Below are 223763 nucleotides of genomic sequence, written 5' to 3' on the forward strand. Positions count from 1 at the left end.
CAACCAGTGTTATCTTTCCTAGAATGCTTGTAAATGGCATCAAAGGTATGAAGTTTTTTTACTCTGGCTTCCTTCACCCAGCCTTTTCTTTTTCTTTCAGCCTCATGTTTTTGGGGTTCATCCATGTTGCTGTGTATATGAGTATTTCATTCTTTTTTGTTGCTGAATAGTATTCCATTCTATGGCCACACCATCATTTGTTTATCCATTCACGGTTGATGTACATTTGGGTTGTTTTCTTTTTTCAGGGATCATGAATAAAGCTGCTATATACATACATATACAGGTTTTTGTGTGAACATATTGTTTATTTCTGGGTAAATATCTAGGTGTGTGACTAATGAGTTGTATATATACAGTTTATCTTTATAAGAAACTATTAAAGTATTTTCCAGAGTGGTGTTCCAATGTGTTTTTCCAAAAAAAAAACCTTTTTTTGTCTTTTGTCTTTTTAGGGCCACACCTGTGGCATATGGAGGTTCCCAGGCTAGGGGTCTAATCAGAGCTATTGCTGCCAGCCTATGCCACAGCCACAGCAAGGCAAGATCCGAGCTGCGTCTTCAACCTACACCACAGCTCACGGCAACGCCGGATCCTTAACTCACCATGCGAGGCCAGGGATTGAACCAGCAACCTCATGGTTCCTAGTTGGATTCACTTCCGCTGCTCCAAGATGGGAACTCCTTTTTTGTCTTTTTAGAGCTGCACTGTGGCATATGGCTGTTCCCAGGCTAGGGTTTGAAGTGGAGCTATGATTCCAGCCTACACCATGGCCACAGCAACGCCAGATCCTTAACTCACTGTGCAGGGACAGGAATTGAACTCGTGTTCTCATGGATGCTAGTTGGGTTCATTACTGCTGAGTCACGATGGGAACTCCTAAAAGCAATGTTTGAGAGTTCCAGTGGCTTCACATCCTCACCATCACTTTGTATATTGTCAGTCTTCTTCTTTTTTTTTAAGGGCCATGCTGCACCCGCAGCATATGGAAGTTCCCAGGCTAAGGCTCAACTCAGAGCTACAGCTGCCAGCCTATGTCACAGCCAGAGCAACTCAGGATCTGAGGTGTGTCTTCGACCTACACCACAACTCATGGCAACAACAGATCCTTAAGCCACTGAGTGAGGCCAGGGATCTTAGTCGGGTTTGTCAACTGCTGAGCCATGAAGGTGACTCCATATTGTCAGTCTTTTTAATTTTAGCAATTCTACTGAGTACGTAATGGTATATCACTATACTTCTAATTTGTTTTTCCCTGAAGACTAAAAGAGGTTGTATATCTCTTCATGTGCTTGTTTTCTACCAAAATATATTTTATATTGACATGTCTCTTCAAATCTTTTGCTCATCTAAAATATTGGGTTGTATTCTTATATTGAGCTGTAAGAATTCTTTACATACTTTGAATAAAAGTCCTTTATAGGGTATGTGTTTTGCAAATATTTTCTCCCCTCTATGGCTCATTTTCTTTTTTTCTCCCTTCCTACCTTCCTTCCTTCCATTCTTTCTTTCTTCTTTCTTCCTTTTTTTTTTTTTTTTTTGCTTTTTATTTTTTTATTTTTTTATTTTTATTTATTTATTTATTTTTTTTGGTCTTTTGTCTTTTTTGTTGTTGTTGTTGTTATTGTTGCTATTTCTTGGGCCGCTCCCGCGGCATATGGAGGTTCCCAGGCTAGGGGTCGAATCGGAGCTGTAGCCACCGGCCTACGCCAGAGCCACAGCAACGCGGGATCCGAGCCGCGTCTGCAACCTACACCACAGCTCACGGCAACGCCGGATCGTTAACCCACTGAGCAAGGGCAGGGACCGAACCCGCAACCTCATGGTTCCTAGTCGGATTCGTTAACCACTGCGCCACGACGGGAACTCCTTTTTTTTTGCTTTTTAGGGCCAAACCCGTGGTATATAGAAATTCCCAGGCTAGGGGTCTAATCGGAGCTACAGCTGCTGGCCTACACCAGAGGCACAGCAACGCTGGACACAAGTCACATCTGCGACCTACACCACAGCTCACGGCAACGCCGGATCCTTAACCCATTGAGCAAGGCCAGGGATCGAACCTGCAACCTCTTTGTTCCTAGTCGGATTCGTTAACCACTGCACCATGACGGGAACTCTCCTCTTCTTCTTTTTTTTTTTTTTTATGGTCACCCCTGCAGCATATGGAAATTCCCAGGCCAAGGGTGGAATTGGGGCTGCAGCTGAGGCCTACACCACAGCCTACGGCAATGCCAGTTCCCCAACCCACTGAGCTGAGGCCAAGCATTGAACCTGCATCATTCCAGAGACAACATTAGCTCCTTAACTCACTGACCCACAACAGGAACTCCTCATTTCATTTTCTTAACAATGTTTTTCAAAAAATGGGAATTCCCAATTTTTGTCAAAATTAAAAATGTTATCAAAATTGTAATACATTTAATTTAATAAAACTAAGGCTATTGTGGTTATCTATTTCTTCCTGATTGAGTTTTAGTGCTATTTTTAATGATTTTTTTCCATTATAGTTGATTTAGTGTTCTGTAATTTCTATTGTACAGCAAAGTCACCTGGTCATACATATATATATATTCTTTTTCTCACATTATCCTCCATCATGTTCCATCACAAGTGTCTAGATAGAGTTCCCTGTGCAATACAGCAGGATGTTATTGCTTATCCATTCCAAATGCAGTAGTTTGCATCTATTAGTCCTAAACTCCTAGTCCATCCCACTCCCTCCCCTGCCCCTTGTCAAACACAAGTCTGTTCTCCAAGTCCATGAGTTTATTTTCTGTAGAAAGTTTCATTTGTGCCATATATTAGGTTCCAGATATAAGTGATATCATATGGTATCTGTCTCTCTTTTTCTGACTTCCTTCACTTAGTATGAGAGTCTCTAGTTCCATCCATGTTGCTGCAAATGGCACTATTTTGTTCGTCTTTATGGCTGAGTAGTATTCCATTGTGTGTGTGGTACATACCGCATCTTCTTAATCCATTCATCTGTTAATGGCATTTAGGTTGTTTTCATGTCTTGGCTATTGTGAATAGTGCTGCAATGAACATAGGGGTCCATGTGTTTTTTTAAATGAAAGATTGTCTGGACATATGTCCAGGAGTGGGATTGCTGGATCATATGGTAGTTCTATATTTAGTTTTCTGAGGTACTTCCATGCTGTTTTCCATAGTGGTTGTACCAGTTTACATTTCTACCAACAATGTAGGAGGGTTCCCTTTTCTCCACACCCTCTCCAGCATTTGTTATTTGTGGACTTATGAACGATGGCCATTCTGACTGGTGTGAGGTGGTACCTCATAGTAGTTTTGATTTGCATTTCTCTAATAATCAGTGATGTTGAGCATTTTCTCATGTGCCTGTTGGGCTTCTGTATATTTTCTTTGGAGAAATGTCTGTTCAGGTCTTTTGCCCATTTTTCAACTGGATTGTTGGGTTTTTTTGCTGTTGGGTTGTAGAAATTGTTTGTATATTTTAGAGATTAAGCCCTTGGCAGCTGCATCGTTTGAAAGTATTTTCTCCCATTTTATAGATTGTCTTTTTGGTTTTTTTTTTTTATGGTTTCCTTTGCTGTGCAAAAGCATGTCAGTTTGATTAGGTCCCATTGGTTTATCATGACCTATTCTTTCATTCTTTATCACTACTTATTTAATGTCTTCTCTCTTTGCTTTTCTTGATCATTCTGACTAGAGGTTATAAATTTTATTAATCTTTTCAAAGAATCAGTTTTGGTTTCATTTATATTCTCTATTATTTTCTGGTTTTCTATATCATTGATGTCAATACTGATCTATTATTTCCTTCATTCTGTTTGCTTTGGGTATATTTTTTTCTGGTTTATAAATCTGGAAGCTTAAATCATTGATTTGAAATCTTCTCTCTCTCTCTCTCTCTCTCTTTTTTTTTTTTTTTTTTTTTTTTTTGTCTTTTCTAGGGCTGCACCCGCGGCATATGGATGTTCCCAGGCTAGGGCTCTAATCGGTGCTACAGCTGTCAGCCACAGCCACAACAATGCTGGATCCGAGCTGTGTCTGTGACCTACACCACAGCTCACGGCAATGCCGGATCCTTAACCTACTGAGAAAGGCCAGGGATCGAACCTGCAACCTCATGGTTCCTAGTCGGATTCATTAACCACTGAGCTACGACGGGAACTCTGAAATCTTCTTTTCTAATGAGAGCATTTAATGCTATAAATTTCCAACTAAGCACCACTTTAAATGAATTCCCCCATTTTTTTTTTGTTTGTTTTTTTTGCCTTTTCTAGGGCCACTCCCACAGCATATGGAGGTTCCCAGGCTAGGGGTCTAATCGGATCTGTAGCCGCCAGCCTACACCACAGCCACAGCAACCTGGGATCCGAGAGCCGCGTCTGCAACCTACACCACAGCTCATGGAAACGCTGGATCCTTAATCCACTGAGCAAGGCCAGGGACCGAACCCACAACCTCATGGTTCCTAGTTGGATTTGTTAACCACTGAGCCACAACGGGAACTCCCCATTTTTTTTTTTTTAATGGCCTCCACCATGGCATATGGAAGTTCCCAGGCCAGAGACTAAAGTTGAGCCACTACTGCAAGCTATGCCACAGCTGTGGCAACACCAGATCCTTTAACCCACTGCATCAGGCTGGGGAGCAAACCCATGCCTTCACAGAGACCCAAAGCACTGTGCTCGGATTCTTTTTTTTTTTTTTTTTTTTTTTTTTTGGTCTTTTTGCTATTTCTTGGGCAGCTCCCATGGCATATGGAGGTTCCCAGGCTGGGGGGGTCTAATCGGAGCTGTAGCCACCTGCCTATGCCAGAGTCACAGCAACGCGGGATCTGAGCTGCGTCTGCAACCTACACTGCAGCTCATGGCAACGCTGGATTGTTAACCCACTGAGCAAGGACAGGGACCGAACCCGCAACCTCATGGTTCCTAGTCTGATTCATTAACCACTGCGTCACGACGGGAACTCCTGTGCTCAGATTCTTAACCCACAGTTCAACAACAGGAACTTCTGTGTTCTCCAAATTTTGATGTTTTCATTTTTAATCAAATCAAAATATTTTCTTATTTCTCTTGTGATTTAGTCATTGAGCCATGGGTCAAAATGTGTTGTTTAATTGACAGATCCTTGGAGGCTGAGGTTTCTAGATATCTTTGTTTTTGATTTCTAATTTAGTTTTATTGTAATCAGAGCACATGCTTTGTATGACTTCAATACATTTATTTTTGAGATTTATTTTATGGCCAAGAATATCATCTATCTTGACAAGAGTTCTATGTGCACTTGAAAATAGTTTGTATTCTGCTGCTATAGGGAGGAATGTTCTAGAAAGGCAATTAGATCAAGTTGATTGTGTTTTTCATGTCTTCTCTATCTTTTCTTAAAAATTTATTTTATTGATATATAGTTGATTTATATTGTTATGCATGTCTTCTATATCTTTAGTGTGTTTTGGTTTCCATATACTGAGGGAGGAGTGCTGAAAATACCAATTCTAAGTGTAGTTTAGGAGTTCCTGTCATGGCGCAGAGGAAACGAATCTGACCAGGAACCATGAGGTTTCGGCTTCAGTCCCTAGTCTTGCTCAGTGGGTTAAGGATCCAGCGTTGCCTTGAGCTGTGGTGTAGGTTGCAGACGTGGCTCGGATATAGCATTGCTGTGGCTGTGGCATAGGCCAGCAGGTACAGCTCCAATTCAACCCCTAGCCTGGGAACCACCATATGCCATGGGTGAGGCCCTCAAAAGACAAAAAAAAAAAAAAGAAAAAAAAAATGTAGTTTAGCTACTTATCGTTTTATTTCAGTCAGTTTCTTCTTTATATATTTTGAAGCTATTATTAGGTATATGTACTTTTAGAATTATCATTATCTTTTTGAACTGAATATTAATTATTATGTAATATCCCTCTTTATCCCTGTAATATTCCTTGTTTTGAAGAATTTTTCTTTTTGTTTTTGCATTTTAAGGCTACACGTGCAGCATATGGAAGTTCCCAGGCTAGGAGTCAAATCGGGGCTGCAGCTGCTGGCCACAGCCACAGCCATAGTAATGCAGGATCTGAGCTGCATCTGTGACCTACACCACAGCTCAGGGCAACACTGAATCCTTAACCCACTGAGCGAGGCCAGGGATTGAACTGGCATCCTCATGAATACTAGTTGGGTTCATTACCACTGAGCCACAACAGGAACTCCCTTGAAGACTATATTAATTGAAGGAATATTTCATTTCTGATTTTGTGGTGATATTTTGTTATTTCTAGCATTTTCATTATTCTTTTTGTAATTTCCATGTTTCTACTCATATTTCCCATCTGTCTATGCATATGGTTTATCATTTCTATTAGATCTTTTAACATATTGATTAGTCTCTGAGAGTTTCATTATCTGGGTCATCTCCGGGTCTGGGTTCCTATAACACTTGACAGCGTTTTTTTTTTGTTTGTTTGTTTTTTTGTTTTTTTTGTTTTTTTTGCTTTATATGGCCACACCCACGGCATATGGAGGTTCCCAGGCTAGGGGTCTAATCAGGGTTACAGCTGCCAGCCTATGCCACAGCCATGGAAACACTGGATCCTTAATCCTCTGAGCTAGGCCAGGGATTGAACCCGCAACCTCATGGTTCCTACTCGGATTCGTTCCCACTGTGCCACAACAGGAAATCCAACAGTGGTTTGTTTTTTTATTTTCTTTTTTGTTTGTCTCTGAGTTTTTAATGAATGCTAGGTGTTGTGTTAAAAGAACAACAGAGGAGTTCCCGTCGTGGCGCAGTGGTTAACGAATCCGACTAGGAACCATGAGGTTGCGGGTTCGGTCCCTGCCCTTGCTCAGTGGGTTAACGATCCGGCGTTGCCGTGAGCTGTGGTGTAGGTTGCAGACGCGGCTCGGATCCCGCGTTGCTGTGGCTCTGGCGTAGGCCGGTGGCTACAGCTCCGATTTGACCCCTAGCCTAGGAACCTCCATATGCCGCGGGAGCGGCCCAAGAAATAGCAACAACAACAACAACAAAAAAAAAGACAAAAAAAAAAAAAAAAAAAAAAAAAGAACAACAGAGGCATGAATCTATAAAAATAATTCAAATGAACTTATTTATAAAACAGAAATAGACTCACAGACACAGAAAACAAACTTATGACTACAAAGGGAACAGCTAGGTGGGGGGAGATAAATAAGGATGTGGGAATTAACATATACATATTACTATAAACAACAGGACCTACTATGTAGCACAGAGAACTATTCTCCATATATTGTAATAACCTATAATGGAAAAGAATCTGAAAAAATGTGTATGTATAACCGAATCACTTGGCTGTACAGTTGAAACCAATACAACATTATAAGTCAACTAAACTTGAATTAAAGAAGAAAAAGAACATTGGAGTTCCCGTTGTGCCATCCAACTGGGAACCATGAGGTTGCGGATTTGATCCCTGGCTTCACTCAGTGGGTTAAGGACCCGGCATTGCTGTGAACTGCGGTCACAGATGAAGCTCGGATCTGGCATTGCTGTGGCTGTGGCATAGGCCGGCAGCAACAGCTCTGATTAGACCCCTAGCCTGGGAACCTCCATATGCCGCGGGTGCAGCCCTCAAAAGACCAAAAAAGAAAAAAAAGAACATTAGAGACTTAGGTGAATAGTATTTATGTCTGGAGTTGAGCATGCCCCTTTTCCTGTTAGGTTCTCGGTACAGGGATTGAATCAATCAAGTTGGCAGTAGAGCTGAGTGTGAGTTTTTTTGTTGCTCTAATTCCTCCAGGGGTAGGCTACTGCTCCCTTAGGATAAATGTGAGGCCTGGGTTACTGGAGTATTCTTCTCTGTTTCTGCATTCTGCTTTCAGCAGGCTCTGTATTCTTGACCTTTAGGGAAGGGGAATCTCTTCATGTTTTTCTACTCCTCCAGCAATAAATTGCTGTTGCTTGTTAATAGGGGTGAGACCCGCGCTAAAGGGCAGCTTTTCTCAGTTTTCCTGGTCCAGGTTTAGTCTGAGGCAGACCTTGTGCACCTGAGTCCCAAGGTGGGGGTTCTACCCTTCTTGCTCTTCCTTTCCTTGTCAGCCGAACTGATTTGTTTCTGAGGGGAGCCTCGGGTGGGAGCAAGATTTCAGACCCTCAGTGGTAGCAGACTTTTGCACCTGTGCAAGGTCTGGGCCCACCCCTCCCCCAGGGGTGTATGAGTTTGCTTTTACTCTTCCCCATAACTGCTTAGAACTGATGGCAGAAGGATTGCTGCTCTTCCCTCAAGAGTTTTTCAAAGTAAGGCTTGTAGTGGGGAGAGAGGCTTCCTGTCCCTTCTCAAAGGCTGTCGGCTTTGTTTTTCCTCCTTTCCCAGAGTCAGTTCATTTTTCCTAGTCATGGGAACAGAAGGGTTTCTGGCAGCTTAAGCCTTTTGCTTTGATTGGCACAAGAGTCTGGGAAGTAGGTGGTGCTTTGTTCCTGGGCACCAGTAACTGGGGTACTCTCAGGTCTTCTGCCACTTTCCCTCCTGTTTCTCTTGTGAGCCCCCACTGAGGCTTGCGGAAAAGAACTTGTGAATGGCTGTGGACTACACTTACGTCTGGAGGGATTCGTAACTGTCAGGCTAGCTCACACTCTGCCTTTATGAATTCATTAACATTTTAGCTGTCTTCTGTCCTGCTTTTGTGCTACTGCCTCTTGCTCCTGGACTCTGCCATAGATGAAGTTCATGTGTTCTCTGTCTTTCTGAAGGGGCTTGTCACTCTTTGCCATTCAATTTATTTGGCTGCCTTGTGACCTTAGCTCTCTGAGGGGCTCAAGAAGTTGTGCTTGTGTATCTTATCTGAATTTGTCCTGCTGTTTAGGGTGTGAGTGATGGTCTCGTGTGACTTTCAGTATCCTATGAGGAAGCAACCCCTCAGGAATGGTTTTGTAATCACAAAGGAAAATTGATAAATTTGACTACATAAAAATTAACTTTAGTAATAACTTAGCATAAAGAGTATGATTTCTCTTTATGCTAAGCCAGAAAGTCAAAAGAGATATTGGCAACACATATGACCAATTAAGAGCTCATAAATGGGATATACAAAGAATGCCCATGAATAAATACGGAAAGAGAATCTAAAAGAAAAATGGGCTAAAGAGTTAAGTAGGTGCTTCACAAAAGCAGAAACCTTGGTGATGACTAGACATATGAAAAGAGGTGCAATTTCATTCATAATTATGGAATGCAAATTGAAATCACAATTACACACCATGATGAAGTCTATAAGAATGGCTAAAACTGGGGAGTTCCCGTCGTGGCGCAGTGGTTAACAAATCCGACTAAGGAACCATGAGGTTGGGGGTTCGGTCCCTGCCCTTGCTCAGTGGGTTAAGGATCCGGCGTTGCCGTGAGCTGTGGTGTAGGTTGCAGACGCGGCTCGGATCCTGCGTTGCTGTGGCTCTGGTGTAGGCCGGCAGCTACAGCTCCGATTTGACCCCTAGCCTAGGAACCTCCATATGCCGCGGGAGCGGCCCAAGAAATAACTAAAAAGACAAAAAAAAAAAAAAAAAAAAAAAAAAGAATGGCTAAAATTGGAAACGTGTGAAAATATCAAGTGTTGGCAAGGATGTGGAGCAAAGTAACTCTCCTCCACTGCTGGTGGGAGTTATTAGTTGATACAACCACTTTCAACATTATCTTATACAGGAAAGATAGGCTAAATTCCACGCTAGCAATTCTGCTCCTAAGTGTACACCTCAGAATTGCAGGTCACACACACCAGGAGGCTAGCCCCTCTGATGGGTGCGTTCTTCTTTGGCTTTGATAAGCCTTTGGTCAGAGAACTGCTGAGTCTGGCTGGCCATCTGATCCCTTTGGGTAACTTTGCATATTTTTACTCTCATGAACTCTGTGTTATCTCATTGTACCACACCCAGGAGACAATTTTACTTCCAAGTTTGCTTTAGTGGAGTCCTTCACTCCTCCCCCAAGCCTCTCTGGTATCTGTGATGAGTTCCTAGGTTGAAGGAAGAGCCTCTGCTACATTTATCACCAGTGGCAATGCTTACGCACTTCAGGAAAGCCACCTTCATCCCCCTGCTTGGACTCACCTTTTCCTGTGGGCCTGGAGGTGTGTTTGTATAACCTCTTCTGAGTCTCAGAATCCCTTTACCTCGTATGACCTCCATGACGTGGGAAGTAAGTTCCACCAGTCAGAGATTTTGGTCCATTCTGGTCATTGCTCTGTCCCTGATGCCTAGGCAGTCCTGTGAAAAGGTAGGGTTTTGACAGGTAAAGAACCTGAGGCTCAAGGGAGTCACTTGTCCCCTAAAAAGAGAGGCTTTCTAGCCCTGCGTCTGGTGTTTAGTGCTGCTTTTCGAAGCACAGGAGAACATTTTTATTTCTATAAATTGTATGAGAAAGGACGAGGAACTATAAATATAGTGTCTATGGTGTGACGTTACACAGAGGAAAGCACACTGAAGCAGAAACCCAAGGTCTGGAGTTCCCATTATGGCTCAGCGGGTTAAGAACCTGACATACTGTCTGTGAGGAAGTGGGTTCGATTCCTAGCCTTGCTCAGTGGGTTAAGGATCCTGCATTGTCCCAAGTTGTGGCATAGGTCACAGATGCACCTTGGATCCTACATTGCTGTGGCTTTGGCGTAGGCTGGCAGCTGCAGCTCTGATTTGACCCCTAGCCCGGGAACTTCCATATGACTCAGTGGCTGTAAAAAGAAAAAAGAAAAGAAAAGAAAAAGAAATTCAAGATCTGGGTTCTAATATTGTCACCAATGCTTTCCAGTTTTAAGGCCAAGTCTCCAGGCTCTGGTGAGGATGTGAGGAGGCCATGAATATGAAAATGCACTGGAAATAGTAAGGTGTGGTGGTGGGTTGAACTGTGTCTCCCCCTCAAAAAAAGATATCTTGACGTCCTAACTCCCAGTACCTGTGAGCATGACCTTATTTGGAAATAGGGTCTTTGCAGTTGTAATCAGGTTAAGATGAGGTCATACTGGATTAGGGTGGCCTTAAATACAATGATTGCTGTCCCTAAGAGAGGGCCTTGTGAAGACACAGGGACACAGACACACAGAGGGAAGGTGGCCATGTGAAGGCAGAAGCACAAACTGGAGTGATGTAACTACAAGCCAGAGAATGCCAAGGGTTACTGGAAACCACCAGAAGCTAGGAAGACACAAGGAAGGATCCTTCCCTGAAGCTATCAGAGAGCCATGGTCCTGCTGACACCTTGATTTCAGACTTCTAGGGTTCAGAACTGGGAGAGAATAGGTTTCTGTTGTTTTAAGCCATTCACTTTGTGATAACTTGTTACGGCACCCGCAGGAAGATAACTCCGGTGTGCCATGGATGTAAAGGTGATGCCTTGTATCAATAGGTGCTTCAGCACTGCAGGACACTTCTCCACAGCGAAGCGACCTATCAGTGCTGAAAGGCTGCCCAGACAAATGACTTTCCTTCCACACTGCCTAAATTTCCCATATTTCCAGTTGGTCCTTTCTTTAGAGAGGAGGACACAGGTCAGGCTATGGAACGGGACAGAGAAAACACAAAGAAGGGATCTGGGGCCATCGTCAGAAAAAAAGCGCCAGGTGCTGAAGGGGGATGTCTCAGTGCTAGGCAGCCATGGTGGGGGCGAGTGGGGGAGGGATCAGCACCGCTGGAGGTCCCCAGAGAGGATGCTGGCAGGTCACATGGAGCGTGATCACTGTGAAGCACAAGGTAGGGAAGGGGCCAGCACAGATACACATCAGTATATCCTATTCCAACACATGAGCTCTTTCTGAGGGTCAAAGACTCTTGGCAACACCGGGTAACTCGATTCATTAGGCCTGCACTGTCTCCTGTTCCCCTTCCGATCTAGGTTTTCCTATCCCTCCTGCATGTACTGTGAAGGTGGGATAGAGCCAAAGGCTTTGATCTGCATTTTATAATATTCTTGTGAGAAAAACAAAATACAATACTAACCAACCCTTAGATCTCGATGGGATTTGGAATTTACAAAGAGCTTTCACATACAATCAATCCCTCTTGATTGGGCCTCCCTGTGAAAAGAGCCAGTCAGAGGTGCTTATTCATGAAAGACTGGTCTATTCCCTAAATCAGAGATTATAAGAAGTCCTAAGCAGAACCATGCCAAAGCCCCCAAAGTGGGTAAGAGCTGTGCTAGGAAACTACAATACACACAGGCCATAATCCCACATCCCAATATGCAGTCCTATCCAATAGCAAAGAGCAGCCTGAGCTCATGGCACCAGTGAAATGCCATCTGGGCAAAAGTCCCAAGGTGAAAACAGAGGACTTCTGTTGTCAGTAAATGGGAGACGAGATGAACTGGACCAACCTTTCCTCCAAGGACAACCAAAAGACTGCCCTGTATCTTAAAAGCATCAAAGAACTAATAGGAGTCTAAAGAATTGCTAGGCTGACATCCCAGAGGGGACAGGAATCTAGACAGGTGAGCCCAGCATTCAGGGCCACTTGCCCATTTGGAAGAGATGACTAAGAGAATGAGTTGTGTTTCTGAAAGAACCGCAGGGCTGGGAGTGGAGGATGTTGGAGTGCAGGGCCCACCAAAAGTGGGACACTGATTAACCACTGCCTGTTTTGGGCTGTGACCCCAGAGGATTGTACCCTTAGTGATAGGATGAACCAAAAGCAAACCAGCCCTTGTATAATCTGATAGGTGCGTGGCCTGGTTTCAATGGCCAGGAAATCTCCAAACTTGAATCTGGAATAATGGGATCCCAGAATTCTAGTGGTCCTGGGCATATGACAAAAGCAAACAAAAACCCTTTCGAAATGAAGAAATCACCCTAGTTCTGAAAATAGCTCAACAGATAGTTTTTCAAATACAATGTCCAGCAAAGAATAAAAAATAATGAGGTACACGAGGTGAAAAATCAGGGAGAACCAGCAGAAATTAGGCAACAGAAACACTCACAAGGATACCAGTTATTGGAATTATCACAGATTGAACACAGGCAAAGTTCTAGGAACTGCCATCCAACCCACACCCTGCAGTCAGTAATTTTTTTTTTTTTTTTTGTCTTTTTGCCATTTCTTGGGCTGCTCCCTCGGCACATGGAGGTTCCCAGGCTAGGGGTCGAATCAGAGCCATAGCCACTGGCCTACGCCAGAGCCACAGCAACACGGGATCCGAGCTGCGTCTGCAACCTACACCACAGCTCACAGCAACGCCGGATCCTTAACCCACTGAGCAAGGCCAGGGACCGAACGCACAACCTCATTGTTCCTAGTCGGATTCATTAACCACTGCGCCACAACGGGAACTCCTTTTTTTTGTCTTTTTAGGGTGGCACTCGCAGCATATGGAGGTTCCCAGGCTAGGGGTCGAATCGGGGCTATAGCCACTGGCCTACGCCACAGCCACAACAATGCAGGATCTGAGCCATGTCTGCAAACTACACCACAGCTCATGGCAATGATGGATCCTTAACCCACTGAGTGAGGCCAGGGATCAAACCCGCATCCTCATGGATGCTAGTCAGGTTCATTAACCACTGAGCCATGACAGGAACTCCTCCAGGGGTATCTTAAAAAACAAATCTGACCTAGCCTCAGCTCTGCATTTAATGGCATTCAAGGTCCTTCACAATCTGTCCTAAACTCTGACTTCCAGCATCATCACCTAAGACCCTTCCCTCTCACAATCTCTAGCCACGTATCATGATTTTCCTGAGTATTTCCACCTTGAATGTCTTCTCCTACATCATTCCGAAAAATGTCCCTTCATCCTTCCAAGTCCAGTTTAAACCTTTCTCCTTGAAGCCTTTCTGAACTCATACTTCCAGCTCTCACAACTTTGTATACACATCTACTGACACACTGTATTCTATACTCATAAGGCTATTCCTCAAGTACTCTGTTAGCTTCTCGAGGTTAGGGTTTACCTCATTCATCTAGAGTTCCTAGCATCTAGTATAGCACCTGGGTGAGTACATGCTGAATAACTATTTATGAATGAAGGAGAGTATTCTTAATAATAGGTACTACAGACTTAGGAACTGAATTGCCCTCCACCCCTCAATATTAGATGTTGAAGCTCTAATTCCCAGTGTGACAGTATTTGGAGAGAGGATAATTAAGGTAAAATGAGGTCATTAGGATGGGATGATGAGGACTATTGGATTAGTCCTTTAATCCAATAGGACTAGCGTCCTTATAAAAAGAGGAAGAGACACCAGAGAGCTCACTCTCTCTTTCCATTTGCATACAGAAAAGGCCACGTGAGGACCACAGCAAGAAGGTGGCTGTTTGCAAGCCAGAAAGAGAGGCCTCCCCAGAAATCAACTCTGATGGCACCTTGATCTTGGACTTTGAGCCCCTGGAACTCTTAGAAAATAAATGTCTGTTGTTTAAGCCTCCTAGTCTGTGGTATTTCATTATGGCAGCCACAAGTATGTGTAAGTATGTATCTTCAATGAAGGCAAGAATTCAACTCAAACTGACAAGAACAGGTAGGAAGTAAACACAATGACATCAGGAAAATGGCTTTTTAAAAAGTTTTATTTCAAGAACTTTTTTTTTTTTACTGGTATTTCAAAAAAAGGTGGGTCAAAGTACAAAAAAAAAAGTCAGTGGAATAACAGCATAGGTTTAGAAATCACAGCAGCAGAAGCAATATATAGACAGCACAGACAAAACAATCCAACGTATGCAATTCTGTTCAGGTTCTTGGCTTATTTTGTGTTTTTCCCTCCTGTACAAAATACACCAAAGCATGCCATGAGATCAGAAAAAGAAAGGAGTTTAACAAATGGTTACAAGAAATAGACTCTGTACAAGAGGAGATAATGCTTCTTCCCCCGCCCTCCCACCCCCCATTTCCTCTCTCCTTGCTCTGCTTTAGGTTAAGTTGTTCTGAAGACAGTTCACCTCCAAGTCGGCCTGGTCACCTTTGCCACCCTCTAGTTTGGGTGACATGGAGTTCTGGATGTTAAATGACTCCTCTTCTTTCAGGCAGGATTTGAGAGCTTCCTGGATTTTGTGGGGAGCACTAGAATCATCCTGGAAGAGAGAAAAAAAAAAGGTTGAGGGAGGGATGGGAAGGAGATAGTAGGTAGAGGGATCAAGTAATGATCTCAGGCTTTTCCATCTGCTTAAAGAAGCAAGACTGCAAAAAAGGAAGAGAGCTCTGAGACTTGAATGAGCCCAAATGATGTATTAGCAGCTACTTTTTAGGAATATCATCCTCAAAAACACTGGCCAGATACAGATGAAAACTTGACAGGTGATCAGATTACAAATACCTCTAATGTAGGCCAATCTGAGGTTTTCTCTTTGGCAGAGATTGAGGAGAAATTGTCCCTTTTGACACTTGGCCGGTCCCTCTAAAACCTCACCTGTGGTTGAGCTCTGCTCGGCCTGCCTGGCCCCTTTCCAAGGCCCTCCAACCTGTTGAGTTCTGCTCTCCCAAAAAAGTCTTGATCAGGAGCATGACTTGTCATTGCATTCAGTGCGACACAAACAGGACTGTGGTCAGATGCAGAGCTGTTCCTGGCAAAGCTGGGCCCCTCTCCCCACAGCAAATACACGTTCTCTGACTGAAGGCCAGAGATGCATGAGCTTCTTCCTATCTCCAACGGGTATTGCGTCCTCCTGCCTACCCATATTGCTGCCTGCCGCCCTATGACAAGGTCCTGAGCCTGAGTTGATTTGCCTGTTAAAGGAAACCCACACAGCACACAGTCCTCCAAATCCACATTCAGAGACTCTTAAGACAATTTCTGCTGTCCCACCACTCTTTTTTTTTTTTTTTTTTTTTTTTTTTGCTATTCCTATAGCATACCGAAGTTCCTAGGACAGGGATCAAACTCATACTATAGCAGTGACAATGCCGACTCCTTGACTGAAGGGCCACCAGGGAACTCCCCCCCTTTTCCTTTAGGACTACCTGAGGGGATTTTACCCAGGGCAAATCAGTGGGCCTCGATTCTTTCTCTGGTGACCTAAATAGCTAATATAGGTGCCTGGAACTTTGCTGATCAAAGAGGTCATGTAACCACCCAGGCAGTCTCATGGGTGGCAAGAAGGGTAATGTCCCTCTCTGACCAGATAGCTCAGACTTTTCTTGCTTGAACCACTTCCAAAACTCAAGGTACTCATCATGCTTAAGGACCAGGGCATTCTCCAAAAAACTGTGAGCTCTTGTCCATGCTGCGTGCTACTGAGTCTGATCCATAATGGCCCTAGGTCAGGAGTGTATCTGGTTGGAAATTAGAACAAAGCTCCAGGCCTACATTGGCTGTTATGGGTGTTCAAATGTTCTGTTCATATAGAAATCACTGCCAGGAGTTCCCTGGTGGTCTAGTGTTTAGACCGTGGGGCTTTCACCACGGTGGCCGGGGTTCAATTGCTGGTCCAAGAACTGAGATCCCCCATTAAGCTGCTGTAGCCCATGGCAAAAAAAAAAAAAAGATCAGTCATGTGTCCCCTGCTCCAGCCTTATTTAGCACTTCTCCAGAAAACCAGCTCAAACAGAGCAATTTAAAAGACGTGAGGAGGAGTTCCCGTCGTGGCTCAGTGGTTAATGAATCCAACTAGGAACCATGAGGTTGCGGGTTTGATCCCTGGCCTTGCTCAGTGGGTTAAGGATCCAGCATTGCCGTGAGTTGAGGGTGTAGGTCGCAGACGCAGCTCGGATCCCGTGTTGCTGTGGCTCTGGCGTAGGCCGGCGGCTGCAGCTCCGATTGGACCCCTAGCCTGGGAACCTCCATATGCCGCGGGAGCCGCCCAAGAAATGGCAAAAAGACAGAAAAAATAAAATAAAAAAAATAAAATAAAATACCTGAGGAATGATTTACAAACAACAGCAGAACACATGTTCCCCACTTCCCATGAGACAAGCACAAGAGGAAATGCACTTCTTCCAGTGCTGAGGCAGATTTCAGTTAAGGCAGCTGCACACTGCATCCTCAGGCACTCAATATTTTCTATCACTGCTGGAAGAGGTTTAGAAAAAACTCTTCAATGGCATAAATGCCTATTTGCTGGGATGGAACAATATGTCTGATAAAGTAAGTGTATTATCTCTACACGCCCACACAGGTTTATGGAAGGGGAAGTTAGATGAGGCAGAACTGTACTGTTTGGAGGAAGACACGGGGTATGGAACCCTGAGTAGAAGGGACTCTGGAGCACAGCAAAACTTGAAACAAGGCCTATGCTCACCTCTCCTCTTACAAGGATGGAACTCACTTTCATGTTTTTCAAGATAACAGACCCCCACCCCCACCCCGCCCAGTGTCACACACTCCTTAGCAGCATACAAGGGCACAGAGATATTCTCAAAATGTGAAGAAAAGGGGATTTAGTGATTCTTATAGATCTGGGTGTCAGAGCTGTGATGCCATGAAGGTGGAGACCCAAATTAAACCTGGCCTCTTGAGGGCTTGTGGGATTTGGATGGATGAGAAAACTGCTTTCTGGAGTTCCCATCGTGGTGCAGTGGTTAACGAATCCAACTAGGAACCATGACGTTGTGGGTTCAATCCCTGCCCTTGCTCAGTGGGTGGACGATCCTGCGTTGCCATGAGCTGTGGTGTAGGTTGCAGACGCGGCTTGGATCCTGCATTGCTGTGGCTCTGGCGTGGGCCGGTGGCTGCAGCTCCAATTCGACCCCTAGCCTGGGAACCTCCATATGCCGCGGGAGCGGCCCAATGAAATAGCAAAAAGACAAAAAAAAAAAAAAAAAAAAAAAAAAAAAAAAAAAAAGAAAGCTGCTTTCTGGACCAACAGGCCAGAGAGGTAGATCCTAAAAATAAGGAACACAGGTATCCCAGCAACACTATTAGACAAGTTAAGCACCTCCATCAGGTAGAACATGTGAGGGCCTGTCTGGACCAAGATGGAGCTATTCTAGCCCAAGTATTTCCTCTAGAACTCCATCCTGTGCAGCCTAGGGTTGCTGAATCCCTCAGCAGAAGGCCCATATACCTTTTATTTTATTTTCTGCTTTTCAGGGCCACACTCACAGCATATGGAGGTTCCCAGGCTAGGGGTCAAATCAGAGCTACAGCTGCCAGCCACAGCCACAGCCACAGCAACGTGGGATCCGAGCCGCATCTGCAACCTACACCACAGCTCATGAAATGCCGGATCCTTAATCCACCGAGGGAAGCCAGGGATCGAACCCATAACCTCATGGTTACTAGTTGGATTTGTTTCCGCTGCGCCACGACGGGAACTCCAGGCCCATCTACCTTTGAACTGGTGGAACTAGACCTCCCTCTGGCCTAAGTCCTAGGAACTTTTCCTGGCATTGTGCCCCAGTCATGTGGACATCATTCAGCTGGGGCTTCAGGCTTGGACTCCTACTTGTCCAGACACAAAAATCACTGTCAGAAGCAGGCAGGCAGTCAGTGCTTTACCACATCCACGCAAGAAAGTGAGACTGGGAAGTAAGAAAGATTTAAATGGGGTGGGATTGGGGTGGGAGTAGGAAGCACTAAGGGACATCCTGGAAGGTTCATCAAATCTCAGGGGGACCAAGTTACAGCCACAACACTGCCCTGACAGCACAGATGAGGGCAGCTCTCAGTGACTGGGCAGTCTGCCTGTGGAGTTCAGGTGGGTTCACACTGCATGGCTAGAGAGTGTGTGCCCAGCTTCTTACGCACTCACCCTTCCTCCCAGAAAATCTCACAGCAGGGGCTGAGGAGCTGTGGGCTTTTTTATTCCTTCCTGAAGTTCCTCTCTGAGGCTAGCTGCTGCTGCTGCTCAGCTACACGAGACCCATACACACTCAGTCACCTGCTCAGCAGTCACAGGCTTTGGAAAGTCCAGGGACGTGGGCAAAGAGCAGCCCAAGGCCATGCATGCAGGGAAAAGACAAGCTCCCTGACTCAGACACCAGCCATGGACCTTTTCCCAACCAGGTCCAAAGCAGCAGGATGCTTTTGGTTTGAAATCTTTTTGGAGTGTCACTTGTAGAGATGATTGGAACTGGGTAGGAAAATGACCCACCCAATCTCCTTTACTTCTGTAAAAGAAACAACCCCTCTACTAAGACAAATAAAACTCTCCAAAATTTTAGGAGACACTGAAACCAGTGAGGAAATCCGAGGGGTGAAAGGAGAGGGATGGGGAGACTCAATGAGTAGGCATGACTCAGAGTCCTCATTTCAGCTCCCAATTCGCTGAGAGGTTTTCTCACTTCAGCCTGCTGCTAGCATCACTCGTAAGCAATCACTGCAGTGGCCGAAGCGATGGATAGGGCTCCTCTTCATAATAGAGTGGCAACAGTCTTAACGTCCACACCCACAAGATCTTAACTGTTACCAACCCTGACTTTTGGGTTTGGTGGAAGGAATTATATAGGAACTTTGTAGAGAATCTACCTGCTGGACAAAAGAGTCACTCCCTCACATGCTCGGCATTTTGGCAGAGAAGACAGGAGGTCCCCTGGGGCACAAGGTGAGAGAATGATGCCAGGTGGAAACGGCCCTCAAGATCCAGGAGGAGCCAGAGAGTACCGCTTTGCTGCGGGATGCCCGGGGTCTGCCCAGACAACCCCGTGGCCCTTCTCAGGCAGAGTTCACCATGGCTCACCACCCTGCTCCACTCCATTTTTGTTTTGCCATATTCTGAATTCAAGGTCAGTGGCAACTCTCATGGACAAATGCCTTGCTTTCACAAAGTTGAGTCGGCCAAGAGCTGGGAATCTTTGTACTGGCTCATGCAACCAAGACCTCTAAGAGGAGCTATTTCCTTCTCTTCCATCTTTGTGAAGAAGAAAGGTGGGCACACCAGGGGTGCCAGAAAGGCATGAGTCAGAAATTTTGCTAAGGACCCTTGTACTCCGTGGAAAATAAACACCCTGATTGCAGGCCCCACATGTACAAAATGGCAGATCAGACAGTGGAACTGGAAGATCCTGTGCAGGCTACCATTCACTCACTAGTGGTTCATCAATGATGACTAAATGCATATCACTGCAAGGGGCTGGGTAAGGGAGAGATGAGGTGTCCCAAGAGAAGGCCCATCTTATATCCTTGTGGGTTGATTAATACGTTCATCAATCTCAAAAGTTACAGGACATCTGTTCCCTTGGTTATTACGCCCATCTTGAACTAATTAATATCTTGGTGCACACCACGTAAAATACTGTTTTTTTCTCTATTCTTTATATCAAAGACTTTAAAAAATTATCCTAAATTAGCCTCTTTCCTTTTTCATTTAAATTGACCCCTTTGCTCCTCCTCTACCAGGCCAAGTTTTCTTTTCTGCGGTTTGGTGAACAAGGTCTCATGTACTATTATTCTCTTTCTCCTTCCAGGGCTACAATTTCCTCACCTATAAAAAGAAGACTGTGGTCTAAATCTGTGCCGTCCAACATGAAAGCAACAGCCACATTCTGAGGCTCTGAAGCCAGAGGTAGCTGGAGGCTGCTTGAATGAACAGTGCAGATACTCAATATTTCTGTCTCACAGCAAGTTCCACTGGACAGCACTGGCCTAGACTGTTAAGGCCCCTGTGAGCTCTCATATTCTATGGTCCATTCTTTCAAAGAACTTCTTCAAAATTTCCTCTTAAAGTCCACTGTTTCCTTTGGAAAAGTCTTAGTTTCACTCCCTCCATTTACCTAGAGATATGGACCCTGTGTCATGTACATAATTCTTGGGTTTGGATATGATACAATTTGGGAGTTGGATGGTTTTTGCTTTATTTCTGAAATTCTCTCTGATAGCACCCAGTATTTGAGCTGGTTAGTCTGGTCCAGACAACATAGTAAGCCAGGGGCTTTAGAAAATGGTCTAAAGAATATAAAATGGGGAGTTCCCATCGTGGTGCAGTGGTTAACGAATCTGACTAGGAACCACGAGGTTGCAAGTTTGATCCCTGCCCTTGCTCAGTGGGTTAATGATCCGGCGTTGCCGTGAGCTGTGGTGTAGGTCGCAGATGCGGCTCGGATCCCGCGTTGCTGTGGCTGTGGTGTAGGCTGGCGGCTACAGCTCTGATTCGACCCCTAGCCTGGGAACCTCCATATGCCGGGGGAGTGGCCCAAGAAATGGCAAAAAGACAAGAAAAAAAAAAAAAAAAGAATATAAAATGGGCAAGTGGTGCTGGGAAAACTGGACAGCAGCATGTAAATCAATGAAACTGGAACACACTCTCATACCACGTAAAAAAATAAACTCAAAATGGCTTAAAGACTTAAACATAAGACAACCCATCATAAAACTCCTGGAAGAGAATACAGGCAAAACATTCTCTGATACCAACCATACAAATGTTTTCTTAGGTCAGTCTCCCAAGACAGTAAAAAACAAAAACAAAAACAAAAATAAACTAATGGGACTTAATCAAACTGACAAGCTTTTGTACAGCAAAAGGAAGCATTAAAAAAAAAAAAAAAAGACAACCTACGGAATGGGAGAAAATAGTCGCAAACAATGCAATGACAAGGGCTTAATCTCCAAAATATACAAACAACTCTGACAACTCAAAAGCAAAAAGCTAAACAACCCAAATGAAAAATTGGCAGAAGAACTGAATAGACATTTCTCCAACGAAGACATATGGATGGCCAACAGGCACATGAAAAAATGCTCAACGTCACTAATTATTAAAGAAATACAAATCAAAAGTACAGTGAAGTACCACTTCACACTGGTCAGAATGGCTATCATTAATAACAAATGCTGGAGAGGGTATAGAGAAAAGGGAACCTTCCTGCACACTGTTGGTGGGAATGTAAATTGGTACAACCACGATGGAAAACAGTATGGAGGCACCTCAGAAAACTAAATATAGAACTACCATATGATCCAGCAATCCCACTCCTGGACATATATCCAGACAAAACTTTCATTGAAAAAGATACATGGGAGTTCCCGTTGTGGCTCAGTGGTCAACGAATCCGACTAGGAACATGAGGTTGCGGGTTTGATCCCTGGCCTTGCTCAGTGGGTTAAGGATCTGGTGTTGCCCTGAGCTGTGGTGTAGGCCGGCGGCTACAGCTCCGATTGGACTCCTAGCCTGGGAACCTCCATATGCCGTGGGAGTGGCCCTAGAAAAGGCAAAAAGACAAAAAACAAAAGAAAAAGATACATGCACCCCTATGTTCACTGCAGCACTATTCACAATAGCCAAGACATGAAAACAAACTAAATATCCATTGAGAGATGAATGTATTAAGAAGATGTGGTATGTAATGGAATACTACTCAGCCATAAAGAAGAACAAAATAATGCCATTTGCAGCAACATGGATGGAACTAGAGACTCTCATACTAAGTGAAGGAAGTCAGAAAGAGAAAGACAAATACCATATGATATCACTTATATCTGGAACCTAATATATGGCACAAATGAACCTATCTACACAACAGAAACAAACTCATGGACATGGAGAACAGACTTGAGGTTCTCCCCAAGGGGAAGAGGGAGGGAGTGGGACAGAATGGCACTTTGGGGTTAGTAGATGCAAACTATTGCATTTGGAGTGGATAGGCAATGAGATCTTGCTGTGTAGTACAGGGAACTGTATCCAGTCACTTTTGATGGAACATGATAGAGGATAACATGAGAAAAAGAATGTATATATATGTGTAACTGGGTCATTTTTGTTGTAGGGCAGAAAGTGACAGAACACTGCAAATCAACTATAATTAAAAAAAAAAGTAGGGGAGTTCCCGTCATGGCTCAGTGGTTAACTAATCCGACTAGGAACCATGAGGTTTCGGGTTCGATCCCTGGCCTTGCTAGGTGGGTTAAGGATCCGGTGTTGCCATGAGCTGTGGTGTAGGTGGCAGACTTGGCTCGGATCCTGCATTGCTGTGGCTCTGGCGTAGGCCGGTGGCTACAGCTCCGACTCGACCCCTAGCCTGGGAACCTCCATATGCCACGGGAGCAGCCCAAGAAATGGCAAAAAGACCAAAAAATAAAATAAAATAAAATAAAATAAAATAAAAAAAGAAAATGGCTTAGTCTTTTACTGGATTTTAATTGATATTTATGAGCTCATCTTCCTAAGAATAGATTTACCCCTAAACTTAAGGTTCCACCAGTGTTTTGAGCCACCTTGGCCCTAACCAGTGTATATAAACCTGCTCATTTCAAGGGTCCTCAAACAGTGTCAAAGATACTGTTTTTCCAGCCATCCTAGGAGTTTTTCCTCTCAACCGAAAGAACTACCATTTGCTCCAATCACCAGCAGATTTGCTAGCAATGAAAGCAGAGCCTTTCTCCTTGATATAGAAAATAGACAAAAAATCAGACTTCTAAAGCCTACATGAAGCTAAAAATCATGCATCATTCTGGAAACAGATCTTCTGTACTTTGTATAACTTTGCCTGTCAAGAAGTGATACACCATCATGTTTTTATTCCCATTTTCACCACCCAAACCGGTCGCCCTATCCGGATCCTCAGAGCTCTGAGAAGTGGCTCCACACTCTGAAGCAGGACAAGAGACATGGGCAGGGGCTGAAGCATGCATAAGGGCAGATGTGAAGAACACAAGTTACCTGACAGAGAACATTATCATAGTGAGCCAAGGCACGGGCATGGGGAGAGGAGGTACAGGGAGTGTTGCAAAGTTTCCTTACGTTTGGGTGAGAGCCCTCGGCAATGGTGGAGAGGGAGAAGTTATCGTTGTGGAGCTCAGATGGGGTCCGGAATTTGCTGGTTAGGACAGAAGAGAGAAGGGAAAATATAAGTGAAACCATCATGGGGAAATCTGATAGAAGCTTCATAGGTCAAGTACTGTATTTCATCTAATGCCACAGACTGTAATAAGATGTGCCACTATTTGATGTACCACTGAGAAAAAAAATGAAAGTTTTTATTATATGCTTTAAGTAGCTCATTTAGACTTTAGATGAAGAACTGACAATGATACGAACAGCTATGACCATGCTGTTGCATGCCAGATAATTACAACTACATCATGACCGCCATCTGGCCAACAGGGATTACAAGATGCCAGTGACTGTAAGGCACAATTCAATTTCAGAAATGTTACTATACAAAAAATAATGTGAATCTTAGAATCAATAAACTTCATCAGTATCTGTAGTGCACTGGGTACACATAGCATTTTCAGAGCAGTAACCCGGCTTGGGAAAGAAAGAAGGTATGCAGAGGGAAACAGGGGAGGCAGCCTTTGAGCTAAAGTGTTGCAGGAGCCATGCTTTGTGCAAAACACATAACCAGTTACAGGAGGAAGGCCTAGGAGGAGGCCTTGTCCTGGCCTCAGCTCTAACTTCTCCACTCCCTGGGTAGCTGCTCCTGGCCTCCCCATTATCAACAGCAGTTGCCCTGATAGGTGGTCCCCTCCCCCCAACCCCATGGACACTGGGTTTGGCGTGAGGAGCCAGGGCCTTGGCTTGTAATCACATGCACAGAAACAGCCCTGCCTCAGCGCACAGGCACAATGGAGAGGCCCTGGCAGCCCCACGACGGTTAGCTGAAAGGCTGCAGAGAGCTGCCGCCATCTGCACATCACACAGTTTACCCAGCAAAGGAGCAACAGATGGTGTTTTGTCCTTTTCCCAGGACCCAAGGCAAGTCCTTCAGTCACATTCTCTGGAGGGAGTCTCGGGGGAGAGGGCGGGGATTAATGGGACAACAGGTTGAAGGAGGGGGAGGGTGCAGTTTTGCATAAATTGTCTCTTGGTCCCCAAGGAAGCTGAACTCTAGTCTCCTCCTTTTGTGAATTGCGTGACACTTCTGAAGGTTCTTTACTTTGCTTAGCAATAAGAGGGAGTCTTATAGTGTGCAGGATCACATCTGAGTGTTGTTCAAGGCCAAGACTTAAAGGGTAAATGCATACTGACTCTCACGTGTACACAGGAGTCACTCCTCTGCTGAGAAAAGGGCTAAAATGAGACTCTATCCTGATATGGCCCTTACAGTCAATAGCAGAGGAAATGAGGCCCAGGCCCCGCCACCCCCACATTCAACTCAGAAGAGGCAAAGAGCACATCCTTGAGTCCCTTGCATTTCTGTCTAGATCAAGTGTTGACAAGTTCTTCTGTTTGTTTGTTTGTTTTGCTTTTTAGGGCCACACTTGTGGCATATGGAAGTTCCTAAGCTAGGGGTCGAATTGAAGCTATAGCTGCCAGCCTACGCCATAGCCACAACAATGCCAAATCTGAGCCTCATTTTCGATCTACATCACAGTTCATGACAACACTAGATCCTTAACCCACTGAGCAAGGCCAGGGACTGAATCTGTGTCCTCATGGATACTAGTTGGGTTCGTTACCACTAAGCCACAATGGGAACTCCAAGGATTGACAAGTTTGAAAAGCAATGCACTGCAGGGCTAAACCCTTTCAATGAGGAAGAACTGGCACTGAGTGACAGCAGATCTAAGGGAGCTGGAGTCACTTCACGATGATCTGTGAGTGAAATCCTCACATTGGCCACTGGCGGTCAAAGACCTGGGAAGCAGGTACAGTTAGGTGGGGGTGGGGACTGAGTACAGTAACTTAGCAGAGTTTGGAGTTGCCCTACTCTAAGCACCCTCCATCCCTGGGCTGGGGATGGTGCTGGACAGCTCCCAGGGGCTTAGTCTCTGCTGCAATTCCAGCACATTCTGGGTAGGAATGGATCATTTTGGGTGATCTTTGGTATGAAAAACCCACCCTGGGATGGTGAGCAGGCCCCGGAATCCCTCACATCCCCCTCCCCAGATTAGATGGGGTGGGGCTGGCTGCCACAGACTCACTTGGTCCTCCGCAGCTTGGTGTTCTCCGTCTTGAGCAGATAGAGCTTCTTGGCGAAGAACACCGTCATCATGAAGAGCAGGAGCAGCACGAGGGCGGCCGAGCCGACAGCCACGCACATCACCTGGAAGTCAGTGATGATGGACTCGCAGCGCATCCCCTTGTGCCAGATGTAGTCCTGTGTGTTGCACCTACAGCAGCAACAGGGTGGGACTGAGGTGACGGGTAGGCAGCTGTGGCCACAGGGAGGTTCTGGCTCCTGACCCCAGGACTTCCCGCAACAGTCTGTTCCTATGAGGAACTGTGGTACCCCCATCTGTGCAGACCTTATGGTCGCTATTCTTGCCTCGTCTGTATAACCACCTCCTCTTTACTATGAAGTGGGCCGGCCAGCTCTGAGGTCCATGACACAAATAAGGTAACCAGGGTGCTGAGAAACTAAGCCAGCTGGTCATCCATACAACTGTGAAGTAACCAAGGAGGGAGGAGAATCCCGGACTTCCCCTTCAGCGAGCACAATCATAGTAATCTCTCAGACCCTTCCTCCCAACTCCCGACCCTGGGCTCTGGTGAAAAATAAAAGAAAAACAAGGCCAACAGGAGCTATCGCTACAAAGTAGGAGGATCTGCCCTACACGTGAAAAGCTATCTTACTGCTCTGCAGTCCCATCTAGTTCACGTGGTACACTGAAAAAGAAAGAAGCGACAGACAAGGACAAGCACAAAGACAGATGTATATTCTCCTCCTATCTCTGCAGCCCCCAAAGTGCTGCCCCTAAAGCTTCCTGTCCTATTACCATGAGAACTGTCATGAAAGCATAGTGAGAATCAACCCTCTGGGTGGGTTTCTGTCCTTTTGTTGAGTGACTTTCTCCTGCCCTTGGGGACATTCCCAGGCTCCAACTCTTCCAATGACATTGCTGTTTCCATGGGAACCGGGCTGCTTCAAAGAGGAAAGATGTGGAAGGATACAGAGGCAGGCAAAGGAGGGAGGACATGAACCTCAGGGTGAATGACAGACAAGAGAAAGAGGTCTAGAAACAGGGAAATGATGCATGGGAGAATTACTACACCACACCTAGAACAGGGCAGGGAGATGTGGCTAGCAGGGAATTTTCTCTTTTCCAACTGCCCCTCTGCAGTCATGGGAGGCAATCTTTTGGAGGATGGCAGGGAAAGAAGACCCCTCTAACCAACCACTCTAGAGAAGTTCCGTATAGCTCTGCTCATTTCCCTGCAGTGGTCGGGGTGACAGAGACAAAGGCATGCTGCAGTCTGCAACCAAGGGCTCGGCAGCTTCCTGTGAGTGGAATGCAAAACAGTTTCCAAGCCAGGGCCAGCCCTGGGTGTACCCGCCAAGGAGGAATCTCCGCTAGTGAAGCCCAGTGTGATCCTGGGATGGAAGCTGTACCAGGGGAGCTGGAATGGGCTTGTGGAGAAGCCTTCCTGAGGCAGGCCCCACTGGAGGATCTGTGGGCAGCATAGCAATGCTCTTAGTGAGGACACATTTACTCTTTCACTTGGGAATCCCCTGAGGGCTCCAGGACATTCTGGGAACTGGTTTAGCTCTCCAGAGGCAGCAAGGGCTCTAAATCTCACACTCCGATGGGCAGACTACTTTGAAGGTGAAAACTCAGGCCTCCAACAGGATGAAAGATAATGATTTTGCACAGAGATTCCATAGCTCTCAAGCTAAAATCTTAACTGTTGTTCCCCTTCAACTAGAATCTGAGGAGCAAAATCACAGGGTTTCCCCATATTTCTGGTATCTTTTAACCAAGCAGCAAGGTCTTATCATTGTAATTTCTTTCTTTCCTTTTTTTTTTTGGCTTTTTAGGGCCCACACCTGCGGCATATGGAGGTTCCCAGGCTAGGGGGTCAAATCAGAGCTATAGCTGCTGGCCTACTGGTGTACACAGCTCATGGCAACACCAGATTCTTAACCCACTGAGCAAGGCCAGGGATCGAACCTGTGTCCTCATGGATGCTAGTCAGATTTGTTTCTGCTGAGCCACAGCAGGAACTCTGTCTTTCTTTCTTTTTCTATTTTTCGCTTATTAGGGCTGCACCCAGGGCATATGGAAGTTCCCAGGCTAGAGGGCGAACTGGAGCCACAGCTGCCGGCCTTCGTCAACAGCCACAGCAAAGCAGGATCCAAGCCATGTCTGTGACCTACACCACAGTTCATGGCATCGCCAGATTCCCAACACACTGAGCGAGGCCAGGGATCAAATCCACATCCTCATGGATACTAGTCGGATTCATTTCTGCTATGCCACGACGGGAACTCCATCATAATTTCTTGATTACAGTTCTTCTTTTTGGCAATGGGTGGACAACTCCAATCAGAACTGTGTGGACACACAGACACATCCTGTAAAAGTGACTCTAGGAGTTCCTGCTGTGGTGCAACAGGATCAGCGGTGCCGCTGGAGCGCCAGAATGTGAATTTGACCCCTGGGCCAGGGCAGTGGATTAAGGGATCCAGAGTTGCTGCAGCTGTGGCATGGGTGGCAGCTGTGGCTGGTATCTGATCCCTGGCCTATGATACATGTGCCGCGGGGTAGCCAAAAAAAAAAAAGAAAAAGAAAAAGAGTCATGGTCTTTTACACGGTCTAATCTCATGGTCATTTACAGGAAATAACTTTACAGTAAGGAACTGAAACCCAAACTTTAATGCCAAAGGCACAGCATTCACACTCTGTGTGTTATTCTTCTATCAGATCATTAAGATTTACCAAATTTGAATACTTCACATACCTCCACCCCCCCCAAAAAAAAAACCCATGAAAAAGAAACTCAGGGAATGACACTTTAAAAAGACACCCAAATTACAGAAATGCTCCTTCTAGGACTAATGGAAACAAGTCCTGGAGGAATCTGAGAGCTCCACACCACTTCTAGGACCTGTAAAGGATGGGAGAAAAGCAAACCACCCATATCACCTTCACCCCTGACTTCTTGCTGAATAAGCCAGTGAGCTCTCCAGCAGGTTAAGTACCTCACCATGAGGGCAGGTAATTACTGATGAGGCATGAGATGGTGGCTGCAGATAATGTCCTTATTCTTACCGGAAACTCTCTGGGTTTTTGAAACATGCTGGGCTTGGTATCCCCAGGAAGACAACAATCAGTTTTAGGGGGAAAAGCTACTACCCAAAGTTGAGAAAACCTACCACATCTGCTTTGCCATGAAAACACTCTGCTTGACTTGACCTGTTTGAGTGGCTGCTCTCTGGGTCTGCTCCCAATGTGAAGGGCCTCACTCTGACTTCATGTGACAGTCTGCACATGTGCCCCACAGGGACACAGGACCCTCCTCCTGCCACACACATGGCACAGAGGGAGTGGTCAGTAGTTATCTTTCCTCGCAGTATGTTTAAGGGCCTACTCCTTCTGCTAGTATAGCCAGAATTTGCCAAGAACTCATTCCCAACCCAGCAAAGATCTCTTCCAAACTCCTTAGTGGGCTCCCTTCATCTTCCCTTTACAGTTCACTGGTTTGGTAAACTTAGTCCTTGCAACACTTAGAGGAAATACATAACCTTATTTCTGAGGTGACAGGAAGTATATTTAAGACGTAATTCTATAGATTTACTGTGACCACCTCTTGACCTGGGACTCCTGTGAACTAATAACCTCTGGGAAGCTGTGTCTGTCACATCCTCTTTTCTACCTCCCGTGCACTTTTCAGGAGTTCTCTGACAAGCCCTTGGACATCTGCCACTATGCCCTTACCTGCAGAAAGCCCCTATGTTCTCCACCAGGTAGCACTGGCCGCCATTGTGACAGTAACTTGGAAAGAGGTCACACACTGACCGGCAGGAACCGTTATGTCGCACAAAGCCATTGCGGCACTCAGTGCCATTCTCGCTTGGGGTCAGATCCCTGCCTGGCTCTCCTGGGCGGGGCCTGAGGGCAATACTGCTGCCAGGGACTATCCCCAGAGTATGCTGTGGAGGGACAGCATGCCACCGACTGGTGGGCTGGCCTGTCCCAGGCCCCAGACCAGGCTTCCCTGTGGGCATAAGAAGGTCATTTTCATCTTCCAGGTCTCCACCTCCTGCTGCATCCTTGTCATCCTCCTCTTCTTCCTCCTCTTCATCCAAGTCATCATAGAAGGATGTGGTAGGGTAGAAATCAGATTCATCAAAGGGAGTGAAGTCATCGTATAAGTCAAGAAGGCTCCAGGAAGGGGTCTCTCCTCCAGGATCAGGGTGGTGCTCTGAGGCACCTGGCGACCCAGGGAAGCTACCCAGGTCTGCACCACGGCCCTCACCATCCAATCCTTCAAAGTAGTCGATGTCAATTATGTCTGACGCTGGGTGGGGCTCCAGTGTGCCCTGAAAGGGGTACGTGGGCTCTGGCCCATGAGGGTCAGGGGTGCTGCCTCCCAGGTTCAGCCAAACCTCCAAGGGGCTCTCCTTGGGTACCTCAGGGCCTGGGTTCAGCTTGTCGCCAGGGGTGGAGGAGGGTGGTTCGCTGGCCTCTGTAGCCTCAGGGGTGGCGGTGGATGGCAACTGCCCAAGAGCCTCATCAGGAGTCGGGAGCGTGGCTGGAAGTGCCTGGGTGTCTCCACTGCCTGCCTCTGCAGTCACTCCACTCAAGCCTGGGGTGTCAGTCTCCAGCCAGGCTGTTCCTGTCACGGCAGCCGACGCCTCCAGCGCCTCCTCTGGCCCAATTCCAGGGCTCACCACGTCGTGCTCGCCATGGGGCACAGTCCGCGAGGTCTCATCTTCTCCAGCTGCTGGTGGGCCGTCTTTCTCCCCGGTGTAGTTACCACGAGGCTCCCACGTCAGAACGCTCTTCACCTGCTCCTCTGCCTCGACGACGCTGCGGGCCTCGCGCACTGTGGGAGGGAGGGACACGCGGGGCGTCAGGGCAGCACTCGTGGTAGGGCCCTGGGCCACGTCCCGCCCCTGCAGCCGCTGCTGCTTTCTCAGACCTCCATCAACCCTAAGCCTCAGAAGCAAGCTTTCCCAGGGCCACGCCCCATATTTAAGCCCCGCCCCCAGCCCGTTCCAGAGGCCAGGGAACTTACCCGGCCAACCGTTTCCCCGCTCAGGCCCCGCCCCCGACACCACCCACAATTTAACGAGGGGGTCCCCAACTCCAACCCCAGGCGTGAGTCTTACCTTCCAAGCTCCATTCCGCCTTCAGGCTCCGCCCACAAGTCTCACCCTTAGGGCCCCGCCCCATCCAATCCCCGCCCCGAACTCGCACCCTCCAGCTCCACATCACCTCCAGGTCCCGCCCCGAAGTCTCACCCTCGCGCCCCGCCTACCAGGCCCCCTTCCCAGCCAACAGCTCGGTCTGCACACCCAGGTCGAGGTCGGCCCCAGTACTCAGTCTCCCCAAATACCCCATCTCTTTGGGCCCTCCTTCCCCCGCTCGCGCTGCAGGCAAGGCGCTGCCCCGCCCCCTTGCCACAGCTCACGGACTCCGCCTGTACCCGAAGCTAGTGGGACCCTGGCCTAGGGTGGGGCGCGAGAGCCGCTGGGGTCCCAGTCGCTGTCGGTACCTACCTGGCACCGCCCCCGAGGCGAGAACCAGCGTCGCCCCCAAAAGCAGCAGCAGCGGCGGCGGCCCCCGCCCCGGGCCCCCGCCCTCGGCTTGGCCCATGGCGCGGCGCCCCGACCGCTGACAGCGGTCTGCCTGTCTGGCTGCGCCCTCGGCTTGCCGGCCGCCGCGCCTCCCACCCGTGCTGCGGCCGTCTCAGCCCCCGATGGACAGCGCAAGAAGCCGCATGCCGCCGCCGCCACCGCCGTCCGCCGCTGTCCCCGGCGCGCCGCGCCTCCCCGCCTCCCGCGCCGCCGCTGCCGCGCTCAGCGCCGCCCCCACCCCGCCCGCCGCGCCCGCCCCGCCGCACGTAGCTCTGACGCCGGCCCTGCTCAGTCCGCCTGCCCAGGGGGACAGACAGACCCCCGGCTCTGGACGCGGAGACAAATGGACGTGGAGTAGAGCGGGGGAAGGCGCACAGAGCTGCGCATGGCGTTAGCCGACAGGTGCACTAGCTGGAGACCTGCGGGGCGGGGCCGCGGTCCCGCCCCTCCCGGTAGAGGGCTGGCAAGGCCCCCCACCCGCGAGGAACCCACCCGCCTCGAGGCGAGCATAGAGGCGGGGGCCCAGACACCCGCAGGCTCTAGGCGGGGCTCAGAAGGGCCGCAGGGGGCGGAAGCCCGAGCCCGCACTGTGGCAGTGAGCCGAACCAGGGGCGCACGAAGGTCTCTAGGAGGTCTCCGAGTCCTCATGAAGGCGGGGCGGGCTCTGCCAGCGCCAGGCAAGGGAGCGAAGTGGACCTCCCAGACTCTAATCGGATCAAACCTAATCTGTCTGCAGCCAAAGCCCCAGACCTCGAACAGGCAGGCCAGCAGGAACGCATCCTGGGGGCAGGGGTCAAGACCTTGCTTGAACCGCGGCTACCCTGCCTTCCTTCTCTCCTTCTCGAGGTAGCCTGAGGAGCGGCGGCCTTTAATCCCGGTTCCTTTCTCTCTCCTCTGGATACATTGCCCCCCACCCCCCATGTATCCCGGGTCACCAAATCTCAAGTTGCTGGGTAATCCCAAGCGGCCTACTTTGCAGCGTAGGGACTTGGGGACATCAGACTAGGCGTTAAAGTCTGTGGGCCCTGCTCAAACCTCACTGTGTGGTCTGAAACTACTCATCCCTCGCTACCTACCCACCTAAGTGACCCTCTGCCTCTTGATCTATTAACCCAAATGATGATATTCAAGGTCACTGCCTGAGATGTGGCAACTGTGATATTTGAGAGACGCTGCCATTTCTGTCACTCGGGAGCCACATATGTGACCAAGAACGATATTCTATCTCCTAATCTCTCTAGTACATGTCTCTGGATTGGGTTGTTTAGGTTCTAAGTCAATTTCTCTCACTAGAACTAGACGTTTGCTCATCCTGGCCATTCTCTCTCCTCCGGGACTGCCTGAGAAACTCAACCCAGAGAGCTCAGTTCCCATCACCCTCCTTTCCCTGAAGCCGTCTGAGCATGACCCAAGTAGTTAGACACTTATGCCCTGATCTCATTGTCTGTCTATAGTAATTTCCCACTGGACTGCAAGACTCCCGAGTTTGCAGCACCAGGCACTGAGGGAGGCTCCCCAAAGTGGGAAGGAGGCAACCATCTCACTCCCACCTTGGAACCATGGGTCTGGAGCTTCCTGCAAAGGGGTTGACTTGCTGAAGCTCTTTCCATGGCTTGACATTGCCTCTAGGGATAGTAAATACCAGTTAGAAATACAACCTTCTGAGAGCAGAAGGTCAGGCAGGGCTTTGCACTTGCTTGTTGCAATAGAGGCTCTAATATACCCTCCAACACCATCTCTGGTTTCCTGTAGTTTTTTTCTGCATCTCATTTTTTTGCCTTTTATCAAAGTCTCTGCCCTGCTCTGCTTCTCTGTTTCCTTGACTCTTGGGTAGTGGTTGTCAAGAGTGGAGGCTCTTGGTGGACATGCATACCTCCTCCTTCCTGAGGCTGGTCTGTGTAGGAAGGTGGCCTCATAGATGGGTCCTGATACCTGAAGCATTACAACCACTCCTGTTTTTCACCAAAAAAAAAGGTCTGGATGGGGGTCCTCTTCCCATCCCTCTGCTAAACTTACACCTACTCCAGTTTGTTTCTCATTTTGATATATTTTATTAAATGTTTATATCTATTTTATCACTTTTTGCTTTTTAGGGCCGCACTGGCGGCATATGGAGGTTCCCAGACTAGGGGTCGAATTGGAGCTAAAGCTCCCGGCCTATGCCATAGCAATGTCAGATCCTTAACCCAGTGAGTGAGGCCGGGGATCAAACCCACAACCTCATGGTTCCTATCGGATTCATTTCTGTTGCGCCACAACGGGAACTCCTAAATTCATCACCTTAAATTCAATTTCTGAATTAAGTAAAACAAGCATAGGTATAAAATATGAAGTATCACCTTCCTCAATGAACTTTTCTCCTTCCCTGGGGACAGATTCTATTACCACTTTCTTCATTTGGGGATTTTAAATCAACTGTTGCCATTGAGTTTCATCTGTTACTTCCTGGCAGCTCTCACCAGAAGTTTCAGAACTGAGCATAGCACACCTGGTTAGGCAATACCTCCACAAGCAGAAGCTCATCGAGGCAATGGAGTGTGACTGCAGGAGTCAGATTCAGCATTAGATTTGTGTGACCTTGGGAGAGTCAGTATCCTGTGTCATATATGTGTAAATGGTAACCACAGAGTGTTAAATGAATGTGTTATTTTTTTCCTGGGTACTAGGGCTGGGTAGGCTCAAGAAGAGGAGACAGAGGATATAGGAACTGGAGAAAGAAAAGGACATTGACCTCTATCTGGAGCTTATGCTTACGTCCCTACATTCAAATCTCCTGCATGTGGGCATCAGTGATGCTTTGACGCAATGGCTTCTGCATGCCTCTGAAGTTCCCACTGGGTTTGGCAGTACCAAGGAAGGCATCAGGCCCACTACATGGCTGCAGCCTGCCACCGTTTGCAGAGAAAGCCCCTGGGAAAGCCAGGGGACTGCTGTAGCAGGGTATAGCTGCTCCTGTTGCCGTGGCTGGGGGGATACTTTACAGTCTCAACAGGAAAGTAGCACAGTTCTTGGGTTTAAGTCCTCAGTAGTAACCATTAACAGTTTTCTGAGTTTTTAGTTTTCCTAGTGCTCTAATCTGTCTTATTCTTCACAACCACACTATTAATATATTACTGGTCATTTTACACACTGCAAATGGAAACTGAGATTGTGCTAATGAAGTAGTAAGGGTAGGACTTGAACTAAGATCTTAATTTCAAATTCTTTCATTTTAATATGGAGCTTTTCACTTTTTTTTTTAGGGCTGCACCTGTGGCATATGGCATTTCCAAGGCTAGGGGTTGAATCAGAGATGCAGCTGCAGGCCAATACCACAGCCACAACAACACAGGATCCAAGCCGTCTCTGCAACCTACACCACAGCTCATGGCAATGCCAGATCCTTAACCCACTGAGCAAGGCCAGGGATTGAACCCACAACCTCACAGTTCCTAGTGGGATTTGTTTCCGCTGCGCCACAACAGGAACTCCAATACTACACATTCTCTTAACAGGGTACAAAATAGCATTAAGTCCAGACTCAAGTCCTGTATCAGTGACAAAGGGACATCTAGCATGGCCTTTTTTCTGCCAATGTGCTGGGCAGACACCTGGTTCTGAGCTGCAGGGTAATCAGCTCTGTGATGTTTCTGGTGATAGGCTGCTAGGAATGGTCCTTTCTGCACCATTGCTAGGAAGAAGGGAAGAGCCAAGGGGCAGGGGGCTGAGTTCTTTGTGGGGACCACTATCTCCTCACTATAGGAAACTGGATTCTCAACTTGCACAAGTGCTCTAATCTGAAAAAAAAGACATTACAATCTGGAGGTGGTCTCTCTTTGGGGAGTAGGTCTGCTGTATAATTGGAAAAGTCCTTGAATTTCCTTACCTCAAAGCCAAGTTAGCTGGGAGAAAGCCACACAGCATATCCGACAGCCTCAGATGTGGAGCAACCAGGCTTGTCTGCAGAAGTTCTGCTGCCTCAGGAGGTAACCTCGCTAAATGCTTCCTGGGAACCTTGAAGCTACTGCAGAGTATGCAGACTGGAATAAGGAATGCCACAGTGAATTTGGATGGCCATGAGAAATTCATCAGTGTCAGGGCCAAACCCACCAAAAGAAACCAGAGCCCTGTTTCCTAAGCCCTTTTGGGACAATCTGACAGTGAGGGAATCTTAGGTTGGAGGCTACAGAGGAATGAGAGTGGGAGGTGTCTTCCTTTGTGTCAACTGTTTGACAGTGATGGTCACTATACATATTAAGGTGTGGTGATTTTGCTCACATCTACAAAGGCTATACTTATGTGTGGGTGGTGGTCTAAGTGGTGGCCAGAAAGCAATTACCTGGCTGCTCCTCATGAGTTTGGAAGGGCCTGGAAAGGCCACTGTTGCAGAAAGGAATAAAGACAGCTCCAGTTTGCAGGGCAGGCCAGGAGCAAGAAGACAGGGGACCAGACAATGCTCTCTTCAGCTGGGGTACCATGAGAGTTTTCTTCATTAGCACTTGCCACAATATACATTATTTTAGCTCTGGTATCCCCCGTTCTACAAACATATAAGCAGTGAGGAGTGCAGGGACACTCAGTCATAATTATGATTTCACTGCATCCAAGTTCTTTCTAAGTGCCTGGAACACAGTAGGCTCTCAAAATATTGATTAGACTGATGGGCTCATAGAATGAACTGTTACAACCGCAGAGATCTTGCTCTACCATCAACCATCTTAACCATTAGTTCTCAAAGGGTGGTCCCATGACTAGCTGCATTGGGATTTCCTGGGAATCTGTTTGAAAGGAAAAATTTCAGAGCTCACCCCAGAGCAGCTGAATCAGAAGCTCTGAGGGTAGAGCTACAAACTTGCAAGTGATCCCAATCTGCAATGAAGTTGCTATTTTATTTTGTGTGTTTTTTTAGGGCCACACCTGTGTCCTTTGGAAACTCCCAGGCCAGGGGTCAAACTGGAGCTGCAGCTGAGGCCTACATCACAGCCACAGCAAAGCCAGACCTGAGCTGCATCTGCCACCCACAGCAGTTCATGGCAACACTGGATCCTTACCCACTGAGTGAAGCCAGGAATCAAACTCCCATCCTCATGGATACTAGCTGAGTTAGTTACCACTGAGCCACGACAGGACCCCATTTTGTTTGTTTGCTGGTCGTGCTTATGACATGTCAAAGTTATTGGGCCAGGGATTGAACCTGAGTTGCTACAGTGACAACGCTGGATTCTTAACCTGCTGCGCCACAAAGGAACTCTGGAAAACTTTTAAATCACATTTGTAGGACTTATTCCACAGGGAGGATCCGAGGAACCTGTGGAAAACTGGTTAATTGTATATGTCTTGGGATGCTCTAAAAATAATTCACACTTAAGTTTTTAACCAGTCTTTGGTTAGCGTGGATCAAGGATTAACTTTCTTCATCACCATGAAAGAAGTGTAGGAATCCTGTGAGGTCCATCTGACTCTAACACTCTTTATGACACGGTAGAGTTGAACAGGCCAGAAAGCAAAGCACAATCAGCTGACACTTCCATGAAGAGCAAAGTGTTCACCTCCTGGCAGACACAGAATCTGCTTCTTTGCTTCACTGCGTTCATAAGCATCTTGAAAGCACTGGGTTCTATTTTCTGCACAGGGCCTGCAGCTGTGGGTGCTCAAAGGCTGTCCATTAACAGAATCACCTGTCCTCATCGCCTGCATCTAGCTCGGGGCTGTCTAAACTGCAACCTTACAAATATTCTCTAGTGCACCAAACCAAACTATTCCTCTCTTGGAGATGCCAGGATGTTGGCCATCCTTCCTGGAGAAATGATTTCACTCTGACCATGGAAATCAACAGTGGGCAAGGCACATGCAACCATACCTAGGTGAGAAGGTGGTTAGTCAGGAAACCCAGAGCCACTGGGCTTTAACTGACCACTGGGCTTTTAATGGACATTAAAAGACCAGGTGCGGTTCCTCATAGACAGATGAAGAATCTGGTATATGAATGCAGAGAATAGGACTAGAATCCAGAAATGATGGTCCATTTATTCACTGAAAGGAGGGAGATTAGGTCTTCTTAATTTCCTCCAATCTTCCCAAACTCCCTCCCTTCACTTTTCCAAAATAACACAGTGAAACATATTTGTACAAAAACCACATATTATTCCCCCCTGCACAAAATCAGGTGGCTGTATTACAGGAATGAAACCAGATCAAATAACATGAAAAGAAAGTCACCACTTATACCGAAACATAACAGTATTAAGAATTCAGGTATTTTGTAGAATTATTACTAGCATAGTAAAAATACTTCCACCTGGATCTTTTAAATTTGAAAGTGATCACATTAAAGACCTGAGGTTACAACAGACCACAGTATGAACCAGAATTCCATTTTCCTTCAAAGACCTCAGTGGAAAAGGTAAGTATTTGGAATGAGTTTCCTTTGGGAAAGAATGGTGGGAAAATAGGGGAAACCCTGGCCATTGTCGAAAGGCACTGGGGTCTTTGTGGAGTCAAAAGCATTGGAATTAAACTCCAGTAGGAACAAGCTCATTTCCACTCCAATAGTCCAGAATAAACACACAAAAGGAACAAGGGCTCCTTGGTTCCAGTCCTCTGATGGTGACCAGGGCCACCTGGTTAGAGGTAACACCTGAGGGTTTGAAAGGCAAATCTTAATTGTGGTTTAATTTTATTTTTCTTTCTGATATCAAGGAAAAAAGTTATGTTTTAAAACACCTCCCCATACCTTCACATATGTAAAGCTATATAGAATACATAGAAAAGATATCCAAAAGATGTTTCACTTTGCATTGTAAATGAAACTGCCACTTGAGAATGTAAAGAGGCCAGGTGCTTCTGAAATCAAGCTCTACCAAAAACACCCCTTCCCCACCCATGGAAGGATAGAGGGGAGGGAAGGAGGACAAGAAAAGAAAACCAAGAACCCTCAAGTCACTCATCAGCAGGGGCAGAAATGGGCTCATATTAAGGCATTTTTGTGGCTCCTCCACTGGAATGGCATTCTACTCTCCCGGCCTGAGCACCCCACCCTGAAAGCATGATGCTCTGATTGCCAAGTGAGTTCCTTGGTACCCACAGCATCTCCTTGACAACCCTATGATAGAGGGAATGTGAGATCTCAGACAGGGAAGGGAGAGGGTATGAGGCTGCTGATCCTGTCCCACTTTTCCAATCCACCCCAAACCTAAAGTACCGCTTCACTAAATCCCACTCACCCTGGCTACTGCAAGAGGTAGTTTGGGGACTTGTACCCCCAGCCATCCTAACCAAGTTCCATGAGCTAAAATGTTTATCAGTACTACCTACTTACTTATTATTTTTTCTTTTTAAAGGTTTTGTTTTTAAAGAGGAAGAAAAAAAGAATGCATACAAAGCAGTGAATAGGGGGCTGAGATTCACTGGGTGGCCACTTCCCTAGACTCCAAAACTTTCCTGGGTAGTCTAGGGAACTAAGCAATGCCTCCCCAAATCACAGCCCTCAAAGCTCACACTGCCCTCAGAAAAACAAAATACCCACCCCTAATCCGACAAACCATCTGCATAGAAAACCAGAACCAGTGGGCCTGGGGAAGGAGTGAACCTGTTCTAATACTTGTGCTCTCCTAAAGGGGGATGTTCCACCAGGAAGGCAGGCTGGAGGCTCTCACAGTCCTCACGAGGGATAAAAATCAGTGGGGTCCCTTTCCCCATCTCTTAATTTTGGTGCTTCCATGTGTGGTAAAAGTCTTGTGAAACTTCACCATCAGCACCATTCTTAGCTCAGATAAGCAGAAATAAGGTCACTTATAATGCCTTAAGGTTTGTCCCCTCTGGCTATCCCCTCTGCCCATCACCAATTTTTGGTTCCTATTAACTTAGGATATTCTCCTTTAAAGCAAAAAAAAAAAAAAAAAAAAAAAAAAAGTAAAAAGTAATGATTATAAAGCATTATCCATAGAGGCATAAGACAAAACAAAACAAACTGCAGCAGAGCAAAAATGGTACAGACGTAAGACTACTAATGTTAACAGGACCCGCGGATAAACTGTCAGCATACCCCACACCAGGACAGGGAGACGCTGGTTATTATTAGGATGACCAGGGTACACTGTCACCACAGACTTCCCCATGAGAGCTGGTGGAGGACCTAACACAAGAGGTGTCAGAACATGGAGCGGGGTAGCAAGAGAAATGAGGAGATATGGGATGCGTGCTTGGGGGCTTTGAGAAGAAAAATCCTGAAAGAAACCCAAGGAAGCTGAGGAACACAAATCCTGTTATCCCCACTCCAGCTGGTGGTGCTGAGCGTGGATGTTCCCTACATCATTCAGGCTAGGGTGCAGCTGAGGCCGGTGGGCCTGAAGCAGGAGGTGGAGGGACTCCATCTGCAGGTGGTGGCGGTGGCTGCTGCTGCTGCTGCTGCTGCTGAGGCGGAGGGGGATCTGTAAACACATCCAAGAGTGACTTGTCATTGCCAGAAATACAAGGGGCCTGGAGAAGAGCCATTCAAAGAAAGATGACATGAGGAGGAAGTTTCTTTAAGGCCTGTGTGGCACTGCTGCCACTGTGGTCTATGTGGGGCAGGGCCATCTGAACCTTAAGGTCACCGCTTGTGTTACTGCCCCTGGTCCAAGTAGTTGGGAAATGGGAGGTGTCTGAATCTGCTCCACTCTCCTTCAAGGCCCACCTCTTCCAAGAAACACTCCAGACCTTCTCAGAACTTAATTATATTTGGACTTTATTGTATTTTAACGGTTCTCTCTGCTAATTTTATTTCTTCAGTTAAATGATAAGCTCCTTCCTAAGTTCTGTGTTTTTGCTTTCCTCTCATAGCACCTTGTCTATCTGGGCACAAACAGATTATCAGAAACTTCTTTCTGATTAACTATCTCCACCAGGGCCAGAGAGCTTCATTTGAGGCAGCTGCTGACAAGGTGGACAAGTCCTGGGAGGCCCTGCAACTCCTGAACTTCAGTCCTTGGATTTTTGGCCACAACTAGGTCAGGTCCTGAAGGGAACAATTAGTATGAGTGTCTGGGGCTCTTCCCTATTTCAACTTTAGCAGCTTTAGTGTACAAAGGAACCCTGAGAGATAATTCAATCCAGGGTTTTTTAAACTTCTAGATTTTGCCAGAAATGACAACATATGGAATAAATAATTCAAGTGCAGACTTGCTTACTAATTTACCCAAACTTCCCTACTCTAGAAGGTTTCCATCAAACTGCTAAGGCTCCTCAGAGAATCCTGAAGCCCACCAATCTAACCTTGTGTCATCTTTCAGTGGAGAAAACGAAAGCCTGAACAGGAGAAGCAACTGGGCTGATGAGGCCTGTCCAGTGCCCTGGATTCAAGACAGTATCTCAGAATCCCAAAAACATTGATTTGTGGCAGGAAGCGGTGGGAAGCACCCAAAACCTTATACATTCTCAAGGGTGCTCAACTGAGGGCCCTTTAGGGTAGAATCCCACACACAAATCATAGGTTATCAGTAGGACATGATAGTGGCAAAGATCAACGACATTATCTCTGCAACAGGGATGGCAAATTGGTCAACTTTCCTGGTTGCCAGCACATTTGTATAGTGCCTGTAAGGCGACAGGCAAAGCTTTTCCTGCCAAGGGTACCCATTAGATACCCTGTGACCACTGCCTCAACAGAGATCATTTTTTCTATTGTGATCCTATATTCACCCAGCTCAACTGTAGTCTTTCTTCTGTGCACCTACTTTGTCCTCTCCCCTAGGGGTCCAGTGAGAAGATGTACCTTTGTTGACAGAAAATGCCTCCAGGCCCTGGGACGTCTCCCAGAGAACTATACAGTGCACGCCTGTCACTTCATAGCCTCAGGTAACTTTTGGCAAATCCTACACACCATAGTTCCTGTACGTCCACTTGTTCATTTCCTATATTCCCAACTAAAGCTTCTGGAAGCCAGGAATTCCTATGTGTCCTAGCTCTTTGTACTGTGAACAGGAGCTAACTCCTTGTCACATACATAACTTCTAATGGGCCTGAGATCACAGATGTGGTTGGGGTTCCTAGCCAGTATCGGCTGTATTTTTGGATCATTACTACTGGTCTACAGGAATAAAGGGCAAGCCAGACTCTGAAGCAATTCTCTGGAGGCCACAGTTGGCATAGAGCATGGGCTGCACGGCAGCAATGACCTGGCTTCACATACACTGGCACACTGGCATTGTTCAGCAGCATTGGTTCTTATCCACTGAGCCTGCTATGACCTCAAATTCCCTCTCAAAACAGCCCCCTGAATACTCCCTCCTCAGTCTAAGTGGCCACTACCAGTATCTCAGAGTGGCCACAAAAACTTATTTGTCACTCTTGTTCCAGTTCTATTTTTTTCTTTGCACCACTTTTAAACTTTATATCCATAAAAAGCTCCTGTAGGGAAAAAAACTACCAGTAGCTCTGTATGTCCACCAAGATTTAAATTAGACAGGCTGAAACAGGCATGGCTGAGGTGTGTCTCTGGCCTCCCCACAGACCTTGGTGTCAAAAGTGCATGCCACAAAGGCTATGGTGCCCAACTGAGTGGGAGCACTTTGCAGTCATCTCCTGGGTACCTGCCAATCAGTGCGTGAAGAACACTGAACAAAAACCAGTCTTTTGGAATCCACTGTCACAGGTCACAGTGTCCATAAACCTGTCAAACTCGAGAGAACAGAAGCCCACCTTCATTTACCCTCCCTGACAGACCCAGAAAGTAATGCACCTCACGCCCACCCCCGCCAGACCCCACCTTGCTACTCACACATGCCGTTAGGTGCAGTGAGGGGCACTCTCGGTCCCAAGATGTTTCCCGGGATTGGAGGCATACCAGGAGGGGCAGGGCCACCCCCAGGGGGGTGGATACTGGCTGCAACGGTTGGAATCATGCGGCCTGGCATGGGCTGCCCAGGCATCATAGAACCTGGGCCTGGTATCTGACCTGTGGAGGGATATTTACAGTACTAAGGTAAGTGTACCAGGAAGAAAGGAATCAACTCACTGCCTGAGACTGCTAATAAAGACAAATATCTAACACTTCAAAGGATCTGAAGTGCCAACAGAGCAATAGTCTGTACTAATCTCTTTGTTCAGTTTTTTTTTTTTTTTTTGTCTTCTTGCCATTTCTTGGGCCGCTCCCGCGGCAATATGGAGGTTCCCAGGCTAGGGGTCAAATCGGAGCTGTAGCCGCCAGCCTACACCAGAGCCACAGCAACATGAGATCCGAGCCGCATCTGCAACCTACACCACAGCTCACGGCAACGCCAGATCGTTAACCCACTGAGCAAGGGCAGGGATCGAACCCGCAACCTCATGGTTCCTAGTCGGATTCGTTAACCACTGCGCCACGAAAGGAAACTCCTGTTCAGCTTATAATTTAGTGGGGAGGTGGTGGACAGAGCATAAATGAGGCAGGTCTGTGGAAGGAATGACCACCCTAGACCCTGGTATAGGCAGCTAGCTGGAAGAAGCAATTACCAAAAAAGCATCCTAAAAGAAAGCATTCATTCTGTTTAGTTTGGGAAAATAATGGGTTGTCAAAATATCTTCCTGAGGACAGAGAATACCAAGCAATGACCACAGGGAATGGAGAGGACTTTAACAGTAAGTCAGTGCACAGTCCAAGGACTGGAGCAGTCTAGACTGGGATTCACACACAAGCTATGTGGGAAGATGTGCTGAAAGGTTACTGGCCGCTACTGTGAAATCACCATTAAAAAGAGATTTAAGAGTTCCCATCATGGCTCAGTGGTTAACAAACCTGACTAGTATCCATGAGGACGCAGGTTCGATCCCTGGCCTCACTCAGTGGGTTAAGTATCCAGTGTTGCTGCGAGCTGTGGTGTACGTCAAAGACACAGCTCAGATCTGGCATTACCGAGGCTGTGGCATATAGGCCAGTGGCTACAGCTCCGATTCGCCCCCTAGTCTGGGAACCTCCATATGTTACTGTGCGGCACTAGAAAGATAGATAGATAAATTAAAATAAAATAAAAAGGGCAAAAAAACAAAAAAATAAAATAAAATAGGATTCTAGGAGTTCCTGTCGTAGCTCAGAAGGTTAAGAACCCAACTAATATGCATGAGGATGCGGGTTCAATTTCTGGCCTTACTCAGTGGGCTAAGGATCCAGTGTTGCTGTGGCTGTGGTGTAGGCTGGCAGCTGCAGCTCTGACTTGACCCCTAGCCTAGAAACTTCCATATGACAAAGGTGTGGCCCTAAAAAAAGGGGAGGGGGGAATTCTAACTGGAATTCTCAAATCCTGTTCACACAAAACTCTCACAATGAAACTGGCCCTGGAAAACCACGGGGAGAGGTGAAGGGGATAGGAGGGCTGACACATGGGAGACTGATAAATCCTTCATCTCTTCCCACTGCTTTGAAATGAGTGATGAGAGATGCTAGACACAAAAACAGTAGAATACCTCCTGAGTTCAGTTTCACACTGAGTACTTAGAATGTTCAGCAAACCTTTTCTGTAAAGAGCCAGATAGTAAATATTTGGACTTTGCAGACTATATGGTCTCTGGCACAACTATTCAACTTTGCCACTGTAACATGAAAGCAGTCAGAGGAAATATAATAGGTGTGGCTGTGTCCCAATAAATCTTTACTTAGGAGCTCTGAAATGTGAATTTCACATAATTTTCATGTGCTTCTGAATTTTCCCCAACCATTTAAACCATAAAAACTATTCTTGGAGTTCCCTCATGGTTCAGATGGTCACTGCTGTGGCTCTGGTTACAGCTATGGCACAGGTTCGATTCCTAGAACTTCTGCATGCTGCGGATGCAGTCAAAGCAAAAGAAAACAAAACAAAACAAACCAAAAAAAAAAAACCCAAAAACCCATTCTTAGCCTGTGGCCCCTACAAAAACAGGAGATAGGAGTTCCCATCGTGGCTCAGTGGTTAACGAATCCGACTAGGAACCATGAGGTTGCGGGTTCGATCCCTGGCCTTGCTCAGTGGGTTAAGGATCCAGCATTGCCACGAGTTGTGGTGTAGGCTGCAGAAGCGGCTCGGATCCTGCGTTGCTGTGGCTCTGGCGTAGGCTGGTGGCTACAGCTCGGATTAGACCCCTAGCCTGGGAACCTCCATATGCCACGGGAACGGCTCAAGAAATGGCAAAAAGACAAACAACAAAAAAAACAGGAGATAGGCCAGATATGGTTGCAGTTAGCCAATCCTGCCTTAGATATGATGGTGTTCTTGAACTTATTGGTTTGGCTGCTAGGCTTAGTTTTAAAGAGTTACAAATGAAGGAGAATAATTTAATGAGTTTAACGGGGAGTTCCTATTGTGACTCAGTGGGTTAAAGACCTGGTATTGTTGTAGCTACGTCGTAGGCATCAGCAGCAGCTCCAATTCAACCCCTAGCCCAGGAACTTCCATATGCCGCAGGTGTGGCCCTAAAAAAAAAAAAAAAGAAGGAATAGTTAAATGGGCACAAACCAAGGTGAAGCTATGTATAGTAGGGCAAACTATACTCTCTACAGAATAAGGCGGGAGAACTTATGCATTTTTTTCCTTTACTTTTTCACTAGGGACTTTAGCATTTATGTAAGGTCAATTGTATAAAACTGAATAGACTTTTGGGCATCATATCGAGGCAGCTGGAAACAAGAATGCTTGAGGTTCAAGCTTGGGAAATTTGGGATATGGGACTACCAGACAGCTAACGAGCAATTAAAATATACAGAACAGTACTGGAGATAAGAAAAACACCAAGTGTCAAGTCTCACATCATCTATTTTCAGTGTCTGTTCCCTGACCCAGGACTCAAAGAGAGGAGCCTTACATTACAAGGTATCAATGAAGAGAAACCCTCTGGGACACAAGAGTCAGGAAGAGAGGTGGCTCATTGTCTTTGGGGGACTCTTTGTGCTATAGAATGCAATCAGGCAAAAGTGCAGCAGAAGAGCCTCAGAGGCCCAAATGCTGCAGGACAACTTGGTCAAACCGCCTCAGAGAAAGCAAGAGCCAGTGCTGGAGTGACACTACCACTATTCTTACACCAAGTGAGCATGTGGGTGCCTGTGCCACAAGCTAAGGCAGATACAGGCAGTGCTGGAGACTCTATCCACAGAGGGGATGACACAGACATAAAAGAAACAAAGGTCAGGTACAGTATTAGCCATACAAAGGGTAAAAACACATAAAAGGGTGGCAGGCAAATCAAGGGAAATTATGGATGAAGCAAGTAAAAGAAACCAATACCTTCCAGTTAATCAAGACCAACTTGTGAATGACTTGGGTTTTTGGATAATGTGTGAATAAAGTGAAGGAGGACAATTAGAAATAGGGTAAGAGCAGACTTTCCCAAGCACATAGCTTAGCCTGAGTTACATAATCGAAACATAGTATGAACATTGCTCCCGTTACTCACTTACATGTAATATGTTCATACTTGCCATTCCCTCTGAGATAACTCTATCAACTTACTATTGATCACCAGCATTTCACTGAGGAGTAACAAGCTCAAAAGTTTATATATGTATTTAAAACCTGCCCAGGTTACAAAGCCAAGTTGTCTGCACTTGGTTTTGCTGACATGAATCAAAGCAAATGGGGCCAGATGAATCCTGCACACAGAACAGGGTTGGGGATTCGGCCAGAAAGGCTACAGAGAACTGGGTAAGAAGGCTTTCGAGAAGGAGGAACATGGGCTTTATTTTCTGTGTGATGGAAAGCTACAAGAGATACACAATCTCAGCACAGAGCAGAAGAAAAGAGCTTTTACAGAGAAGTAGAGGTTGCATGAGGACAGGATGAGTACGTGAGAGTTGAGAACACCTTACAGTAGTCTTATTATTCTAAGAATCACGGCCAGTCCTCTGTAAAGCTGTTAAAGAGCCTCTTTGCTTTTTAGGAGGTACTCTCTCACCTCCCTTCCCACCACATATCACCTGCTGGGCTGTTACTCAGCACAGTGCTTTGTTTTCCCACTCTCTACTAATGATTCTCTAATGGTAATCCAGGTGGAGTAATAAGGAAGAGGAGATACTTTTGTTGTTGGAGGCAGGAGGCTTACTTTCAAGTCCAGACCTACAGATTTCCATCCTTGAGATGAAAAAACACTTTTAATAGACTTGCTGTGATGAACAGAAGTACTTGAACATGTAATATGGTCTGTGTCTATCAATGGGTACAGACTGCCTCCTTCTACCCAATTCAACCTGGAGGCCTTAAGCAAGTTAGGAAGAACATTTTGTAGTCCTTCTCAGGTCTCTCTAGAAAACTGACAGTAGAGCACTGAAGAAGAATGCCTTTACAAAAAGGCCAGACGAGGACCGAATAGGGAGAAAGAAAGAAGAGCACAGACCAGGTGTGTGCTCAGGTAAGGACCATATACACAACTGTTCAGTCCCACCCACTTCTCACATACAGCAGGATGACAGAGTTTTACACACTTTGATATCTAGAGCAAAGTGTGGGTGCCCAAACTCCTGGCTGACCAGTGGGTATCCCAGTCAGCAAGCCACCCAATACCATTCTCAACAGGCAAAGTACAGATGAACCAGAAGGGAAACTACACAGCATGATCTCACCTCCACTTCACCAGATGAGTGGGCTTGGGCAAGTCATTTAGGATGCCCCGAGCCTCAGTTTCCGGACATTATTATAAAGAGTAATGCTAAATAGCTGCACTACTCTCATTATCTGGCTTTCTGTATGAATCAGGGAAACTGTTACAGTGCCTCACTATGTCACTGGCTCGTCCAACAGCCTAATGAGAGGCAGAGCAAATATTCTAATTCCACAGAGATTAAACAGAACTCAGAAAAGTTAAGACAATTCTTCATGGCCACAGGACTTATATAAGAGGAATCAGATCCAAGCCAATTATCTTTCTACCACACTATTCTGTGCTCAAACAAGACAGTTTATGTGAAAGGTCTAAATATAACAGCCAATATTAAAAAAATTTAAAAAAAAAAGGAAACTAAGGTGTATACTTTAATTCCAAGTACCAAGTTTTCTTCATCACTATATCATAGTAATGAGATTGCTTTGCTTCCTGCAACAAATAATTTTATCAAATATACTTTCTAGCACCTTGTAATAGGTTGAAAAGTAGCCCCCAAACAAACATGCACATATCCTAATACGTGGGACCTGTAAATGTAACCATATTGGAAAAAGTGTCTTTGCAGATTTGATTAAGTTATGAATTTTGAGTTGGGGAGATCATCCTAGATTATCTTGGTGGGCCCTAAATCCAACAAGTCTTCTTACATGAGACACATGGAGAAGACATAGAGAATAGAAGGCAAGATTAAAGACGGAGCAAAGTGAGATGGAGCCACAAGCCAAGGAATGCTACCAGCCATCAGAAGCTGTAAGAGGCAAGGAAGACCCCCTCAAGAACCCTTGGAGGGAACATGACCTTGTTCTAGCAGGTCTAAGAACTGTAAGAGAATACATTTCTCTTGTTTTAAGTCATTACGTTTGTGAAAAGGGAAGATAAAGACTGAGTAGCTCACCCCAAATCATTAAGTGGATAAAGAGGGGAGCCCACCTCTGACCTGGCTACTCTGGCTCCAGCAGCGATGGTGCTTATAACCATAGTGCATCTAAGGATGAAGATCTTGTAAAAGGGGGACCATCCCTCCTCCAGTAGACCATGTGGTGCAAATACTGCTGCCACTAAGCAAAATGGGTCAGTTGTTCGATGTACATCTAGCTCCAGAAAACAACTGGCAAAAAGGGGAATCAGTGGAACATGGACAGAGATCCATAAGGTGACATCTACCCCAAACTCAATGGGACAAGCTTGCCAGCTCTCCTGTCAGGCCAAAAGTGCTGTTTCCAAAACTACCTGTTCAACCTATATGCTGAGAACTATAAAACTTTAATCAAAGAAATCAAAGAAGATGTAAAGAAATGGAAAGATATTCCATGTTCCTGGATTGGAAAAATCAATATTGTCAAAATGGCCATACTACCCAAAGCAATCTACAGATTCAACGCAATCCCTATCAAATTACCCATGACATTTTTCACAGAACTAGAACAAACAATCCAAACATTTATATGGAACAACAAAAGACCCAGAATCGCCAAAGCAACCCTGAGAAACAAAAACCAAGCAGGAGGCATCACTCTCCCAGACTTCAAGAAATACTACAAAGCCACAGTCATCAAAACAGTGTGGTACTGGTATCAAAACAGACAGACAGACCAATGGAACAGAATAGAGAATCCGGAAATAAACCCTGACACCTATGGTCAATTAATCTTTGACAAGGGAGGCAAGAACATCAAATGGGAAAAGGAAAGTCTATTCAGCAAGCATTGCTGGGGAACCTGGACAGCTGCAGGCAAAGCAATGAAACTAGAACACACCCTCACACCATGCACAAAAATAAACTCCAAATGGCTGAAAGACTTAAATATATGACAGGACACCATCAAACTCCTAGAAGAAAACATAGGCAAAACAGTCTCTGACATCAACATCATGAATATTTTCTCAGGTCAGTCTCCCAAAGCAATAGAAACTAGAGCAAAAATAAACCCATGGGACCTAATCAAACCGAAAAGCTTTTGCACAGCAAAGGAAACCAAAAAGAAAACAAAAAGACAACTTACAGAAAGGGAGAAAATAGTTTCAAATGGTGCAACCGACAAGGGCTTAATCTCTAGAATATATAAACAACTTATACAACCCAACAGCAAAAAAGCCAATTCAATCAACGGAAAAATGGGCAAAAGACATGAATAGACATTTCTCCAAAGAAAATATACAGATGGCCAACAAACACATGAAAAAATGCTCAACATCACTGATTATAAGAGAAATGCAAATCAGAACTACCATGAGATACCACCTCACACCAGTCAGAATGGCCATCATTAATAAATCCACAAATAACAAATGCTGGAGGGGGTGTGGAGAAAAGGGAACCCTCCTGCACTGTTGGTGGGAATGTAAACTGGTACAGCCACTATGGAGAACAGTTTGGAGATACCTTAGAAATCTATACATAGAACTTCCATATGACCCAACAATCCCACTCTTGGGCATCTATCCGGACAAAGATCTACTTAAAAGAGACATATGCACCCGCATGTTCATTGCAGCACTATTCACAATAGCCAGGACATGGAAACAACCTAAATGTCCATGACAGATGATTGGATTAGGAAGGTGTGGTATATATACACAATGGAATACTACTCAGCCATAAAAAAGAATGACATAATGCCATTTGCAGCAACATGGATGGAACTAGAGAATCTCATAGTGAGTGAAATGAGCCAGAAAGACAAAGACAAATACCATACGATATCACTTATAACTGGAATCTAATATCCAGCACAAATGAACATCTCCTCAGAAAAGAAAATCATGGACTTGGAGAAGAGACTTGTGGCTGCCTGATGGGAGGGGGAGGGAGTGGGAGGGATCGGCAGCTTGGGCTTATCAGACACAACTTAGAATAGATTTACAAGGAGATCCTGCTGAATAGCATTGAGAACTTTGTCTAGATACTCATGTTGCAACAGAACAAAGGGTGGGGAAAAAAAATGTAATTGTAGGAGTTCCTGTCGTGGCGCAGTGGTTAACGAATCCGACTAGGAACCATGAGGTTGCGGGTTCGGTCCCTGCCCTTGCTCAGTGGGTTAACGATCCGGCGTTGCCATGAGCTGTGGTGTAAGTTGCAGACGTGGCTCGGATCCCGCGTTGCTGTGGCTCTGGTGTAGGCTGGTGGCTACAGCTCCGATTCAACCCCTAGCCTGGGAACCTCCATATGCCGCGGGAGCGGCCCAAGAAATAGCAACAACAACAACCAAAAGACAAAAGACAAAAGACAAAAAAAAAAAAAAAAAAAAAAAAAAGTAATTGTAATGTATACATGTAAGGGTAACTTGATCCCCTTGCTGTACAGTGGGAAAAAAAAACAAAACAAAACACTACCTGTTCAGTGGCAGTGGCCCATTTACCTATTTCCCCATATCTCCATGGCAACATACTGGGACAGAATAGCTTTTGCTATAACCCCAAGGCTATAAGCCCAAGCGCTAGAAAAACCTTCCCTTTCTCTTGCTACAAATCCTGAAGCCTTCTGTAAAACAAAGTTGTTCTATACTCCTGTCACAAACGGAGCCATAAAGTCACTGGGAAATTCGTGTTCAAGGTATGAGAGGGCAATGACACTTTGGGAGGGGGGCAGCAAAAAGGAAAAACGACAGGAAAAACAGTTTACTTCTACTTCTGGGACTTGCACAAACATTTCTCAGGAAAGCAAGAAGCACTAAGAGTGGGGCCAAGTCTCTGTGACACCCAGAGGTATGCCTAGGGATGTGACTGAATGTTGGAGTTTTTGGGGCCTGCCACTTGCCAGGCAATGACAGTTATCTCATAGAATCCTCCAGGTTATTAGGAAAACTGCACCATTTATAGGCCAGGCTTGAAGATAAGGAAACTAAGTCTCGGAGAGTCTATGTAATTTGGTCCAAAGTTACAAGTAATTTCAGATTGAGCTGAGACTCAAACCCAAGCCTGTCTGACCTTGATGGTCATTATTCCTTCCTTCGCATCAAGGACCTTGTTTTAAAGCTGATTAATTTTTTTCTTTTTTTTTTTTTGTCTTTTCGCCATTTCTTGGGCCGCTCCTGCGGCATATGGAGGTTCCCAGGTTAGGGGTCCAATCAGAGCTGTAGCCACTGGCTACGCCAGAGCCACAGCAACGCGGGATCCGAGTCCTGTCTGCAACCTACACCACAGCTCACGGCAACGCCAGATCCTTAACCCACTGAGCAAGGGCAGGGACCGAACCCGCAACCTCATGGTTCCCAGTCAGATTCGTTAACCACTGCACCACGACGGGAACTCCTGATTAAAAAAAATTTTTTTTTAGATTATATTTTTTTATTTTTTAGGTCCGTACCTGCGGCATATGGAGGTTCCCAGGCTAGGGGTCCAATAGGAGCTGCAGCTGCAATGCTGGATCCTTAACCCACTGAGAGAGGCCAGATGGTTAAGGATCCAGCATTGACGTGAGCTGTGGTATAGATCACAGCCTCAGCTTGGATCCCGAGTTGTTGTGGCTTTGGCTGTAGGCTGGTGGCTGCAGTTCCGATTTGACCCCTAGCCTGGGAACCTTTTTATGCTAGGGGTGCAGCCCTAAAACAAACAAACAAACAAACAAAAAAACCACTCTGCGTGGACCCTAGTCAGATTCCTTTCTGCTAAGCCACGAAAAGAACTCTGTGGGCACTCCCTTAAAGCTGATTTCTAAAGACCCAATTTGAAATTGGGTAGAATTTAAGAGGACTAAGAAGAAAACAAAATCCATGCCCTAGAAGTCAAACCCTGCTCTTTTGAAATCTAAATGTCTTGGGTTTTCTAGTTTCTGATAGAAATCTCTCACACCTTTTAAATGAATGACACTGAAAGCATTTTCATAATTCTTACTAAACATGAAGAAATCTGGCCCATACATACCTGAAATGCACAGAAGCAGACCCCACCAAACAAAATAAAGGATGTGTTATGTATTTTCCACTAAAAAAAAAAAAAAAAATTCGGGTGTTTCCTTCCCTAGTAGAGGGAGGTGAGAAAGAGCTGTGGCTTCAGAATAGCAGTATCAAAGCATAACTGGTGGGAGTCTGACCTATATACAAGCTTAGAAAAAAAAAATGGAAAAAAAAAAAAAAAAAAACCCACCAAAACTCAGCAGGCATCTGAAGCCTCAAATACGGAAAGCTCTGCTAAAATTAGGCTTTGCCTAGTGGAAAAATCCCCCACACTCAGGTTTATTGGATCTTCTAAAGCGTTACAGTCTTTACACCTAATGGAGTATTATTTAAAGTTTTATTTTTATTCTTTGGGGTGGGAGAGGCAGGTGGGTAAAGAATACGAAACTAGGAATAGAAACCTGAATTTCCAATCTCCAGCACGTTTCACTGCTGTTTCTAACCATCCACAGCGCATTTTCTGGCTGAGTCCCCTGGAGAACGGAAATAACACAATCAGGGCCAAGTGAGGGGAAGCCCAGGCTCCTGGGAGACTGCTTCTCCCGAAACAGCTTCCGGGGGGCGCCTGCGACAGACGCTCTTTGTTGCAGACTGGGGCCTCACTGTTCTCTTTGAAAGGGTAACCTGCTACTCCGGAAAGTGGCACGGCAGCCTTGTTATCACATGATGCAAGCAGGACCAAAGGCACCGCAGATAATACAAACTTGGCTGATGTGATGAGCTAGTTCTTTTCCCTTTTCAGTGTGGGGCTCTGAGCTGGGGAGTGGGAGGGAGAAGGAGAAGCTGGGAAGTGAGGATTGGTTGTAATTCTTTCCTAACTACTACTTCCCACAGAGAGGACCATGTAAGTGGGTCTAACTTGGGGGCTTAAAACCAAAATGTCTTCTTGAACAACCAGTATTTTACTAGTTGATGCAAAATGTTCTAGTTTTATCATTAAAACATCTCTACTATCCCTAAGTTCTCATCAAATCAGATCGATTCCCATTCTGATTTTTTAGGCACTTCTAAAAATTCTTACTTTTTTTTTTTTTTTTTTTTGTCTTTTTGCCATTTCTTGGGCTGCTCCCGCAGCATAAGGAGGTTCCCAGGCTAGGGGGTCTAATCCAAGCTGCAGCAGCCGGCCTATGCCAGAGCCACAGCAATGCAGGATCCGAGCCGTGTCTGCAACCTACACCACAGCTCACGGCAACGCCGGATCGTTAACCCACTGAGCAAGGGCAGGGACCGAACCCGCAACCTCATGGTTCCTAGTCAGATTCGTTAACCACTGAGCCATGATGGGAACTCCCTAAAAATTCTTAGACTATTAATGAAGAAACCATAAATATATTTAAATTAACATGTACTTTTCTCTCTGCTTTTCACACAGAGACACATAACAAAGCCTATGCCAATGCAAGCAGCTCACTCCGGATCCATGAGGCAAGAATACTCAAGAGTGCCTCATTGTCTATAAAACGCCAAGGGGAGGGCAAGGCTTACACTACACTTACTAGATTTTTGTCATTTCCTTTTGACTCAACTCACTGATAGGTAATCCTCCTTTAAATATATTTGGCCAACCGTTCTTCCACATCCATGGGATCTGCATCTGTGGATATGGAAAGTCAACTATATTCACTGTACCATGTCATTTTATACAAGGGACTTGAGCATCTGTTGATTTTGGTATCCATGAAGGCTCCTGGAACCAATCCCTGGTAGATACTGAGTGATGACTGACTGTGTGCCAAGGGCCCTGTAGGAGACGCCCTGCATTCAATGCTGTGCTCCTTGCTCAATATAAGCAGCACAATCAAGAACACCTAAGGAAACAGCAGCACCACCAACAGAGCACTCTCCTTGGTTCCCCATGTGTGGTCACAGATACAATGGTCCAGTGTGTGGGCAAGGGATATCATCCATGCATGTGCTCAAGAACCCGTGGCTGTCATGACTATTCACCTTGTGCCCTTTGGAATGGCAGTCTTACAGGCAGAACTAGTAAGGCTTTAAATCAGGATTCACCTCATGAAATCACACTGTTTTCCTAGTTAGGAGTAGGACCAAATGACAGCCCAGGAAGAGAGATAGCAGCATACAGATGCTACTCTTTCTATAAAATTCTAAGCATCTGAATGAATTAAAGGAGTGGGAAAGTGAGGACTGCAGAGGTACAAACTAAATGACAGAACTGAGGAAGGAACGATCCTGTGTTGTGAGCTTAGCAGATTTCTAAGATTATCCCCACAAATATCATTTAGATCATGGAACAAGTCTCATAATAGCAGTAAATCCCACAACTGCAGTTTAATAGATTGCATGTGGGGTGTTCCTTTTGTGGCTCAGCAGGTTAAGAACCAGACACATCTCTGTGAGGACACAGGTTCAATCACTGGCCTCGCTGAGTGGGTTAAGGACCCAGTGTTGCCACAAGCTGTGTTAGGTTACAGATGGACTCAGATTCAGTGTTGCAGTGGCTGTGGCATAGGCATGCAGCTGCAGCTCTGATTCGACCAATAGCTGGGAATGTCTATATGCTGCAGGTGTGGCGGGAAAAGAAAGGAAAGGAAAAAAAAAACAACCAAAAACAGTGTGTGGAGTTCCCGTCGTGGCACAGTGGTTAACGAATCCGACTAGGAACCATGAGGTTGCGGGTTCGGTCCCTGCCCTTGCTCAGTGGGTTAAGGATCTGGCGTTGCCGTGAGCTGTGGTGTAGGTTGCAGACGCGGCTCGGATCCCATGTTGCTACGGCTCTGGCGTAGGCCAGTGGCTACAGCTCTGATTGGACCCCTAGCCTGGGAACCTCCATATGCCTCGGGAGCGGCCCAAAGAAATAGCAAAAGGACAAAAAAAACAAAAAGCAAAAAACAAAAGAGTGTATGAGAGACAGAGAAAAAATGCTTTTTAATGAAAGTCAACCTAGCCCCATTTTTGAGTCAAGTCAATAAATACTAATACCTAAACATGATTTGGACTGTAAATTAAAACAATCATGTTGGTAGTTGGCAGATCATAGTTTTTTCAGTCACAGCTTCCCTGGGCAAATATGCCTGGTTATTTCTGTCATTTGAGGTTTAGTCATGTTGGGATCTTCTCAGCCTTCCGAGTGTCTCTCAATATTTCTCCCAGCTCATTTCTACATGCCGTGGCTAGAGAACTTGCATCCTACACCAGAGAGCACCAACTTTGGCTCTGGGAGGCATTTGGAATGTTACCATAAAGTACTCATAAAAATCATACAGGAAGACTGCTATAAGAGTAATATAATACACAGCACACAGCCATATATCCTGCCTTCTAGGAAGGGATGGAATACTGGGACAGGGAAAGGGATGATGAAATTAAAGGTAACATTTTAGGTTTTAATGATGTTAGTAGTTAAGTTTGAAAGTTTTCTGAGGTCAACTTCCAAGGTGGTTCAAATTTGGTAAATAGCTGACAACTTGAGAGGGCACCATGGATGATTTTGAGCATGAAAAATAATGTCCATAAGAGAGTGAAACACATAAAAATACAAAAAAAAAAAAAAGATATAAAGCACAATATTAAAAAAATACACACACAACAGAAAAAAAAACCCTTATTTGGTCACCTTTAGAGACTGTGGGGTTTGCTTCAAGGAGGAAAACCCATTATTCAGGTAACTGATAAAGGGAAAGAATGAAGCATTTATTCAGCTTTTCCTGTAAGGACTCATTTTCAGGATAAATAAATAATTAGTAAACAAAAGTTTTTTTTTTTTTAAATAAAACAGTCACTGCTAATAAGTGCAGAAAAAATATAAATAAATAAATCAATAAATAAATTTAGAAGTCTTACCATTTTGCAACACTTGATGAAAAAACCTGATATAGGAAGCCATTCGGAACAGTGGGTAAAACCTTTAGCAAGTCTAATTGGGAGCTATGTAACAGATAGTCAGCCTAACAACACCAGAACCACTGACCAATCTTGATATCACAAAGAGAGAACTGACATTACAGGAAAAATGCCCATGCCCCCAAATGTGAACCTGAACCTGCTAAAATATCCATTACCACCCTCTGGTTTATTTATGGGAGATGCTGGGAGGGAGGAGAGGCAGGGAGAGGGACATGTGAAATGACATATGCACCTTGAGTGCCCTTTTGGGCACAGCCATAGGCAGAAAACCCTGATTTCTTTAACACATGAATGGCATTTAAAAAAAGGCAAAAAAGGGAGGGTGAATTGTTAACATATTAAAATAAATTGAAGAGGAAGTTCCTGTGTGGCACACCAGAAAACTGCAGATCCCTGGCCTGGGAACTTCCACATGTCCCAAGTGTGGCTGAAAAATAAAAATAAAGTAGATGGAAGAAAACTATCAGCAAATTCAAACAAACGAAACTTTTTTTTTTTTTTTTTTGTCTTTTTAGAGTCAAGCCCCTGGCATATGGAGGTTCCCAAGCTAGGGGTCGAATTGGAGCTACAGCTGCCAGACTACAACAGAGCCACAGCAACGCAAGATCCAAGCTGCACCTGTGACCTACTCCATAGCTCGTGGCAACACTGGATCCTTAACTCACTGAGTGAGGCCAGAGATCGAACCCTCAACCTCATGGTTCCTTGTTGGATTTGCTTCTGCTGAGCCACAACAGGAACTCCCAAATGAAAACATTTAAAGACATTTAACGTCCAAATCAGAAGAAGGAAACAGATATCCAAAGACAGGAAGCATAGAGGGCCCCAAATAAGTTGAAACCAAACAGACCTATACCAAGATATATTACAACAAAAATGGCAAAAGTTTAAGATAAGGAGAGGATTCTAGAGGCAGCAAGAGAAAAACAAAGAGTTGATTGTAAGAACCCCCATAAGTACCTTAGAAAACTAAATATATAACTACCATATGACCTAGCAATCCCACTCCTGTGCATATACCCAAACAAAACTTTCACTGAAAAAGATACATGCAAAACATATGTTCACTGCAGCACTATACAAGTAGCCAAGACATGAAAACAACCTAAATGCCCACTGACAGATGAATGGATTAAGAATATGTGGTATATATACACAATGGACTACTACTCATCCATTAAAAAGAACAAAATAATGCCATTTTCAGCAACATGGATGGAACTCTCATACTAAGTGAAGTAAGTCAGAAAGAGAAAGACAAATACCACATGATATCACTTATATCTGAAATCCAACATACAGCACAAATGAACCTTTCCACAGAAAAGAAACAAACTCATGGACATGGAGAACAGACTTGTGGTTGCCAAGGGGGAGGTGGAGGGAGTGGGATGGACTGGGAGTCTGGGGTTAGTAGATGCGAACTACTGCATTTGGAGTGGATAAGCAATAAGATCCTGCTGTAGAGCACAGGGAACTATATCTAGTCATTTGTGATGGAACAGGATGGAGGCTAACATAAGAAAAAGAATGTATATGTGTATATATATATACATGTATATATGTATATATATATACATGTATATATATATACGTATATATATATGTATATATATGTGTATATATATATATATATATGTATATATATATATGTATGACTGGGTCACTTTGCTGTACAGCAGAAATTGACAGAACAATGTAAATCAACTATAATAGAAACAATAAAAACCTTAAAAAAAAAAAAACCTGTTAGGCTATCAGCTGATTTTTCTATAGAAACACTATAGGCCAAAAGAGAGTGGTAAGATATATACAAAGTTCTAAAGGGGAAAATCCTAAGAAAAGGGCATTACACTCGTCAATATATATACTCTCAATATAGGAGCACCCAAATACATAAAACAAATACTAACCGACAAAAAAGGAGACACTGATGGGAATACAGTAACAGTAGGAGACTTTAACATCCCACTCACATCAATGGGCAGATCTTCTAGACAGAAAATCAATAAGGTAACAGAGATCCTAAATGACACAATAGAATAGTGAGACTTCACTGATATTTTTAGGACATTACATCCAAAAAACCCAGAATATACAGTCTTTTCAAGTGCACATGGAACATTCTCAAGGACTGACCACATACTGGGGCACAAAACTAAGCTCAACGAATTTAAGAGTACAGAAATTATTTCAAGCACATTCTCTGCCCACAATGGCATGAAAACTAGAAATCAACTACAGGAAAAGGTAAAATATTGATAATTTTGAAGCTGTTCAGTAGGTATCTGGAGGGTTATTACACTATTTTCTCTACTTTTGTCTGTACCAGAAGATTTCCACAGCAAAAAGTGAAAAATGGCAGAAAGGGTGATTATTGCTGAAGCTGCAGCTTAAGAGTTCACTGTATTATTCTTTTTGCATATGTCTATCTTTGAAAATATCTATTTTTAAAAAAAGTGTAGAGTTGGGGTTCCCTCTGTAGTGCAATGGGATTGGTGGCATCTTGGAAGCACTGGTACGCAGCTTAGATCCCTGGCCCAGCGGTTAAGGATCTGGTATTGCTATAATTGGGGTTTAGATACGACCCCTGGCCTGGGAACTCCATATACTGCAGGGTGGGCAAAAAAGGGGGGGGGGGAAAGGAAAGAAAAAGTGTAGACAATCCAAGGATGAGTTTTTAAGGAACTTGGGGATACACTACTGACCTATACAAGAAAAGGCATCATGCTAAGAAGAACCTAGAAAGAGAAAATGGCAGGCATTATGTGGTCTTGGTTATAAAACCATTTCATTTGCCTACAATTTCCTGGATGACAATGGATATTCTGAACTATCTCAGTTAGAAGTCACCAACACTGTGGTTTGCCCCTTTGATGCTCTGTACCAAGGTACAACCCCACCTTATACTGTGAGCAAGGCCTTCTTCTCACCTGGCTGTGGTGGATGGGGTGGCGGCATCTGGTGGTGCATTAGAGGGTAGGGAGGGGGCTGCTGATGAGGCATCATGCCAGGGTGCCCTGCTGCTCCAAGTGGTGGCAAGCCAGGTCCTCCTGAGTGCTGGTGTGCCTGTTGAGGGTTCTGCCCATGCTGCTGCTGTTCCATTTGCTGTCGGGCTCGCAACTCAGCGTATTTCAGCTGTTCCATGTGGAAATTCTGGCGTTCAGTAAGCAACTGCTGCCTCTGTTGTTCTAACTATTAAGGAAAGAAAGGGGAAGATAAATGATATCACGGAGAGGCTCTCAGGATTGGATGCCAAGGCAGGACATTAACATGATGCCTAAATTCCCCACACCTCATCAGTTACACAGCCACCTCGCCTCCTGCAACAATCAGTGCGAGAAAAAGGCATTATTTCTTGACTAGCATGAAGTCAAGTTCTTCTCTATGTTAAATACAGTTCTGCCTTTCCTTGTAACTGTCACCCAGTGGGGGCTACTGGACCCAGAACAAATGTAATTCCCTTTGTTTGGCAGGCATGTAGATATTTAAAAAATAGTTTCTTCAACTGCCTTACTCTTCCCCAGGTACAACAAGTCTCTCTTTTCCTTTTAATAGTCCCTCAGATACTAATATTTTAGTCCAACCAACATTTCCAGGTGCTCTCTTCTGTATGTGATTCTTTTGGTTTCTATTTTAGAATGTGACACCTGAGTTAAGTCTTCTGGATGAGTGGGCGTGGCCTTAGATGCAAAAATACACATTTTCTATATAGAACTTTGGCAGTGCCACTGTAAATCTTAGCTTCTAAGTACCCAAAATTATACTGGGTGACATATTCACAGCATATATTAGATGCCTAAATAAAAATCTGCATGAATCGTTGTTTGAAGACTATAAGCAAGATAATTTTTCTGGGACCCAAATTAAAATACAGAGAAAAGGAGTTCCCGTCGTGGCGCAGTGGTTAACGAATCCGACTAGGAACCATGAGGTTGCGGGTTCGGTCCCTGCCCTTGCTCAGTGGGTTAACGATCCGGCGTTGCCGTGAGCTGTGGTGTAGGTTGCAGACGTGGCTCGGATCCCGCGTTGCTGTGGCTCTGGCGTAGGCCGGTGGCTACAGCTCCGATTCGACCCCTAGCCTGGGAACCTCCATATGCTGCGGGAGCGGCCCAAGAAATAGCAACAACAACAACAACAACAAAGACAAAAGACAAAAAAAAAAATACAGAGAAATAATTAATTTATGTGCCAGGGAATTCAGAAACCACCTGCCTGGCAGTAATCAGAAAAATGGAGCCCACCATAAATGCTATCAAAATTAACTGAAACCCAGGGTTGACAAAGAAAATTAACTTGAGTATAAAGGAAAATAAAAACAGAGTTCTAGAAGATAGTAGTATAAAGATCATAAGGAAGGTTAGCAGCACTATTTCTCTTCTATAATGTTCTATCCCACCATTTGAAAGCAAGATCTTACTCATGGGGAGGCATTCCTACAGCAGTCAGAAGGAACTGAGCAGTTAAAATGCAGCTAATCTAAAATGAGATGTGCTGTAAATGTAAAATACAGGCTGAATTTTGAAGACTTAGTATGAAAAAAATAATTTCCCATATTGATTACATGTTAAAATAATATTGTATGCTTATATTTGCTTAAATAAATTATTACAATTTTATTACTTTTTAAATGTGGGTACTAGAAAATTTTAAATTACATATACGGTTCACAGTGTATTTCTGTTGGAGAGCACTAGTCCAAGGCATTTGGTAAATTAAGGAAATGTAACATTTTAGCTCTTGGGAGTAGCCAGTTCTACAGATAAACACTGCATACTATCCTTAGCAAAATCTAGATGGAATATGCATGAGAATTAGCTCAGAATCTGGGCTCTTAGCAGACAGCTGCTTAGGGAAAGGTCCCTTGGAACCTAGTGAGAAGCATCACTAGCTATTAGGAAGTGGCAAGTGGGGAATGTCAAGTTGGACTGGGTCTGGGAAGATAAGCCATGGACATAGTAGAGAGACAAGACGGATAGCCAGGTGAGGAGGAGAGCAAACAGAGCAGATGGTAAAGCTTATGTCCTGGGTGTTGGTTAGATGGCTAACAGAGTGTCCCTTGGGAGAAGGAGACCTGAAAGGAACACTTTTGTGTGTAGTTGAGGGTTATCAGGACAGAGAAGGCACGGTGCTACCATAGTCCTACAGACTGGCATGGGCTCTTCACTTTCTATGGCTAACTTGAAGAGGCTAAAGACTGGCTCATCTTATCTTTTTTTTTTCAAAACGAGAGGAGAGCTACAAGATGTAAATAGCAAGAGAATCCTCTGGAAGTCCAGCTCTGCAAGATGACTAATCAGTGAGATAGCGTAAGTAAGAAGCAGACTAAAAGAAAAGGAATCTAAATAATCTAACCATTAGTCTTGGGTTTTGCTTTCTTCCAATTATTCTTTCCAGGAAATTTAGCACTTTGCTGAGGTTAGACTTAAACAGATTGCCAGAAAAGAACCTCAACCTATGTTCTTATTGAATCGCTAATGGTCTGGAGAGCTTGGCTGAAGTCCTGTAAGAACTATAGAATATAGATCAAAATCTGCTTATATTTTATTTCAACCTATGCCATAGTTGCAGCAATGCTGGATCCTTCAACCTACTGTGCCCGGCCAGACTGAACCTGCACCTCCTCAGCAACATGAGCCACTGCAGTTGAATTTTAACTCACTGTGCCACAGCAAGAACTTCTCAAAAGATCTGCTTTTTAAAAAGTTGAACTGGGAATTCCCATTGTGGCACAGTGGAAACAAATCTGACTAGTAATCATGAGGATGTGGGTTCAATTCCTGGCCTGGTCCAGTGGGTTATGGATCCTGTTTTGCTGTGGCTATGGTATACGCTAGCAGCCATAGCTCCATCTCGATCCCTAGCCTGGGGACTTCCATATGTCTCAGGTATGGCCCTAAAAAGCAAAATAAATAAATAAATAAATAAATAAATAAATAAATAAATAAATAAATAAAATAAAATAAAATGCTGAACCATTACTGGAGGAAGATTTTGTGTCTCTCAAGGGAATTTTTTTTTTTTTTTTAAACCAATCCATCCTTTCTTTGGTAACTGACTTTCTCATCAAGGTGTTAATCTTGGAAAAAAAAAAATCTGCCCTATTTTCCTTGTCTACAAATGAACTAACTTCAATAATAATTTCTTCTTGAGCTTCATTTGTTATTTCAAAACACAGAAGGTAATTAAAAGTAATCTGAAAAATTTTAAAGGATATAATTAAATATACACACACATACTCTAAAAAGAACCCAGTTTAGGAACTCCCATCAGGGCTCAGTGGAAATGCATCTGACTAGCATCCATGAGGACGAAGGTTTGATCCCTGGCCTCACTCAGTGGGTTAAGGATCAGGCATTGCCATGAGCTGTGATGCAGGTCACAGATGCAGCTTGGATCCCGAGTTGCAGTGGCTGTGGTATAAGCCAGTGGCTACAGCTCCGATTCAACCCCTAGCCCAGGAACCTCCATATGCTGTGGGTGTGGCCCTAAAACAAACAAACAAACCCATTTTAAGCTTGAGATCCACTGTGGAATAATAGGTCCTCTGGAGTGAAAGCAATGTCCAGACAGTAGGTCAATTACCTGACTCCAGGAGGACACTTCTGCTTTAGAGCACATGCAATAGAGCTTATAGTCACAATCTGCCCCCCCAAAATAAATACCTCTCTTTTATGGATTCCTATTGTTATTGAATCCAAATGAAGACTGCATTCACTTTTGTGGCAATCGAACGTTAATGTGAACTGCGAATTTTTGAGGAGAGTCTGATAATACTGAGCAAACGTGAAATTCATGAAGCCATTGACCCAGTGATTCTACATCTGGAAATCAAAACTGTATGTGTGTATCACTAAATTTTTTCCCCCTCATTTTTTAGCCGCCCTGTGGTATATGGAGCCAAAGATTAGACCTGAACTACAGCTGCAGCAACGCTGGATCCTTTAATCCACTGTGCTGGGCTGAGGACTGAACCTATGTCCTGGTGCTAAAGAAATGCTGCCTATACCGTTGCACCACAGCAGGAACTCCTAAAGTATTATTTTTGATGTAAGGTTATGTCTGAGATACACAAGTAAAAACATAACAAAAAAGTGGCAACAATATTTATAACTAGTCAATTATATTAAAAAAGTAAACCCTTTGTGTCCATGCATAAACATTGTGTGCACACTGAAAATGTTTTGGAAGACACAAAACTATTAACAGTGATTATTGCTAGGAATGAAATTGAGGATAGAAGACACTTTTTAATTTATTCACTTATCACTTGAAAAAAACTTTCATCACACAATGACCTTTGTAATCACAAAATAGCCAAATTGCCCAAGTTATTACATGCTTCAGATAACGTGGTATTCTTCTCTCTTCTATTTCTGAGGACTATATATAAAGTCCCAATAGCTAAACCCAACAGTGTAAACTGTTCAAGTAAATAGGGCATTGATGAATCTGTTCACTTTCTTTCAAGGATCCAATCTGGCTCTAGGGAACCCAGTTCCATACAAAGCTGCCTGTGGCCACGATCTGAAGACACCCCCATCCTCCACTGCATTCAAACCCTGCCTTCCTCTTCCCCTTCACTCCCATACTGTGTGTGTATAAAGTAGTCGAATCCAAGCGGAACTGGAACATAACAAGGGCACTTTTCTACACCAAGACCCCAAATGCACACACAGCTGCAAGTGCAGCTGAAATTCACACAGAGCTCTTCTCCCAATTTCATCTGCATAAAACAGGGAGGGGTGAGAAAGAGTAAAAGGAGGTGGGGGCTCAAAAATCCATTTACCCTGCCGAGGGCTTGAAATATCAGCTGAGTCTTGAAGCCTCTGACTACTTGGCCTCGGAACTGAAGTAAATAAACACACCTTTCTTTGAAAGGTTTTATGTCAGTTGCCAGACATCTACTTAAATTAAAAAACCAGACATATTCATTCCTTCTTAAACCTCTGGAAAAACAAATAACATAACTCTTATCTTTCTGCCTCTACCTGTGCTTTTGGAGGCGGAAACCTAAAGGAAAGTCTGCACAATAGTTGTGACTGGTCATTGTTTCTTTGTAATGTGCCTGCTGCCTGAGGCCACATCTATTTTGACTCAGAAGTAAACCTGCTAAATATAGCTTTCTTAATCTCAAATAAAACTACCCATAACAGAGTTCCCGCTGTCGAGCAGCAATTTAAGAATCAAACTGCAGAGGCAAGGGTTAGATCCTGGGCCCAGCATAGTCGGTTAAAGGATCCAGCACTTGGAGTTCCTGTTGTGGCGCAGTGGTTAACGAACCCGACTAGGAACCATGAGGTTGCGGGTTTGGTCCCTGGCCTTTCTCAGTGGGTCAACGATCCGGCACACGGCATTGCCGTGAGCTGTGGTGTAGGTCTCAGACGCAGCTCGGATTCCGCGTTGCTGTGGCTCTGGCGTAGGCTGGCAGCTACAGCTCCGACTGGACCCCTAGCCTGGGAACCTCCATATGCTGTGGGAGTGGCCCAAGAAATGGCAAAAAGACAAAAATAAATAAATAAATAAAAAATAAAGGATCCAGCACTGCCACAGCTGCAGCACAGATTCAGTCCCTGGCGTGGGAACTTCGATATACCCTGTGTTTGGCCATTATAACAAAACAACTTGTAACATCATGGTGCACATCTAACAAGAGAGTCAATAATTTGACAGGCAGTACTGAGGTGAATTACTATGAACAAGCAGAAAACAACATTAAAAAGAATTCTTCTGGGGAAGTATGAAGTTAACTTTCTATTCTTGTTCCTTAATTTGCTGTAACGTACAACAAACCTTTCTAAAATCACATCCTATTGGCAATACCTTTAAACTCTACCCAGAACTTGACCATTGATCTTCACTTCCATGCCTACCGCCACCATCTCATGTAGATTATCTTAACAGCCTCCTTCCCAGTCTCCCCTTTTCTAACTCTGCAACCTTTAAATTTATTCTCTATAAACAGCAGATAGACTGATCCCCACTTAAATGTAAGGAAGATCACACTAGCACTTTGCATGTATTCCACATTTTAATCAGAGTAAAAGGAAAGTACTGGGAATTCTGTGGCCAGGAGGACATTATCTCTGACTTTATCCTCTTAACTCCTCCTGCTCACCCAGGCCCCAACCCACTCACCTACTCCTCAGTTCCCAACATGACAGTCATGATTCTGCCTCAGAGGCTCTAGCTGGCTGTTTCCAGGGCTTAGACACATTCACCAAATTATCAGTTTCTCAATAGGGCCTAATCAGATGATAAAACTTAGAACTGAAATCCAGACCTTGCCCTTCCCAATTTTATCTCCCAGCCCATAACATATAGTATGTATACATACACATTAACTATGCATACATATGCACACGTAGCATATAACATCTAACATCTTACTTAAGCTCTACTAAGGCAAAGAGTTTTGCGGGGTTTTATTCACTAGTGTATCCTCAGCACCTAATATGCCTAGAACAATGTAGGTGCTTAATAAACATTTGCCAAATGAACCAAGGACCTTAATCCATTGCCTATGCTGTGAAAGCCATCAGCTCTGGGTAGGCTGCCTCTTCAGTCTCCTCCACAATCATGCCCTTTTCTTCACATTTGTGGATTTGGGCTTTTTTACAGCTCAGATCAGTCCTTTCTCTACTAGTAAGCTTTCCTTAATCATCTCAGCCAACCATGGCCTCCCCTTTACTAAATTTAAATATTCCCATTATCTTTGGGTCAATGTCACCGAGTCTGGGTTTCTCAGATTTCAGTTTCCTACTGTCTCTCTTTTCTGAAGGTAAACAATTTCTATGCCTAGCCAAATGAAGTCCAAAAACTATAGATGAGATCAGCTCACGGATCTATTCATGATGGCCTCAAAGTTTTGTTTCATTCAGGTAGGACCCAGACGCTCCAGTTCTCCCCAATCTCCAAGAGCCCGTATCTAACCTGCTCTCTTGACTGACATGTACTATCTGCTTGGTATGGAAGGATGTTGTTGGGCAGAGCCCTAAGTGCCAGTTCAGCATCCTTGCCTCAACTGGAGTCAATAGTTTTTTATTATGTCATTTCCTGGACATATTTTGTACATTCCTTAACTGCCTCCCTCTAATATTAGTACTTTATGAGAAGGCTGAAACAACCGCTACTGAGCTTTAATTACAGCTGTATTCATAGTGTCTATAAAAGATATTAAATTGTTATATATTCTTATTCTTAATTACTAAACATGTTAAGATTTAAGCTAATTTTAAGTTATTAGAAAAAGAAACTTCATATCTGACTCTGAAAGGCTAACAAAAGATTTTTGAAGTCTATTGCTACGTAAACAAAACCAAATGTTTAATTAAAAAAAGTATGTCCTACTCAGCCATCAAAAAGAGCGAAATAATGCCATTTGCAGCAACATGGATGCAAAATTAGGTTCTCATACTAAGTGAAGTAAGTCACAAAGAGAAAGACAAATACCATATGATATGTTATATGTAGAATCTAAAAAAATAGCACAAATGAACCTATCCACAGAACAGAAACAGACTCACAGACATAGAGAAGAGAGAACGTGTGATTGCCCAGGGGAAGGAGGGAGGGAATGGGGTGGACTGGGAGTTTGGGATTAGTGGATGCAAACTATTACATTTAGAATGTAAGCAATGAGGTCCTCTTGTATAGCACAGGGAACTATATATCCTGTTTCTTGTAATAAAACATGATGGAGGATAATGTGGGAAAGAGAATACATACACATGTGTGACTGAGACACTACAGCAGAAAATGACACAACATAAATCAACCATACTTTAGTTAAAAAAAATTAAAAGCATGTCCTGAAGGTACTGCTTACTGGGTAAAAATGATCAGGATCACACCCTGCAGTGAACTGGGGCAGTGTGGTAGGCAGCACATCAGACAATGGGTCAGAACACTCGATTCCTGGCTGACCTGATTACCTTCCGTAATTTCAACTTTCCTAAGTCATAACAGAGGGATAAAACCTTACTTATTTCAGAGTCTGTAAGTTAAAATGGTTCGTTTCTTTGTAAATTATAACGTCATAGATTAAAAACACACAACAAACAGGTTTTAGACTTGGCCCTGTCATTTATGAACTGTGTGATCTGAGTGAGGTACATGGAATGTACCCTATTCAAGCTCAGTCTCCTCGTCTATGAGGAGGGTTAACAAGAAAGGGCCTCATGTTCCCATCCAGCATTACTGCTGGATTCTTGTCTGAGGAAACTGAAAGCAATCAGCATATTCTTGCTAATGGCTTCCTCACAGTTTTTGAGAGATTAGCTCAGCACAGTGACTGGCCCAATAAATGTTCATAAAGCCAACAAAGGTAATTTAATATATAGTTGTTGATGACCAGTGTGCATAAAGGGAGCCATAAATATTTATTGCACACTTACTCTGTGTTCTAGGCAGTGGGCCAGGCACATGCCATAGTTCTCTCAATCCCCACAAATTTCCTGTGAGGAAAGGAAATCATCAGTAGGAAAATAGCCATAGCTCTGCTTGCTAACAGGGAAGGACCAGATAACTATTGCTGGGATGGAGAAAAATAGGTTATGCCTTGTACATGAAATGAACAGAAGCCAGGAGTTCCCATTGTAGCTCAGTGCTGAGAAACCTGCCTAGTATCCATGAGGACAGAGGTTCAATCCCTGGCCTCGCTCAGTGGGTTAGGGATATGAAGTTTCTGTGAGCTTTGTGTAGGTCACAGGCGCTGCTCAGATCCTGTGTTGCTGTGGCTGTGGTGTAGGTTGGCAGGTACAGTTCCAACTTGACCCCTAGCCTGGGAACTTCCGTATACCACAGGAACAGCCCTAAAAAGACCAAAAAATATAAAACATAAAATAAAAACAAAGAAAAGAAATGAATGGAAGCCGTTATAAAGATTGTAAGACTTTTTTTTGTTTTTTGTTTTTTTGGCTTTTTAGGGCTGCACCCCTGGCATATGGAGGTTCCCAGGCTAGGGGTTGTATTGGAGCTGCGGCCGCTTATACCACTGCCATAGCAACCCCAGATCCGAGCTGCGTCTGCGACCTACAACACAGCTCACGGCAACGCAGGATCCGTAACCCACTGAGCAAGACCAGGGATCGAACCTGCGTCCTCATGGATGCCAGTCAGATTTGTTTCCAATGAGCCACGACAGAAACTCCCTGTAGGACTTTTTGGATATTGTGAGAGTGAGCCTCCAAGTGGTCCCCAATGATTCCACTTGCTAATATTTATGCTTTTCCCCCTGAACCCTGTCCACCCACAGCCCCACCCAATTGTAGAACCAAGGCTGGGCCATGGGACTGAAAGAATACAGCAGAAGTGAAAGGATGTGACTGTCAGGTTTAGGTTATAAAAGACCCTGTGGCTTCTGTTTTGGGTGCTCTTTCGTGTTCTTGCTCTTTTTAGTCACTTGCTCTGAGAGAAGCCACTTTATGAGGAGCATTATGGAAAGGCCCACGTGGCAAGGAACTGAAGCCTCCTGATAAGAACAGAATGAACAAGTTTGGAGGTACACCCTCCAGCCCAGCTGAACCTTAAGAAGACTGCAACCTCATGAGAGACCCTGAGACCAAACCCCCCAGGAAAGCTGCTCTCAGATAACAGGTGAGATACTGTTTTCAGTCATTGCTTTGGGGTAATATTTTACACAGTAATAACTAATACAATCATGCAACTGACATACAATGTCTACAGCTAGGGACTATCTTGTACAATTAATTTCCCCGCATTAAATGCTAATTAAGAAAAAGCAGGCCAATTCAGAATGGAGAGACAATAAGCCCCTACTATATAGCACCGGGAGCTGTATTTAATCCCCAGAGATAAACCATGATGGAAAATGTTACACACATAGAAGAATTTATATATACATGATTGAGTCACTTTGCTATACAGCAGAAATTGGCACATTATAAATCAACTATATTTTAATTTAAAAATTAAAAAAAAAAAAAGGAAAAAGAAAAGGCAAGCCAACCACCAAGGAATTTTAGAAGAGCAAACTTCTGTGATGAAAAAAGATTCAGTAGAATGTTTTCCCACATTTCTGATTGCTCTTTTATTTACAAAATATCCTGGGAGTTCCTGTTATGGCTCTGTGGGAACGAACCTATTATCCATGAGGACGCAGGTTCTATCTCTGGCCTCTCTCAGTGGGTTAAGGATCCAGTGTTGCTGTGAGCTGTGGTGTAGGTTGCAGACAAAGCTCGTTTCTGACTTTGCTGTGGTAGTGGCACAGGCCAGCAGTGGTAGCTCCGATTCGACCCCTAGCCTGGGAACCTCCATATGCCACGAATGTGACCCTAAAAAGCAAAAAAAAAACAAAAAACAAAAAAGAAAGAAAGAAAAACTAACAGGAGTTCCTGTTGTGGCTCAGTGGTTAAAGAACTCAACTAGTATCCATGAGTATCTGTTGTCACTCAGTGGGTTAAGGATCTGGTGTTGCCATGAGCTGTGGTGTATGTATGTCACAGACACAGCTCGGATCCCTTGTTACCGTAGCTGTGGTGTAGGCCGGTGGCTACAGCTCCGATTAGACCCCTAGCCTGAGAACTTCCATATGACTCAGCTGTGGCCCTAAAGAGCAAAAACTAACAGAAAAAAATAGATTCAAGTTAAGAAAAACACAGTTGACTTAAATAATCTGAGATAAATAACTATTAAAAATTCACAGCATAAAAGTAACTTTAGAAAGGCCAAGAGCCATTACACACTGCCCCCGAATGTCTGAAAACCAATGGAGATAACTGCGAAGGGGGTAAGGGCTCTATTTCAGGGGCAGAAGGTTCCCCTAGGGTTTTTGTTTTGTTTTGTTTTGTTTGTTTTTTTTGTTTTTGGTCTTTTTGCTATTTCTTGGGCTGCTCCCACGGCATATGGAGGTTCCCAGGCTAGGGGTCGAATCGGAGCTGTAGCCACCGGCCTACGCCAGAGCCACAGCAACTCAGGATCAGAGCTGCGTCTGCAACCTACACCACAGCTCACAGCAACGCCGGATCGTTAACCTACTGAGAAAGGCCAGGGATCGAACCCGCAACCTCATGGTTCCTAATCAGGTTCGTTAACCACTGCGCCACGACGGGAACCCCCACCCAGGGGTTTTAAAAGAGTGAGGGATCGACAAGTCCACCCTCTGAGAAGAAAATGACTTAGAGCTGAGAAAAGAGCCCCATGACAACCTCGACATAGTTCTATTAAGTGCCCAGTCAAAAGTCATAATAATTTTCCAGGCTAAACATTAGTTCTGCTTTATGAATGACAGCAAGGCACCTAAGACTGCTAGTGGGAACTACACAATCATCATTTGAATTCTCATGTGCCAATATATTACATAGCCCCCTATTATCGCAAGTACCCTAAAAAAACACAAAACAATCAAACAAACAAAACTACCAAATGACAAAAGGGCAGCTTATTAGGATAAGATAAACACAAATAATCATTCATCCAAACTTCAGCTTACCTGGAGATGTTTTCTCTAGCACCCTCTCCCTCTCTGCATCTTCCAGGTGGACAGGTATGTTCCCACAGGACTACTGAACACACTATATTATCACTTGTTTTCTTGACTGTCTTCTCCACTAAACTAAAATAAGGCCCCCAAAGGTAAACTTTCCTTTCTACTTTCCCAGCTTCTGACATTGATATTGGCATATGTCCATTCAACAGACACTTAAACAAGAGTCTATGATGTGCCAGTTCTGTGTGAACAAAGATGCTTAACAAATTCTGTCCTCAAAGAGTATATGCACTCTGGTATGGGAGGCAGAAGCATGAACCAACAATTACAATATAGTAAGTAAGTGCTCTGTTAGGCTGCCACTGTAGCAAACAGGGCAGGCATGTCACCCACAGCAGGGCTGAGGGATGTAGAAGATCATCAAGAGTAGGAAAAAAGGGCCTTGCTGTTTGAGGAGTAAGATGCACACAGGTGGCAGACAACCTGGCTATGAAGGCAGCCTGCAAGGTGTGATGTACTGAGGCATAGATGGTGCAGAGAGGGTGATGGAGATGAGAATGGGGTGGCCAGTAGCTTTTAGGGCAGAAGAGGGACAGTGATGCGGGAAGTAAATTACAGGGCTAGGGAACTGGGGAAGGGACAGCATAGGGCGTGGGTAGAATAATTAGTGGAGCAGCCTCTCTTTCCTCGTGGAGCCAGAATGCCCTTGTTAAATAGCAGAATAGGTCTTAGGACAAAATGAAAATGAGCTGCTGTGACAGTTACTGAGCTACTCATCATGAAAAATTTGCCAGAGGACTTGCTTGGATTGACCCCTAAGAAACAGTTTAACAATGCAAACAGATCCCTAAAATTTAAACTCTTCTGGAATAGTTTAACCTTAAGGTTATATCATTTAGGGATATTAATATCTGGCATCCTGATAAAAAAACTGAAAATCAGAAAAAGTCCTAACTTAACCCTCAAATTTAGTCAAATTGTTTAGAAAGTCATCAATTCCTTTTCAAGTCAACTTATTAAAAAAAAAATTGTTTTTTGGCTGCACCTGCGGCACATGGAAGTTCCCAAGGCATGGACTGAAACTGAGCCACAGCAGTAACACACATCACAGCTGGGCCACCAGGGAACTCCATTTAAAAATAAGTTTCTTGGAGTTCACATTGTGGCTCAGCAGTTAACGAACAAGACTAGTATCCATGAAGATGCAGGTTTGATCCCTGGCCTTGCTCAGTGGGTTAAGGATCCGCCATTGCCGTGAGCTGTGGTGTAGGCCAGAAGCTGTAGCTTCGATTCCACCCCTAGCCTGGGAACCTAAGGAAAAGAAAAAAAAAAAACCTCCGAAGAACTTAATCTCTGTTCTCTCCCCAAATTCTCTTTATAACCAAATGTTCCCTGCATCTATGTTTGTTACTTTTTGTGGCTTCCTTCCTCATTTTTGGCCCCTTTTGTAATTCTTTTAGTCCTATTTAGGCCACATCCTTATATCAAATCTACAAGCTCCAGAAAATGCTGCTTAGGAGTGCTCTGCTAGGTCTGGTTCCACCTGTCCTTCCCCATACAGGAGAAGGAAGGTAACAAACAGGTTATAAAATAAGTTGTGAATCTAACAGAGAATAGAACTGTGGTTGCCAATGGGGTAGGGAAGGATGGATTGGAAGTCTGGGATTAGCAGATGCAAACCACTGTATATAGAATGGATAAACGACAAGTCCTACTGTATAGCACAGGGAACTATATTCAATATACCATGATAATCTATGAAAGAGAAAATGAATATGAAAAAGAGAGTGAACATGAGTATATATATATATATATATATATATGTGTGTGTGTGTGTGTGTATATATAACACACGTTTTTAAAAACTGAGTCACTCTGCTGTATACCAAAAACTAACACACACTGTAAATCAACTATACCTCAATAAAATAAATTTTATTTATTCATTTATTTATTTATTTTACGGGCACACCAGAGCATATGGAGGTTCTCCAATTGGAGCTGTAGCTACCGGCCTACAACACAGCCACAGCCACAGCCATGCAAGATCTAAGTCTCATTTGTGATCTACACCACAGCTCTCGACAACAATGGAACCTTAACCCACTGAGCAAGGCCAGGGATCGAACCTGCATCCTCATGGATACCAGTCAGATTCGCTTCCACTGAGCCATGATGGGAACTCCAATTAAAAAAAAAAAAAAAAAAAAAAAAAAGTCTAAGATCCCTGCTGTATAGCACTGGGAACTATGTCTGGTCACTTGTGATGGAGCATGATAATGTGAGAAAAAATGTATGCATGTATGTGTGACTGGGTCGCCTTGCTGTGCAATAGAATATTGACAGAACACTGTAAATCAGCTATAATGGAAAAAATAAAAATCATTATAAAAAAGAAAAAAGATTGATATATTATATGAGATTAAAAAAAAGTCTAGGATCCAACTTTTGTAGAAGAAAGAATTAGACTACCTTCACATAGATAAAAAACCAAGAGGTATAAGAGGCTGAGGTTTAGATAATTACTCTCAGAATGTGAAAAAAGGTTCCTTTTATTTATCACCAATGGCTGATAATCCTTTTGATACGATAGAGGATGGTTGAGAAAAGGTTAGATGGTGGCCATGGACACCAACAAGCTAAAGGACACCATTTATTTTATTCAGCTTGTATTTTATGAAAGGTGGTCAGAATTTAATTGTCAAAAAGTCACTATAAAATTCCAAGTACTTACAGCTTCTTTCTCTCTGTCCATGATGGTTTCCAGCTCCTCAAAATGTCGAAGTTTGATCTCCAGTTTCTTCATTTGTGTTTCCACCAGGAGAGCTACTAGAGACTTGATCTTTCTCTCTTCCACGGCAGCCAGGTGCTAAGGGCAAAAATATCATTCAAAATATTTAGGTAAACATTTGCCTAAAAAACAGTAAGAAAACGCTGAAGTTGCTCTTCAAATTATGTAATTAAGAATGGTGCCCTAGCCCTCAAAAAGACAAAAAAAAAAAAGAAAAAAGAAAAAAAAAGAATGGTGCCCTTGATGCCCCTTTTGTAAGTTTCTTCCATTTATTTAAATTTATTTATTTTTTGACCACACTTGCGGGACACAAAAATTCCCGGGCCAGGGATCAAACCCACGCCACAGTTGTGACCTGCACCATAACCATGACAATGCCAGATCCTTAACCTGCTGCACCACAAGAGAACTTCCTTATTTCAACTTAAAATAACTGTCTATGCCTAAATTTCTGGTACTTATAAATACAAATCAGTCCTGTTAGTAGACTGAAAGGAAACTAATCTACTCTCTTTAAAAAGCCCTCCAAGGAAGAATCAGGGCCCTGATGGGCAAGGAGGAGGACACAGATGGTATGGAGGGAACTTCCCTATCTACTACCCTCTTGCCTCCCACCCTCACCCTGTAACGTTGTCCTTCCCTTCCTACGAATTGTCCAGAGGCAGGCAAACAATGGTCTCCCTCAACACCCAACATCCAGAGAGGGTACAAGACGGTACAAGACAGGAATTACTCTGGAAGAATGGGCCACTCCCCTACACAGGGCTGATGATCAGTCACTCCTGTTTCCTACCAACTCAGCGGCACACAGAGGAAGATATCACATTACTCCAGGAGGATGAGGATCCCACATTTGACAAAGATCCTGACTACCTGCAAGGGATCAATTATACCTTCTCCAGACACTATCTAAGAGCTTACACCAATGAACTAGCAATACTATATTGCAATCACTTTTATTGTATCTATTGAATTTATGTGCTTATCTTGCTTCTACACAAAGTTTTGAGAAATAACATCAAATGGCTGTCTTATTGATTTCTGTGTTTCTAATATAATCACTATTTCTAATATAATCTCTGTGTTTCTAATATAGGCTTTTGGGAGCTCAACTGGTATAAAACACTTATTTTTCATTCTTTATAGTTGATAAAGACAAATATAGTTTTGGAGTTCCTCTTGCAGCCCAATGGATTGAGGATCTGGTGTTGTCACTGCAGCGACTTGGCTTGCTACTGTGGCGGGTTTGATTCCTGGTTTGGGAACCTCCACATGATGCAGGCATGGCCAAAAAAAGAAAAATATAGTTTTATACCTATGGAGACCAAATGCAGGAAGATTCAGAAGTGTAAGCAAAAGACTTTATGAAAAAATCTACAGCTATTAATGGTCATGCTCACCTCCCTAAACTACATTACACTGGATGAAATACATCAAAATTTAAATAAAGATTACGTGATTCTAAGCCTGCTATCATTGATAGCATTACGCAATTTTATATTTCTGAGTAAGAAATTTACGCACATGATAAAAAACTAAAGTTTACAAGGTGTCAAAAAGTAAGTCTCCCTCTCCTTTGGGTCTCCTCCTTTGTATGACACAAATATTATCAAGTTTAAAGGTTGTTTGTTTGTTTCTATTTAATGAGAATGTGACTCCTACATTCTGCTGGCTTTGGGAGAAAAAGTTCTACTTTCTTAATTTGGGGACAACCCCAAGTATTATCAAATAAATATGCCAAAATATTTCCCCTCAAAACTGAAGATCATGAGTTTTCAGATAGAAAGAGATCACCAAGTAAGAAAATAAACATTAAAAAAAGATCAAGTAAAGGAGTTCCTGTTGTGGCTCAGCAGGTTTAGAACCCCGCTAGTATCCATGAGGATGTGGGTTCCATCCCCGGTCTCGCTCAGTGGGTTAAGAATCTGAGCGAGGCATAGGTTGCAAATGTGGCTCAAATCCTGCATTGCTGTTGCTGTGGCTGTGGCATAGGCGGGGCAGCTGTGGCTCTGATTCAACCCCTAGCCTGGGAATTTCCATATGCCTTCCATATGGGCATAAAAAGAAAATAAATTACCAAATTAAATTTTTAAAAAAAGATCAAGTAAGAAAATAAACATGAAAAAAAGATCCACAGCAAGCAGAGTTCCTGTTGTGGTTCAGTGGTTAACGAACCTGACTAGCATCCATGACACGGGTTCAACCCCTGGTCTCGCTCAGTGGGTTAAGGATCTGACATTGCCATGAGCTGTGGTGTAGGTCACAGATGTGGCTCAGATCCCGCATTGCTGTGGCTCTGGTATAGGCTGGCGGCGGCAGCTCCAATTCAACCCCTAGCCTGGGAACCTTCACATGCTGAAGGTGCAGCCCTGAAAAGACCAAAAAAAAAAAAAAAATACCATCAAGGAGGTGAAAACATGGAGTTCTCACTGTAGTACAGTGGGTTGAGAATCCAACTGCAGTGGCCTGGTTTGTTGAGGAAGCACAGGTTCAATCCCCAGCCTGGCAGAGTGGGTTGAGGGATTCTACATTGGTGACTTTGGCACAGGTCATGGCCTGGGAACTTCCTATGTGCTGCAGGTGCAGCCATATAAAAAAAGAAAAGAGAAGAAGAAAAGAAGGTGAAAACATCACCTACAGACTATGAGAAAATATTTGCAAATCATGTGTGACAAGAGACTGGTATTTAGATACACGGATGGCAGATGCCTGAAACACTTCAAACATAAGCTAGTCACTTTCTCAAAATACTAAGCAAATGTTGAAGATGCAGAGGATGGGGGAGGCCAAGGAGTTAGATATAAGGAAAGGAATTCCTGAAAACTTCCTTTTGAGATGATGAAGACTCAAAAGTTCTGGAAAGTCACACCCAAGGAACAGGATGGTCCACAAATTGTCATCTAGCTTTACCCTCTCAATTCTACTAATACCACAAAGGAAGGCTGAATCATACATGTAGATTATATCATCATAGGGAGCATCTAAATCTTTATACAGCATTCAAACAAAAAAGAAGATCCAGCAGACACTGCTTCGTCCCTGGCCTTGCAGGTTAATCTTCTTTGCCATCTAGGCTCATGAGGCCTCTGTTGCTACCATGCTCCGACAGATTCTCAATCAGGCCAAGAAGCATCCTAGCTTAATCCCTCTCTTTGTATTTATTGGTGCAGGAGGTTCTGGAACAGTACTGTATGTCACGTGCCTGGCATTGTTCAATCCAGATGTCAGTTGGGACAGGAAGAATAATCCAGAACCGTGGAGTAAACTCGGTCCTAATGATCAATACAAGTTCTTTGCAGTGAATGTAGATTACAGCACAATGAAGAAAGAAGGTGCAGATTTCTAAATGAAATGTTTCACTATAAAGCTACTTAGAATGAAGGTCTTCTAGAAGCCAATTTTCCACTTAACCAGGAAATATTTCCCCTCTAAATGCATGAAATCACGTTGTATTGTGTTGGGGTTTACACTGATTAATAAATAATCTGAAACTTGAAAAAAAAAATCCACAAAAGACTCAGACACTAGACTGAGCAGGCAAGGACTTTAAAATATGCATCGTCACTATGCTCTAGAAAATCGTAAGGAAAATATGGATAAAAAAGAATTTCAAAAGCAATCTAGAATTGATAATACATAAGAACCAATGTACACACAACTGAAAATATGACTAAAAATATTACTTAAATAAATATCTAAATGACTAGGTTTAAAAGCAGAAGACTTGACTAGTGAACAGAAAAATAGGTCAACAAAGAGAAGGAGAGAAAAAGAATAAAAAAGAAAACCAGAATCAAACGCAACAGTCTTGGGACACAGGTAAAAAGTATAACATTTATGTAGATGGAATTACCAGAGAGGATAGAGAATGAAGTAGAAACAACACTGAAAAGAGATAAAGGGTAAGAATTTTCTAAAACAGATGAAACAAATCAACTGAAAGATTCAAGATGCTTAAGCAAACCCCAAGGAGAGAAAACACAACAATGAAAATCACGATAAGGTACACACTAAGTTCTAAAAACACAAATACAATCTTAATAGTATGGGGTGGGGGAAGGGCACATTACCTTTAATTACCTCCAATGGGTGCAACAAGAATGCTTATAACTGACTTATCGACAGTTACAACGGACAATGGAATGGCTTTTTTTGGCCACGCCCACAGCATGTGGAAGTTCCAAGGCCAGAGACTGAACCCACACCATAACAGTACCCTGAGCCATAGCAGTGACAATGTCAAGTCTTTAACCTGCTGAGCCATAGAGGAACTCTGGCATTTTTCAAAGTATTGAAGTAAAATACCTGCCCACCTTGAATTCTATACTCACTGAAAAAACAAAAACAAAACACACTTCAAAAGTGAAGATGAGGAGCTCCCATTGTGGCCCAGCAGGTTAAGGACCTGATGATGTCTCTGTGAGGATGTGGGTTTGAGTCCTGGCCTCACCCATGGAGTTAAGAATCCAGCATTGCTACAAGCTGTGGCATAGGGAGCAGCTATAGTTCCTATTCGAGCTCTGGCCTGGGGACTTCCATATGCTGCAGGTGTGGCCATTAAAAAAAAAAAAAAAAAAAAGATGAACTCAAGAGCTTATGTGAAAAACAAAGAGAAGTCATTACTAACAAACCCACAGAGTTAAGAAATTCTCAAGGGAGTTCTTTAAAAGAAGAAAAAAGTATTTCTATTAATAAAAAGTTGAAATGGGAATTCCCTAGTGGCCTAGTGGTTGCCTAACGGTTAAGGATTCGAGACTGTCACTGCTACTGCTTGGATCACAGTGGGTTCAATCCCTGGCCTAGGCACTTCCACATGCCATGGACATGGCCAAAACACACACACACAAAAAAACAAAAAAACCATACAGTAAGATTCCATTACATACCTAGTAGAATTGCTAAAATTAAAAAGACTGATAATACCAAGTGCTGATAAGGATGTGGAACCACTGGAACCCTCAAACATTGATTCTGGGATAGTTCACTGGAACAGCTACTCTGAAAAATACTCTGGTAGTCTGATATATCTTGGACCTCCACCCTTAGTCTGATATTATAGTAACATGAGATACTGGTATGTTGATTTTGCAAAAGGAGAAATATATGTAATTTATGACTAGAGAGCAGATTGTGTCAGGTTAGAGTATCATGCCTCCCTTTAGAGGTGTAGTCTATGTCTCCTCATCACCTTGAATTAAGACAGAATGTTTCACTGGTAGAGTTGGGAAGAAGTCATGCAGTGCCAGGAAAAGGCCCCAGCCATAAGACATTGGCAGTTTTTTCTTAATACTTGGGACAATTTAAGAGAAAATTTCAAGCCGCCACGTAAAAAGCCCAATACTTTGATACCATCCTAATATGAATCAGCCCAGGATAAGTTCTTAGAAAGGCTATGTGGAGATGGTGATGCCTGCCAGCCAGCCCCAGGTGGATAGCCATCACAGCATAGGCATCAGGCATGTGAGTGATGCCATTTCAGGACTTCCATAATAGTCCAGACATGAAGTGAACACCTAGTGAAGCTAGCCAATCCAGATGGAGCAGAATTTTTTCAGCAGTCTGCCCGAGTTTCTTACTCATAAAAATATGAGAAGTCATAAAATGATTATGATTTTAAGCCACTAAGTTTTGTGGTAGTTACACAGCAATGGGGCAGGAATACTGCTGATGCTCATGCTATGGACTCTTGATCTGTCAAGAATGATGATCAGAGCCTTCCGAAAGAGAAGAGCTACAGGTGAGTTCCTGCTCTGGCACAACAGGATTGGAGGTGTTTCTGCAGCACCAGGATACAGGTTTGATCCCTGGCCTGGCACAGTGGGTTAAAGGATCTGACGTTGCTGCAACTGCAGCTCAGATCTAATACCTGGCCCAGGAACTCCATAGGCGGCAGGGCAGCCAAAAAAGAAAAGGAAAAAAAAAAAAAAAAAAAAAAAAAGAGGCTATAGGGAGAGACCCAACCCTTCACATACTGGCTTTAGAGAACCTAAAATCATTAGAATAATGAAGTCTAAGAGTGTGCCACAGAAGATATATGGAATGTGGGAGAAACAACCAAAAAAAATGATGAATGATAAGAAAGAAGTAACTTGGAGTTCCCTGGTGGCCTAGTTGTTAAGTTCTCAGAGTTGTCCCTGCTGTGGCTTGGGTTGGATCCCTGGCCTTGGAATCTTTGCATGATGCAGGCATAGCAAAAAAAAAAAAAAAAAAAAAAAAAAAAAGAAAGAAAGAAAGAAAGAAAGAAAAAGAAGAAAAGAGTGAAGTAAAGCAAGGCTTCTAGCTGATAGATTAGAAAGTCTCTATTCAGTCATGTAAGAATGAAAATGAACAGGGCTCACTGTAGGCAAAAGGACCAAATATGTCAAATTTTCCTTTTGTCTTCTCTCCACAGCATCATCAAGTAAAGATACATGGCATTAGTGACCAAAGTGTATAGTGTAAATCAATTTCAATAAACATTTATCTGGTAAAGTCTTGTGACTAAAGTGTATAGTGAAAATTCTCCTATCTCAAGTAAGGGAACAAGTTGCGAGGTATTTCTGAAGGGTAAGAAAAAAATCTTCCTGTTGCCCCAAAACAGGCACCCCAATTACCATAAAGACAAAAGACAAAACTACTTTTTAAAGCATGAGGGTATGGGGTGATAATAGAAAACATCTGAAGGAATGCCTACGGCCTTAAAAAAAATGTGACTTATGTTATCTTAAAAGAACTGAATTCTACTCCTGCTGATAAAAGAGGACATGTTCTATTTTCTGGGGTTTCTAGCTTATTCCAGCAATAGTTCTGGATTCTTACTTCCAGTTAAACTCAGATGGAAGGGATGCAGAGCACCCATCCAAAAGTGCTCCTTCTTACAGCCACATACCACTCCTCAAGTGGGTTAGGCCACAGGGTGACAGCAGGTAGACTCAAAGAGTGGATGTGCTACCCAAGAGCACCTCATATGGCAAGGATGGGGAAAGCCAGACAGCATGCCCACTCTATCTGTTTTGAAGCTACATCTAGAACCTCTAATTACCTCTCCATGTCAGAGTGTGACAAACAATTAAAATGTATCAAGGAAAACTTCTAATAACAAAGCTGTTTATAGACACAATAGAACAAAAAGAGAATAAGAGAAAACTTGGATAGGCTAGATAAGTTGTACTAATTACAGTAATTTAAGTGAATTTCTTACCCCCCTTAATTACCATGTAGCACAAAAAATGATTATGTGTGCTGTAAAATGTATCAGAACCAGCTGTAGTGGCACTGAACAAGTCATGTGTGCCAAGTCATGCAGCATGAGCATCTGTAACACTCTCTCAAATCAGTGGCAAGACCTAAGTGATCTGAGAGTGAAGACCCAAGTTTCTAGTTATTAGAAATAAGAGTGAGTGATGATGAGGGAGTGGAAATTCAGTGACCTGGAAAGAAAATGTTCTTTGGACACTCTTCTAAACCTTGTATGGAATATCCAAGGGCCAGGGCAACTGATTTATAAAAGGAGTTTCTCTGCAGTGAAGGAGTCAAACAGCTATGGCAAAGTGGCCAGAGGTACAGAGTATACTAATTTTTGTGCCCAAAGCCATGAAAACATCGTAAAGCATTTGTAAAACATTTTATGGTAAACTACCATTTTAGTTCCTTCCCTGGCAACAAGAGTGAAGTGCACACTATGGTACATAGAGAAGAAATAATGGGAAGGAACAGTGAGAGAACTATGCTCTGTGAGAGGGAAAGGTGTCCCAAAAAGTCCAGCTGGAGATGAAAAAGAGTGTGGTTTCATCTGCACACAAAATAGGTCAGGACAGATAGGCAAGAAATGGTGCTTGAGAACTGAGAATGTTCTTGATCATGAAGATCTCCCAAATTCCCTAAGGAGTCTGAAATTTGAGCCTGAGAGAGAAAGGGGGATTATTCAGGAAAGTATCATTCTCATATTTGTATTTTTAAAGATTCTTCTACATAATGTATGACTCATTTATATGAAGTCATGGTGTTCGGAGACAGGCTAGTATTTACTTCTGAAGGGAATGAAAGTAACTGGAAGGGATGCGAGGAAGCGTCTAGTGAGCTGCTAAGGTTATATGGCTTGATGTGGGTGCTGATTGTGAGCCTGTAGGTAGGCTCAGCTGAAAAAAATTTACATTGTAGACATTTATATGTTTACTTATTTAGATATAAATTATACTTCAATAAAAAATGAAAAACCAGAAAGATTACTTTGGCTGAAGGATAGAGAATGGGATGCAGGAGACAGGCAATAGATGAGCACAGTATGAACAGTTAAGAACATGGATGGCTCAGAGTTCCCTGGTAGCTGAGCAGTTAAGGACTCAGTATTGTCACTGCTGTGGCTTGGGCTTGATCCCTGCCCAAAGAACTTCTGCATCCTGCAGGCATGGCCAAAGTGGGGGGCAGGGAGAGCTTCCAATAAAGGAGCAAAACCAAACAAATGTGAAACAAGAAGCAAACTGATGTCTACAACAGTATTCACTTATTCAACAGTACCCCTCAAATTTCTAGAGGAGAGAGAATACCTAAAACTGTTTAAGAACCATAAAGATCAGGAGACATCTTTGGAAGAGACTGACTAATCTGTCTGAACTGACTGAGCTTAACTGTGACCAGTAAACACCCCTTCCACACACTGTCCACACCTACGTCAGATGGGCAGGCACTCAAAACAGTAGCCTTATGGTTTGAACTGGGTCATCTATGGATCTGTTGTACATCATGGTACACAGATGAAACCCGTGGAGAAGTAGTTCACAGCAGCTAAAGAGTCTGGAGGAACTAAAGACCATGAAAAACATCTTTCCCAATGGATCAAGAATAGCTCAAGATAAAATGATTAGCTATGTTGTAGTAACCACTGCTTGAAATGTGGTGACTATAAAGAAAGGAAACTACTTTTGAGGGTTAAATGGAGAAGGGGGTGAATAGATTTTAAAACCCTGATATATTCATGCTTTAAAACGCTAAATTAACAAAAAGCAGGGAAAATAACATTCTCTTTTCTTCTTATGTATGTTGGAAAGCCAATACTGTGTTATAAATAGAGAAAACCACCCCCAGAAAGCTGGCAAATTCAAGAAGAAAGGAGCTATTTTAGGTTCCCTCTCTTTCCTTTCAGTCTGTAAGAGCAGGGTGAAGTATTTATACAAGGAAACAGATTTTTGTCTTAAAAATCACAAATATTTCAGAAATTATTGCAACTGTAGTCCAAGACAAGTTCTGCAGGCACATTAAGGAGACTTCAATCTCTGCAGTCTTCAAAAGACTGAATGACACAATGAATGAATCAAAGGCAGTCACTTTTTAGGAGCAGGTTAGCTATTTCTACCATCCTCTTGTCTGTGGATCTTAACCTAGAAATATCATTCAAGCAAACAGTCATCTCCTACAGGGTGCAAGCCTCTTTATACTAAATGTTCCCAATAACCTCAAAACAATACAGTCATTCATGACTTAGAGAGCACTAGGAAAAGATCTGTCAGGGCAAACCTTGGCTTTGGTTGCAGCTGAGGCAAGAGCAGCTGCTGCGGCTGTGGCTACATTTCCTTCAGAAATTTCATGTTCTACTTTCTTCTTCCCAATATCACTTTCTCTTTCTTTACAAGTATCAGTGAGTTCCTTGTTCTCTTCACTCTCCTTCTCTTCTGAAAAAAATCAGAAAGTTCTATTACCAGTGTGCCCAGTCTCAATAAGACATCTTACTTCTCACCTCTGCCACATGACGGACTAGGACTGATGTTACAAAGAGACCTCAGTGCTGCTGCCTTCTTTTTAAGATCTCTGCTGAGCCATTCCAGGCATGGAAGTCTGCTTCTATTTCAGATGGATTTTCTAAATAGTCCACTTTGTCTTCCTTTATTTCTCTAAGCGCTCTGTGTAGTTCCCTTGGATATAAAGGAAAATTCAGGGGAACTAAGCCCTAAGACCAACATGTTGGTTCATCAGTCAATGAAATACTCCAGGAAACCCTACAGTCTGGAGGAAATCAGAAGCTGAGAACAGAGCATTTCTGCAAGCCTTCCAAGTCGGGCATGATGGGATTCACCAGCAACTGACTGGAAATGACAGGTCTGTGTGGTGACTTCAGTCACAGCTAAAAAACCTGTTTGTCTAAATATCACTGAAAGCAACACAACCACTAGCATCAGCACTGAAGCTTAAGTGCAAAGTAAAACTCAAATGCTTATTTACTGTTATATTAAGAAACAAACCCATAATAAATGAAGGAATTTTTCTACATAATTAAACTGCCCACATTTCTCCAGTGCTTTTTGGTTTTACCTAGTAAAGTCCAAAGAGTTTTCTCAAATTACCTGATTTGGTATCTTCACTAACTTCACTATCCTGTTCCTTCTCACTGTTTTTTTCATTTTCTCCATCTTGTGCTTTATCACCTTCATCCGTTTCATTTTCCCCTTTATTTTCTGCCTGAAAAGGTACCAAAAAAAAAAAAAAAAAAAAAAAAGAGAGAGAGAGAGAGAGAATAGTGAGAAAAAAAAATGCTCCTTTTACAATGGACATTATTTTTGAATAACAAAAGGCTCCACTATTTTGGGCAAGGAGTGGACTAGGTTCAGAAAGGCCTTGGAGAGAAAAGCTAGAAAATAAATTAATAGTTTCAGAAATATACCTTTTACTACCTCAACTCCTGAGAGCTAACAAGACAAACTGGATACCTTCTAAGCAAAGTCCCCACTCTCTGTGCACCCTCTGCTTTAGGCTATGGTTACAGTATCCAAAGGAAAATCAGTGGGATTCATTTATATTATTTATTGGTCAAATAAATAAATAAATAATCAGTTAGTTGTCCAAAAAGACTAAGATCATTTAAAATGTACAGAATCAACCATGAAGATAAAATGCTGTCAAAATCAAAAGCTGACGGGAGTTCCTATTGTGGCTTAGCGGTAACAAACCCAGCTAGTATCCGAAACGATGCAGGTTCATGACCCAGATCTGGCGTTGCTATGAGCTGTGGTGTAGGTTGCAGACACAGCTCGGATGCTGCATTGCTGTGGATGTGGCAGAGACCAGCAGCTGCAGCTTTGACTGGACCTCTAACCTGGCAATTTCCATATGCCACACATGTGGCCCTAAGGAAGCAGGGAAAAAAAAAAGACAACATTTTTTTTCAGACTTTAAAAGCAAAAGTATACTTGATTTTGAATGTGCCAATTGCTGCTATACAGCAAAGTGACATAGTGATATACATACACACACTCTTTTTTTAATGGCTGCACATGGAAGTTCCCAGGCCAGGGATTGAATCCGGGCTGCAGCTGAGACCTATGCTGGATCCTTAACCCACTGTGTCACAGCCAGTATAGCCAGAACTCTTGCATTCTCTTAAAGAAAAATACTGTTTTCCATCATGGTCTGTCCCAGGAAATGGGATATAGTTCCCTGTGCTAAACAGTAGGACCTTGTCTTTTATCCATTTAAATGTAATCATTTGCATCTACTAATCTTAAACTTCCAGTCCATCCCACTCCTTCCCTGACAAAGCTCTTTAATACCACCATTTGTTAATGGTCTTTAGGAAGAGCCACAATAGATCATGCTCTGGGACAGGAAACGTCAATTCTTCTGTGGTCAGGTTTTAGTATCACTGGCTAATTTTGAAATCCCCATGACCTTATACAAATTATGTAACAAGGTTTATAAAATGAAGAGACTATCTTTTTCTTGATGAGGCTGTTTTAGGAATTAAATGAATTCATAAATGTAAATTACAAAGCACAGTATTTAGAACATTGTAGAACAATAATTAAACTATTATCCTTTTCCTTTCCTTACCTGTATACAATTTTAAAGCCCTTATGTAATCAAGACCTTGAATCTCTGCTTGTATATATTCACTCAATGTGACTGACTGCTCACCATGTGGCTCAAACTTGAAGAGGCTGTAAAGTCCTATCCTGCTGGCTCTCCTTGAGTTTACATCCTCTATGAGACAGGGATCAGGTCATAAACATAGTGGGCACCTGGGTGCCCTCTGCACACTGACTTCAGTGTCTCCCCCTCTGTTGCCAGGTGGAACACTCGATTCCCTAGTCTCCATTTCAATCTTGATAATTTCATCTGCTCTTTAAGACCTACTTGAAACGTTGCCTTCTCACTAAGTCTTTTCCAATTATTTTTCTGCTGGTGGCTAACTCTCCTAGAAAAATGCCTTAATATTCTATAATTCCCTTCTGGCACAAAGATAGGACCCAAACTCTACTATTCGAAATCCTTAAGAAACACAACATTTTGTTTTCCATATTGCCAACTGTGCCAGAAAGGGGTACAGAAGCATAAATTAGAGAGTGAATAAATCCTGAAAGAATAAATGAAAAATGTCCAATATTATGACTTATGAGAACTACACCTTAAACCAACAAAGTCCAAATGACGGATATAATTATTTATAGTCCCCTGAGAGGACTCAAAAGATCAAAATAAACCCAAACTGTTATGCTATGAAAGGCTCTCTGTGGCTTTTCTGTTACCAGAGAATTTAAACAGACTTTACCTTTTCAGGCTGCTGACTGTCAGCATCAGTTTCCATTTTTTCCTCTTCAGCTCCTTCTACAAACAAAAGAATAAGAACAAGTAGTACAATATTGGGAAAAAAGTAAAAGCTATCTTAATGCTGTTAGAGTGTTTGAAATACATCTACACTCAGTAATATGGACAAACTTCAAAATCATAAGGTTAACATAAAACAACACATACCTTATTATTCTATTAAAGTTAAAAGATAGGTGCAAGTAATCTGGTTATAGCATCAGGATAGTGGTAATATTAGCAAACCAAATCCAAGAACACATAAAAAAAGATCATACACCACGACCAAGATGGATTTATCCCAGGGTTACAAGGATGGTTCAACATACACAAGTCAATCCATGTGATACACCACATCAACAAAAGAAAAGACAAAAACCACATGATCATCCCAATAGACGCAGAAAGAGCATTTAATAAAATTTAACAATCATTCAGGATAAAAAATTTTATCATCTAAGTAGCTAAAGAGGGACCATATCTCAACAAAAAAGCTATTGACGACAAACCTACAGCCAACATAATTTTCAATGGAGAAAAGCTGAAAGCCACCTTACTAAAATCTGGAATAAGATAAGGATGCCCAATCTTACCACCTCTATTCAACACAGTATTGGAAGTCATAGCCACAAAAATCATACAAGAAAAAGAAATAAAAAGTATTCAAATCAGAAGGGAAGAAGTAAAATGGTCATCATATACATAACATGATACTCTATATAGAAAACCCTAAAGACTCCACACAGAAACTATTAGAACTGATAAATGAATTCAGCAAGGATACAAGACTAACATACAGAAGTCTGCTGCATTTCTTTATATTACAATGAAATATCAGAAAGGGAAGGTAAAAAAGACAATATTTTTAAAAATTATGTCCAAAAAAACCCACCACAAACCACAGAACAAATCTGAGCAAGAAGGTGAAACACATGATAAGAACTATAAAATATTGATACGGAGCTCCTGTTGTGGCTCAGCAGAAATGAACCCAACTAGTATCCATGAGGATGCAGATTCGATCCTAGGCCAGCAACTGTAGCTCTGATTGAACTCCTAGCCTGGGAACTTCCATATGCCACACCTGCAGCCCTAAAAAGAAACAAAAACAAAAACACTGATAAAGGAAACTGATGATGAATCAAAGAAATGAAAAGATATTCCATGTTCTTTGATTGGAAGAACTCATATTATTTAAATGGCCATACTTCCCAAAGAAAGCTACTGATTTAATGTGATCCCTATCAAATTTCCTGTGACATTTTCCACAGAACTAGAACAAATAATCCTAAAATTTATATGGAACCATAGAAGACCCAGTATTGTCAAAGCAGTCCTAAAAAAAAAGAACAAAGCTGGAGGTGTAACCCTCTTGGACTTTAGACAAGACTATAAAGCTACAGTAATCAAAGCAGCATGGTACAGGCTAGGATCTGGCATTGCTGTAGGTGTGGCGTAGGCTGGCAGCTACATCTCTGATTCAACCCCTAACCTGGGAACTTCCATATGGCGTGGATGCAGCCCTTAAAGTGCCCAAAATGGCACTGCCAATCAGTGATTATTTGGAGGGAACACTCTCCATTTCCTACACATCACTTGTAAACAGCCAGTAGTTACTTTCTAAAACAAATAGAACCATGCTACTATCTACTCTTTGGGGGCTTTACAAGGACCATAAGGGAAAAAGTCCTTCAGAATCAGCCTCACAACAGATGCAACTGGTCACAGTAACTGTTCCCTACAGATTTCTTGGTATTATTTTCAGAATACGCTACCTATGTTCATTCCTTCTTCCTTTTTCATTATTGTTTAAAATGCTATATCTTTTGTGAAGCCTTCCCCAACTAACTCAAGCATAAATCATTGTTTCTTCCACATGTACCTCTACCTACAACTGTGTTTCTTTTTAATAATAATATCCTCCCCACCAAATGAATATCCTTCAAGGTAAGGGTGTTTAATTCAGTGATTCACAAACTGTGGTCCAGATATCCTGAAGTTCCTAAGATCAAATCTATTTTCATGTCAACACCAAGATGTTATTTGCCTCTTTATTCTCATTTCATACAAGTGCAGTGTGTAGCTTTCCAGAGGCTGCATATTGAAATCAGCAACAGAAATGTACAACTACAGATTGTTTAAAATTTCACAGTTTTTCTTTCTTTCTTCCTCTTTCTTTCCTCCCTTCCTTCTTTGCCATGCCTGCAGCATGTGGGAAGTTCTCAGGCCAGGGATCAAACCCGTGCCAGAAATCAGACTCCTACTATACAATGAACCTCCTGGAGCCTTTGTCCTATACTTCTAGCTTCCAGAAATAAATATTGCTGTTGATAAGCTACCTAGCCTATGATATTCTGCCCAAGCTGACTGAGATTCTCCCTTCCCCAGTTTTCCCCCTGGACACTCCCCATCTCTTGGCATTTAGGACCTCTCCCTCCCTCTTTGGAGTCTCCTCTCATCCCTTGGAGCACCTTTTCCTTCTTAAAAGGGAGGGAAGGAGGGAGCAAGGAAGAGAGGGAGGGAAGAAGGAAAGAAAACAAAAACAAAAAACTTGTAGCCATTGCACTGACAATGTCAGATCTTTAATCCACTGTGCCACAAAGGAACTCCTCAATTTCTGTATTAGAAATTAGTCAATATCAACAGATATAATCCAAATAAATGGAAGCATTTTTGGGTTCACTTATATTTTTAAAGAGTCAAAGTTCAGGGAGTTCCCGTCGTGGCGCAGTGGTTAACGAATCCGACTAGGAACCATGAGGTTGCGGGTTCGGTCCCTGCCCTTGCTCAGTGGGTTAACGATCTGGCGTTGCCGTGAGCTGTGGTGTAGGTTGCAGACGCGGCTCGGATCCTGCGTTGCTGTGGCTCTGGCGTAGGCCGGTGGCTATAGCTCCGGTTGGACCCCTAGCCTGGGAACCTCCATATGCCGCGGGAGCGGCCCAAGAAATAGCAACAACAACAACAATAACAACAACAACAACAAAAAAAAAGACAAAAAAAAAAAAAAAAAAAAAGAGTCAAAGTTCAAAGACCAAAAAATTTTAGAACTTTGAGTCCAATAATTTTTGTCTTATCAGAGAACAAAATGAGGTCCATGGTAGGAATTCACTGAACACTTCTAGGAGACTAACCAAGTCATTCACTGTATTAAAGTTCAAATGTTCCATAAAGCTAGCAATATACAGTCCAACCCAGATCAAGAGTCTTGCATCACACTCTCTACAACCTAGCTCCAGCCTACCTTTGTAGGCTGCTCTCTTTCCACATCCTTGTTTGAATTTCATTTTCTGGCCAACGTGATTTACTTCTTACCCTCTGAACAACCTTCTATTTCCATCTCTGAGCCTTTGTTCACACTGTTCTACAGAATCAAATACTGTACTTGCTTCAGTCTGGCTCACTGATTTTCTGAACCTCTTTTTCAACACTCAGCTGAAATCCTACTTTGTCTACTTTCTTTGTCTGAAGTCAGCCTCAGTTTAAAATTATAGGTCACAGTGTGTTAATTCTTACAGCATTTCCTATGACTGTAAGACAATTAATACTTCATTATATTTCCAATATTCCAATAATAAATTACTTTTCCATGTATGTATAAACTCATCACAAAAAATAACCCCAATTACTAAAGGTTATTACCTATGTCTTACATAACTGCACACAGCAAGAGAGCTGTATCAAGCAACTATAGCACTCGATTTAATAAGAGTCACCACAAGACACACAATTGTATTACACAGGGAAGCCAAAATTTCTTCTTAAAATTTCACCTCCTACCATCTAATAAATATGAGTCATTAGGCAAGTCCTTTAAATCCCATCTAACCCTTAGAAGTTAAACATCTAATTATGAACTGCTAAGAGTCCCTCAGGGAGTTCCTATCATGGTTCAGTGGTTAACGAACCCGACTAGTATCCATCAGGACGCGGGTTCGATCCCTGGCTTTGCTCAGTGGGTTAAGGATGCAATGTTGCTGTGAGCTGTGCGGTAGGCCAACAGCTGTAGCTCCAATTCAGATTCAACCCCTAGCCTGGGAGCTTCCATATACCACAAGTGCAGCCCTAAAAAGACAAAAAAAAAAAAAAAAAAAAAAAGCCCCCTCAAATATAACAGTGACAAAGAGAAGAAAGAAGCCCATTCCACAAAATGTGGTCTAAAGATCAAATATTGAGCCAGCTTTTCCTCGGGTTCACTTGTCTAGCATGTCTTCACATACTGGTGTTTTATTTACTTTTTTGATATGCCCACAACATGTAGCAGTTCCCAGGTGCAGTGGGTTAAAGGATTCAGCATTGCAGCAGAAGTGGCAGAGATCACAGCTGAGGCTCAGATTCAATCCCTGGCCTGGGAACTTCCATGTGCCATGAGTGTCACCATTAAAAAAAAAAAAAAGTAGTGCTTGATTTTAAAAATGGTATGGAAATCCTCAGGGTGAAAAGAATGATGCTATTTATGTGCTATAAATAGTGTCTGAGGCAAGAAGTGTAACAGTTACTTCTGAGCTTTATGTTCCTAGAAAGTGACCTTTCTAATATTATTATTGTCAGGATGCTCTTCTCAATGTTCTTTATCTTAACCTTCCTGAAAACTAAGAGTGATGGTTTGAGTTCTTCTAAACAAAGCTGTGACAAACAGCTCAAGACTTCTTCTTGGAGTCCTGTACTTCACAAGGTATTAAAGCAGCTTGGTGGATAATCTGCTCATAACTATAAAATGATCTTCTTGAAACATTTCTATTTATGATTCAATTCCCCTAAAGCATAATCAATTATACAGGGGGGAAAAAAAAAATCAATGGATTTAATCTCTCAAATTTCTCTAAACCAGAATTAAGATACAGACGGTAAATCTATTGAGCCTGGGAATTCCCTGGTGGCCTAGCAGTTAAGGACTCAACATTGTCACTGCTGTGGCTCGGGTTCAATCCCTAATTGTATATTCCACAGTTGCAGACAAAAAAATAAAAGTCTATTCAGTAGCAAGAAAACCAAAACCAGAACACCAATATTTGAGGTCAGGAAATACAAATGGAGGGTAGAGCAATAAGTCTTTGACAGACTTTTTGAATATACATGCATGTTCCAACTCTGGGGGGAAGGGATGATGTCCTAAAAATAGGCTAAAAGTCATTGTATTATGGTGTTTATTTATTTTTATTTTTTTTTTTATTTGTCTTTTTGCTATTTCTTGGGCCGCCCCTGCGGCATGTGGAGGTTCCCAGGCTAGGGGTCGAATCGGAGCTGTAGCCACCAGCCTACGCCAGAGCCACAGCAACTCGGGATCCGAGCCACGTCTGCAACCTACACCACAGCTCACGGCAATGCCGGATCGTTAACCCACTGAGCAAGGGCAGGGACCGAACCCACAACCTCATGGTTCCTAGTCAGATTTGTTAACCACTGCGCCACTACGGGAACTCCGTATTATGGTGTTTATAAGTAGAAAAATGTCCTTATTCTTAGGAAACGGATGCTGAAATATTTAGGGGGTGCAAAGAATCACGATGTCTACAGCTTATTTTGAAATAATTCACCAAAAATAATGGAATAAAAATTGTTTATTTAGATTCCTAAATAGATAAAAACGGCAAAACTGAATCTGACTGGCAAATGAGATTTCAGTATGCTATCCTATCAACATTTCAGTATGTTTGGCTACAAGTAAAGAGGTTATCAGGAAGGTATTGTATGTAGTCTCTAGGTAAAGTCTAAAAATAATTTACTTCTTATTTTTTTAATTACTTAATGAATCTTATTACATTTATAGGTGTACAACAATCATCACAATCAAATTTTACAGCATTTCCATCCCAAACCCTCAGTGACAGCTCTTTAATAAAACCTTAGTGGTAAAGTTAAAGAAATTGTTAATATTCAAACAGATTATATAGTTGAAAAATAATTCAATTTAACAATTCCTAGATAGCATCTATTCTCAACCTAACAGAATAAAATTTTTAAAAATTTAAGTTAGACCCTGATACTCTTCTGCTCAAACCCCTCATTTGCCTCCACCTGAGTAAACACTAAAACTTTACAATGGCTTACAAGGTTCCTCCTAATCTCTCTTGCCCTCCTCTATCCTGCAATCCAGCTGTTTTCCATGATTCTCCTTGCTATTCCTCAACTACGTCTGGCAGCTCCTGCCCAGACACCTAACACTGGCTGCTCCCGGTGCCTGGAACCTCTGACCGGGCTCCTATCCTTGCCTTCCACTTAACATCTTTACTCAAATCTCACTTTCTTGGTGAGACAATCCCGGACCACTTAAAACTGCTACACTTCACTCTTATCCACAGATCCTTGTTCTATTTTGCACTGTACCACTTTCCAACCAATATACTCTTTCAACACTCCTATCCATCTTCCACCTTTAAAATGTAAAGTCCATGAGGGCAGGCATTTTGGTCAGCTTTCTTTTCCAGTATTCTAGCATCTAGAATACAATGAAATACCATAATAACACAACATATTAACAGTCTTATTTATTCCTATGAATTAACAAGGGAAAAAAAGAGTCTAGTTTAAAACTGATCTCCCATCCAAAAATGCTTATGTGATATAGGCTCATACACTATATCACAATGACTGAATTTTGCTCTGAGTTTCTCAGCACTTAATCTTGTATAAATGAATCATCCACTGCCAATCTTTTAGTACATTTGCCTGTCTCCTGTAGATCCTAGGTTTTCAAGAGGGCCTGGGTCTTTTCCTACTGTATTTGCCATAGTACATAAGACAATACAGTACAATGGAGCTGTTAGGCCTTCAGCAATCCTTGTTAAATGAGTGAAAAATGCACAGATGTACCTATTTGTTTTACTTCTGGCAGCACACTACAGTGAAAAGAGGTCAAGGCTTTGGGGTCAAAGAGGTTCAAATTTTAGCCTATTCTTAAAAATGTGCCAATGTAACCTACCAACATCTACTTTCCCTGCAAAAAACCATACAAATCTGGAGAAATCAGGAGATACTGAACAATGCCTAGAATTGAAAGAATCTCCTAAGCCAACATTTATTTCCTAAATAATTCCAATGAGAAGTTTCCTAATAAATGAAAATAAGAGGTGTTTTAGACATAGTGTTCACCTGTCTTAACTTTATTTCACCAAATACGAACCCCCAGCACCAAATCCACAATAAAAAGAGAGGTTTATGAGAGAAACCCAAAAAGTTCTGTTTTGTAAGAAAACTTTTTGTTAATACATAAAACTAGTGTAACATAATAAATTAAATATCACAATAAAAAAATATGATTGGAATTCCCACTGTGGCACATGTGATCCATAGCATCTTGGGAACACTGGGACACAGGTTTAAATCCAGACTCGGCACAGTGGGCTAAGGATCTGGTGTGGCAGCAGCTGCGGATTAGGTTGCAACTACAGTTTGGATATGATCCCTGGCCCAGGAACTCATATGACACGAGGCAACCAAAAAAGCTAAAAAAGCCTAAATAAATAAATAAATAAATAAAAGTATGATTAACCTACCACCCAACCTCAATATTATCTTTTTGTTTGTTTTTTGTCTTTTTTAGGGCTGCATCCGCAGCATATGGAGGTTCCCAGGCTAGAGACTACATCAGAGAAGTAGCTGCCAGCCTATGTCACAGTCAAAGCAATGCCAGATCCAAGCCGCATCTATGACCTACACCACAGCTCACAGAAAGGCTGGATCCTTAACCCAATAAACAAGGTCAGGGATTGAACCCATATCCTCATGGATACTAGTCAGGTTCATAACTTGATGAACCACAACGGGAACTCCAAGTATAATATTATCTTGATAGGAAAAGTTAGATCATTCTATTTCAAATCTGTGCACTATGTAATAAGGCAGTATTTTGCTACATAAAGTGCAAGTTTAAATGTAAATCTGATACTTCCTTTCTTTGAGCTCTGAACTTGGAATGTAGCTCAGCAAGAGAGGAGGTATACTATTGACTTCCCAATACAACTCTGCTGAGCCAGTTCCACAGGGAGTACCATTTGCAGTTTCCTAATTTATTCTATTAGTTACAGTCTAGTCAGTTATAGAATTCTGCCCACAACTCATTCATAAATATTCATATTATGTTGTTATTTCCTTAACCCTTATTAAGTGGTAAAAAGACCCAAATTCTGTTGATGCAACTAGTGAGTATACACTGCACTTTAGAGAGGTTACCTGATAGGCTATTTGCCACATACTATGAATGAAGTTTACTGTTCATTCCATTCAAAGAATCACCCTTTGTAATTTCCAAAGCTTCCTGCAGCAGTCTGATCCAAGCTTTGTAAACTGTGAAAACCATACACCCACTAATGAATCAGGAAAATCTAGCCTCATAAGACTAAGATTGGTAGATCTTTTATTTTTATTGGTTCCTCTTTTAAATCTCACTAAACCAGAAATGGGCAACTTTGCAAACTGTTTCTTAACCATTAACGCTCTATGATATCATCTACAAAGTTTTAAAAATAGATTTACATGTAAAAACATGTCCCTGATTCTACAAAGTACAGAAACTTCTTTGACTCAAATAAGAGGGCTTTGCCAACCCTTTTCAATTCTATGACCACAGGGAACCAAAAGACCCTACAAATGAACCAAAAACACACAAAAAAGTTGAGGAAAGTAAGACCTTTCCCAGGCATTCAACAGGCCCAGGTTTTCCTAGCCTGAGCTTGGCAATATCTCATGGTGTAGAATCAACAAAAAGCAACAGAGATGTGACCTGGCTTGCTAATTTTAGTCTCCATCTAAGAAAAAGGAAAACAAGTGACTTTTCAAACTAAGAAATACTGTGGATACTGTAAATTACTTTATTCAAAGCCCTGGTATTCTGGATTAGTAGCCAACATTAAGAACGGTTAGGTCAATAATCTGTTCTGAGGGCTAGAGTAAGAGGTTTGATTAATCTGAGAATCTGTTTCTATACTTAAAAAATGCAACAGCTAGATTGACACTTTAAAGAAAGCAGACAAAACAAGAGAAGTAGACCCTATGAAAACTCATGGAAACCATAAGATTTTAGGCTAGAAGAGACCTTACCGATACCTATTTAAAGAACAGAGGGGAGTTCCCGTCGTGGCGCAGTGGTTAACGAATCCGACTAGGAACCATGAGGTTGCGGGTTTGATCCCTGCCCTTGCTCAGTGGGTTAAGGATCCGGCGTTGCCGTGAGCTGTGGTGTAGGTCGCAGACGCGGCTCGGATCCCGAGTTGCTGTGGCTCTGGCGTAGGCCAGTGGCTACAGCTCCGATTCAACCCCTAGCCTGGGAACCTCCATATGCCGCGGGAGCAGCCCAAGAAATAGCAACAACAGACCAAAAGACAAAAAAAATAAATAAATAAATAAAAAATAAAGAACAAAGCACCAGGAGTTCAGGTGGTCTCATCTGTGGAGTATGGGCTAGTAATTTAAACTCTTACTTCATATCACCTCTGTACTATAACAATAAATGAAAAAGACATAACGATAAAAAGTTAACTTGGTTTTTCATTAGAAATTGTTTCACAAAGAATGAACAAAATTAATGAACAATGTAAGAAACATTAGGAATACATTATGAACAACTGTATACAAAATATTATTTTTACCTTGGTGTAAAAATTACCCTCTTATAACACACAGGAATACTTTATGAGAAACCAAGTATTGCTTATGAAGCTACTTTATTAAATAAAATTTTACCAGGATTAATGAAGCAAAAATAGATAAAAGTCCCTACTACCAAAAATATCATTTATCCTATTTCCAGATACTGGCATAACTAAACGATACAATCAATATAGAATATCTAACACCAGCTCTTTCTTGTTATAGATGAGAGAACTCAGGGCTAATCAAAGCAAAGAGATTTTTAAAATCCTGTAGCTATACAGGGCAGAAGAAAGGTAGAACTATGTCTGCAAAATTCTAAAATCTAACAAACAATGTGCTGTGTATAAGACAGACTCAGTTTAATCCAAAGACACAAATAAACTGCACGTAAACTAATGAAAAAAGATATTCCATGAAAACACAGTAACCAAGAGAGCTGGTATGTTAAGATCAGATAAAACAGACTTTTTTTTTCTTAAGGGCTACAGGTGCAGCATATGGAAGTTCCCTGGCTAGGGGTCGAATTAGAGCTACAGCTGCCGGCCTTGGCCACAGCCAAGGCAATGTGAGATCTGAGCCACGTCTGCAACCTATACCACTGCTCATGGCAACAAAACATCCTTAATCAGTGAGCAAGACCAGGGATCAAACTTGCATCCTCATGAACACTAGTCAGGTTTGTTACCTGCTAAGCCACAATGGGAACTCCTAAAACAGATTTTTATTTTGTATTTATTTATTTATTTTGTCTTTTGTCTTTTCAGGACTGTCCCCGAACCATATGGAAGTTCCCGGGCTAGGGGTTGAATCAAAGCTACAGCTGACAGCCTGTGCCACAGCCACGCAACTAGGGATCTGAGCCGAGTCTGCAAACTACACCACAGCTCACGGCAATGCCAGATCTTTAACACACTGAGCAAGGCCAAGGATCGAACCCACAACCTCATGGTTACTAGTCAGGTTCGTTAACAACTGAGCCACAAGAAATAAAAACTATTAACCAATATCCCCTGCAAACATAGATGCAAAATCTTTAAGAAGATACTAGCAAATATTAATGGATTATTCACACTGATCAAGTGGGATTTATCCCAGAAATGCAAAGGTGGTTCAACAGGCAAGAATCAATTAATATAACACAACGTATCGATGGAATACAGTAAAAAATGCCAAATGATCATCTCAATTGATACAATAAAAGCAGCTGATGAAATATGACACCCTTTCATGATAAAAACACTCAACATACTAGAAACAGAAACTTCTTAAAGTTGATAAAAGGAATCTAAGAAAATCCAGCATATAACATCACACTAATGATAAAATTCTAAAAACTTTCCGCCTAAGATCAGGAAAAATTTCATTTACAACAATATTCAAAAGGATAAAATATAAAGGAAAAGATTTAACAAAGGAATATAAGACTAAAAACTTCCAACCATTGTTTAAAGAAATAAAAGACCTAAATAAATGTAAAGACACCCTATGTTCATTGATTAAAGACATAATATTGTAGAGATGACAATACACCCCAAACTGAATGCGAATAAAAATCACAATGAGATACCACTTCACATTCACCTAGGCTGGGTGTTTTTTTTTTTTTTTTTTTGTCTTTTTGTCTTTTGTTGTTGTTGTTGCTATTTCTTGGGCCGCTCCCGCGGCATATGGAGGTTCCCAGGCTAGGGGTTGAATCGGAGCTGTAGCCACCGGCCTACGCCAGAGCCACAGCAACTCGGGATCCGAGCCGCCTCTGCAACCTACACCACAGCTCACGGCAACGCCGGATCGTTAACCCACTGAGCAAGGCCAGGGATCGAACCTGCAACCTCATGGTTCCTAGTCGGATTTGTTAACCGCTGCGCCACGACGGGAACTCCATAGGCTGGGTGTTTTTAACTTGTTACCTTTTTTTTTTTTTGGTCATTTAGGGTTGCACCGGTGGCATATGGAGGTTCCCAGGCTAGGGGTCCAATCGGAGCTACAGCTGCTGGCCTACACCACAGCCACGGCAACGTGGATCTGAGCCATGTCAGCGACCTACATCACAGCTCATAGCAATGCCGGATCCTTAACCCACTGAGGGAGGTCAGGGATCAAACCCGCAACCTCATGGTTACTAGTCAAGGCTGGACATTTTTAAAAAGAGAGGGGGAAAAAAACAGGATTGCAGCTGCAGCAGAGCCCCTGGCCAACCATTTCAGCTCCTGAGTCACTGGTGATCCCCCTCAAAAAAGAACAAGTAGGTCAGGAAGCCACACCACAGCCATGAGTTTTAAAGACACAGGAAAGATGTATGTGGAGCAGGAGGTGGTGATTCACCAAATCAGAATCACCTTAATTAGCTGCAACATGAAGTCTCTGGAGAAGGTGTGTGTTGATCTGATCAGACGCACAAAGGAAGAGAATCTCAAGGTGCAAGAACTGGTCTGGATGACTACCAAGACTCTAAGAATAACTACAAGGTAAACTGCTTACACTGAAGGTTCTAAGACTTGGGATCATTTTCAGACGAGGATCCACAGGAAACTCACTGACTTTTACAATCCTTCTGAGATTGTCAAACAGATCACATCCATAAGCTTCAAGCCAGAAATGTAGGCTGAAGTCACCACTGCAGATGCTTAAATCAACCTTTTTAATAAATACATAATCAGTTGTTTTTATTTAAAAAAAAGGGGGGGGATAAACATTGGAAAGGATGGGGAGAAATCAGAAACTTCAGGCATTGGTGGTGGAAACAAAATGGTAAAAGTACTGATAAAAATGTTAAAAAACAGAACTACCATATGATCTAGCAATTTCACTCCTAGGTACCCAAAAGTAAAAAAATCTGTTTACCAAGTAACTTGCACATGAATGTTCATTATATTTGAATATGAACATTATTCAAAATAGTGAAAAAGTGGAATCAATACAAATATCCATGAAATGACTAATGGTTTAGTAAAATATGGTATATTCACACAAGAATATCATTCAGCATAGAAAGAAATGAAGTACTGAATTACGAACTTTGAAAAATTAAGCTACATGAAAAAAGTCAGATAAAAAAGGCCACACACAAAGTATGACTCCATTTACAGGAAATGTCCAGGACAGGCAAGTTCAGAAAAAGAGAAAGCAGATCAATGGTTACCAGAGGAGAGGAAAAACAGGAAGTGACCTTAACTGGTGTGTCATTTTCTCTTGGGATGATGAAAATGTTCTGGAATTAGATATTGGTGATAAATGTTCAACATTATGAATTTACTAAAAGCCACTGGATTATATATAAATGTTCAACATTATGAATTTACTAAAAGCCACTGGATTATATACACTTAAGTGATTACTTCAACTTAAAAATAACCCAAAACAGGAGTTCCCGTCATGGCGCAGTGGTTAACGAATCCGACTAGGAACCATGAGGTTGAAGGTTCAATCCCTGCCCTTGCTCAGTGGGTTAACGATCCAGCGTTGCCTGAGCTGTGGTGTGGGTCACAAATGGGGCTCAGATCCCGCATTGCTGTGGCTCTGGCGTAGGCTGGCAGCTACAGCTCCGATTAGACCCATAGCCTGGGAACCTCCATATGCCGCAGGAGCGGCCCAAGAAATAGCAAAAAAAAAAAATAAAGATAAAAAATTTAAAAAATAAAAATAACCCAAAAGAATAAACTTAAACCTATAAATTAGCAACATATAAATTAAAATAACAGTACTTTCTTTATTCTTATGTCTACATGCTCAGAACCTAGTTCTAAAAACAGGCATCAGATACCTCACAACTATGATAATAACAGTTATGAGACAATTTTTTTTTCTTTCGTCTTTTTAGGGCCGCACCTGCAGCATATGGAGGTTTCCAGTCTAGGGGTCGAATGCAAGCTGTAGCTGCCGGCCTACACTACAGCCACAGCAATGCAGGATTCATGGCGCATCTGTGACCTACACCACAGCTCATGGCAACACCTGATCCTTAACCCACTGAGCAAGGCCAGGGATCAAACCCACAACTTCATGGTTACTAGTCGGGTCTGTTAAACACTGAGTCATGACTGGAATTCCATGAGACAATTCTTAAACTTCTATCATAAAAGAAAGAGATAAAAGAATCATACACTAATTTTTTTTTTTTTGGGGGGGTCTTTTTAGGGCCTCGCCTGTGGCACATGGAGGTTCCTAGGCTAGGGGTAGAATCGAAGGTGCAACTGCTGGCCTGTGCCAGACCCACAGCAATTCTGGGATCTGAGCCGCATCTGCGACCTACACCACAGCTCACGGCAACACCGGATCCTTAACCCACTGAGGGAGGTCAGGGATCAAACCCACATCTTCACGGATACTAGTTGGGTTTGTTAACCACGATGGAAACCCCCATACACTAATTTTTAAGACACAAGTTTGTACTGATCACTGTACTCACTTTTAAGTACAAGTAAACCCAATTATTTTAGCCCGTTGACAGGAAAATACATAGATAGCATCTATTAACCCTGTCCTTGGGCACAGCAGTGACTCACCAAGCTTTTCTGGTTCATCGGGCCCCGTGCCAGCAATACAGCTGCTCTCCAGGCCGTAGGTAGGATCTACTTTCCCAGAGGCTCGAGCTGCTTCTTGAACTTTCTTGACATGAGCCTCTACCAATTCCAGAGGTACCTCCTCCCGGACTCGAGAAAACTCCTCTGTTTAAGAATAAAAATATAACGGTGACCTGGTTTTTTACAAATTTTTGCTTCAATGTAAACAAGGAAATCTGACACAACATTAGTATATCATGAGTAACCGTGACTTTTCTGGGGACTTGATCTGATTTACCCCAGCAAAGGAAGAGGGCCAAAGGAGATTATTATGTACAGTAGTGAAATTCTATGACTCTCACTTTTACATGTCATAGTATCTTGGTACATAAACTAGATTTTTTTGGGGGGGGGGGGCTTTTTGCCTTTTTCTGGGGCCACTCCCTCGGCACATGGAGGGTCCCAGGCTAGGGGTCTAATCTGGCAACACCAGATCCTTAACCCACTGAGCAAGGCCAGGGATCGAACCTGCAACCACATGGTTCCTAGTCAGATTCGTTAACCACTGAGCCAAGACAGGAACTCCAAGATCTTTATATTTCTATCAATAATAATCAAAACTGCTGTCTAAATTTTATCTAACTCTGCTTGCTAGATTTTAATTACGAAAGTACCAAGGATTAAACAAGAAAGTCAAGAAAGGGTTTTATGTTGTGAGAAGCTTCTGTTCAGAATTAATATAATCCAAAAATGTAACATGACTCCTCTTTGCCAGGTATATTAAACTCCAAATGAATCATAAAATATACAATTTTAAGAACTCTATTTTGTTCAGTTCTTTTTTTTTTTTGTTTTTGTTGCTGGTTGTGCCCACAACATTTGTAAGTTTCCCGGGTCAGGGATCAAACCCACACCACAGCAGCAACCCAAGTCACAGCAGTGAAAAGCCAGATCTTTAACTCGCTGTGCTGGGGGGAACTCCTGTTCAGCCAATTCTTTTTTTTTTTAAATGGCCACACCCATGACATACGTAAGTTCCCATGCCAGGGATAGAGTCTGACCCACAGCTTCAGCAAAGGTGGATCTTTCAACCCATAGCATTGGGTCGGAGATCAAACTAGTATCACCTCTGCACTGATCTTAACCCACTGCAAAACAGCAGAAACTCCTGTTTTGCCCAATTCTTAATAAATGCTCTTAGTTTGAAAGCTACTGCATTTTAAGTGTTTTAGTTTATTTTACATTATTTTTTTTGGCCACATCCATGGCACGTGGAAGCTCCCAGCTGTGGCACCACGGGAGCCTTAATCCACTGCACCACAAGGGAACCTCTAAGTGCTTTGGTTTAAAATGCTATAATATTATAAAATACGAGGTATCTTTAAGGAGTAATAATGGATTTTTTATTATTTATATGACTGAAATGAATGTAATAGCTGATAACATTTAAATCTGAGATAGAACTTTCACGAAGGAAAAACATCAAACCATTATCTGAAATTGCCATACTGGCAAAATGGCTTAGGAAAGCCATACCCAAAGCTGCTTTGGCTGCAGCAGATGCCACACGAGGATCCACCACAGACGCCAAAAAAGCAACAGTGCTCATGACTGGGTTTCCCGACTGACTGAAGGGGACAGGCTGGTAGGCCAGGGGCCCTAGAGAAGCATCTGAATTCTCAAGGTATGGGTCCTCAATGGGAAGCCTCAAAAAGTGGAGGATGCATTCATCTTGCGTGCGACTTCCAACATGTTCTGACACTTTGTTCCAATCATCCTTATACATCTCTAGGGCCTATGACAGAAAAAAACAGGAGCTAAAGTTAAAACTTCAGGTAACAAGTAATATTTAATGACATCAGAAGCCTATTACTGTTCATTAGATAGGCTTTAAAAACAATAATGAAAACGCTATACTGTACATAAGAAAATAAGTAGATTTGATTGCTTTCCTTATTAAATTCTCAATTGGTCAAGAAAAACAAAAAGTGTGCATATTATAAAGGAAAAACAACTGGTTGTAAACATAGATTGTAAACACAGAAAATACTATGGAATCTACAAAAAAGGCATTAAACTATAAAGTTTAGCAAGTTCATTGGTTAGAAGGGTAATAGAAATATATTTCTACATACACTAGCAATGAAAAATGTTAAGTTGGAAAAGTATTTAAAATGACACAAAAATGAAATACTTAGGAATAAATATAATGAAGAATATATGCTACTCATATGCTGGAAAAAATTAAAAATGCTGAGAAATCAAAGACCTAAATAAATGAAGCCATACACTGTGTTCATTCACTAGAAGATTCAATGTTGTCTGTTTTTTATGGCTACACTGGCAGCAAGTGGAAGTTCCCTGGCTAGGGACTGAATCCAAGCCTCGGCTTCAACACCAGATCCTTTAATCTGCAGTGCTGGTCAGGGGACTGAACCCATGCCTCTGCAGCGACCAGAACCACTACAGTTGGATTCTTAACCCACTGTGCCACAGTGGGAACTGTAAGTCTCAATACTGTTAAAATGTCAATTCTCTCCAAATTAAACTACAGATTCAATACCATCTCAATCTCCAAACTTTTTTGTTAGAAATTAAGAAACTGATACTAAAATTTATAAAGTATATATATTTCTGGTTTAAAATTTGTTAAATTTTTAGAGAAAATACTGAAAAACTCCAACAAAACTAGAAAAAGCACCTCCAAAGGGAATAGGGATTGAATGGTATGAAGAAAAAGAGAAATATGTCATGTTAAGAAAGTCAAGGAATGAACTGGGTAAAAAGAATCTGATAGTTGACCAAAGTTGCTACTCTCATGTGGTTCTCTCTAGAACCATGACTATCAACTGGGGCAATTATGCCTCCTTGGGATCATGTGGCAATGTCTGGAGACATTTTTGGGTGACACAACTGGGGAGGTGCTAATGGCATCTAGCAGGCAGAAGCCATAGATGCTGCTGAACATTCTACATACACCTAAGAGCCCCCACATCAACAATAAAAAAATACCTGGATCAAATGTCAACAATTGAATGGCAATCTTACTGCGGAGCCTAATCTGCAGATACAGCTGTAAGAGGAGCTAGCCACGATGAGGGTTCTCTCCATGTTTATTGCCTCAGTGAACTTTTTTACTTTTTTTTTTTTCTTCTTTTTAGAGTTGCACCTCCAACATATAGAAGTTCCCAGCATGGAGTCAAACTGGAGCTGCAGCTACTGGCCTATTCCACAGCCACAGCAATCCCAGATCCAAGCCACATCTGCGACCTATGCGGCAGCATCTGGCAGCGCTAGATCTTTAACCCATTGAGCAAGGCCAGGAATCGAACTTGCATCCTCATGGACACTATGTCAAGTTCTTAACCTGCTGAGCCACAAGGGGAACTCCACCTCAGTGAATTATTAACTCTGGGCTCTAACGGCTGTACTGGGCTTTCTTTCTCACTGGAGTGGTAGAGGACTCTCTAAAAACCAAGACAGAAAATCACCTTAGTCATTAAATTCCTTGAAAACAGGCTAATTCTGGGTTTCCTCTGGACAGTCAGTGGTTTCAGGTAGTTCTAAAAGGAATTGCTTAGAAATAAGTTCCAGCCTATGAAAAAAAACCAAAATTCTATCAATCTAACTAGGGTCCTTGGGGCCAGAAACATAAATAACATCATCTTAAGTTTCAGATTATGAGGGGAACTTTTGTTTTGTTTTGTTTTGTTTTTGTCTTTTTAGGGCTGCACCTGCAGCATATGGAGGTTCCCAGGCTAGGGGTGGAAATGGAGCTGTAGCCACTGGCCTACACCACAGCCACAGCAACACCAGATCTGAGGTGCATCTGCGACCTTCACAACAGCTCAAGGCAACACTGGATCTTTAACCCACTGAGCGAGGCCAGGGATCGAATCTGGGTCCTCATAAACGCTAGTCAGATTCGTTTCCGCTGAGCCACAATGGGAACTCCTGAGTGGAGATTTTCTTGACATGTTCTAGCATAACCTTTTCAAATGAACTTGCTATTTAAAATTTTTTCTTTATTTATTTTCCTTCAGCCAGTAAAAAATAAGAAAATTCACAAAGTTTTTTTCGGAGCATACCAAAGAAAACTGCTTGCAAAATTCAAGCACAAGTGAGCATCCAGAAAAGCAGAAAGGTGAGAAACAGTGAAGTTCAGAGACTAGGCACTGACAGGAGCACTACCTAAGAGGGACAGACTGAAGAGATATTTTCAAAACAGAACATGGTGAAAGACTGGCCAGGAAGGAGGGGAAGGGTGATGTACAGAGAAAAGTCATTAGTAGACATTTTGGAGTTTCTGCTGTGGCGCAGTGGAAACAAATCGACTAGGAGACATGAGATTGCGGGTTCAATCCCTGGCCTTGCTCAGTGGGTTAAGGATCCGGCGTTGTTGTGAGCTGTGGTATAGATCGCAAACAAGGCTCGGATCTCTCATTGCTGTGGCTGTGGCGTAGGCTGGCAGCTACAGCTCTGATTTGACCCTTAGCCTGGGAACCTCCATGTGCTGCGGGTGCGGCCCTAAAAAGCAAAAAAAAAAAAGTCATTAGTAGACATTTTACACTACAAAAAAAAAACACCTTCATTCCTTCTGTCATCACTGGGGTTTGCACCACTGCTTACCTAGATTCTTAGAACTGCCTTTCTCTCTCTCTTTAAACTCACCCTTCTTCCTGTTGCTAGAGTAAAGTATGTTTCACACTGGACACTGTTCCTCTTCTGCTTAAAACTATTTCAGTGCTCATCATTGTCTTACAGAATTAAGACCGGAGTTCCCATCATGGCTCGGTGGTTAAAGAATCTGACTAGGAACCATGAGGTTGTGGTGAGCTGTGGTGTAGGTCAAAGACCCAGCTCAGATCCCACGTTGCTGTGGCTGTGGCGAAGGTTGGCAGCTGCAGCTCCCATTGGACCCCTAGCCTGGGAACCTTCATATGCTGCAGGTGCAACCCTAGAAAAAAAGGCAAAAAGACAAAAAAAAAAAAAAAAATTAACACTGAATAGGACCAAGACTCTGCTACCATCTTCCACCCAACCTCTCTACTCTTTAATGTTCTAGGAATACCCAGATCCTGCAACACTCTTCTTAAGTATTTTGCCTATGTATGGTTTGTTCTGCACTAGAACTATGATGTAACAGACCAACAGTGGCATCCCACTCCCAAGAGTTGTCCATTATATCTTATAGCCACTTCTCTATATACATGCCCGTTCTAGGTATACCTCAAATTGTGTTTTAATCTGTTTCTTATCACCCACTAGACTATGAATCCCTTAACTGTAGAGACTATGGCCTAGTCATCTCAACATGCAGCGTCTGCCACATTCCTGAAATATAGTACCCAATAAAATTTGCTCAGCTTAACCACAGGTAACTAGACCAAACCTGAAAATGAATTTGACTTTCCCATGGCTCTGAATATTTTTTAAAAATTATTTTTTTAAAAAAGGCTTTTCCTGAAGACATTTTTTTACTAGAAGATATACTCATCGAAAGTGTAATTCAAGGGAGTCCCCTCTGTGGCACAATGGGTTAAGGATCGACTGCAGCAGGTTGCTGCAGAGGCGAGGATTCAATCTCTGGCCTGGAAACTTCCATATGATGGGTGTGGCCATTAAAAAAATAATTAAAGTGTAATTCAAAATTACACAGGAAGATAAGCAACATGGATTTACTGTATAGCACAGGAAACTATATTCATTATAATAGCTTATAATTGAAAATAATCTGAAATATATATATATATATATATATAACTGAATTACCCTGCTGTACACCTGAAACTAATACAATATTGTAGATCAAGTATATTTCAATAAAAAAATTACACAGGAAAAAATATTTATTGCATTGCATATCAAATAAATGTATATCAAGTACAAGCACAGTGTAAGAAAATCTTTGATGACGCTTAATGACTATCTTCTAATGCTATTGTTTCTATTATTGAGCCAGTATAAAATATGTGACAAACTCATCTAGTGATCAGTGTCAGTAACTCCAAAGGATTTTATTTACAGATACAAGAGTTTATGTCCATTATCTAAGGGACCATGATAACAAAGCATGAGAAAGCAAAGCAAACAAGAGAAAGACTCATGTTAACGAGGGAGAACCAACAAGCTCACAGATTCAAGTTTTATCAATTTCAAGTCCTGGGACAATTATAAATGACTGGGAAGAATGCTGTAATCTGGAGAGATGGGATTAAGATGACAGAATAGAAGGACTGGAGCTCAACTTCTCTCCTAAAAACAATGAAATTACAACCAAATGCTGAGCAATCTTCAACCAAATGGACTGGAAACTTTCAAAAAGATATCCTACTCCAGACAACAAAGAGGAGGCCACATCAAGAGGGAGGAGCGGCAATCACATGATATAAGCAACCCCATACCTCCTAGGTGGGAAGCCCCACAGACTGGAAAGTAACTGTATCACTGAGACTAACCTACAGGAGTGAGAGTTCTGAGCCCCATGTCAAGTCCCCACACCTGGTGATTCGGTATTGGGAGAAAGAGCCCCTGGAGCATCTGGCATTGAAGGCCCAGTGGGGCTTGTAAGCAGGAGCTCCAAGGGACTGGGGGAAACGGAGACCCCATTCTTAAAAGGCACACACAGACTTTCATGTGCACTGGGTCCCAGGGCAAAGCAAAGTCTCTATAAGAATCTGGGTCAAACCTGACCGCAGTTCTTTGAGGATCTCCTGGAAAAACAGTGGGAGGGATCGGGAGCTTGGGCTTATCAGACACAACTTAGAATAGATTTACAAGGAGATCCTGCTGAATAGCATTGAGAACTTTGTCTAGATACTCATGTTGCAACAGAACAAAGGGTGGGGGAAAAACTGTAATTGTAATGTATACATGTAAGGATAACCTGACCCCCTTGCTGTACAGTGGGAAAATAAAAAAATTATAAAACAAAAAAACAAAAAAACAGGAGGTGAATGTGATTTGGTGTGGGGGAAGGGCACTGGAAGCAAAGCTCTTGGGAATAGACCATTTTGGGAAAATCTAGCCCCACCCATCAGTCAGCACTGAGAAGCCCCAGGCCAAACAACAATCCAGGTGGGATCACAGCCCCACCCAGCAGTAAACAGGCGGCCTAAAGACCCCCCAAGCAAACAGGCAGCCTCTAATCTCACCCAGAGATAAAGCCCCACCATCAGAGGATTTAGAAACAGCTCTACCTACCAGTGGGCAGGCACCAGTCCCTCCCATCAGGAAGCCTACAGCAAGGTCCCCATGCACCAACTTCAGCCACCGGGGTGGGGGAGGGGGAGTGGACACCAGAAGTAAGAAAGGCTACAACTCTATTATTTGTAAAAAAGTCACCATACCAAAAACCTATAAAAATGAAAAGACAGAGAACTACAACTCAGATAAGGGAGAAAGAAAAAACCCCAGAAAAATAGCTGGGTCATTAAGAGATTCTCAGCTTCCAGAAAAAAGAATTTAGATTGTTGATGCTGAAGATGATGCATGACATTGGAAATAAATTGGAGGCAAAGAAGGATAATTTACAGTAAACACTAAACAAAGAAATACAAGATATAAAACTTAAGCAAGAAGAGATGCAAAATACAATAACTGAAATAAAAAATTCATTAGAAGCAGTCAACAGCAGAATACAGGAAGCAGAAGAACGAATAAGCGAGGTAGAGGACATATTAGTGGAAATCACAGATTAGTGGAAATTACAGATGAGAAAAAAGATTGAAAACAAATTAAGAGTCTCAGAGAACTCTGGGACAACGTTAAAAAGACCAACATCTGTATTATAGGGGTGCCAGAAGGAGAAGAGAGAGAGAAGGGGACAGAAAAAATATTTGAAGAGATAATAGCCAAAAACTTCCCTAACATGGGAAAGGAACCCCTCACTCAAATCCAGGAAGCACAACATCCTGAAAAAGAAAAATGGAGCTGGAGGAATCAGGCTCCCGGACTTCAGGCTATACTACAAAGAACAGTCATCAAAACTGTATAGTACTGGCACAAAGACAGAAATACAGATCAGTGGAACAGGATAGAAAGCCCAGAATTAAACCCACACGCCCACAGCCAACTAATCTATGACAAAGGAGGCAAGAATATACAATGGAGAAAAGACAGCTTGTTCAATAAGTGGTGCTGGGAAAACTGGGCAGCCACATGGAAAAGAATGACATGAGAACACTCCCTAACACCATACACAAAAAGAAACTCAAAATGGATTAAAGACCTGGATATAAGACCAGATACTATAAAACTTAGAGGAAAACATAGGCCGAACTCTCTGACATAAATAACAGCAACATCTTCTAAGATCCACCTCTTAAGAGTAATGACAGTGAAAACAAAAATAAACAAATGGTACCTAATTAAACTTAAAAGTTTCTGCACAGCAAAGGAAACCCTTAGAAAAACGAAACGACAACCCACAGAGTGGGAGAAAATCTTTGCAAATGAACCGAGTGACAAGGGATTAATCTCCAACGTGTATAAACACCTCCTACTGCTCAACACCAAAAAAACAAACAACCCCATCAAAAAATGGGCAGAAGATCTAAACAGACAGTTCTCCAAAGAAAACATAAAGGTGGCCAAAAAACACATGAAAAGATGTTCAACATCACTTATCATTAGAGAAATGCAAATCAAAACCACTATGAAGTACCACCTTACACCAGCCAGAATGGCCATCATCATAAAGTCTACAAACAATAAGTGCTGGAGAGGGTGTGGAGAAAAAGGAATCCTGTTACACTGTTGGTGGGATTGTAAATTGCTGCAACCACTGTGGAAAACAGTATGGAGATTCTCAGAGATTCTCAGGGATTCCCAGCAATCCCACTCCTGGGCATCTATCCAGAGAAAACCATGACTTGAAAAGACACATGTACTCCAATGTTCACTGCAGCAATACCTGCAACATCCAAGACGTGGAAACAACCTAAACATCCATCGACAGAAGGGTGGATAAAGAAGATTTGGTACATATACACAGTGGAATATTACTCAGCCATTAAAAGAAATGAAATACAGGCATTTTTAGCAACATGGATGGACCTACAAATTATCACACTAAGTGAAGTCAGTCAGACAATGAGACACCAACATCAAATGCTTTCACTTACATGTGAATCTAAAAAAAAGGACAGAATGAACTTCTTTGCAGAACAGATACTGACTCTCAGACTTTGAAAAACTTACGGTTTCCAAATGAGACAGGTTGGGGGGTGGGAGGATGCACTGGGGGTTTGGGATGATAATGCTATAAAATTGAGTTGTGATGACTGTTGTACACCTATAAATGTAATAAAATTCATTAAGTAATAACAAAAAAGAACACTGTAGTCAGTTGTGGACTTAAAAGAAATCACGATTGCTTCTTTAAAAAAATCCCCTTAACCACTATGGAATAGAATGATGCCATAAAGGCGTCCTTCCGTCTGGAGCCCTGACTCTATCAATGCAATTTCTAACTGCTCAAAGAATTGCATTAGCCTTCTGTGGCTTCTTATACTGATGATACTTTCTTGGGTGAAACACCTTAAATTCCTCATACATTTTACAAATAAAATCTTAACCAAGTCTCCATCTTCTTGATGTGTGCCTATCTACTAATTAAAGATCTTTTTCAAACTACATTCATTTGTCCAATATATAGATTCTACTTTGGTTATCTGCAACTGAAATTATGCCTCTAATATTTGTAGTAAAACAATGAACTGAACACAACCAAACATCCCATACACAACCTGCAGCATCCCATACAAGAACTGTGCACTCTGGTAAGAAATCATATCAAATAAAGTCTTTTTTTAATAAAAGCAGTTGTCTCAAAATAATCCCAAATATCTGGGAAAGTGCATGTGTGATATACTTGACCAATAAAATGGTAGGGATGGGGGTAGGGACAATAAACCCTAGTGAGTCTTTGAGATTTATCTATTAATTAGGGAGAAACTGAACTTTTAGTTATAAATCCATTAAAATTTTTTCATCTAACTTCATGTTCTTAAGCTATTAATTACTGATAAATAAAGTATAAAAATAGAAGGTGTTAGCAGTAAACAATGCTGTTGAGAAGTCTTTTACTTCACATGTTGATTCAACTGCAGGTTTAAAAGAAAAATCAACCATTGCACAGGTTCCACCTGCAGGAGAGAATATGCACTATTGTGTAAGGATACTGTGGTTTTCTTGGGAATGTTCAGAGTAAACAGTAGCTCAGCCATTCTGACCTCACTCTGTATTTACCATCCACTAATCTAAATGTAGAAGAGAAAATACTGAGTATCACTGTGCCCCAAGGAAAAGTGACCAAAAGATTGTTGTTCCAGGTGGTACTGTGCAATTAAATTTCTCCTCAGAGCCCAATGATTCTAAAACAGCAATACAAAAGCATATTCCATGCTCCCCCTACAAGTACTGAGACTTTTAAATTAGTACCCATGGCACATATGACTAGACAAAATAGCCCTAAAATAAATAAAAAGGGGCTGAGAAAAGAGGCTCTCTACATTATCACTGAAACTGAATGGACAAGTGAGAATAAACGAAAATAGTGGTAAAAACTCAGAAAGAACAATCTCTTTGAATTTTGATCCAGAGATACACACATACAGACAGAGAGATTAAGAAGCGAGAACAAGGAAAAGTAGAAGAGTGTTAAAAAGAAAAAGAGCTAATATACCACTGAAACTTCTTAATGAACAAAGCAATATAGAAATGTGAGACGGAGTTCCCGTCATGGCGCAGTGGTTAACGAATCCGACTAGGAACCATGAGGTTGCGGGTTCGGTCCCTGCCCTTGCTCAGTGGGTTGACGATCCGGCGTTGCCGTGAGCTGTGGTGTAGGTTGCAGACGCGGCTCAGATCCTGCGTTGCTGTGGCTCTGGCGTAGGCCGGTGGCTACAGCTCCAATTGGACCCCTAGCCTGGGAACCTCCACATGCCGCGGAAGCGGCCCAAAGAAATAGCAAAAAAGACAAAAAAAAAAAAAAAAAAAGAAATGTGAGACGATCATCAGGCTTAGCATATTCCAAAGCGTGGTCTGGAGACCCACGGAGCACCAGACCCTGTCACAGGGACCAATATCATTTTCAGAATAATACTAGGTCATTATTGCCTTTTTCATTATGTTGACATTTGCACAATGGTGCAAAAGCATTGGTGCGTGAACCACTAGCTCCTCTGCATCAATTAAAGCAGTGGTACAAGACTTTCTTAACTGTCCCTTTATTCTTCATTGTCACATATTTGCAAAAGCAAAATAGGTCAACTTTACTTAAACATTTCTTTGATGAAACACTAAAAATTATTCATTTTATTGAATCTAAATACTTAAGTCCATGTATCTTTAACATAGGAGGTAAGAAACGGGAGGTAAAAGAGGACTAAATACCAACTCTCAAAGCATGATATTGTCTATAGGAAAAGCATTTGTGAGACTGAGTGTTAGCTCAAAGAGACACTCTTTTCATTGAATATCATTTTTACTAGAATGCATGGCTAACACACCATGGTTTTACAGACACAGATATCTGGCATACATTTTCTCAAAATACATGATTCTCAAAAGTGTCACTACAAGGAAAACAACTGATAATGTTCATTGTCAATGATTAAGTGAAAGTTAGAATTCTAAAAAACACATCTCTGCCATGAAAGCTTGTTCTGCTCTTTACAAGACTTTTTTTCTAAAGAGACTGGTAGTTAGTATTCTCAAATTAGATCTGATATTGCATAATGAACTGTATCAACATTTGGAAAATTTTCATAATTCAGTAAATCAGTATTTTCCAATTTATCAATGAAAGATGTTACACAATTATATATGGATTAAAAGATCCACTATTAATTAGTGCAAGAGAGACCAATGGATTCCATGCTACAAATAACCCTTAAAAAGCTACGAACAGTCAAGTTTTAACGTAGTACAAGCATACCTCAGAGATGTTGCAGATTCAGTTCTGGACCACTGCAGATGTCACAGAGAATGTTGCAAATGAACCAAGTCACACAGATATTTTGGTTTCCCAGTGCATATAAAATTTATGTTTACACTAACTGCAGTCTGTTAAGTGTACAATAGCATTATTTCTTTTAAAAAGTATGTATCTTAGTATAAAAATACTTTATTGCTAAAAAAAGCTAACCATCATCTGAGCCTTCACTGAGTTATAATACAATCTCTGCAGCAGTAACAGCAAAGACCACTATACAGATCACTATAACAAATATAATAAGTTCGACATATTGCTAGAATTACCAAAATATGACAGAGACACAAGGTGAGCAAATATTGTTGGAAAAATGGCACCAATAGACTTGCTTAACACAGGGTTTACACAAACCTTCAATTTGTTAAAAAAGGGGGGAGGGAAAAGCTTGTATCAAAGAATATCCATAATTATCTGAAAAGGCAATTAAGATTTTCCTCCTGCTTCCAACTACATGTCCAGGTGATACCAGATTTTCTTTTCTTTCTTTTTTTTTTTTTTTTTCTTGCTTTTTAGGGCTACATATGGAAGGTCCCAGGGTAGGGGTTTAATTGGAGCTGCGGCTGCCAGCCTATGCCACAGCCACAACAACGCCAGATCCAAGATGCACCTGTGACTTATGCAGCAGCTTGCAGTAACACCGAATCCTTAATCCAATGTGCAAGGCCAGGGAGCGAACCTACATCCTCCTGGATACTAGTCAGGTTCTTAATATGCTAAGCCACTATAACTCCCAGATTTTCTTAATATACTTAACATAACTGACAGTAAAGCAAATGTGAAATCGGCTGTATTCTAAAAGGATAAACATTAAAGATTTGCTAAAATGTAAAATGCTACACTTTTTACTAATACCTTTTGTTTTCCAAAAGCTGTTTTTCATGAAAATATTAAATGTGTTAACTTTATAGGGGTTTGTGGAGCTCCCGTTGTGGCGCAGTGGTTAACGAATATGACTAGGAACCATGAGGTTGCGGGTTCGATCCCTGCCCTTGCTCAGTGGGTTAACGATCCGGCGTTGCCATGAGCTGTGGTGTAGGTGCATACGCGGCTCAGATCTTGCGTTGCTGTGGCTCTGGCGTAGGCCGGTGGCTATAGCTCCAATTCGACCCCTAGCCTGGGAACCTCCATACACTGCTGGAGCGGCCCAAGAAATGGCAAAAAGACAAAAAAAAAAATAAATAAATAAAGGGGTTTGTTATTTTTAAGTGAATTAAAATTTTTTCTTAGTTTTCTTTTTTTGGTCTTTTTTTTGCCTTTACTGGGGCCACTCCCGTGGTATATGGAGGTTCCCAGGCTAGGGGTCTAATTGGAGCTGTAGCCGCCGGCATACACCAGAGCCACAGCAATGCGAGATCTGAGCCTCGTCTGTGACCTACACCGCAGCTCACGGCAACACCAGATCCTTAACCCACTGAGCAAGGCCAGGGATCAAACCCGAAACCTCATGGTTCCTAGTCAGATTCGTTAACCACTGCACCACGACAGGAACTCCTCCAGTTTTAATTTTTAATACAGGAAATACTGATAAAGTTAACATATGTTAAATTTTTTGGAGTCCTCAATAAAATTTTTAAAACTTCAAGTGCCTCCTGAGACCAAGAAGTTGGAGAACTGCTGATCTCATCTAATCTTTTATTTGACACTTAATTCCTAAATCATGTATTTTACACATGATATATAAGTTTGGATCACATGGAATGCCCCAGTGAAAGGGAGCTCTCTTCCTGCGCTGCTTTTTTTTTTTTTTTTTTAAGGGCCACACCTGAGGCATATGAAGGTTCCTAGGATAGGGATCTAATCAGAACTACAGCTTCCGCCCTAAGCCACAGCCACAGCAACACAGAATCTGAGCCACGTCTGCAACCTACACCACAGCTCTCGGCAACGCTGGATCCTTAACACACTGAGCAAGGCCAGGGATCAAACCTGAAACCTCATGGTTCCTAGTCTGATTCATTTCTGCTGAGCCACAATGGGAACTCCCCATTAATTCCCTGCTTTAATGTTATAGTTATAACTGGTGTAGATGCTGCTAGTAAATTACCTGTAGCAATCATCAACTTCCTCCAAGCTGATCCCACTATTGAAACTAGAATGTCAAGTATTTGTTTTCTCAAGATAACATGCAGTACTAGATGTTTATGAGACCCACTGTGATCACTGAGATAGAAAGGAAAGACCGATAAGGGGCTTCTGGGAAAGCTTTTCCTTCCAAGAAGAGAAGTCCCCAGAGGTACCTTTTCCATTTCTCTTGCTATTTTGAATGGGGATATGAAGCTTGCAACTAACCAGGCTTCCTGTGACCAGAAAGCAGAGAAAAAAATGTGGAAATCTAAGGAAGGTAGAACAAAACAACAGGAAAGCTAGGGACCTGGCAATATCACTAATCAGTGGAAAGAATCTTGGAACTCTCAATCTGAAAAAACCAACGTCCTTTTGGTTAATACTGCTAGTCAGATTTTCTGTTTCATGTAGGCAAGAACATTGCTAACAGATTTAATGATAAACTTTTTCATATAGTCCTAATTCAGCTCCCACACTTTATATTCACAATATAATGTATATAAAGTACATAAATATAATGTGTATAAAGTATTGTCACGAAGTCTCCATTTTAACCCAACAGTTGTTATTCTATAACTAAATACAAACGGTCCTTCTTGAGAAATGGCTGATAAATCTGAAACCAAATATTCTCTTTTTTCTACCCTCCAGAGTAGAAATAACTCTGAGATTTACTTAGGTAAGTATTTGCAAGAATCTCCAGGAGTTCCCGTCGTGGCGCAGTGGTTAACGAATCCGACTAGGAACCATGAGGTTGCGGGTTCGGTCCCTGCCCTTGCTCAGTGGGTTAACGATCCGGCGTTGCCGTGAGCTGTGGTGTAGGTTGCAGACGCGGCTCGGATCCCGCGTTGCTGTGGCTCTGGCGTAGGCCGGTGGCTACAGCTCCGATTCGCCCCCTAGCCTGGGAACCTCCATATGCCGCGGGAGCGGCCCAAGAAATAGCAAAAAAAAAAAAAAAAAAAAAAAAAGAATCTCCAAAGACATGAATAAATTTCAGAAAGTATTTACTATGCTAACTGACAAAAATACCATCCACTATTACTGGTTTACTACAGTCTTCTGCTTTCATGAACAGGATAATGGTTTCAATGGCAGATATGTTTGTCTATTTCTCTGAAATCCTTCTGGAAAATATGGAAGCTGTACACTCATATGCTCATAGCACTGGGGAACTAATATACAATGACTGAGGTGGGCAAAGTTAAGAAAAACTGGCATCTAAAGAAATGCCCCACTTCAAAGGAACATCTGCCATTCAAGGCCAGCCAATCATTGCTATGTGAGAATGAAGGCCCAGGTTGCCAGATCTTCTCATTTTGGAATAAGAGTTAGAAAGCCAGACTACTTTCGAAGAGTTACAATATTTGCTTAAATGCTCGCAACAGATTTAAAAGAAAAAAATCAACCTGAGCCAAAATAACACATATCCAGGCTTGATCTCTCCACTGACGGTCAGCACATCACCTCTACTGCAGATATTTAAACTCTAAAAGCCCAAAAAAAGTCTATTAAAATTCATTACATGGAATGAAAATTTTCAGTATAAATTCCAAAAGCATATTTAAAATGCTAGCCACAGAAACTTAAATGAGGTCCTGCTTATATAGCACAGGGAACTATATCTAGTCACTTGTGATAGAACTTAATGGAGGATAATGTGAGAAAAAGCATGCATATATATGTATGAATGGGTCACTGTGCTATACAGCAAAATTTGACAGAACGCTGTAAATCAACTGTAATAAAAAAAGAAACTTAGCACCCAATTCATACGAATAAAGGGGCTCCATCATTAATCTGCTTACCTCAAGAAGTAGAAGGGTCTCCTGTTCAGTCCATTCTCTTCCAGCACTAGCACCTTTGCTCTAAAGAAACAAATACAGAAATTATTTATTCATTCCTAAAGCTGAATACAGATTTCAGCAGGATTCCTTTCTAAATTCTGGGGACTATTTTATGCAAACAATCATTACTTTATAGGAAAAAACACACAAGGAACCTCAACTCCCAACAGAAAGGCTAGTTTATTTCAAATATTTCTTGCTCTCTACAAAGGACTCACAACTACTTCAACATATTATTTCCATTATTTGGATATTTAAAAATACCTTTTGAAACTACAATGACATAGTATTTTAATGCATACTATACGTGAGCTATATTACAAACATAATACAAAAATTTGGTATAGCTTAAAGGTGGCACTTTTCCCATATTTCAAGGACAAACTGTACCACATATAATGAGCCCTAAGAGACTGTTGACTCCGATTGCAGCCTATTATCTCATTTTAACATCTCTCAATTGATAGGATTTCCAAGTGATTCCCTAAATGACAAATCACCTCTTCCATGAAAATCCTTTATAACTCATAATTCACATGAGCATGGCGTTATAAGAAAGCTGAATTTGTGTTATATAAAAATCAGCTGATTCACACTTCTTGATTTGCAGATGACTAGTTATGTGGTATTCTTGACACTATTCTTTAGCCACATATTTTAGTAATTCAAAACACACCTTCTAACGTATTATCCCTTCTCTGAAAATTCCATTTTGGGAGATAACAATTTAAGAAATGAAGAGAAAATCTCTCTTGTCTGTGATTTCCTTGTTTTGTCAATAAAGTTTCTCAATTCATTTGACTCAACCTTTGTACGCAACTGTGCTACACACTGCAGGTAGTTCTCCAGAATATTCAATCCATATCATTATGAAATATTTGGTCATTTCCAAAAAATACACTAAAAATAACTACAGAATAAAAAGGGGACTCTAAGAATTTCAGGATTAAAGTCCTAAAGTATGCCCTGGCAAAAAAGAAAAGATACATTTAGCTGTAACTTGCAATACATTGCTCAGATTCCTTGAAGATTACATTAAGAGAATCAAAAGCGACTTTTTTTCCCCTTCACATCGGGAGCTCCAAAGGCTACATTTTTAATGAACAAACATTGATCAGATTTGGAGCTTCAGAAGTACAAAATTTATCAACAATTTATCTAAATTCTGAAAGATAAAACTTAAATATACGGAAAATCTGTATAACCTAGATATGAATGACATCTATAGGAAAGGTCCACAGCAACCTTTTCCAAATTTCTTAGCTACAAAATATAGAAAGGGTTTTCTCCATTCCTACTGACTTAAAACAGTAAATGTTTCCCTCTTGATTTCAACTGGCTCAGGGAAGAGCTGCATTAACATCATCAGGGCCAGGGTTTCCACATGACTTGAGAAATTTTTTCTTTTGTATTTACTGAGGTATAATACATGTACATCAAAACACAAATCTTAAGTCTATAGTTTGACAATTTCTGCAACACACCCATGTAACCACCACGCAAAATCAACACCCAAAAGGCTCCCCCACTTTAGACTTCCATTTGATACCAACACACTAAAAACACAAACTATTTTGAATTGTACAATCATGGTTAATTTTTCTTTGATCTGAATTGTATACTAAAAAAACCACACAGTATGTAGTTGATGGGTCTGGCTTTCAACCACATTTTTCTATAAAGAAGTAGACCATTTCATTTTTGTGTCATATTACATTGTTTGAATAAACCATAATTTATCAACTATCCTACTGATGAACATCTGGGTTATTTATAGTTTGTGGCTATCTTGGGTAAGGCTGCCATGGACATTCCTGCACATTCTTTTCTTTTCTTTTCTTTTTTGCTTTTTATGCCCACGCTTGAGGCACATGCAAATTCCCAGGCCAGGAGTCAAATCGGAGCTGCAGCCACCAACCTACACCACAGCCATAGCAACGCCAGATCTGAGGTGCATCTGCAACCTACATTGCAGCTCAAGGCAACACCAGATCCTTTAACCAGTGAGCAGAGCCAGGGATCGAACTCGAATCCTCATAGATTCTAGTTGGTTTTGTTATCACTGAGCCACAACAGGAACTCCTACATTATTTCTTTCTAAACCCAATTTATCTGGTCTCAATAGCCAGAAGCTGGGTAACTGAGCACACAACATGTTTAGCTTTGAGAGTGTTCCCTTCAACTTAACTTTCTGGAAACATTTGTTTAGGTTGACATTAACTCTTCCTTGTTTGGTACAAATTTATCAGCACAATCACCTGTGCATAGAGTTTTGTTTCAAGGAAAATGTTTAACTAAATATAGATAAAATAAGTATAAGGCTATTCCAGTGGCTGCTCTGAGAAATTATAACAAACTTGGTGGTTTAAAATAACAAAACATTTACTCACATCTCAGGAGGCTCTAAGTAGAAAATCACTATCACTATACCAAAATCAAGGTTTTGGTAGGGCAGTGCTCCCTCTGGAAGTTCTAGGGGAGAATAAACTCTCTGCCTCTTCCTTCTTCGGTGGCTGCACCAAAATACTCTGAGCAGCCACCTCATGCTAGTATCTGCATCCAAGGTAACACTGTCTTCTCCTGTCTATAAAATCTCTCCATACTTTTGTAAGGACACATGTGATGGCACTCAGGGCCCACCAGGATAATACAGATTTACCCTATCTTCTAAACCATTAACTTGAAATTCCCACTGTATCTCAGCTGTAATGAACCAAACTAGTACCCATGAGGACAAGGGTTCGATTCCTGGCCCTGCTCAGTGGGTTAAGGATCCAATGTTGCTGTGAGCTTTGGTGTAGGTGGTAGACACAGCTCCGATCATCAAGTTTTTTCTATCATGAGTAAACTTTAAAATTCTGTTGCTTTCAAGTGATTTCTCCATTTAATCAAAGTGCCAAAGATACTGCCATAAAGTTATTTTATTGCCTTTACATACAAGCAGAATCAGCACTGATATACTTTCATTCCTGAACAGTAATCCGTTTTTTCTTCTTGATCAATCTGTCTAGAGGTTTATCAAACTTATTGCTCTTTTCAAATAACCATCTCCTCATTAATCTTCTCTACACTTCCTCTATTTCTGGTTTCTAGCTTAATTTTGCTGTGTCAGCCAACTACATTTATTTGAAATGCATTAAATCATACAAACACACTATATAATCTCAATCCTCTAAAATCTGATATTCCTTTGATGGCTTGGAATTGTATATATTTAAAGTTCCCTGTGCACTTTAAAAGAGTGTGTTTTCTGCTATTTTGCAGTATCTTCTATACATACCAATTAAATCTTATTGGTTGATAGTATTGTTCTAAGTCTTTCATATTCTTACTGGCTTCCTGTTTGTTCGATTAATTACTGTTAAAGGATCATTAAAAACTCCAACTATACTTGTGTGTCTGCCTATTTCTTCTTTCTGTTCTATCAGTTTTTGCTTTATATGAAACAGTGAGCAAATTAAGTATTCATATTTAGAATAATTGTATCCTCTTGATTAAATAATCACTTTATCATCATGAAATGTCTTTTTTTTTTTTGGTCTTTGGTCCTTTTAGGGCCGCACCCACGGCATATGGAGGTTCCCAGGCTAGGGATCTAATCAGAGTTGCGGCTGCCGGCCACAGCCACAGCCACAGCCACACCAGATCCGAGCCACATCTGTGACCTACACCACAGCTCATGGTAATGCCAGATCCTTAACCCACTGAGCAAGGCCAGGGATCAAACCCGAAACCTCATGGTTCCTAGTCAGATTCATTTCCACTGTGCCACAATGGGAATTCCTGAAATGTCTCTTTAATTCTGGTAAAGTAACTTGTTCTGATGTCTGCTTTTACAAGTATTAATACAGTGATTCTGGCTTTTTTTTGTTTAGAAGGTATGTACTGTATAGCACAGGGAACTATATCCACTCTCTTGTGATAGGACGTGATGAAAGATAGCATGAGAAAAAGAATGCGTGTGTGTGTGTGTGTGTGTGTGTGTGTGTGTGTGTGTGTGTGTGTGTGTGTGTTTAACTTGGGTCACTCTGCTATACAGCAGAAACTGACACAACATTGTAAACCAATTATACTTTAAATCACTTTCTTTTAGTCTATGTCTTTACATTTAAAGTGCATTTCTTGGGAGTTCTATCATTGCTAAGAAGTTAACAAATCCGACTATATCAATGAGGATGCGGGTTTGATCTCTGGGCCCACTTAGTAGGTTAAGGGTCTGGAGTTGCCGTGAGCTGTGGTGTAGGTCGCAGACTCAGCTTGGATCCTGAGTTGCTGTGGCTGTGGCAAAGGCCAGCAGCTGCAACACCAATTCGACTCCTAGCCTGGGAACCTCCATATGCCACAAAGGAGGCCCTAAAATGACCAAAAAATTAATAAATAAATAAATAAAGTGCATTTCTTATAGACAACATATGTTTGTCCTTGATTTTTTTTATCCATTTCACCAATTTCTGTTGCTTAAATGGAATATTAAAATCATTAATATTAAATTCAATATTCTATCCCTATGGTCAGATGTACAGTTGCCACCTTGATATTTTCTTTTGCTCTTCCCATCTGTTCCTTGTTTTCTTCTCTCTTGTGGAATAACATTTTATGGACTATTATTGTTTTTATGTCCATTATTTGTTTATTACTTATGTGTCTTTAAAGAATTACCCTAAGATTTTCAATATCTCTCTCTAAATTACCACAGGGTACCTTTAAATAATATTTTAGCACATCACATACAGTGTAAGAACTTTAATACAGTATGTTTTTATTTCCTTTTCCTGCCTTTGAGCAATATTTGGACTTTAACATCAATATGCTGTGAATCCTAAATATATATTGTTAAGATTTTTGGTTTAAACAGTCTATTCCCGACTGACAAGGGATTAATCTCCAAAATTTATAAACACCTTCTGCAGCTCCATACCAAAAAAACAAACAACCCCATCCAAAAATGGGCAGAAGATCTAAACAGACAGTTCTCCAAAGAAGACATACGGATGGCCAAAAAACACATGAAAAGATGTTCAACATCACTCATTATTTGAGAGATGCAAATCAAAACCACTCTGAGGTACCACCTTGCACCAGCCAGAATGGCCATCATCAAAAAGTCTACAAACTGGAGTTCCTGTCGTGGCGCAGTGGTTAACGAATCCGACTAGGAACCATGAGGTTGCGGGTTCGGTCCCTGCCCTTGCTCAGTGGGTTAACGATCCGGCATTGCCGTGAGCTGTGGTGTAGGTTGCAGACGCGGCTCGGATCCAGCGTTGCTGTGGCTCTGGTGTAGGCCGGTGGCTGCAGCTCCGATTGGACCCCTAGCCTGGGAATCTCCATATGCCGCAGGAGCGGCCCAAGAAATAGCAAAAAGACAAAAAAAAAAAAAAAGTCTACAAACAGTAAGTGCTGGAGAGGATGCGGAGAAAAGGAACACTAGTACACTGTTGGTGGGATTGTAAATTGGTGCAACCACTGTGGAAAACAGTATGGAGATTCCTCAGAAAACTAAACATAGAAGTACAATTTGATCACCAGCAATCCCACTCCTGGACATCTACCCAGAGAAAACCACGACTCGCAAAGACACATGTACTCCGATGTTCATTGCAGCACTATTTACAATAGCCAAAACATGGAAACCACCTAAATGTCCATTGACAGAGGAATGGAGCAAGAAGATGTGGTACATATACACAATGGAATATTACTCAGCCATTAAAAAGAACGAAATACCGGCATTTTTTGCAACATGGATGGACCTAGAAACTATCATGCTAAGTGAAGTCAGACACACAATGAAACACCGACATCAAATGCTTTCACTGACATATGGAATCTGAAAAAAGGACAGACTGAACTTCTTTGCAGAACAGATGCCGACTCACAGACATTGAAAAACTTATGGTCTCCAGAGGAGACAGTTTGGGGGGTGGGGGGATGTGCCTGGGTTGTGGGAAGGAAATCCTGTGAAATCAGATTGTTATGATCGTTATACAACTACAAATGTGATAAATTCATTTGAGTAATAAAAAATAAATTAAAAAAAAAGTCTATTCCCATTTCAAAAAAAATTTTTTTTTTTTTTTTTGTCTTTTTGCTATTTCTTTGGGCCGCTCCCGCGGCATATGGAGTTTCCCAGGCTAGCGGTCTAATCGGAGCTGTAGCTGCCAGCCTGCGCCAGAGCCACAGCAGCACAGGATCCGAGCCGCGTCTGCAACCTACACCACAGCTCACGGCAACGCCGGATCGTTAACCCACTGAGCAAGGCCAGGGATCAAACCCGCAACCTCATGGTTCCTAGTCGGATTCGTTAACCACTGCGCCACGACGGGAACTCCTCAAAAAAATTTAAATAAGGGGGAAATGTCTTTTTAATTGACCCACATGCTGACCTCTTCCGGAACTCTTTATTCTTCCATTTAAATCCAATCCCTTCCCAAAATACGTCAAATTGTTATAGTTTACTCTATCTTTATTTTAGGGTAATTTTACCACATTTCTCAATAAGTCAGAACTTTACAATAGTTTAACTCAATTTAATTTTCTTCTGCCTTTCTTCTCTTTTTGTCATTTCTGTTATAACCCCCCCATAAATGGCCACTATTTAAACATTCCATATTCCTTTATGTATAACCATATATTTATATTTTCCATGCTTTTTACTTCTTCCCAAGCATCATGTGCTTCTCCATTTGGAATCATTACCCTTTACCTTGAAGAACTTCCTTTAGTTTTCCTATGCTATGAACTAGTGATAACTGGTCCACCCTTTGACTATCTGTGAAGGTCTTTATTCCACTTTAAATTCTGAAAGATGTTTCTCTGGGTTATAGAATTTCAGGGTAATTTTCAGATTTTCTTTTAGTATTTAAAATTGTTATTACCTTGTCCTCTGGCCTCTATCATTTCTACTGAAAAGTCAGGCATCAGTTTTATCACTGTGCCTTTGAACTGAGTATGTCCTTGTACACCCCAAGTCTCCTTGGCTCCTTTTATTTATTTATTTATTTACTTACTTATTTACCTACTTATTTTCTTTTTCTTAAGGGCCGCACTCACAGCACACGGAGGTTCCCAGGCTACGGGGTGAATCAGAGCTGTAGCTGCCGGCCTACACAACAGCCATAGCAACGCCAGATCCGAGCCACATCTGCAACCTACACCACAGTTCATGGTGATGCTGGATCCTTAACCCGCTGAGCAAGGCCTGGGACTGAACCTGCATTCTCATGGATATTAGTTAGGTTCATTAACCCCTAAGCCACGATGGGAACTCCTGTAACTGCAATTCTTTTCTTTTCTCTTTGTTTTCTTTTTGGCCGAACCCACGGCATATGGAGGTTCCCAGGCTAGGGATCGAATCAGAGCTACAGCTGCTGGCCTATAGCACAGCCACAGCAATGTCAGATCTGAGCCACATCTGTGACCTACACCACAGCTCCTGGCAATGCTAGATCCTTAACCCACTGAGTGAGGCCAGGGATCGAACCTGCATCCTCATGGATACTGGTCAGATTCGTTTCCTCTGAGCCACAATGGAAACTCATGCCCTTCAACTTCAACCAACTGTGTTTTCGTGTTGGTGTTTCAGTTTCATTTATTTACTAACCTAAGTTCACTAATCCTATCTTTTGCTATGTCCAGCCTGCTGTTCAATCCATCCAATGAGGTAATTTCAGGTATATTTTCAATTATTCACTAGGTATTTAATTCTATTTTTTCTTGTTGACCCTGCGGCATGTAGAAGCTCTCAGGCCAGGGATGGAATCTGAACCACGACAAGAAACAAAGTCGTGGCAGTAACAAGGCCGGTCCCTTAACCCACTACACCATAAGAGAACACTTTGATTCTTTTTACATGTTCTAATTCTCTGTTGAATTTCTCCAATTTCCCTCAATTTTCTTTAACACATAAGTCAAAGTTATTTTTAAATACCTATCTTCTAACCATATAGAAAAAAAGGTAAAAATAAGTGACTACTTTATAAAATGTCATCAGATTTAAGTAGCAAGCTCACCACTTATATTAAAAAAGTAAATCAAGTTTCTTATGGAAGATGATGCCTCTTAGAAGGAAGATAGACAAAATGGACAAGCTACATTGTACACCATGTGGCCCTAGGGAAAAAAAAAAAAAAACCTTACCTTTGCTAATGTTTTCTTGGAATAAATGTCAGTACGAAGACCAAAGTTCTGCAAATCAATTGGTTTTTCCTTGTTCTTCTCAGGAAAATTTAACATCTGCTGAGCAGCAGGAACCTGTGAGTCAAACAAATGATAGATGATTGTAATAATCTCTGCAAAGTCAAAGGGATAGAAGTTTTTAAGACTGTTGAATACCGGCACTTAAACTACCCCTGGTAGAGATTTTAGTAAAAATAAATACCTACACCTCATACTATACTTTTAACAAAATTTCAACATATAAGAAACATTTTCCAGGAGTTCCAGCCAAGGCACCGTGGGTTAAGAATCCAACTGTATGCCACAAGCTGCAGCACAGATCATAGCCATGGCTCAGATTCAATCCCTGGCCTGGAAACTACCATGTGCTATGGGTGCAGCCATAAAATAAAAAATATTTTTAAATAAGTTTTTAAAAAGAAACATTTTCTTGCCTCTTTTAAAACATACAGAACATTGACAATAATTTTAAAAAAATTTTTTTACAGTAGAAGGCAATTTAAACCTTAGATTAGTGTTATTCCAATTGAATGGTATATATAATCTGATTGACATAATCTTTTCAAGAATGTTCACCTTCCAGATTTTAGGAAGGGGAAGAAATTTCAAACAATTTAACAAATTGAAACAGTGTGCCTCTTTATTACTATCTTAGACGGTAGAAGTGATGAAGGAGTCCTGAGTATGAAAGTAATCTATAACTGACAGGAAAACCAGTCTTGGGATTAATGGGAGACAGTTATCTTATACACTAAACCTTCTTAAAGACGCGAACATTTACAAAAGATTAAAAACAAACATAACCTATAAGGTAATAGGACTAGTATGTGACTGTAATAAGAATTCCTGAATATAAATGCTGGAAGTGGTTATCTGTTACCATCCCTTCCTGAAGAAAAGGCAGTACTAATTTACCTGAGGTGATCGAAGATGTAGAGGCACCAGCCCAGAGGGAGTGTCAGCTAAGACATTGAAATGAGGGGTTGGAGGAGGTCCCATTGCCATCGGTCGACTTTCTGGATCCACTTGGTAATTAACAAGCCCCCACTGCTCTAAAAAGGCATGAACTCTGAAGGATAAAGCTCTGACAGTTAAAATCTAGAGAATGTAACTTAACATCTTCATAACCATCATCACATCTCATTAAAAAACAAAAACAAAAAACAAGTAAACACTTTCTCTGCAGGCTATGAACTATCACAAACTAACTGACAATTTTGGTTTGAGGGACAATTTTTACTAACTCAAAATAATGTTGATAATATAGCACCCCCAAACCTACTACATAAAGCCTAACCATTCCAATCATAGAGATGAGAGAACAAATGCTGACGCTGGTCCATGGTGAAAGAACTCATACATAAGGAGTTCCCATAGTGGCTCAGCAGGTTACAAACCCAACTAGTATCCATGAGGATGCAGGTTCAATCCCTGGCCTTCCTCAGTGGGGTAACAATCTGGCGTTGCCATGAACTACAGTGTACACCACAGACCTGGCTCAGATCCGGCATTGCTCTGACTGTGGTGTAGGCCAACAGCTGCAGGTCAAGGCGACCTCTAGCCTAGGAACTTAACATATGCCCTGGGTATGGCCCTAAAAACAAACAAACAAAAAAACAACTCACAGGAGATCCCATTGTGGCGCAGCGGAAACCAATACAACTAGGAGTCATTAGGTTGTGGGTTCGATCCCTGGCCTTGCTCAGTGGGTTAAGGATCTGCCATTGCCATGAGCTGTGGTGTAGGTCGAGGACACAGCTCAGATCCTGTGTTGCTGCGGCTGTGGTGTAGGCCGGCAGCTGTAGCTCTGATTCGACCCCTAGCCTGGGAACCTCCATATGCTGTGGGTGCAGCCCTAAAAAACAAAAACAAAAACAAAAAAGAACTCATACATAATCCAAATAACTTGAGGAGACCTGCATTTTGGTTTTACTCTTTAGCTGATTTAGGGCACAGATGTTACCCTAAATCCTCATGCCAACCCACCCTTCGTCTATGGTCAGTTTATGATTTGACCATATAATACAAGATGTACAATGCAAAATCTTTAAAAAGTAAGACATTTTAGGTATTTTATTAACCAAGAAAACATCCAGTTTAATCCACCTAACATTAGCAATGTCTCAGTAACTCCTTGCAGTGAAATATCTGAGAAAGTGAAGACATTTCTTACCTCATCACAGCACACACATCTCCAGTCAAGTTCCTCCGACAGGCAGTGCTAGTTAAATATTCTTGGGGATTTAGGCGATATGTGTCGATCATAAAATTTCTATATGCCAAGTATCTAAAAGGTAATGGTAAAATTCCTAAGGTGAACACCGCCCCTTTCAGAAACAACACAGAGGACAAAAATTTTTCACATTTCTCACAACAAAACATAACAAAAAGTTCAGACAACAGTCCAGCAAACAATAGTGATATTATGTAATGAGTATTTACAGTTATTAGTGTAACTCAGGGTAAGAATCCCTAATACGCAAAACAACTCTCTACTAATGCATAATGACAACAAATAAAATAATCTAATGAAGTTAATGTGAAGTAACAAACTTTTCAGAGGTGAACTAAAACATCCTTAGTTGCCACAGAATTTGCAAATAACACATGGTTACTCAGGCTAACTTCCTAATTATACTACTATGTATCTAGCATGCCAGACAGTGGTTGAAGCACTTTCCATGTAGTAACTCATTTAATCATCACAATCTCTCCATAAGGTCGAACCTATTATTCCATTTATAGATGAGGATTTAAGAATTTGTCCTAGAACCACAGGCTGGTGAGTGGTGGAGCCAGAATTCAGCACAGTGTGGTGGCTGTGGAACCCATGCTCTTAATATATGCTATGTCTAATTTCTATACTCTTCATAGAGCCCCACATGCATGTGGCTCTGACAATGGCTACATTCATTCTGGCTGGCAGTTTTTCAGAGATCTCAGCTAGGCAAGAAGCATAACCTATGAAGCCAAACTCCAAGGTAAAACAAGACACTAAAAAAGGAGAGGAGTTTTCACTGTGGCATAATGAAATGGGTGGTATCTCTGCAGCACCCAAGATGCAGGTTTGATTACTGGCCTGACAGAGCAAGTTAAAGATCCAGCGTTGCCACACCTCTGGCATAGGCCACAGCTGCAGGTTAGATTTAGTCCCTGGCCTAGGAACTTCCATATACCATGGCTCTGGCAAAAAAAAAAAAAAAAAGAGAGAGAGAAAAACTGAAATTCTGAGTCATAGCAGATTCCACCATGCACCCAAACATTTCTTCAACAAAATACTTAGAACAAGTATGTTAAGAAAACAGACTTTGCAAAATTTCTTGCCAAAAAAGTAAAACAAGAGACTGGCAGTTTGAAGCTGGCTACGTCAAAGTAGAAAAGCTATTGCTCAAAAGGGTTCTGTATAAGCAGGTGGATAAACAATGACTGAAAGGTGAATTTACAAGTTTAAATGGGTTAAAATGCTAAATTAGGCTTTTAAATAGAAGGCTGCTAAAAATCATAAGTATTTATAAATACTGGCAATATGCAAATTGTGGGCACTAGGCAAAACAGCTAAAAGAACATACCATGTTTAAATAGGTGAAAAAACTACAAAGGAAACTGAGTACACTGTGTCAATCTTTGATTCTGGTTTTAAAATACTCTTTACAGCTTTGATATAAAAAGACTGAAATTTGCTTTGATACCCAAACTTAGAAACTCTATCATGGATAATTTACAACCAGAAAATATTTATCATTTATATTCTGTATTATACCATATGCTTTATATAGAAAATTATCCTTCTCCAAACTACTTATTTATATATGTGATTTCTTATTTTTTGCTTTAGTTCCAGGCTAGGGGTCAAATCAGAGCTGCAGCTGCAGACCTATGCCACAGCCACAGCAATGCAGGATGTGAAACACATTTGTGACCCACACACAGGGTCACAGCAACGCCAGATCCTTAACCCACTAAGCAAGGCCAGGTATTGAACCCACATCCTCACAGATACTAATCAAGTTCATAAGCTGCTGATCCACAATGGGAACTCCATCTCCAAACAAGTTAAACAAGAAGATATATTTGTCCAATCACATATGTTAATACTAAGGATCACCAGGCAAAGGCAAAATACTTCCAGATAAACTTCTTCCTTCCAATAGGTTTTTCTATTTCCAATGCAGAAGCACAACAATGCTTATGTAATTAAGATCAATTCATAGGCAGCTATAATATTATATTTGGCATTCTTTTAATTACAAGTCATTCATCAGAAAAATAAGATATAGATTCCATTCTCTCCTAGATTATACATACATATATATAATCAATAATGTAATGTATCCACAAGCTGAGTTACAGAGAAACTCTTAGGGTGAAATCTGAACTCATTTTAGTTATGACCTATTACCGAATTCAACCTTTAGCTCCAAGAGCTGATGGGTATGTAGCTCAAGACTGAGGAAGAGAAATTTTGAAACAAAAATTTCCTCTGAAGCACAGAGTGGTTTGTGGCCGAGATGTAAACAGTGTTCAGAACAGAGTAAGATATTTGCAAATTTTTACACATCAACAAAGATTAACTCAGAAGTGTGCTTTAAGAACCCCCTGCCAAATATATCCAAATATTAAGTTTCTCTAAATACTGTTCTCACTAAAATATGTACAAGTATCAGGAATATATCTTTACATTTCACTCACATCTCTGGAGTCTTGGATTTGTTTTTTCCATTGAAAAACTCAGGAAGAGCACGCCTTTCAATCACATGAATACTAAAGAAAAAGAGAGAATTGGTAGTTGCATGGAAAAATAAAATTTGAGCAAAGATTGTTTAACTTACTTTACGATAAAACCAACTACCTGTAAAATTTAACTCCGTTGCACAAGTTCCTATGTATAACAGCTTGTAATAAAAAAGTTTAAAAATATTTGTAACATGGGTGGAGAGAGTGTGATGGACAGGGAGTTTGGAGTTAGTAGACACAAACTATTACATTTCAAATGGTTAAGCAATGAGGTCTCGGTGTATAGCATAGGTAACTATATCCAATCTCTTGGGATAGACCATGATAGAAGATAATATGAAAAAAATAATTTATATGTATGTATGAATGGGTCACATTGCTGTACAGCAAAAACTGGCACAACATTTTAAATCAGTTATACTATAATAAAAAAATGTGTAATGGTTTTATTTTTTATGTGTTTATTTTTGCTTTTCAGGGCTGCACCCACAACATACGGAGGTTCCCAGGCTAGGGGTCAAATCGGAGCTACAGCTGCCAGCCTACACCACAGCCACAGCCACGCCAGATCCATGCAGCGTCTATGACTTACACCACAGCTCATGGCAACGCGAGATCCTTAACTCACTGAGCGAGGCCAGGGATCAAACCCACAACCTCATGAATCCTAGTTGGATTGTTTCTGCTGCACTACGACAGAACTTGGTGTAATGGTTTCAAAAGATATAATTTCCATTTGAATTCATACTCATATATCTATATATTTCAATTCTAAATCCTTAATAAATGTAGGCAATTATAAAAAAAACTTAAATATAAAATTATATACAGTATATAAAGTTAAAGAAGCGTCCCCTTTCTTACCCCCAATACTTACTACAGCTTTTCTTTCATTTTTTTCTTTTGCCCATGCCTGCAGCATGTGGAAGTTTCTGGGTCAGAGATCAAACCCATGCCACAGCAACAACCCAAGCTGCTGCAGTGGCAACACCAGATCCTTAACCCACATGGGAACTCCATTACTTCAGTTTTTCTATTATCATAACCAAACTCAAAAAGTTCCCGTCGTGGAGCAGTGGTTAACAAATCCAACTAGGAACCATGAGGTTGCCGGTTCGATCCCTGGCCTTGCTCAGTGGGTTAAGGATCCAGTGTTGCTGTGAGCTGTGGTGTAGTCACAGATGCTGCCTGGGTCCCGAGTTCTTGTGGCTGCGGTGTAGGCCAGAAGCTGTAGCTCAGATTTGACCGTTAGCCTGGGAACTTCCATATGCCGCAGGTGCGCCCTAAAAACCACAAAATAAAAAATTAAAAAAAAAAAAAAAAAAAAGTTCCTCAACACACTGAAGGCTTTAGATAGTATTATGTTCTTGTCATAATTTATAACTAAGATGATGAAATCAGGAGACAGGAAGAGTTCTTTGGAAAACAGTGGACAAAAATCACAGTAGCTGGCATGGTAATAACATGGTAAAATGAATGACCAGCCAAAAACAATGGAATTAACCAAAATAAGTTTCTCTGGCTCTTGACATTAATGCACCTTTTTGTCTAGCACTCACCCAACCCTAGTTGGGCTCATTAACCGCTGAGCCATGAAGGGAACTCCCCCAGAGTTGGTTTTAAAAGGTATGCTGAAAAGTCTCAATGTTAGAGGCCATATATTGTGGTTTTTGAGGAAAACAAGGTACGACTCAGTGGACCATCCACTCTATTCTTTTAAACTGTTGTTTTTTTTCTTTTTCCTTTTTAGGGCCGCACCTGAAGCATACACAAGGTCTGAGGCTAGAGGTCAAATTGGAGCTTTAGTTGTTGGCCTATGCCACAGCCACAGCAATGCTGAATCAGAGCCATGTCTGTGACCTACACCGCAGCTCACAGCAACACTGGATCCTTAACACACTGAATGAGGCCAGGGATCGAACCCACATCCTCATGGATACTAGTCAGATTTGTTACCACTGAGCCACAATGGAAACTTCCTTAAACTGTTTTTTAAAGAGATATGTTTACATACATATACATATTTCAAATCACATCTACCCTTTAAAATGATAATGTAATAACCACTCAAAAGATCCAAACAGGACCACAAGATTTTGAGTAGGAGCAGCAGAGCTGAAATAAGCATATAAACTTCCAATGAAAGTACCTTAAAGAAACTAACATCAGAGTTCCCATTGTGGTGCAGCGGCAACTAGTATCCATGAGGATGTGGGTTCAATCCCTGGCCTCACTCAGCAGGTTAAGGATCCGGCATTGCTGTGAGCTGTGGTGTAGGTTGCAGACATAGCTTGGATCCCACTTTGCTATGGCTGTGGTGTAGGCCAGCAGCTACAGCTCCCATTCGACCCCTAGCCCGAGAACTTCCATATGCCACATGTGCAGCCATAAAAGAACAAACAAAAAAATCCCCACCATTTAATTTCTATCCCTAAATAAAACAACTAAAAGAACACAATCCAAAACTAAAATCACTTTCCATCCACCTTCATCTAGTGTAACAGTGATTACTTAAGTAAACTCAGGCAGAATAGTACAATATAATTTCAAAGAAAATTTTCCCACTCCTAAGTACCACGTTCACAGAAATAAATGACCCCACTACTCACCAGTTATAATCAAACCATGATGCATAGCTGGGAATAATAATGTGATTGGTCTGCTCTGTCACATTATCTTCACCAGCGTCAACTGATCGACCCTGATCACCTTTACCAGGATCTTCATCTTCCTACAGAAAAGAAGCCAAAGTTCAGAGAAAGAGAACTACTATCGAGATATGGAATAGCTTTCAAACTTCTAGTCACATAAAATGAAGCCAGCCGATCCAATTTCTAAGACCAGAAAAACAAATTTCAAGTAAAAACAGCCTTTCACAGTTTTTAAGGTACCTTTACAATATGTCCAGATGAGATAGCAGACTTTATTCCTCTTTTTTACAGATGAGGTAATCAACTCTTAGAAAGCCCCAAACTTTTTCCACAACAGCCAAGTATTTATTTGTCTATTTTTACCTACTTCTAGGATTACAAATCTAAATTACTAGTTCTCAATTTATTTTTAAGGTGGTAACTCAATGACACTAATAAGACATAATGGTAGGTTTTCCGCAATCCAAAAGCCTAAATATCTGCTAACAGCTAAATGTGCATTATCTGTCATTCCTTACACTTAACAGCATGTACTAGAACTAGTAAGATTTAAACAGGATAAAACTATAGAAAGTCCAGTTACAGAGCATATACTCTTAATAATTCTCACTACTCAAAATTAGGTCTGACTTTTATCAGACTTATGGAGGTTTTGTTAATGAGTCCATCTCAAAACCTGTTTTTTGAAAATATAATAATTTCAAAAATCACTGCTTTAAGTCAAAAGACAGGAACATTCTATATGCTACCGATAAACAGTAATAATTACTTTTACTTACTGATTTATTTTTAGGACTGCACCTGTGACATATTAAAGGTCCTAGGCTAGGGGTTAAATTGGAGGTAAAACTGCCAGGCTACACACAGCTGCTGCAACACCATATCCAAGTTGTGTTTTCAAACTACATAGCAGCTCACGGCAACGCCAGATCCTTAACCAATGGAGCACAGGAAGGGACTGAATCTGAATCCTCATGGATACTAGTCGAGTTCATTTTGGCTGAGCCACAGCGGGAATTCTCAGTAATAACTATTTTTATTTTATTTTATTTTTTATATATTTTTAGGACCACACCCACATAAATGGAAGCTCCCAGGCCAGGGGTGGAATCAAAGCTGCAGCTGCCAGCCTATGTATGCCACAGCAATGCCAGATTTGAGGTACATCTGCAACCTATGCTGCAGCTTGCAGCAATGCCAGATTGTTAACCCACTAAGGGAGGCCGGGGATTGAACCCACATCCTCGTGGGTAATAGGTTTTTAAATAAATTCGTACTTTTAATATGATCTAATATACAGTTTAGAGTCAAATGGATCCCAGTGTCCCAGAACTGTCCTTTAGATTTTTCTCAATCCAGAACCTGATCAAGGATTCAACATTTTATCCTTTAGTCTCTTCTAATTCCTGTCTCCTTTTTGTGGGGGGAGGGAGTTCATTTATGACATCAAAGTTATTGAAGAATCCAGACCAGTCATCTTGTAGAACATCTAACAATCTGTTTATCTCACTGATTTTTTGGAATTAACTCAAGATTAAACATTTTTATCAAGAATACTACAGGATGGAGTTCTGGCCAAGGAGCAGCAGGTTGAGAATCTGACTGCAGCAACTCAGGCCACTGCAGAGCTTGGGGTTCAATCCCCGGCCCAGTGCAATGGGTTAAAAGGATCCAGCACTGCTGCACCTGAGGCACAGGTCTCAACTGCGGCTCAGCTTCAATTCCTAGCCCAGGAACTTTCAAATGCCACAGGTACAAGGAAAAACCAAAAAAGGAAACTTTTCAAATTTTGAACCATATTCTTTTATAATGGTTCCATAGGTTAATTTCTATCTTTAATTCAATCTAAATTTTCCTATGATATATTACTTCAAGTTAGGATCTAGTTACTGCTGAAAACTTAAGACAATAGTCTCCTTAAGATCAATGAATATCAAAAAAAAAAATTTGTAATGTATGAAAGCACCAAGAAAACTCTGGCTGTTACTTAAATGACATTGAAACAAACGTGTTAATACTGGAGTTTCATAGTGGCCTCGCTGGTTAAGGATTTGGAGTTGTCACTGCTGGGTCAGAGGTTCGATCCCTGACCCAAGAACTTGCACATGCCACTTACGCAGCCAAAAAAAAAAAAAAAAAAAGAAGCAAAAAATGTGTTAATACTGATAACAACGATAAGAAATTTTATTTCCCAAACCCCAGAAGCTAGCAAAACTATGTTCATCTGCTTTTGTGGTATATAGGTTTTACAAATTCAATTCAATTCAGAAAATTTCATTTATTCAAGAAAACCAGAGGAGTTCTCTGATGGCCTAGCTGGGTGAGGATCCTGAATTCTCACCGCTGTGACTGTGGCTGGCTACTGTGTGGTATAGGTTCAAACTCTGGCCCAGGAATTCCCACATACTGCCTACGTGGCAAAAAAGAAAAAAAACAGGAGTTCCCGTCGTGGCGCAGTGGTTAACGAATCCGACTAGGAACCATGAGGTTGCGGGTTTGGTCCCTGCCCTTGCTCAGTGGGTTAACGATCCGGTGTTGCCGTGAGCTGTGGTGTAAGTCGCAGACGCGGCTCGGATCCCGAGTTGCTGTGGCTCTGGCGTAGGCCAGTGGCTACAGCTGCGATTCGACCCCTAGCCTGGGAACCTCCATATGCCGCGGGAGCAGCCCAAGAAATGGCAAAAAGACAAATAAATAAATAAATAAATAAATAAAATTTAAGGCTCATTTAAAAAAAGAAAAAAGAAAAAGAGAGAGAATCTGAAATAAACACTGCAACCCTCATTTAAAAAAAGAAAGAAAGCCAGGAAGAGGCGGACATTACAATCATTAAAGGATAAGGGTCTACAGTTTAACTGTCTCACACTGAGGAAACAAGCAGGGTAGAACCAGGTGTCAGAGTAATTAATTCTGTCTTATGTTTAAGTTATATGATGGACTGTCCATAGTTTCAACATCTTTGGCATTAAAAAAAAAAATCTTATAGGGAAATTCTGCTGTTTTGGTCTCCTTTACCACTCTACAATATTATTTATTCTAAACGATGATATCTTTTTAGAAATGTAATATTCATCAACATTTGTAGGTAGCTCTTTGAATACCGAAGTTTGATTCTTGTAAAAAAAATCCTAAGAACAATTCAGCTGAAGAACCATCTGTAGAAGAATTCTTGAAACGCTTTTCCTTGAAATCTTGTCATGAATATGTTCATTTCATGAATGTATAAAAAACAACAACTGTCACTCTGGGAAGATTCTCTGACTGAAAATGGGAACTACCCATTTTCAGCATTAAGGAAGTTATTTCAAGGAGATTAAGGATTAGTGACACAACTTAACAATCAAAGATGACAGTCTGAATAAACGATAGGATGTTCATTAAAAAGAGAAGTAAAACCCTGCCTTAAATCCAACACCTTCCAACAGCCTAATTATCAATATGTCTCCACAGCAGAACTGATGAATGAGGAAATAGTTGACAGCAAGGCTTGGAAAAGGTGAAGAGCATGATCAAAGGCTACAATATTTGTGGACTGGGGCTGCACTAAAAGAAATGGGAGTGAGAAAATCAAAGCAAGGCTCAGTCCCTGCTCACCTGCGCTGTCTGATTTCACCTGGGACGATGTACGCAGCTCTGATTATAAAATTGCAACCAGGAGAGTAAAAGAACCAGAGACTATAGCATATGAGGGATACTACCTGGGAAAGCAGCAATTTCTTCTTGATAAATTGGGAGGCTCAGAGTTCCTATATAGCTCAGCAGATTAAGAACTCTACTAGCATCCATGAGGATACAGGTTCGATCCCTGGCCTTGACTGGTGGGTTAAGGATCTAGCACTGTTGCAATATGCGGCATACATCAAGGATACAGCTCAGGTCTGATGTTGCCAGGGCACAGGCGGCTAAAGCTCGGATTTGGTCCCTAGCCTTAGAACTTCCATATGTCTAAAATGACCAAAAAAAAAAAAAAAACAACTTTGGGAGGCTCAAGAAAGAAACTAATTTGAGTAACTGTTTAGAAAGATTTAAAAAAATCAGAGGGCTTCCAAATAGAGTATTTCCAAGAACACTTCCAATTCAGTGTTTCTACTGCTCAATACAGAGGATCCTTACGAGTTACTCTTGCATCAGACCTAACTAAATCATTACCTTTCCTCCTGTTGTGACTGTTTCTTCATCCTGCTCATCTGCAAAATTAAAACACATAAGTTATTTAACAGGTAAATGCTGTTTGGACTACCTGGAAACTTTAAGGTTTAAAGAATTGATATTAAATAAAGAAAAGCAAAGAAACAGCAGAGCATTATTAAAGCAAATTTACCTTTAATAATAAATTAGAATTGTACATAAGCACAGAGGTGAGTAAAAATTCCAAGTACGAATCATTAATAATTTCCAACAATAGGGCATTTTTAATTAACTACTGCTTAGCTACTATCTTAATCATAATCTTGGTAAGGGACTTGGAAAGGGCTCTTGCCTCCTGAGGCACAGTGAAACAAAGTAATGACATTTTGGATCCCAGAGGAAATGACTAAAGAATGAGGAGTAATGAAGGAGGTGATAATATATCCCTACTAAGTCCTGCTAAGAATGCTGATACCTTCTGAGTATTGGGGACTACAGAACCTAAATGCTGGCTTTGCCAAAGAAGAGAGGGAAATCCATGTGCAATTTAAACTAGGCAGCTGATTTCCTTAGTGAAAACTAAAAGCGCCAGTGTGGAAAGGTTAAGAGGTTATGGCACAAATAATTACATTATTAAGTTCTTGTAACATTTCATTTTTTATATAATTATTATCACACTTGGCAACGACTAAGACATTATAAAGTTCAAAAAGAACACAAAGAAGCCCCTTTTTCATTATTCATTATACAAATATTTCTGCTGTTTTCAAATCTGCTATTTCAAAAGCACTAAATAAATTGTTTAGACCTTGGGACAGTATCTACAGCCCACAGGCAAAATCTGGCCCACTGCTTATTTTTGTACAGAATCTGGTAATGTGATTCTCAGCATGTTCCTAATCAACAGTAAAGTGATAAAAAGGAGGGATTCACTGTGCCTAGACTGTGCACAGAGTGACTTGTGATAATCTTCTGCAGCCTGAAATTTTGGTTTGTGCTAGGCAGAGTACCCTACCTGACCAATTAAAAAAAAAAACAAACCCCACAGATTGTAGACTTTCAAATGCACTTCCTTATGCAGAAGCACTGCAGGTATACTGCTGCATTTTTGTTGCTTTTGGAAGAATGTGACCCCCTCATGTGAGGAAGAGGGCATTAAGGAAGCCTAAACTTAGACTCTGCCTTTGCCATTTTCCCTTATGATCTGTGTATGCTTCATATGTCTCTAAAATACACATCAGCCCTGAGTACCATTAAATGCTGAGCTCCCTAAGTTCTCCTAGAGAATCTCCAATCCTGGGGATGGTCTTAGGGATTCCCATCACATCTACAAATGAAGAATGACTTTAGGAGTTCCCATTGTGACTCTGGTTAACAAACACGACTAGGAACCATGAGGACGCAGATTTGATCCCTGGCCTTGCTCAGTGGGTTAAGGATCCAGTGTTGCCACAACCTGTTGTGTAGGTCATAGTCACAGCTCGGAGCTGGCATTGTGGCTGTGGTGTAGGCTGGCGGCTACAGCTCCAATTCAACCCCTAGCTTGGGAATCTCCATATGCTGCAAGTGTGGCCCTAAAAAGACAGACACACACACACACCCCAAAAAAGAATGACTTTAGAATTTTTAAATGCTAAAAAAGACAATCAACAGAAATATATATATATATATATCCTGACACTAAAAACTTAACTGAAATTCAAATCTGAGTGTCCATAAATAAAATTTTTATTGGAATAAGCCATGATCATTTGTTTATATATTATGGATGGCTGCAACTGTGCTATAATGGCAAAGTTGATTAGCTGTAACAGCAACCTTATAGCCCAGAACACCTTAAAATATTTACCATCTGGCCCTTTTGAGAAAAAGTTTGCCAAGGTTATAAAGGTTATAAAGTGGTTATAAAGGTGATGAGTAATATTTTAGCAGGTAATAACGAACTGGCATTTAAATGTTTAAATTTTACAGAGTGCCTACTATGCACCAGTCACTGTTCCAAATGCTAAGGACACAATGATGAAAAAGTGCCTGTCTTTATGAAGTTTACATTTCACTTAGGCATGGCAGGATATAGAAAAGAAAATAAACAGGAGTTCCCGTTGTGGCGCAGTGGTTAATGAATCCGACTAAGAACCATGAGGGTGCGGGTTCGGTCCCTGCCCTTGCTCAGTGGGTTAAAGGATCCGGCATTGCCATGAGCTGTGGTGTAGGTTGCAGACGCGGCTCGGATCCCCTGTTGCTGTGGCTCTGGCATAGGCTGATGGCTACAGCTCCGATTGGACCCCTAGCCTGGGAACCTCCATATGCCGCAGGAGCGGCCCAAGAAATGACAAAAAAAATAAATAAATAAAAAGACCTAAAAAAAAAAAAAAAAAAGAAAAAAAAAAGAAAATAAACAAAAGGACATCAAATGCTGAAAACTGCTAAGGAGAGAATAAAAACAAAGTAATATATTTTAGAGAGGAACTGGGTAGGTGGGCTCTTCCACGGAAACACAGAGGGAAGCCTCTCTGAAAAGGTGACACTGAAGCTGAAACCTTAGGGAAGAAAATGGCAAACATTCCATTCTTCCATGGAGAGGGAGAAGCCAGATCAAAGGGCCCCAAGTGAGGATGTACCTGCCAATTTCATAAAACTGAAGAGCCACTGTAAGCATGAATTGAGGATGAGGGAAGTGAGCACATTACAAGAGCAGAGTGCACTAGCACTAATGAAAGGCAGACTTGGATCTGAATCTGTGCTCTCACTTAATAACTGTATGCTTGGGAAAGGTTCCAGTCTCCATTTCCTAATGAATAAAACAGGGCTAACATGGTTCTACAGTGAAATGCAAACATGTGTAGAATGATGCCTGACAGGTACTCATGTAATGTTGGATACTGTTCCTTGATTTTTAAGTCAGAGATAAATACATGCTACAAAGGAACAGAGGATTTAGTGTGTGGCAAATTATGGTACTACTAACATGAGTTATCCAATTCTGCACAGGGACTATTTTTCTCCTAGGAAGTAACTAAAAGAAATCTGGTAAGCCTGTCAAAAATCAGTGTTTTGGGAGTTTCTGCTTTGGGGCAGTGGGTTAAGAATTCAACAGCAGCTGGTCAGGTCACTGCAGAGGTACAGGTGCGACCCCAGCCCAGCAGTGGGTTAAATCAGCATTGCTGCAGTTGTGGTGTACATCACAACTGCAGACTGGATTCAATCTCTGGCCCAGCAGTGGGTTAAATCAGCATTGCTGCAGTTGTGGTGTACATCACAACTGCAGACTGGATTCAATCTCTGGCCCAGGAACTTCCACATGCCACAGGTGTGGCCATAAAAAAATTTATTCACTGATTGATTAAATAAATTTTTTTTGTTCTTTGGGTCCTGGGAAACCAAAGGATAACCAACTTCCCACTAGACGGTGGCATTAAAATTTACTTAGCTCAGTGGTACATAAGGCAGAACAAGGATCAGTTAAAATAACAAACATAACTCTCAGTTGATAGATCAGTCACACCTGGCATGGTTCAGGTTATACCCTAATGCAGAAAGGCACATGCTTAGATGATACACAAGAAGCCTGATGGTCCCTAGACAAAATGTCAGGACAACAATGTCTAATTCCATACAGCCTAACTCTCGAGCTGTGTTCAGCAGCATGTGCAGCCACAGCACTCCTGACTGAGGCCTCAAGGTGTTCAAACACAAAGAAAAGATCTCTCACACCCTGCCCTAAAATGTTAATCCAGCTGGGACCCCAGCTTTTCCTAAAATTGGCTTCAATTTGATTCCTCTGATAAAGTCTACTACAAAAATACTCTAATAGTCACCTAGCTTTTAAGACAACTGGCCATTCCGTTAACACAACAGAATTATTCTTTTTCTTTTTTGTCTTTTTTGCCATTTCTTGGGCCGCTCCTACGGCATATGGAGGTTCCCAGGCTAGGGGTCATATCAGAGCCATAGCCGCTGGCCTACGCCACAGCCACAGCAACAGCAACGTGGGGATCCAAGCCGCATCTGCGACCTACACCACAGCTCACGGCAACACCAGATCCTTAAACCCAACTATCATATGACACATAAGCAGATCTCAAAAATCACTATTAGGTCTAAAATTCCATCAATTCATAAATTTAATATATAATGAAAACACCAGGATCTTTGATTTTTATAAGTGAAGAAAGTAATTGAGATCACTGTTCCTTATATAACTTTCAGGAACAAAGATATTTAAAATGACCCCTACTTTTAAAAATTGGAACAAGTGACTACCCTCACAACATATGTAAGAATTTTACCTTACTTGTGAAAATGTACTCTAAAACTTGAAAATACAGTAAAAGGACGGTGTGATTCTCATTCTACTCAGTGTTAAGGAAACTTTCAGTTGGCTTACAAAGTATTAATAGTCAATAGATTTTTGTTCTGAAGATATACATGTTGTTAAACAAGTACTTCAGGAAGGTTATAAAATGTTTTAATTACAACTATTTCTTTGAAACTCAGATATTCTGATTTAGATATAATACTACCAGCTTTGCTAGTCTGCAAGAAAACATTATGCTCTAAGAGAGGCAGATCAGTAAGAATGGAAAGAATGAATCAAAAAAAATTAAATTTTCTAATATGCTAGCAAACTAAACAACAATGGTACTATGGTAGCCATAGTTAATATCTGTGCTGGAGGAGTTCCCTTGAAGAGCAGTGAATTAAGGATCCGACATTGTCAGTGTAGCAGCTTGGGTCACAGCTGTGGCATGAGTTCAATCCCTGGCCTAAGAACTTCCTATAAACTTTTGTGTGTGCAAGAAAAAAATCTGTGCTATAAAGCAGAGCAGCTGAAAGTGACATCTCTCAGTAAAAAAAGGATTATCAGAGAAGCTGACATATTCAAGAGACAAAACAACAGAGAACTGTATAGATTTTTCTGGTTTTTACCTAGATCTGCTACAGTTCCTCCTTTAACAGGTGTATTTTCACTATCTTTCTTTGGGTTTACTAGAAAGAAAAAAAAAATCATATTTTAGGGGAAAAGTGCTATTTGTTTATAAGAAAACAGAACAGATGATTAAAAACACATGAATCACGCTACAACTCCAACATCATTTAGTACTCACCTCTGTAAAATCGTACACTTTAACATAAAAATCACACGCCCAGCTATGAAACATTAACACTTAATGTAATGTAACAGACCATATTTTGTAATTAATTAAACAAGCATGATCTTTTTTCTTCAGAAAATAAACAATACGGAAATATAGAAAGCAAACCCTGAAAAGAACCTTTAAATCTCCTTTCCAAGAGTATTCCTAATTATGTTTTTTTGGTACCATTATGGACTCTCATTTTTGTGCCATTCATTAAGAAGACAAGTTGAAGCATGATTGAAACCTTTTACACATCCGTGTAGACTTCAAAACATTCTAAAAGTTTTTTAATCTTTTTTTTTTTTTTAAATGGCTGTACTGGGGACACATGGATGTTCCCAGGCCAGATAATGAATCCGAGCCAAAGATGCCACATACAGTGCAGCAACGCTGGATCCTTTAACCTACTGTGCCATGTCGGGGATCAAACCCAGCCGCTGCAGTCTGATTCTTAACCCACTGTGCCACAGCAGGAACTTCAGGTTTTTAAATCTTAAATGTATAAATTATTCATACTATACTTACTCCTTGGCACTCTACTTTTCTCATGTGTACCACTGTGATCTCTCCGTGTTTTAGTTACATCTCTTTGATATTTAACAGATTCCATGAGTCCAAGTGCGGATCATAAGGTAACTAGCCCATAAGGATGGAAATTTACTTATTTTTCAATTTCTCATTCTGTAATCATCATTCTTTTATATTTATCTTTACATGTGCATATAATTATCTAAGATAAACTATGAAATTAAAACTGTTACTGTATGTACGCTTCGAAAAATATAATAGATACAGCTAAATTGTATTAAATGGCTTCATCAATTTATACCTCCATTAACAGCATTTGAGAGTACTCACTTCCTCAAAACAGTTATACTCTGGGAATCATCTATTTTGTAAGTTTGAAAACCTGAGAAATAAAAATTACTTTAATAATTTACATATCCTTGATTATGCGATGTTAAGCATGTTTTCATACATTTACTGATACTACTTTTTAAATAAAATTTCCAATACATAATACTTTGCCCGTCGAAGTTCCCTTGTCATCAAGTTAAGGATCCAGTGTGTCCATAGTTGTGTGCAGGCTGCAACTGCAGCATGGGTTTGATCCCTGGCCCAGGTACTTCTACATACACAGATAAGGTTGGGGAAAAAAAAAAAAAAGAACTTTGCCCTTTTTCTATGTGGTTTAAGAATCTTTACATAGTTAGGGTTTTAATTCTTTGTTAAATGGGTTACGAATATTTTCTACAACACTAACACTTGCTTAAACTATAGTAGTATTTGGGATTTCACCACTTTGTTTTTAAACTTAGCACTTTAATCCACCTGAAGTTTAAATTCTTATATTTGATACAAGGAATACTAAATTTTACAGCACTTTTGGAATAGTCTGGTGTTTTCCCACTGAATTACACTGCAAAATTCATAATAAATTAAATTCATTAACAAATATGGGAGTTCCAGTCATGGCTCAGTGGTAATGAATCTCACTAGAAACCATGAGGATACAGGTTCAAACCCTGGCCTTGTTCAGTGGACTAAGGTTCTGGTGTTGCTCTTAGCTGTGATGTAGGTCACAGAAATGGGTCAGATCTGGCGCTGCTGTGGCTGTGGTGTAGGCTGACAACTTGGATTCCAATTCAACCCCTAGACTGAGAACTTCCATATGCTCCAGGTGCAGCCCTAAAAAAGACAAAAAAAAAAAAAAAGGATCTAAATCTTAATTAGCCATTCCATTCCTCTGATGGATTCAGCCTGCTATGTCCAAACCATATATATTAATCACTACAGCTTCCCAATTTATTATTTTTTTTTAAGACCATACCCATGGCATATGGAAGTTCCTGGAGCTAGGGGGTCAACTCAGAGCTGCAGATGCTCACCTATGCCACAGTCACAGCAATGTCAGATCAAAGCGGCATCCCATGACCTATGCCCAGCTTGCAGCAACAGTGGTTCCTTACCACACCAAGCGAGGCCAGACATCAAGCGTACATCCTCATGGATACAAGTCGGGTTCTTAACCCACTGAGCCACAACAGGAACTCTCTATAGCTTCCCAGTTTCGAAAGTTATCTGTTAGGACTATCACCACCATCACAGCTCTTTTATTTACAGTAAATCTTCTAGAGTTCCAGTCATGGTGCAGTGGAACCAAATCCGACTAGGCACCATGAGATTGTGATTTTGATCCCTGGCCTCGCTCAGTGGGTTAAGGATCCAGCGTTGCCATGAGCTGTGGTATAGGTTGCAGACATGGCTCGGATCTGATGTTGCTGTGGCTGTGGCGTAGACCAGCATCTGTAGCTCCAACTGGACCCCTAGCCTAGAAACCTCCATATACCTCGGGTGCAGCCATAAAAAGCAAAAAAGAAAAAAAAGAAAGAAAGAAAGAGAGAGAAAGAGAGAGGGAGGGAGGGAGAGAGGGAGAGAGGGAGGGAGAGAGAGAGAGAGAGAGAGAGAGAGAGAGAGAGAAAGAAAGAAAGAAAAGAAATCTTCTGATTACTTTTGTGAATTTTCCCACTATGACATACAAAATGTATTTGTGTAGTTTTTACTGCCCTATTTTGCATATAATACAATGATTTTTAGAAATGCATATATTATAAATGACTATATTTTTCATCCTTAAAAAAATTAATGTTTGAAACAAAAAAAGAAAAATGTTATAGGGATTATAACACATGTAGAAGTAAACAATATAAAAACATCACAAAAGATAGGAAAGGACATAAATTATAGTAAATTTCATACATTTTTATTTCAACTAGACAGCAGTGATTCTTAAACAATTTGGTAAGTTAAGGATATATACTGGAGTTCCCATCATGGCTCAGCAGAAACAAATCTGACTAGCATCCATGAGGATGCAGGATCAATCCCTGGCCTCCCTCAGTGGGTTAAACATCCAGCGTTGCCGTGAGCTGTGTGTGGCGTAGGTCGCAGAAGTGGCTCAGATCTGAAGTGGCTGTGGCTGTGGCATTGACCATCAACTACAGCTCCAATTCAACCCCCAGCCTGGGAACCTCCATACTGTGCCAGTGTGGCCCTAAAAAGGCAAAAAAAAAAAAAAAAAAATTAAGGATATATATTGTAATCCCTAAAGGACCAACTAAGAACAAAATATCTAAAAAGCAAACAGAATTAAAAAATCCACACAGACAGAAAGTAAAACAGTAGTTGTCAAGATATAGGGGAAGGGGATCACTTGGTGTGACTCTTAATAAGTATGCAGTGTCTATTCACGGGGATGGAAAGAGCTGGAATTAAAGATAGTGGTGATGATTATAACAATGCAACAAATTTACTAAAAACCACTGGAGTGGAGTTCCCATCATGGCACAACAGAAACGAATCCAACTGGGAACCATGAGGTTGCGGGTTCGATCTCTGGCCTCGCTCAGTGGGTTAAGGATCAGGCAATGCTGTGAGCTGTGGTGTAGGTCGCAAATGCAGCTTGGATATGGCGTTGCTGTACTCTGGCATAGGCTGGTGGCTGTAGCTCCGACTAGACCCAAGCCTGGGAACCTCCATACGCAGAGAGTGTGGCCCTAAAAAGACAAAAGACAAAAAAACAAAAAACCACTGGAGTGATTAAAATATACTTTAGAGTGGTGAATTTTATCCTATGTGAAGTACATTTCAAAACTATATTTTAAAAAACCATGTTAAGTTATATAAGAAAAGCAAAGCAAATAAACAGGCTAGAACAGAACATTAAAAGCAAAAGAACATTAAAGTCAAAGGAAAAAAAAGGGACAAATGAAAAATAAAATAGCATGAAGATATACTTAAACGTAACCATATCAGCAATAATGATTTAAACGGACATATATGATTTAAGTGGAGCTACAGGTGTCAGCCTACGCCACAGCCACAGCAACACAGGATCTGAGCTGTGTCTGTGACCTACACCACAGCTCACAGCAAAGCGGGATCCTTAATCCACTGAGCGAGGCCAGAGATAACCCGAAACCTCATGGACCTAGTCCGGTTCGTTAACCACTGAGCCGTGAAGGAAACACCAAAATCATTAATTTTAAAGCATTAGTAAATTTAGAGAAATCTGAGCGCACAATGTGTTTTCTCAGGAAATAGCAAAAGTACACCAAAAGATTAGGAAAGAGGGGATTTCACCAATGTTAATCTTAAAGAGAGGACATCTATTAATATTTGAAAGTTGAAAGCTGGGGACACAGAGCAAGAAGTGGATCATCTAATGGCAATGCTGAGAATAATCAAATCATACCTAAAATTCTCACAGTCTAGGCAGATGATACAAACCATTTTTCGGAAGAACCACTTCCTCTATGTTAGGTACAGGTGTTGGGTCTTCCATGTCCTTTGTAAGATCTTCTTGCTCATCTTCCTCTTTCTGACTCCTGCGCTTCCCATAAAGATTAGCTTGGCTAAAACATAGAAGGTACATAAATATAAACAAAACTGACTATAGCTACTTAGAGCAAACAATTTCAGAGACTTCATTTATATTCACTTTTTTTTTTTTTTTTTTTGGTCTTTTTGTCTTTTCTAGGGCCGCTCCGGGGGCATATGGAGGTTCCCAGGCTAGGGGTCCAATTGGAGCTGTAGCCACTGGCCTACACCACAGCTACAGCAAAGCCAGATCCAAGCTGCATCTGCGACTTACACCACAGCTCACGGCAATGCCGGATTGTTAACTCACTGAGCAAGGCCAGGGAGTGAACCCGCAACCTCATGGTTCCTAGTCAGATTAGTTAACCACTGAGCCACAACGGTAACTCCTATATTCACTCCTTAAACCATATTAAGAAAAAATACTTAGGATAAAACCTGACCACAAGGTGAAATACTTATACACTGAGAACTATAACACGCTGCTAAAAGAAACTGAAGATGATTCAAAAAAAATGGAAAAATAGCTCATACTCCTGGACTGGAAGAACGCATATTGTTAAAATGGTCATACTACTCAAAGCAATCTACAGATTTAATGCGATCCCTATCAAATTACTCATGACATTTTTCACAGAACTAAAACAAATAATCATAAAATTTTTGTGGAACCATGAAAGACCCAGAATTGCCAAAGCAATCCTGGAGAAAAAGAAAAAAGCTAGAGGCATAACCATTTTAGATTACATACAAACAGTGCTTACAAAACTACACTAATCAAGAGCATGATATTGGCACAAAGACATATGAATCAATGGAACAGAATGGAAAGTGCAGAAATAAACCCATACATGTACAATCAATTAATATTCGACAGAGGAGAAAAGAACTTGTAGAAAACAGACTATTCAGAAAGTGGTGATGGAAAAGCGGGACAGCCACAAGTTAATCAATGACTTTAGAATACTCCCCCACACCATAAACAAAAATAAAACTAAAAAAACGAAAATAAAAAATTTAAAAAACCCTCAAAATGGCTTAAAAACCTAAATATAAGATACGACACCATAAATCTCCTAGAAGAGAACATAGATAAAACCTTTTTTCTGACATTAATCACAGCAATGTTTTCTCAGGGTTAAGAATCCAGCATTGTCACTGCAGTGGCTTGGGTCACTGCTATGACATGGTTTTATCCCTGGCCCAAAAACTTCCACATGCCATGGGTGTGGCCAAAAAAAAAAAAAGTCTATAGAAAATAAACGCTGGAAAGGGTGTGGAGGAAAAAAAAAATGCTCCTACACAGTTGGTAGGAATATAAACTGGTACAGCCACTGTGGAAAACAGGATGGAAGTTTCTTAAGAAAATTAAAAATAGTTTTATGATCTAGCAATCCCACTCCTGGGCATATGTATTCAGAGAAAACTCTAATTTGAAAATATACATACATCTCAATGTTCATAGCAGCACTATTTACAACAGCCAAGACATGAACACGACCTATATATCGACAGATGAATGGTTAAAGAAGATGTGAGATACAGACACACACACACACGAGGGAATACTACTCAACCTTAAAAAAAGGATGAAATAATGCCATTTGCAATAACATAGATGCACCCAGAGATTATCATATTAAGTGAAGTCAGAAAGAGAAAGACAAATACCATACGATATCATTTATATATGGAATCTAAAAACATGATACAAATGAAATTGTTTACAAAACAAAAGAGAAACACAGACAAAACTTATGATTACCAAAGTGGGGAGGGAAGAGTGATAAATTAGGAATCTGAGATTAGCAGATATATACTACTATATATAAAATAGATAAACAATGAGGTTCTACTATATAGCACTGGCAACTATATTCAATATCACATAATAAATGATAATGAGAAAGAATATGAAAAACATATGTACATACACATATTTGAATCACTTTGCTCTACACATGAAACTAACACAACAATGTAAATTAACTATACTTCAGTTTAAAAAATAAATAAATAAAATGAATTAAAACTAACACAAACCAGAAAGCAAGTTAAAGTTCAAACAAGAATGGAATGATTCATAACATGTAGAAATTACAGGGGAGACAAGTTAGAAACCGTTAACTACCTCATATAATGTGATGTGTACCAATACGGAAAAAGGAATACAATAAACAAACAAAGAATAATACCAGCTACAAGAGTTAGTCAAGTGACAGTTAAGCTAAACCCTAAGAACTATGACAATTCACTAAAAAGTAGACAATGTTTTAAAATGATGAGTAAAGGCATAAAAGAGAGAAACAAAATTCTTGCTTTGGGGTAGTAATCTAGAAGACACTGACAAGTGAGTGAAAATGGAGCAAAAGCTGGCTGACTCCTCATACTGCTGAGAGAATGCTCACAGTTCTCTTTTTAGAGGGACAACGTATTGGCATAGGTTAAAACAAAGTATTTGGCATAAAAAACTGTTTAAAATGAAAATTCCATGACAATTTTCTAAAAGCCTATGAAACTACAGGTGTTAAGAAGATAAAATACTTAAAAGGAAGAAAAGATGCAGGGAATGAATAAACCAAGTATCAGAAAAGAGATTTCAAGATGTTTTGGCTGAGTATTTTAAGGGGAAACTTAAACAAATGAAAGTCCTGTTCATTGGAAGGCAGATACATTCAATTGAAGGACATGCATACATTTACTCTGGGATAACTGTTTGGGTTTTACATGCAGAGTAGAGCCTCAGTGCCACTACTGTGAGCCTCCTGGACAACACACCTTGGTTTTGTGATCCTGGCAGCCCATCTTAGTCTGTAAGGGGGAGAATAGCAGCACATTGATTTCAGGCCCAGGAATATTTGAAAAAATTGTTACGACTTTCCTGACAAAGAACTCAGGGAGCTCTGAACTCTCTGAACATCAACAGTCAAATTCAGAACACAAGTTTAAATAAGGTCACCCTCAACAGTACCCCGCTAAAAAAAATCTATTTTGTCATTTTAATTTTTATGTCACAATACTTGTGATGTGACAAAACAGCAAAAATCTTTTTATAACTGTGATTGACTCGTTAATATAATTTATAAAACTAAGCTAGGAGTTCTCTTGCAACTCAGTGAGTTAAGGATCCATCATCATCACTGCTATGGCTACAGCTGTAGTGCAGATTTCATGTCTGGCCCAAGAAACTCCACATGCCATGGGTGCAGACAAAACAAAACCAAACAAAAAGTTAAAAACAAAACAAAACGACCTAAATGGAATTCCCGTTGAAGCACAGCCAGTTAAGGACCCAACATAACGTCCATGAAGATGAAGGCTCCATCCCTGGCCTTGCTCAGTGGGTTAAGGAGCAGGCATTGCTGCAAGCTATGTGTAGGTCATAGATGCAGCTTGGATACAGCATTGCTATGGCTGTGGTGTAGGCCCCAGCTGTAACTCCAATTCAACTCCCAGCCTGGGAACTTCCACATGTCACAGTAGCCACAAAAAGAAAAACCAAAAAAACCCCACTAACCTATAGTTTCTTAATTTTCCTAAAACCTTCTACACGTGGTTAAGAATGCTTCAAGAAGCCCTACCCTTCAAGAAATGAGATTTAAAGCATGTTTTAGAGAGTGAAAGGAAAATCCAACTAGTGAATAAAGTCAGAGAATGAAGCTGATGGAGAGTAGATGACCAGACTATAAAGATCTTGACAATAGCCAGTGATTCAACAAATCTGCTATCACCTGAAAAAAATTAATTTTGCAAACTATCATTTTCTAAAACTAAACAATACATTCTGAGAAGTTATTTAAAATACATTTTGAACCAGGAAACCCTGAAATTATTAGGTATCTATTTAAAATATAATAATAGTAAATCATCATGTATTATATACCACTTATTAAGTATCCACTTCAGACCAGGCACCATGCAAGATCTTCAAAAGTCTCACTTAATCCCCACAACAACTAATTCAATAGAAATCAAAATCTACACTCAAGGAAGATTCACTAAGTACAAATGTTACTCAATGAACAAGGCACTACACTGTCACAAAACATGAAATAGAGATTCAAATTCTCTATTAGTCATTTTGATCATGTATGGAACAGATGGGAAAAACTGGAGAAAGACAGTAACTTCAGTGAATATAACTTCTTACCAGTCATACTTCTCAATACATACAATGACACAGAAAAAGGGTTCTATGCAGGGAGCCTTTGCATAAATAAGACATAACATATTCATCAGATAACATTTCATAAGAAGACAAGCTATCAACGCAGACTTCCAAGACAATGTAAGACTTCCTTTCAGCCAAAAGTCCACTGTAAATAAGGGAGCCCTCCTACACTGCTGGTGAGAATGTAAACTTAGTACAACCACTGAGGAAAACAGTGTGGACATTACTCAGAAAACTAAATATAGAACTAGCAGATGATCCAGGAATCCCATTCAGGGTATACATCTGGACAAAACTGTAATTCAAAACAATAAATGCACCCCTATGTTCACTGCAGCACTATTCACAATAGCTAAGATATGGAAATAACCTAAACATCCATTGCAGATGAATGGATTGAGACAATGTAGTATTTAAAAAAAAAAGATGGGTACATGGACAATTATTCAGCTATAAGAAAGAATGAAATAGTGCCACCTGCGGCATCATGGATGCAACCAGAGATGTTCATACTAAGTGAAGTAAGTCAGAAAGAGAAAGACAAATACTGTTATCTCTTATATATGGAATATAAAATATGGCATAAATGAACCTATCTATGAACAGAAGCAGACTCACAGACGTAGAAAGAAGAGGGAGTGGGATGGGCTGAGAGTTTGGAGTTGACAGATACAGACTATTACATTTAGAATTGATAAATAATAAGACTCTACTGCACAGTAAAGGGAACTATATCCAATCTCTTGGGATAGATCATTATAGAAAATAATATAAAAAACAATGTATAGGAGTTCCCATCGTGGCACAGTGGTTAAAGAACCGACTAGGAACCATGAGGTTGTGGGTTCAATCCCTGGCCTTGCTCAGTGGGTTAAGGATCCAGCGTTGCCGTGAGCTGTGGTGTAGATTGCAGAACGGCTCAGGTCCAGCGTTGCTGTGGCTCTGGCATAGGCCAGCGGCTACAGGTGCAATTAGACCCCTAGCCTGGGAACCTCCATATGCTGCAGGTGCAGCCCTAGAAAAGACACACACACAAAAAAAAACCTAGAAAGTCCTTCAGAGTTTGCTTCCATATCTTATAAATCATGCTGCAGTTCTTACCCTTTCTTCCCACTCTTCTTCCGGGATTCAGTGGGTGTGGGAGGTGGAGGGGAAGGTGAATGCTTCCTCTTTCGTGCATTAGCTGATGCTTTTCTATCTCTTCTTTCTGGACTTCTGACTGGCTAGGAAGGAAGAAGTAAATGGAAACATGTATCAGCCAATTTTTCTGAGTCCTCAGTTTCTAAAAACCCTTGTTCAAAGGTGAGTTTTCACAAAAATGATACCATACACACTAGCTCAGTTTAAATGAAAGGCACGTTATTAAGCATCCTGGTGTGACACCACCACCAGTCAGACTTCCCTTACCTTCCAGGTGGATGCACCACTATGGAGATATCAGAACCATCCCACAGGTACTCAAACTATGCTATGTTGTTTTATGCCATGCTACAAAACAGACATGCCCAAACTCTGCATAGCAAACAACCTAACGCTGAACAGTATTGGATACGAAAGTGCCAATGTAATAATGTAATGTGGAAATCATAATATTTCTACTGAGAGAAAAGACTGAGTTCACACTTTATTACTGGGAAACAAATACGTAAGCTTATCAGTGGGGGAAGATATTTTAAAATAGTTAAACAAAAAATTTCAAAGTCACATTCAAAAGCAAATAGGGGGCGCTCCCATTGTGGCTCAGTGGTAACGAACCCAACTAGTATCCATGAGGATGCAGGTACCATCTCTGGCCTCGCTCAGTGGGTTAAGGCTCTAGCATTGCCGTGAGCAGTGGTGTAGGTCACAGATGCAGCTTGGATCCCGCATTGCTTTGGCTGTGGCTTAGGCCAGCAGCTGCAGCTCCGATTTGACCCCTAGTCTGGGAATCTCCATAAGCCAAGGGAGCAGCCCTAAAAAACAAACAAAAAAGCAAACGGGGACAAAGATATGAAAAAGACTCAATTTTAAAATTCTTCTCAGGGAGTTCCCGTCGTGGCGCAGTGGTTAACGAATCCGACTAGGAACCATGAGGTTGCGGGTTCGGTCCTTGCCCTTGCTCAGTGGGTTAACGATCCGCCGGTGCCGTGAGCTGTGGTGTAGGTTGCAGACGTGGCTTGGATCCCGAGTTGCTGTGGCTCTGGCGTAGGCCGGTGGCTACAGCTCCGATTAGACCCCTAGCCTGGGAACCTCCATATGCCGCAGGAGCGGCCCAAGAAATAGCTAAAAAAGACAAAAAATAAATAAATAAATAAATGGGAGCAGAGGCCATCTCTGGGGGAAAAAAAAAAAAAAAAATTCTTCTTAAAAATACAAAATACACAGTGTGTGAAAAAGAGTTTCAGTAGGAAAGTCCCAGGGCTGGAAACAGGTATGAAAGACTGTACTTTTTTTTTTTTTTTTTTAGTCCTTTGTCTTTTGAGCCACAATGGAATGCCATAAGACTATACTTTCTAAGTTACTGGTTAAAAGGATATGTCTCCAAGATTTTTTTTCAAAAAACTACAATGCAAAACAAAAAGCAAAAGTTTGAAGTGTCCCCAGTGAGAACTTTCAGAATCAGGGGTGTCTATCTGAGGCTGTCATAACCCAATACTAATACGTCTAACAAGCCTTTTTCTCAATCTTAAGTCTTCCTCTAGTGACACACCCACCCACCCAGTTGTGACTTACAAGGAATTATGGATAAATATTTAAGTGTTTAGGCCTCTCAAAGGATTTAAGATTATTAAATGTCAAGTCCTACTATCTTGAAAAAGAAATGAACTATAACTGAGACCATTAAGGCCTACACTTTGTACTACCATACATGCTTTAAGAAAGCTATTTTAAAAAAAAAAGAAGAAAGCAAGCTATTTTAAAATATTAAAGCTGGAGTTGCCTGGTTACCTAGCTGTTAAGGATTTGAGGTTGTCGATCCCTGGCTGGGGAACTCCTATAAGCTGCAGCCAAAACCAAAAAAACCTTGAATACATCAAAATTAAATCAGTATTCCCTTGGTAAACCAGGAGTAAATTAAATTATCCAGTGATGATACCTGGTTCGCAAAATTAATACTCATATCCAAAGAACAAAATCAGCTATACCACCTTCCATACTGCATGGGCCATTTTATTTTATTTATTTTTTTTTTTTGTCTTTTGTTGTTGTTGTTGTTGTTGTTGCTATTTCTTGGGCCGTTCCTGCGGCATATGGAGGTTCCCAGGCTAGGGGTTGAATCGGAGCTGTAGCCACCGGCCTACGCCAGAGCCACAGCAACGCGGGATCCGAGCCGCGTCTGCAACCTACACCACAGCTCATGGCAACGCCGGATCGTTAACCCACTGAGCAAGGGCAGGGACCGAACCCGCAACCTCATGGTTCCTAGTCGGATTCGTTAACCACTGCGCCACGACGGGAACTCCTGCATGGGCCATTTTAAATCTTAACCTCTGAGACTCTCACCCTCCTTTTTGGGGGATGCCAGCTCCTGTGATGGTTTTGCAGCCATCAGCCACTGAGTAACTTGATGGCTGATGCAATTTTTTTGAGAGTTTACTAATGAGATCTGAGAACATTCAAGCCAAGAAAGAAGAAACACTAAGTGGAGAAAAATGATGCCAAACTAAATACCTCTTCATTCTTTGTTGAAATTCTTTGACGAAAACTCACAGACTTCCTGTTCTCATCCACCTCATAATCCTCCTCATTCATCCATTCATTGAAAACATCAGTGTCCAAAATCCACTTCGCATGAACCTAAAACCACATTAAAACACGAATATCTAGGTAAATAACAAATCACTATAGTTTTTAAACTATTGAAAATGGGAGAAGCTGATTTAAAATCTCAAAGCCTCAAATACATAACAGTTTAAAAACCTAAGACTATTAAAAATATGTGAGTGGCAACTTAACCATTTTTAATTTTTATTCCACGTCTTTTACTGAGTAAACATTAAAAAAGCACCACTAGTTTTGTGTAGAATGAGGTTTTGATAACAAAGACCCTTAGATTTGATAATTATGTCATCTTGTCTCTTTATTTCACCTTTATTTAGGTATAACTCTAAGATATTTAAGGTATACATTGTGCTGATTTGATATACATATGCATCATGAAAGGATTCCCTCAGAGTGAGTTAATACACCCATTTTCTCACTTACTCATCTTTTGTGTATATGCATGTGAGAACATTTAAGACCTCTTTTTAGCAAGTTTCAACTCTTCAATGATATAATGTTATCAAACTTTGGTCACATTTGAGATTAGTTTCTTAGATCTCATTCAGGCCAATGCACACCACGGGGAGGGGGGAAACACAAATATCACAAGGGTATATTTCTCACACTGGCCCTCTAAATGAGGAAACAGCACATATTTGTAACCAATACACAGAGAAACAAAAGGAATGGTTTAAAAAAATTTTCTGTAGTCTACTCAGTAAGATAAATAACAGGAATAGGCCAGGAGTTCCCACTATGGCAAAGTAAGTTAAGAATCTGGCATTGTCTCTGTGACAGCACATGTCTGATCCTGGGCTCTACGCAGTGGGTTAAGGATCCTGCATTGCCCCAGCTGTGCTGTAGGTCACATCTGAGGCTTAGATTTGATTCTTGGCCCAGGAACTTCAATATGCTGTGGGTACAGGTGAAAGAGACCAAAAAAAAAAGCCAGGTTTTATAAGTTATCAGTTCCCTAATGAGTAATTTAGAACATGGGTTTAAACAAAGTTCTCCTAATAGCAGAAAAAGGTACTTAAGATTTTATGTCAGGAATATTATGCAAATCAAGATAAAACAGATATCTTGAAATTATAAACTATAAAGGTGTGTGTGGGTATAAGTGGCAGAGCAATATTTCTAAGTGAAGTAAAAACTATTCCATTTGGAGTTCCCGTCGTGGCGCAGTGGTTAACGAATCCGACTAGGAACCATGAGGTTGCGGGTTCGGTCCCTGCCCCTTGCTCAGTGGGTTAACGATCCGGCGTTGCCGTGAGCTGTGGTGTAGGTCGCAGACGCGGGATCCGATTCAACCCCTAGCCTGGGAACCTCCATATGCCGCGGGAGCGGCCCAAGAAATAGCAACAACAACAACAAAAAGACAAAAGACAAAAAAAAAAAAACTATTCCATTTGGGATTTGTATGAGTAGTAGCAGCCTAGAAAGTATAACAGAGAAAAAAGAGAAGAAGAAATGAATTACTTAGGAGCTAAAAAGAAGAAATGAGATATACATTATTAAGAGAGTATGTTCAACTCGTCTAACATATAGAAACCTGGTATATAGTAAAGATGGTATCTCAAATCACTGAGGCAAAAGCAGTCTTTTTAATAAATAGATACGTAATGTATCCATAGATACATGGCTGGATGGCCATTTAGTTAAGATACAAAGAGATCCATTTCTTTAAACACAAGAATAAACTCAAAATACATTAGCGATCTAAATGTAAGAAGTGTAATAACCATACAAGTGCTAGAAGAAAACAGTAGTGAATTCCTTAACAATCTGAGACAAAGAAAGGTTTTACTACCTGACTAAAATCTTTTGTTTTTTTTTTGTCTTTTGTTGTTGTTGTTGTTGTTGCTATTTCTTGGGCCGCACCCGCGGCATATGGAGGTTCCCAGGCTAGGGGTTGAATCGGAGCTGTAGCCACCGGCCCACGCCAGAGCCACAGCAACGCGGGATCCAAGCCACGTCTGCAACCTACACCACAGCTCACGGCAACACCGGATCGTTAACCCACTGAGCAAGGGCAGGGACCAAACCCGCAACCTCATGGTTCCTAGTCGGATTTGTTAACCACTGCGCCACGACGGGAACTCCTAAAATCTTAATGCATTAAAAACAGAGACAAATACATAAAAATTTGGCATGGCAAGAAACACCATAACCAAAGTCAAAAATAGGAGAGAGGATTAAGATGGCAGAATAGAAGGACAGAATAGAAGGCAGAATAGAAAGAGCTCAACTTCTCTCCCAAATACAACAAAATTCACAACTAAAAGCTTGAGCAATCTCCACCCAAATGGACCAGAAACCTTAAAAAAGATACCCTACTCCAGAAGAAAAAAAGGACACATCAAGAGGTAGGAAGGGCAATTTCACAATATAAACAACCCCATACCTCCTGGGTGGGAAGCTCCACAGACTGAAAACTAACTGGTTCACAGAGACTCACCTAAAGGAGTGAGAGTTCTGAGCTCCACATCAAACCCTCATGTGCTGGGATCTGGCACTGGGAGAAAGAGCCCCTGGAGCATCTGGCATTGAAGGCCAGTAGGGCTTGTGTGCAGGAGCTCCAGAGGACTGGGGGAAACAGAGACCCCATTCTTAAAAGGCACACACGGACTTTCATGTGCACTGGGTCCCAGGGCAGAGCAAGGTCTCCATAGGAATCTGGGTCAAACCTGACTACAATTCTTGGAGGTCGTCTTCTTGGGAAAACAGAGGTGAATGTGGCTTGTTGTGAGGGAGGGACATTGAAGGCAAAGCTCTTGGGAATATTCAGCAGCTGCCTTTCTCCAAATGTCGCCATTTGGGGAAAATCTGGACCCACCCATCACTCAGCCTGAGAAGCCCCAGGGCAAACAACAATCCAGGTGGGATCACAGCCCCACCCAGCAGTAAACAGACTGCCTAAAGACCCCTCAGGCACACAGCTGCCTCTAATCCCATCCAGAGACTAAGCCCCACTCACTAGAGGGATAGGAATCAGCTCTGCCTACCAGTGTGCAGGCATCAGCCCCTCCCATCAGGAAGCCTACAGCAAGCCCCCATACAGACTTCAGCCACAAGGGGGGCAGACAGCAGAGGTAAGAGAGGCTACAAGGCTTATATCTGTAAAAAGGTCACCACACCAAAAACCTATAAAAATGAAAAGACAAGAGAACTATAACTCAGATGAGGGAGAAAGGAAAAACCCCAGAAAATCAGCTAAGTGATGAGGAGATTCTTAGCCTCCAGGAAAAAGACTTCAGACTGTTGATGCTGAAGATGATGCATGACATGGGAAATAAGCTGGAGGCAAAGATGGATAACTCACAGGAAACACTGAGCAAAGAGATACAAGATATAAAACTTAAACAAGAAGAGATGCAAAATACAATAATATGAAATAAAAAACTCACTAGAAGCAGCTATCAGCAGAATACAGGAGGCAGAAGAACAAGAAGCGAGGTGGAGGACAGATTAGTGGAAATTACAGATGCAGAACAGAAAAGAAAAAAGATTGAAAACAAATGAAGAGAGTCTCAGAGAACTCTGGGACAATGTTAAACGCACCAACATCCATATTATAGGGGTGCCAGAAGGAGAAGAGTGAGAGAAGGGGACAGAAAAAATACTCAAACAGATAATAGCTGAAAACTTCCCTAACATGGGAAAGGAACCACTCACTCAAATCCAGGAAGCACAAACAGTACCATATAAAATTAACCCAAGGAGGAATACACCGAGATACATATTAATCAAACTAACCAAAATTAAAGACAAAGAGAAAATCTTGAAAACAGCTAGGGAAAAGAAATAAGTAACATACAAGGGAACCCTGATAAGGTTATCCTGCAGATTTTTCAGCAGAAACTCTGCAGGCCAGAAGGGAGTGGCATGATATACTTAATGTGAGGAAAGGAAAAAACCGCCAACCAGATTACTATACCCAGCAAGGCTCTCATTCAGATTTGAAGGAGAAATCAAAACCTTCACAGATAAGTAAAAGTTGAGAGAATTCAGCAATACTAAACCAGCCTTACAACAAATACTAAAGGAACTTCTCTAGGCAGAAAAGAAAACACAGCAACAGGAAACAAAAATTCCACAAATGACAAGGCTCACCAGTAAAGGTATATATACAGTAAAGATACAAAATCATCTATGCACAATTATACCATCAAGATCAGAAATCAGGAGAAGAGGTGGGTACAAATGCAGGATACTGGAGATGAACTTACAATTAAGAGAACAACAACTTAAAACAATCTCATATACATATAGACTCTTATATCAAACCAAAAATCTACAATTGATACACAAACAAGGAATCTCTGGAGAAGAAATATCTCATAGTAAATAAGTGCATAATCCATCATGAAGGGGGTCATTTGACATCATTCTTGGAAAGCTGAAGTCTTCTTAGATCTGATTCTGATTTCATCTCCATCAAAGAATTTATGATAATTAAATAATGCAACTGTACAATTACATAATACAGTTCTACAACTGTATTATTAATAACCATTTCTTTCCATGGTACAATGTAAGGTCTGTAATGTCTTGTCTATCACATCACCTAGAATGGTGTAATGCCTTTATTGAAGAATCAATAAGATATAACAAATTGTGAGGGCATATTTATATAGTTACACTTGTTTTTTAACCAATTTATGCATTTTATATTTTACTTATTTTCAGAGGGTGTATTATTTTTGTTATTCTTACCAGTTTAGTTATCCTTTTTATTATGCTATATAAAATATTTAATGGGGAGTTCCTGTCGTGGCTCAGTGGTTAAAGAATCCAACTAGGAACCATGAGATTGCAGGTTCAACCCCTGGCTTTGCTCAGTGGGTTAAGGATCTGGCATTGTGTGAGCTGAGGTGTAGGTTGCAGACACAGCTCGGATCCCGCATTGCTATGGCTCTCATATAGGCCAGTGGCTACAGCTCTGATTCAACCCCTAGCCTGGGAACCTCCATGTGCTGCAGAAACGGCCCTGGTAAAGGCAAAAGACAAAAAAAATATAAAATAAAATAAAATAAAATATTTAATGGTATATAAGGCTTTCTTTATAAATTTTAGTTGCATAATACACAATTTTAACATAATGCTAATTTTTAAAGAAAAATTGAAATGTAATAGATAATACTAAATAGTAAAGATGAAAGCCATACAAAATGGGATATAGCACAGAATAAATTTCCTATTTGTCTCAGCATATTTTCCATTCCACTTCTCCAGAGGGAGACACTTAATCTGTTTCTTAAGATCCATGATATAATAATCTGTCTGAATGTAATTGTGTTTAAATATATGTATTTTATTCTGTAAAAAAAAAAATAGTCTGTGATAATCTATGTGGGAAAAGAATGTGAAAGGGAATGGATATATATACATGTATAACTGAATCTCTTTGTTGTACAGCAGAAATTATCACAACCTTGTAAATCAACTATACTTCAATAAATTTTTTTAAAAATAAAAAAAAATAATAAAAAAGTCAAAAATACAACTAATCCACAATATATGTCCCATATAAACAACTAACACTCTTAACATTTAAAGAACTTTTATTACTCTAGGAGACAAAGAAAAAATCTTAAAGAAAAATGAGAAAAAGACACATACAGATCACAAAACAGATATTAAAAGATCTTTGCAAATAAAATTAAGATCTTCAGGGAATTCCCGTTGTGGTTCAGCAGGTTATGAACCTGACAAGTATTCATGAGGATGCTGGTTTGATCCCTGGTCTTGCTCAGATCTGGCACTGCTGTGCCTGTGGGGTAAGCTAGCAACTACAACTCCAATTTAGACCCCTAGCCTGGGAACTTCCATATGCTGCAGGTGCGACCCTAAAAGGCAAAGAAATAAAAAGATCTTCAACTTCGCTCACAAAAAGAGACACTAAATTAAAATTAACAGAACTGTCTTTTCTCACATCAGAATTTGCAAAAATTCAAAACCCTGAAGATACACATTCTGATGGTGAGGTTATAAGGGAAGAGGCACACTTGCTTCATTACTTATAAGAATGCAAAATGGTGCAAACTCCCAGAGCAGAGACATGAATCTAACAAAACCACATATTTTCATTTATTCTTCAACCCAGCAACCCTAATTCTAGAAATGTACCTTGACCATACGCTTTAAACAATAAAAAACATTATGTTACAAGGTTATTTACAGCAGGTTTGTCTGTAACTCTAAAATAATGCAAACTACATACATCTCCAGGAGTAATGGAGCACTGTGCTGGCATACCCAGGATTTCCAGGAAAGATTATTATATGGAAAAAGCAAAGTATAAGAGAGAAATAAGAACACATGCAGGAGTTCCTGTCGTGGCTCAGTGGTTAACGAACCAGACTAGTCTCCATGAGGACACGGGTTTGATCCCTGGCCTTGCTCAGTGGGTTAAGGATCTGGCATTGCCATGGGCTGTGGTGTAGGTCACAGACAGGGTGTGGATCCCATGTGGCTGTAGCTGTGGTATAGGCCGGCAGCTACAGCTCTGATTTGATCCCTAGCCTCGGAACTCTACATATGCCTCAGGTGTGACCCTAAAAAAGACAAAAAAGAAAAGAAAACATGCAGACACTAGCATATCTTGACAAAAAGAAATACAGGAAAGTTAAGCTAGAAAAGACTGTTCTAAAAGGAATGGGGAGGAGTTCCCGTCGTGGCGCAGTGGTTAACGAATCCGACTAGGAACCATGAGGTTGCGGGTTCGGTCCCTGCCCTTGCTCAGTGGGTTAACGATCCGGCGTTGCCGTGAGCTGTGGTGTAGGTCGCAGACGCGGCTCGGATCCTGCGTTGCTGTGGCTCTGGCGTAGGCCGGTGGCTACAGCTCCGATTCAACCCCTAGCCTGGGAACCTCCATATGCCGCGGGAGCGGCCCAAGAAATAGCAACAACAACAACAACAGACAAAAAGACAAAAAAAAAATAAAAAAAAAATAAATAAATAAAAAATAAAAGGAATGGGGAGAGGGGTATAGAAGGAATTCATAAGTATGCATTTTTTGGAATCACATTAGAATTCTACGGATTCAAAATAAACCCCTAGCCTGGGAACCTCCATATGCTGTGAGTGTGGCCCTAAAAAGACAAAAAAAAAAAAAAAAGAAAGAAAGAACGAACGAACCTACCTAATTATATTTCAAGTAAGTAACAACCTCAATGAAGGGAATGGGATTTGGGATTCGTACATGCAAACTATTACTTTTAGAATGGATAAGCAATGAGGACCCTACCGTATAGCACAGGGAACTAAACTCAGTCTCTTGGAATGAACCATGGTGAAAGATAATATAAGAAAAGGACTGGGTCACTTTGCTGACAGCAGAAATTGGCACATTACTCAAATCAACTATAATTAAAAAGAAAAAGAACTGGAGGTACTGGAGTTCCTGCTATGGCAGGGCTTTAAGGATCTGGCCTTGCCACAAGCTGTGGCATAGAGGACAGCTGTGGCTCAAATTCAATTCCTGGCCCAGGAACTTCCATATGCCATGGGTGCAGCAGAGAAAAAAAACAAAAAACTAGGGGTAAATATAAATGGCCTTATTATTTCTAAAATACGTACGATATGCATATGGGTATGTGTATATGAGTATGTGTTTACATTTGCGTTTATACATACATAATAACTATATTTCATAGTTCTCTAAACAGAAAGGACCTAGAAGCAAAGACACTCCAAATAGCAGTGAGCATACCTATATCCAGGTCTCTAATACCTTTTCCTATTAAAAGAAATAAGCACTTCTCAGAGAAACAACTGAAGCTAGGTAAGAGGAATGAAAGGTACTAGTTGAACCTGGAACATCCTGCCATGCCCAAAAGATGTGCTTAAAAATGAAAAGTACATGTCACAAGGATAAGCCAGCTTGAAAGGGCTTCTAGTGGCCAAATACAAAACAACTTCAGAACAAAATATGAAGTAATGGGAGTTCCTGACATGGGTCAACAGAAAGGAACCCTATTAGGATCCATGAGGATGCAGGTTTGATCTCTGGCCTCGTTCAGTGGGTTAAGGATCCAGCATTGTCATGAGCTGTGGTGTATGTAGCAGACATGGCATTGGATCCAGTGTTGCTGTGGCGTAGGCCGGCAGCTGAAGCTCCAATTCCACCCCTAGCCTGGAACTGTCCATATGCCACGAGTACAGCCCTAAAAAGCAAAAGAATAAAATAAAATAAAATACAACAAAGAAGCACCCATGTGGCTCAGTAGGTTAAGGATCTGGCATAGTCACTGCAATGGCTCAGGTCATTGCTGTGGCACAGGTATGAGCCATGGCTCAGAACTTCCACATGCTGCAGACATGGCCAAAAATAAATTAATTTAATTAAACACAACAACAAATTGATATATCTACAAAACAAAAACAGACTCACAGACATAGAGAACAGACTTACGGTTGCCAAGAAAGGAGGGGAGTAGGGGGAGGGAAGAATTGGAAGTTTGGGATTAGCAGATACAAACTATTATATATAGGATGGGTAAACAATATGATCCTACTGTACAGCACAGGGAACTACATTCAATATCCTACGATAAACCATAATGGAAAAGAAAGTGAAAAAGAATATGTATGTAACATGAGTCACTTTGCTGTACAGCAGTAATTAACAAAACACTGTAAAGCAACTATACTTGAATAAAATTTTTTAAAATATTAAAACTTTTTATAAAAAAGGAAAGAAAGGAAGATCACCATTCTATATCTCCTTAAAAACACTGTTGTGGACAACAACTGAGAAAAGCTATAAAGTTATGTAAGAATAAATTTTGTTTTAAAAGGATCTTTCACCTTCCATGGCTTTTCTGGAATTGGTGGATCTTCAATTTCTGCATCAACATCATTACTATGGACCCAAGTATCATAGCTATAAAGAAAATGAAAAAAGGAAAAACAAATTAGAACCCAAATCCATATACTAAAAAGACTTTTATCAAGAGGTAAAAATACATTTTAGAAATATTATTAAGATCCAGTAATAGCAAATTATATACTTTTGTCTCTAACATTCTAAATAGAAAACTCTTCACAGAGGTCTCCAATAATCCTCACATTGTAAAACTCATCATAAGCCTCTGTCTACAGAATTTTAACAAGTTAATCAGTCTTCAAAGACATTTCCCTTACTTGTCCTCTGAGACAGTACTCCTTCTAGTCACTAGCCTCTCCTCAGCCTCCACTGCCAGTTTCTCCTCTTGTTCCAAACCTTTTTAACACCAGAAGGCCTCAAGTGTCAGTTTTTAGAACATTCCTCTTATGAATTCATTCTCTCGATGATCCCTCTTGGAGCCCTATGGCTTCATCCTGACTTGAAATCTTGTATCTGCCTTCTTCTCTGAACTCTGGACTCATGAATTCAACTGTGAATTTCACATCTCTTTTTACATACTTAAAAAGCTTTCAAACCTAATACGCTCAAAATTCAAAATTCAACCCCAACAATGTGCTGTATTCAATCATCCTCATCTCAGGAAATGCCAATGCCATCTTGCCAATTGCTCTGGCCAAAATCCTTAGGAGACATTCTTGACTTCACTTTCAATCACATCCTCTAATCAAATTATCAACAACGTCCACCAGTTCCACTTTCAAAATCTGTCCAGAATCTATCTACTTCTCACCCTTCTACTTTGGCCCAAAGCCACTGGGAGTCCATTTTTCACACAGCAACTAGAGCGAGCCTTTTGAAAACTAAGTCAGTCCACATCGCTCAACTGCTCAAAACCTTCTGACTCCTAGCTAACTCAGAGTTAAAGTGAAAATCCTTACAAAACTTTGCCAAGGCCTTACAATCTGGTCCTATGACCTCATCTACTAGTATTCTCTGCTCACTCATGTCATGTTTGAGCCACATGGGCTTAAACAGTGTTCTTTAAACATGCCACATGGGGGCCACCTCATTATGCACTTTATATATGGCCCCTCACTACCCAGATATCCATCTAGCTCACTCCCTCCGATCTTCACATCTCTTTGCCCAAAGATTCTCTTTTTTTTTTTGGGAGAGGCTGCACCTATGACATGTGGAAGTTTCCAGGCCAGGGATTGAATCTGCACAGCACCAGCAACTCAAGCCACAGTGATGACATTGCCTGATCCTTAACCCGCTGTGCCACAAGGGGACTCCTCAAAGATATTCTTATCAGTAAAATTCAATTCACTGATATAAATCAATCACCCTACACCATCATTTTGAAATAAGCATAAAATTACCTACCACATTAAAACTGTGTCAGGTTCATATAGTGGTCACTAAATTATTATAAAAGGAAGTAACATGTAAAAGAAATACAAATATGTTAACAAGAACTGGCTTCATTTAGCCACTTCCCATAAGGCAGTTCAAAAGCATTTGGAAAAAGTACAGCTCTACATACTCATTAATTAGCACTCCTTCGCCAACTGATAACTATACCAGGTAAAGAATACAATGGTGATTAAAAACACTGATTACCTTATTTTCTTTAAGTCTTGAGTGGAAAATGTTACACGAGTAGAAGAGAGGGCACAAACTATAGTTAGTAAAGAACATGAACTGGAGAGTTCCTGCTGTGGCACAGTGAGCCAAGGATCCAAAACACTGTCTCAGGTCCCTCTGAAGGCACGGGTTTAGCCCCTGGCCCAGGAACTTCCATATGCTGCAGGTGCAGCCATAAAATAAAATTTAAAAAAAAAGAAAAAGAAAAAGTGAACTAACAAATCACAACTAACAAGGAACCCTGAGAAAACAAGATATAAGCTAGCCATTATAGCTTATTTGATACATAAAGTGAAGGTCATAAAACAGACTAACATATTTATAATATGTTACTATAAAATGTATTTCAATTCTATACTTATGTAGCTTATCATCATAACTTTCTACATAAAGTATTTCAAAGAGCAAACTGGTTTCCTGTAGTAGTTCCTGTAATAAGGAAAAGTTTGTTTATAATAGCGTCACTAATACTTAAAACCTCAAAAGCGTTATTTAAATATCATTATTTTATTTCTTTATTTTTGTCTTTTTAGGGCCACACCTGCAGCATATGGAGGTTCCCAGGCTAGGGGTCTAATCAGAGCTACAGCTGCCAGTGGCTTACACCACAGCCACAGCAACCACAGCAACGAAGGATCCAAGCTGCGTCTGTGACCTACACCACAGCTCACAGCAACGCCAAATCCTTAACCCACTGAGCAAGGCCAGGGATCGAACCCGAAACCTCATGGTTCCTAGTTGGATTCTTTTCCACTAAGCCACAACAGGAACTCCTAAATGTCATTATTTAAAAAGAAAACTATTAGTTCATTTAAGGTGGTCAGTTATGGTTCAGAAAATGTTGATTAAGAAGCTGACTTCATTTGATTCTAAGTAAACTTGTATAAAGACTATGAAAATATTCTTAAAATTTCTAACACATATAAAGATGTATTTTCTTCCTCAAAAAATATATTTGTAAGTAAAATAAAGTTACTGAGATTTAACTTAAAAACAGCACACATCCAGACATTTCATATCTCCTGATTTAAATAGAACACACACATGCAAGTGCCATTCCTTCCAAAAACTGCAGTAGGTTCTGATCAACTCTAAACCTAGAGAACAGAAAAACGTTCAAATATACTACGGTGATGCCATAAAAAATCCCACACACTAGTAAACTCTACAGGACAAACAACCTGGTTTCTTAAGTAATATGTTACAAGGAGGAGTGGGAAAGACAGAGGGAGAACCTCTGTGGGTTAACACAGTGGGTTAACACAGTGGGTTAAGGACATGGTGGTGTCATCTCAGCTGTGGGGCAGGCTACAAGTGCAGCACTGGTTCAATCCCTGCCAGGAAACTTCTACATTCCTCAGGCACCGCCAAAAAAAAGGAAAGAAAAATAATAAAGAAATATACCAACTAATCACAAGATGTGGTTAAACGCTAATTCCAACAAATATCAATCTTAGCAATCAATCAAATGTACCATAAGATAACAACTAGATATTTGATACTAAGGAATTTTGTTAATTTTTTTAGGTTTAACAATGGTATTATGCTTCTTTTTTAAAAGATGAGTCCTTATCTTTCAGAAATACATATTGAAATGTTTATTACTGAAATACTAAAATGATATATTTGGGATATAATATGGTATGACTACAAGTCAATGTGGATACGGATGAAAGAACACTAATCTGACAAGAAAAACCCATAATGGAGCGATTATAAGACAATATTGAAATAACCACTTAAACAGCTCTACTGTAGGTTTAAGAAGATGAATAGAAGGACATCTTTATTTCTAAATGTCCAATGCAACATAATATTAAATAATATCAATCATTTTAACTGATATTTGTTGTCTAAAATATTCTTTATTCACATTTAGAAACCTAAAAACACTATGAGTTATGGCATATACTTTTTTTGGCCACCCGCCACCCACAGCACACAGAAGTTTCCAGCTCAGGGACTGAAACGGCACCTCAGCAATGACAAGGATCCTTAATCTTTTCAAACACCAGAGGAAATCCGTTGGGATCTCCGAGTTATGACATATAGATATACTTCATTTTAAACATGAAATAATTTCATCCTTAAACAGAGTGGTATGAGAATTTTTTGAAAAAACAAGTCATAAAATACTCAGGGAGTTCCCTAGTGGCCTAAAAACTTCATTTCCTAAAGGAAACTTCATACCTTTTTTTTTAATTTTTTAAAAATTCTTTTAGGAGTTCCTGTTGTGGCTCAGCAGAAACAAATCTGAGTGATATCTATGACGATACAGGTTCAATCCCTGGCCTCGCTCAGTGGGTTAAGGATCTGGTGTTGCCATGAGCTGTGGTGTAGGTTGCAGACGATGCAAGCTGCTGTGGCTATGGCAGGCCAGAGACTACAGCTACAATTCGACCCCTAGCCTGGGAACCTCCATATGCTGCAGCTGTGGCCCTAAAAAATAATACGTAAATAAATAAATATAAATTCTTTAAATTATCAAGCATTTGATGATTAAGCTATTTTTCTTTACTTTGACTTATTTTTTACATGACACCTGACTTTTTAATTAATTAATTAATTTATTTTTTGGCCACCCCCACAGCATATGGAAGTTCCCAGGCCAGGGATCAAACCTGAGCTGTAGCTACAACTCACACTGCACTAGGCCAGAAATCAAACTGGTGCCTACACAGAGACAAGCTGGATTATTAATCTGCTGCACCACAGCATGATCTATGAAACTTCATTTCTTAAAGGAAACAAAACTGAATTAGCGATCTAACACCATACTGAAGTAGTATTTTGACAAACACAGCAAACATTATCAGCTCATTAAATAACATAAATAAAGCCATATGATTTCACTGAATTCCATACCTTAATAAATAAAAAAGTCAGTAAGAGACCAGATCGCAGGACATATCAACATTACCTGTCTGGGAGTTCCCATTGTGGCTCAGTGGTTTATGAATCTGACTAGGAACCATGAGATTGCGGGTTTGAACCCTGGCCTCGCTCAGTGGGTTAAGGATCCAGCGTTGCCATGAGCTGTGGTGAAGGTCACAGACACAGCTTGGATCCTGAGTTGCTGTGGCTGTGGCACAGGCGTGCGGCTCCAGCTTCTATTTGACCCCTAGCCTGGGAAGCTCTATATGCTGCAGGTGCAGCCCTAGAAAAGGCAAAAAAGACCAAAAAAAAAAAAAAAAAAATTACCTGTCTGGGTAAAACCCCCAATGGACTAACACCTGCTTGTCTTTTCTCATCACAGGTCTCAACCACTCTTCTGAAAGGGAAAAAGAAAAAACTTTAGTCAACCAGGCAAAATAAATGAATAAATTATTAATCACTTACTCTTCACCTAGTTTTGGTTTTGCTAATAAGCCCCTCCCAAAATTTTTCCTCATATTTAAATGTTACCTACCATGCTGAGGGAAAGATTTTCAGACATGTATTCAGACTTCCTGGATTTTAGGTCTATTATACATTACTCTTGACAAAACCAACTGTCTACTTAGGTAAAATACTTTCCATCCCATCCACCTGCTGCCTGTTTGTCTCAACTTCAACCCAAATCAAGATCACTATTTTCTTTACTGCTTCATATCCCATATTGAACCTCTCCTCCCTTTTTCACTGAAGCATTACATTACTACACATCTTGCAAGGTGTAGGTCATGTTTCATGGCCCTGATGAAAGTTTTACCAACTACTTTTCTTCCTCCAAATCACTTTTTCTAGGGCTGCATCGAAAGTTTTTACCAATAATACTATTTTTATTATTCATTAATAGCTTCTTGTTAATTTAGGCCTACTACCAAGAAAGAGTGTAAGTAATGCAATCACATAGCATAGATATTTTTGTCAAGTTTCCATACTTAAGATAGGTACAAATTTATATAACCAGATGATTCTTATGGATCTTAATCATAGTTGAATCACATCTACACTTCAGCATTTTTTATGATTACTTCAGTAGTCTAAATATAACTTAGAACACTCATTTCTAGGACTAAGGAGAAAATCATGAAGTAAGCCCCTTGAAATCCAACAAATAGCAAAATAGAAAAACTAAGTGAAATAGAAAACTGACTTTTTTTTTTCTTTTGTCTTTTTGCCATTTCTTGGGCCACTCCCGCGGCATATGGAGGTTCCCAAGCTAGGGGTCGAATGGGAACCAGCCTACGCCAGAGCCACAGCAACGCAGGATCCAAGCCGCGTCTGTGACCTACATCACAGCTCACGGCAATGCCAGATCGTTAACCCACTGAGCAAGGCCAGGGATCGAACCCGCAACCTCATGGTTCCTAGTCGGATTCGTTAACCACTGCGCCACGACGGGAACTCCGAAAACTGACTTCTCATTGCAATTTCAACATGAAATAGACCCAGTTTCACTGACTTAAGCCAAGAAGTCCACTTGTCTATGCCCTTATTTTAAGCATCGAACCACTGACCATACTATCTTGAAAAAGAAATTAAGCCCTGTTCCTTTTTTTGCTTTTCAGGGTAGTACCCGGGGCATATGGAAGTTCCAGGCTAGGGGTTGAATAGGAGCTGTAGCTGCTGGCCTATGCCAGAGCCACAGTAATGCGGGATCCAAGCCGCATCTTCAACCTACACCACAGCTCACGACAACGCTGGATCCTTAAACCACTGAGCAAGACCAGGGATGGAAGCTGCATCTTCATGGATCCTAGTCTGGTTCGTTAACTGCTAAGCCATGAAGGGAATTCCCTAGACCCTGTTCCTTAATCTGATATCCCATGGAAAAAGGGGAGAGAGAGATCAGTGGGTCTATCAGAACTTGTTCTGTATAACTAAAATATACTGAATCTATAGATTAGATATGTGAATTAACAGTCTTTCCACAGATGATAAACTACACAGAACCATTTTTTTTTAAATCCACAATTTGGCAAGTAAAAATTACTCCAAAGTCAGAATATATAAACAGCTCTTATAACCCAACAATAAAAAGACAAATAATCCAGCCAAAAAATGGGCAAAGGATCTAAACAGGCACTTCTCCAAAGAAGACACACAACTGGCCAAAAAGCATATGAAAATGCTTAGAATCATTAACAATTAGGGAAATGCAAACCAAAATCGCAAAGATACTGTGTGACAATCACTGGGAAGGCTAATATGAAAAAACAGGAAATAAAAAAATGTTGAGAATGATCACATGTTGAAGTGACTGTAAAATGGCACAATCACATTGGAAAAAAGGATGGTAGTATCTCAAAAGGTTTAGAGAGTTGCCAGCATTACTCAGTAATTCAATATTTAGGTAAACATGAGAGAAGGGGAGGAGTTCCTGTTGTGGCGCAGTGGTTAACGAATCTGACTAAGAACCATGAGGTTGTGGGTTCGATCCCTGGTCTTGCTCAGTGAGCTGTGGTGTAGGTTGCAGACGCAGCTCGGATCCCGTGTTGCTGTGGCTCTGGCATAGGCCGATGACTACAGCTCTGATTTGACCCCTAGCCTGGGAACCTCCATATGCCACGGGAGCAGCCCAAGAAATGGCAAAAAGACAAAAAAAAAAAAAGAGAGAGAGAGAAGGGGAAGCGTATGTCCACACAATAACTTATACACAAATGATCACAACAGCATTATTTATAGAGAATGTCCATCAACTTTCAATTGTCTAAACAAAGGTAGTATATTCATACATTGGACTGTTATCTGGACATAACAGGGAATAACATACGGGAAGTGCTATCAGCACAGTGACAGAACGGGAAGGTTCAGACTGTGTTCCAAACACAATGACATAACAAGATATCATCCAAAAAGTCTAGAAACAAATTAAGAACCCACACTACCAGAAGTTCCCACTGTGGCTCAGCAGTTAAGAACCCAACACAGTATATGTGAGAATACGGGTTCAATCCCTGGCCTCACTGAGTTAAGGATCTGGCATTGCCACAAGCTGCAGGAGAGGTCACAGATGCAGCTTGGATTCAATTCCACCCCTAGCCTGGGAACTTTCATATGCCTCAAGTGTGGCCATAAAAAGACAAAAAAGAAAAAAGAAAAAGAAAAGCCATTTCATATCAACCACATTAGCAATTCTCCCAAGCCAGGAGAGCACAGCAGAATCAGGAGGAAAAGCTCAGCTCTCAGCTTCTCCCTGGGCTGAAGAAAAGAGTGTACATGTGTCCAATGTTTCAACTTTCGTGGGGGCTTGCCAAGGGACAGGTTTGTCTCACCTGACTTGGAGCACTATTGGAAAAGGCCTGTTTTGAATGTGTGGTAGCCACAGAGAACAAAAGGGGGTGAGCAGAAAAAAAAAAAAAATTAAATGCTATTTCCTAGATTACTCTGACTACTAATAGCAATACCAAGCAAGAATGAGTATCCAATAACAAGGTAGAACTAAACAAAAGAGAAAAACAAAACTAGCTTGAATAAGGAATCACTAAGTATCCAAATATAACAATTACAGTTCAAATATATTGTAATAGCAAACTTTTTCAAAAAGTTCACAATCTAAAAGTTTTACACTAGTCTTGGGAGTTTATCTTGTGGCTCAGTGGAAATGAACCTGACTAGCACCCATGAGGACACAGGCTCGATCCCTGGCATCACTCAGTGGGTTAAGGATCCCATGTTGCCGTGAGGAGTGGTGTAGGTCGAAGGCACGGCTCAGATCCCACGTTGCCATGGCTGTGGCGTAGGCTGGCAGCAGAAGCTCTGATTTGAGCCCTACACTAGGAACCTTCATATGCCACAGGTATGGCCCTAAAAATTCAAAATTAATTAAAAGTTTTATACTAGTCTTATTAAAGGAAAAAGAGTCAGCCAACAACAGAACACTATCGTACATAGCTACCCACTACCTCCACCTAGTGGAAACTGATATTACTTAACAGGATAAAAGCCAATCTAACACTGAGGGCAAAATGAGGCTTTTCATTTAATAAAAGCATAATTATCACAGAGTCGAAATTAGGACTGTTACAAATGAAATCAAACATCCAGCACCAAAACTGATGATGAAAAGATCTAAATGTCATAGCTAAAACTATAAAACTCTTCAAAGAAAAGACAGGTGTAAAACTACGGCTCTGGGGAGTTCCCGTTGTGGTGCAGTGGTTAATGAATCCGACTAGGAACCATGAGGTTGCGGGTTCGATCCCTGGCCTTGCTCAGTGGGTTAACGATCTGGCATTGCCGTAGATTGCAGACGCGGCTCGGATCCCGCGTTGCTGTGGCTCTGGCATAGGCTGGCAGCTACAGCTCCAATTAGACCCCTAGCCTGGGAACCTCCCATATGCTGCGGGAGCAGCCCAAGAAATGGCAAAAAGACAAAAAAAAAAAACAAAAAGAAACAACTTCATGGCTCTGGATTAGTCAATGGCAACTTCGACTTGATACCAAACAAGCAACAACCAAGTTAACCTCTTATAATTACTTGTCATAGCTGTAAGATCTGTAGTGATGTCCCCTACCCATTCTTTTTTTTTTTTTTTTTTTTTGGTCTTCTAGGGCCTCACCTGTGGCTTATGGGGGTTCCCAGGCTCGGGGGTGAATGGAAGCTGCCAGCCTACACCACTGCCACAGCAATGTGGGATCCGAGCAGCATCTTCGACCTACACCACAAATCACAGCAACATCGGATCATCCTTAACCCACTAAGCAAGGCCAGAGATGGAACCAGAGTCCTCATGGATACTAGCTGGGTTCATTACTGCTGTGCCATGACAGGAATTCCTCCGCTTTCCATTCTTGACATTAGTTATTCTCTTTTCCCCCGCTTATTTGCAGCACAATTTTAACAGCCTTAGAATTTTTTTCTAAGGACTATTTCTGACATTGTTAAACACGTTGTTATTGTTTATTCTCTACTTCACTCATTTTTGCCCTTTACCATTCCTTTGTTTAGGATTAATATGTTACCATTTTTCTAATTTCTTGAGAAAGATGTGTGGACCACTGGTTTTTCAGTCTTTCTTTTTTCCTCATATATACATTTAAAGACAAGGTTTAGCTTCAGGTACACCCTTCAAAATTTAATGTTCTTTTACCTTTTCAGTTCTTATTCAGTTTCAAAGATTGTCTATTTCCACTGTAATTTCTTCTTTGACCTACATAACACTCTTTGGCAATATATTTCTTAATTTTCACGCATACCGGGACTGTATGGTAATCTTCTCCTTATTGCTTTCTAGCATAACTGTACTGGTCAGAAAAAACACTCAGCATGGGGTAATTAGCCATTCAAATCTGATATAATTTGGCTTCCTGTATAGATGTCCTGCAGGGATGTGCTACGCCTACTAGCAGACTTGATTCAGTAGCTCCCGTCATGACTCAGCAACAACGAACCCAACTAGTATCCATGAGGATACGGGTTCGATCTCTGGCCTTGTTCAGTGGGTGAAGGATCCGGCATTGCTGTGAGCTGTGGTGTAGGTCGCAGACAAGGCTTGGATTCTGTGTTGCTGTGCCGTAGGGTGGCAGCTGTAGCTCCAATTCGACCCCTAGCCTGGGAACTTCCATATGCCACAGGTGTGGCCCTAAAAAAAAAAAGTCAATAAACACATAAACCTCACCTAGACTTAACACCCAGATAATGATTTCCAACAAAGAAATAAAACTAACAATTAGAAAGTTGGATATAACAGAATTAGTCTGCTAAGCCTGATACAGCAAAAAACCAGAAAACTATAAATTTATTTTATTTTTTTTGTCTTTTTGTCTTTTCTAGGGCCGCACCTATGGCATATGGAGGTTCCCAGGGTAGGGGTCTAGTCAGAGCTGTAGCCTCTGGCCTATGCCAGAGCCACAGCAACTAGGAAGCTGAGCCGTGTCTATGACCTACACCACAGCTCACAGCAATGCCAGATCCTTAACCCACTGATCAAGGCCAGGGATTGAACCCGCAACCTCACAGTTCCTACTCTGATTAGTTAACCACTGAGCCACGACGAGAACAACAGAAACTACAAATTTAAATCATCCAGGGATTTAATACTTGAAAATCTTTAAAAAAAAAAAAAAAAAAAGATGTTTTTTAAAGAACCTTTGCTTATATAAGGTAAAAATCTAATGAAGTATGAGTTTATCAGTTCATACTAAAAAACTAACTTACCATCCTCCTGTGAGGAAGGATATGGATAAACGTGGTGGGAAGCTTTTGACTTCTCATCAGTAAATGTCCCCTGGAAAACAAATAAGCAAATAATGTAAAAATAAAAACATGGCAAACAAATTATGAGATGCCAGATGTAAGAAAACAATTATAAAGGTATTACTTCATTTATTATATTTCAAGAGCATTACCTTAAGACAATAACATTTTTTTAGTCAAGGAAAGGGATAATGATAAATACAAAAATAATTTATAGAGTTTATATTATTGTATTGAAAAATAATACAAGTAGCTTTTAACTAATGCTCTTTCTCTCTCTCTCTGGGTAACTATATTGGTAATTTAAGTACCTCCTACTAATTCTAAAAATTACTTCAAAGTTATCACAAATTATCAGTATTACCTGAAGTGAATCAACACAAACTTAGGCCATGAGTCACTATGTAGGGCTATACACATATAGGTGAACATTTGACTTCACTCTAGCACATACGCCACTATTGTTTAAAGTCAATGTTACAACAGTGGATGATACAAATGCTAAAGTCAAGTTCTAGACAGTCACAGCTGGAATACTCATACAGTCTAGAACGCGACTTGGAAGTTACTGAGACACAAAAGTGTTCATTCTAGAGACCATAAGAATGATGAGAAGTCTTAAAATCCGGTGTAAGTAGCATCTTAACATATTACCTAACTTTTGTCTCTGACAATGATAATTTATAAATATTGTAATCAGAAAAACATAAAAAGGCTATTTTCAACTGGAGGAAAATTCTCAACTTAAATTTAGGGCTATCTAAAGATGAATTAGCTATCAAATAAGGCAAGGAATTCTCAATCACTAGAAGTGTTTGAGCACACTTTTAACAGCAAGACCAGATGCTGAAAAGGGGATGTCAACATCTAATGAGTGTGAGGCAAGAGAAGTGCACACTGTGGAAGACTCTGGCCTCTGGAGTCCATCAGACAGGCCTGGGTTTGAACATCAGCTCTACCATCTACTACTTACATGATAAGGTACGAATATTTAACGTTTTCTGTGCTTCGGTGTCTTCTGTGAAATAGAGTAGTAACAATAAAACCCATTTCACAAGAATTTTGTTAGGACTAAGTTGACAGATACAATGAGCTAAGAGCAGTTACAGTTGATTAATTTGTTAAGCGCTCAAAAATGGAGTTATTGATGCATTTTAAATCCTTGAGCAAAGACCTGATCATCAATATTAAATAACTAGCTTATTGAATTACTATCACTAGCTTTTAAGACCTCTTCTCTATGAATCTATGAAGCCAGGAAGATCTTTATATCCCAACTGAGGTTATCCCTAGGAATTAATTACTAAGTCAGATGTCTTAAGAAATATGACAGCTAAATGTTTAGTATAAACTGTAGGCAAAGATATAAACTTTTCCCAAAAGGACCCAGAGCAAAAAGAGTTTATTATTTCAGCTGGAAAGCAATAACCAGTTGATTAATCTGTTCCATTTCTGCCCTCTAACATTCCACCTGTAATTAAGCAACACCTGAGAATGTTTCCAATGAAGACAAAGTCTAAACGAGAAAGGGCTAAGTGATCTGTTCAAAGTCTTAATGGTAGGGGAAAAAAGGAAACAGATCAGATTGTCTGCTCTGAAGGCACAATTCTATTATCCTTCTCTTTGGTACAGATGATGAATATAAGAAAAAGACTACTAAATCTCCAGTTGTAGGAAGTATTAGAAATATTAGCTTTGAATGCAACACCAACATCAAATGCCATCACTTACATGTGGAATCTGAAAAAAGGACACAATGAACTTCTTTGCAGAACAGATACTGACTCATAGACTTTGAAAAACTTAATGGTTTCCAAAGGAGACAGGTTGGGGGGTAGGGGGAATACGCTGGGGGTTTGGGATGGAAATGCTATAAAATTGGGTTGTGACGATCACTGTACAACTATAAATGTAATAAACTCATTGAGTAAAATAAAAAATAAAAAACACAACAACAACGAAAAAAGAAATATTTGCTTTGAGAAATCTGAAGACATTTTACTAAATGCTAAAACAAAATCCAACTGGCAATCTCTCTTGCAGCATAAAAAAGACAGATACTTCATGAGGCTTCTCAACTAATCCTAAGAATTGGTACAATTTTGTCACTCAAATAATACTATTTCAGAAAATTACCTTCTTGGACTTTCCGTCGTGGGTCAGTGGTTAACGAATCTGACTAGGAACCATGAGGTTGCAAGTTCGATCCCTGGCCTTGCTCAGTGGGTTGAGGATCCGGCATTGCCGTGAGCTGTGGTGTAGGTCACAGATGCAGCTCGGATCCCGCATTACTGTGGCTGTGGTATAGGCCAGCAGCTACAGCTCCAATTCGATCCCTAGCCTGGGAACCTCCATATGCCATGGGAGAGGCCCAAGAAATGACAAAAAGACAAAAAAAAAGAAAGAAAATTACCTTCTAACTGGGTGTCCTCAACTAGTTTACTATGACATGGGTTTGCTTATAGTTTAGGCACACATGTAGTCACGAACTTACACATGCAAAAATACCCACTTAAAATGAAGTTACAAAAAGTTAATGTAGATATCAGAAGACAGCACTGGTGCATGTAAATCAAGACAGGATTTGAAGCTATGGTGAAAATGGAATTTTCCCGTCATTTCTTTAAATTGATAAATATAAATACATGTAATGAGAGGAAGCACATTTATTTGATGTAATATCTGATCTCTTCCTTTCAACAACTGTGTCACCAGCTCTCACTTTATTTGCAGAATACACTGGTCTATGTAACTCCATGTAAACATATTTCAAAGTAAGACTATGATGACTCTGTATCAATGATTTTATTAAATGCTACTCTAGGAAATACACTGTTATCAAATTATCACTCTGGATGCCTTAAACAATGGTATGTGTCAACTACATCTCAATAATTCTAGGGAGAGAAGAAAGTTTGGTACTCTAAGAACCCGAAGAGAGAGAACTTTCATTTAATGCAGACACATGCAGAAATCAAAAGATAATTTAGTTGAGATTTTTAAGAAGTTTACTACTACAAAATGTATATGAAGTGATCATATATACCTGATGTCGTTTGATTATATCTTTCAACTTATTAGCCAACTTCAGATCAATATCTGGAATGAGGTAGATGTTGGGTCTTGTCAGACAATTGCTCTGAGGAAAAAAGGATAAATTTTGAAATTCTTTTTTAAAGTAATGTCACATTATTTATGCATTGATCCTAAAGTCAAAAGTTGGCACTCAAAGCCATACTGCTTAAAATACGAGGATGGGGGTTCCCGTCGTGGCGCAGAGGTTAACGAATCTGACTAGGAACCATGAGATTGCGGGTTCGGTCCCTGCCCTTGCTCAGTGGGTTAAGGATCCGGCGTTGCCGTGAGCTGTGGTGTAGGTTGCAGACGCAGCCCGGATCCCACGTTGCTGTGGCTCTGGCGTAGGCCGGTGGCTACAGCTCCGATTTGACCCCTAGCCTGGGAACCTCCATATGCCACAGGAGCGGTCCAAGAAACAGCAAAAAAAAAAAAAAACATGAGGATGTACTTTGGAAGAGTATGTAAAATGTTCAGCAGGTCACTTAATACCATCACCAGATGCCTACTCTGCAGCTAGGTACACTAGAGCAAAAAAATGCTGAGACTCATGACCTAAAGAAATTCATTATCTGGAGTTGCCATGTGGCTCAGCAGAAATGAATCTGACTAGTATCTATGAGGATGCAGGATCAATCCCTGGCCTCGCTCAGTGAGTTAAGGATCTGGCATTGCCATGAGCTGTGGCATAGGTAACAGACAGAGACACAGTTCTGGCGTGGCTGTGGCTGTGGTGTAGGCCAATGGCTACAGCTCTGATTCAACCCCTAACTGGGGAACCCCCATGTGCTGTGAGTGCGGTCCTAAAAAGACAAAAAAAAAGAAAAAGAAATAGAAATTCATTATCTTTTTCATTAAAGTACCATATTGATATATTAATCCCCTGCAGTCTAAGTCCCAAATTGAAGGGAAGGAGGAGGGGAAATGCCCATTTTGGCTCATCAAGTACATTACTTAAAATATAAAGACTGTGGATTCTCACTCTTTTTTCCCATTTCTAATCTTATAAATAGTAATGATTAATACATGCACATTAACTCTCCAAACCATCATTAAAAATCAACCAACAAACAAAAAACACTCAGTTATTTCTCTAACAGTTCCATGAGACAAGTGTCAAGCATTAAGTTAATGATAATACCTAGCTGAATTTTTGTTAGCTGCCTTTTCCCAGGAAGGTTAATTCAGTGACCCATTGAGGAGTTTCCAATGTGTCTCAGTGGTTTACAAACCCAACTAGTATCCATGGGAATACAGGTTCAATCCCTGGCCTCAGTCAGCAGGTTATGGATCCAGTGTTGCCATGAGCTGTAGTGTACATCACAGACAAGGCTTGGATCTGGTGTTTCTGTGGCTCCAGTGTAGGCCAGCAGCTGCAGCTCTGATTCAACCCTTGCCTAGGAACTTCCATATGCCACAGGGGTGCCCCTAAAAAGCAAAAAAAAAAAAAAAAAAAATTTTTACCCATTGATAAAAATACCAAGAAAGAAAAGAAAACTAAGTGTTCTTTCTCCAAATCATAAGGTAGTTGTGGGTATAAGATCTATATTCACGGTACAACCATGAAACAAATTCAAAGAAAATGACCGTATAGGAGTTGCCGCTGTGGTACAATGGGATCAGCAGCATCTCTGCAGCACTGGGATGCAAGTTCAATACCAGCCCAGCACAATGGGTTAAGGATCCAGCATTCCCACTACAGTGGTGTAGGTGGCACTTGGGCTCAAATTTGATCCCATATGCCGCAGGGCAGAAAAAAAGAAAAAAAAAAAAAAAATGACTGTATAAACAAGAGATTAGTAGGATGAGAGTGTGCTTATATTAAAAATTAAAGAGGGAGTTCCCGTCGTGGCGCAGTGGTTAACGAATCCGACTAGGAACCATGAGGTTGCGGGTTCGGTCCCTGCCCTTGTTCAGTGGGTTAAGGATCCGGCATTGCCGTGAGTTGTGGTGTAGGTTGCAGACGCGGCTCGGATCCCACGTTGCTGTGGCTCTGGCGTAGGCCAGTAGCTACAGCTCCGATTAGACATGGGAACCTCCATATGCCGCGGGAACGGCCCAAGAAATAGCAAAAAGGCGAAAAAAAAAAATGAAAGATATTCAAATAACAGATTAACTGAAATCAATATTTAAAAATCAGGGAGCTCCCGTTATGGCGCATCGGAAATTAATCCAAATAGGAACCATGACGTGCGGGTACGATCCCTGGCCTTGCTCAGTGGGTTAAGGATCCGGCATTGCCCTGAGCTGTGGTGTAAGTTGAAGACGCAGCTCAGATCCCAACTGGCTGTGGTTGTGGTGTAGACAGGCAGCTGTAGCTCTGATTCGGAACCTGGCCTGGGAACCTCCATGTGCCACGGGTACAGCCCTAAAAAGCAAAAAAATAAAAATGAAAAAATAAAAAAATAAAAATCAGGACGTTCCCGTCGCAGTGCCGTGAGCTGTGGTGTTAAGTCACAGGTGTGGCTCGGATCCCGTGTTGCTGTGGCTCTGGTGTAGGCCGGCGTCTACAGCTCCGATTAGATCCCTAGCCTGGGAACCTCCATATGCCGAGGGAAGCGGCCCTACAAAGGGCAAAAAGAAAAAAAAAGATCAAATTATTACACCAGAAGTTTAAGATCAATATTATGTAAATGACAAGTTTTAGTCATACTTAACAGTGCTAATCCACAAACTCATAAAAATAATAGAACATTAATTTCAGAAATCTTGCCTTGCTCTGATCTTTTGGCAATGTAATATCAATCTTAGAACTGAAGTACATTAAAGGAAAATTTTAACACTCTAACTTTCAGGTACCTGCACCAATGTTTTTTCAATGTTCATAAACATTTCAACATTACGATCCATTCGGGATGGATTCTGTAGATCAAATCTCCGCCTATAAGAGAAGAAAAATCGTTAATTTGTCTCCCACTTTAAAAACTTGGTTTTAGTATTCAATGTAAGTGAGTTGGAAAGATCTAAAAATTAAAATAGCACTCTAGGAAATGTATGAGCTATTATCTCTGAGTAGTATAAGAAAGCACAGAGTCAACACCTTCATAAAATATTAAATGTTGTGATATTCGTGGCTCAGTGTGGTTCCGAGTAGGAACCATGAGGTTGCGGGTTCAATCCCTAGCCTCACTCAGTGAGTTAAGGATCCGGCATTGCCATGAGCTGTGGTGTAGGTCACAGACGCAGCTCGGATCCCATTCTGATATGACCCCTAGCCTGGGAACCTCCATATGCCTTGGGTGTGGCCCTAGAAAAGACAAAAAGACAAAAAAAAAAAAAAAAAAAGTTACATTACGACCCACTCCAGTCACAATGAAGTACCAATTCCAAGAAATATCCTGTTTTCCTTAAATCTGAGATTTTATATCATAGAGCAGATTCTTACATAGAACAGATCCAAAGGCAGTAAACTACTACACCATTCTTTAAGTATAACATTATATGTCTACTTTACATATAAAAGTCATCTGTTCAAATTCAACTGTGTCTGTATTCTCTTTGAGCATACTACTGTCCTAAATGTGGTATAATTTATCTATTTACTTCTACTTAATCTTTCCCCAATGTCTCATCACCTAAGTACCCAAACATAACATTCTGGTGTTGCCTTCACCCATTCTTAGTCATTTCCATGTGGTTAAACCTTTTATAAACGTGAAAGTGTCTTTTACCATTTTTCTTTTGGTCTCTTTAAAGCAGCACCTGCAGGAGTTCCTGTCGTGGCGAAATGGTTAACGAATCTGACTAGGAACCATGAGGTTGCAGGTTTGACCCCTGCCCTTGCTCTGTGGGTTAACGATCCGGCCTTGCCGTGAGCTGTGGTGTAGGTTGCAGACGTGGCTCGGATCCCGCGTTGCTGTGGCTCTGGCATAGGCCAGTGGCTACAGCTCCGATTCAACCCCTAGCCTGGGAACCTCCATGTGCCACGGGAGCGGCCCAAAGAAATAGCAAAAAGACAAAAAAAAAAAAAAAGCTATTAAAATGGATAATTAGGAGTTCCCATGATGGCTCGGCAGGTTAAGAACCAGACAGAGGAGCCACCGTCGTGGCTCAGCAGTAACGAACCCAATTAGTACCCATGAGGATATAGGTTCAATCCCTGGCCTCAGTCAATGGGTTAAGGATCTGGCACTGCCATGAGCTGCAGTGTAGGTCGAAGACTCAACTCAGATCCCAAGTTGCTTTGGCTGTGGCACAGGCTTGCAGCTACAGCTCCAATTGGACCCCTAGCCTGGGAATTTCCATATGCCATGGGTGCAGTCCTAAAAACACACACACACAAAAAAAAACATTAAAAACCAACCACGGTGTCCAGGAGGATTCAGGATCAATCCCTGGTCTCCCTCAGATTTAAGGATCCAGTGGCCACAAGCTGCAGCATAGGTTGCAATGTGGCTCAGATCTAGCATTGCTATGGCTGTGGTGTAGGCCAGCAGCTGCAGCTCCAATTCGACCCCCTAGCCAAGAAATTTTATATGCCACAGGTGCGGCCATAGAAAGAAAAAAAAAAAAAAAGGATACTTATTCACAAGTTAAAAGATCTAAATCATCTTTTATAATTAAACAATCCAACTGACCAACATTTCTCAATGTAAGGCTTAAAGACTATCTTAAGTGCTAATGGCTCTGATTCGACCCCTAGCCTGGGAACTTCCATATGCTATGGATGCAGCCCTAAAAAACCAAAATAAATAAATAAATAAATAAACAAAAAAGGTCTAAGCTTGTCTATAAGAAATGAATATCAGCAGCAAATAGTGTCATAGGGAAAAATAAAAGGTCACCTCTCACATTAAGACAAATGCCAATAATTTAACAGGTATTCCCATGCAACATCATATATATGCTACTCCAGCCACACATCACCAGAAGCTAAAAGAAAGCTGAAGTAAGAAAGTGGCTATAATAAGGAAACCAGCAAACTTGTGAGCTACACTGTGAGGTTCAAACGGAGAACACAAAGTTCAAAACAGTATCTTAGATATGGGGCAAGTCAGACCCACTACGAAGAAGAAGGGTCACTATTCAGATATCCAAATGGGTGGGCAGTTACTAAAATATGCACTTCGGAATGTAAGTGATCCACTCACTGCAAGTGTCTAAATCAGAGGAGATGGGAAAGTGCGTATTGCAGTTAGGTTTATTATACCTGAAAGGAGGTATTTCTGGTACAAACTGAATAGAAGACTTGGAAAACATTCTTATTCTTCACCCCATTTAAAAGTCTCCAACTCTATCCCTTTACATCTTTTTCAGCCCCATTTTTAATTTAAACATGACTCCTTTTATGTATCTTTCTAAACCACCTTAAATCTTTTCAGGTAAAAATATTTCATTGTACTGGCATGTCCCCTAAAATGTGACTTAGGAAAAGTCATTTCACTTTGAGACTCTGTCTTCAAGAGTCCAGATCAGGTTACAAGCTCAACAAGAAACATAGCTGAACAAGAAACATAGATACAAGTTAAACAAGAAAACCAGTAAAGAAAGAGTTCCAACTGGGAATCTAGAACAAGGATACAAACTATATATGAGAGTACCCAGGCACACTGTCAATAGATCAGGGAACACCATGGTAAAGAGGTGCAGCACCAGAGCTAAAAAGAAAGCTAAAAAACAGAACGCTACATCTGATAATAAATTCTCATGCCCATTTTTAAAACAGTATCTATCAAACACTCATCCATATATAAAAGTTCTGGAGTTCCTGTCATGGCACAGCAGAAACAAATCCGACCAGGAACCATGAGGTTGCAGGTTCGATCCCTCACCTCAATCAGTGGTTTAAGGATCTAGCGTTGCCGTGACCTGTGGTGCAGGTCACATGCGGCTCAGATCTGGCACTGCTGTGGCTCTGGCACAGGCCAGAAGCTGTAGCTTCGATGAGACCCCTAGCCTAGGAACCTCCACATGCCATGGGTGCGACCCTAAAAAGAAAAAAAGAAAAAAGAAAAAGAAAACTTCTAGCAAATAGACACAAGTCTGCATCTATTTACTACAAATAAGTAATTATAATCTTGCCCTGATTATTGATGTGAATACTTATTTGCATTTACCAGCTAAAAATTGTTGAATTAGATTAACTTTTATTAAAAAATACAAATTACATGAGTATTCTGAGAAAAAATGCTAAGATTAGAAACTGCGCAACACGACTAAAACTACCAAATAACTTAAAGTCAACACACTCCAGCACCCTTTTAACCTCTATCCCTAACCCAACACCATTAAACACTCAATAGTCCTAACAGCAAAACTTCCACATTGAGACGGTACAAACCCCAGAGTTCAAGAAAGAAAAGGAAGAAAGCAGCAAGAAAGATAGGGTGAGGAAAGGGGAAAGAAAGAGAAAAGGAAGAAGCAAAACAGTAGGAACAATAGTAGGGATTCTCATCTCAGCTCCACCACCGGGTTCCCAATAATCAGTACTCCTCAGAGCCAGACGCCTTTCATCTGTGTCCTCAGCAGGGAACGCTGGATGTTTGTCATTCTGAAGGTCTGCCTCACCAGAACACTTAAAACTGCCATCTCGAGGAGTTCCCATCGTGGCTCAGCAAAAAAAGCGAATCTGACTAGCATCCATGAGGAGGCAGGTTCGATCGATGGCCTCGCTCAGTGGGTTAAGGATCTAGTGATGCTGTAAGCTGTGGTGTAGGTCACAGATGAGGCCTGGATCCTGCGTTGCTGTGGCGTAGGCTGGCAGCTACAGCTCTGATTAACCCCTAGTCTGTGACCCTCCATATGACACAAATACGGCCCTAAAAAAAAGATACGGAAAAAACAAAAAAAAAAAAGAAAACCCTGCTATATTGGACTTCCTGTCGTGGCTTAACAGTAACAAACCCAACTAGCATCCACGAGGACTCGGCTTTGATCCCTGGACTTGATCTGGTTAAGCATCCCACGTTGCCATGAGCTGTGGTGCAGGTTGCAAATGTGGCTTGGATCTGGTGTTGCTGTGGCATCGGCCGGCAGCTACAGCTCCAATTGGACCCCTAGCCTGGGAACTTCCATATGCTGCACACATAGCCCTAAAAAAAACAAAAATTAAAACAAAAACAAAATTTGTGGGTAGTTCCCGATTAGACCCCTAGCCTGGGAACCTCCATGAGCTGCAGGTGTGGCCCCGAAAAGACAAAAAAGACAAAAAAAAATTTTTGATAAAAAAATTGCTATGTTTGGAGTTCCCGTGGTGGCCAAATGGTTAACGACTCGGACTGGGAACCATGAGGTTGCAGGTTCGATCCCTGGCCTTGCTCAGTGGGGTGGGGATCCAGTGTTGCCGTGAGCTGTGGTGTAGGTTGCAGACGCAGCTCAGATCCAGCATTGCTGTGGCCCTGGTGTGGGCCAGCGGCTACAGCTCCGACTGGACCCCTAGCCTGGGAACCTCCATATGCCATTGGAGCGGCCCTAGAAAAGGTAAAAAGACAAAAAAAAAAAACAAAAACCCTGCTATGTTTCAGCACATTCTCTAAGTTCAAAATATTTAATTACATATTTCACAGTGAGCCTAACTTCCAATTTGCTAATAATACACACCCATCTATTATCTACATACAACCATATATGAAAAAACAACTTGCCTAATAAATGTTTGATATTGTTCCTAGGGGTAGGCACAAAGTAAATTAGGACTCTAGATAAAAGACAATCTACTTTGCATATTAATCACAATATGCACAATGTGCTCATCTAACATACAAATAAAGTACAGGTTAACATTAAATGACTTAAATATCATATCAAAATATGCAAATAAATATAAAAACTTACCATCCCTGTTCATTTTTATATTTGTAAGCAGCCCCAAGAATGTGGCACAAGGTGCCTCCAGCTTTAAAATCCATGAAACATTTTGCCTAAAAAAGATACAAGTTATACATGAGAAAAATAAAAGGTCTGACAAAATTATTCATGTCTGGGAGTTCCCGTTATGGCTCAGCGGTTAACGAATCCAAATAGGAACCATGAGGTTGTGGGTTCAATCCCTGGCCTCACTCAGTGGGTTAAGGATCCAGCATGGCCGTGAGCTGTGGTGTAGGTCGCAGGTTGGCTCGGATCTGACGTTGCTATGGCTGTGGCAGAGGTCGGCATCTGCAGCTCCCATTGGACCCCTAGCCTGGGAACCTCCATATGTCATGGCTGTGGCCCTAAAAAGACAAAAAGATAAAACAAACAAACAAAAACAGTTATCACTGAAAACTTACTATTTAGTCTGAGAAGAGGCACAAGACATTACAATTTTGTAGTGCCAGCACTTAAATCTAACATGAATAATGTACTAGGTAGGTAAAACAAGACTTATTTCTCAGACTAAGCCTTCCCTGAACCCCCAGCTAAAATATTCTCTCAAACCACAAATGTATACCACTACTGCACACAGGCAAACCACTCACAGCATAATAATACTGAAATGACTGGTCTGTAGATTTATCTGGCCACCATGTGGCACATACAGTTCCCTGGCCAGGGATGAGATCTAACCCACAGCTGTGACTTATGCAGCAGCTGTGACAATGCCAGATCCTTAACTCACTAGGCCAGGCAGGAGACTGAACCTGCATGCCAGCACTCCCAAGATGCCGATGATCCTGTTGAGGCACGCGGGAACTCTCAGGAACAGTTTCTTATTCAAACTTTTATCATCAATACTCAGGAGAGTATCTGACTATGTAGGTAATCCATAAAAATTTTCTCAACAGTTCAACTGTACTAAAATCATTTAAAAATTCACGTGCATGTGGGAGTTCCAGCTCAGCAGGTTAAGAATCTAACTAGCATCCATGAGGACGAGGGTTCAATTCCTGGCTTCACTCAGTGGGTTAAGGACCCAGCGTTGTCACAAGCTGTAGCATAGGTTGCAGATGTTACAGATGCTGCTCAGATCTGGTGTTGCTGTGGCTGTGGCACAGGCCGGCAGCTACAGCTCCTATTCGACACGTAGCCTGGGAACTTCCATATGTTGTGGGTATGGCCCTAAAAAGACAAAAAACAAACAAACAAACAAACAAACAAACAAAAAACTTAAATTCAGGTCCATGCTACTGAGCAGATTACAAGAAAACATCTCTACACATAACTTCAGATTAAAGTCAGGAGTTCCTATTGTGGTGAGGCAGAAACAAATCCGACTAGTATCCATGAGGATGGGGACTTGATCTCTGGCCTCGCTCAGTGAGTTGGGGATCTGGCATTGCCGTGAGCTATGGTGTAGGTCACAGAAGCAGCTCGGATCCTGAGTTACTGTGGCTGTGGCACAGGCTAGCAGCTGTAGCTCTGATTTGACCCCTAGGCCAGGGAACTTCCATAAGCCACAGATGCAGCCCTAAAAAAAAAAAAAGATTAAAGTCAACAGATACTAAAGTTGAAAAATAAAAAGTATTATCAGATATAGGCTAAAGAGGAGTTCCTGTCGTGGCGCAGTGGTTAACGAATCCGACTAGGAACCATGAGGTTGCGGGTTCGGCCTTACTCAGTGGGTTAACGATCCGGTGTTGCTGTGAGCTGTGGTGTAGGTTGCAGACGCGGCTCGGATCCCACGTTGCTGTGGCTCTGGCGTAGGCCAGTAGCTACAGCTCCGATTCAACCCCTAGCCTGGGAACCTCCATATGCCGCGGGAACAGCCCAAAGAAATAGCAAAAAAAAGACAAAAAAAAAAAGAAATTAGAAAATAGGGAGTTCCCGTCGTGGTGGAGTGGTTAACGAATCCGACTAGGAACCATGAGGTTGTGGGTTCCATTCCTGCCCTTGCTCAGTGGGTTAATGATCCGGCGTTGCCGTGAGCTGTGGTGTAGGTTGCAGACGCGGCTCGGATCCCACGTTGCTGTGGCTCTGGCGTAGGCCAGTAGCTACAGCTCCGATTCGACCCCTAGCCTGGGAACCTCCATATGCCATGGGAGCGGCCCAAGAAATGGCAAAAAGACAAAAAAATAAAAATGAAATAAAAAAAAAAGAAATTAGAAAATATTTTAGGGAGTTCCTGTCATGGCTCAGAGGAAATGAATCTGACTAGCATCCATGAGGACACAGGTTCGATGCCTGGCCTCGCTCAGAGGGTTAAGGATCCAGTGTTGCTGTCAACTGTGGTGTCGGTTGCAGATGTGATTTGGATCTGACATTGCTGTGGCTGTGATACAGGCTGGTGGCTATAACTCCAATTTGATGCCTAGCCTGAGAACCTCCATATGCCATAGGTGCAATCCTAATTAAAAAAAAAAAAAAAAGAAAAAGAAACTATTTTAGAAGTAAAAGATAATGAAACATTAGCTATCAAAATGCATGAACCACAGTTAGCACATCTTTATAAAAGAAAAAAGAAATCATGACCCTACCACCACCTCACAGGATAAACACAGATCAATTCTGGATGGATTATAGTTATAAAACGTAAAACATAAAACAATAAAGCCTCTAGAAGAAAACACAGCAGAATACAGCTATCACTTTAGAGTAGGAAAGATTCCATTATAAGAGCACAAAAAGCATAAAGAAAATACTTTATAAATCACTCTACCTCAGGGATTGGCCAGCTATGGCCCAAAGGCCAAATCCAGCCCAATTTTGATTTTCGTAAGTAAAGCTTTATTGGAACAAAGCCACACTCATTGTCTGCGGCTACTTTCACGCAACATAAGCAAAGATAAGCTGCAGCGCAGACTGTGTATTTTACTAACTGACCTTCTGTAGATATTACAAATAAAAATATTTACTATCTGTGCTGGGAAAACTAGACAACTGCATGTGATAAAATGAAATTAGAATACTGTGTAACACCATACACAAAAATAAACTCAAAATGGATTAAAGACCTAAATGAGAGGCCAAACACTATACAACTCTTAGAGGAAAACCTAGACAGAATGCTCTCTGACATAAATCACAGCAACATCTTGTTTGATCCACCTACTAGAATAAAGACAAAGACAAAAATAAGCCAATGAAACCTAAACAAACTCAAAAGCTTCTACACAGCAAAGGAAACCATTAAAAGAATGAGAAAACAACACACAGAATGGGAGAAAATTTTGCAAATGATTCAACCAACAAAGGTTTAATCTCAAAAACATACAAACAACTCCTATAATTCAACAACAAAGAAACAATCGACCCAACCGAAAAATGTGCAGAAGACTTAAATAGACATTTCAACCAAAGACTACACAGAGATGGCCAGCAGGCACATGAAAAAATGCTCAACATCACTAATTATTAGAGAAATGCAAATCAAAACTACTATAAGGTACCACCTCACACCAGTTAATGTGGCCATGATTAACAAGTCAACAAATAACAAATGCTGGTGAGAACGTGGAGAAAAGTGAACGCTCCTTCACTCCTGGTGGTAATGTAAACTGGTACAACCACTATGGAAAACAGTAGAAATACCTCAGAAAACTACTAAATATAGAACTACCATATGACCCAGCAATCCCACACCTAGGTATACATTCAAAAATTTCACTGAAAAAGACATATGCACCCATATGTTCATCACCACACTGTTCACAATAGGCAAGACATGGAAACAACCTAAATGCCCATCAATGGATAAATGGATTAGGAAGATGTGGTACATGTATACAATGGAATACTACTCGGCCATAAAAAGGACAAAATAATGCTATTTGCAGCAACATGGATGGAACTAGAGACTCATACTGAGTGAAGTAAGTCAGAAAGCACATGTTATCATTTTTATGTGTAATCTAAAATATCACACAAATGATTTATCTCCAGGACAGAAAAGCTCATCGATATGTAGGGCAGACCTGCGTTTGTCGAGGTTGGGGGGAAGAATGGGATGGATTGGGAGTCTGGGGTTAGTAGATGAAAACTCTTGCTTTTGGAGTGGATGGGCAATGAGATCCTGCTGTATAGCACAGGGAACTATATAGCTAATCACTTGTGATGGAACATGATAGAAGATAATGTGTGAAAAAGAATGTATATATACGTATGACAAGGTCACTTTGCTCTATAGCAGAAATTGATAGAATATTATAAATTCCTAATAAAAAAATTTTAAATCAAAAATATAAAAAAAAATAAAAATATTTACTATCTAGAATTCCCTGGTGGCCTAGTGGTTAAGGAGCTGGCATTGTCATTGCTGTAATACAGGTTCAATCCCTGGCCTGGGAACTTCTGCATGCTGCACACGCACACGTGCACAGACACACACCCCACGCTGAAAAAAAAATTTACCATCAGGCCTTTCACAGAAAAAATTTACTGATCCCTGCTCTATATTATAATTGAGAACCTTCTTGCTGTGGCTCAACAGCTTAAGAATCCGAACAGTATCCATGAGGATTCAGGTTTGATCCTTGGCCTCAATTAGCAGGTTAAAGGATCTGGAAGTGCCATGAGCTGCAGTGTAGATCGCAGACGAAGCTCAGATCTGGTGTTTCTGTTGCTGTGACACAGGCCAGCCATCTGCAGCTCTGATTCGACCCCTAGTCTGGGAACTTCCATGTGCCACTGGTGCAGCCCTTAAAAGGCAAAAAAAAAAAAAAAAAGGGTATCACCATGAGAATAAAAAGATAAGCTGACAAGAAGATACTTGGAATAAATATTTCTGACACAGAACCCATATGCAAAATACATAAAAAAAAAATTCCTTGAAAAAAAATAGTTCCCTGGAAGCCTAGTGAGTAAGAACTCAGCATTGTCACTGCTGTGGCTCAGGTCACTGCTGTGGTTTGAATTCTATCCCTGCCTGGCCTGGGAACTTCCATGTGAGAAGACAGACGACTGGATTTTTTTTTTTTTTTTTTTTAATGAGCAAAACGTTTAAATAGGCACTCCCCTAAAAAGAATAGCCCAATGGTCAATAAATACGAAAGGATGCTTAACTTCATAAATAATCAACAATTACAAAACAATGCAGGGAGGAAATGGGATGGACAGGGAGTTTGGGGTTAGTAGATGCAAACTATTGCATTTGGAGTGGATAAGCAATGAGATCCTGCTATATAGCAAAGGGAACCATATCTAGTCACTTGTGATGGAACATGATGGAGAATATTGTGAGAAAAAGAATATATATGTATGTATGACTGGGTCACTTTGCTGTAGAGTAAAAATTGACAGAACACTGTAAACCAATTATAATGGAAAAAATCATTAAAAAATAGTATTTTTAAAAGATTAGTTAAAAAATAAAAAAGAAGGAATGATCTTGCTCCGCACATGAGTTTAACTAGTACCCACTAACTCCCAAATTTCTTCAATACAACCCTTTCTCTAGAACTCCAGATCTTATTTCCTACTATTTCTAAATCCAAGGTGCCTACAGGAAAGCCAACCTCAACACCTCAGTTGTTAGACTAAACTGAGTACCTTTCTCCAGAAACCTGTTTTTTTTTTTTTAATTTTACTTGAGTATAGTTGACTTGCAATGTTATACTAGTTTCAAGTGTACAGCAGTGAATCAGTCATACATATAAATATCAGAAATCAGCTTTTAAACTCTGGCTTTCCCCTTAGTGCTAGAGGTATCTTCTCAGTGTAGTCATCCCACCAAATTTTTTATTACAGCCCCACAACTTCCCCCTACCTAAAACACAAACACAAATCACAAGGTGATTACACTTTAATTTTTTTTTTACTGCCGCACCCTTGGCATATGAAGTCAGACTAGGGATCAAATCTGAGCTGCAGCCACCAGCCTATAACACAGCAACAGCAATGCCACATCCAAGCCATGTCCACAACTACACCACAGCTCACAACAACACCAGATCCTCAACTCACTGAGCAAGACCAGGAATCGAACCTGCATCCTCATGGATACCAGTCAGATTCATTTCCAATAAGCCACGAAGGGAAGCCCCTGATTACTCTCCTTTATGTTGTCTTTGAATTCACTCTTTCCTCCACGGGCTGTCATCACAGCTCACTTGGATTATTAGAGCAGCTTGCTCAGGGAGAACTAGCTTTCAAATGGTTTCCAGTCCATTCTTCATGTTGAAGCTTGAGGGATTATTCTAAAACCCAAAGTTGAATAAGTCTCTTTCTACTCTCTCCCTGCTATAGTTGCCAATCACTTCCAAGATAAAAGCTACACCTCTAACACGGTAACTCTGTCCTTTAACAACTGATTCTGGTCCATCTCTCAGCCTATTGTCTTCTGTTCTAACACTGTTGAACTATCTGCAACTACATTAAAGTATCAAATTTTCTCGGGCCTTCACATTGCTATCATCATCTGAAAAATTCCATCTTCCACAGAATTTCCCGGAAGAAGTCATAATCTACTTTTAGGACTCAGTTCAAATGTCCTTTCCCCCAGAAAACATTTCCTGAGATCAGGAGCCTCAAAAGCTCTATTCATACAGTTCACTAGAGTGGAAGGCCACTGAGAACAAACGATACACTGTATTACTCTTCAAACTGTTAGAACTGGTCACATAATCAAAACATTTAATATCTGCTGAGCTCAAATTAGTGGGGAAAAGAAGTATTCTTTAATAAATGTTGCTGAGGGTAATCCCTTTGTGGCGCAACGGAAATGAGTCATACTAGGAACCATGAGGTTGCGGGTTTGATCCCTGGCCTTGCGCAGTGGGTTAAGGATCCGGTGTTGCCATGAGCTATAGTACAGGCTGCAGATGTGGCTTGGATCTGGTGTGGCTGTGGCGAGGCCAAGAGCTGTAGCTCCGAACTGACTCCTGGCCTGGGAACCTCCATAATGCCACGGGTACGGCCCTAAAAAGCAAAAAAATAAAAAGATAAAAAAATGAATAAATAAATGTTGCTGGGATAACAAAGAATAATCAGGTGGAAAAAGATAAAACTGGATCCACTGCTCAGACTGAACACTGAGATAAATTCTAGATAGATAAGAGAATTATATGTAAAAAAAGACAACACAATACCAGAAGAACAAATGGCTGAAAATTTTATCACCTATAAGTGGAGAAAGCTTCCCATTATGATTCAAAAAAAGCACATCAGGAGTTCCCATCATGGCTCAGTGGTTAACGAACCCGACTAGCATCCATGAGGACTTGAGTTCGTTCCCTGACCTCACTCAGTTAAAGATCTGGTGTTGCTGTGAGCTGTAGCAGAGGTCGCAGGCTCAGCTCAAATCCCAAGTTGCTGTGGCTCTGGCATAGGCCGGCAGCTAGAGCTCCGATTTTACCCCTAGCTCTGGAACCTCCATATGCCATAAGTATGGCCCTAAAAGACAGACAAAAAAAAAAGCACATCAATATATTTGACCAGGCATAACTATACTTTAATAAAAAATAAAAATTTAAAAAATAAGGGAATTCCCATTATGGCAAAGCAGCGGAAACAAAGCCTACTAGTATCCACTAGGATATGGGTTCAATCCCGGGCCTTGCTTAGTGGGTTAAGGATCCAACATTGCTGTGGTTATGGTGTAGGCCAGCAGCTGTAGTTGAGATTTGACTCCTAGCCTGGGAACTTCCCTATGCCGCAGGTGCAGCCCTTAAAAGCAAGAAAAAAGGGAAAAAAAGCAAAAAATTTTAACTATGGAGTTCCTGCCAGACCACAATGAGATGGGAGGTGTCTTGGGAACACTGGGACACAGGTTTGATCCCCAGCCCAAAATAATGGGTTAGGGAACAAGCGTTGCCACAGCTGTAGCTTAGGGTGCAACTGTGGCTCAGATCTGATTCTTGGCCTGGAACTCCATATGGCATGGGCGGCCAAAAAAATTTTAACTAAACGAAAATAAATGTCTGGATGGCAAAAATATCATAAGCAAAATAAACCGATTTATTGCTAGATCAGGAAAACAATATTTTTTTATTCTCAATTGTATTTGGGCAAGTCATTAAAACAAACGGTTTAATGATAAAATAAGAACACATAATCAAAGCTTTTGAGAAGTAAAAAAATGTCTACCAATAAAAAATTCAGTGGAGGCATCTAGCAGCAGACTGGCAACTACAAAAATTCAACCCATACTGGAAAATTGGAAAACAAAAAATTATGAAAAAACATATGACAGGTAATTCCTGGAAATCCAGTATTTGTACAGAGTTCAAAAATATAAAGAAATGGGAGTTCCCATTGTGGCTCAGTGGCTAACAAATCCGACTAGGAACCATGAGGTTGTGGGTTCAATCCCTGGCCTTGCTCGGTGGGTTAAGGATCCAGCATTGCCATGAGCTGTGATGAAGGTCGCAGACATGGCTCGGATGCCAAGTTGCTGTGGCGAAGGCCAGGAGCTACAGCTCCAATTAGACCCGTAGCCTGGGAACCTCCATAAGCCTCAGGTGTGGCCCTAGAAAAGGCAAAAAGACGAAAAATAAAATAAAATAAAAATTAAAAAAAATAAAGGAATATAGGAGAACAGAGATAACTATTAGACTGAATCTTCCCTGAGCTAAAGAATATAATTGGGCCTTCGGATAATGACTTATCACAACTAGACATTATTTCTGAATTGTAAACATCAGTATTAAAAAGAAGAAAATCAAAAGGTAGTATCAGGTTTTTCCCTACAAATTTCAAAAGGAAATAAAGCATAACCCAGTATTTCTATAACAAGCCAAACTTTCGGTCAAAATATCAATGGCAAGAGGAACAGAATCACATTCTTACATAAGCTCACGAAAATCCCACCTACAAAACATAAAAAATTCCACAAAATAGCATTCTAGGCATAGAACTGAATCAGCACAAAGAACATAGAACACTTGGTAAAAACAATAAGGAAGTTACAATATAGTTAAACGTTATATCTCTGTAATAACTGTTGTGATATTTAATGCAAATGTTAATTGACTCCAGAAAAAGATGCTTCCTACAGTTAAAAAGCAGTAATATTCTATAGCTAAGATTCTGTAGAGATTCCTACTTTTCCTTATTCTATAGAATAGGAACAGTGAAGTAAAAGAGCTATAAACTATACCCAAGAGTACAAAAACTGAAGATGCTCCAGTGTGTTAAGATGATACACTTACAGGTAATTTGGTGAAGGCCGGGTTGGTGACATGCTTCCCAAAGGCATCTTCCTGGAACTGGAGAAGCTGCACCACCAGTCCAGCCAGCGTTTTATTCGTAGGAGCATCTGTATGAACATACTGCAAGATAAACACAGGGGTTCAAAAATTGGGACGACTGTGCTAAAGACATTAGCTTACTTCCTAGTACCTAGGTACTAGCATGGCGGCAGATTTTTAGTGTCTGAGACATGCACTCTGATGTAAAAGTTTATATAAACAAATAGTGGCTGGAGTTCCCACTGTGGTATAGCAGGTTAAGGATGTGGCATTGCCACAGATACAGCTGGGATTTAATCCCTGGCCCAGGAACTTCCATATGCTACAGATGTGCCCATGAAAACCAAAACCAAAAAACAAATACGGGATACTGGGGGGCACTGGGAAGGGATATATAACAGATAGTTTACAGATCATAAGAATGCGAGATACCAGAGTTCCTATCGTGGCTCAGTGGAAAAGACTCTGACTGGTATCCATGAGGACACAGGTTCGATCATGGCCTCACTCAGTGGCTTAAAGATCCAGGGTTGCCATAGGCTGTGGAGTAGTTCACAGACAAGGCTTGGATCTGGCGTGCTGCTGTGGCTGTGGTGTAGGCTGGCGGCTACAGCTTGGATTCGACCCCTAGCCTGGGAACCTCCATACGTCTCAGGTGTGGGCCTAAAAAGACAAAAAAAAAAAAAAAAAGAATGAGAGATACCATGCCCAAGAAACCAAACCCAAGTCATCTTATCTGCACCTGAACTACCTTAAATTAATGGCAAGATCCTGTACCTCAAACACAAGCATAATGCTACAATGGAATGAGACCTATTAGCCAGAGTATTTTGTATGTGGGATGAATGTAAACAATCTATGACCAGGGAGCTGACTGTGCTGTTTTTCAAATAAGTCCACAAATTCTTTGACATCCCTCTCATCTAAAGAGAGATACCAGAGTTCCCATTGTGGTGCAGCGGAAACGAATCTGACTAGCATCTATGAGGATGCAGGTTCAATCCCTGGACTTATCAGTGAGTTAAGGATCCGGCATTGCCATAAGCTGTAGTGTAGGTCAAAGACTCGGCTCAGATCTGGAATTGTTGTGGCTGTGGTGTAGGCCTGCAGCTACAGCTCCAATTTCAGCCCTACCCTGGGAACTTCCATATGCCACGGGTGCGGCCCTAAAAAAAAGGCGGGAGGTCTATGCCCTCTTCGATAGAATCAGGCCTGCCCTTAGTGACCCATATCAGAATGCAAAAGCAGCAATGCTGTATGACTTCTGAGGTATGTCAAAAAAGGTCATATAGTCTCCACATAGTTCTTTTGGGACACTGACCTCTGAAGCCCTGAACCACAATGAAAAAGTCCAACCACCCTAACATTACCATACTCTCAAGAAGCCAGGCTACACAGAGAGGCCAAATGGACATGAAGTGGCCACCAGCCACAGCTCATGCCCCAGAAGACTGACAGCACAACTACCAGACACATGAGTAAAGATTCCAGGTGATTCTGCCCCCACCCCCACTGGCAAATCTCCCCAGTCAAGGCATCATTGAGCAGAGACAACTGTCGTCCCCCCTCCCGCCCCGCTCTTCTAAATTCCAAATACGTAGGAACTCTAAGCATAATAAAATGGGGTTTTTAATGATTTTTTTTTAAATATGTGTGTGGGCACTTAAAAATTGTTAGGGTAGTAATTTTTTTTTGTTTTTTTTTTGGTCTTTTTTGGGCCACACCCTCGGCATATGGAGGTTCCCAGGCTGGGGGGTCTAATCAGAGCTGTAGCCACCGGCCTATGCCACAGCCACAGCAACGCCGGATCCTTAACCCACTGAGCAAGGCCAGGGATCAAACCTGCAACCTCATGGTTCCTAGTCAGATTCATTAAACAATGAGTCACAATGGGAACTCCAAGGTAAGTAATTTTTAAATATTAAAAACTACTTAAAATTCTCCTTTCATACGTCAATTCCCACAAAAAACATCAGGTCTACCTTTTTGAGAACTATACACTTTCAAATGAAAATTCGACATCGTTTTTCTAATTTACTCAACATAATACATCTTTAATACTCAATTAGTAAGTAATCAATAACACTCAACACAGTATAATCTTTCATAAACTCTTTGAGAGTTCCCTGGTGGTCCAGTGGTTAGGATTTGGCACTTTCACCACTGTGGCCCAGATTCAATCCCTGGTCTAGGAACTGAGATTTCACATCAATCGCTGCATGCTGGAATCACTAAATGAATAAACAAAAATAAACTCTTCAAGTTTATCCTACAGAACTGGTGAAATATACAGTACATACTCACAAGACAACTTTATAGTCTTTAGTAAGAACGAGCTTCTCAAAGGGATCATTTAAGGTACTGCAGTTTTTTTATACATGGTAAAGCAACATAAAAAAACTAATAACCAGGAGTTCCCGTCGTGGCTCAGCGATAACAAACCCAACTAGTACCCATGAAGACGCGGGATCAATCCCTGGCCTCAGTGGGTTAAGGATTTGGTCGTGTAGGTCACAGACACAGCCCAGATCCCTCATTGCTGTAGCTGTGGCATAGGCCAGCAGCTACAGCTCCAATTGGACCCCTAGCCTGGGAACCTCCATATGAGCAGGTACGGCCCTTAAAAAAAAAAAAAAAATATAGAAGTTTCTGTGGTGGTTCAGTGGTTAACAAATCCGACTAGAAACCATGAGGTTGCGGGTTTGATCCCTGGCCTTGCTCAGTGGGTTGAGGATCTGGAGTTGCCATGAGCTGGGTATAGGTTGCAGACGAGGCGTGGATCCTGCGTTGCTGTGGCTGTGGTGTAGGCTGGCAGCTACAGCTCTGATTCAACCCCTAGCCTGGGAACCTCCATATGCCGTGGGAGTGGCCCAAGAAATGGCAAAAGAAAAAAAACTTAATAACCATACTTTTGTTTTTCAGATATCTGCAGATAAGTGAACAGTGATAAAACTGAAAAAGGGACCATTGGAGAAAGGCTGTTCAAGTAAAACTAAATCAACCCTTCAGGCAAAGAGTAATTTTTAATGACTGCTATATACGTAATTCATATATGTTCTAAACTTCAAGGAGTTCCCGTCGTGGCTCAGTGGTTAACGAATCGAACTGGGAACCATGAGGTTGCAGGTTCCATCCCTGGCCTTGCTCAGTGGGTTAGGGATCCGGCACTGCCATGAGCTGTGGTGTAGGTCGCAGACTCGGCTCGGATCTGGGGTTGCTATGGCTGCGGTATAGGCTGGTGGCTACAGCTCCGATTCGACCCCTAGCCTGGGAACCTCCACATGCTGTGGGAGCGGCCCAAGAAATGGCAGAAAGATAAAAAAATTAAAAATAAATAAATAAATAAACTTCAAGACTATCTATACACGTCTCATCTAACATACTGTCACTCGGATGAGAAAAGTTTCATGGGAGCGACCCTACAGTTTCAGAATAAAAATGGCCAGGTTCAAAAACCCCATCAAAACGATTATCTTAGATATTTTAAAATTCAATTTTTTAACTAAAAAATATTTAACTGTTTACTTTCTCCTAATCACCCACAATAATTGTCAAACATGTAAATGAAAAGATAACATTTTTAACGCATAAATGAAATTTGACATTTAACATATTAGTTTTAAACTTTATCTCATACTTACTGAAAAGGCAGCCAATGTATGACTACAAGGTTTTAAAAGTTATTAGAATTTAAAAGCTATCAAAAACTTTTTTTGGGAGTTCCCGTCGTGGCGCAGTGGTTAACGAATCCGACTAGGAACCATGAGGTTGCGGGTTCGATCCCTGCCCTTGCTCAGTGGGTTAACGATCCGGCGTTGCCGTGAGCTGTGGTGTAGGTTGCAGACGCGGCTCGGATCCCGAGTTGCTGTGGCTCTGGCGTAGGCCGGTGGCTACAGCTCCGATTCAACCCCTAGCCTGGGAACCTCCATATGCTGCGGGAGCGGCCCAAGAAATAGCAACAACAACAACAACAACAACAACAACAACAACAAAGGACAAAAGACAAAAAAATAAAAAATAAAAAAAAATTAAAAAAATTAAAAAAAAAACTTTTTTTGGGTCTTAAGAAAACCATGCTGCTGAACTTTTTTTTTGTTTGTTTTTTAGGGCCGCACGCACCCAAGGCATATGGAAGCTCCCAGGTTAGGGGTCAAGTCAGAGCTGTAGTTGCCAGCAGCCTACGCCCCAGCTACAGCAACGTGGGATCCGAGCCGGGTCTTCAACCTACACAACTCATGGCAACGCCGGGTCCTTAACCCCTGAGCAAGGCCAGGGATCAAGCCCACGTCTTCATGGATAATAGTCAGGTTTGTTACCGCTAAGCCATGACAGGAACTCCATGAACCTTATTTTTTTAATCAAAAGGTAAATTGGAGTTCCCATTGTGTCTCAGCAAAAAAGGAATCTGACTAGTATCCATGAGGATGCAGGTTCGATCCCTGGCCTTGCTCAGTGGCTTAAGGACCTGGCGTTGCCATGAGCTGTGGTGTAGGTCACAGATGCAGCTCGGATCTGGCACTGCTGTGGCTGTGGCACAGGCCAGCAGCTACAGCTCTAATTCGATTCATTTCAGATTCATTTCTGCTGAACCACGACAGGAACTCAATAAAATCTTAAATCGGTACTTCAGGAGTGAGCCAAACTTTGGGAAGAAACCCACCTGGGAACTTACTGGCTTTCGGATCTACTTCACCTCCAAAGAATCAACCTGCAGTCAATAAGGTGTTATCCTCTGAGAATCACTTACAACTAGGACAAAAATACAACCTCTCATGATTTCAAAGTTAGGATGAAAAATAGGTACCCAATAATATAAAGTAGGAAGCTGAGGCAGAGAAACAGTCTTCTGTGCTTCTAGTAGACTTAAAATGCAGCCTCAGGCACACAGTTACCCTCTCTGCGCTTCAGTTTCCACTTACCAAAAGTGGTCACTCCGCTGGACTGCTTTGGCTAGTTGAAGCTCATGCCAATCAAAAAGCATTCACTCCCCCTTCCGTATTGCTAAGCCAACTTATTAATAAAGTCTAAATGGTTCCTGGACTAGTTAACCTGTCCATTTATTAAACAAATATTTACTGAGCAACTCCTATGGGCATTCAGAAGACAAAAATAACACAAGGAAGTTCTCTTTTAATTTGAAATCACCTGGACTTCACCAGTAAGTGCCTATGTCTATTTATTCCATAGCACTATGAATTCCTTAAAGAAAGAGTATTTGTAGCAAAAAAAAAAAAAAAAAAAAAAAAAAAGAGGGGGGAGTTGGAGCCAGGGAGAACGCTGTATCCCAAATTTGCCATTCCTAACTATAATCTTAGAATTTATTTAAATCTGGAGCCTCAGGTTTCTCTCATGTTATCTATTATCCAAGATCATTGCGAAGATTTTTTTTTTTCTGGCCACACCTGCAGAATGTGTAAGTTCCTGGGCCAGGAAGTGAACCTGCATCCAAAATGGAGCAATGCTGGATGCTTAATGTTCTGTGCCACAAGGGAACCTACTATTGTGAAGATTTGAATTATTTTTTTTTTAATTTTTTTTTTTGGCTGTAGAACGCAGTGGTTTGATGTGGGATTTCAATTCCCAGACCAGGGATCAAGTCTGAGCCACAGCAGTGGGAATGCCAAATCCTAACCAAGAGACCACCATGGAACTCCCTAAGTGAGTTACATTTCAAATGCCCAGAAATGGTGATGCTCAATTGTTCACTGAATGCATGCATAAACCCATCAATAAAAATGGTACTAAAATGCCATGTTTATTTCATATAGTTGCTGAGATTTAACAATTTGAAAATTCGGAGTTCCCATCATGGCACAGCACAAACGAATCCGACTAGGAACCATGAGGTTGCAGGTTCGATCCCTGGCCTCGCTCAGTGGGTTAAGGACCTGGCACTGCGGTGAGCTGTGGTGTAGCCTGCAGACACACCTCAGATCTGGTGTTGCTACAGCTGTGGCATAGGCCAGCAGCTGTAGCTCCAATTAGACCCCTAGCCTGGGAACCTCCATATGCCATGGGTGTGGCCCTCAAAAAGGACAAAAAGACAAAAAAATTAAATTTAATTAAAAAAAAAAAAAAAAAAAGACGCAGGTTCAATCCCTAGCCTCGTTGAGTGGGTTAAGGATCCAGCGTTGCCATGAGCTGTGGTGCAGGCTGCAGACACAGCTCAGATCCCGAGCTGCTGTGGCTGTGGTGTAGGCTAGTGGCTATAGCTCTGATTCGAACCCTATCCTGGGAACCTCCACATGCCACTGGGTGTGGCCCAAAAAAGGCAAAAAAAAACAAAAACAAAAACAAAACAAAACTCCAACAATGTGTACACTAAGTAGAAATACATCATGCACAGAAACAAAGAACCTTCTGGCTAATACTTTCATCACACCAACACCAACTGAAAAGGTTAAGCCCAGATGTCAAACCCAACGGATATACCATTCTGAATCTGAGTAAGCCCAATAAATACACTCTGGCTTTATGAAAGCCTGAGAAGTCAAACCTAACTTTAACCTTATCTTTAAGGCCTCAGAGACAGAGCCAACATTAGCCTACTGGCCTCAACACTCTGGGACAAATCCTGCAGTCAAGCTAACGGCCATTTCCTCACCCACCCAAAAAAAATCTCTGAAAGAATTCGAGGCTAAAACTGCCTGCTTAAAATTGTGCCCAAAGAGATGCACAAAGTTTGGAGACAAAAGTGACTATTACTGTATTTCCTTTTTTCTTTTCTCTTCCTTGGTATCCAAAGGAATATCACTCGAGTATTTCTCTGTTAAAGCCATATTAACAACGTAATACAATATTACAAGTCAATTAAAATGCAACAAAAATGGGGTAAAAAACTCAGACTTGGGGAAAAAACTACATTAAGGTACATTAAGACCCAATGTAATAGTGTTCCCACTGTGATGCAGTAGGATCAGTGGTATCTTGGGAATGCTGGAATGAGGTTCAATCCCCGGCCTGGCACAGTAGGTTAAAGATCCAGCATTGCTGTAGCCTGCAATTTAGGTCCCAACTGTGGCTCGGATCTGATCCTGGCTGGAGAACTCCAGATGCCTGAGGGCAGCCAAAAAAGAAAAAACAAGAAAAAAGACCCTAAGTTTTGGCTAACAGACACATGATTTAAAAAGATAATACTTTCAGGGAGTTTCCTAATGGCTCAGCAAGGATCTGATGTTAACGCGTGGCTCAGGTCACCACTGTGGCGAGGGACAGATCCCCACTCTGGAATGCCACATGCACAGCCAAAAAAAAAAACTTTCAAGAAAAACTATACTTCAATAATTTTTTTTTTTTTTTTTGGTCTTCTTAGGGCCATACCCGAGGCATATGGAATTTCCCAGACTTGGAGTCAAATCAGAGCTGCAGCTGCTGGCCTACGACACAGACATAGCAATGCTGGATCCTTACAACCCACTGAGCAGGGCATCGAATCCGTGTCCTCTCGGATAATAGGTTGATTACCACTGAGCCACAATGGAACTCCCCAATAAAATAAATTTTTGGTTTGTTTTTTGCTTTTTAGGGCTGCAGGTGCAGCATAAGGAAGTTCCCAGCCTAGGGGTCGAATGGAAGCTGAACTTCCATATGCTGCATGCATGACTACAGGGGAAAAAAAAAAAAAATTTAAGTTAAAAATGAATAGGAGGGAGTTCCCGTCGTGGCGCAGTGGTTAACGAATCCGACTAGGAACCATGAGGTTGCGGGTTCGATCCCTGCCCTTGCTCAGTGGGTTAACGATCCGGCGTTGCCGTGAGCTGTGGTGTAGGTTGCAGACGCGGCTCGGATCCCGCGTTGCTGTGGCTCTGGCGTGGGCCGGTGGCTACAGCTCCGATTCGACCCCTAGCCTGGGAACCTCCATATGCCGCGGGAGCGGCCCAAGAAATAGCAACAACAACAACAACAAAAAGACAAAAGACAAAAAAAAAAAAAAAAAAAATGAATAGGAAAGGAGTTTCCATTGTGGCTCAGTGGTTAATGAAACCAACTAGGAACCATGAGGTTGCGGGTTTGATCCCTGGCCTTGCTCAGTGGCTTAAGGATCCGGCATTGCCATGAGCTGTGGTGTAGGTTGCAGACTCGGCTCGGATCCTGTGTTGCTGTGGCTATGGTGTAGGCTGGTGGCTATAGCTCCAATTAGACCCCTAGCCTGGGAACCTCCATATGCTGTGCGAGTGGCTCTAGAAAAGACAAAAAAAAAAAAAAAAAAAAAAAAAAGAATAGGAAAAAATACTTTCATAATATAAATATATTCAATTCCCTTAGCTACTACCAGAAGCTCTTGTCTACACAAAAAAGGGACCATTTTACCACTATATAAGGAAAAACAGTATTTTTGTCTATTTACATGTAGATGAGAAAAATCTACAATCCCAAACATGACTCCAAAATTTCAGAGGGGAAAAAGTCAAAGCATCTTAGAGTTCCTGTCGTGGCTCAGTGGTAATGAACCAGACTAGTACCCATGAAGAAGAGGGTTCGATTCCTGGCTTCACAGAGAGGGTTAAGGATCCGGCATTGCCATGAGCTATGGTGTAAGTTATAGATTCGGCTCAGCGAGTTGCTGTGGCTGTGGTATAGGCCAGGAGCTACAGCTCCAATAGGACCCCTAGGCTGGGAACATCCATATGCCTAGAGTTCAGCCCTAACAACACCAAAAAAAAAAAAAAAAAATTCAAAGCATCAAAAAATGTACTATAAGGAGTTCCCACTGTGGCTCAGGGCTAGTGAACTCAACTAGGATCCATGAGAACTCAGGTTCAATCCCTGCCCTCCTCAGTGGTTTAAGGATCCTGCGTTGCTGTGATTTGTGGTGTAGGTCGCAGATGCAGCTAGGATCTGGCATTGCTGTGGCTGTGGCTACAGCTCCGATTCAATCCCTAGCCTGGGAACTTCCATGTGCTCTAGGTGTGATCCTAAAAAAATAAAAAATATATACATATATACGTATGCACACATTTTATATACAAATATGTGTGTATCCATGTGTGCGTGAATATTTATATATATACACACACATACACATACACACTGTAGGGGTTCCAGCTGTGGCACTGTGGGCTAAGAATCCAACTGCTGGAGTTCCCCATGTGTCAAAAAAGGATCAGCAGCGTCTCTGGCAAGCTGAGATGCAGGTTTGTTTCCCCAGCCGAGCACAGTGGGTTAAGGATCCAGAATCACCGCATCTGTGGCTGAGATCTGATTCCTGGCCTGGGAACTCCCTATGTCCTGGGGCAGCCAAAAAAGAAGAAAAAAAAAAAAAAAAGAATATAACTTCAGCAGGTGGGGTTGCTGCGGAGGTGAAGATTCAATCTCTGGTCTAACGCGGTGGATTCAAGGATCTGTCATTCCCACAGATGCAGCTCAGATTCAACCCCTGGCCCAGGAACTTCCACAGGCAGTGAGTACGGCCATTTAAAAATCACAAAACAGGAGTTCCTGCCATGGCGCAGTGGTTAATGACTCTGACTAGGAACCGTGAGGTTGCAGGTTCAATCCCTGGCCTTGCTCAGGGGGTTAAGGATCCAGTGTTGCCGTGAGCCATGGTGTGGGTCGCAGACATGGCTCAGATCCCACGCTGCTGTGGCTCTGGCGTAGGCCGTCGGCTGCAGCTCCAATTCAACCCCTAGCCTGGGAACCTCGACATGCTGAGGGAGCAGCCCTAGAAAAGGCAAAAAGACAAAAAAAGTTTAAAACAAAACAAACACAAAACAAAACAAAAAACAAGAGTTCCCTTCATGGCTCAGTGGTTAGCAAACCCAACTAAGATCATGGGGACGCAGGAACAATCCTTGGCCTCGCTCAGTGGGTTAAAGATACTGAGTGGCTGTGAGCTGTGGTATAGATTGCAGACGCGGCTCAAATTTGGTGTTGCTGTGGCTGTAGCACAGGCTGGCAGCTGTAGCTCTGATTCAACCCCTAGCCTGGGAACTTCCACATGCTAAGGGTCTGGCCGTTAAAAAAAAAAAAAAAAAAAAAAAAACCAAAATACTGTAAGCAAAAATACACTCTCACTTCCTAAAACTTCAGATAAGAAATGGTTACCTCTGTCCCTAAAGAACTCCTTTGTCCATTACACCATATCTCAAAACAAAGAAGATAGCTGTCTACCAGGAAATGGACCCTCTTCAAGACACTGAATCTGTTGGTGCCCTTATCGTAGACTGCCCAGCTTCCAACACTATGAAAAATAAATTTAACTGGAAAGAAGAGACGATCACATCTGAAAGCACCCAAGTGATGTAATGTCAGCTCTTCCACTTGAGCGTAATGTCAAAAGAACCCAAGATCCCTCCAGGAGCCTAACAACTAACTTCCAAAAGCTAATAGGCTTCACGGTGCTGTAACCCCAAATGAGTAGGTTTCTAGACTACTTTATCTTTTCACTCACTCAACAAATATTTACTGGAGTTCCTGTTGTGGCTCAGTGGTTAACGAATATGACTAGGAATCATGAGGCTGCGGGTTCAATCCCTGGCCTCACTCAGTGGGTTAAGGATCTGGTTTTGCTGTGAGCTGTGGTGTAGGCAGCAGACAGCTCGGATCCCTCGTTGCTGTGGCTGTGGTGCAGACTGGCAGCTACAGCTCTGATCAGACCCCTAGCCTGGAAAAGGCAAAAACACACAAAAAAAAAAAAAAAAAAAAAAAAAAAAAAAAATTGACTAAGCAACTACTAAGGGCAAGACAATTGAGTACTAAACATGTTCCAGGACACACTGCAGTGAACAGGCCTGACAAGGTCCTCACCCCAGTGGCTATGGTCCATAATGGGGGAAGTAGAGAACTGAAAAGCAGGGACACAGACAGTATTTTTGGTATTCTGCTTTCTAACACCTTCTAAGGGAGTCATCTCTAATTATTTACATAAAGGGTGAGCTAAGGAGTTCTCTTAGGGTGCAGTGGGTTAAGGTTTCTGAGTTGTCACTGCAGTGGCTAGGGTTGCTGTTGTGGCTCAGGTTCAAGCCCTGGCCCAAGAACTTCCTGCCTTGGCCACACGACTTGGGGGCCACCGAAAAAAAAAAAAATTAAGAAGCTAAAAAATGTGTTATTAACAAAGGACTAAGTCACAACTTTCAATACCACTGACTCAGTAGAACTTACACTCCAAGGTAGGAGAAACAGGTTATTGAAAAGAATAATCTTAAAAAGTGGTATGAAGAAAACAAAGGTGACATGAAGTAGGGTGTAACATAAATAGGGTTCTCAGGGAATGCCTCACATTATGTACAAGTGAACATTATCTCATGCAACCCCCCTATACATAACCAGACGTAAGGTGAGGTAAAAGCCCCTTTTAATAGGTCTCATCAATAGTCTGATTGTATTAACCAGCTGTTACTAATGTCCGGGTACAATCATCCACAGTCCTGTTGGCATTTCAATAAGAGGTCACCTAACCTTAGCCACCTAACCTGTGAAGACTACTCTCTAAATAAAACTTGCAGCTACTTTTACAACTCTAGCACAGTTTTAATAACCACGGTTCACACACCTAAAGCAGCCAACAAAAGAGAAAGATTCACACCCTCCGGGTTGCTGAGCTCGACCTGCTCCTTCACAGAGTTCGCCCCGGGAGCGTGGGCTCCAAGGAAAACCCAGAGGGCCGGCGGAGCCCAGAGCGCGCTGGCGCCGAGAGCGCACCGCGGGGGCGTGGTGGTCCAGGCTCCTGCCTTTGTTGTCCCTCGTGGCGCGCGGGGGGAGGGGCGGCCCGAGGCCCGCGAGGCCACCAGCCGCCCCCGGCCCCCTTCTCGTGGCCTCCCCGCCCTACGGGCGCGCGAACCTACCTTCTTGTAGTGCTTGCCCAGCCAGACCCGCACCGAATCCAGCTGGGACACCGTCTCCGGGCTCTCCCAAAACTTGCTGGCCGGGCCGCCGTCCTTCCGCCGATAAACAGCCAGGCCAGCCGCCGCCGCCACGCCTCCCGTGCCCGCGACGCCCGCCGCCGCCCCCAGCCCACCCCCGCCGCCGCCCGCCGCCGCGGCCATGGTCGCCGTCCGTCGTCCCCACCGCCTCGCCCGCCCCGGCCCTCGCGGTATTCCCCGTTCGCACGCGCGCGCGCGCGCAGCCGCCACCGCCGCCTCCCGGCCCCGCCCAACCAGCCTCCTTCCGGCACAGATACCCGACCCCGCCCCTTCTCCGGACCGGCGCCCTAACCGACAAGGGCACGCGCACACGCATGCGCAGCACTCACGCCAGGCCAGCCGCAGAACAAATCCACCCGCCCCTTCCGTCATCTGGGGCTGCCTGCGCATCCTCTCCGCCACCTAGACTCGCTTTCTGTGCCTCTGGCAGTTTCCTGGTTCCCTTTGTCGAGTCGTTATGCAGTCTACAGGGGCACGGAGATTCTTTGTAATCGACTGTAACCGCCCGGAGAAAAGGGATGGTGTGAGATGTTCCAAGGGAGAGCCTATATGCGGTGTCGCATGCCGGCGGAGGAACCCACAGTCCAGGTGGGAATCTCTGCCTGCCCCCACTTGCCCTCAGACTTTCTTCACGAAGTGACCTTGTCGGCCTTTACAAAACACTCACATGGGACGACTACCTTCGACCATTCTTCGACTTGACACATCTACATCTTACACCCTATCAAGGCTTCAGCCACACCAACTTGTCCCTGCCTCGGGGCCCTTGCACCAGTTGTCCCCACGACCTGGACACCTCTTCCCCTCTAATTGTCACTTAGGCGCTTTCAAATTCGTATTTCACAAAAGCAACCCCTGACCATTACAATCTTTTTTTTATTTTTTTAATTTCTGAGTGGCAGGTTTATAATTTGTTGTTTTTTTTCTGTATTGACCATACAATCTTAAGTTTTTGTTTTTTTGTATCAGCGGCATGTGGAAGTTAACTGTCCAGGGATTGAACCCGAGACCTGAACCACAGCTGCAGCAACACCAAATCCTTAACAGAGTGTGCCACTAGGGAACTTTTTGTACAATCTTGAACAATCATACTCATTTGACATTCTCTGCATAGTTGGTCTTTATTTTCTTCTCAGAGAAATTACATGAGAGCCTAAACTTTACCTGTTCACAGGTTCAGTGCTGGGAACAGGGCCTGTTATTTAACAAATGTACAATAAATATTAGATGAATGAATGAACCACAAAGAAGCAGAAGGGATTTAAGTTATTAGCGAAGTGTTATTGGCCATTATGGAGTTTTGAACACAGTGCTAGCTGACCTCAGAACAGCAAGTGACTAATTTCGAGAAAAGTCTGGCGAGTTTTTTGAGACCAACTTTTAAGAATGAATAGAATGTGATCAGGGAGGGAGTTCCCATCGTGGCACAGGGGAAGGGAATCCGACTAGGAACCATGAAGTTGTGGGTTCGATCCCTGGCCTCGATCAGGGGGTTAAGGATCTGGCGTTGCCGTGAGCTGTGGTGTAGATCACAGACGTGGCTCAGATCCAGCATTGCTGCTGTGGCTGTGGTATAAGCTAGCAACTACAGCTCTGATGTGACCCCTAGCCTGGGAACCGCCATATGCCATGGTTGTGGCCCTTAAAAAAACAAACAAGGGAAAAAAGTATTAGTTTGGGAAGTTGCCACTGTGGCTCAGTGGGTGGCAAACCCAACTAGTATCCATGAGGGTGCAGGTTCAATCCCTGGTTGGGTTAAGGATCCAGCACTGCCGTGAGCTGTGGGTGTAGGTTGCAGACTTGGCTTGGATCCTGAGTTGCTCTGGCTGTGGTGTAGGCCGGCAGCCATGACTCCGATTCGATCCCTAGCCTGGGAGCTTCCATATGGCACAGGCGCAGCCCTAAAAAGCAAAAAATAAGTAAATTTTTTATTAAAGTATTAGTTTGGGAGTTCCCTGGTGGCCTAGTGGGTTAAGAATCTGACATGGTCGTTGCTGTGGCCCTGGGTCAGTGCTGTGGCTCAGGTTTAATGCCTGGCCCTGGAACTTCCCCTTGCTGGGAGCACAGCCAAAAAAAAAAATGTTACTTTGTATTTCTACAGACAAGCATATTCTCTTACATAATCACAATATAATCAATATTAGGAAATTAGCATTAGTACTATCCTCAGACCCTATTCGGTTTTTCTTGTTGCCCCTATAAGTTCCTGATGCCAAAGTTTTCAGTTCAGAATCATGTGCTCTGTTACATCAGATTTCAAATCTTCAATCTGGAAGAGTTCCTCAGTCTTTTATCTCTCATAAATTGACAGTTTTGAGGACTACAAGCCAGTCATCTTAGGAGTTCACTTGTGGACTAGCAGTTAAGGATTCAGCATTGTCACTGCCGTGCCTCGGGTTCAATCCCTGGCCCGAGAACTTCCAAAACCGAGGATGCAGCCAAAAAAAAAGAAACAAAAAACAAGCCAGTCATTTTATAGAATGTCTCTCATTGCGAGCTTGACTGATACTCTTCATGCCATGGGTTTTTGTCACTGCAAACAATTAAATGGCCCATGATTTCATTTCTTCCATTACTTTGATGTCATATTTGAGAGCATCTGCCAGGCTTCTCTAAGGTGGTTATTATTTTTGCCTTTATACTTAATTAGTATTTTCTGGGGAGGTATTTTGAAAGCATGTAAATAGTCCATTCCTCACCAAACCTGCTATTAATTTAATTTTATTTTTTATTATTTTGGCCCCACCTACAGCATACGGAAGTTCTTGGACCAGGGATCAAACCTCAGCCACAGCTTTTTTTTTTTCCCCTGGGCCACAGTTTTTTTTTTTTTTTTGGTTTTTTGTTTGTTTGTCTTTTGTCTTTTTAGGGCCGCACCAAGGACAAATGGAGGTTCCCAGGCTAGGGGTCTAATTGGAGCTACAGCTGCCAGCCTGCACCCACAGCCACAGCAACGCCAGAGCCGCGTCTGTGACCTACACCACAGCTTATGGCAATGTCAGATCCTTAATCCACTGAGCGATGCCAGGGATCAAACCCCCAACCTCATGGTTCCTAGTCGGATTCATTTCCACTGTGCCACGACAGGAACTCCTGAGCCAGAGTTGTGACCTGCTCCACAGCTATGGCAACACAAGATCCTTAACCCATTGCACCACGGGAATGTCCCTTCCATTTATTTTTATTTATTTATTTATTTATTTTTGTCTTTTTGCCTTTTCTAGGGCCGCTCCCGTGACATATGGAGGTTCCCAGGCTAGGGGTCTGATCGCAGCTATAGCCACTGGCCTATGCCACAGCCACAGCAACTCGGGATCCGGGCTGTGTCTGTGACCTACACCACAGCTCACGGCAATGCTGGATCCTTAACCCATTGAGCAAAGCCAGGGATTGAACCTGCAGCCTCATGGTTCCTAGTCAGATTCATTAACCACTGCGCCACGACGGGAACTCCTCCATTTATTTTTATTAGACAAACCCAAGTGGTTCCAAACTTGACTAAATGCATATTCAAAACTTCCTTCTCTAACAATGAGAAATCTGACTGCCATTGTCCCTATTATATTTACTTATTTACCAATTCACCTAAATGCAACCAATTCCATGCTGGCTATCCTCCCATGTACGTACACTCTCCCCATCTTGGCTCCTACAACCTTATGCTAAGCCACCCTAAAATGTTTACATCTACCTTCCGTACTCCAACTAATGGCTTTAGGATTAGATTATCTGGCAAGAGATGGCAGGGGAATAGGAAAAGCCAGAAGGCACAACTCTTAAACTCTATTGAAGTCTAAATATGTAATAATTTGGTGGCCATAACAGAATACAGGCAGTTCCCTTGTGGTGCAGCAGGTTAAGGATCCAGCATTGTCAATGCAGTGGCTTGGGTTGCTGCTGTGGCACAGGTTCAATCCCTGGCTCAGGAACTTCCGAATGCCATGGATGAGGCCAAACAACAACAACAACAAGAATACACACAGTCCTCTCTTTGTATACAAGTGCAATAATATAAAAATACTGTGCAAGCAAAAGCTATGAAAAGCAACCTTAATATAGAAAGAACTCTTACAACTCCCTGATGAAAAGAGCAATAACCCAGTTGACAAGTAATAATGAAATGGAATAAACTTGGTATGTGCAGACATTATACTGAGTGAAATAAATCTTATCCAAAAGGTATTTTACAGTATGATTTAATATATATGAAATTGTAGAACAGGTTAAACTATGAAGTATAGTTGCCTCTGGGGGAAGGAAGAGTTTGAGGGAATTTTCTGGGATGAAAAGTTGTAGTTTGAAATAGACTTGCATTGCACAGATGTATACATACCAATTATGGAATTATAAAGAAAATTTTTTCATTTTGCTATAAATCTTCCTTCAAAAGAAAAGAACTCTAAACAAATATTGAATTCTTATTAAAATATGTACTTTGGGAGTTCCCATCATGGCTCAACAGAAATGAATCTGACCAGTATCCATGAGGACTCAAGTTTGATCCCTGGCCTGGCTTGGTGAGTTAAGGATCTGGAGTTGCTGTGAGCTGTGGTGTAGGTCACAGATGCAGCTTGGATCCCATGCTGCTATAGCTATGGTGTAGGCTGGCAGCTAAAGCTCTGATTTGACCCCTAGCCTGGGAACATCCATATACCATGGGTGTGGCCCTAAAAAGCAAAAAATAAATAAATAAATAAATATACATGGCACAGCAGGTTAAGGGTCTGGTGTGTTCACTGCAGCAACCCAGGTGGCTGCTGTGGTGAGGGTTGGACCCTTGGCCTGGGAATTTCCATATGCTGCAGGCATAGCCAAAAAAAAAGAAAAAAAAATGCCAAAGTGTTTAGAGGTGAGATATATCTTGCACTGAGCTCTCCAAATTAAATGTAGGGTAAATTCATATAATGATCAATTAAGTGTTTTTATTGCTTAAATGGTGAAAACTTAATTTGATTTCTTCAATTTTTGAGGAAAAGAAAAGCATTAGAAACTGCATGATTGTTTGCCAGTTGTTACAGTCATTGGCTTTCTCCGTTTCTGGGAAGGATACCAAAAAGGCTTTTCTAAGATTTATCAAGACTAGGGTTTAGCAAATATTTTCTAAAAAGGGTCAGATAGCAAATGTTTTTGGCTTGCAGGCCATATGTTCTCTGTCACAACTACTCAGCCCTGCCATTGTAGCACAGAAGCAGCTGTAGACAATATGTAAATGAGTGAGCCTGGCTGTTTTCCAGTAAAGTTTTATTTATAGAAACAGATGGCAGACAGAGTTTTTGTTTCAGATGATGAAAAAGTCTAGGAGATGGATAGTAATGATGGCTGCACAACATTGTGAATGTACTTAATGTCACTGAATTGTGCACTTAAAATAGTTAAAATGGTAAATACTCTACCACAAACAAACACAGGTGACAGGCTAGATAGGGCTTGTGTGGCACAGTTTGTTGAGTTCTGACAAATACTTTTTACCTTTAGCTCAGAAGCATCTTGTTTAACTCAATTTATTCAGATCTGCTTGTGAAAAATCACAATATTGTTTATTTCATTGAAATTACAGGAGTTCTGGTCATGGCTCAGCAGTTAATGAACCTGACTAGCATCCATGAGAACACAGTTCGATCCCTGGCCTCGATCAGTGGGTTAAGGATCTGGTGTTGCTGTGAGTTGTGGTGTAGGTCACAAACTTGGCTCAGATTCCGAGTTGCTGTGGCTCTGGCATAGACCAGAGGCTACAGCACCGATGAAATCCCTAGCCTGGGAACCTCCATGTGCCGTAGGTGCGGCCCTAAAAGACAAAAAGAAAAAAAAAAATTTTTTTCAATACAATATTTCTGGTAAAATACTTTTATCACAAGGATTAGATATATTTCCATCTAGACTGTAGAGCCGAACATTTACCTCATTCAGCTTACTGAAAATTTCTGTCACATAACCTGACAAATCCAGTCCTTACTGTCAAACAAAATCTACAAAAGGAGTTCCCTGATGGCTCAGAAGGTTAAGGATCTAGCATTTCACTGCTGTGGCTTGGATCCCTGCTGTGGCACAGGTTCAATCCCTGGCTCAGGAACATCTGCATGCCAGGAGCATAGCCAAAAAATTCAGCAAAAATTTTATTTTTGTCACAAAAGACTGACTTCATTTTTTTTTCTTTTTCTTTTATTTTAGGGCCACACCCCTGGCATATGGAAGTCTCCAAGCTAGGGGTCAAATTGGAGCCTTAGCCACTGGCCTATGCCACAGCCACAGCTGTGACTTACACTGCAGCTTGCAGCAACATTGGATCCTTAACCCACTGAATGAGGCCAGGGATTGAATCCACATCTTCATGGATACTAGTCAGGTTCTTAACCTGCTGAGCCACAATGGGAACACCTGACTTCATTTTTCAATTCAAATAAATATGTTAATATTTAAGCTGCTGAGGAATAGATTATGTAACATTTTATTAGATAATTGTTAAAAGCAATGTGGTCAAGATTGAAATATTTAGACCTAAACAATGTATGCATTTTTATAAATTATAAAAACAAGATAGTACACCAATTTAATCAGTTATCAAAAAACCTCCCAAAAGGAAAAGCCTACACCTGATAGCTTCAATGGTAAATTTTATGAAACATTTAAAGAAGAACTAATATCAACACTTCAAAAACTTTCCCAAAAATACTGAAGGGAAGGAACACCTCCAGACTCATTCTATGAGTCCAGCATTACATTGATACCAAAACCAGACAAAGACACTGTAAGAAATATCACTTATTAACATGGATGCAAAAATCCTCAACAAAATACTAGCAAATCAAATTCAGCAGTATATTACAAGGATTATGCACCAAGAGAGATTTATTCCATGAATGCAAAAAATTGTTTAACGGTTAGAAGGACTGGAGCTCACCTCTCATGAAAACAACAAAATTACAACCAACTGCTGAACAACCTTGAGCAAAATAGACTGAAAATGACCAAAAAAGATATTGTACTTCAAAAGACAAAGAGAAGGCCATATTGAGACAGTAGGAGGGGCGACTACTCAATATAAGCAACCCTATACTTTCCGGTTGGGTGACCCACAGACTGGAAAGTAACTTATATCACAGAGGCTCACCCACGGGAGTGAAGAGTTTTGATCCCCATGTCAGGTCCCCAAACTGGAGGTCTGACATTGGTAGGAGGAGCTCCTGGAGAATTTTGCATTGAGGGCCAGCAGGACTTGTGGAGCAGGAGCTCCACGGGACTGGGGGAAACAGATTCCGCTCTTGAAAGTCATACACAGGCTTTCATTGTGCACTGAGTCCCAGGGCAAAGCAGAGACTCCATAGGAATCTGGATCAGACCTGCCTGGAGTTCTTGGGCGATCTCCTGGGAAAACAGGGGGTGATTGTAGCTCTTTGTGTGGGAATAATATTGGAGGCAAAATTCTCAGGAATAATCAACATGAACTCCCTTGGAGCTGGCCATATTGGAAAAATCTGGCCCTGCTCATCAGGGCTGAGAAGCCCCAGGCCAAACAACAAACAGGATGGGAACACAGCCTTACCCATCAACAAACAGGCACCCTAAAGACCTCCCAGGCACCCAGGCACCCAACCACTGCCTCTAAGATAAACACCCAGAGACAAAGCCCCACCCACCAAAGGGATAAGAATCAGCTCCACCTACCAGTGGGCAGGTGCTAGTCCTTCTTATCAGGAAGCCTGCAAGCCCCCTTGTACCAACATCAGTCAGACATCAGAAGGAAGAGAGGATACAACCGTATTGCCTGTAAAAAGGAGGCCACACAAAAAATCTTTATAAAATGAAAAGGGAGAGAATTCTGATGCAGATAAAGGAACAAGAAAAAAAAAATCAGAAAAACAGCTAAGCGATCTGGAGGTTACCAACCGCCATGAAAAAGACTTTAGACTAATGATAGTAAAGATGACTCAAGATCTTGGAAATAAACTGGAGGCTATATTGATAAATTACAAGATACATTGAACAAAGAAATAGAAGATTTAAAGATAAAGCAAGCAGAGATGCAAAATGTAATAACTGAAATAAAAGATTAACTAGAAGGAAGCAACAGTAGAATACGGGAGGCAGAAGAACAAATAAACAAAGTGGAAGACAGCCCGGTGGAAATCACTGACTCAGAAAAGAAAAGAGAAAAAAGATTGAAAAGAAATGAAGACAGTCTAAGAGAACTCTAAGACAATGTTAAATGCACCAACATCTGTATTATAGGGGTACCAGAAGGAGGAGAGAGAGAAAGAGCCAGAGAAAATATTCAAAGAGATAATAGCCAAAAATTTCCCTAACATGGGAAAGATATAACTCACTCAAATCCAGGAAGCACAATAAATACCATATAAAATAACCTAAGGAGGAACACCCTGAGACACATATTAATCAAATTGACCAAAATTAAAACTTGTTATGACTAATACATGATTTCAGCAAAACAGTAGGACATAAAGTTAACACACAAAAATCAGTTGCATTTTTAATAACTAATAATGAGTAATATGAAAAGGAAATTACAATTTCATTTACATTAGCATCAAAAACAATAAAACACTTAAGAATTAAACTTAACCAAGGAGGGGATATAATTGTACAATGAAAACTATGAAACGTTGCTGAAAAAAATTAAAGAAGACATAAATAAATGGAAACATATCCATTATTCATGGATGGAAGACTTAATAATGTTAATCTTTCAGCACTAACTAAAGAAATCTACAGATTCAAGGCAAGCTCTATCAAAATCCCAGAGATATTTTCTGCAGAAATAGAAAAACACATCCTAAACTTCATGTAGAATCCAAACAGAAAAAAAAAGTTGAAAAAAAAAAAAAAAAAGAGGAGTTCCCGTCGTGGCGCAGTGGTTAACGAATCCAACTAGGAACCATGAGGTTGCGGGTTCGGTCCCTGGCCTTGCTCAGTGGGTTAAGGATCCGGCGTTGCCGTGAGCTGTGGTGTAGGTTGCAGATGCGGCTCGGATCCCGTGTTGCTGTGGTTCTGGCGTAGGCCAGTGGCTACAGCTCCGATTCGACCCCTAGCCTGGGAACCTCCATATGCCGCGGGAGCGGCCCAAGAAATGGCAAAAAGACAAAAAAAAAAAAAAAAAAAGAACTGAAGAACACATACTTCCTGACTTCAAAATTAGTCAAAATAGTGTGAGACTGACTGGCATAAAGACAGACATAGATCAATGGAATGAACAGAGAGCCCAGGAATAAGCTCTGCATGTATAGTCAAATGATTTTTTGGGGGCCGGAAGTATGTGAAAGTACCTGGGCCAGGAATCTGTGCCACAGCAGCAACCCCAGCCACTGCAGTGACAATCCTAGATCCTTAACCCACTGCAACACAAAGGAACTCCAATGGTCAAGTGATTTTTCGACAAGGGTGCCAAAACTGCTCAAAGGGAAAGAATGGTCTCTTCAACAACTGATACTGATTAAACTAGATTAGATAACCACATGCAAAAGAATGAAGTTGGACCCTTACCTCACATTATATACAAAATTAACTCACTGTGGATCAAAAACCTCAATATAAGAGATAAAGCTATAAGAGTTTTTTTTTTTTTTTGCCACCCTGCAGCACATGGAGTTCCTGGGCCACGGATCAGATCTACAACTGCAGCAACAGTGGAACCCCAACCCACTGTGCTAGACTGGGGATTGAACCTGTATTCCAGCACTCCCAAGAAGCCAACAATCCCACTTGTGCCTCCCTTTTTTTTAAACAGACTTTCAGGGGATGTAGATAATGTAAATGTCAAACACAGACTAAAATTAAGTAACTCATTTGAAGACATGAAAAGCCACCTTTAAAATTACAGGAAAGGGAACTCCCGTTGTGGCTCACCTTATTAGCATCCATGAGGACAAAGGTTCAATCACTGGCTTCACTCAGTGGGTTAAGTATCAGGAAATGCTGTGAGCTGTAGTGTGCGTCACCGATGAGGCTTGGATCCCTCATTCCTGTGGCGTAGGCCAGCTGCTACAGTTCCAATTCAACCCCTACCCTGGGAATGTCCATACGCCGTGGGTGCGGCCCTGAAAAAAAGAAAAAGAAAATGGATATCAGATGTTTGGGCTACAAATTTTATGTAAATCTGTTGAAGAAAATCTTGGAGAAGGTGGAGAAGCAAGCAAATGCCCTGGGGAAGATCGTGCCACCCCAGCTGCAAAGCGAGTACAAAGACAATGAGAGGACAACATATCTGACTTGTTCAAGGGACGGAGTGAGAGCCAGTGGCTGGAGAGCAAGAATGAGAGGGAAGTGAAAAGAGGTGAAGACAGAGAGGCAACAGGACCCAGTGTATGAGAAGGTCATGGTAAGCACTGGGGTGTTCACCCCGTGTAAGGTGGTAAGCCACTGAAGGGCTGTTGTATCATGATCACTGCTGAACTAAAACTGACTTCAGGTAGCCCAAGCAGGAATACCCTTTTGGAGAGATGACTGGACTGTGACAGTGGCTGGTTGGGAAGAATAGTTAAGAAAAGTTCAAATTGGAGTTCCCATTGTGGCTCAGCGGTAATGAAACTGAGTAGTATCCATAAGGATGGGGGTTCCAACCCTGGCCTTGCTCAGTGGGATAAGGATCCAGCACTGCCATGAGCTGTGGTGTAGGCTGCAGATGCGGCTCGGATCTGGCATTGCTATGGCTGTGGTGTGGGCTGGCAACTAGAGCTCTGACTGATCTCCTAGCCTGGGAACTTCCATATGCCACAGGTATAGCCCTAAAAAGAAAAAAAAAAAAAAGTGAAATTTAGGAAACGGTAGGTGTTGCTGACAGAGTTCCTAACAAGTTGGGTGTGAGGTATGAAACAGTAAGCTACATATGGCACCAAAATTTTTACCTTGAAAATTTGAAAGAAGGAAGATTGGTGAAGGTGTTCATGAGGGACCATATCTGGAGTTTGATATTGTCTATGTAATATGTAAGCCTGAGATGTCTACTAGGTATCCGAGAGTAAATTAGTTGGATAGATAAGTCTAGAGTTGAAGAGAGGTCTGGTTTTGTGATAAAAATGTGGGAGTGGTCAATGTATCTGAGTATCTTCACCATCCCAACTCTTTTTTTTTTTTTTTTTTTTTTTTTTTTTGTCTTTTTAGGGCTGGACCTGCAGCATATGGAAGTTCCCAGGCTAGGGGTCAAATTGGAGCTGTAGCCACTGACCTATGCCACAGCAATGCCAGATCTAAGCTGCATCTGCAGCCTACACCATAGCTCACAGAAATGCTGAATTCCTAACCCACTGAGCGAGGCCAGGGATAAAACCTGAGTCCTCATGGATACTAGTCGGGTTCGTTGCTGCTGTGCCACTGTAGAAGCTCCCACCATCCCAACTCTTGATGCCCAAACAGAGGAACTGAAGACAGTCCCATAAATGTCCAGCTAATCTCCATCTGAAGTCTTCCTACTTATTTTTCAAAATTCAGAAACTAAAAGGATGTTGGATAATATGGCACCCCTCACTATCTGAAATTTCAAATGTTCAAATTCAGAACTGAAGAGATTTGGATATCAAAAGATACTTGTTGGATAACAAAGACTATTTATTGCTTGATTAGAAGCTATATATAATCATGAGACTCTTGAATGAATGCAGATAGGAAAGAAATTAAATCCCAGGGCTCTCCAACATTTTGTGGTCATAAAGATGAAAAGATGCTTTAAAAAAAAATAGAAGAAGAGTAGCCAGGAAAAAAATGAGGAAAATCAGATTACTATGGTGTTCTGGGAGCAAAGATAAGAAAATTTCAAGGAAAAGAAAGTTTTGATATGTATTACATACTATGAGCAGTCAAATAAAATATGAACTGAGAAATGACTATTGGATTTAGCAATATAGAGAATAAGCCTTGCGGTGTTTGACAAGAGTTGAAAGTATTGGTTCGGACACATGGTTTTCAACAGATAAACAGATAAATGCAGTTGTGTGTTCATTTATATGTGTGTGTAAGTAAATAGTGATAGCTTATTAGCAATTAACACACACAGAGCCCACATCTTGATTTCTGAACATTGAACTCCTCTAAAAGGAACCAGAGCTTTTTGGAGAAATGGCTGGTTCCAGGGCTAGGATATGGAAAGTACTAGATGAGTATTTTACATCTTGTTATGTTACAAAGTAAAGAAGTACTCAAACGGTGATGGGAACATGTCAAAAGGACAGAGAGCCCAGTTTGAAGGGAGTCCCACTGAGCAAATCTGGGTCAAACTGAGCATCAGATAAATAATGATCATAATGGATTATAACCCACTGGACAAAATAGGAGACCATGGATGCATAATGATATAAATAAATGAATTAATAGAAAAATGGAGAGAAAACAAGTGCCTCCTTATGGTAGAAAGTCAACTATAAATGTAGAGATAATGATGGGATTAGAAAATCATTTGACAACCATCATAGTAACAATTGATTGAGTCAGAGAAGACTCATCTATAGAGGCTAAAAATAGCAGGAAAATTTTGCAGAGGGTTGGTGTCAAAGCATCTTCCTATTAGACACCGACTGTTACAAAAGGAAAAGTAGTAACTTTATAGTGAAGGAAATTTGCAGGCACCACTTTAACCAAGTGTTCAAAAGTCAACTACACCAATCGGGGATAAATCAGCACCACTGCATGCCACATGATGAGAAAAAAACAGTTCACTTCTGTAACATTCCTGCCAGAACACTTGACTTCGATTTAATCATGAGGAAACATCAGACAAATCAAAGTTGAGAAGCAGTGTAGAAAGTAATTTGCCCTTGGAGTTCCCATTGTGGCTTAGAGGGTTTAGAATCAGATGTTGTCTTTGTGAGGATACAAGTTGGATCCCTGGCTTCGATCTGTGGGTTAAGGATAGGGAGTTGTCACAAGTGCGGCAGATGTGGCTTAGATCTGGCATTGCTGTGGCTGTGGCGCAGGCTGACAGGTAAGGCTCTGATTCTACTGCTAGTCTGGGAGCTTCCATATGCTGTGGGTGCAGCCCTAAAAAAGACCAAAAAACCCCAAAAAACCAAAAACAAAATCAAGGGAGTTTGAGCTGTGGGGCAGTGGGTTGATGATCTGGCTTGACTCTGTGGAGGTACTGGTTCAACGCCTGGCCCAGTGCGGTTAAGGATCTGGCATTGCTACAGCTATGGCGTAGACTGCAGCTCCAGCTCAGATTCAATCCCTGGCCTGGGAACTTCCATATGCCGTGGGTGCAGATGAAAAAGAAAAAAGAAAAAACAAAAAACCCACAAACTAACTGGCCTGTGCTTTAGAAAAACTATCCAGGTTTGGATAGGTAAGGAAAAACTTAGGAACTATTCTAGATTGAAGAAGACCAAAGAGACATGGTAAATATATGTAACACATGATGCATGTTATTAGGACAATTGGCAGAATTTGAATAGGGTTTGTGGATTAGAGGATAGTATTACGTCAGTGTGAAATTCTTGATTTTAATGATTACATGGAGGATACTGTCTTATTTTTAGGAAATACATACTAAGGTATTTAGGGGGTAATTAGGCATCACATCTGTAACTTACATTCAGAGAGACAGAGAATATAAAGAAAATGTGGGGAGTTCCCATCGTGGCGCAGTGGTTAACGAATCCGACTAGGAACCATGAGGTTGCGGGTTCAGTCCCTGGCCTTGCTCAGTGGGTTAACAATCTGGCGTTGCCGTGAGCTGTGGTGTAGGTTGCAGACGCGGCTCGGATCCCCCGTTGGTGTGGCTCTGGCATAGGCCGGTGGCTGCAGCTCCGATTCGACCCCTAGCCTGGGAACCTCCATATGCCATGGGAGCGGCCCAAATAAATAGCAAAAAGACAAAAAAAAAAAAAAAAGAAAAAAGAAAATGTGGTAAAGTGTCAACAATGGGGGAATTAGTAAAGGATGTATGGGAGCTCTTTGCACTATATCAACTTTTGTGTTAGTGAAATTATTTCAAAAGAAAATTTTTTAATGGCCACACCTGCAGCATATGGAAGTTCTTGGGCCAGGGATTGAATCTGAGCCTCAGCAGTTACCTATACCAAAGCTGCAGCAATGCTAGATCCTTAACCCACTGCACTGGACTGGGGATCAAAGGGGATCAAACTCTTGCCACCACAGCAACCAAGCCGCTGCAGTTGGATTCTTAACTCACTGCACCACAGTGGGAGCTTCTATTTAAAATTTTTTTAAAACATTCTTAGAGTTTACAATATAGTCCAAACCTTATAAGTTTTAGGGTTTTTTGGCTGCAACCACTGCAGCATATGGAAGTTCCTGGGCCAGGGATCAAAGCTGTGCTGCAGTTGCAGCCTCTGCCACACCTGTAGCAATGCAGATTCTTTTTTTTTTTTTTTTTTTGGTCTTTTGCTCTTTTCTAGGGCTGAACTTGCGGCATATGGAGGTTCCCAAGGCTAGGGGTCTAATCGGAGCTATGGCTGCGACGGCCATGCCACAGCCACAGCAACTCAGGATCCGAGCCACGTTTCTGACCTGCACCACAGCTCATGGCAATGCCAGATCCTTAACCCACAGAGTGAGGCCAGGGATCGAACACGCAACCTCATGGTTCCTAGTCGGAGTCTTTAACCACTGAGCCACAACAGGAACTCCCACAATGCAGATTCTTAACTCGCTGTGCCACATGGGAACTTCCTGGCAAGTTTTTGATGTAACAGTAGGGATAATATTTTTTACAAAGATCAAACCAGCTTTGGAGTTCCCGTCGTGGCTCAGTGGCCCTAAAAAGCAAAAAAAAAATAAAGAAAAAGAAAAAATTTACTGAAGGAGTTCCCACTGTGGCTGAGCTGGTTAAGAACCCAACTTGTATCCATGAGGATTCGGCCTTAATCCCTAGCCTCAGCAGGTTAAGGATCCAGCTTGCTGTAAGCTTTGGCCATAGGCTGCAGATGTGGCTCAGATCCAGAGTTGCTGTGGCTGTGTTCCACCCCTAGCCTGAGTACCTCCATATGCCACTGGTGCAGCCCTAAAAGGCAAAAAAAAAAAAAAAAAAAAAAAGTTTAACAAATGGCATAGTTCAGTTCTGGAAAAGCCATTTAACAGGTGTGAATTTCACAGCTCAACTTTAAATGTTTTTTCCCTTGCTAGTCACTCTAGAAAGAAGAGAATCCATTAGCCATATTATACTGATTCCATAAGATTATTAAATATCTACAATGGGCCATAGTAATATGCTAAGGTCTTAACAGCACAAGAAAATTATTCTGTTCTCACATGACAGGGTCAAATAAATGAAGTTAAAATGAGCCATTGCTTACTTAAACACAAGTTAAATAAACATAAATACTGGCTTCAAATGCAGCCTGAGTAACCAAATATTCCTTGCAGTCAGTACTCTTGACTAATCATCACTACCACTAGAATTAATAAAGATGAATATAAAGGTGTAGTAAAGCTGAAAATGGCAAAACAAGACAACTAGTTAGAGTAAAAGTTTGCTCCCATCTCATTGGGAATCCCTCCTTATTCTCTGCTTCTCCTAGCAGAGGTTAAGACAAAGCCACATAAGTTGTAAGAGTCAGAAAAAGAACCCTATCTGGCAGTACACCACCAAGATAGTGAACAAACTATGATTTTTCAAGGTTAATTGTTAGCCAGAAATATTCATAACAGTTTTCAACAACAGTAAAGACAAGATCTTATATATTTGTCTTAAGATCCTATGAAAGTTCTCTAGCTCCATACATCCTGCATGAATCCTCACTCTGTAGCTACAGCACCCATATTCATAGAACATCTAACCAATTCTCATCAGTTAAGATATACTATCTGGGAGTTCCTGTCGTGGCTCAGTGGTTAATGAATCTGACTAGGAACCATGAGGTTGCGGGTTTGGTCCCTGCCCTTGCTCAGTGGGTTAAGAATCTGGCATTGCCATGAGCTGTGGTGTACGTTGCAGACGTGGCTCAGAACCTGCGTTGCTGTGGCTCTGGTGTAGGCCGGTGGCTACAGCTCTGATTAGACCCCTAGCCTGGGAACTTCCATATGCCGTGGGTGCGGCCCCAGAAATGACAAAAAAAAAAAAAAAAAAAAAAAAAGAAAGTACGATCTGTAAAATCCTGGCATTCTGGCCTTCCAGGAAGTTCCCATTCTGGTGAAGTGGGTTAAGGATCCAGAGTTGCCACAGCTGCAGGTTGCCACAGTAGCAGCTTTGGTTCCATCCCTAGCCAGGGAACTTCCGAATGTCGTGGGTGCAGCCACTGGGGGAGAAAAAAATCTATCCTTTGAATCAACTTCCTTGATCTACCAGGTAGTTAAATACATCATTGGCAACTATTTTGAGTAGCTGAAAATTTTATTTTATTTTTTTTTGGCTTTTTAGGGCATGTGGCCGTTCCTAGGCCAGGGGTCAAATCACAGCTACAGCTGCCTAAGCCACAGCCACAGCAACGCTGACGTGGCATCTGCGACTTACACCACAGCTCACAGCAATGCCAGATCCTTAACCCACTGATGGAGGCCAAGGATTGAAACTGCATCCTCATGGATACTAGTTGGGTTCATTACCAATGAGCCACAATGGGAACTACTGGTAGCTGAGATTCTAAGTGCCATAAAATTTTTATATTTTCTTAGATGAAAGATTGTAAGTCAGCTCTGGGAGTTCCCATCGTGGCTCAGTGGTTAAGGTTGCTGTGGCTGTGGTGTAGGCCAGAGGCTACAACTCCAATTAGACTCCTAGCCTGGGAACCTCCCATATGCCACGGGGGTGGTCCTAAAATAAGGCAAAAAGACAAAAAAAAAAAAAAAAAAAAAAAGAGAAGATCACAAGTCAGCTCTAAAAGAAATGGATTCCTAAATCATGAGAATTTGACAGAGATGCTCTAGCAAGTTCTATGGGGAAAGGACTAAAGGCATGAACGCTGCTGACCTCTAGTGCTTAATAGAATTATATGTTCCACTCAAAAGACCCAAAGCACTGCGTGAGAACTGGCACCCAAAGAAGCTCTGACTGGCTGGTCATTGATTCTTCCCTGGTGTGAGAGCCAAAAGCAGGCAAGTTTAAATGTTTTACATTAATTGTGATCATTTATATGTTTTTTGTTTGTTTTTTTTTTGTTTTGCTTTTTAGGGCCACTTCCGCGGCATATCAAGGTTCCCAGGCTAGGGGGTGAATCACAGCTACAACGGCCGGCCTATGCCACAGCCACAGCAACATCAGATTCCAGCTGTGTCTGCGACCTACACCACAGCTCACAGCAATGCTGGATCCTTAGCCCATTGAGCAAGGCCAGAGATGGAACCCGCAACCTCATGGTTCCTAGTCAGATTTGTTTCTGCTGCACCACGATGGGAACTCCCATTTATATGTTTTGATATATTGTTATTATCTTTTTTTTCTATTTACCATGATTTTCGCTTCTTTCTCATACCCTTTCTATTAAATTAATAATTTTCTTGGAGTTTCCACTGTGGTACAAAAGGATTGGTGACATCTCTGGAGCACTGGGACGTAAGTTTGCTCCCTGGCCTGGCAGAGTGGGTTAAGCATCTGATGTTGCCACAGTTGCCATGGGGCAGATTTTCTTTATTTTCCCTTGATTGGCTTGGAAGAAGTATATAACTACTAAAGAAATAGAAACATAGTTCTTCTAAACCAGTCAAGGGAAAATAAAGACAATATTAATTAATAGAAAATCTGACCATAAAGAAAAGTGTAAACTGAAAATTGAGAGACTGACCTAGCTGCTATATCCTTTCGGAAATGTCCTGTGCCTATATAAGCATATACAGAAACACATGCTCTTTTCTAAAAATGCACTTGAAATCATAAACACAGTGAGTATAGAACTTGTTTTTTTAATTCAACATTTTCTGGATATTTTCCATGTCTGTACACTAGATCTAACTCATTCTTTTTAATTGCTGAATCCTCCTTCTAAATTTAACTGTTATTATGTACTGAATGGGGTTCATATACATATTAAAGACCTAACCTCCAATATGACTGTGTTTGGAGTTGGGGCCTTTAGGGAGGTAACTGAGGTTGAATAAAATCCTAAGGTTGGGGCCCTAATCTGATAGGACTGTGGTATCCTTCATTTGAGAAAGAGAACCCAGAGACACCTCTCTCTCCATGAATCCACAGAAGAAAAATCATGTGAGGACACTGTCTATAGGCCAGGAATAGAGGTCTCACAAGAAGCCAACTCTGACAGCCCATTGATCTTGAACTATGAGCCTCCAGAACTATAAGCAAATAAATTTCTATATTGGGACTTCCTCCCAATCTGCGTTTTTTTGGGTTTTTTTTGGCACTCCAAGCAGACTAATATAGATGTATTCTATTTAATTAGTCCCTTAATAAGAGATGTGTAGGTTGGGTTTTCTTTTGTTTTTTAACATTACTTATAAGGCAGAAATGAATTTACTTACACAACTCAACTGAAATGGGTCAAAGGGCATGTACCTCTTAAATCTGATGCACCCAAACCACCCTCTAAAAAGAGTAACACCAATTTACTGTTCCCCCCATAAGAGTGCTCGTTTCCCTAAACTGGAACCAGTCTCCCAGGTGAAAATGCTCACTCCTTCAACAACACTTAATTCAGTACTTATTTCGTTGTTTTTTTTTGGGGGGGGGGTCTTTTTAGGGCCACACCTGAGGTGTAAAGAGGTTCCCAGGGTTGGGGTCGAGTCGGAGCTGTAATCTGCTGGCCTGCACCCCACCATAGCAACACGAGATCTGAGCCGCATCCTCGACCTACAGCTCACCGCAACGCCGGATCCTTAACCCACTGAGTGAGGCCAGGGACTGAAACTGCATCTTCATGGATGCTAGTCAGATTCATTTCCGCTGAGCCACCATGACGGGAACTCCAGTGCCTATTTCTGAATAGTGCCAGACACTGTGCTAGGTGCTTGGGATACATCAGTGAACAAAGGATTAAGTCCCTGCCCTCAAGGATTTTTACTCTAGAGAAAAATGATAGGGATAGAGTAGCATAATCAAATAGTAGTTTAGAAATCCTGCTAGGGAACTATAGATAGAAACTTTCAGGGGCTTTGGGAGACCACAGTAAATTAATGATTACTCAAAATGCAATGAGAAAATCTTGAAACAATGTGGGGTTTTTTGACTCCTGAAGCAGAGTAAGCTGTTTAGCAGCAAAGCCAGACAGCCTTGCCTAACAACAAAGCCATGCAACAGAGGCCCAAGTCATGACTTAAGACACTAAAACAATAGTAGAAAAATAAGGCCTACATCCTGCCCAGTGACATCAAGTTAATGACTCACAGGACATGCTCTCTGTTCACATGAAAAACAATAATTTAGGGAAGGTTGATATTTCAAAATGAAAAGACCCTCATTATACGGAGATCTGAAATAATTTTTCCATAGTGCCAAGACAGTCCTGGATGGGTCACAAAGGCTAAAAAACTCCCCTGCCCAACATGTAGGTGGGATTAATGATGGTGGACTTGAAGAATGAGGAAAAAGGTAGTCTTCTCCTCCTCTCCTCTTTTCCTTTGATTATAAAAATGTAACCCACTCAGTATTTGGGGCAGAACAACATTTGTTTACCTGCTGGCTTATAAACCTCACAAGCATCCTATTCTTTTTTTTTTTTTTTTTTGTCTTTTGTCTCTGTTGTTGTTGTTGTTGCTATTTCTTGGGCCGCTCCCACGGCATATGGAGGTTCCCAGGCTAGGTGCTGAATCGGAGCTGTAGCCACCAGCCTACGCCAGAGCCACAGCAACGCGGGATCTGAGCCGCGTCTGTGACCTACACCACAGCTCACGGC

General features: G+C 41.6%; 2 protein-coding genes, 2 long non-coding RNA genes and 2 pseudogenes across 8 annotated transcripts; 3 read left to right on the top strand and 3 right to left on the bottom strand.

Annotated features, from left to right (window-relative positions):
• Positions 1 to 14469: 14469 nt before the first annotated feature.
• On the bottom strand, positions 14470 to 31450 carry CSPG5 (chondroitin sulfate proteoglycan 5). Of its 2 annotated transcripts, XM_021068732.2 has the most exons (5): positions 31178 to 31450; positions 29391 to 30501; positions 25656 to 25844; positions 23530 to 23605; positions 14470 to 14988 (listed from the first exon to the last, which is right to left on the bottom strand). In XM_021068732.2, the coding sequence occupies exons 1-5, from the start codon at positions 31272 to 31274 to the stop codon at positions 14827 to 14829; spliced, it is 1635 nt and encodes a 544-aa protein (XP_020924391.1). In that variant the 5' UTR covers positions 31275 to 31450; the 3' UTR covers positions 14470 to 14826. The 2 variants fall into 2 exon arrangements, with proteins under 2 accessions (XP_020924391.1, XP_020924392.1); XM_021068733.2 differs by lacking the exon at positions 23530 to 23605 and having other exon boundaries at positions 14708 to 14988.
• A 5791-nt stretch (positions 31451 to 37241) lies between these two features.
• SMARCC1 (SWI/SNF related, matrix associated, actin dependent regulator of chromatin subfamily c member 1) lies at positions 37242 to 204240 on the bottom strand. Of its 4 annotated transcripts, XM_021068731.2 has the most exons (28): positions 203944 to 204240; positions 192122 to 192241; positions 182955 to 183040; positions 177981 to 178062; positions 175153 to 175245; positions 172068 to 172137; positions 166184 to 166253; positions 161296 to 161371; positions 152392 to 152517; positions 149842 to 149963; positions 144480 to 144604; positions 139978 to 140037; positions 135070 to 135107; positions 130882 to 131003; positions 128228 to 128299; positions 125712 to 125825; positions 124454 to 124607; positions 123500 to 123613; positions 115325 to 115384; positions 100994 to 101252; positions 99461 to 99622; positions 85336 to 85391; positions 83135 to 83249; positions 82311 to 82465; positions 72762 to 72896; positions 58512 to 58773; positions 41991 to 42167; positions 37242 to 39663 (listed from the first exon to the last, which is right to left on the bottom strand). In XM_021068731.2, the coding sequence occupies exons 1-28, from the start codon at positions 204142 to 204144 to the stop codon at positions 39554 to 39556; spliced, it is 3336 nt and encodes a 1111-aa protein (XP_020924390.2). In that variant the 5' UTR covers positions 204145 to 204240; the 3' UTR covers positions 37242 to 39553. The 4 variants fall into 4 exon arrangements, 3 of the variants coding, with proteins under 3 accessions (XP_020924390.2, XP_084844357.1, XP_084844358.1); XM_084988231.1 differs by lacking the exon at positions 139978 to 140037; XM_084988232.1 differs by lacking the exons at positions 37242 to 39663; positions 41991 to 42167 and adding an exon at positions 52036 to 52184.
• On the top strand, positions 75842 to 76323 carry COXFA4P (cytochrome c oxidase associated subunit FA4 pseudogene; annotated as a pseudogene).
• LOC100518805 (small ribosomal subunit protein uS10 pseudogene) lies at positions 97227 to 97586 on the top strand (annotated as a pseudogene).
• On the top strand, positions 187940 to 197409 carry LOC146397299 (uncharacterized). The gene is made up of 3 exons (XR_014823162.1): positions 187940 to 193899; positions 195027 to 195398; positions 196704 to 197409. It is a non-coding gene; the product is annotated as an uncharacterized LOC146397299 (long non-coding RNA).
• Positions 204241 to 210132: 5892 nt separating the features above from the next.
• Positions 210133 to 214070, bottom strand: LOC146397300 (uncharacterized). The gene is made up of 3 exons (XR_014823159.1): positions 213880 to 214070; positions 211684 to 211783; positions 210133 to 211383 (listed from the first exon to the last, which is right to left on the bottom strand). It is a non-coding gene; the product is annotated as an uncharacterized LOC146397300 (long non-coding RNA).
• Between the last annotated feature and the right edge of the window lie 9693 nt (positions 214071 to 223763).

Source organism: Sus scrofa, chromosome 13 (genome assembly GCF_054392235.1).
Source record: "Sus scrofa isolate SSC_HxYL_T2T_F1_AM1 chromosome 13, Sscrofa_HxYL_maternal_Yorkshire_Landrace_v2.0, whole genome shotgun sequence".
NCBI classification, from domain to species: Eukaryota; Metazoa; Chordata; class Mammalia; order Artiodactyla; family Suidae; genus Sus; species Sus scrofa.

Excerpts from the sequence above, each read along its gene's own strand:
- CSPG5 (XM_021068732.2), bottom strand. The coding sequence starts at position 31,274 with ATGGGCCAAGCCGAGGGCGGGGGCCCGGGGCGGGGGCCGCCGCCGCTG. Across the intron at positions 23,606-25,655 it reads ACCAAGCTGCGGAGGACCAA|CAAATTCCGGACCCCATCTG; the intron begins GTGAGTCTGTGG and ends TGTCCTAACCAG. Across the intron at positions 14,989-23,529 it reads CCGAGGGCTCTCACCCAAAC|GATGATTCTAGTGCTCCCCA; the intron begins GTAAGGAAACTT and ends TCTCTCTTCCAG.
- SMARCC1 (XM_021068731.2), bottom strand. The coding sequence starts at position 204,144 with ATGGCCGCGGCGGCGGGCGGCGGCGGGGGTGGGCTGGGGGCGGCGGCG. Across the intron at positions 183,041-192,121 it reads CGGCCTTCACCAAATTACCT|GCAAAATGTTTCATGGATTT; the intron begins GTAAGTGTATCA and ends TATCTTTTTTAG. Across the intron at positions 125,826-128,227 it reads AAATCCAAGACTCCAGAGAT|ATACTTGGCATATAGAAATT; the intron begins GTGAGTGAAATG and ends ATTACCTTTTAG.